This window comes from Ciconia boyciana, chromosome 2 (genome assembly GCF_034638445.1).
Source record: "Ciconia boyciana chromosome 2, ASM3463844v1, whole genome shotgun sequence".
NCBI classification, from domain to species: domain Eukaryota; kingdom Metazoa; phylum Chordata; class Aves; order Ciconiiformes; family Ciconiidae; genus Ciconia; species Ciconia boyciana.
Genome location: NC_132935.1, coordinates 142,039,315 through 142,281,639, shown reverse-complemented (window position 1 = coordinate 142,281,639; position 242,325 = coordinate 142,039,315). Strand labels below are relative to the sequence as shown.

General features: G+C 41.0%; 1 protein-coding gene across 1 annotated transcript; it reads right to left on the bottom strand.

The window, feature by feature from the left end:
* Nucleotides 1-32,755: 32,755 nt before the first annotated feature.
* On the bottom strand, nt 32,756-206,820 carry CALCR (calcitonin receptor). Its single transcript, XM_072851497.1, has 13 exons — nt 206,684-206,820; nt 108,749-108,836; nt 98,710-98,863; nt 94,577-94,687; nt 85,292-85,404; nt 81,020-81,111; nt 73,575-73,701; nt 58,069-58,222; nt 52,910-52,970; nt 52,741-52,807; nt 50,032-50,250; nt 41,158-41,199; nt 32,756-33,777 (listed from the first exon to the last, which is right to left on the bottom strand). Exons 2-13 carry the CDS (start codon nt 108,818-108,820, stop codon nt 33,556-33,558), a joined length of 1,434 nt encoding a protein of 477 aa, XP_072707598.1. The 5' UTR covers nt 108,821-108,836; nt 206,684-206,820; the 3' UTR covers nt 32,756-33,555.
* Nucleotides 206,821-242,325: the final 35,505 nt, after the last annotated feature.

Genomic DNA, 242,325 nt, shown 5'->3' with positions numbered 1-242,325 from the left:
CTTCTGTAAACATGTGCTGCTTTTCTGTGGCAACTTGGATCATAATTTCAATAATGAACCTCCTGTCATCTAACTGGAGTTTGGTTTGCTGCATGGTGCATCTCATCTCTTTATTTTCAAGGAGATTTTGGAGTGCTGATTTGTAGGTGTGTCTAATACCGGGTTGAACATCTTTCACTCAGTTTTGCTCAAATAGCAGCTGTCAAATTAGACCAAACAAAGAGACTTTAACTACATTTAACATAAAACTGAAGGCAAATGACATCACTCTGGACAATCTAAATAACAGTAAAAAACGTCTAGTTCTGAAGTACTAACTATAGACTCAGCACAAAAGTGAAGTGAACTTGTCCAAAACAGTCAGACACAGTTAGCCCATAACCCACGTTCAGAAATTAGTGAAGGTGAATGAATAAGGACCAGGTCCAAAGCCTGAATAGGTCAACAGGAGTTTTTCCTTTGGCTTTGATGGGCTTCGAGTCTGGAGTTCTTGGTTTGCTTCCATCCCTGCTAAAATCAGCATCAGAAACCCTACTGACGTCAGTGACACAGAAACCGGTGGCAGAGGTCCTATTTCAAAATTAAACACAAAAATCTTGTCATTTCAATTGGAATAAAATATCCAAAGCTAGATGGACAACGAGGATGTAAGATCACGACCACAGCCTTTAACTTTTAGAGGTCCTTCTGCCCTGTGTAATTCACAGCCCTGAAGTGTGCGGAAAGTTTCCTGTTCTAGCTGCTGGGTTACTGTGCACATAACTACTTGAATTCATTTACTGCCAAAAATGTGGCATGTAGTCATGACGTATCTTCAGGACCAGATGGCTTTTCAGGTTCTGCATTTTGAACTTGGGTGCTTAAAGTGGAGCTCAAAGAGCTGTAGCATGTTTTATAATTGATGCTTTCTTTTCTTACTCATAGTAATAATATTAATATATTCCCTACTTATTTCATATTTTATTATGCCTGAAGAAATGCTAAGGTATTGTCATTTAAAGAATTACAAGATGTACTTACTTAGAACACTGCATTGCCCACAGTTTTGCAGATAGTGAGATTCATATTGTAAATAGAAATGCTTCTGTCGTATCAAAACTATTAAATTTTAAACCTACTGCAATAAAAATAATAGACAATTTTTATGAGTCATAGCATTCATAGTTGCTATAAACGTTAATGAAAAAATGGAATGAAGAAACTGCATGAGTGATAAAAGTCATAACTTATACCAGACTTAATTTGTGTATTCACTATAACCTCAGTCTTTTATGGATCCGCAGGTTTTGTCTGCCCTGTTCTGGCATGCTTTTTCCAAGTGTTAGAAATATTGCAGCACTGCTGCTCCAAACACTACTACTGTCATTGTGGGGCCATTCTCTGTGGACATAAATTATTTTGGCTCAGACCTGAAGCCGTTAGCAACTGATTAACAAAATTAGAAATCTAAGGGCTCATGCTATTGGAGCTGAGGCTTTCCTTGGGATGAAAGCTGCACAGAGATTTGGGTTGTGTTTGCAGATTTGTGTGTCTTTGAAGACTGTCTCGTGCTATGATTATGAAACATGAACCAGTGAGGGCTGGAAGAAACATCTTGACAATGCAGCCAAATTTTGAATCAAACAACTGTCAAAAGCTCCTTGAGAGCACTAGCAGACTTGGATCTTTCTCGTCATGGAGCTGAGAAGGACAGAGAAAATGACTGAGGCTTCTGGGTGAACTAACCCAAGGTGTGTCTGCTGTTTTCTGGGACACTTCCAGAGAAACTTTGCAGTTGCTTTCCATGTCCAGGAGCCGTTAAAAGGAAAAATGTCCCCAGATAAAAAAAAATGTCATGGTGCCTGAAGTGGAATGGAAATATAGGCATTGTTTTCCTGATGCGGAATGAAAGGTATTCATACAGACTCATAAGGTACAATTCACGCATACCCTATTTCTGAGAGGAGTGAGTGCCACATCCTCACATAGAGGAAGAGAAGTTTCCCTATGTGAATGTGAAGTAACATTCACAGATTTAGTTTTTATTTGAAAATTACTTAACAGTAACTACCAAAACTCTGTTATTGTATTATCTCTGTAAATGCACAATTCTTTCTTTCTTTTTTGCTAATTTTTGGCCTCAGTATGGTGAAGAGTCCCAAAGTTTTGGTTAAATAAATGTGAAAAAGTATTCTTTAAATGGGTTTGAATATGCTGCCTTTTGATGCTCTTGCATCTTCAGACAAGAATGGAAGCACTGATTAAGTTTTTCTGTTGCTCAGCATCTTAAATATTTTCATCAGACATCTTTTTAGTGATCCCCTTTCCAACATAAGCATTTCCAGACTGTCTGTCTTTCTCAGAAGGGGGAATTAATTCTTGTTCTCTCAATTCCAGTGAGAAAGCTTAGTTCTTTAGGGTATTTCTTGCAAAAGACAAATCCAGGCTCAACTTCAGGACAGCCAGCCTGCTCAGGTCAGGTCTACCTTCAGAAGAGATCCCAAATGGGCAGCACCACATGGTGAAAGGGCTGAAGTGCCCTCAAAGGGTGGCCACTCAGACAGGACTGTGCCAACTGCTGCATACAGGAAATTAACAATGTTAATTTCCTATACACCCTTTTAGAGGCTTCTCCTTTCTCTGCTGGTGTTATTCATGCTTTGAATCACCTTGTAAGCACCATGTGCCTTCCTTTAAGACTGATGATACCTGCATTTAGTGGCTAATGTGGGCATTTTAAGTCTCTCTTGAATACTTTGGCTCCTTCCGAGTTCTTGGCGATGTACTAATCCCACTGAGGAATATACGGAAGAGGAGGAGTAGACCCAGTGGGAATACATTTCTGATAGATCTGCCCTCTCAAATTCTGATAACCATCTGCCCTCTCAAAAGTATTCCCTCAAACCTCTCATTACCCCACAGACCAACAGATTCTTCCATCATTCTGCATCCAGCAGAGTTGCATCATTTCTTTGATGTTCATACTTGCTGGTTTTTTATCTGCAAAATCTATTTTAGCTCTTCCAATTTCCCTTTAAAATATTGCTTGTTAAAATTTATGTCTGTTTTTGGTAGAATTTTTGTGCCTACTTGTTGACAGAGAAGTACAAGACCTCTGAGGATATGAGCTGTCAGAGCGTTAACGGATGTGCCACATTTTCCCACTGGAGGGCTCTACAGCAAGATTGGTTGCCTTTCCCAAAACATGTTTATAGCTTTGTCTCAGAATTTGTTGTCCTGATGCAGCAAAAAATAAATGTAATTCTATGGTCTGTGTTGTGAAGAAAGTCTTATTTTAAAAAATCATAGTTATGCCCTTGACTCTAAAATGGAATTTCTGGTTGTATTAAGTTGTATTTGGTTGTATTTTGTGAACATACTTCAAACACTCATATTCAGTCCACAAACCTTATCTCTTATATCCCTGAAAAGCAGCTACTACTTTTTCTATAATGGTACTTTGGGGTATTCTCCTAACTGGCTTCGGTGTGGTTTGCATAGTTGCTTACAGAGTCTATTACCTACCTAATAACTCTTTTCTTCCAAGAAAAGCCCAACCAATCTCTTCTGCTTCTTTCTCTCTCTCCAACCAATACCAAAGCCATTTTACAAGGGCGATCTTTTTTGGCATGCACCAAGGAGTCCACCAGTGGATTAGAAGCATCGGCTCAAGGGAAGTGCGGAGCACTTCTCTTTGCTACCTTGCCAGTCAAATGAAAATTTCATGCCAGACTTGTAACTTCAGAGGAAGGTCTAATATTTGCAATTTTCATATTTTAAGATGTTGTTCTCTCAACTTAAAGGACTGCGTGCTGAAAAGTAAGGCTGGTAAGGGACAGTCTGGGTTGAAAGTGAATTGCTCCAAGCTCAAAAATGGAATAATTTCTAGTTCAGATTCAATTGTGTGTTTTACTGGTATAAACAGATGAGAGCAGAATTGACTAGACATTATAGTTAACTGTTAAGTTATACCATGAGCTAAAGAATATCCAGGATGTTGCATGTTAAAGTAAGCTTGTTAGTAGCATTAAAACTACCCATTATACACGACTCTCACAAAACTGCCCTTGAGGTATTAGATTAAAAGGCCTGATAGGTAAGTATTTAGCTACCATAAGTGAAAATATCCAAAGAGGGGAAGTGCCTTTTCCAAGAGTTTTGAATGCTTTTGAAACCTCAGGGCTACCTTACGATTAAATATTGGGGAAAAGTACTTTTAGAAAACTTCTACGTAAATCACTGTGGTATGAAAGCTGGCAAGGATTGCTAGCTCTCAGGCACTGTGTTAGCTCGTGGCTCCCCACCTTACCCACCGCAGCGCTGGATTCACTCCAGTTTCTCACAGTGTTTCTATAGGTTACTGCTATGTTTCTCTGATAGTAAAGCGTCTCAGCAGTGAGCACCAACCTAGTGTGAAAACTACTGCATGTAGGTATGTCCATGAGAATACTTATCACAGCAGGCAGTCTACAATTGGGCTGCCAATGCAGTTTGTAACCATGCTAACCTGTATTGAAACATGCCAGCAGTGTTTTTTTCATGAAATCTGTTTATCCTTTCAACAAGAGTTCTCCAGGAAACTGCCTGCCTTGTCTGTTCTGTAAGCTGTGTCCTCGCTGCAGACTTCAGTCAGCTTAGCTATGTGAGTTGGGACAAGATATGTGCAAAATGAGACCCATGTAGCTCTCCTGGACAATACCTCTGGTAACAACAGTTATATATGCCATGGGCTGCATGGAGGGTCTGCATCCTTTGCTGCTCTCCAGTCCTCTATAACGTCAGGTCTGAATTGCCTGTCTTTGCTTTAAGCCCAAGAAGTTCACCATGGCCTACACCCTGCCCACAATGCCAGCTGTCCTCCCCATATTGACCACTTTCCAAATGATTGACCAATTTGCAAATGACCATCTTTGTGCTTTCTCCTGTTTTGTGCCTCATGTCTGGGGAAAAATGACTTACCTATAAGACCCTCCTACTGACCCTGCTGCTCTTCTGCAAATCACTCCTTAAAATTCTTTCCTTTGCTTTGACATTTTTAAAACATAAGGAACTATGAAGTTCCTTATGTGCCAAGACGAGCGTCTGTCACGATGACCAGCACTATCTCCCTGGTTTCCTGAACTCCCCGGCTGTCTGTACTTGTCTTTCTACAGTGCTGAGAACAATGACTTCTCGTGACACCTAGACAACAGCATAACACAGAAACAATAACAACATCTCTTATAAAATAATGGACCAGCAGTTAAAATAAAAGCATCTATTAGGGAAGCTGAGGGGAAAAAATGGAAGAGCTTATCTGTTAGGCTTGATTCAGTAGCAAGTGGACAGCACAGAGCAGAGGACAAACATAACTTGGGAATATTTATGGAAGGATGACTGTGAGGAAGGATGATTAGAGGCATTTGCTTTGATGGAGAACTGGCATCACCCAGATTTTTCTGGGGGAAGGTAGGTTCCTAGGAACATTGGGAGCCTGGGTGACTAAGTTCACTTTTTGTATACAGTCCTCCTGCTACTGCCTATTTGCCATGTCTGAGTATAGATCTCACACTCGAGCACCTTGTGCAAGCATTTTTGTAAGTAGACACTGCTACAAGCCCACCTCTGCATCATGAGCAGAATTGTGTCCTATGGTCCCTTCACCATGGGTGCAGTGTATAGGGACAAAACAGAGGTGCTTCATGTCAAGGAGTACAGTAGAAGGCTACGGTCAAGCTGTATTATAAAATGGGAATTGCACACAGAAAAGAAAAAAAGGTGTATGACTGAAAAGGCATGAATCAGATGTCTCATCAGAGGAATTTGTGTTACCCCAGAGGCCCAACGTGTCTGAGATGTCTGACTGGGACTGGCAGGGATCTACAGAAAATCCATACCTTCCTGGAGGGGCAGCAGCCAGCCAGGGTATACCAGGGCATCTAACTTAGTACGACTTGTGTGATGAACAATAGACCTGCTTTCTTTTTCTAGGCCTCAGTTTTGGGGTTTAAGCAAACAGGAGGATTTACAGAAAATACAGATCTTTCTGTGAAATTGCTTTGACAATGAGGTTTTTAATCCACTGGTATCTGGAAATTATTGTAATCTTTGATGACTGCTGTTTTCATGTGCCAACCATTAAAATGCAATTTCAGGATGTTGTGATTTTTAGCTGAACAAAATGCATATGATACCGAACATAGCATCCTATGTTTGCATGCCCAGTTAAAAAGTAACATATGCTCACTATCACTTTTTACATCCCTTTATATCTTCCATTTTGTTCAGAAACTTTTTTTTTAAAAAATGCTATTTTACTGTAGGATAATCATTTAAATCACTTCACTGAAGCTGCTCAATGTGACAAATTACTTCCATGACAAATGACAGGACCATTAAATGCTTCCTTGTTTAGCAATAGCTGTAAAATTGGGAAGCTTAGCTTCATGCAGGTTTAAGCAGGGGCTCAGGCAGCTGATTGAACAGATTGCTTTAGGGACCTGACATTGAATATAAAGGTAATTTGTATTTTGGTTTCTTTTACTCTGTGTGTATCAGTGTGTGTACAGAAGTGGCAGAAGAAGCAGAGAAAGGGTGAGAAACCCAAGAAAACATCCAGAGCAGATGCAATGGTGGCAATCTGGAAGCAGATGAAAGATGGAGCGAGGGTGAGTGACCGTACCTTTTTGGGATAAGATGTGGCTGAAGGAGGCATGGACTTCGGAGCAAAGGATCTGCCTTGTTGCGTCCACAGAGAGAGGGGTAGGTGCATAGTCAGTAAGCCAGCTTTATTAAAATAAATTAAAGTTGTTTGATAAACTGAACTTCTGTGGACTGTAATGAGATTAAGCAGAAATTCTTAAGCCACAGGATATAAACTGAGGCTGGTGCTTTCTAAAGGGAGGGAGGGAATGAATGCTGATGTCCCTATAATTTTAGAAAATAAAAGTTTAAACATAAGAGCAAAGTTGATGTCCTCTAACTTTAGCCATGTGAAGTCAGAGGCCATGAATAACCTCTAGAAATGTCACTTCACTCTCTCTCTTACTGACTGTGAATGAAATTTAAGTGTTTAATAGACGAGATAGATACAAAATAAAGTGAACAGGGAGCTAAAGTGAGGTGAAGATAAATCTCAGATATGCCTCTTGCATATCTAGAAGGATGATGTAAATTGGTAAGATCCTCTGAAGTGGAGGAGTTTTATTCACTCCGGCAAGGACTGATGGATTATTGTTCTGTGTAAAGGACCACAACTTTGAATTTTTTTTTTCAAGTTTCACTGTTGTGTTTGAGATGTAAATATGTATAAAGAAACCTATCAGACTAGACACTGCCTGCTCTGCATTGCCACACTTCGTTTGGTTTGTGAGAGGCAAGCGTTAGGAAAAAATGAGTAACGATGGTAAACTTGCAGGCTGTCTTCAACATTTGTGAAAATACGCTTAAGAAAATGAATTTTGAAGAGTAGGTGGCCATCAGACTATATAGACCGCAAAATGACAAGGACAAAATTAGGCAATGACTGGCTGCTGTCTATATGCTGTCTGTGATACTCTGACAGCTGTGGTAAATTCAGCTAGAAAAAAGCAAGCGTTGTGCTCGCCTGGGAGCTGTGGGGTTCAGAGCGGGTGGGATGAGTGATGAGCCTCGACTGTCACTTTTGCTGCCATGAAAGACTTTCCTGGATCACGTATTGGTGAAAGCAGGGACTGGCTTTGGGGAATTTTCAAGCCAGCATTTTTATTTGAATATGCATTAAAATACTGATAAAATGCCCAGTCACATGGCTGAATGCAAGGCCATAATTACTGTGAGACAGGAACGGCCACTTTTACACGCAGAGGAGTGACCCACAACCAGTACAATTTATTTCTGACAAGACAGTACATTGGATTTGCCACGTCTTGCAGTGACAGCCTCAGTAACCCGTCGACCCGTGCCCTGGGACGTGCTGCTTAATGCCCACAGGTAGGTGGCCAAATAAATGTCAGGGCGGGAGAGCCGTTGGCAGGGAGGATGCGGCACCTGAGTGACCAGGGTGAGGCACACCTCCCTCCCAAACTCTTGCGGCCTTTGCAAACAGGACTGCTGCTGACTTGGGCACGGCTCATTGTGAATAAGGGCACAAAATTTGGTTTCATAGCTGAGGCAGGCATAGGGGAAGGGTGTCCTGTTTCAGCCCTGACAGGCAGGGAATAACGTAGACAGCTTCTTACTTTCCTCTGTCCACGTGCAAGCACAGGAATGAGCTCGCTGCATTAGAGAAGTCCAGCCTAGAGTGGGTCTCCTGTCAAATGACAGCCTTCAGGAGGAAAGAGTTATAAGCAAATAGTTGTAATCTTTAAGAAGTTCCCAGTTTAAGTGATGAAACCGATGAGAGGAAGGCAGATCTAATGGAAAATTAGAAAATGCATTAGTTGACCCTGAGATAGAGGGAACAGTGAAAGATTTCTTCTAACAAATTAGAACCACCTGAGATTTCTTTTCCCCTACATTTTAAAATAAATTATTCCTTCCAAGCCTTTCAAAATATGGTGAGAAAATGTAATTAGTAGATATTGCTTTTTACATCAAATTTCAAGCTTTCAACCTATTTTTACAAGAAAAGTATTTGCTGGAGTAAGTAGTTTTGGAAGATTGTTGCATGCTTTATTTTCCCTTATTGTTATATAGCATTTCTGCTCTGCAGATATCAGATAGATGAAGTAAAATAGTCTTTCATTTCACTGAATAGCTTGTGACAATAGGATGATGAAGAAAAATATTTCACAGGGTTGAGAACCCTGTAAGAAAGCTCCATATTTTTAGCAGAGTCCCTCAAGATTTCCCAGAGGAGTCTTTGGACAATTCCAGAGGTCTTTCCTCTGCCTGTTTATTAAGTCTTTTTTCTCTTAACTTTAGGGAACATTTTGTGTGAACCATAAGGACTGCCATCAACGCTTAAAGGCCACAGAAGCCTGCAACAGGTCAAACCCTAAAAGTCCTGCTACGTGTGTCCTCAATTTAATGTCACTGCTGAAGTCAGGGAGAACTTAGTCCTTCCTTGGACTAAGTAAAGACTTCAGGACATGAACGAGATCAGTTTCTTTCATTTGCCTCTAAGGCAGGGAAAGTTAGTACATTTTACAGTACAACCACTGGGTTTTGAAAAATAATACTTAGGGCCTCACTTCAGTGAAACACTTGGGAAAGTGCTTAGCTAAACTTTAAACAAGAAAAAAAATTGAGTGTTTAATAGCCACTACATTGTTTATCTGAACAAGACTATTTTATTTTAATTCCTTTTAAATGAGCGCCTTCTTTCTATGGCCAGATCAGTTTTCAAACCTGTGACTTTAGGTCTTCATATTGAACAAAGAACTGAAGGGGGTGGGTGTTCAAAGGAGGAATTCAGGTTATTGGAGTCTTTTTCATCAGCTACCTTTTCTTTCGGTAAATAAAATATGTGTTATTTAGCTTAAAGATTGTAGCTGTGTCATTTTCCCTTACAGCAAGAAAGAGTCTTGCTGCACCAAGGGAACAGCCTTCACGGCGTTTAAACAGCTCGGGAAGCTGGAAGGTGTCCACTTGTGCTGTTTCTTGCTAAAGCCATCAATCTTGATCAGAGCTGGCAAACATACCGGGCCTTTGTACCACTGTCTGAAATAATATTCTTCACTGATTGAGTAACACAGCCATTTGGGAAAATTTCTCGGAGACAAAATCGACAGCCTTTTCTCCTCACCCCATTAATTAAAATTGCCACATTCTGCCTGTCAATATGTTCTTTGAGGGCAGTGGAAAAACAGAGAGCTGATTTTTGCCTAAGGACGTATTAGATCCAAAGGGAATGTTGTTCTGCACTTGCAGGGTATTTCAGTTTGTCGTGGTTTAACTCCAGCCAGAAACTAAGCCCCACGCAGCTGCTTGCTCACTCCCCCCCAGTGGGATGGGGGACAGAATCGGAAGAGTAAAAGTGAGAAAACGCGTGGGTTGAGAGAAAGACAGTTTAATAGGTAAAGCAAAAGCCGCGCACACAAGCAAAGCCAAACAAGGAATTCATTCACTCCTTCCCATGGGCAGGCAGGTGTTCAGCCATCTCCAGGAAAGCAGGGCTCCATCACGTGTAATGGTTACTTGGGAAGACAAACGCCATCACTCCGAACGTCCCCCCCTTCCTTCTTCTTCCTCAGCTTTACATGCTGAGCATGACATCATATGGTATGGAATAGCCCTTTGGTCAGTTGGGGTCAGCTCTCCCAGCCGTGTCCCCTCCCAACTTCTTGTGCACCCCCAGCCTACTCGCTGGTGAGGTGGTGTGAGAAGCAGAAAAGGCCTTGACTCTGTGTAAGCGCTGCTCAGCAGTAACGAAAACGTCCCTGTGTTATCAACATTGTTTCCAGCACAAATCCATAACACAGCCCCATACTAGCTACTATGAAGAAAATTAACTCTACCCCAGCCAAAACCAGCACACAGTCCTAAGGGTCTGTCCACTTGGCTGACTGCGGAGTCGGAAAACCAAAACATTTTTCCTACACCTTGAGATCAAGTTTATCTATAAATGATCCAAAGACAGTAAACTTCCCCTATTCTCGGTACCTTTTGTGAAGTGTATCAAATTTGCAAAGCTTCAGGGAAAACAATAACTTGTCCTTAAAATGCCCTTCTGTTTTCATTTATCCTGTTGGTTACAGAATAGTTATTAAGGCTGTTGGTCCTGGCATGATGTGCTTCTCACATAGGCGCCAGAATATATGTTATCCTCTGGTGTAAGCTATAAGGGAATAGGAAAGAAACAGGCCATTGAATATGAAGCTGATGTAAAAGGGAATTTTATCCCCTTTCACCAGGGTCCTCCCCACTCGGTCCCTTTGTCCCACCCCACTCTGGTGCCCCTGCTCCTGCACCCCTTCGCTTATAGGTAAAGCTGTGGTCCTGACTACAGTTGAGGCTGAAAATGGCCCTAGTGTCTGCAAGCAGATCACGGGTCGGAAGAAAGCAGCAGGGGATGCTGCCGCAGAAGCAGCCGGACCAGGGGCCACACTGCTCGTGTGAGCCGCGTGGTGTCTGGTGTTTTAGTCACAGCCACCACTCTGGGAATGAAACGGCAAAGCAAGAGCTTCAGCGTGCCAGTTCGAGAACTCTCATTATCATTATTTTTTCTAACACTAACACTAATATTTGGTGCTGAACCTAGTGGATTTTTGAAGGCAAGGGTGTTGTAAGGAGAGGGGGTAATTCTACTTCATAAGACACCTGTGTTTGCATCACTCTTAAGCCCTCTCAGTGTCTGGCCAAATGAAACCTCCAAAAGTGTATGTTTCTCTTTGCCTAGCCGTCCGCTTTTATTCTGTCAGTCTTGAGGGATTACTTATTCACTTGTCTTAAAGGCAGGGGAAAAATTGTCAAGATTTTCTTAATAATTGAGCTCTTGAAGTAATGTTAAATAGCCTCAGAAGGTTTTTTTACTGGTGAAGAGGTGTTGCTTCTCTTCACTAAAAAGAAAATCAGATGATTATAAAGGCTGATTTAAACTTGTTCCGCTGAAGACAGGGTAGTGTATACTCTGTGGCAGCATCCACACATGGGTGTTCTTGCCGTGTCTGAAACAGAAACCTGTGCTGACAATTTGATCATCTCATCCATCTGGTTTTCTACTCGCACTGCTGCATCAAACGCCTTCTGTGTCACTGGCTCCAAAACCCTGTCAGGTTTATGAGGAGGTATTTGTCCAAGATCTCTGGAGATTTCAAGTACAACTGCTGGGATCCTGTGGGGACGTTACACCTCACAGATGTCTCTTATCTGCTGGCAGACGGTATGTGTTTCTCATATCAAATAAAGCTGCAAAGAGCTGCAACAGCAGGACAAGATTTGAAGTATTAAGTATTGTTTAGTTAATCCAGGGAGCCCGTTACTTTTCTTACTTACTCCTTGAAACCTTAGATTTAAGCACCTTTGCGTGCTCAGGTGGCACAACAGGCTTCTAAACCTCACCAACTCCCCAGTGGGGACCTTCCCGCTCCAGACAGCTTCGTAGCCCACAGGGTAAAAGACCAAAAGGTTTCCTCCTCTTCTGTCAGCCCCGTCTCCGAAGCAGAAGATATTGGGGCTGAGGGAGACGGTGCCAGGCTCTACGTCCCTGCCCGTCTCCGCAGCAGCCGCCAAAGCTCTGTAGGCTGCAGGTGAGCTGGAGCCAAGGGCTGGAGGCCACCCCTGGCTATTTTATGTGCCCGTGTGGCACAGTGCAGTTGCACCGCAGGAATCAGGGCTCTGGTCTGAGCAAAGATAACTTACCTTGCTTTTCCTGCCCCTTCCTATCTGTCCCACTGATTTTTGGAGGCTCCCACTTTTGCCACAGGCACTAGCTGGCACAATACACCCGTGTATGGGTCAGCAGGGATGGGAACAACTGCTGTCATTCAAAGACAAGTGGTCTGGCTCGTGAATCACAGCCTTAACTCTTGTTTGAGCTGATGTGAGTTACCTGTGTGACCAGAAAGCAGTTCTGATGAGTTGACAGGACGTATTTCCAGCTCTGCACCCAGCTCTAACCTAGCTCTTGCCAGTTGCCTGCGCTCTGCTGCGTTAGGCGGTGTACGCCAGTCCGGCCATCCTCCAGCTAATGGTGCTCCCTGCTTCAACATACGTTCGAATGAGTTGGGAATCTGCTCGCTCTGCTTTGTTTTAATGAAGCTTTGAGTTCCTGTGAGACGTGACTTTCACCTCAGGTGCAGTGCTGCTATCCAAGCCTCTTTTTTCCCCTAACTGTACTCAACACGTTGAGTACAGCTGTAGAGCTTGGATGCTAATCTAACCATCTCCAACATGACCGTGTCCTTTTTCGGCTCGTTGGGAACAGGAGTCCAGGCGAGGAAATTCATCTCCAAAGGCCCAGGTGGGTATGGGCAAAGGGAAGGCGCCTTGGATGCAACACTCCTCGTCATGTGTTTGAAGTGGATTTCTTTTCTATGAGCAATTTATCCCAGATAGTTTTAAAACACGTCTGCATCCTGTTCTGCCGACTTGCTGCTTTGAGGCTGTGCCCATGAAATAAAAGACTTTAATTTTTATGTGTGTTTTTATTTCCTCACAAAAACTGCAATACAGGTTTTTTTCTCCCCTGATCTCATTTGTATCACTGGTGTTTTTCCCTGATGGCAAGCAGAAGCCTTACACAAGGCAGCAAAGCCCTCCAGGGTTCAGCAACCAAGCAGAAGTGCCGGTGCCTAGTCCCACTTGCTCGGGAACAGGACAGAAATTGCTCACGGACATGTTAGTCCCACATGCGGCAAAGCAAGGATTCAAGAAGAGAGCTGCTGCGAACGTTGCCAGTTTGCTGCTTGGGAAGCGGGGCTTGGGGGACTGCGGCTCTGCCCCGTTTTGCCCAGTTTAAGAGCTCCTGGGCTTCAAATGGAAATCCTGGTTCTCAACTAATCGCAGCCACAGTTCCTCTCTCTTCGTAGCATGGCTGGTGAATTCCTCTGCAGTTCTCTTCTTTACCTTACCCTAGCTCTCTCTTTGGGTATCCTTCTCTAAAGCAAAATTCTTGCTGGAATTTGATGGGTGTTCTTTCTACCCCATTTGAAAAACGTTTGGCCAAAGTATAATTTTATTATATTATATATTATTATAACATATGATAATATATTAATATATAATATAAAAATATATTATATTGTGATGTATTATTATAATATTATAATACAATAATATATACTATATTGATACATATTATAGCAATATAATATAATATAATGTAATGAAATGTAACGTAATAATAGTATATATTATGACTTCCTTGAGACACTCTTCAAAGCAAATGCACCCAACCCAGACTCTGTTGTGGATTTGACCTATGAAAACCGTAACTCCTTTAAGGTAAACCCAAGTCTGGAAATCCTGATTACAGTAATCCAAAGTCGCTAATACCTTCTGGGAAAAGAATCCCTTTTGTTCTTTCCTTTATAAGACCTACACAGATATTTTTTCTTTATGTACACAAGGCAGTTATACAATAATTTTAATTTGTTGTTTATTTTCATGGTAAGCACATTTTCATGGTGAATATTGTGTGTTATATAACCAGAGATAAAATACTGTTTATTGGATTCCTTTACAAGATTTCTGAATAAAAGTAGTTGCTACTGTTTATTTTCATGAAATGATAAGATTTTTTTTCCCATTGCAATTATAGAGATTTGGAGCATATAACCAAAATAATTATTGTATTAGCCTTCTGGCATTGGATTAAGAGTTTTCCAGTTTGGTAAATTGATTGAAAATATGTTGATAGAATATGATTTTCTCTTACCATTTTAAATGTAATTTTATAGCAAAGTAGAGTGACTTTTGCTTCTAAAATGACTTACTTGGTTCTATGTTATTGGTACATCTGGCAAAATGACTCAAGGAAAAGCACACGTATACATAGCTCAAGTTTCCTTGAACCTCCTTTGACAGAAAGTTCATAGAATACTCTTTTATCCTCACTACCACTTAAAACATTGACAGTCATTTTGGTATCTAAAGGGTGCTGTCCCTAAATCAGAGACAGCGAAAGTGCTTGCAGCTTAGCTTAAGACCTGAAATTGATAGTGGTTTGATGTAATTCTGACCAGAAGAAGGATATATTGCTGTATCAGCTGTGGGGACAGTAACATCTGGCAGAAGGAAGGGTAGGCAACATGGGAGTAATACTAATTGTTAGAGCCCTTCCAGCAATCTCCTTGGTTTCAGTGCTTCGAGGCTGAACTAATCTTGGTCCTATCAGTCTGTTGTGAATCTGCAGTGAATTTATAATATGGCTGTTACAGGGAGACATGTTTCAGTTAACCTCAGAGTGGGCTTTGGATCTGCCTAGAATTTAATAGCAAAACTCCTGAAAATGGAGACAGCAGCAAACTGCAGACAGCCAATTAATCAAGTAGATAATTAAGAGGGTCAGTCTATCAGACTGAGTCTCAGCCTTTCTCAGCTGATTCTTTCAATCATCAGCTGCAGTGATGTAAAATTCCAGTGCATCAGTGTTATAGAAACCAAGTTTTTCATTTCTGAGTCCTATTTTGCAGAGATTGGCAGTCGTAATTGTTTGGAACCATAGATCTGAAAACATAACCAAAAGATTTGTAATTAGAACAGTTGCTGATGTTTCCATGTCATAATGAAATTCCAGAGACTGAGGCATTTTGCAATAAACTGTAGAACGTTTATGTTAGAAATCAACCTAGATAGTTTCCAGACTTCATGTTAGTGGAAAAGGGAGAATGAGTGTTTTGCTGGAGTCTTCAACTGGATGAAAAAAAATTTAAAAGAGGCTTTGAGAAATGACAGGAAGGTCACATTTTATTTCAGGGAGAAAAAGGAGTTTCCAAGTCCTTCCTGCTATATTTCTAACCATAACTTCCAGATGATCACGTAACAGGTGTTCCCTTCCTCTTTGCTATATGGCTTTTCAGTGCTGAGAGCCTATGAAACCCCCCTTCTCTGTGCGACCCATATGATTAGGGTATAAAATACTTTCAAAAGCTGAGCTTGAGGATTAGAGTATTAAACACCAAACAAAACACCTCAAGAGAAGTAGAGGTTTCAATTTACCCTGCACTTTTCTCCACGCTCATCTTCTGCCAGCTCATCTTCTCTTTCACAGGTGATATCAGCCCTTCTCTTGCTGCCATTCCCCTCAGCTCTGCTGCTGTGAACTCTGTTTTTCTCTTGCAGAGCTTAACTGAAAAGGGATGTTCACCAGTTCAGCCTTCAGGATGAAGGAAATTAAACACAAGAAGTGGATCCATACTGCATTTTTTCTGGGAGCCAAGCCAATGCCAGGGTCTTCCTTTTCCCCCTCCTTTCCCACACTGCAGTTTACTGTCTCCTCACTGCGCTGTCCTCAACCTAATCTATCAAATGGATGAGATAGATGAAGGAAAAAATCAGAATGTTTTTGGAGTGTGAAATTTATCTATTTGTTTATTTATTTTTAGAGAAAAGAATCAAAACGCTACAATTCAACCTGGGCATGTAGAAATGGCTATTGAGCTGGGAGAGGGAAGAGTGGAAACACTTAAGGTACTTCCATAAATTACTGTTAGTCTGGTTAGTAACAAATGCTGTTCTTCCTAGATAAGGAGTCTGGCCTAAGAGGAGGGTGAAATAGATTAACACACATCAGAATTAAATAGCCAATATACCTGGAGCCCTAAGACAAAAATACAGTGCTGTTTAATTCATTAAAGACTATACTCCCCTGGCCGAGGCACTGTGAAAGAAAATGTCAGAGGAATTAATTAGGAAGTGAGAGATCTCAGAAAATTTTAAAAAAAGTTTCTTTAAAGAAGAAGTGGAATTTGTTAATGAAGTGTTAAACTCTGTTGGCACTTTCATAAAACAAATCACATCAGGTAGAAAAACATGGAGCTGCAGGGTGGGGTGGAGAGCAGCTGTGAGCAAGGTTCTCCTTTCTGCTGCAAGGGCTGAAAGCTCCTTGAAGCCAAGCTGCAAGGCGATTAAGAACAGCCCCAAACAAAACAACACCCCCCCCCCCCCCCAGATAGTTATTTTAATGGAAAAGAGCTTCATTACATCAAAATATAATTTTAGTCAACCCAAACCACTTCGTTCATTCAGCGGGTACTTGGCTGCATAGCAGCCTAACTTGCCTCCTGGTTACTTTGCCTGCTCCAAACAAGGCAGGTCCCTGACATCCATTACCATTTGGGTGCATGTAGAGAGTAGCATACATGGGGCCTCAATGAAATTTGTCCAAGTATTAAGAGACACACACATCTACCTGTAAATATACATGTATTTGTAAGAATACATATCCGATTTTTTGACTTGCATTGCTCCTGCACTTTGCAGACTGAATTCCCAGTGCTCCTTCCTCAAAGTATGAAGTGCTCTGTGCCCAGGCATCAGCCCTTCACTCACCTGCCCTGTGTAATTTCAGCTTTGCTGTGTAGTGTGGTGAGTGAGAACAATCTCTGCAGGCAGACTCCTGAACTCTTCACGGAGCAGGCTCTCCTGTTGGCTTTGCCTTGCTGCACCCAGGTAACAGCATTCCTGGCCATTGCGGAGGATCTCTTGGCAATGAAAACACTTAAACAAGAAATAGTCACAACAGAGACTGTGATTGCCTCATTCATAGCTTAGATAGAACCTGAAGGATAGCTATGAGCAGTCAAGGATGCTGTGATCCTCGTATTTGGGAAGAGTACAGCAAATTCCGTAATTTTCTGTTCTTACTGGCCATCAGTAAGAAATATCAGAAACCAAACAGTTAAGTTGAGAGGCAACATGAATAACTCTGCTAAAGACGTTTGGATGCATAGAAGTGTTTTCCACATTCTTCAGAGATATTTCTAACTCTAAATAAAAACAGATCAACGCAAGCTTTGTCAACACCATTTTCATGCAGCCAAATTGTCTCTGGACAGCAGTGATGTTAGTGGGATTTGAAAGCTCTCAAGCCTGGCTTTTTGAGTAGGAAACAGGCTCCATTTGGAGCCCACATGCTTTTAAAGGTAAATAAATTCAAACGTGTTAACTCCTGTATGTCCAGTTACAGTCAGATTGTCAGAAAAATTATGAACTTCCAAACCTCTCTATATCTGACTAGCTCAGCGAGATTTTCTCAACTTTAGGCAGATTGGTTATGACTTCTGCATGGGCTGTGCATCACATAGTAAAGTAGTGTTGGTGCTCCTTTTATGACTCCCTGCCAAGCCTAAGAAAGAAACCTCATAACATACAGTACACTGCCCCACAGCACAGAGTTTATAGCTAGAAAAGCTGGAAAAGTTGTTTGTAATAGAAAGTTTCTTTCTCGTTTTGTGGTGCTGTAATTAGAGGAGCAAACACCATCTCGAGAGAGAGGAACGTGTGCTCATGTCACTCTCACGGATTTGCAGCTAACCAGTGGCAGAGAAAACTCCTCATAGCTCACAAGAATTTGACTTATGGCCCCAGCTGTTTCTTTTTGGCATAGTCACTCTAATCTGTGTTGTTTGGGCTGTAAGGGAACTGTTTTGCCTTTCCCTTTTTTTCCCATGGCCATATAAGACCAAAACCATCACCAGAGAAGAAATAACAACCACCCCCCCCCCCCCACCTCCTCTGAGGTCTGTGAGAACCTGAAACCAGAACCAAGTCAACAGGAAGACACAGTTCCTCCACTATCAATGTCTTCTTTCAATGTCAGAAAAAAAATAAAGCTATTAAGAACATGCTATTGACAAGGAGCTCAAGAGGTGGGGTGACCCTACTCATGAGCACAGACTCGGGAAATCCTGACACTTTCAAACAACATTTTGATGGAGTCAGTTGTAGCAGAGAATCAGGAAGACAATGACAGTTTTCTGAAAGATAGAGATGAAGAAATGAAAAATCATGCCGTAAGAAAAGATGTTCAAAGTCTGATTCTGGTATGAATTTTGCATTTTGAGTTCTGTGCAAAAATGCAACTAGAACACCTATATTCTACCACCATAGTCCACCATGGCTCCTCTTTAATCCCAGTTTCTTCTTAGTACCAGTTGTAACATTGTATTTTGCTTATTGTAGTTTCCATCTTGGAAATTAGGGTTTAATATTTCAGCTGCTTCTAATTTGACCACACTGAAACTTGGCTTTACTATTTACTCAGATACATTTTCCAAGGAATCCAATGAGCTGTGTTTTTTGAAGTGCAATAAAAATAGCAAAACTTTGTTGATTTCAGATATATTTTCCAAGGTGCTATATCCACCACAGTCTGGTTTTGAGAAAATAGAAATGTGCAGGCAAATTGCTCTTGGTCCTTGTCTGTTCTGGATCACTGACAGCTAACACACCAATGGTGGAGACGTATTCCAAACTCAAAGAAAGCTGACGGAGATTAGCTAGGAATTTTACTGCTGTAGCTCTTGCCAGTGAAGGACAAAACAGCACTTTTAATGAGAAGTAGAATATCCCCAGTTAAATCAGCCTAAGAAAGGCAAAAGCCACAGCATGAAGCAGTGGGAATTTTTCAAGGCTTTCATGACAGGGAAGAGTTTGGGCTTTGAGGAGAAATAAAAGGGCTATTTGGGGGCAGCGGGCAAGGGCTGTAGTCACAATAGAGGCATGGATCTGTTATGAATCCATCCTGCTATGGCAGATTATTTGGGGGGTTATTTTAAGTTTAGACTTGCAGAAGTATTCACTGTCTTGCTCCTACACCATTAAGGATCAGAGTCTTGCTTTAGCGATTATTACTCTGACATAATGTTGATAACCTCTTTCATGCTGTGCCACATGGCACTGTGAAAATGTGAGACACTTTTCAGTACCAATAAGAGTACAGATATTTGACTTACCAGAGCCAGGGGGACTATTTTCTAAGCTTGACCCCATCCTCAAATGAATTTGGGAAATTCATGGTACCAAAATACCTTCGAAGAGCTAGGCTTTCTCTGTTGCTGTAACATGTAAAAGACTTCATGCCCATTCTACATGTATCTGCCACACAGTCTAAACACAAACCGCCCTTTACCTATGATCTTGAAATCTGTATGAGCAAAAATGTTTCATAGGTTTTTTTGTTTTGTCATTACAAAATTCATTCATGCTTAAGAGCCATTTGTGAAAGTCAGTAATGTCTCACAATAGAGAAGAACCTCAGAGCAATATCTGAAAACAGTAGAGAAACGTACAAAATTCTCTGTGAAGCAGAGTGGTTTTCAGTTTGGAAATGGAGAAATCATCTTTGGCTGGTGCTTTTAAACTGCATCCACACATGCAATTATTCTCTATTTCAAATCAGAACTACTAGCAACATGATGGAAAAATATTAGTAGGGATGAAGTCTATTTTAATGGGCAATATTATGAATGCTTTGCTACTGGGAGAAATAAAAAGCAACCCTCCAAAAGTCAGGTAAGTGTTTGAGGCTAGGAGGGGGGGTCCCCCATTGAAAATAACAAGTAATTATTTGTTATCACATATTATTCTATGATGGATTGACTACATCAGTGGACAAGGGAAGAGCTACAGATGTCATCTATCTGGACTTCTGTAAAGCCTTTGACACAGTCCCCCACAACATGCTTCTCTCTAAATTGGAGAGATACGGATTTGATGGGTGGACTGTTCGGTGGATAAGGAATTGGTTGGATGGTCACATCCAGAGGGTAGCGGTCAGTGGTTCAGTGTCCAGATGGAGATCAGTGACAAGTGGTGTCCCACAGGGATCCATACTGGGACCAGTTCTGTCTAATATCTTAATCAATGACATAGACAGTGGGATCAAGTGCACCCTCAGCAAGTCTGCAGATGACACCAAGCTAAGTGGTGCGGTTGACACGCCTGAGGGATGGGATGCTACCCGGAGGGACGCGGAGAAGCTCAAGAAGTGGGCCCGTGTGAACCTCATGAGGTTCAACAAGGCCAAGTGCAAGGTCCTCCACCTGGGTTGGGGCAATCCCCAGTATCAATAAAGGCTGGGGGATGAAGGGATTGAGAGCAGCCCTGCGGAGAAGGACTTGGGGGTACTGGTGGACGAAAAGCTGGACATGAGCCAACAATGTGTGCTTGCAGCCCAGAAAGCCAACTGTATCCTGGACTGCATCAAAAGAAGCGTGGCCAGCAGGTCGAGGGAGGTGATTCTGCTCCTCTACTCTGCTCTGGTGAGACCCCACCTGGAGCACTGCGTCCAGCTCTGGAGCCCTCAGCACAGGAAAGACATGGACCTGTTGGAGCAGGTCCAAAGGAGGGCCACAAAAATGATCAGAGGGGTGGAACACCTCTCCTATGAAGAAAGGCTGAGAGAGTTGGGGTTGTTCAGCCTGGAGAAGAGAAGGCTGCAGGGAGACCTTATTGCAGCCTTTCACTACTGAAAGGGGGCTTCTAAGAAAGATGGGGACAAACTTTTTAGCAGGCCCTGTTGCAATAGGACAAGGGGTAATGGTTTTAAACTAAAAGAGGGTAGATTTAGACTAGACATAAGGAAGAAATTTTTTACAATGAGGGTGGTGAAACACTGGCACAGGTTGCCGAGAGAGGTGGTAGATGCCCCATCCCTGGAGACATTCAAGGCCAGGTTGGACAGGGCTCTGAGCAACCTGATCTAGTTGAAGATGTCCCTGCTCGTTGCAGGGTGGGGTTGGACTAGATGACCTTTAAAGGTCCCTTCCAACCCAAACTATTCTATGATTCTATGATTATCAAAGAAAACAGTTAGGTCCATCTCTACCTGTTCTGAGTTTATTTGTCTAATGTCCTTAAAATACCTCCCAAGACAGACACTCAGGACCCTCTGTGGCCATCTGTCCCCCAGATGAGGGAATACTTTGTAATTCTAAGGCAGCAATGTGTAACTGCTAATTGAAACCCATTAGTCTTGTCATTTGTCCAAAGAAGATGAAAAAACAGTTTTTTCCCTTTTTCTTTGCAGATAGGTACAGAAGGCTTTCTTTTAGGTGCAGAAGGCTTCATTAAATGAGAGCAAGATATACCTGATGCCAAAAAATCATTTATCTTAGAGGTACATTTACCAGCCCAATGGGCTGATGGGTAGCAATGCTCCAGCCTCTCCTGAGCAGCTTTATAATTCACTGAGCAGAACAGCAAATGCACCTGTATTCGGGAGGGGCCACTGAAAGATTTTGTCCTGTGGCTGAATGAAAATATTCTTAGGCTACATTTGACCACCACTGTATCCCATGCTTGTCTAATTGCCTAATGTTATTTGTGTATATTGCTCACTGGTGATGTTTCATCTAATGCAAAACATTTCTCTAATAATATAAGTTGTTCTGAGCCAGGACGTATTTTTCTCTTCCAATGTCTTCCTATGCTAGCTGACTTCTGCAGCTCAGCTGCATTGTTTCAGAAGCAGCTCTCTCTTGGCAGATTGACAAACACCTCTGCCAAAATGAATTTTGCTGAAGAGCTGGTATTTTTGAATGTTACAGAACCAATCTGGGAAAGGGCTTTGTCTTTCTGAGGACTGCTGACACTCACAGACAGTGTATGGATGCTTTGCCTATGTCTATTTTGCCCTTGTGCCAACAGAGGTGTGTTCATCGGGTCATTGTGACATGAAGGAGATTTTAACTTTCTTGCTGATTTTGTCACTGGTAGTACCCACAGTGATTTTCAGTGTTGTCTTGTTGCCCAGAAAGAGGCAGTTTTATAGCAGAAGCTGCAAAAATGAACATCAAAATGTTGCTAGCAAAGCATGCAAATAATACTGTACATATTGCATGCATTTGATACGCTCATGATATGCATGCATGTGCATACCATGCATAATATGCATATGATATGCATGTGTTTGGGTTTTTATTTTAAATATATTTATATGTAGATGGGCCTAATTCATGGAGAAGGGTTCAGCTCTCCCAACTACATGAGACATCTAAAAAATATGTGCAATTTAGCCAGGCCTTTCTGCACACCAGCCCCACCTCAGCCTCGTAGCCGCCTTTTAGCAAACTGGGTGCTGGAGTGCTACATAAAGTGCAGGAGCTGAATCCCCTCCCTGCCCAGCACTGCTTGAAATTGAATCACTTGCACCCCAATTGGACGATTGTGACTATAGGTGTAGAGTCTATGTAGGTATTTTGTATTATATGTGTACGTTCAAACATATGCCTGTGTGTAGTCTCTGCATCACAGCACACTAGAGGGTTGCCTAAGACATGGCTCTCAGAAACAACTGTTTAATATTTTTGCTTCTAATACTTCAGAATGTTTTACATATTTTGAAAAATTCACTAACTAGACGGAAGAAATTAATTAGCTCATGGCTGAGCACTATTGTGAAGAAAGAGATTTTGGTACAAAATTTCCATCAGAGGGCGGAAAGCCAAGTAGTTACTCAGGAATAGGTGGTTTGTGAGGAGGAGTTTTGCCGGGCCCAAAGAGTGGTGGTGAATGGAGTTTACTCCAGTTGGCGGCCGGTCACAAGCGGTGTTCCCCAGGGCTCTGTGCTGGGGCCAGTCCTGTTTAATATCTTTATCAATGATCTGGACGAAGGGATCGAGTGCACCCTCAGTAAGTTTGCAGACGACACCAAGTTGGGTGGGAGTGTTGATCTGCTTGAGGGTAGGAAGGCTCTACAGAGGGACCTGGACAGGCTGGATCGATGGCCTGGGGCCAATTGTATGAGGTTCAACAAGGCCAAGTGCAAGGTCCTGCACTTGGGTCACAACAACCCCATGCAACGCTACAGGCTTGGGGAAGAGTGGCTGGAAAGCTGCCTGGTGGAAAAGGACCTGGGGGTGTTGGTTGACAGACGCCTGAATATGAGCCAGCAGTGTGCCCAGGTGGCCAAGAAAGCCAATGGCATCCACAAAAATAGTGTGGCCAGCAGGACGAGGGAAGTGATCGTGCCCCTGTACTCAGCACTGGTGAGGCCTCATCTTGCATACTGTGTTCAGTTTTGGGCCCCTCACTACAAGAGAGACATTGAGGTGCTGGAGTCTGTCCAGAGAAGGGCAACGAAGCTGGTGAAGGGTCTGGAGCACAAGTCTGATGAGGAGCGGCTGAGGGAACCGGGGTTGTTTAGCCTGGAGAAAAGGAGGCTGAGGGGAGACCTTATTGCTCTCTACAACTGCCTGAAAGGAGGTTGTAGCGAGGTGGGGGTCGGTCTCTTCTCCCAGGTAACAAGTGACAGGACAAGAGGAAATGGCCTCAAGTTGCACCAGGGGAGGTTTAGACTGGATATTAGGAAATTTTACTTCACTGAAAGGGTTATCAAGCATTGGAACAGGCTGCCCAGGGAAGCGGTTGAGTCGCCATCCCTGGAAGTATTTAAAAGACGTTTGGATGAGGTGCTTAGGGACATGGTGTAGTGGTGGTCTTGGTAGTGTTAGGTTTACGGTTGGACTCGATGATCTTAAAGGTCTTTTCCAACCTATACGATTCTGTGATTCTGTGATTCTGAGGAAGGGACAGCTTTTCCCCACTGACTTGAGGGAACTTTGGTCAGGACTTAGAGACAGTTTTAGATATGTCTAGAATAAAATGATCTGACAGGTTGGGACCTTTTACCAATGAAAACATGCTTGGAGGAAAAGTCTAAATTTTGAGTGTAGGAGCCTAAATCTGTCAGTGGTCGTTTCAATGGACTCAGTGAGGCTAGCACTGTGTTTGCAATCATGTATCTCAGGACCACACCGTAAGTCTGTGGCAGGGACATAACCCAAGCGTAGGTCTGCTGAGTCCATGCAGTCCAGTGTCTTAACTACAGGTTTTTGCTTCATTATAATAGATATTTTATGCTTTAATGCTATTGTGCTAATAGTTCATAGCTGGGTTTGTCAGAGACTTTAAGAAAGTTCTTGATGGGGTGAGGGTTATTCAACTGTTTGAGAACTAGTTGTTTGGTATTCATTTATATCTGATTACCTTAAGAGAAGAAGACATTCCAACATTTTTTAAATTAGTCTGACTTTTCTTTAATTGCAAAAATAGAAGCCTCTCACAAAGCCAAAATTTCTGGAATGCTCAGTTCTACACCAAAGAAATTGCATGTAAAACACTCCCGTGCAACATGTAAAATAAACCAAGAAAGGGCAATTGACTGGCACCCAGCTCAGCACGGACCCCACAAGGTATCACCTGATCCGAGGGCTAGAGCAGACCAGGCTTTCCAGGGTATCTATCTGAAACCCTTCTCCAGGACTCCATCCTTCTGCATCTGCTGCGATAAGAAATGTCAGAGCAAGGTTTAACTTCTGTGTTGTTTCCTCCAGCATTGCTCTCTGAGCAATCTCCCCAGTTCTTTGGGGGAATGACCTGAAGAGACAACAGCAGCCCCCACACGTTTGCAGCCCCTGTGGGGGACGTGGGTGTTGCAGGGGCAGTACCAAGCATCCCTTCTCTGCTCCATCCATAGCCATTAAAGTTGATAAAACAGGAGCTGTCAAGGGTGAAATCCTGGTTTCCACAGAACTCAAGCAGCTGATGCTTTTGATTTCAGTAAGGTTGAGATTTCACTCACATCAGTCAGTATTTCTTTGTAAGAAGGTTTTCTATGTTGTGGATTATTTACAGCAAGGTTCAGCTTATGCACACAATGCAACAGAACAATTGGTTTACAATCAGAAATATACATCTCCTGGTGTAGAAAATCATCAGGGTATTTTTATGGCATAAAAACATATTATGCAGTAAAATGCTAAAGTAGACAATGCATTTCCTGGCTTATATAAAAACAAAGGGATAATTCAATTAGAACAGTGTTTTCATTCATGTCAGTCATAAACAATGAAATTGTGGCTTATAGACTGTCCCTCGGATTTGCCAACATGGGAAGTCTTGTTATGTTTTCAAGCCTTTTCAATTTTGTGAACTATGCATTTCAAACATAATCCAATAAAAATTGGTGGCATAAAAATTTCCTGTCACGAACATACAGTAATATTTTATCTAGAGATGAATTAAAAAAAAAAAAAGGAAAACCTCTTATATACACAAGGAATCATTTAAAATATGTCCAGATTTTACTGTATATGTTTTGATTCCTGAAGTTCTACTGCTAATGTACAAAGATTGTATATGCTAAGCATAAAATATATTTATTATGTTTCTTTGTCCTGATTGAATTAATTTCTTTTGCTTAAAAGTGCATTATTTGTAACTGATGCACCACCCTGCACTCAAGACTGCTAGTAGTTGTGTAATGTAATACAAATGGCTGAAAAGCAGAGACCTTTGTTCACGATATCCTGATCTATATAAAAAATTGTTACCAAGTTACTCCTACATGGACTATAGCTAGAAAGGAGAAACATGCTCTGGTTCTTTTCTGGCATTTTCCCAAATTTGACAAGTCATGACAAACTGTTCATCATGTATGTGGCAGTACCTGTGTACGTGATGGCACATCTAGAGTTACCTGTTATCCTTCCACATCCTTACTAACTCTGACTTCCCGAGGAGTCTGTCATCAAGGAGAAATTTTACAGCAGAGGAATAAAATGAAAAATCCTTGCACTCCCTCCTTTCGAAAATGAAGGCTGCAGTATGGATTGTATCTACTTTGTGTTGGACATATTAGTACTATAATTCTTGTGAAGGCTCTGAATCGCTGCCAGTTCAAAGCTACAGCCTCTGCCAGAGGGGCACCTCCCTTCGGCTGCTGGAGAGCCAATTGTGAGCGTGAGGGCTAAGTCCTTGGGAGTTAAATATTTGCTGTATACCCAAAGACGATAAAAGAGCTCGTAAAATAAAAAAGCCTGTAGTACAATACAATTCAATAAGCAAAACCTTTTCTTCAGCTATTTCCCGTTCCTTTGTTGTGGGCCTGAACTTGATAAACCTGCCCACACAATCTGCAGCAAGCAGAATATGAGCTCTGACCATTTGTAGAGCAACACTCATTATAGGCAGCTATTCTATATAACTTTCATCCCTGTGGAAGCCAATACTGGTGATGCTGTCTCTAAACCAGAGATATGTCCTCTTTCTTCATGGAACTTATTTCACATATTGTTTACATTGCACGGAACTCCCTCCCGGGCCCTTCTCAGAAGGAATGTTAGTTGTGAAGGTATTTATTCATAAAGGGTTTATTTATTAAAAATGTGTGTGTGCACTCACACACACACACACACTGGGAGAAGTTCATCCCCTGCAGCGGTTATTGGAAAGAGCTGTACATCTCCCTGCGTACCAGTTGCCTCCCAGAAGCACCTATCCGTGCAACATACTGGTGAGCAGCCTTGTGCTGCCATCTGCATTGAGTTACGTTGGCCTTGCTTGTTCAAAACTAAAGAAATATTAGTCTATATGTAGCATAATACTGATGAATTGGAATCTTTCATGTTAAATATGAAGGTGAGACTGTATTTCACCAAGTGTGTTCAATGTTTGCCAGATATTAGATAACCTCTAAAATCAGAGAGGGGGAAATCCTGCCCTTAGCCACACTGCTGAAGTCAGTGAGAATTACTGCTGTGTTACACAAGGTACAGTGAAATAAGAGGTTTTCCATACCAAGGAGCTGTCTGGTCTCAGGTCAGTCTTCTCCGCACTAGTGGGTCTTATGCTGGTGGTATAAATGAGGTTACCTGTTGGAGAGCAGACATACAGCTGGGAAAGAGATTATTTCTGCTCGCCTCCTGATCAGCCCCTTTCATCAGCTCAGCGTTGTTTTAGCAAGCTGAGAAATGCAGTGTAGCCAATGTCTCTCGGCCCAGTCATTCCCATCATGAACCCATCTGGTGCGGGAACGGGCAGATGGGTGACCCTGGTTGCCTGTGCTCCATATGAGGTCCGCAGAAAGCATTAAGGTAATTAAGAGAGGCTACACATCTTCTCTGCCCCCCAGTCTGTCCCACTCATAACTTATGCTTTGTGCATTTTGGGGGAACTATGGGTCACTCTCTACCTGAACACAGTTTGTATAAAAATTCATTGTATACATATTCATATATATCATTTATATATATATATGTATGTATGCTATCTGGAATTTCCAGATGTTTTCTTTTCTGTGCCTTTTATCTAACATTCAACTTCTCAAGAGCTTTTAGATGTTGGTTTTTTTAGATACCAGGATTACATTCTGTCAAAAAGAGAAAGGTAATGTTATTCTGCTTCTAAAGATATTTGATCTGTGTGCTCAGACTTTTATCCCTAACTTAGTTTTAAATCTGCATCTACCATTTCCATAATTCCACTATTGCTTTTTTTAAAAAACAACGTGGGCCAAGCACCTGAATTCTTTGAACTGGTTTGGAATAAAATGCACACTTTCCAGTCTAACTTGTGGCGAGTACATCCTGGATCAACAGCAAGTCAACATAAAGTGCAAACTGCAAAGGAGAAACGCTCCTCCTGAAAACGTGTAGGATGCACAGATTGGGGAGTAAACACTTCTTGTGGTTGCGATACTGAGGTGGAGAGAAATGCAGGGCAGATGAGGGAAGGAGCTGTATCCCCTTGACCATATTTATGCAAACTAACATCACCAGCACTTGGGAATTAAGGAGTTGCATCTAGTCACATTGCTGCACATCAGACACTACACAAAGTAACGTCCTGCAGTCACTTCTCAAAGTTGCGTTTGCTCATAGTGAGAGAAAACAATCCAGATTCTTAAAATCAGTATCTGTAGACATCTGATGTCCTTTAAAAATTGACTGAAGATGTCTTTTTTTTTTTCTTTTAAAGATAGGCTTGTGAGAGCCTGAAATCAGATTATGAAGAAAATCTCAAATGGCATATAATGAGAGTTAAGTACCTTCCTGCCCCAGCAGAGCACGGTCCCCACCTCTGCTGCTGTAAATTCATAGAAAATAAGTCTTGACAGGAGTTTGACAGGTCATCCTAATGGTCCATCTGCCAAGGCAGATGAACGAGGCCTAAACCATCCCTAACACTGTCTGCCAACTTGTGTTTCATGAGACTCACATACAACACCCTGGTTAGTCATCTTACTGTGATGCTTTCTTTTTCTGCAGCAGTGTCAGATGCTTAGTAATGATAACCTTCTCCCCACTTAATTTTACTGGTTAAAACAGCTGTCCTTTATTAGGCTGAGAGGAACACACTGATCTATACTTGAGACGCTGAGAAATACTTTATTTTATTTTCTTGATGATGCTCTGAGTACTCAATAAAGGGGTGCTTAAATATAGATTTGTGATTCATCTGGAAGTACCTGCAAAATTCTGTGCTTGCACAGAAACATCTGCAGGTCAGGGAAAGGATACTTTGAAATTAAACCTTACAGGTACCTTAATTACTACAGCTGCCACAGAACTACAGCTATCAAAGCAGAATAACTCTGGCACCATCCTAAATCTCAGGGCTGGCCAGGAACTTAAACTTCACTAGATAGTTGACTAAGGAGCTGATCATGTTCCTTCTCCCGAGGTGGTATTTCAGGCTGGAGGTCTGACTTTCCCTCACTGCTGGCCAATGACATTTGCTATGTAGGACTCACACTTTCATTTTGCCAAGTCCCTCTGAAGCGGGTGTTCCTGGAGCAAGTACAATGGTACGTTGCAATGACCCAGCTGCCCCAGGAACTCAAAATTCCCAGTTTGGCACTAACATTAGCTGCAGTCTCCTTTTTTTGTTGTTTTTTTCCTTTTTTTTTCACCCATGTGGCTAGCACTGGGTCCAAATTGCACGTGGTTGGGCTCAGGTCTTCTATGCTGCCAGAGGGCAAAGAGGGCACGCTCACACACTGCAGAGTCTCCTTGGCTTGGGATCGACTACTGTTTCAATGCAAATGACTTTTAGGTTACAAATGCTCGTGTTTTTGAGCAGTAATCAAATAACTGTGTATATTTAGCTTCACGAAGACACATCTGACTTTTAAAATTCCAAGCACTGTAAATGCAGATACCTTCACATTGTTAGTGTTCAGGATTTGGATCTTTGAAAAACAGCTCAGATTTTGTTTATTAAGGTTGGCAAAGGATGGAGGAGGATTTGGGAAAAGAGGACAGAAATTCACCACATTTGCGTGGTTGGTTTTATCCCAAAACAAAGTTATGTTGCTACATTATAAACACATAAGCACTTAGTAATGGCAATACTGGCAGACTTTTGATTAAGGTAGCATTATTGCTAAGAATTTTAATACAGAGAAAATTGGCTGTTCTACCTTTGTTGCTGTTTTATTTCAGATAAAACATATTTATTAAGTAAATCAAATAAAAAACAAGTCTTACTTTCGGCATCCCATGCCACAACAAGTCTTTTAATTTGTGCTGCGTTTCTGTACCCAGTAAAGAATAACAGCCAGCATCTTCCTGATAGATTTAGTTGCTCAAACAAAGCAACCACACAAACCCTTCTGCCCGAGCAAATGTTCACTAAACTGGGTTTTCATGTGTTGGGTGTGGTGTTTGAGAGGAAACAGATACTGCAGAGGTGATTAATGTAAGGTTGGTTTCCTCTCAAAATACACCTTGAATCCACTGATTCAAGTGTCAGCTGCTTTCCTTCTTTTTGATACACTGATATATTAATTATGCATTTCTGCTGTTCCTCTGAAATGTATTAGAGACAAAACACCCTACTGCCAAGACATTGTAATTATTGAGGTCATATCAGCATTCTCAATATTACTGTCACTAGTGTATTGTACTATTTATAAACCAGAGAAGTGAAATTTACCTTATGTGTGCAATGACAACATTTCAAACCATCTTGAGAAGAAGAAAAATAGCATTTTCCATCAGGAAATATTTTGATTAGAAATTAGTAAGTACCTCTAAAACACAGCCTTTCCTGCAAAGCCCAAGGGTGATGCCAACCCTAAACTCACTATGTATGTTAGACCAAATTTTTAGTGGCTGCAAATCATCATCCCTCCACTGAAACCAGAGCTGCCATGAAGACCGACGTAACCACACAGAGTTTCCACCACCTGAAGCTCAAACCAAGATCCTAAACCCCAGATCCTGAATTTGGCTTTTCAGAGCATTCTACTGAACAGAGCAAGAAAATATCATTAGTGAAGAAAGAAAACAACCACTATAATGGCAAAGCATTTCCATTTTGTACATCCACATGAACATAACAGACTGTGAAACAACTTGCACTTACATGTTGTAAACATGTACATTATTAAAACCAACACGTTCATTACTAAACTCTCTAAGCTATGCACCCTTCTTTTATAATCAGCTCATTTGTGTCTTTAGAAACTAGGAATGCCTTCTGGAGCACTCCTGAGAAGTGCATTGTGCCCCAAAGCTATTCAGAAATACAGCATTCATAGCAGAGCCACTTTATTGGCTTTAATGACTAAATCCTCCACTTCCCATTGTTCGCTGGTAAAAGTAGAAATAGCAATACGCAAAATACTGTTGTCTGAAAAAATAAGCGCCTTCGTATTCCTTGAAGTCTGAAAAATAGGTATGTGGCTTGAACAAATACACATGATCATATTTTCTTGTAAATGTTCCACTGGATTAACCATGCGATGATCTGCACCGTTGGTGGACAGTTAGTTCTTGTTCCCCAGCTCCTCTCTCTTGTTCTACGGTCGCAGCACCGTCAGCTCACTCCTCACACTGGGGAGGAAGCTTCGGTGGTGCAGTGGCTGTGTGCGTCTGCTGGTGGCACAAACAGAGCAAACCCCTGCCCTGCAAGGCATTGCCTCACATAAGGAGAGTGGGAATTCACGCCTAGCCCTCGCAAACTCTAGTAGTGCTGGGGTTCACACCTAGCCCTCACGAACTCATTCCTGGAAAGGAATTTTCCAGTGAGATGGTGACTTGTGTAGGTAGACATGTACAGCAGCACTCCATTTAAAATTTACAAATGAATGGTAAATTTTAGGGTCTAGCTGTGTCAGTGAAGGAAAAACTGAGCCTGGCTGAACACAATATTTAAAAGTGGTTTCAAATCACTAAGGATGAAATTGCTTCCCGTTGTCAAGGTCTACGCTGAACTGTATTGCATAAGGCATTCCTGAACACTGAAGAGAGTTGTTCAGCGCTCATCTAAGTCAACAGGTATTTGTCTGCTAATTTCAATAGAATCCGAAATAGATTATCAAGGTTTATGGCAGGACTACTTATGATCTCTTTCTGTGGGACTCTCTAAACTGTGTTTTACCTTGTGGCATACAGACTGTCCTGCTGTCCTTCCTCAACACACCTGCAGGGTTAGGGCCTCTGTCTGTAACGTCCAAAGTTACCTCAAAAGAATTGATATTTAGCTCAAGTGCTTTATTTCAGTTTTTCTCTTCTCCTTTACTATCTGACAAGATCTGGATTAAAGGCTATTCTAACCCATGATATTTTAAGTGCCTTATGCAGTGCTAATGAGAAAAATCATTATGGATGGTACTGCAGCAAGTAAATGAAGGAAAGGAAGAAGTTTTACACCAGCAGCAGAAGTCCCACATGAATGCAACTGCAGTATAAAGGATGGCATTCTGTCTCTCCCCATTCACCTGCCACACAGGGCAGTATTTTTACAACTCCCAGATCAGGGCTGGTATTTAGACATTTGAGATGAGCAAGTGTCACCACTGGCACTTGCAGCTGCCTCCTCTGACTATGTCTTCCTGCTTGGGCTGGGGTTGAAGCATCAGATGCAAGTGGATTAGCAGGGAAAACAAAGGGGGATTGATAACTTTCCAGCTTCCTTCAAAGTTAAAGACTGTGATGAATATCTTGAAGTTGTTAGCGTTTGAAATATCCCATGCACATCTCAGCCAAAGGCAAAGGAGTGGGAACCTGTAGGACATTTTTTTAGAGAGATGCAAGTAGGAATGACATTATATTCATTAGACATTTTATGCATAAAACTCCATAGGAGTCACAGCCCTGCAAAACTTCCTTGGCACTGGCCTTGCTGCTTGCAGGTTCTTTACAATTAGTTTCATGTGGGAAATTAATCTCTTTTATTTCTTTTGTGATTTGCAGAACTTCTGCAGTGAGAGTACTGTAACTTCTGACTGCAAATCAGCTTCTCCCTGACCTGATTTCTGCCTCAGTAATCACAGAGAGACTCTAATGATGCTTTGAATGTGTGATAAAAGGTGCTTATTACTCACAAAACTGTACATTCATCATGTTTTCCTGATGACAGACTCACACATGAAATTGTCACCTTCAACAATTAGGGACTCAGAACAGCAGCCAGGTTCTAAAAATAGATGCTTCCTGCACTAAGACATTAGTTTCTCATTTCTTACCTGGGATCCTTTACTGCCATGATCATAATTTTATAACAGAGACAAGCATTCATCTAGCATTCATCTCAGAATGGTTATTAAAGAAAATCATAATTTCCAAACAACTTTAACAGTTTATTCAGAGTGAAAGAATTATGCCTTAATGATGAGCTTCTGGGCAGAGTAATAGGGTGACAATTTTTCCTATAAATACTCTATATTCTTGAACTACCAGTATTGTTAAACAAAAACTATTTTAAGATGCCTTTAGGACTTGTTTGAGGCAGCCTACAGAACTGATCTGTTTCTCTGAGGGTGTTTGAGATCTTGGTATGCAATGGCTATTTCACCTTCATTTGTTTTATGCACCTGCTAATGGGATGGTAATATTTTGGGGTATCCTTTGGGGATGGTAATATTTTGGGGCATCCTTTGGAGATCATCAAGATTTGAATGCTCTGGAGTGATTCTTTTTCTGTTCATCTGTTTGATTTGTCTTGCAATGTGCAAAAGCTTTTAAGAAGTCATCAAGCTCATTAAAAGGGGAAAAGTAAAGGACTCCAAGCCAGTTACATCTTGTGGAAGTTGATAGTTCAAAAATCTAGTGTTAAAGAAAAATACTGAAAGCAAAAAGTGCTGAAAGTTTCCAGCTGCAATGTACTGGTTCTTTCTTTCCTATTTGCTACCTGGCACTGTTACTACTGTTGGATGGTCACTTCATACGACTTGTATCAGGAGATGTGGAGATGACATAGCCTGGGGGGCAGGTCCATGTTCACTCCCTGCTGCAGCGCACAGGAAGAAGGCTATTCCCAATTCCGCGTCAGATTCCTTCTATGCCACCGCTGTCAGAGGCTGATGTGGTCTGAATATGATGTGTCCTTTCACCTGGTCTTGCCCTCTCCCGCAGTGGCTTGGATTTCCACACTCCCACCATTCTCCCCACTTTGTTCACAAGCAGAATGTGAAATGATGTGTTTGCAATGGCTGGTGCTGAGCTAGGCAGATGTGTCTCCAGATTTTAATGCAATGAGTTCAGAGTCCTCTAAGTATCTTCCATTTAACTGTTCATTGTTGGAATCATGATGGTACAGGTAAATGGGGACCTCTGTGATTGACGTTGCAGTGTAGGAGGTAGATCGCGTGGAACAGTGCTCTCGGCGCCTTTGGCCCCACTGGGTTTTGTACTGCGTCCATTGCCTCTTCAAAGCTCCTTGTACCTGTTAAAGAAACACATAGTTAGGGTGAGGCATAATCTAAACCCCTATAATTGTAGACATTTTAAAATATGCAAAAGGGAAAGGGAAGGGAAAGGGAAGGGAAAGGGAAGGGAAAGGGAAGGGAAAGGGAAGGGAAGGGAAGGGAAGGGAAGGGAAGGGAAGGGAAGGGAAGGGAAGGGAAGGGAAGGGAAGGGAAGGGAAGGGAAGGGAAGGGAAGGGAAGGGAAGGGAAGGAAAGGAAAGGAAAGGAAAGGAAAGGAAAGGAAAGGAAAGGAAAGGAAAGGAAAGGAAAGGAAAGGAAAGGAAAGGAAAGGAAAGGAAAGGAAAGGAAAGGAAAGGAAAGGAAAGGAAAGGAAAGGAAAGGAAAGGAAAGGAAAGGAAAGGAAAGGAAAGGAAAGGAAAGGAAAGGAAAGGAAAGGAAAGGAAAGGAAAGGAAAGGAAAGGGAAGGAGAAGCTTCAGGTCTAATTCCATCAGGTTCAGTCTCCCTCTCTCCTACCCTCCGCTCCCAGCTCCAGCAGAAGCAGTTGCTCAGCTCTTGGCCTCAACTCTCTCCCTGCCTACCCTATGGCAGCAATTAGAGTTTCTGCAGTTGTTGCTGCTTATGAAAAGCAGGTATGGGTTAGCTGTTCCCATAAGAGATAAATGTGGAACAGATTGCTGCATGGGAACACAGTAGGATGCTGTGGTAGAAGAGGGAAGAGGAAGGAAGGATGAGGATTAAAACCCATCTGATGCTACAGCTGGATCCTTGCCCTGGAATGGCTAATGCATTGTGATCCCTGGAGAAACTTAACCTTGAGTAAAACTGGCCATGAATGGCAAAGTGTAAGTACACTTCAAGAGCTTGCCAGGGCTAATTTTGCAGAGAGAAAGAGTTGGAGGATTAGTACAGCTAAACAGAGATTTTGTTCTGGTAATTTAAGAAGAGGTTCTGTGCTGGCAAAAAAATAGCTTGGTCATAGCCCTCTGCGTAGCAGAGAATTTCAACCTTTGGACATTCATTTTCTAGGAATAAAATATTTTATTCAACATTTACATTAAGAGTGATGTTATATGTGGCGCTAGGATATGACTTAAGCATTGAGTCCTGCCAGGGAATAAGAAGCCCTTCTCCAGCTGCACATTCATGCGTGCTGGCACTCGCTAGCTCCTTCCCAAAACAGGGAGTGGGCAAACCCAGGCTCTGTTCCTTCAGCTCAGCTATTCCAGCCAGCAAAATGTGAGAACAGGAGCAGTTTGCTGTAATAATCTGCTGTAAATGACCATCCTCCAGAGGAAGGCAGGCGCAGGTGAGGCACCGTGATGGCAGGAGTGTCCTGGAGTTTCCGTGCTCCTGCTGAGGTGGACATTGTGTGTCATTTTTGCTCAGAGAGTAGCCTGAAGTCACTCTCTAGGCTCTGTGCAGAACAATATCTTTGATTCATATAGATTAATCTGAATTACTTCAATACTTCCCAAGTCTCCACAATTCTAATCACTATTAATATGCATATAGTAAAATGCCATCTACTCACCACCCACAGCTGCCTGCAAGAAAGCTGTTTCATGTCACATAAGGACAAGGCTTCATAAGGAATTGCTATGAGTCTGAGATGCTTACTGAGTGTACAGCGTAACTATGCAGCATGCCAGGAATGGATATTTCAATTGCTTTGGCTTTTTATTTTTAATCCAAGACGCAAGCCAAGGTATGAGGATTGATGCTATAAATCCTTACTCATGCAAGTGGTTGCACTGACTTTGGTATGACTACTTTCTTGAGTAAACAAACGTTTGCTGGACTAGTCCTTTAAAACTAACTGAAAAGTATATCCATGCCCAGTTTCCAATACTAGCTCTTTTTTGCTATTGTTTAGCTTAAGACAAAGTAGTTAAGAGTTCTTTTCATCTGGAGAAATGTATTCCTATTCACCTTCTCCTAACACATAAAGAAAAGAAAACAAATGGCTGGGTGTAGGTTAATTAGATATCAAGCACAGAAAAGGCATATGGTTACAACGGGACTTTAATTACTGGGGCTGTGAGCAAAGCTTACTATGCCAATACTGAGATTTAAAGTTAAATGGCTGCACGCAGGGATGTTTCCTATGACATCATCACCAAAGTTTATTAGTGAGAAAGAATTACTGCATGAAAGAATAATGCAGTTGTAGCACATGATACAGAAATACTACACGAGGTAAACCCTGTAAAGATTTTAGTCACTTTAAAATTGCCTTTTGATGTTACAGTATGAATATTGTAGCTTAGTCACCCTAGAAGCTATGGGGAAGAACTGGAAGAAGAAATCTTCAGGATTAAGTCAGTGACTTTCCCCAATATCACACTGGGGCAACAGTTCCTGTAACCTACAGCTGGACACAATGAGGGTAATGCAGAAAGCTTGGACATGCACAGCAGCTCTGCCCGCCCGCAGCCATCTCTCCAACACCACCACCATGGCCATTAGCGCGTGTAGCCACTGCGCACCTCTGGCCATCGCCTCTGCCCCTAAGCGTGGAGTGTGTTTGCATTTCACAGCCGTGCATTAATTCAGATTAATCTCAGCGTCTTTAGGGAAGGTGGCAAGAACATGCTCTTACAGCCTTCCTGTTCCTCTTCTAGCCCCCCTTCCCCTGCCCCCTGCATAGACCCTGAGGCTTTGATCGCTCTTGCATGGGGAGAAGAGCTGTTGTGAAGGTGATGAGCTCCTGCTGAGCTCTCAAACTGCTCTCAGTTGAACTGGAGTCTGATGGGCCACCAGGGCAACCACAGGTCTGGAGATGATAACATGGTTAACTGAAGAGGGAAGAACAATGTCACTGAGTCTTACAAAGCCTGCCGTGAGGAGCTTATAGTTTTCTTCTCAGAAGGGAGTGACACTTAAATTGTATGTCTGGTCGGGGAGAGAACAGGCACCTCCCTTCCAGTTTGGCCCATGATTAGAAGTGCCATTAGTCAGGTTTAAAAGGCTCCATGGAGCAGTAAGAGCACGAGGTCAAAGCAGCTGTGTTTTTATTCTCCACTGAACTGCTGGCCTGTACAAGAATCCGGCCACAAATGGATAATGGATAGTACAAGCTGCTGCACTTGAGTAAAACAACATGTTAATCTAGATTTCTGCCATGATTCCAAGGATCTCAGATGATCATAATTCAGTGCCAACTAAAACTGTTCTTGCATGGATTTTAAATGTGTAAGCAGCATTACTGAAAATCACATGCACAGCCATAATGTATTAAGGACCAAGGAGGCTCCTGGGGACCGGGAGGGGCAGGGCGATGCCTGCCATGCTTTCCACTGTGATAGCAGATGGAAGAAAGTAAAGTCTAAAGAAATGAAGAGCCTGAGTTTATTTACTCTGCTCTTCAGGACTTAAAAGGTTTTTCTGTTCTCTATTAGCCATTCATGCCTCTGGCACACAAGATATATGGCTGGTTTTTTTTCCAAACAGACTTTCCATTTTGTTGGCTAGCCTTGCGGTCTAGAAGCAATCTCAGGCCTGGAAATATGGTCTGGTGAGCAGACTATTGCAGAGACCTTGTATCATCTGTACAACACTGTTGTTGTTGGACACAGAAGCTACAGTGCTGCTGGACACTGAGATTTTATACGAAAATGCACAAGAAGATCTGTCATTTTAAAAGTCCAAAACAAATCCATTGTTTATGTGTTCTTCCACATGAATGCAGGCATGGGTACAGCTTCTTATTACTATTTTTGCATTTCTTTCTACCGATGGGCTTATGGTACTAAAGTGAGGTTGGTGAGGTAGTAGGTGATGAATGCAATGTAAAACACTGTTTGGTGGTACTGAGTTTAGCATTGTTTGTCCTGGCTAACCTTCATGTATTTCAGCCTTGAAGTTAAATATTCCAGTAGGAAAAAGTAAATCCCAGAGTATCCAGGCTCCTGTGGTACTAAAATTAATCTCCTTGCCCTGCACTGAATTTTCTCATGAGAAATAATTTTGAGGTCTATGGCAGCAGATGTATACAGCAGCTTGGAAACAATCTCCTACCATGACTGAAGACCAGACTGTGGCTTTGGTCTATGTCATACTGCACACAGCAAGACTGGGGGAAATTATCTCAGCTCAGTTCTCTTGGGCAGCCAAACTCAGAGCAGTGCTCCCTTTGGAAGGATCCAATGCCATCTTGGCATTAGTCTGTTGCTGCTCCTCTATAGGTTTTGTGCCATATATACCTACACCTTGTGTAACTGCAGGAATAAATGGGACTTGGAGGAAAGGGGTCATAATCCTTTCATCCTCTCTTCTGGCACAGCCCAGCACAGCTATTCTAGTACATAAACTTGCTTGATGTTTATTGGTAATGTGCTGATGCAAGTAGCATCAAACTGTCTTGAGTCTGTATTAGAGAGGTGTTGTCTTTGGCCCTCTGCCTACCTTAAAGGGAAATTCTAAAAAAAAAGCTTCCCTTATTGGGGGTAAATAAAATTTCCTATAAGAAAATAACGAGAGGGTTTCTCAGCATCCCTGCCATTGACCATGTTAGACAGTCTGCAAGTCTGCAGAAGATACAACAATTTTAAAAATGGGTGTGATGGCGAAAAGTACCCAAGCACCAACAAAAATCACATTCAACATGTCTGGGAAACCTGAATCCCCATGGCTGTTTGTTCTTACTGCCTAAAACTGATGAATGTTTCTGATCAGCCACTCCATGAAGGAGTTATTAATCCTACATGCAGTCTGCAGCTACCCAGAGGTAGTCAAGCCATCCATGTGATTACTTATGGGAGCAATAGAGTACAAAACTGGAAGCCACATTTAATATCAGATTCATTTTAATCTCATTTTGGGCATCGTCCTTTCCAGATGTGTCCCTTTAGTGATGGCTCGCTGACAATTCAAGTATCAAAAGTGGATATCCAGATGAGAGTCTTTCACAAGGAAGAGGTCATTTTGCTGTGGGCTGCCAGATGTGTCAAAAAGGCTGTCAGAGGTGACTAGGGGTTTGGTGACTATTACTGTTATTCAGGATTTGTATCCAGATCGTGCATCTTCAGTCCACATAAAGAATGACTGGCTGCTATTGCTGCTTCCTACCAGCAGCTCAGTCAGTGCAGAAGTCCACAAAGTGCAGCCTGTCTCTGAGGTTGGACATCTGAATATCATGTATGAATGTGGTGTATTTTCTTAATCCAAATATATTTAATCTGAATTCTAAATTAATGTAATACGATACTTAACGAACAAAAGAGAGCTGCATATTTATTTTAGACTCATTTTAATTCCTGGAATGTGGCTTCTAGTTTTCTGCCTAGTGCACTCTAGGTTAGTTCATATGACAGGTGAACTCACTCATACCTTGCAATCTAATTTTGAATTAAATCATACATATGGTCTGCCATGATGATGACAACCAGATGCTCCAGATCTATTCATCATTGTGTAACTTGAAAATTGTATTCCTGGAGTTGTAAAGGTGGATATGCTTTTCTCGACATTGTGGCATTGTCAAAAGTACTTTGGAATTAGAGCTATCTGATGAAACACACCTAAGAAACAAACAGCCTTTAAGATACTTTACATTTTCAGTGCATTTTCTTACTGCCTTTCCTCATTTTTAGCATTGCTGCAGCCTTTCTAGGCACAAATCCATATGTTCTCATTAGAGTTGGAGAATTACAGAGTAATCGACCTTTTACTCTAAAGCTATAAAACATTAAGCGAATTTGTTTTGCAAAATCTAACCTGAAAAAAATGGAAGGTGACACCAGGGAGAATGAAGAAGGAAGAAGGCAATGTTCAAGACTAGAATTTTGGGGTAACACATTGGAGGCAAGCGAGGACACACTGGACCACTGCCTGTACATAGCTATGCAGTCATTCCTATGGGGAAAGGATGTTTCAAAAATTGCTTGGCTGGTCTCTGCTTTTTCCATGCCAGGTCCTCCCTACTAGGGAGAATCAGAAGTCTTTCTGTGTTTCCAGGGCATGGAGATTGGACTGTGCCAGAAAGCGATAACAGTAAGGCAGAAGGAGAAAGGTGGTAGTAGCCTGCAGGACCTGGGGACAGAAATGTAACAGGAAAAAATAGTTGTACATCTCTCCAACTTTTTTTAATCGGACCGTGAAACCATGAACTTCTGTAGCATGATCTTTACAGCTATCATTTCGTGATAGGTTCTGGTGTCATTAACTGCTCACATTTTGCCATTCTCTTTTATTCTCCTGAGAAGCCATGCTACAGAATTATGGTGGGAGGCCTCTAATCTTTTCTACTGTTGCATTTCTCTGTACATTTATGCAGCAAGCCAGCCAGAAGCAAATGTATAGTGATGTTGACAAGTGGTGGCAGAATTTAATACTCTCTGCCATCCTGAAAGTTAGCAAACCAGCCAGTAGCACCTTATCAATAGATAACTTGCTTCAAGTCGCTATCAAAACATCAGCGTGGTCACATCATTACTGCAAATTTGCTACTTTCTAATAATATACGGGGATAAACAGAAGCACAAATATCTCTTTAGGTAGACATACTGAGTGTTAGCTTCACAAAGCTTGCTCTGTACTTAATTAATCTGCTCTGAAGTCCAAATTAACTTTTTAAAGGTCTTCCTAGCTTTTCTAAGATATACGGTGTTTTATTTTGCTACAGTTGAAAGCTCCTGATGTATTGAAAAAGCATTTTTCTGCTAACCATCTCTGGAAAATGGATTACTGTAGGAATTTAAATGGTTGTTTTAACCAGCTTTTTTTTTTGTAAAAAAAAGGAGTGAAATGGACCTAAAATCAGCTGTAGGTATATAAGATATTGATCCAGCTGTAAGAGAATGGGAGACATCTTTGCCTCAAGGATTTTTATTTCTCAATTTCTCTCTACATGAGAAACACTAACCTTAAAAAGGCCAGTGCTAATCCTCAAAAGAGTGAAAGTAATCACACTCCTCCAGGCTCCTCTGCTCTGACAGTGCTACCAGGGACTATCGGCCACAGCTCTGGGGCTGAACGCAGCACACGGCTCTCCAGGACAGACCCCCAAAGATCCCCACTGCCTCTTATGGGGCACTGTGGTCCTTCCAGGCGATCCATCCCGCTATCCTGGGGCAGGAAGGGAAGCAAAGCATTTTTCTCCTTTACTTAGACCTCTGTCTCAAAATTGCAGACGATAGGGGAAGAGTCTCATGCCTGTACCTCATTTGGTGCCATCTGCTTTGTAATGGTAATGCTCCTGATTCATCTGCTCAGAGATATTCAAGTCATGCTCTGCACAGAGCTTTCAAAAATGCACATTACTGCTTGTATATAGAAAGTAAAAAGCGACTTTGTGTGGTTTCAAAGTTTGTAGCCTGACATGCTTCATTTCTGCATTAATGAACAATGAAGTGACTATTTTTCAAGTTCTTTTCATTTGCTGTATTTCACATGCTTACCTCTCCATTGAAGAAACAGAATATAGTTGCCACAAGTAAGCCCTAAGAGAAAGGAAAAGAAAAGAGTTTAGAGATCAGAATATATAATTTTTTTGGCATTGTTTGGAAATTTGGACTTGAGGGATACAAGATAAAAACATTAGTCCACTTCGTCTGCATCACAGACACTTCACCTGACCTCCCCTTCGTTCACAGTTACGTTATTACTCCGATTTTTGTCTTTTCAACATGTTTTACCATTTTCTTCTACTTTACTAGCATTTATAGATTATCTATTTTGGCTATGAAGTTATTTTTGTACAAAAGGCCTAGAGAAGGAAAATTAAATGGTAGGTAAGGTAGATAGATAGATATCTTGCTTACAGGGGAGTACCACACCAGTACTGACTTTGCTGAAGAGATGGCAGAGGAATTGTGTCCTACATGCTGCCACCCACTTGTCAGAGTGCAGTTACCCAGTTAAAGTGTCGGCCAAGGAGAATCCAGCTGCCCCAGGAAGGCTTGAAATCAAACTGTATGTCAGGGTAAGTGAGCTTGTATGTGGGGCGTCACGATGGATGGTGGGGATGTGAAAAGAGGTAGAAAGGGTCAGAAAAAGGAAAAAAAAAACCACAATAGGTGAGTTAGAAGGTAGGGGGCAGAGAAAAAAAGAAGAAGAGAGATTGCAGATCATAGCTTGGTCCTAAATGGCTTAAAATTAATTTAATTATTGCCACAGTTGTTCAGATAATATTTCACTACTGCTAGAAGGTTAAACAGGGCCAAGCCAGGGACATGAGGTGAGAAAATGTGAAATTAATAAGAGAGAAAATTCACGCACACAGCCTGCCATTCAGTGTCATGTAGTTACACTGGTCCATGTTCTAAACCACACTCGCTTTTATTAAAATAGCATTACATAGCATCAGTGGGAGCCAAATGCCTTCATTTTAAATTACTTAAAGCAGTTATTATAAACTAAATGTATGGCAGTTTGTGAAATTGAGGGGAAAACTGCAATACAATAGCTTGTGCTCCCAAGGGCTGCTTTGAAGAGCTTTACAGCTGTATCTTTTTTATAAACCCTCATTTAACTGATTACCAGTTAAACTGTAGCTAACGCTTTGTAAAATGTCTTGGACTCTCAAGTGTATATTTTGGACCACAAACATAGGGTAAGCAATAACTGTTTTAACAAAATGCTTATATATTGGAGATATACAGGCTGGTTGGAAGAGGTGCTGACCACCTGAATTTTGGCAATTATTTCACTCCAATATGTTTTCTCTAATGCAGAATTTGTAATTTGACATCACTTCAAATATGAACACAGAGAAGCATGTGAGAGGAGGAGGAAGGGTAGACATAGTGAGAAAAAGTTTATTTTCATGTTTTGGAAAATGGGTGAGTATTCTCAAAAAACTCAAATCCCAGTATACAATATGCAATGCACAATAGTTCGTCCCTAAGCTCTGGTTTCAGAAACACCACAAAGTCAACCAAAATCTTATGCCTCTAAAGAAGGACTTTGTCAGACCACAGATTCCCAAATAAAAAATCTATGCAAGGGGAGCAAATGCATCAAAAATTTATGCAAAGGGAGCAAATGCATCACTTCCAGGTGCCCTGTATTGATTTTCTCCTGCGCTGTGTGTGCTACATTAATTTGCACAGTCTTGCAAAACATCTGCTGTCAAACTGCATGGTACATGGTCTCACTATTTTGCTAAAGTGTGTTTATATGAACAGCAGTCAGCCACCATGGGAAATGAGAGGGATCTTGATCTCCTCTGGGAGTAGAGATGCTCAATGGATGTCCTGTGTGAGGCATGGCAGATAGATACAAAAGACACCAGGAGGAGAGAAAGAACTGGAGAAATTTTTCTAAGTCTGTTCTTCAGCGAGAGTGTTTAGGAGGAATTTGGGAACTGCAGTTCACCTAAAGGCAGAAATTGAACCTGAACTATTGAAGGGAGCCATTTTCCATTTCAGTTCTGGTATGGTATTTAAATTCCTCTGTTACATCCTGCAATTGCTCTACTTTTCTTCTGTTGGAGAGTGTAGTTCCCTTAACTAGTGTTTTTTCCACACAACTTCTGACAGAAAAGCTAAAGAGGAAGCTGTGGTGATGCCTCATATCACTTCAGTTGCACCCCCTGTTATTTTGAGACCATGGATGTTGTACATCTTCCATTTGAAGAAATTATTTTCTCTCATTTGTCCCATATACATCTCACTGCTCTTCTTCCACCAGCAATGGCCCTCTGGGCTCTGCCATCTATTTCTATTTCTATTTCTATTTCTATTTCTATTTCTATTTCTATTTCTATTTCTATTTCTATTTCTATTTCTATTTCTATTTCTATTATTTCTATTTCTACTTCTATTGCTATTGGTATTGCTATTTTTTCTATTTCTATTCCCATTTCTTACAATTTATACATAAAGTTTTGACCATAGTTCAGAGTACTATCGTTATCTTCAGTTGTAAAGCTACAGAGATACCTATAGCTTTGTCTCTTTGGAGCCAGAAGGGCTTGGGATGATGATAATTTTACAGTGGATCTATTACAACCTGTCACAGACTGGATGTAGATGAATTATTTCATGTAAGGCCCACAGGTTAATTCTCACATCTCTTTGACATACGTCTTCCACATTCTCTCTAACTGCTGCTGGTTTTTGCTCAGGGTGAAATTCTTGTTGAGGATGAGATTGCTAGGTCAATTATACCTCTCTGCCACTGTGTGGAGTTGTTAAACTGACCTGTGATATATCGTCTGCTGACAGCAGGATAACATTGGCTGTGGTATTGAAGGCAGAGATGAAGAATACTTTTAGAGATTAAGGCCTTTAATGACTGCTTCTGAAATTCTTTATTTCTGGAACTGTGTGAAGACCAGACGAATGTGGCTTTCATGCCGTAGGGATTGTCATGCCTTAGGGATTGTCCAGAGCTGGCAGCTCTCAGATCTTCATGTACCTTATTGACACCATAGTGAGTTTGTCCCTGTGTTTAAGTGCCTGTACTGGTCCAAGGACTTTCTTTGCTTGACAGGTATTTAATTTGTATCTCATTCTCCTAGACGACATGAGTGTCTTCAAGAGAAGTTCCACTAATTTGCTCAGCTTAAAAAGAAACAAACAAAAAATACCTATGCAGATACTGCAAATTTACACGGGTTTCCAATACCTCAGTTGTTTTTCTTCTAGTTTATGTCTCCATAAAACCAATAAAGCATATATAGATATGCTTATTTCTGTTATTCATGAGCATGTCCATGGCCTTAGTCTCTGCCCTAATTACACATTGTCTTGCTGTTTAGGCTTTAGTGGGGTGACATATTCATCATTGATGGTAGAAGATGATGCCACGTGTAATTGTACAGATGGCCATAATATAAAAAAATCAATTTCTGATTCTCTGTGTGGGCTTTGGTCCATGTCCATTCACTTCTCACTTCTGGATCTGAATGGACAGAAAAAAAAAAAAAAAAAAAAGCATGGCCAAGATCCTTCATCGAAGTGCTTCCCATTCCCATCTCTCTCATTTCAGCAAAGATAAAGAGCTTTGAGAAAAACAATACCTGTGTTCCTCATCGTCTTCATTCACAGCGCATTCATACAGCATCTCTGAGGTAAATGACTGGGTTATAAAGGGTTCATTTACGTTAGGTTAAAAAAAAATAAGCAAAGCGAAGAATGTGTCTGTGCAGTTTCTGATGCTACTGAGGTGGGGAGATTGTCATAAGAGGGCTGAAGATGGCAGCCAACCTGCTGCAAAATGATGGAGACATCCCATCAGCCAAAGCTCACACTTAGCTTCTTCTCCTGCTCTCTTCTGGAGGTTTCATTACTGTCATTTTGTACATGAATTTTTCATACAGAAATGGCACTTTATAACATCCAGCTTTCAAAAAAACATTTTCCCCATCTTTTATTGGCTCAAAATATTAGGAAGTTTTGAAATTACTAATAATGCAAAGAAAAACATGAACAAGAAATAAAAAAACCCCACTTATGTTGTCAAAAGTAGTCCTATGACATTAACTTTGCACAGAAGGAAAAAATATTTCTGGTTTGACATCACAGAAGATATTTATTTCCCTTTAAATGGAGAAACAGATGGAATGAAGACCTTCTAAAATGCATTGAAAAATCTTACTATTTTTAAGAGGCTACTTTTAAATGGGTTAATTTTGTCCTGCATAAAGCTGCATAAAGAGTTAAATTTACAATTCGGAGGCAGGGTGGATATATATGTGACACAAACCCATGCCTAAAAAATACAAAATACCCTTTACACAAATGAGGCCCCTATGAGCTTGATCCTCCTGCCTGGCAGGATGGGTGCTGCAGTCCTGAGAGTGCTGCTTGGAAGCTGTTGTGTGACACAGAAGTAATCCTACTTGCGGAGAAAGAAAACTTTGATTATTCTCCATTTAACAGAAAAAACCTTTTTATTTGCCAATAAAAAACAAGGCCCTTATGCTGAATAGCATTTTAATTTCTCATTAGAGGCAGGCTTGCATGTTGCTGTTGATTTGGGGGCTATTTCTCCACTGCACCAAGTGGACCTCCATGGCTAAATCTTCTCTGGCATAGGAACAGTGCCATGTTAGGTAACATGATAGCCTCTACAAACCCAGCTACAAGATGCTGGAGAGAGTTTGGTGAGAGGGGACAGTTGGTGGAAGGAGCTTGCAAGCAGGAGTGTGTTAATCGCTGGGCTTGTTTGAGAGCATCTGCTGGGGGGGGGTCTATATGTGCAACCAACTGATGTATCATGGGGTTATTGCATTTTTCGACTCTTCCTTTTTTCTTGTGTGGCCTCTGCCATGGACCAACATCAGAGATCACAAGCTGGGAAAATGGGATGTGCTTGCTGGTAGCAGACCCTCTGACAGGAGCTCAGCACCCAGATTTCTTTGCAGCCTGGGACCCCTCAAAAGATGCTGAGTGGTTCCCGGGGTGGGGGAAGTGGCAGTGGCGGCCCCAGGGCCAGCAGAGGAGCAGGTGGCCTCGGCGGGTTGTGAGGCATGAGCCACATCCCTCCTGCCCTCTCTCACTGCAGAGACCTGAGTGCAGTTACAGGCAGGAAACAGGGCTGCTGCTGCTTCTCTCCTTCGCAGGAGGCACCCTCTTTGCCCAGGTGTACCATTTCATCTTCACTGGGCAGCACGATGGGACTTTTCAGGCTTTTAAGCGACAGATGTGTTTTCAGGCCAGAGGTGTGCAAGGAGCCAGCGCATCCTGTACCGTAATGCTTTACACCTGCAGAAGACTGCATCTTCCATGTGCTTTCAGCATCATCTAACAGGCTTTTGAAAGTCAGATCACCTAGGAAAGTCTCCAACTCACTGACTCTTCTGGGGTGCAAATGTTTGCTTTGCGGTGCTTACTTTAGGAGCTCTGTTTAATAAGCTAACTGCGTGTTCAGCAATGCACCTACAGCATCCCATTCTGTGCCTACGTGATTCCACTTAAGGGTTGAAATATTTTTCTTTTGCCTGGTGCAATCTTTATTTTAGCACAGTCTGGAGACTGAAGAGCTGACATTGGTGATGGTGAGGAGAGATACTAATCTCTACTTTTACAGGATCCATGGGAGGCTGGCTGGCTGGGCTGGAAAAGTACATGCATTCATATCTGCAGCACAAAAGCCAGTCTTCAATTTTTTTATCATTTATACATCTACTCTACAGATCTGTTAAGAAGAATCTGGTCTATGTGCTGAAACAGACACAAGCTGATACAGGGGAGGTAGACATACAGAGTGAATTGCTCATATAGTCATATTCGAAAAAACACTTCTGCTTAAAATGGTGAGCATTAATGATAGTACTGCAAAAAGAGCAGGACAATTCAAAACCAGACTGGCTTCTGTAATTCAAAAGTGACTTCAGCAGAGTAAAGCCAGCACGTAACATCTCAACGTGTTGTTTTTCAGCTGGGAAAACCATTCTCTGAAAGAAATACCATTACACAGTTTATTGTGGGAACAAATTCTTTCCCATTCATCATCTTCAATCTTTCAATTTTTACAATAGACTGCAGTGCTTGTTTGCACCTTTTCTGTGTACATGGACGATGTAACTAATATATCAAACCATCGTGCTCACTTAAAGCAGTGATGTGCTGTTGAAAAACTGTCTCTGTTCTAAAAAAGGCACAAAAAATTAATCATTTACCCAGTGCAGAAATGGAGAATGTATTATATTTTCCACCAAAAAAAATCATAATTGCACCCATGATGCCTACTTGTATATGATTGACATGCCACGGGATGCAAAAACTAATAGATTGCTGCTAGTTTATGGAGAGGCAGGCTGCGCTGCGGTTTATGAGAGTGCAATAGCTAGCGGGGAAATATAGCCGTTACACAAGCTAATACAATATCTGCTAATTATGTAATCAATCCTAGAAGAAAATGAGCACCACAGGAGTGATTATATAGCTGGCTATCTTAAATATGCATACAAGAAATGTTTGGGAAAGGATTAAGAAAGTTTATTTTAGAATACAATTAAAAATCCGCTCTAAGTAGAAAAGGGAGCATCACAGTTGGCTGCAGTTAGCAGGACAACTGCATAGCCCTCCCGAAAGGCCAAATTTTACATGCTGGCACACTGGAGATTACATTGCAGGAAGCTCACTGAGATTATATTGCAGAGGTGTCAAGAGCTCTTCTGCGAGGTCTGCACTGCTGCCCTGGCTCGGGGCAGCCCTGGGCGGGCTGTCACCCCTCAGCATGCCCGGTGGCCTCTCGGCACAGCGGCAGTGGGGCACGGGCAGCCCCCGCCGTGTGCCCACGCTGGCATCCCCAGCACCATCCCCACTGCTGAAATGGAACAAAATGTATTGGCAGGGGGCGATCGGGACCAACAAGCGATGGAGAGACACCCATTCCCGATGACTGGGACAAGGGCAGAAGGAACCCACTGGAGGTGAAACTTTGCCTCTTTGGATCCCTCTCTCACCTAATCCCATCCATCGGTACAACAGTTTCACGATGCTTTGGTTTTGTTTCTGGTTCAATTTTAACCTCGGTTTGGTGACTTTCTATTGCATAATGATCATAATTAAGACTGTTAATTAAGATGATTAACATTCTTTTTGTAATTCTCCCACAACCTCAAAGGATTTGAAAGATGTTTTAAGAGTAAAATTATTATTGTAACACTATCTTATCCTAACTTGCTAAAACTGTAAGCAACCTGTCACCAGAAAACTGATTTGGAGGTATTCCTTTATAGCCCTTGAGACCAAAGAAGTGACAATACAGGTAACAACAGAAGAAACAGACTCTCATTCCCTTTAAGTAGAACTGTAATATAAGATGGCATACACTGCAAAAACAGACCTATAACTTCAGTTATTCTACGCATGCAGTAGCATGCACACCCACAGTTTTGAAGGGATAAGGGCGATAAGCAGAAAATATAATCTAAGATGACAGGATGCATAGATTTTGGTAGCATTATTTGTCACTTCACTTAAGGAAAAAGCACCACTGATATTTTTTTAAAGCTGTTTTCTTACTCCGACATTAAAATAATTTCTGCATTTAGCTTCTGTATGAAAGGAAACAAGAAGTAGGTCACTGTACTCACCCATGTTGACCACTATTCACAAACACATTAGAAATCTCCCTTCCCTAGTCAATATAGGACTGGATATATTAGTCGGTAAACCAGATAAGCAAGCATTTAAAGTCATTTAGGTTTGTTTTGTTTTGTTTTCAAAAGAAAACAAACCAGACTTACTGAATGATGCTGTATTTTCAAAGCATTTATGAAATCAAAATGTCAGTCATATTTTAATTTAAACTGCCTAATAATGGAATTTTAACTCCTAAATGAAGCTTCATTGTCTCAGTCTTTTCTTCTCAGTGTCGGCATTCCCTCTGTACAACAGTCTGCATACACAGCTAATTTTAGTATTAACCTCACAGCACCAGTTTCAGTCAATTTGAGCACTTCAACGGAAATTGTATTGGAACACAAAAGCCCTCTGTGATCTCAGTTTTCTCTCCTTAGTTTAGAAATAGTGCCATCTGATCATTTTTGCTACATTTTTCATTGTTTCCCCTATCTTGTGGTTGTTCTTTATGCAGCAGTGCTACTCGTGCAAAGGCAGATAATCCAATAATGTGAAAGTGGTTGGAAAAGAATTGCAAAACCACGGTCACGCTCAGTTTCGGGGCAAAACAACTGGCAACAGCATCTTTGGCTAAATTAACTTAACAGCAAGCACCTCACCTAAGCTGAAGTTGCTACTATATAACTGTCCTGGTTTTGGCTGGGATAGAGTTAATTTTCTTCCTAGTAGCTGGTATAGTGCTGCATTTTGGATTTAGGATGAGAATATTGTTGATAACACACTGATGGTTTAGTTGTTGCTAAGCAGTGCTTACACTGGTCAAGGACTTTTCAGCTTCCCATGCTCTGCCAGGGGCACAAGAAGCTGGGAGGGGGCACAGCCAGGACAGCTGACCCCAACTGGCCAAAGGGCTATTCCATACCATATGGTGTCAGGCTCAGTATAGGAACTGGGGGGAGTTGGCCAAGGGGCAGTGATCGCTGCTCGGGGACGGGCTGGGCATCAGTCGGTGGGTGGTGAGCGGTTGCATCACTTGTTTTATTTTTCCTGGGTTTTGTTCCTCTCTCTCTCTCGTTGTTTTCCTTTTCATTACAATTAATTACATCATTATTATTATTATTATTATTATTATTATTATTACAACAAATTATTTAACTGTTCTTATCTCTACCCACAAGTTTTTTTACTTTTGCTCTTCTGAGTCTCTCCCCCACCCCACCGGGGGCGGAGGGCGAGCGAGCGGCTGTGTGGTGCTTCATTGCCGACTGAAGCTAAACCACAACAATAACATACCTGGTAATGCATTAATATATGCATGATGTAATCATATATTTCTCCAGCAAGTCGGTTTTCTGGTCTCCAGGGAATAATAACAAACTGAATTCCTAGTAAGGGCACCAGGATTAAAGTGGCTCTGACAGCTTTCATATACATGTTGGACTCAGCACGGTGGGTATCTCTTAGCTTTGTCACCAAAACTCGGACAATGTTAAGCAAAAAGAAAAAATTGACCTGCAAAAGCAAAGCCATTATAGGTGAAAGCATTCAAATTAAAAAGACATTCAAAATAAAAATACAGAGCACATATATGGCAGTAAAATGTAACTTTCTAGCTTTATCGTAGCTCATACTGGGCAGCTTCTTAGGAGTCACACCTTGGAAAGTACCTTGAATGTCTTCAGAAAAGAGATGTTAAGCTGCTCTACACACTTCCCTTAGGAAGCCTGCATGGATGTTTCAGGCAGGCAGGGATCAGTTCTAGGAAGCACTAGCTGTTTTGACACTGATGTGGGCAAATTTAGGATGTCCAGGGAATAATTAATCTCATTTTTATGTCTAAAGTTTAAACAGGATGGATGAATTGTCCCCTAGGAGTAACCATGTCTCTCTTCTGAGTCTGAAGGTCACCTAGGTATCCTGCTTGAGTCTGCACTGGAGATGTCTGCAGACAGGTGAGACAAACCCCAGCGTGTCCCTGGGTGTATGGGACCTATGGGGGCACACAATTTCTCTGAGGAATGTGCTCCAGCTTACATGGGCCAATGCTTCAGGTTTGTGTATGAGCAGGGGGGCAAGGCTGCTCTTGAGAAAAACCTAGGCTACCTCTTGCCTCCACCAGACTGCATGGACCCCATGGTACTCTACCCACAGGTAAAAGTTAACACTTGCTGGCTCGGGGCAGAAACGCGACACTTCAGAAAGTTTTGCCCCTGACTCTTACAGTCAGCGATGCCGAGTAGCTCAGCATCTCATCTCCTCAGTCATTTCTGGAAGTCTGATTCCAGCTGTGGGTGCTCAGCATACAGAAACCTGCTCTTGACCCTGGCTTCACAGAGAGCTCCTTGGGGGCTGTGCTGAGAGCCTGCGGAGGAACAGGGAGGGCAGACCCAGGCTGCTAATGAGCCCAGTGGGTACCCTGTGGACACCTTAGGTATCACAGACCTTCTCTCTCTCCAGTGTACCCAGATCACTCTTTTCCACTCTGTTACAGTAATATCAGGTGCCTATGCTTCAGAACTTCAATGGACTGTTTTTCAGATGATTTTTTTAAAATAAGTATGTAAGTTGCATGACTTACATAGATATTTTAATAGCCCAAATTCCATAGATATATGGGAAATTTCAGTTGAATCTTTCAGAACAATAAAACATGAATCAGTAAGCTGTGGTAAAGCATTTCATCATTTCTTACCTACTGAGAGACCTTTCAACTGTTTTACATTTGTGCTCTACTGGAATAAAGGAATAATAAATTACTTCTGAGGTCCCATTCAGCATTAAATCTAAACCTTATTCTCCATCCTACTCTGACTTCATTCACTCGGCTTAAACTTCACTTTTAGAATTTCTGGAAGTAACGATGAAAAGTGGGAAAAAGACTTTATAAAGGTAAAAATCCTCATCTCTTCACAAGAAAATTAAGACTGGAAATGGCATAAGCACAAGCCAGAAATTATTATTATTTTGAAAACAGTTAAAGGTTGCTCTTTTTCCATAAAAAAAGTCCCTCCTTTTTTCTTTGTGGCTAAGATGTACAGACTTGGAGCATGGTGATAAAAATAAAGGTTGAATGGCCTCTTCTAGAAGTTGGCATTACAACAGCAGAAGCAATCAAGATTGAACCAGTAAACCCACAATAGATGTGATTCTATGGGAACAGCAGACTATCTATATGGCAGGGAGGAATGGGCTTCTTCACATTGCTGATGTGCAAGACTGCTTCTCAAGAAAGGGTAGAAAGATCTTCAGGTTTTTCAGCTATTAGACGGAAAGGTGTTTCTTTATTCAAAGGTGTTCCCAGTATTCACCACCCTACTGTCTGATCTCTGACGTAATTACTGCAGGTATGTCCATGTAGACTTTTGCAAGCAAGAGGCAGCTCAAAAGCTGTAAGTGCATCTTGGGTGACACACTGAGGGGAGCTTGGGGCTTGGGTCGAATAGAACCCTTTCTGTACCTTTTAGGAAGGTCAGGGTTACCGTGACAAACAGCACCACTGGCAGACAAGATGCTATATGTATACATATTGCTGAGCTGCACTTTGAATCTTGTCCTCCTACTCAGACAGCCCAGTCCAGTCCCTTCCCTAGGGAGCTAGTTTAGCTCCCTACCTTTGGACCATACCAGTTCAGTGACCAGTAAAACTCGTGCTAGGCAACCAGCCTGCACTCAGCTCACCCCAGCTAAGGCATAGCTAAATGCCTCATTAATGTCACATAAATGCAGTACGTTTGTTACAAATAGGTTTCGCTGGGAGAGAGTGACCTCCCTGATTTTCAAAAGCAGTGATTCTGTTTGCCTCAAAATCTGATTCTTTACTGGGAGGTCCCTTTACAGGACTTGTTTTTGAAAAGTATTGAGAACCTTGTAACACTGGGTAGAGAAAACCTCTAGCTACTTCTGAGTTTTGACCAAAATACTTCTAAGAAACTTCTATTCTGTACAGGTTAGCAGCATTTCTAAAATAATTATTAAACTGTTGATAGCAAATAATATTCTTACCAATAAAGCTGCCATTACAGGTCCATGAACAATATAGAGCAAGTGCGTGTCAACACTCATCCAGCAGCTGGAGGAGAAATACACCATTAAAATTTATTATTAACTCAAATAAAATGTATTACAGAGTTAAATAATGCTAAGTTCCTTCAAAAGCAGGCATGTTACTCACTTGTCATTGAAGTATCTGGCTCTTGCAACAGCATGAATAGATGCTGGCACTAAAGGGAACCCTGAAATGATTAAAGCTATAGATCAGTCTTGGTATTTTTTTAGCTTGATTTTCATATATTACACACACTAAGTCGTCTCTTGGCCACAAAGTACATGTATGTGAAATCACAGCTTTCAGGAAAGAACTGCAAACCCATCGCACTCAGCGCCCTAGCGTTACCTCAATGGTGAGATGCAAAAGGGAATAACGTTTAAGGCAAGCCAAAAGGAGAAGCACAGCCCACGGGCCATGCTCTCCTGGGGCGTCGCAAAGCTGCTGCCAGGCTCCCCTGTGCTGCTGCGGCTTGTATCGGGAAGGGTGTGAGCAGGCAGTGTGGGAAGGACACAGGGATCATTCGGTTCTCAGGGGAGTATTGCCTTGGGAAATGAGGGACACTTGTTAAAACTATGTAAATCACTGTTGAGCAAGAGAGAGGCACATTAACTCACATAGCAGATTATGGAGCAATAAACAACAGAGCGAGGAGTTGCTCTTTTGGAGCTTATGGCAAGAGAAAATGTTTGGAGCCAGGATTTTTTTGGGGGGAGGGGGATTTGTGGTATCTTCTGCAGGTTCCCAGCCTCTGTGCAGCCAAGCCCACCCCATGCAGCTTTATCTCAGCAGGGAGTGGAGCTGTGGATACCATAAATCCACATCTCCTGACTTATCTGTGAAGCCTCAGGGGAGGCCACTGCTCTGACAGGGAGCTGACGGGAGCAAATTTGCACCAGGCCAAAGGCTTGGGAACGTGCCATGCTTAACAAACTGGAAGCCTCAAATTTGTGTTTCCAGCCCGACATTAAGAGTGACAATCTGGTCCACTTCTGTCTACCTCCCTTCAGCCTGCTTGTATGTTGTGTCCCTCTCCAATAGGCTAGAAACCTGGAATTGGGCAGTCTGCACTATGATACTGACCCCAGTTTGTACAACCTTGCACGTACAGACAGCTGGCCAGTGGGGAGATGGTCTACTGCCTTGTCTGTCCTGTGCAGAGAGCTTTGTGGGCACCTTTGGTGTTACTGCTGCCTGTTCCCTATAAACCATAGACGTTTCTTCTGAGCTTTGGATATTCTATAATTATAATTAAAAATGTGTGAAAATGTCCTGCTGATTAGTCACAGAGGGAAGAACATGGCTCCTTGTTTCTTCAGGTGTTAGTGATTTCATAAACACTTTTAGAAGAGACAGAGAATCCTTAGCCAAATTCTGGGGAAGTCTTACCTCAGAGCACAGGCCAGCCAATGCTGGAGTGAGAATAAGGTCAAAAAAGTATATAAATAGGACACTCTGATGTCTCCAGACATCTTTAAGCAACAGCTACTTACTCTACTGCTGAAAAAAGTTCTTACTGCAGTTTACCTTGGGAGGACAATGCAGCTGTGGGAGAACAAACTGGATTGCCTTCTCCTTTATATATTGTTAGAAAATTATTATTTGGCCTCTAGCTGCAGAATGCCTTTTTTGGGTGATGATGCATGGTAGAACAACAAAATGCTCAGGACAGAAATAAAGGAGCTTCCAACCTCAGGGTGAGCTTATGGGATTGACAGCTTGAGAAAATCCTTTTGATTTGGAAATGAAGCAAGTCTGGGCCAGTTTTGTTGACAGACAGATTGAAGTGCAATTTTTACAGGGCCTTTCTGTAATAGCAAAAATTCATCTGAAAGCTCTGGCCTGGAGTATCACGAGTAGAATGTCCACATGATGCCAAGGGACCTTGTTTCTTCTGCTAAATGCATTAGCCTAGAATATTTGGCTCAACAAACTCACAAGCAAATCTTAAGAACGCGACGGAAAGTTTTCATTAGTCAGTTACAGGGTAAGAAGCTCATGACTGTCTACAGCTCAAATTTCCAGTTGCAGCCTGGATGGGCTCTTCTAGGGCTAGATGTTGCTCTTCTCTTGTAAAGGCAGAGAGTTAATGAGAAGTGGAGCACCAAGGTCTGTTGGGTCTTGGTGGCACAACATGTATCACTCCAGGGGTCCCACCAACACGTGGTGAGCAGTGAGTAACATAGAAAAGGTCTTACCCCAGCCATCCCAGGAAAAGGTATGACATATCCCTTTAGGTCATGCCAGGTCCTTTATGGCACAAACTGCCAATTATGCTTAATTGTATTTCCAGTTGAATTTGGAAGGCACTCTGTTTCAGCACTGTCCAAATAAATGATTCCCTTTTCACTTTTATGTGGATGAAGCTGCCTGAAGCAGCCGGACAGAGTGGACTGTAGCTGGATGCACACACCTGATACTGTTTTCTTGCCCTGCATAAGGGCAAGACCCAGTGAAACAATAACAAATGAGAAATTACATCCCCAGCAGCAGCTCCCAGAGAAGGGGGTCACCTGAAGGCATCAGCCTTGAAATACATCTGTCCATGTCAGATTCCATTCAATAATCTCAAACCTTTTGTAGAAGTTTTATATTTGCTCAGATTTTTATTTGTCTTCTAAAGCTATTTTAGAAATGTCATTAGTGATTTTTCCAAATAAAATAATCTAGATCTTCTAGCATAGGGATCTTCTAGCATTAGTTATAACAATAAATAATGAGTAACTTCATCTTGTGTTGTACATTTACCTTGATCTTTTGAATTGTAATTCAGAGCACAACCTGCTCTGGTTGCTCTTCATTGCCCTTTGGAGAAATGTATCTCTCTCCATTGATTAACATAGCTGGATGTTTAAAGTTAGACTGTGTGACTACTGCTTCTGGAATCCATGGAATTACACTGATTTATGCAAACTTAAGGGGTGGCCAGATAGTCCTAATTAGACCATTTTGCTATTAATGATTTCTACCTTAGTTAGGAGGTGCTAATGATTACTTTTTTGTGGAAGTATTCATCTAGTTTCACTAAAAAGACTGCAGATTTCAGAGTCAAGAGTCGTGCCCATATTTATTAACCTTTTCCTTCTCAAGATACCATCATCCTATTACCACAGCCACCACCCTATTTATTTTTTGGGCAGTGCTGCAGATACTGATGAGTATCTTATCAGATGACTTCACTGAATTACCCACCATGATGCTAGTGCTGTTCTCAGCAATATTACAGTTAGCTCTTAATCTTCCACTACAGGCTAGCTGTCCCGGTTGCATTAAATTGCACTGCCTAAATTGAATGTCACCTGAAAAAAAAATGTTTATGACTATTTTCCTCTTGTATAATTGGATATGGAATGACACTATTTTGGGAAGGCTCATGCTGCAACACATGAAAATGGAAAAAGCTTTATCTGGAAAGAAACATTTAAAATGACTCTTCATATAGGGCTGCCATTTCAAAAGCAGAGGCCTATCCGGCTTTGTATATTCAAATATTCTAAACTATGAAAACTTTGTGATAGCACAGTTGCTTGCTCCAAGAGGGCTCAGCTATTTGGATTGACAAAATTCAGAAACCTTGACTCAATTTAGGGTTCTTCAAGAAGGTTGTCTTCATTTAAGAGCTGATGATGTTCCACATACTTTTAATTCCAAGAGCACAACAAGTCCCTCTCTTCTCAGAAAAGATGCTATTCTCGTAAGAAAAAAGAGTGCATGATGGCATTCTCATAAAAAAAGAAAAGAAGATGAGTTCTTACATGCCTGGAAACCATCATCTGGTACTACAATCCATATAAACTAGAAAATCATGCTAATCTTCTATGTATCTAATGCAGGTATCCAGAGAGCACTAAGTCTTATACCATAAGAGGAAAGTAAGTTACCAGGGTCTTAAATGAAAATCCAAATAGGGGAAGAACAACTTTCCACTTTGCTGTTACTGCCTATTTAGGACCTGACATTGGATGCCTAACTAGTGGTTAAAGTCAGTTTTAAAGTTCTTCAGCACATTCAGAACTGGGTCATTTTTCTCTGATCTAATTAATTGCTAATTTTTCTGTGTTTAAGCAGTAGGGTTATTTTTTATTTTCCTGCTGTAAATGAAATAATGTTGAACAAGTATAACATCTCCAAAGAGGATGGAAAATAAAGAGTAAATTCTATCTGCTTCAGACTTGGATTGCAAGAGATGAATACAAGTGAACATCCCTAAGTGCAGTGGGACGATGGATAAAGGTCCATCATTTGCTGCCTAGCTGCACCAGTGGTTTCAAGATATGGGGACTGGCTCACTAGAAACTGGAATGAGGCCAGAGATTCATGGTTCCCAAACTGGGAAAAAGCTCTTGATAATGATTTGCTGTCAATGCTGATGTGGACTGGATTTACAGTAGTGACTTAAATGTGAAAGAGACTGCAATCCACTGTAATATATCGGTTGTATTTATATGGCCTTTTATTTGGCCAGACAGTCCAAAGGATAAATATCTGTTGTTGCTAGCAATTAAAAGGCAAGGGATCCCTTAGTGAAAACAGAAGAGATCTGCATATTTGGAGATGAAGGACCAGACCTAGTCATGGTTCCTTGGGCAATATGCGTGTGACTACATACAGTTTGCATCCACAGTGTATGGGTTTGAAACCTCTCTCATGGAATATAATTGAGATTTGCTTATTGATACCTGTAAGTTTCTCTGAAATGCTTTAGAGATCACTGTTGTTGGACAAAATCAGCCCTGACAGCAGAGCCATTATCTACTCCTGTGTAGGTAAAATTGAATCTTCTCCTTTAAAACATCTGCCAAAATATATCTGATACTGGATTCACTTCCAGAGAAATTCTGGTTCCTTTTTCTGCATGCTGTGTTTTTTCAGTTTGGGAGACACAGGTACTGATTTTTCCTCTTCTTCATTCCAGAAAAAATATACTTTTATAGGTATTGTCACAGATTAAGATTTTTGCATATAAAGTGACAAAAATAGACAACTTTTGTTCAGAAAAGAGATGTGTTTGGATAGAAATCTATTTCTCTCCCAAAGCTTTGCTTAACAAAACTTAAGCATTTCTTTCAGCAAATCCCAAGATGCAGCAAATAATGGATACTGGCTCCTGCTGATTTTTATAAGTCTCTAGGCCCATCCAAATAAATGCACTCAAATTTAGGACCCAAGAACTCAATCTCAAGCTATGATCTAGTGGTATAGATACAATTCAGGTGTATAAGAGCTAGAAGAATTCAAACTTCTGAAAGAATTCACCATCTTGCTACAAATTATAACATACATACCCCAGCCCAAGAGGTAATACCAGTGCAAACGCTGCTCTTCAGCAAACACTGCCACCACAATCAACGTGTGAAGATAAATGCCTTCGCAGAGCATCCAGAAGTAGTTGCAGCCCAACATGTACTGATGAAAGAATTGAAGCACTTTGCAGCTTACCTGTTAGACAAATGAGATAATGTCACACACTTGACCAGCATTTTGCATTTAAGCAGGCAAAGACAAATGTTACTGCTAGGCTATAAGAAAGCAAAGTGGAACAAAAATCCCCAGCTCTTGCTGGGTTTGTTCAGCACCTATCAGTGACGGGAATTTTAAACTTTTATAAATGAGATGAATGGAACAAACAGCCCTCACAAAGTAGAAAAAATGTATGATGACAGCACTCCAAAATGTACCACATAACAAAAAATCCCCTTCAAAATCTGATGGTTTTTAGAACTGAAACAAGCAACTTGCTTTAGATGTACAAGAAAGGCTGTGAAGAAGACGGTAACTTACAGCTCCAGTTTGGGTGATTTCTTTTACTTTTGATCAAACTTTTCTAAGGTTTGTTCAGCTCTCCCATCTGAGACGGAGTCACTCACTCTTTAAACTGCACCCAGCTCTGAACTCGCTCCTTTGGGAAGGGCAAGTGCTGTTGGCAGTAGAGATTTTATTTTTTGGTAGGGTACCAGGGATACTGGCTTCGCCTCTTTGTGAGAAGACAGCTTTACTTCATTTTGTCCAAATAACAAGGAAGTGACACATGGAGCTAAATGGAGTCAGTGAAGCTGGGAAGACGCTCCTGCCTGTGGTTCAGATGAGGCTGCCGACATAGACCTTGACAAGAGCCTATGGCTTTGAGATGCTGGGAAACGGCGGGCAGACAGTGGAGGGAAGTGTGTCCTGTCCACTACCAGACAGCCAGCTGGTGCGGGACAATGCTGTTCCTCTTCTGAGAGGATCTCATGTCCATCCACCTCCTCAGAGAGGGCAATGAGGTCTTCCACATGTGCTTCCATGCCACCAGCACCCAGCAGGGCCAGGAGGAGTGGGAGGGCATTGCTGTGCTGGCAGAGACCCACCGCTCCTGGGGGAGCACCACGTGCTCCTCGGCAATCCGAGGACACAGAAGCAATGGCAAAGTGACAGTCGTCATCTGCGGCCACAGGAAAATACTCCTTCCCCTTAACTTCTGCAGAAGTTTTCCAAGCTGACTACCTGGGCTGTAAGAGGTGTCTTTAGGTTTCACTTGTCTCTTTAAAGAGACATTTGGGCAGTTCAACAGGCAGAGGACTGCACATTCTGCATCCGTCTGGGGGACTCAGACTGCCCCTCTGAACCAGAAAAGCTTGTTAGCCATCCAGTGCACCACCTTCCGCTGCTGAGAAACATTCCCAAAGCAATTGCCTGAACATGTGCATTTAGTTCTGTTTCAGTATTTACAGTGCAGCTTGGTGCTCATGAAAATATAGGTGTATTGATAGCTTAGGATGTAGGATCCTGACAGGACTAACTTGAAGGACTGATTTTTATTTTTGGTGATTCATTTTTTCTGCTCACTGCACAGGGCAGAGCAGACAGTCACAGCTTTTTTCTGCACCGTGTCTGAACGGTTCTTGCAAAGTATGCCAAAAAAGGGTTGTACAGTGGTTTGAAAAGGTTAAAAAAAAAAAAGAAAAAGAAAAAAGAAAAAGAAGTATTTGCTCCTTTTTCTGTTGGCAAATGTCTTCATTAAGGTTCTTAAATCATCCTTGGACTGTTTTTCACAGGTCTGGGTTAATACATTTCTTGCTTTGTTCCCTCACCTGTGCTTGATGCAGCCTCCCAGCTGGCAGCTGGCCTTTCTCCATTCTCCCCTTATCCATCACCCATCCCCACAAGGGCTGCCTTGATTGACAGGCGCTTCCCAAAGGCTGCACACACATTCAGGTGGCACCCTCCCTGACATCAGCCAGCTACCCCAGCCTATAAAAAGTCAGCAAACTTTCTGAGCCATCACAGCAGTTTTCCAGACAAGTTTGATAAAATCCGCCGCATCCCAGGTTTGGGCTGGTCCAGCCCCATGCTCTCCTGTGGGGATCTCCTCGGAGGAGCTGCAGGTCAGGGGGTCGACCCAGGAGCTCGAGGCATCATTTCCCTGATGGCTCTGGTGGGAGTGACTTGGGGTGCCTGCACGTTGCACACAGGCTGGTCTTGCTCCTGACAGTGCCAAAGTCACCCCAGCTTTCATCCAGCTACCGGGGCTCTGGGAATGGTCTCGTGCTGCAGCCCAGCAGCTGGAGGGGAGCAGAGCATGGCCGGTGAGTTCTGCAGCAAAATCCACAGTATGTTCTCAAACTTGTCATTTTAACTTCATGCTTTCACCATTTCATATCACCAAACTGAAAGGGAGACAACTACAGAGTATCCTTGCTTCTCTTTGCCAGCTGTTTGCACTGTTCACCGACCCTCTGAGCAGAGACTGACGGAACATACCTTCCATTTGAACTAAGAACTTCCAGTCTTCGCTGGAACTTTTATCTGTAGCTCAAACAAATGCACACATAGAAAGCACACTGCCTGAGAACTACATACCTAAACTTCATTTACTTAATTTCCTCAACATTTCTTTCTCTCTTGTACCCTCCATGTGAACTATCACTTGTGGCTTTAAAAATGAAATCATCCACCTTTTAGAGCAATGGCCACGCATACAGCTCACGACTCTTTTGAGGAATTTAATCACTTCCTATGCAGTAAGTTAAAGAAGTAAGAATACCATTGGCAAAGCATGAAGGATGGGTCTGATTAGCACTTAGATCTATAATCACATTAATTTGAGAATGAATCTGAAAAAGTTAGCGTAAAGACTTTAAGCACAACAATGCGTTGAGATGAATTATGTTAAATTCATATTAATCAAACTACAGCAAAACTCAGTCTTTGCTTTGGATGAGCCAACAAATGCAGCACATTTCATCTGTGGCTGATGCAGTAGAAATATTTTCCTACAATAAAAAGAGGGTGTTTTTCTTAGGTCAGAGCAGGTAAAAGAGAAGAACCTGTTACTGATGAGAACTGGATTCATGCATGGTACAAATAAAACATGACAAATGTAACCCACGTCTTGGTGTACATTAGTCTTAGCTGGGGAAATTGCAGAACTAGCAAGTTTTATGAAGTGTTTTTTCTTACAGAAACAAGTAAAATAAAACTGCAAGATGATACAGAAGCCAATCTTCCACCACTTCCATACTTGATAACTGACTGATTGTTAACTTTGAGATAAAAAAACATGTCTAGGGATTTTGTCTTCTGATGAAGTCAAATATGTTTTGTTGCAAGTTCTCTGAGGCAGATGCTCTGTCCCTGTTGTGTCTTGTACAATATGCAGCACAGTCAAATCCAGGACTCAGAGGATTATCACAGCACATTCACACTATGAAGGAGAGTAAAATGTCGTGAGCTCTCAGGCTATGGGTGTGCGGGTGACTGAAGCTAGTGGGTTTTAATTCATGAGCAGGGCAGGCTGAGAGGAAATAGCTGGCCCTTTCTAGTGCAGCCCAGTAACTGTTGCTCAGGCTGACGTGCCTGTGTCCTAAATGAAGAAATAAACAAATGCTCCTCTTTTTGAGATCCTGGAGACAGACGGCATTGCACTGCACAGGTTGGTGGCTATGTAGCTAGGGAAAGTGTGATACAAGTACCAGGAAAGCCCCCAAAGCCAGGTAACCACCTACGAAAGCAGCTCCTCCGTGGCTCTGGGAGGATGGCCAAGAATGAACCTTTTTGGCAGAATACAGCCTGGCAAGAAACTCAATCTGCGAGGCTGCCTCCTGCTACTTGTTCTCACTGCACTGATGAACAGTGAGGAAAGCTGAGGAAAGTTCTTTACAGATCTGCAGACCACCCAAGAAAAAATCTCCTTTATTGTTAATTTTCCTTCCTCATGAAAGCAACCTGCAATGGCCTTAAATTCTAGCTAACTGCTCAGGGGCAAAAGGGGTCAATAGGAATACAGTCAGTCACATTCTCCTCTCTTGCAAATCTTGCTAAGAGTCATGTAACTCTTGTGAACACCTCAGCTGCGATATGTAATGAAAGCACTTCAAAAGGATGCTGGAACCATTTCACAGAGAAGAAATAAAATAATTTATTCTCCTTTTACAAGAAGGAGCTAGAACTGGTGTCTATGATGTTCTGCAGGATCTGTTGGCATATTATAAATACATTAACATGTTCCAGTCCTGCCAAAGGAGTCCCAAAGGTCCACCTGCCTACGCAGGACCCTGCAATTGCACAGTAATGTAATTGGCATGCTGCTCTCCTCGGCTAATCCAGCAGCCCCTCATCATGTGTACTTGTCATTTCTCCGTTAAGGCTCTCCTTGGTTATCAGTTAATAGCTTATGGACAGAAAGCTGCAGCATTAATTACCATCACTACCCATTAGGGCAAATCAAACCAAAACACTCAGACTACATAAAACCCAGAATACTATCTTCAACAACAAGAACAAAATGTATCGTGAAATAAACAGCTAATTGCTTTTGAGCAGGTCTTCCTAGTAATTCAGTCAGAGTAAAAGGATTGACTCAGTTTTGGTATAGGAACATTGTACAGATTCCTGTGTGTCCTCTTTCCCACGATGCTTTCCTGGGTGAAGGGACTCAGGTGGGCAAGTTCGGAGGTCTGTGTTTTACACCAGTCCTTGCCCACTCCGGAGAGCCTGCCCTATGGGAAGTGAGGGTGGGATAGCCCCTCGGTGTGCATAACGAAACCTCTCTTTTCAAGTGCTCGCTATCCATTGAAATGCCCCTGACTGACATTTCAAATAAATTGCTAAGAATAGGCCAATCAAGGTTATCGATTTTAAACCAAGCCAGCTATATTGGCCATCCTACAGCTGTGCACTCCTTTGTTTAAAGGGAAATAAACATATTTGACCTTCTTAGTCTGGTTCCTTTTCACTTCTGTGAACCTCCCCAGTGCACGGCAGCGAAGGACCCTCCTCAAGGAGAGTTTGTACTGCTTGCCACGGAGGCCAGACATGATTTATTCAAATTCAGTTTAAAGGCAATACAATATATTCTCAGACATTCTTAACTTAGCATTTTAAAGGAGTAGCTTGACGTTTGAGTACTGCTCTGCCTTACATGTTTGTTTGTTTGGGGTTTTTTCTGGCTATCAGAACACTATTCTATGAAAATATTCTTAAGTTCCAGGTATTCATATGTTACACAAATAAGCTATAAAAGGACTTTCCAAAGCAAGACAGTATTAAGTATTGTAGCTGTAAATCACTGGGTATCAGAATGTCATGCCAGTATACAATATATCTACTATGAGTCATCCATTAAATTGTGTTCCAGTCAGAAACCTGGCATACAGGGGCTCGGGCTAAGATTAATGTTTTAATACACTTTTAAACCATTTACAGAACAAAACGTACACGGTTGCTGAGAGGGCTTCTAGGTTTTGTGTTACAAGAAAGCAAAATACGAAATTAAACAACGGGGGATATTTTTAACAGTACCTGTGTCCACGTCTACGCTGTAGTGAAGTAGCCCGCCCAGAATTAGGCATTCTGGACAGGAATTAATATGGCTACATCGACACATCCTTGAGTCCCATCTGCCATAGCGATTGCTGTCCTGGGGCTGCAGCTTTGAACTCTGCAGGGTTCCGTGCCAGGCTGAGCTCCCGCGGGGTTCCCATGCTGCGTCCAGCACTGCCAGCATGTGGCGGCCACCAGCTTCTTGCCGGCGGGGTGCATCGTGGTCAGCGTCACACAGGGTGCAAGGCAGAGCAAAACGCAGCCTCGTCACCCCCAGTGAGCTTGGTTTCTGAGCTGGGGTTGCCAGAGAGAGGCAGCTTTTCAGGAAGGCATCGTAAGGATGGGCCTGACTGATGGAGGAGGGCAAAGAGGCTGTCAGAGAGTGGCCCCAAGAAGGATAAAACAGAGGCAGTCAGGGTAGCCTAAAAAAATAGTACAGGAACTACTCAACCTGCTGTTCATTTGGACTGGAAATGGAGTCAGAGTGCTCACAAGGTCTGCTGCCATCTTCTCCCAGCTGCCGGAGGTAATCCCCAATGAAATGGGGTAAGAGCTTCAGTTATTTGAGGCACCTCTCCTCCACCACTTTGATGCCCTTTCATTTACTACTCTTCTGTTTCAGGCTACTTCTGTTTGGTCTTAAATACATTCAAGAGGAGCAAGGTGGCTGGGTCATGACTCAAAAAGGGCAATAATACAGGTCTGCACAGCAGTCACCGAAGGGCAATGAAATAGTACGGATGGCATTCATCTCACCTAACCCGGATGTCTGACTTCAGGGTATAGATGTGTAGACTGAAGCAGTCCCTGGAGAGGAATGAGCACTCTGCATTTAATTCACCTGACCTGTTTTAGCCAGGTGTGAGTGAGGAGAATGGTCTCCTGGACTCAGACACAGCTGCCTGCACTGGTAGCACTGCCATTTGATGAGACAAATCCCAGTGAGGAAAATAGTTGTGTCAGCATGGTATCAGGGAGAATATTGTGTCTTGGAAACATTATGGTACTGTCCTCTGAGGGTAATTCCTTTTGGAAATGTCCATCTTTTGAGGGATTTTGAAAAATCTACTTTCTGACCAATTGACACTTAAATTTCTCACATTTTAGGTAGATCCTTTTAAAGACACACACTAAGGAAAACTTGGAGAGGAACCTCAAGTTTAATTTGAACTACCTTGAATTAGTAGTTTCTTCTACAACAGCAAAGTTTCTAAACATAATTGCTTTATATTCCCAGAGAAATATCAAAACCCAAGCTGCTTAAATGTGCTGTTCATGTGGGAGGCCTTGTGTGGGAAGTGCGGGAACAGTTCATTAGGGGATGCCATGTCCGTACAGCGTAGCACAGAATCCACCAAAAAGGCAACTGCTAGCATTTGCACTTGTTGATCTGACATTTAAGAAGTCGCTACTTGACATTTTCCCATGCCTGCATTTTTAGGGGCTAATGACATACCATCTATTCACCTTTCAGTCTCTCAGATGCATAGGAGACAGTGCAATTGATAGAAATCTACGGTCACCCAGGTCCCACCCTACATTTTTAGGTCATCTTCACTTTGCAGTTACAAACCTCTCCCACGTCTTGAGGAAAACCAAAGGGAAAAATAATAAAAAGCCTCAGTAAAGCATAGAGAATTTAATTAACGTCATAACTCAGTCAAGCACAACTCCACACAGGGGAAGACTAACAGCCTTTCAGGGACTGCTACAGCTCAGTCCTGAGGGTAAAATAAGTACACCTTTCTTGAGCAGCAGTTCTGAAGGCATGTCAGGAATTTTAGCAGATCTGGAGTGGATTCACTCATTTTGCACATACAGGCTTTGCTATGTGTGCTTTGCTATGACAAGCTCATATAAAAACCCCAGTGGCTGCAAATGGCCACTGTGGCCAGACAGGAGAATCGCAGTCGATGACAGCAAGACAGGGGATGCCGAGAGTTTGCCGATTTTGAAAACAGCTGTCCTGGGAGTGCTCACTTTTCACTGCCACAACAGCAGAGCTTCAGGGTCCAGAGATGGTGCAGGTGCATAATGATTAGGCAGAATGACAGGTTAAATCAGACTTTTCACAGAGACATTTAAATCTGCAGTTTGGCCTCCGTGCCAGACATTTGGCCTCCATCCTTGCTGTGGCTGAGACTGCAGGTCTCCTTCACCTGAGCAGAAAAGATGCAGCCTGAAAACCTGGGAACGAGCCCTGGGACCTGATGCCTTCAGCTTCGGGACAACAATTCTGGAGGAAATGGCACTCTACCTCCTATATAAGAGGCTGCGTGTAGGGATCACACTTCCGAAATACTATCCACAGGATCTAATAGAGCCTGGGTTATTTTGACATGAAATACCTTGGGACTGGGCTACATGAAAGCTATCATCCCTCCCTTCATGATGCTGCAACAGTGTTGAGAAACGTGAGCCTACTAATTGATACTGCCTTAGAAGAAGAGCAAGCAACTGAAATGTAGACAGAATAATTCCTGAGGAAAGTAAGATGAGGAAATCTGTCCCAAAATAAATACTTATTCTTAGACTATCAAACCTCTTTTTTCCCCTCCTGATGGCAGCTGTTAATTTGATGGTGCCTTCCCATTGAGAAAGCAACCGTAATAATATTGTTGAGAAAGCTCAGATCTTTCTCAGAGATGGTGACTGACTGACTTCTTTCCAGCCCAGAGTCAGTTGTTCCGCATAAACCATAAATACTCTTCACAGAAGTGTCATTTACAAATGCTGCGAATGTCCTTTAATCATCCACACTTCATATTCTGGGCATGGCATGCCACATCAGATCAGTGAATCTGACACCACCAGGATTACATGGTGCTTTGTTTCCTCCATTACTCTTAGAGTTTTGAGAATATAAACAAGAAGATGAAGACCTTGGGAAAAATGATGGGAATTACTGCTCTGTTTCATGCCATTTAGACCCTGACAGATCTGTCTTAAAATGAATGCAGATATTATTCCAGCCTGAAAATTTGTGAGAATTCTTTGGATATTGGCTGGTTCTGAATTCACAATGTCCCTTAGTCTGCGTTAATCTCATTGAACGTCCTGGGAGGGGGAAGGCTTGATCTTTCCTAGGATGGAAGAAGAGATTCTGATTTACATCTGAATTACTGCAGTGTTACACCAGTCCAACTCAGTGATTTCAATGAGGGTAAAACTGGTGCAGCACAGTCCTGGCACTGCCCATGAGCTTACTGCTGGCAGAAACTTCATTTGCAAACAATTCACCAGCATAAAACAAACTCATCCTCTTCAAGGTGAACACATGTTCCTAAACCAAAGTCGCAGTCATTCTCTGCCTCCAAGGAAGGTCACACTGCCCTTTGCTCACAGGCACAGGACACTGTCAGTGATCCCGTGCCGGCTGTGCCTGGGTGCCGGACCTAGAGAGCAGGAGATCCCGTCCCTGTGCATCCTGCACAGTACTGCTCCATTTGCCTTGTCCCTGTGGCTTAGCAATGCTGGACAGGACTGGTGAGGGGGAGTCTAGACAGCAAATGCTGTTAGGAAGCAACAAATTATACCCTGAGAAGTGCAATTCTGCTGACACTAGGGAAATGCAATGGCAGCAAGGAGGGACTGTCTTCTCCATGTGTCAGTCCTGTTTTTGTGGATGAGGGCAGAGGCAGAAAGAGCAGGAATTTGCTTTCCCTGCCATCTCCTGAGGTGACCCCCCTGTACCCACATGCACATCAGGCACTGTGCTTACCTGCACCTCAGGCTCAGCCATCGCACCTGCGAACCTCAGAAATGTGATATGGTGCTTTGTAGTCCAATTCAGAAATGCCCCTTAGCTGGGACAGTTTCTCTCTGAACCTGAGCATTAGAGCCAAGCCTTCCTGTTCTCCCTCTCTTTCTATTGATTTCCCAATTACCAGTGGCGTCCTTTTTGTGTTAAAAAAAAAAAAGTTAAATGGATCTTAGAAAGATGTTAGTGACTACACCGGTTCCTGTTTCAGAGACAGTTTGTGACTCCCCTGTCCTGGTATAGCATTTCCTATGTCAGGAAAGAACTTGCTGACATAGGAACGTCAAATACCTGCTCTTCTCTGCTTTACTGGTAAAAGCTAATGACAACAGGTATCTATCACAGGGGAAATACAAGGGATGGGAGACGCAAGCTTGTCTTCATGAACCTGCTCAGGGAAAGGCAAACAAATGGTATTTGGGTATTTATTTGTAGATGACAAAAATTATTCTGGGACACCTACAAGGCTAAAGCACAGCCTCAGTCCTTTACTTGTAAATTATGAATTAAAGGGTTTGGTTCACTCGCCCACAACAGGCACTTTTGCTCCCTGTTTTACTTTAGAGCTGAACAAAAAAAATGCCAGTTTCATCACTGAACATGGTGTGGTGAGACACAAAACTGGTGGAAACCCTTTGACTTCAATAGAACTTGGCATGGGCGTAACTGGAGACTGACTTCGGCCCCCTTTGACTTACACAAAAGCAAGTAATACATTTTATTCTCTCCAGGCCAACCTTGCTGAGCCAGTTTGTCCTAGTGAAGTCAATGCACAAATATAATCTGCAAATGCACAAAATTTGCACAATTTGTAAATTCACAAATATACACTGGGCCCAAGCCTTATTCCTATGCCTGAGGCAGCAGAAGGGCAATGTTTTAAACAGCCAGTTGGACTCTTCATTAGATGAAGGGCTCCTAGGCAAGATGACGACAACTTTCACAAAAACACTGACCCTCTCCTAGTGTAGAATATACACAAGAAGACTCAGGAGACACGACCACTAGGCATTGGCCAGTAATTCTCTACTAGAAGCCTGGTCTTTGATTACTTACGATACTCTAGAATAGCTTTGAGTCATCTCTTTGGGGCTAAACTGGCTGTGGAGGTCCCTGTAAGTAATCTAGTGGAAACAGGATGGAGGAACAGATGTGCTAAGATGAAAGACTTTGGAGACACTTTCAGAGTGACAGGAAAGCTCTGGAAATAGTTACATTAAAGAATCAAATTAATTTAACAAGAATGGAGACTCCTGAAGCTCTACCCTGAGCATAATACATTAAAAAACACAGAAGATCAAAGTGTCCTTCTCCTTTGTGGAGCTCCACCTTTGCTGCTTCCAGTGGAGGTTGCACCATGGGGACTGCTGGGACTACTGAAGCAAACACAAGTCACACAGGGCAGCGTTTTTGCCATTTTTCTTCACTGGTATCAGCTATGGGCCCCTCATTTGAGAAAAATGTGTTTTAACCCCCTCCAGGCTCTGCCAGGCTACATCAGAAGGAAGTGAAAGCAACAAGAGACAAGGAAGGTAACACTTATATGGTAAAAAGACCTAAAATTAACACTGTTCCTGAAATGCTGTGAATCTCCTTTGTTTTCTTGGCTCTCGTTCCCTGTCTATTCCTTTGAGAACAGGGGAAGTCAACAGTATCGTAACCCCATAAATCACAGTAACTACCCCTTATACACTCTTCATCTTCCCACACAGCTCAACTTTTTATTTCCACTGTTTTACAGTGATAGGGAGGAAAACCTAATACACTTGGACAGTCATGGTTTTCACCTGAATTAGTCAATGGTGAGATTATTTATAGTGTTCTAGTGTCCATGAGGATACTAATTTTTTTAATATTACTACTACCATGGCCTTGCTTTAAAGACTATAATGCTGGCAGACACCAGCTTTTGTGCTTTCTCACTTTCTCTTGGTCTCACTAATAACGCTCAGTGGGAAGCAGCTTAGTGGTTTCTCCAGAAGGCTTGCTTCCTACCAGGAGATGGGCTTCAGGCAGTACAGATAAACCTAGTGCCCTTTGTCATCCCACCTCATGCCCACAGTGATAGCAACTTTTCAGTGATAGAGAAATGCTTGTGCTGCTGGCCCTGTTAGAGGCAGAGAGTGCCTGCTGCACCATCAGAGAGAGTGGTAAACTAGCTCAGAATCTTTGAAGTATATCTACACCTACGCAAGGAGGCAAGAACAGGTGATTGGGGTATGATTCAGTGTATCATACCCCATGTCCAAGGCACTTTCCACCTCAGCAGGAGTTGAGTTACAAATACTGCTAGTGGAAAGGACTGTGTCAGGCTCAGCCCAGCCCACGCCCAATCTGTCCTTGCTAAGAAAATGAGATCATGGTGCTTGTAATAAAACATGGATTGCTTTGGGTTCTCCCTTACCAGCTCTGCTGCTGTACACATGCAAGAGGGGGTACAGATTATTTATGCATTAAGGCTTAAATAAACTGTGTGGCTGAGAGCTGGGACTTGGCAGTGAGATTGGAGCATGCCTGAATGGATGCTGGGTCCTTATCCTCTGATATACCATGGCCAAGCATGAGAGCCCACACAGGGCTTCCAGGAGCTCCCAGTAGAGCACTGGCTCTTGCTATGGACTCTATAAAACTGCAATTGAAATTGAAACACTCACACCATACAATGCCAGAAGCAAAGGAGAAACTAGTACAAGAAAAGTGGAGACTACAGAAGAGTCTGGAGAAAGAAGAGAACAGATATTATCTCTACTAGAACAGGAAAAAGATAAAAATGCAATAAGATCTCTTAAAGCTTTTCTGGATGAGTTTCCAATTACTGACCCATTACTGATTTGTGACCAAACTTAGTCCCATCTACAGACATATTTATATTGGTGCCCATGGAGCTTATCAGTTATTCAGTTTCTCATTAGCAGAGCTATCCCTCCAGTCATTAGCTGTATCTTCCTTTACCCCCATCAGAATTGAGTATTAAAATTACTAGTCTCATGGAATACAAAAAATGAAAAATACAGATCTGATGTGCAAGAACACAAAAAATGAAAAATGCAGATCTGATGTGCAAGAGTTTTATTTATATTTCCATGGTTTTTAATGGAGAACATAATGTGCTGTTCACAGATCACCCTTCTTCTGTGGGTCAGTCTCATTTAAGAAGGTGATAGAAGATACCCCTTCCTATAAAATCTGTTCCAGTAATAGTGTAATTAGTGCAGTTGCTACTTTAGATACAACATGCAAAAAATTATCTCATGTAACAATATATGTAAACAACTGTTCATACATGTGTCCTGTTTTTTTTTGTTCAAGTGTCCCTGAACCTTTTTCATTGCTTCTTTGCTTCTTGTATGGCCACCTGAGCTCCCATCTTTCTCTTCCATCATTTCAGATCCAGATAAATCCGAGAGAAAAAGAGAGAGAGAGAGAGAGAGAGAGAAAATTACATAACCAGAAAGAAGGAAAAAACAAGGTAAAAAAGGCAAATTAAGATATATTGAAAAAGTGGCTTGACTTACCATTTTACATGAGCAGAATGACCATCAAAGGGTTTAACTCTGTGCAGCAAACTATATGTGAGTAAGGATGCACTATGACCTCTCCTCATGTAAATGATGCTTTGGATTGTCTCACATCTTTTGTGTCTGGATACAGGGAGAATGTGGGTGTCTTGGTGTTAGGGATGACTTCCCCTTCTTGCTCCTTCTCTCTTTTCTCTTTGTTATTTAACAGAACCTTCTTTCTTCTTTCAAAATTGTATGGATTTGTTGATATCCTCATAAATATGTATTCACTGTAAGTATTTTCCCATGGCATTGCATATTTAAAATCTATTCTGAAACTTTATGCAGGAAAAAAAAAGCAGGAGCTATTGGGGTGGAAACACATTTATTATTTTGCAGAATAAATACCACCTACTTCATCTCTGTATATGGCCATTACATACAGGGGATCTGTCACTGTTTGAAATTCCTTCTACACACTTCAGTATTTCTGTGTATATTGGAGGTAGGAGCCACGCACACATGAGCCTGCCAAGCTCAGAAGATGCACAGGTGGAAAGTGGATAAATGCAGCAAACTACAGAAAGTCAGAAGTAGTCATCTTAAAATTGACTTAATAAAACAGAGGGTGCAGTAGGGATAGAAAAAAACAAGCTATAAAACCTTCATTTTCTCTGTTAATCAGCATTAAAATAAAAATATTATAGGAATCTACCTGGTGGAATAAGTAAATTTTTAACACAAATCCTTTAAGTCTTCATATACTCACATGGAGACTATATGTGTTTTCATCATGTGTTAGAAACTTGCCCCTGGTAGTTAATTTTCTTTTCCCAGTCATGTATTTCAAGTTAATTATGTTACTAAAATAACAGAATACACTTTCTAGTAATGTTGGGAGACTTTGAACATATTAGCAGGTCACCTTACCTCCTTTTTTCCTGATTTTTTTTTTTAAGGAAGGGAAATCTAGAAAGTGAGGCAAGATCAAGCAGTGAGTGTACACTCATCCTGTACTTGACTGCAGAACAAAAATGGGAGACCCCAGGTCTTCTGGCCCCAAGTTTGGCACCTTGCCTCTAGAGAGCAGTTCACTGCTGAGTCAAAGACATGCAAATTTGGTTTGGGAGAAAGTGCAAAACAAGGGCTTTGTTCATGAAAGCATGTCTTTAGCTAACTAGCTGTGGCCAGGTTTGCTAACACAGCTACATTCAGTAACATCACTGGAGGGACACCGGCTTGGACTGTGACTGTCTCCAGCACTAAGGGTTCTCTTTATAGTCCGCCCTGAGACCTGAAAGCTGACTGCATACATGACACTCCGCACTGCTCTGGGGCTCCACGGCCTCCGAAGGTACCCACTTATGTCACTTCTATACTGTCTGTTGCCATAGCAGCGGAGGTTAGGGTTTTCGTCAGGTGATGCTCAGCACGCTGTACCTGTCCTGTGGCTACGTGGCTCCACCGAAGCCTCTGAGAGCTTTGTCATTGACTTCACTGGGGTCAAGATTTCACTCCAAATAAAGATCCAGCCCAAAGGCACTAGATACAGCTTTTTAATGAAATCTTGGAGCACACGAGTCCTTGCCGCGGCCTCAACTTTTAGTTTAAAGCACTTCAGATAATTTACTTCTGCTGTCAGGAAGTACCACTCTTAACCCTGAGGTAATGATCTTGCTTCAACTTAGGTGCCTGATATAATGTGCTAGCTTTTTATCTTCAAATATCAAGTGTATTTTCGTTGCATCTCTTGCACAGGCTACGTAGGTATGATGCTATGCAGTAAGGAGAAACAAAATGTGTGATTTTTTAATTATTCTTCTGCTCTTCTATTTTTTAATCTCCAGATGGTCCCTGGAACTGGCGATGTTTTCTTTAGTCTATATATTTCCTGCTTTAATTAGCTTACTTAACCAGTAAGCTTTAATCAGCTTACTTAACCAGCACACATTTAGGAGACACACACGTGATCAGATAATACCAGGTGCTAATGTTTAATTGCTTTCACAAAATTAGAAGCGGATAAATGGTTGAACCGTAATTGAACGATCTTATTAGAAGAGAAGCTGATCAGTGTTGTGACATAACTTGAGAGATTCCCAGGCTTGCATTAATTTCACATCAGCTGGGGCTGGTGTAACGACGGCAAGCACAATGCAATTGCTCTGTTAGAGAGCAAGATCAGAGCTGCATGACTGAGATCTGCCATACATATTTATCAGCTGAGGGGCTGGCACAATTTGTATCACTATCTAAGATCAGTGAAGCAAGCTATTGCTTTGATTTACCACCTCCCAAGCTAAAAAATGCAGCAAGCAGATATTTTTGGGGGATTTTAAAATAAGCCGTATCCCTCCCCATCCCTGTCACTCCCCAGAGTGTGTGTCTGTGAGAAAGGACAGGCGGCCATCAAGAGTGCCCGTTCCTTCAGGAGCTTTGTTGGGAAATGTCAGGTAGTTAGTGCTGAGAGCGGTGGGGATCTGACACACGTTTATACAGATGGGCTGGCTCAAGCAAGTCTGAGGCTTCTCCCTCTTGTACCAAATTCAAAGATTTTTATTGCTCGGTGAAAGATCTGAGCAAGGTTGACTGAAATTCTCAGAACATGCACCCTCCGTGTGTGTTTTACCAGACAGCTGTCATTAACTGGTGAATGGGAATGTCTGGTTTCGGCGTGGCCGTAGTAATTTTACTTGGATGTTAAGATGGAGAGGAGTCATGCAGTACTTACGGGATCCCTTTTTACAAGGCCTGGGTTAGGCACAACAGCAATGAGGTGGGCAATTGTAAACACAGAGTTCAGCACGTAAGAAAAAAACAAATTCTTATGCAGTGTTATCCTTTGACAGCTGAGGCTCCTGAAAAATATGTATCACACGTCGTAAATTAGTATTTTTCTTCTGATATCATTTTAACAAGCTCTTTCTGGCAACAGTCTCTCAAGAATGCCTTTTGGCAAGGCTTAATCAGAAAATACATGCCTTGCATTGCAGCCATAACCTCTGACAAATTTTTGGTTTTGTTTTTACACCTGTTTAGTACCACATGCTTTTTAGACCATGTTGTAAAGAGCTATCTGGCTACATTCTCAGCCCTCGATGCCTTTCTTTGTTTCATGGTAATCGAGATATTAAGTGGTGAAGCAGAACCCTGAGAATTTAGATGTGCATGGTACTAGTAACGAACATCAGGAATAGTGCTTTATAAGTAACTGTTCCCTGGAGACTCAATTTCTCAAATATTCAGGTGAAAGACGTTCGCTACTTTAGGAATTATTAGTGAGACAGGATAGGAACTTGGGGCAGGAATCCCCTTAAATTACAGGGGGATTTGGTATCCTGCATGTTTCTAACTCCAGCTGAGATCCCAAACCAGAAGAGGTTGTTTTCCTGCTCAGAAGGAGCAACAATCTTTTCTGAATGGCTGATTTTGGGGACGGTAGGGGTTCTGCTATTGTGGGTAGCAGAATTTCACAAAAGAAGTTCACAGGCTTCTTGTGCAACCAAATCATGACTGCAGTTTCAGACCTGAACCGTCTCCCCTTTCTAATTCATGCCCAAATCCTCATGGCACCACCTCGGCTACCCTTACGAAGAGAACCATGCCCCCGTGGTGCTCCGTGCCCCCAAGCACAGGCCGGAGCTGGCAGGAGGTGATTGCAGAAAGGCAATTATGGATTGTTAGATAATGCTGTGATGTCTGTATTCAGTGATCACCGAGAGCAAGCAGGCAAAACCGGTAGGTAAAAAACAGCTAAGAGCAAGTACCCATGTCTCACTGAGGCAAGCCTCCCCCTCGGCACTAGGAGTCTTTTGCAGCCTGGAACGGAGCACAGGCTGTGAATTTCTGATGCTCTGCGTGTGGAGGCTAACACAGAATGCACTTTCTTTAAAAGCAGAGAGCTAATCTAACCAACTGAACTCTTTTCTGCTTATTTTGCTTGTTTGTTTATTTATTTATTTTCCTTTTTTAGCTCCTTGGTCACCTGCCACTTATTCTTAGTTCTCCTTACACCTATTTTCTGAGTCATTGGATGGAATTCTTCCTTCAGCTTGAGGTCATCTTTATGGTTATGGTCATCATCATCCTGCAACGCTCATCACTTTTGTTGACCTCCTTATTCACCAAGACACCTTCTTTGGTTCAGGGTGTCCATGAAATGCAGGTCCCGGGGGCTAGGAATGAGAGTATCTCTTTACACTTGCCCTGATTTTATATTCTTCCTTTAGCATCAGTTGTTGGTAACTGTTGAGCACCAGATATGGGGCTAGATGCACTTTCAGTTTGATGCACTGTAGGACAGGATATTGGGCAAAACAGCCCATTCTTTGGAGCTATTTTTCCTACAGTGTGTTCTTGTGCTTATTCTATCTGTATTTGCCCCCAACACAAATCCAGTCTAATGTTCCTTTTCTGCTCCTAAGCTCTGGTGGTATTTATCCAGTCCTGATTCTTCCTTTCTCCCCATTCTCCATCACTATACTTTGCCTATGCTACTGACCCCACTTTTCTTGGGACACTATCATGTGCCCATCTCCCTCTGTCTTTCTCTTCCAGTCCTGGGAACAGGCATCACAGCAATCCTGTTCCCAAGAAATAAAAATTTCCCTGTTAGTTAGAGCAGTGTCTTCAGCTCCTGGCCACAGAGATGCAGACCCTTGTCTCTCCACCTGCCTCTCTACATGACTACTGGTACAGAGAGACAGTCTTTTGTGATAATTTCTGCCAGGTACACGTGCCTCCACTCCCATTCCTGTCTTTCCTCACTGCTCTGCTTGACTTTTGCCAGTCTTACTCCTCTATTAAATGGGACTGTCCTTCACTGCATGTTGCCTTCATCTGTTGGCCAAGCTCCTTTCCCTGCCTGCCTTCCTCTCTTAGTTTTACTCCCGCATTGCTCTCCTACTTTCCTCTCAGTATTCCCCACCTTTTTTCCTTGACTCCAGCTTTCTTGTTAAAGACCCATCTGGATCATTAAGCGTATATTTCCATACTCTCACTTTTTAATTTGACCTTCAGTGTTTGCGATCAAAATGGCATCAGCACCTGCCTGACTCGGTCCACACCGAGAGGAGAACATTCCAGCAAAACCAAAACTCTTACTTCATTCATCCTCTCTGCTGGTTTTGACAATCATATGTAAACTTCTCCTTCTCTAACTTCTCTTAGCTCTCTTCCTGGCCCTCCTCCTGATTTCTTAATCATTCCTTTGTGGTGTTTTTGAAGGCTCTTTGACACCCCCCACCCATCTTTCTGTATGCTCCCTACACTTCATTAATCAGTACGGAAGAAGGCATCACTAAGCCAGTCATCGGGGTCTAAAACTTGTGAGTTTTTTGTGTCACTTTGCCTCTATCAATTGTGTCGCAGAGTTTCAGAGTCTGCTGTGTTTCTTGGGGTTCCCCTGTGTTTCACATCTATCCTATGTCTCCTACATTTCCTTTGACAGAGATAGGTCCTCCTATCTACTCACAGAGTCACCCTTATTTTTGAGTTCTAGCCTCCACTTCTCTATTGCATCTAGGATATTGTAACTTCCAAGGAGCTTTTAGCATTCTTTTCTTCATAGATCTGAGCTGTGAATCTGTCATTTCTTCTCATTCATGAATATCGAGAATACCGATTTTCACGCCCAGACAGTTATTTTCCACCTCCTACCCACTTGTTTAGTTTTCAAATTATTTTCATGCTTTCTACCATGCTCTCCCTTACTCCTGGGGAAAACTCCCAACAAGCTTACACAAATTATCCTTCCACCCATTATCCTTCTTCAACTTCCTTTAAAAGTCCTGGCAACAATTAGACTGTAGGTGCATTCACAACACATCATCTATTATTCTGGCAAATCTAGACTTATTGTACTCCCCATCTGTCTTTATACAAATGTCTTTGTTTTAATAATTCAACTGGAAGTGATTTGGAGCTAGGACTCCTTTTTTTTCTTTTGTGTTTTATCATGTAAGATAATGGGGTCTCAGTTTGCAATTATAAAAATATTGCAATAACGCGATGATGCATGTAACTGTTAGACACTCTACTTCATGAATACTCTGTCTCCTGTTATGAGTTAGTATTGCTTAGTGATGCTCGTCACTACTGATTCAGTATTCCCTTCCGAAAATACTGCAACATCTGTGATGCCAGATCATTATAAATCTTCATACCCAAAACTGAAAGGAAAGGAAATCTCTGCCAGGAAAGACTTATATGTGGGAAATGGCAACCTCTGCAAACTGTTCATTGCCGCCTCTATAGTCAAAGGCTATTATATGACCCCCAAACCATCTCTTGCTATCTGATTGACTGTCTGATCGACAGCTTGCCTTCTATTGAAGGTCAAATAACCTATCACTGTCATAGCCAGATGATAGAAAACAACTGAAGGTAACATGAACCCTGCTCCCATACAGCTTTATTCTCGCTTTCTTATGATTGTGGTTTGGTTTCCTCTTTGTCCTCCCATTTTGCAGTGCTCTATTTTAATTCCTTTCTCTGCTTCTTCCTGTAACCTTTGTGCCATGTATTAGTCATGGAAGGGGAAGGAGAATTGGAGAAGGAAAGAGAGGAGGAGGTGTGTTACTGTCTGGAAGACTGCTGCAAAGATGAGTCTTTCAGCACGGCCTGGGACCGGTCAGGATCGTGCGTTGTCCATGACTCAGAGCTAGGAGTGAGTCAGACAGCCTGATCCTGCCGCAAGAAATCACCTTCTTGGTCCATTTTGGGCAGCCAATTTAACCAGATCCTGTCTTTACTGTCCCAAAGAACTCTGAAGCCTGGGTATAGGATTTTAAATCAGATTAAATTGTGCTCTTCCCAGTTTTGTCAAAGCATTACTGTGGCTGTGGTTTATTCAAGAGTTTATTGGGCAGAGTTTCTAGCTATGTCTGTATACGATTACTGCATGTTATCACAGTCACTCATCAAACTCTGGAAATCAGCAGAATTCACAACCTGTATTTTGGATCCACCTATTCTGAGGTTGTAATCTTACAGAATCTTATAGCCTATGCAAAGTCCAAGCATTTCATGTTCCTATGTTTCCTAAACTCACTCTTGGTGGTAGTGATGTTGGGGGCTTGTTCTTTTACTACCCTTCCTGCCTGGCAGTTGGGGCACAGACATCTAACTGTATAGCTCTAAGATTTATGCCACCTTCTGGCCTCTCAATTTACTAAGCATACCCTTTTCCAGCCTATATGGACACCCTCATCCATGGTGTACCTTTCCAGGGACCAGCAGCGGATGAAGTAACCAGGGAGAAGCTTTGCATAATGTTACTAAGAAAATTACTATTAAAAGGCACACAACCTGAACATATCCATAGATATGTAGCACATATAGATCAAAATTGGGAGCAGAAATAGGCTAAGGTGCCTCATGTAAGATTTAGATTAAATAATACAGGGACTCTGAGGCTAGAACTGATTTAAGCACTGGCACAAGGTATGTGGGGTTTTGTGGAGCACCTTTCACTGCAGATTTTTAGAGCAAGGCAACCATCCCTTGTGCACTAGAGGTGGGGGTTCAGCAAGGGGTTCTTTTTATTCCCAAATTTATGCAATTACTATGCATGTGTAAGCTGGAATCTTGTGTTTGCTATGTGCTAGATGAATTCTACAAATCTTCACATGTGTATTTGTGGCCAAAAAAACACATCTCAGAAATTCAGATCATGAAGTTGATATCTCACAATCCAGCATGTAAAGCTTGTCACATTGCATTGAAGTTTTTCACTTATGCTGCAGAGCATTAAATCTACCAATTCCAAGACATTTAACAAATGCCAGTTAGTTTAGACACATAAAAACTCTGTACTAAAAGAGTCATAGTAAATGTTTAAAATTAAATGTTCATGATAGAAAATGCACTGTGTGTACTTTGTTATGATTCCTTGACCTTACAGATGACAAAATGGAATAGCTGAATGTTTACAGAAATACCCTTTGTTTTAAGTTAAGGCTGCAAGATAAAGGAATAGAAAAAATGACCAATTTTTCCCTTTTCAGACTTGGAAATTTCAGTGTGAAAAACTGCTTTGGAAAATGAAGGTTATACAGAGAATGAATCCTGGTCTTTTTTGAAAATAAGGCATATATACATTCATGATTTGGCATGAGTGGGAAGGTATTAATTTAGAACCTGCTCATAATTCACAGTTACTATTTTGGTCACTAAGATCTGAAAAAAAATGCATTTGGTATATTTGTTAAATTTGAGTTGGGAGATTTGAGGGCTTATTTTTGGCTTTCGTTTTTCTAGAAACATCAACCAAATAAAAACAGATGATAAATTCTGACCTGTATACAAAAGTCATGCTCTTTATCTGTCTGCTGGAAAGATAATTAATCCCTAGAAGTATTCTACACTTCTGGATTGCAAATATGTCTTTGAGCTGCTGAAATAGATTGATGAATACACAAAATAATATAATTTATCTTTCTGAGAGGATGATGATAAAGAAATAACAACTTGTATTTCGGATGCTCATCAAGGGCTCAAATCTGTTGACATTCATGTAGAAAGAAGTTTACTAATACTCTCAGACAGGCCCATTTGTGTTCTGGCATAATTTTAGCTTGAAATAATTTCTTGCAGGCTAAATTACAATCTTGAAACAGTATACTCTTACAACAACAACAGTGATGGACTTTTAATTACTACAGGTCACCGTTACTGTGCAACTATTCTTTCTTAAACTCTGTAAAGAAGCTTGTGGAGAAAAAAAGATTTTTTTTGTGTTCCCTTTTCCTTGTATCCTTGACTGCTCAAAGAATACTGCATTCTTCGAAGAGTTTGGGGTTTTTCTGTATTCTTGAATGAGGTAAGTTTTTTGGCAATAAAAGTCCATCAGGTTATAACTGTGTGTGTTATTTATTCAGAAGCATTTGTAATTGTTTCTTATATTACTTTTACTTTGTTTCCCAGTGTGCAGCGTGGGGAATACTCCTTCCCATCCTTGGAAACCTTTACCCAAGTAAAGTTGGAAAACTTTACCTGGCCTTTTAGATTACGTTGCAGTTATCTCCAGATATACCCTACTGATGGTGAGCATTTCCCTGTCTCTGGTCATGAACTGATGGTCTGGCTGTCTGATTACAAGTAACTGATGCACCTTTGCTGAAATCAGTATGATACCATCCCATTTGGGTCATTATACTGGATGTATCATTCTGTTTCATCAAAGTATCTGTGAATGGACATTACAACCCTGATTTCTGAGTGTGCTATCAGTCTGGGAAGTTTGCAGTTTATAGTAATGTTATGACAGTGAAATACCTTAAAAAGATTGCTTAAGAGCTAGAAGAATATAGCTTATGCAAGTCGTCATAGCTCTGGATGTACAATAGCTCAGGATCTTGTCCAGTGTTTATTCTCGAATATTTTCCCCAGTGCCTTTGATGTCTTCTACTGCTTACCATTTCCCTGAGCTAAAAACCAAAGGCTGTTCCCAGACAGCCCTTCATTACCGATTGCAACTGAAGCTGTGACTATGTCTGATGGCAAATCTGAGCTCCCTCTGCTCCTTTGCTGCAGACACATTATAATATGTAGTGTGCAGACAGGTTCACTAAAGGACAAGATTTAAATGCTCTAGTTAATTTGCCATACAGTAGCTGCAATGCTTTCAGTGAATATCAATTTAGTCTCCTCTAAAGTTCTGATACAGCACATCGCTATTTTTCCTTTTAATGATGATGACAGGCTACACACTAGTGTCAGATTCACGCTTAGTGCTGAGTCCTGTGAGCACCTACTCAAGTCAATAGCTCAGTCCTTCAGCATCGGATGAAGGTATTCCCGATCTTCAGGAGCTGGGGGATCCAAGCCACTGCCCTATGCAGTCACTGCACCTGCCAGGGGCTGGATGTGCCCTTCAAGGAACAATAGGCAACTAGTAAATGAAGGGCCTTACCACATTCCCAGTTACATCATTTCCCTATAGGCTGCACTTTTACACCAGTCTTGATAAATATGACAGCATGATCTTGGCTACACACCACTGGGAGATGTCCCAGTGGCAAGATGACCCTGTGCTGAAACTTTTTTACCAGGATTATACAAAAAGGCACTCAGAAGAGCTGTTTCTCACTGCCATGTCCCCTTCCAAACTTTTCTTTGGTTACCACTTGAGATCCCTCAGGGAAAGAAGAGAGAGTGTCTGTAAGAAACACTTACTTGAAATAGAAGAAAATTGCCAAGGAAATCAACAGGGATGTTATAGACAAAGCATGGCCAACGATCGCCATATAATAAAGTATGAACGCCATCTGCAATTAACAAAAAGAAAAGGCAAACATGAACACTTTGTAGGCACTCAGGTTTTTTTCTCATTGAGGAAGAATCTACAAAATCAACCTCCCATTTTGTATTCCTTTTCTTTCAAAGGTTCTTTTTCAATATACTTTTAATATCAGCAATCTATTAAATAGCATGACTCATGGTCTAAAGATGAGATAAGTGTTTCTTACATGAGTTGATCTGTTTCTGCTGCACTGAAGTAACTGGCGAGATCCCTGCTCACACTATGCGTCACTAACTTCCCCAAGCTCTAGGAGAGCACAGCAGACATAACACATTCAGACTTTCAAGAAGTCCATGACAAGTTCCCACCAAAAAAAAAATTAATAAAGAAAATAGGTTGCCGCAGGATTGGTAGAAAGCTTTTATGGTTTGAAAGCAGATTAAACAACAGGGAACAAAAGCTTAATGGTCACTTTTGGAGATGAGTCAGTGGTAAGGTGCCCTTGGGACTGGTATCAGGGCTGGCTTTTTGTTCAACATATTCATCAGTGACCTGATGCAGAGAAATCTCTACGTTTCCAGGTGATACTTAGGTCTTCCAGATAATAGTGAGGGACTCCAGAAGGGCCTTACATAACCGAGGGGACAAGAAGATGCTATGTGAGCTTTAATACAGAAAAAAATGGGGTCATATACCTAGGGATAAATGATCTAAACCCTGCCTACACAATGCTGAACTCAGAACTGGAAACCAAACTCAGGAAGGAGATCTTGGAGCCATCCTGGCCAGTTCTCTGAATCATTGGCTTACTGTGTAATGACAGCCAACAAGTCAACAAAATGTTGGATATCATCTGGAAAGGTACTGAGGGTAGAACATCATTATGCCTCTGTTTGTTTAAACTTTACATCGCACATTTTAAATGCATGTGCGTTTCTAATCTCCACACCTTATAGACATGGAAGGGCTAACAAAGGTACAAAGAAGGCAACTAAAATAACTGAGAGAGTAACTGTGTTATGACAAGTGGGTATAAATGCTGGGATTCTCACCTTGGAGAGAAGTCAGATGGGGCTTATGGCTAAGTCCTACAGAGTCATGAAAGCAACAGATGAGATGAAAATTATCCTCAACTCCTACCACACTAGAACAGCACACCCTGAGACAAATTCTGGTTCACATTGGTATGAACCTTGCTATTGGGCAACTAGATGGTCTTACAGTGCTGTGAAGCCTGTATGCGCAAACAGATAATTGGGCTTTTGCTTTGACTATTATCAGTGAAATCTAAGATAGGCCTATCCATATTTTGTATGCCAACAGTGAAACAAAATCGCAGGAGGGCACCTGGGCTGCAGAATGCTGCGATATTTAAATGTCATACTTTGGTCTCAGCCAAGCTCTGAAGCATAATCCAGCTGTCAGAAGACTGCAGGAGGCTAAATGGTATGCCAGGCTTCACCATTGCCTTCTTTTCTGAAAGCACTAATAAGTATCAGCCTGTCCTGAAAAAAAGACTAGATAGCAGGCCTTAGTTCCTCTGCTGGGTTTATTTTCCTTTCAGCTCCACTTAATTCATTTTTCTTTTGTTATGCAAGAGCAATTTTCCTTTTTTCATCAATTAGATTAATTGCTTTCTGTAGCCCTAAGTTTTGCTGCTCACATCTTTTTGGTGTTTCCAAGTAATTTTAAACTTTCATTTGAAAACAAATATAAATAAAATTCAGAAAACAAATCCATTCCTCTTAGCAAAGGTGCACATCTTACCTAGTTTGTTCTTCAGTCGTTTTACAACTTTGGAATCAGCTCCTGCTTTCATTAACCTAAGTGGTGGTGGCCTGATTCAGATTTAAACCAAAGTCACATTTATACCATCCTGACCATGTACAACAGACATGATCTGAGTATAAATATCATTCACCAGGTTATGGAAATCTATGCATATTTACTGCAAATACCCTCGGTCTCCTAGTTTTCCTTCACAAAGACTAACCACAACATTGCTAGTGAGTGCAAATGCTTGACAGCTTGCTCTGAGAGCACCAGCAACCCCAGAGAGGGAAGACCAGAGTGCAGAGAAGATGAGACAGCTTTCTGAATACAGAGTAGTGGGAGAGGTTTTTACCTGCATGCGACATTTCTCCCACTCCATACTAAGTGGTTGCTGTGGTTTTTCATTATATTAGATTGATATAATTTTTAAGCCTGAATTTAATTTACAGATGAACTGTTCAAAAATATGTTGGTTTGCTGCCTATCCTGTGTACAACCCTTAGCTTGAAACAGCTAGAAGTAGGAAAGGCTTCCAGATAGCTACATGCAAGTCTATGTGCATCCCAGAGGACTCTTGTTTATTCAAACTACTTTTCAGTGTACAACTGCTAAATCAGTTTACCTGTTTATCTGGGACTCAGCAATAGCATTCTTGATTACTCCATGTAAACTTACTGTGGTAACTGCTCAGAAAAAGCTTTCCAAGAATAACAACGAAGACAGATCAGAATGGACTGAACTCTCAGCTAACAAAGCGTATGGTCTATCACTGCATTTTTAAGAACTAGCTGCAATATTTTTTTTTAAGTGATCTGTCTCAGGATTATAGCATATTGGAATTTCCAGTTAACTTCAAACAAATAACGAACTATTTTATTAATTTCTGCACTCTTTGAAATGGCAATCTGTCATGACCCTTCTGACATATAGGACTTTTAACACGCTGACTCACCAAATTTTTAGCTTATGCAGATCTTTTTCACCCTGGGCTTAGAAAACTTCTAAAAGAAACACCTGAATGTTCTTTTTTGTTCCCCTAGAATTCTTCACTTGAGGAAAGAGAACTCTCTAATAGGAATACCTCCTACTCAGTTAATTATATTATCCATAGGTACATGGAAATAGTCTACAAATGAAGCATAGTCCTGTTTTTGAGGACTTGGATTAAAGGTCATAGTCTAACTTGGCATTCTGTAAAGATAGATTCTTTCTGCATTTTCCACTATTTTTTGTTTCAGAAGAATCTTGATGTACGTATAATTTTCCTTTGTGTTCTATCTGCACTTTGCTTGAATGATGTTCAAAACTTCTGGAAGGCATGGATAATAGGTAACAGAACTACATTTTTTGCCTCCCTACATGGGCCAACATCTGGAAAAATTATATTTTTATGGTGCTTCCATTTAATGCCTTTGTGAGCTCAGATTGTTACTATTATTCTCTCCTTGTCACATAGGTGAGCCCTGTTTTACCACGATGGTTCCTCATGCTGCAAAAACTTTTAGAATTTACCTCCTGCCTAGTCCAGTAGACTTTTCCAAGGCACTTTCAGCTGGATCATTACTAAATATAACCACATACTGCTTTTTGGCTGCATAAAAAAAGATCCTCCAACACAAACCCCAAATCAAATCACTTTTTGACTCTTTTCCTTCCACAATTCCAAACAGTCACAAATTATCCTGTCACAAATCTGTAATCAGATTTTCCTGGAGCTCCACTCACATTTGAGAAATATGTTTATTTTCATGAGCTTCCCTAACTTAATTTTTTTTAAGCTTTTCTCAGATTTCTCTCTCCTTGTTTCTTTTGGTGCTCTTATATTTAGTTCTCCTTTTTCAGCTTAGCGACTTCATTTTGGAAATATTGATGCAAATGCTTAATTCATTATTGTAAATAGTCTCAATGATTTCAGTCAAACTGTTAAAGTTAAATGTGTTCAGGCTTGCAGGATTTTCTGGATTAATGGTACCTTCATAAATATTTATTTTCAAAGGGAGTGAGTACAGGGTGATATTCTTTGCTTAAGAAAAATAATTTTAACTTATGTTAATATTTCTAGCCCTGCAGAGAAGACATTAACAGCTTGGAAGCTACTTGTTACAGAAAGCAAAATCGAAATTCTAAAGGATCATTTAGTTGGACAATCAGGGAAAATCATAGGAATTAAAAAATGCATTTGAAAAATAGTGCAAAACTTGTTGCATGAATTGCCACTAAATTATCCACCCCGTAGCAAACCTATATTTAGGTTTGAGCACTCCACAAATAATTTTAATAAGCTAAAATCATGAGGACAATGCTCTTAAATTCTTGTGCAACAAATAAAGCTAAAAGATGAGGACTATTCTGACCTCTCTCATATGTGTCTTACTGCTAGCCCAGCCCAAAACCATTCCCAAACAATCACTGCCTTTTTAACTGTAGCATACCTTCAATTTTTCAGAGGTGAAAGAGTTGCACAGGGTATAGTTGGACCAAGTTCGGTTGCTCTCAGGATGGCGGAACCAGTTTCCAGTTTCATCACAGTATTTTGAAGCCCTCTCTGATGATAAATTGCAAAAATAGTTACTTTAGCATATGCATATTACACATTTAAAAATCCATAAAAAAGAATGTCTGTGTTTGGAAATAAAAAGCCTGTGTAACAAAATCCAAAGGATTTTCAACTTGTGCAATTAATATACATTTGTCTGTTTTGTTTTTTTTTTCTCAGAGATTTATCTGATGGTATACTTGTAATTTATCTGTCTCCTCTTGTCTTGAGTGAATGCAGTGAAGTATATATGCCCAGCCTTCATTCAGATGCAACTACTTATGTAATAATAATTCATTTAAAAGGCTGTTGAAAGCTGTTTATGGAAAAGAAAGTAACATCAGGCCCCGACACCAAACCTGAAGAAAGTGTGCAGGGTTTCAGGTATGAAGGGAAATAATTAGTTAAAAACACTGGGTAGAGAAAGGGCAGCAAGCAGTGCAAAGCAGAGCCTGGGTGCCGGAGACGGCGCCAGCCCCAGCGCCAGCCATGGGTTTGTGCAGCGGGGTGGAAGAGTCCTGCCCAGCGTCCCTGCCAGCTCGATCCTGCCGGGGTGAGCAGGAGCACTGCTTGTGTTCCTCTGAGGCTGCAGAGCACGCAGGCACCGGGAGAAGCGGCCTGACAAACAGTTTGGCGCAGGTCCCACCTGTCCAGTTTAATTTAAAATGGCTGCAGAGTTCTCTGTTTAAATAATCTGATGTGTGTTTGGCCTCTCCACGTGTGTCTCTGGTGATGATTCCTGTGCCGCAGGTGGCTCTGGCATCCTTCCCAAAAGCCCTGCCTTACGCATCGCTCTCCAGGCTCGTGCTCCTTCGCACGCACCCTTTCACTGTGGCGGGGGGACGGTCGGGGCTTCAGCACCGTACAGCTCGGAGGGATGCCTGGAGCCGCAGGCGTGTGCTGTGCCTGTGTCCTCCCGGCCATGCTCACATCTCTGCCTGGGAAACATGGGACCCTGAGGCGCAGAGCGTCACTCCTAATCACCTGCCAAGTTTTGGACTAGTTCCTTTGGCCTTCCCTCAAGCATTAGCCACATGGGAGTCGCTGGAAAGTTTGCCCGAGTAACAAAGGCAGGATAAGATCAGAAACTTAAATTATTTGATGTTTTCTTAGGTAGTGACACAGCCGTTTATTTATGAAAAACACAGTATTCCAAGTCTGACTTTTTAGATAGTCTAAAAAGTCTATCTTGACTTCCCTTTGCCTATTCTAGCTTTATAATTTTATTGGCTTTATACATAGATTACCAGCATTTCCAGTCAATACACTTTTACAGAGCCAATTATCATTTGAACATACCCATTTTCATTTTTTGTTTCCAACATTTGCATTTATTTTTCTTAATCAGCTCTGATGATTAATCAGTCTATTAATTTGGAAGATTCATATTCTCTCCATACACCCAGAAAAACAATCGCTCATGCTGGCAAAGTAAGGATTGTATAGACTAAGCTATCTTCCTCTGACTAGAAATACACTTTATATAGTGCCATTGGAAAAAAAAAAAAAAAAAAAAGACAATCCTCCAGAACACAGCATACTTTTGAAATTACTGTGAGTTTCAAATCATTGTTTTGGGGCACTTGTTGAAAATCAATACGTGCATCAACAACACCAAGAGGAACAGTACATGTTATCTCAGCCTTCCATCGCTGCAGCTTGGAGATAATCTCAGGCTGCCTGTGTAGCAATGTTCCCGTTGTACTCGTTGCCAGATATTATCTAAAGCTGGAAAAAGTTTTCAGTCATAGATAAAAGATTAATGGTTATGCTACCACGGAACACAGCGTACAAACATCTTACCTACTATCCCATGCACTCTGCAAAGCACACGGCTTTTGTTAATATGCTATAGAGTATAACGGTAATATCATCTATCATCTTTGTACTTTAGTGCCTAGGTCGGCACTCTGCCGAAGTTTAATGTGGCCTCTGTAAGTCAGAGACAAACCTGTTGCCTCATACCTTTCTTTCAAGCCAGACAAACACAACTGATCCTAGTCTGGAAGCAGCCATGGCCCACAGATTTCTTGCTGTGATGTTGTCAGAATATGGGGCTGGGGGATAAGCCTCCCTACTGTCCATCCCAGTGACTCAAACAGGTCAAACGCCTCTTCTATATCTACGATTTTATACAGAAATAAAGCTGCAAGTCTGTAACCCAACCACTGTTCTACTGCAAGTTATTCTACAGTGGCCCAGTAGCAGGTGTGGGATTATGAACCCGGGCACGTGTTGGTTTTTATGCTAACCAGAAGAATCTAGGAAGCTCTGAAGAAATACACAAATGTGTAAGGATGGGTAAGGCAATACTAGCAAGGCAAAATGGAAGTGTGTGCTTTAAGATTATTCAAATACGATGTAAACACTAATTTTTTAGGCTCTGTCTGTACCCTATGAGCTTGGATAGCGCACCACTTGGGCATCACATTATTCCTCAAGTGGAGGAACAGTGACATTGTGTGGGATTTGTCTCACCTGACTTTAGCAACCTCAAAGTTATGCAATTCATAGGCAGTTGTGCAGGCTCTCTGTAGTTAGCTTAGAAAGACAGACACTTCAAGAGCTGTCTGGGAAAACTGGGTAAGAGAAATCTTGTCCACATGGCAGTAGTGAAGTGTCTAAAAAGATTAACCAGTAGTAATATTTTTGCATGTGGTATTGCTTGTGCTACCAATAGCGCTTTTATGTATCGTATTTTAATAAAAACAACTCGGTCATTTATATGTAACAGTTATCTTAACCCAATAATTCTGGAACAAACATGATAGCTCTATCAGTCAGGTTTTTTACAATTAGACCAACTCTATAGCTAGCAGATGTTAAAAGAGTCCACACCATTTTTTTTATTTATTGTTGAGTTATAAGCTGGAAGTAGAAAGAAGTTTTCCTCTGTTGCAGTGCATGCTCAGCACATACCAGACATTGGATTCTTTGCCATTGTTTGGATAGACCTGTGTAGTACTTAGTTTTGCAGATGAGGGAATAGCTGACGTAGCACATCTGATTTACTTACATCCTCAGTAAAATATTCTAGAAGAAAATTTTTCAAAACCGAAACAATCATCTGATATAATACAATGGAGACCCTAGAAAACTTCAGTTCCAGTGTCCTAATAAGTGAAGAGTTACCACTATCATCAGAATGCCTCAGTCAGGAGAACTGGAATCTGCATAATAAAGTCATATTGTGCACCGTGGGGATAAGAACTGATTTTTAAAATACAGCTGTCAAGCTTGCTAAGAAGCAGGACAGAAATATACAGAAGGGTAGGAGGAAAAGAAGCAGCTGGACAAAGAGTTCGGGTTTGTTTTATTTATCACTGTCTAAATGATATCCCTTCAAGACAGGAAAATAGGACCAGCAGAAATACAGAGCTGGCTTTTTTAGACAGAGTCAGGAAATTTGCATTTGTGGCAGCAAGAGAAGGGCTCTCCCAGACCCAGCCCTCCCTACGCTGCTCCCTGGGGCTCCTGCCTACCGAGGATGCTGCTCCTTGCCCGCCGTGAGCGCAGGCACGTCGTCCTGCCGAGGCACAGCGCCGGGTGGGAAGGAGCACACGATGGACTGGGTATGTGGAAGGGAGACCACGGTCGGGAAGGTGCTTGAATTAGGGGATGCCTGAGGCAGCGGTCTCCCTGCCTGCCGGGAGCCAGGGGGTGGAAGGAGCCGCAGGTGCTGCTGCGACCCAGAAGGTCTCTCGCCCTCCCTGGTTTGTGGAAGGCCATGATTCCTCGTCTGCAATGACTGCTCTTGTCAGCTTGGCAACCCGCTCAGCTGAATGCGTCGTGCATTTCGCCAGCTGTCAGAAGGGTGCGCCTGTGTCCCTCAAATCCGGTCCCTTGTGGTCATAGGCATCACAGCCGGTAAATCCAGAAGGGTCTGCAAGAGCTATTCAGTCTGTTCCCCCTTCTCCTGCATGGAGCATTTACCCTGATTTCTCTAAAGACATTTTGTAAGAAAGACAAAGCAATTCAGAGGCCGCAGTATGGCACAAGAAGAGAGCTGCAGAGATACCGCAGTGCCTCTGCCCCCTCTGCCACCGTGATCCACGCTCCAGAGCAAGGGGACCTCACATACTACATTCCTATCAAACTCAATTCCTAGCAATTTCAGCATGACCTGGAACCATTTCAAAGGGATTACACCAAAGATTAACCTGGATAAAATATGAATATAAAATACAATTCAAGAGAAACTGTGCAAGTTGCCTGAATAGGGGAGTATAAAACAGCCCTGCTCAGAGCTTCACAGTCAGGAGCGGATGAGACAATGAATTTCCTGCTGTCACTGCAGTTAAAGCAGTAGGTCTCGGTATGTTTTCCAGACAAATTGATTTGGTTTTATGCATTATCACATTGCATGTGACAGTCACTGTGAGAAAGAGATTGCTACAAGAGGCAACAGTTGTTTATTGAAAAGGACAAAGTTGTCACAGCTTGTAGAGACAGGTTTCTGTTTGTCTGTTAGCTTTAAGATACTAATTTCCTTTCGCAGAATAGAGCTTCCTCAGGTGGGAAAGAAGTGTGGGAAGCCCTAGCTAACTGAACAGACTAGATTATTGCAGTGGTCCTTCCTTCTTTCAGAACACAGATTCATAGAATCATAGAATCATAGAATATCTCAAGTTGGAAGGGACCCATAAGGATCATCGAGCCTAACTCCCTGCTCCTCACAGGACTACCTAAAACTAAACCATATGACGAAGAGCATCATCCAGATACTCCTTGAACTCTGACAGGCTTGGTGCCGTGACTGCTTCCCTGGGGAAGTTCCAGTGACCGACCACCCTCTCAGTGAAGAACCTTTTCCTAATGCCCAGCCTGAACTTCCCCTGACGCAGATTCATTCCATTTCCTCATTCCTGTCGCTGGTCACCAGAGAGAGGAGATCAGCACCTACCCCCCCCCGCTGCCCACCTTGAGGAAGTTGTAGAGTGCGATGAGGTCACCCCTCATTTTGATTTGATATCATAATCTAAATCAAGGAAATACACATTCCATTTATAGCTCTCTGAAGAGCGCTCTTCCAAAGACTGCCAGTGGGAATGTAAGGAGCACACCTTTCACAGCAATTCTCCAAGCTCTATCTGAGACAGTTTCTTTGACCTGTCCAGACACTATGTAGACAGCCAGTACCCCCATCTAGGCTAAATCTGAATTTTTCATATAATACATCATTCTCTCTAAGATTTGGTGCTCCTTTGTTTGCCTAATCAGCTTTTCACATGTTTAACAGCAAGACAAGAAGTAAAAATTACAATAAAATATTCTTCATTGTTACTATGCTTGACAGCCTGTAATTTTGAGTAGCTGCTATATCACTTAGGTTCCACACATGCACAGAACAAGGAAGACACTGCCTTCTCCACCTGGTTCCCTAAAGAAGGAGATCGACCATCCACTCCCTATCCCTCAGGCAAAGTAAAGCAATTATTTCCAACCTGGGAACTCTTTCACTTTTAAAATGTCTTCAAAATTAAGAAATGGGACTTCACCATCACCAGTATTGGCTCCCTAAACCCAGACCTCAATAACAACTTTCTTGGCAGAGAATGTCAGAGCCAGTGGTAAGTCACAGCATTTTGTATCTCCTACCATTCTTGAGCTTTGTTATAAAAACAATACAGAAGTACAGTTTCAAGACAAGCTCATGTACTTGTAGAGAGAGGAGGGCTTTACCTCCTTTCAAAGCACTTTACATCTAGTAAGATTCCTATCTAGTAAGACATTCTAGACATTCCTATCTAGTAAGAACTGATGTAAGTTCACTGAAATAAGTGGGACTACATCTGGTAGTTAATTGTGAAGTTGTCAGATATAAAACGAAAGGGGCACTGAGCATCTTCTCCATCAGTTTGCTTCTGGATCCTTTTCTCCAGAATATGATTTCACCTTATTTACACTCTAACATACTCTAGCAATTTCTTCTTGGCATCGATGCTGAATGTTGTTGGGGGTTCAGATATAGAGAGCTGGTATACAGCACCCACAGGTGCAGATGGAAGGAGGATCTGATCCTATGCTGTCAGATAATGTTTCACTTTTCCAGTTACAAATGACGTACCTATCAAAGCATAAAAAGAAAGCTGAATGACAACATTTTATTCCAGACTCAAAGCTATACACAGCCTCAAACGAAAGTAACTAAGCCATCAGTGAGCTGATACACAGTGGTTCTGCAGATCTCAGTGCAGCCCAAAGCAGCATGGCGTGAAATCCTTGTTTCAGAAGTCCATAGAGTTATTTGCATGCCTAAAATACATGCTGAGGTGGTTTGATACCACAGAGACTTAAAGGGAAGGAAATCTGATAGGCACTGCAGTTTTCATCTTGTAAAATCATTGTTCTTTAGGATGAATTTTCTGTTTCTCAGTAGAAAATCTAGCTGTATTTTTTTTAACAGGCATACGTTACCAAAGGAAATAATGACTTGTGACACAAAATCTGACAGACTTCTCAGGGCAGCTGAACCTGTGCTTTTGGCCACCTGTAAGTGTCAGCCACTTCCATTAGCAGTTGAAAGACTTCTAGTCATCCCCACGACTTCTTGTCTCCTTCCTACTTCATTAAGTCCCAGTGTGACAATCAGCCACCTGTAAAGCAAAGGCTGGCTACCTGCTGGTGTGATGCTGCAGCTGTAATAGGTGCTGGGGAACTCAACAGCTACTCTGGGAAAGCGGCTCTGGCTCAACCAGGAGATGTTGAGATGCTACCAAGCCAGGGAAACAGTGTTGACTGACCAGGATGCAGGCAAAGAGGCTGACAGAGGTGCTGACAAGGAGAAGAGAGATGTGCCAGGGGAAAATACTGAGTCCAGAAGACCATGGGTACTGTTCCTAGACAGGACAGCAGAGAGAACAGCAGGAAATTAATTGCTGGAGGAGGCTTTTCCCCCTATGGCTGTGTACAGAGAACAGGAATACTAAAAAATTCCCAAATCTGCAAGTTTTAAAGCATGGCAGAAAGAGTAACTGCAGTATGCACACACTGTGGGCCAGGCTCTGCAGCATGCATCTGTACATTAAGGATTGATTTGCAATCAGCCGTATGAGCCACAGACCTTGGCATTAATGACCATTAATAAGTGGAGTGAGGTGCTTCTCCACGGATGGCTTCAAGTGTTACTTTGAAGAGTGTTTTTGTAGTGGAGCAATTAGTTCAGAAGAAGTCACTGGAGACAAGCGGGCAAGTGGAAAAGCTGGGAATAGGTGGCTTGGGAGGGAGCAGGAGAGTGGCTCTGTAATCACGCCCATGCACTGAGGGATGAGGCCCTCGAGTCGTGGGGAGACTTTTGTGGTCACAGGGCTGCCCAACACCACCTTTCACAGGTATTAGCTCAATAGCGCATGGAGTGTACATAAACTAGGACTGTTAGTGCCACAAATTTTTTCCTATGAAAACCATGGAAGCAGGGAAAGTAGAAGCCTTGTTGTAAATTTTTCTATTCATCAAAGGGGCTGTTGCCACATGGGGAGGATATCATGAACAAAATGGGGGCTGAAGCAGAAGGTACAGACCCCATCCAAGAGGCATCTCTAACATGCATGTAGGAAAAGGCTTGTGCAACCTCAGGATCCAGAGCCTCAAGCTCTCTCCTGAACGTGGGCACTTCTGTCTGGGAACTGAATCAAATTTGGCCAATTCTTTTAAAATGCTCTTCTGGCATCTTTTGTGCAAATAGCCTAATGGTTGAAGCAGTTGTCCACAGAGAGGAGACCTAGGTCAAAGGCACCCCTCCAGTTGAGGGTCTCAGCTCCTCAGCCTGTTTCCCCCCAGGTGCTCCAATGATTAGCCATGAGCATGGCCCTGCTGCAAGACTCATCCTTGAAAACTATGACACCGTACGGAAAAGAGATCAAGACTAGTGTGTCAGAAAGCAAAAAAAGGTCACAAAAGACAAGATGTTTTGATTCGGTGCCCGTTGTGTGTCTCAGGGATGTAAACTTCTGTAAAGACTTGTGGGGTAGGTCTCAGGGTATTCCCACAAGAGGTGGACAATCACACTGCCACACGAGCTCACTTTCCAGGCACACAAATCCTTCAATCCGTCCTGTCCAATGCCTACTTCCCCTGGAAAGGGGGAGGTTCCTCCATCAAAGTTGGGATGCAGGTTTGAGTCCTCTCAGATTGGGACTGACACTGGAAGTTTCCCACTTGCTGGGTGAATTCTCTATAATCGTGGATAGCTTGATTTATAAAGAACAGAAATATTGAACAATCTGGCTGCTACTGCAAATGGGATTCAGCAAAACGCACACTGGGTCTGATCCAACTGGGAAACTCCTCTGTTTCTAAACAGGCAACAAGCTCAACAAAATCAACAGTTTTAGCTAAAGGTACTGGGTAATTAATTCGCAGCTATGCAATAGTCTGTTTCCTTACTTTCCAGTTGGGCACATACACTTTGGTTTAACCTTGTTGAAAATTTTTAGATTTAGATACCTCTCCCCCTCTGAAATGTTTAGTTTCATAGTTTTTAACTGCAATTGGTTCACTGTGACTATGCTGGATTTAGCACACTGTGGCATCAAGCACCGCCTATAAGCAACACGTCCTGAGCATGGAACACACAACTGTTTCTTTCTTCAAACAATACACTTTGTGGAGTTATACTTGTGTCCAATATTTCCTCATATCTATTTAGCAATATTTCTGTCCTTGATTTTTCCTTTCATTTGTCCTTTTAAACATTCTTGAATGACAGTCTGCATGGCTGCTTGTATTTGTATGAACAATTCAAGGAGCAACTGAAACTTGGAGACTTAAAGAACATTATTTCTGCTCATCTTCTTCATAAAATGGTATTTTCCAATAAAAACTGAACAAAGAACATGATGATACATATTTCATGCACATTAACATTTTCTCTTCCTTATAAAAACTTAGAATGAGGCGCTAAAAATGTTTTGATATTATAACTAAGTAGTTAATATTTTCATAAACTAAGTTCCATAAAACCACGGGTTATATTTACAAAAATATAAATACATATAAAATATTTTAAAAATGAAAATATATAAATTAGGCAACCCAAAAGCTTGATATATTTTAATTTCAGCCAAACTCTCTGAGATTTCACAATGCTGCAAAAATGCCACTGGAAACATGCTTCCACTCAATGGCACAAATGTTTCAAAGACTTCCTTGAAAGATAAGATGATAAAAAGAAATACTGTACCAGTTGGATCAAAGTCTGGAAAATAATCCGGACAATTCTGAGCAGTGATTCTTCCAGCAGGCGTGTCGTCCCAGCACAACCAGCCGTCCCAGGTTCGGTTGCAGAACAGACCTGGACATTTAAGAGGAATGCAGTAGTTAATTCAACACACAGTCACTCCTGAACCTGCTCTGTTCTAGCCTCTCAAGGAATATTGCTGTCTGTTTTCTGAAAACAATCATGTTTTCTTTTTGCAATAAAAGCCCTTGTTATTGCTACACTTCGAGTGGCATTCAGGTGCTACAAGGTACTTGTTTTTGCTGACCTGATGTTAGTGGTGTTCATTTAACTGGAAAGTAATGTTTTAAAGCCTGTTGAACTGAACGTTGAATGTAGTGCCTGATCCTACAAATTCCTCTTTTTGATCCTCCTTCTATCCTTCACTGTAAGTGTGCACACTAGTGGTACCCAAAGACCGCATAGACACCCACTTTTCATTTCACCTTCTGCTGTTCAGCAAGTCTGAAAATCAAGTCTTTGAAATGTAAAGGCAGGAAGGGCTTGCAGGGACATCCCAGCTAAAAGCAACGTTTGCAGAGATGGGTCCCTGTAAGGCTGTTGCATTGCTCAGCACTAGAGATCGGTGACACAAGTACAGGTCCAGCGAGGCAGGTGCAAGACCGATCTGTAGCAGGTGAACTCTGCCTGCTGCTGCTGTCTGGGTAGGCATGCTGTGATCCTGTCCTCGTCATGCCTGTCGAGGCTGTGTCCCCTACGAGGACAGTTCCCAGCCCCAGAAACGATGGCCATACTAGGGAGGCAGAACACCCCTCATTCTTGATTCCCATTACAGAGGTGTTACATACTATGGTCCACAGAAACTGCGCTATAAGACTGCTTGCTGTAACATGATTTCCTGACTCATTATGGATTTATTCAAGTAACACATTAAAAAAAATTCCTATATTTCTTAGTTATTTTCCATTTAAAATCAGTTTGTGTTGGGGAAAAGGTATTTATCATCATGACCATAAGGTTAAAGGGAAATACAGTGAGAAGATACATCTTGCCTTTTTTGCTCTGGTCCCAAGAGAGTTTCAGAATTGCTGCTATGACCATGTAGGTTGTTTTGAAAGAATCATACGGAAGGCACCTAATAACCATTGAAAGTTAATAAAATACAGGCAGCTAATTGCTTCTGGTGCTTTTGAAATTATCCATAGATAAGCTTTCTTACTGAAACAAGAAAGCTGTAAAAATACATCTGAATTGTTCAAATTTGTACCAATAACTGCTTTAAGTCAAAATAGTGGGGGATTAAAAATTGAAAGCATAAAACATTCCAAATTAATTTTTTCCAGATTAGATGTCTAGCAAAAATGATATTTTTATGAACACTTTTTCTTCATTAGCTAAGACTTTATGCACACCTATTTTTCCATCGTCAAGTTAAATGTCCTAATGCTACTTGTTCACTTAATTAACCAACCATCATATCAGCAGTTTGTTTTCTTTCCTTCAGGCATTGTCATGTTCTTCTCTAGCTTTGAGATGTATCTGAAAGACTTTTAGGAATCATTTTGTAATATCAAAGAAAAAGAAGAGTAGAAAATGTTTGCAACTTGAGCTTGTATCTGAAAAACACTGCAGAATGGGGTTGGTAGGAATTTCTAGCTTTAAATCCTTTGCCTTGCCTGATAAAGAAAAAAAATCACTGATGTTCATCTATACAGAGTGGAATGTGTCTTTCAAGATAAGTAACAGAATACATATGCACGCATACATCCATAAATACACACACACATAGATATACACACACGTACATATATATGGTTTTTAAGTGCTGCAGGAAATAAAACAATGTAAGTAATAAAACAGAACAGGAAGAGTTGAACACCATATTGATGTATCACTGGCTAAAAATATGACATTTTTGGATGGACAGGGAATGCGGGAGTGGTGCGCTGTCCCGGAGGGATGGTCAGGTGTTCCCATGTGCCTGAGCTCGTCATTTTGTTATTTCTTTGGGATTTAAGGTGATCAATTCTACCTTGAAACGGGCAAGATAAGTGTGTGCATATGGTCCATCACTTCAGCTCTGCTGACACATGGCCACCCGTAATGCTCCACAGCTCACCTGTATTATATCATCTCTCTGGCTCCTGAGTGTGAGGTACTATGCAGTTCTCTGCAGTTCATTGCCATCAGCTTTGAGCCCCAGGATTATGAAGGATTTGAACTACCTTTGCGCCAGTCTACAAATAGGCTACATTGGGGACTGCAGAGATACCAGGGAAAAATTAGACACATCTCAGCTGGCTCTGTAAAGTTGTACCAGACACTGGGCTTTCCTGGGAACTTCAGTGTTAGACTGCACTACTGTCTGTGCTGAAAATGCATACCCAGTATACCCCTTCAGCTCATATGTCGGACTTTTCCTCTCAGGAGACACCCCTGCGGTTGTCCTTTGCATTAAGGGAATTTCCCATCTCATCCCATCCTCCCTTTCAAATTTGCAGCCAAGAGACTTAGACCCTTGTTCCCTTCCAACCCTTTATGAAGTGTAAATGTTGGAGGGCTGGTGAGGATCCTGTAATTCAGTTGAAAATGCAACTTCAGTAGTGTTGGCATCATTCTTTAGTCACCCATTATCTTAATTCTGGGTTATAAATGAATTAAGTGCATGTTGCTACGAACATAAGAGTCCCTAACGGCATCACTTAAATCTAGCTGGCACTCGAAGGAAAGCGGGAACTGCTGTGCTGCGTCCGATGGCTGTGGGTCTGCCACTGTTGTCCTCCTGGGACACCACTGCCCTTGAGAACACTACCAGGAATTCCTATGTCATGAGACATGAATTCCCAGCTCACGCTGGGAAAACACTTCAGCCCTTTGCAACTAATCACACGAGCAAGGTGCAAAAGGAAGGTGAATCCAGCGGAACTATCAATGGATGCAAAAATTACATATCTATAGAGCTAGAGACTAAAAGAGTAATCTAAGCAGACGGTAAGTTATTTCCCCCTCAAGCCCAGCAACCAAAGGCTTGTTTATGTCTGAAACATGATGCTTTCTATCCCATAATCCTGTTTAAATACGTGTGGGTTTTCCCCATTATTGGCCTGAATGAAAACCTATTCAAACCAATGGGAATCTCTATATTCATTCCAAAACATTTCTGCATCAAGACCTGAGTATCTTAACTTTTCTTTGAGTTACTAATTATTCTTTGAGTCTTACAGAGCCCAGTAAAATCTTTGTGGTAAAGAGCTGTAGAAATGTCTTTGTTCTTGTATTACAAAAAATCCCACATTATCTCCACCCCATCTATTATGCTGGGTTTTCTAATCATGATTTTTGGATATGTTTTCTCTTTAAACTGTGTCCTCAGTATCTCTGTTCTTTACTTGCATAAATCCCCACAATGCCTCCAATATTTTTTCTCTAGCCTCCTCATTACTTCTTCCATATTTTCTGTGAGAAAAAGTGACCAGAACACTCAGCCCCAACCAGAAATGCTGCTTCATTTATACTGTGCCATTGTAGCACCACTATTAGTTGTCTTTTTATTAATCTTTAATTAATCTTTATTAATTTTTATTAATCTTAATATGTGCCTTGCATTCAACAAAGATGTGTCCTCAGTGCTTTATAAACCTCTTGTTGCTAGTGTCACTGCTGAATATGGAATACCTGGCACATCTGTGTTGGTACAGAGCATGGCAGCTATCAGTCAATACAAGAATGCCAGAGAAACGAAACAGTGAGTGAAGCAAACAGAATGACGTTTGTATTGAAGAGATCACTGTTCACAATCAGGTCTTTGTGTGAGCTTGCTGAAAGGTTCTGGAGAATGCCATTCCCTAAGCAAGAACAAGAGATATTCAAGCAGCAAAGCACTGAGCCAGAAACATAGATGACGGGGGTACTGTCTGCATGGGGAGGAAGAGCTGTTCATTCCCTGGGCTCGGTCCAGGCTTTTTTCTTTCTTAAGCACTTAAGAGAATACTAAGTTAGTGTGAACTGGACTACTGCTTACAGGAAGGAAGCTGCACCCTGAGGAAGACTATGGGTTAATATGCAGAAGAAAATGTTTATAGTGATAGAAGCAAGCGTGCCAATACACAAACAGGTTTTTTAAAAAACTTTTTTACCTTTTTTCTTATATGGAGGAGATCTGTTCATCCTCTCATAGCATTTGAACTGCGAATCTATTATCTTCTGTCGTATGACTGAATTTTCAGTTACTACAGGCTCTAATGTAGGATCAGTATAATTTACAGTAGAAGAAAGACTTGGAACCATTCTCTGTACAGAAAGGAAAAACTGTTAGTACAAGTGAATAAACCAGGAGGATAAAATAAAAAAGTGAGGATCACAAATCTCTATTATGCATGCTTCAAAGGCCTTTTATTTGCACATGTGTTTAGCATTATGATAGGCCTTATACTACTTGCAAAGTAAATGCTGAATTTTTACTAGTTTACCTCACTATAAACTCAGGATTTTAACCAAGCCCTTTTTCTTGGCACAACAGAGGACCATTAAATATTGATAAAGTCCTCAAAATCTTTTCATTTAGCTTAGCAATCTGTGAAAAAATTTTGTATCTGCCCAAAGTTACACCCATGTATTTCCGCTCACTTGTGCTGATTTCTCTCCAGACTGCCCAGGCAAAATACCTCAGTGCCACAGCCTCGAAACTGATTATTTCATGTTTTATGTCACCTGCTTTGAGCTCTTTCAACTGCCAAGGTCATAGAAACACAGGGCAGAGAGTTTAAACCTCACTACCTGGCCTTAGCTCCTAGTTAAGGACCTAAGCAAAGCGTTCCTAAATTTCAGAGTCTGAATAGCAAGGTCCTCTTTGATCAAGTGGCATCTTCTGACTTCTCCCACTCTGAGCTGCCTGAAGGGCAACGGGAAGGATTGTTGCCTCTGGAAGGCAAAAATCTCAGGTAGAGAGGTCAGTTATCTTTTTTTCCATCCATCCATCCCGCTGTTGCACAGCCCAGGTCTGTGAGCCCGGGTGGAAATGAGAGTGTGGAGCTTTAGTTAATTCTGTTCTGCCTTAATCCTGTATCAGGACATTTCTCTGCACAAAGGTGATTGATAGGAAAGAATTAGTTCCTCTGCTTCCCCAAGCAAAAGCAATGCTGCTGTGGCGCTTTCCTTGTATGACCCTCTATTTTTCCCTATACTAAACTGTACTAAAGCCATCACAAACACATACAGAGTCATTTACAGGCTCTTTCAAAACTTAGGACTCTCATAAACACACAAACTTGACGTTTTTAGCAGCAAATACTAGCACACAGATCTTTAAGCAAGCATTTGTAGGTGTTCAAACTGAAAACATGACAGGTTTGAAAGCCCAAATATCAGCTTACTTCTTACATTTTTGCTTCCTTTTTTTTAATCGCACATCACAAGCAATTGTATCTCATTAATACATTACTGTTTTCCCATTTGCACAACTAAAACACCTTGGTAAAATACACAGCAAAACCACAGTATGTTTGACTTAGTTGAAAAAAAAACCACATTACTTTATCCTGATACTTCTGTGCCAAACCATCTCAGTTTAATCTTTTTATATTCTTATACCTAATCAATTATTTTTTCTTAATTTAATCTAATCTCTTTTGATACAAATATTTTCATTTTCAACTGTATACAGCTACTATCCGAAGACTGGAGGACAGTGAAGGTAGTTTATCTCATTGCACTTAAATAGGCACTTGAAATAAAATGGGAGGAATAAGAAGGAAGATATTTTCTGGCAGAAACAATTTTACATAAATTTTATGTGTATGTATACACACACACACAAAGATATACTTGGACAGTGAAGCCATTTGGAACATTTCATCTGGCCATCCAAGTGAAAAATTAAGCATTGAGAAAGCCAGAAGAGGAAATACAGAAGCAAAGCCAAATACATCCCAGATCCCTCGCTTATGAAAAGATTAAAGGGAGTAGCCGGAGTCCATGTGGATCATTTAAAAACCAGCCAAGCAATATCCTAAATCCAGCATGTAGTGTAGGAAAGTGCAGATGAGGTTCTTCAGACACCCTCAGGTCTGTCTCAGTCCTTTGGGTCCATGTATAGCCACAGGCTTTGGTACTTCTCTGAAGTGAGTTATAGTTAACTCCATGCTTATTTTTTCCATTCTTGTTTTGAATAATACCTCAGTTCCAAGCTGTTTGCATTCAAGAGAGGAATAACGGTATCATCAAAGAAAGCTACAGGGACTTCTGTGGCATTGCCTCTGTTCTCGATGATTCCTGTTACTCTGGGCCAGTTTGGGAACACACCCATGTTTTGAGAGCATAACCATCTGATCATGCTTGGAAAACATCACCAATTTTCCTTGCCCTGCAACAATGCTTTTATTTTATTTTTGTTTTCTTCTAGGAAGGAGATGATCTGTTCTTCACATCTGTTTGACCAAAAAAGATCAAAATCATTTCATACTGACAGAGACCAGAAAGTCTGGTGTTGCTGGCCGTAAATACTGTTGTGGTTTCACTTGCTTTATCTATACAGAATAAAGCACAACACAGATATGAAACGATCGGCAAATTCCAGCTACACAGATAGAAACTGTAGAAATTGTTCAGTGCTTCAGAACATCCTTCCCCTATTCTAACTTTTTTGAAGCCTCTTTTACACACCGTTTTTAAAAGGACAGACCATTCCCAGAAGATTGCACAGTACAGAAACATATAAGCTGAAATCAAAAGTAAGATATGCCATCAGAAAAGGAATGCTCTTTTAACTGGTGAAGATGTAACAGTTTGTAACTAGGGATGATGACTTTGGAGGGTAAGATACAATTCAGAGACCAAAGACACCTTACCCTTAAAGGTCTGTTTCATAACTTGCTGTGTGTAAGGGACTAAACCAATTCCTGAAGAAGTCAGCTCTTGTTGGGTACAGGCTAATGAGAATATTTTAGTACTTGGAGGGAGAGAGTACCTGTGGTGGTGGATAGAATAAATGTCTTGGATTGTGCACACAATTATTTAAAGTGCTCAACCATGTAACCAGGAGGACTGCCCATTCTACTGCCTCTGCGCAAGGCAATCACAGCCCAGCTGAAATTGCCAGTAAAATTTCTATTGCCCACATTTGGGCCAGGGATTCACTCAGATTAAAAATATGGGTGAGACTGTGTCACTAAAACTCAATGGAAATTATTTCATCAGTGGAAATCCCTTAATGGCCTACAGTAACTCTAAAGCAAGTTTGGATAAAAACTGAAATAATAATATTAGATTACAACTGTCTCTTAAATTATCTATTTTTTTTCCCCCCAAACACGAAGACTCTGATTTTTAAAGTTAGTTGCACAAAAATCTTTCCAGGCACTTTTGATGTAATCGAATAGCTTGTGTGTGAAATCAAATTAAGAGGTTATACGTAGGTGTGTTACTGGTATTGTTCATCTGTGATATGCCCTTTAAATGTACTCTTCCCTTTGATTGCTATTACTCATTTCTGTTTGCCTAGATTTGAAAACCTGGCCATGGAAGTTTGAACAATATTTTCTTCTACCTTAAAATCAGATAACCATTTCAGCAGACTAATGAAAGAATAATTTGGTGACTTGCTGGAGGTTGAGCAGTCACACCTCTGTTTGCAGTGCTGGTGTTTTCTATGGTGCGTACGAGAATCACACGTCCACCACCACTCCGGGACTCAGAGCCTAAAGCCTGACCTCCCCAAAGTCAGTTCAGTAGGCTGATGATCCAGCCTTATATTCCTGGGGCTCAGTCAGACAAAAATCTTGGTACAGTTTGTGACATCAGATATTATTATTTGTTTTAGTCTTCTTGTGCTCCTTACCGTAGGGGTCAAGAAAGGGCAAACGCAGCAGAAAGAAATCTCCGGGTCATTATTCTCTTATCAGAGAGAGCAGGAGCTTGGGCATGGCTACACAGGGGGGGAAGCTTAGTGTGTATCATGCTAGTGGGAGAGGCTGGGAATGTCCCATGAGTCTCTGTGTGTCTCTGTGTGTGTGCTCTCATGGAACTAATGGTTAGGAATCACCTCTGCTACTACGTTTTAATTATTACACCTAGGTATTTTAGGAATTAAGTTTTAAAACACCTGTTTGCACCATAAAAAAGCCAAGATTAAATAATTTTCACCTGGTTACTACCTACAGTATTCAACAAATTTTGAATGTTCAGAGTCCATTACTGCATGTTAAAAACCCTTCCCATCCATCCATAAGTTACTTCAGATGGAAATATAAATGATGTTGATACAATAAAGGAATGCCTCATTCATTTATAAATATTCTTTATTAAAGATAAATAAATAATTCACAACTTAATAATCAGGATGTGATCATAGCCTGAAAATGATTGGTATGATTTCTTCAGAAGAAAACTGTTTAAGTGATGTCCCATGCAGCAGTTTAGCAGCCGTACATATGATGTCACTCCTAAAAGTCCAAGTAAATGACGTCATACATACGACCACCAAGCCACCACGTGACAAATGACTGTTATAAGAAAATGAATCATCATTAAAAAGAGAAAAAACAGGCTGCTGGGAATGCTGAAGTTCACTTTATACCTAGAATTAATAAACGAATCTAAAGAAAGCAATTTGGCTTCATTATTAAACTATATAAAAATGAACAAATAGTGCCCCAGTTTCTGTAAGACAGACACCTGCTATTAACCTGTGAAAGACTGTGCCCATTTCTGCAAGAGAGAATCCAGATAAAGCAAGCATAAAATTCCTTCTTTTTTTTCCCCACAAAATATTGGACATGATGAGCAAGCATCCCCACATATTTTTTTTCCACCATCAAGGAGCTTGAAGTATACTGTTGACTATACATGATATTTAGGAAAAGAAGGTATCTGTAGCTTTCTTTGCTTTTGTTTTTTCCTTCCTTTCACTAAATTAAGTAATTTTGCAACATTTATTGTTGAGCTCAGTCAAAGTATATTTCAAATTCTGGATGCTCTAACTGTTTGGTTTTGATTTCAATAGCTCAAACATTCATTTGGCACATTTCTTTTAAAACTGCTATCTGTAGTCACCACCTTCTGGGTCACTAAACTCCTGTCCTTCAATACATCACATCTTTGAGTGAGAGCTCAGCATGAATTAGACTAGTTGCACAGCCCCTCTCATACCTCGACTACGTTTGAACTACATTTCACAGCTGCTAGTGTTAGGACAGAGAAGAAAACAACTGTGATGCCTTAGGAAAGTCATTAGTGCATAACATAACAATAATTTCTTATCCATCACAAATGTGCTAGGAAACAGCAGACAATTTCTTTGGGGAAATACCTTGACATGACATGTTTTACTTAACTACTGAATGTTAAATTTTCCCATACTCAGTTGCTATTGAAACAGGATGGAAATTATCTCACAGTGAGATCCCATACAACTTACATTGCAGATTTTGGCAGCTGTTTCAACAAGCACAAGATTATTAGCCACAGCAGATGAAGACAAGGCACTTGTAATGAAAAGCAACTCACGAATCTTACAGTATTTTCCATTGCTGCAGGATTTGCGAGGAAGCTTACTCCCAGAATAGCCTGATGCAAACTGAAGGCTTAAAGGAAAGCTGCACAATACTTCATGGATTTTTGCTTGTAGCTCTGATTATCGTCTTGCAAGAGGCAAAAAGCTGCATAGCAACATCCTTATTTTTTGAAAAGCAAAGATGGAGACAAAAAGTCCTGATCACCCCTGAAACTGGGGTGAATAGAACAGAATACGGCACTCCTCTCCCTCTTGGGAAACCATGAGCAGCTTGAATCTCAAATTCTCACACTAATTCTCAGCACCTTAAATCATCAGCAGCTTGCTTTCCTGAGTTTTCCTTGTGTGAGAAGAGCTCCAGAACTTGCAAGTCCACTTCCTTACAGCTTGAAGCAACCCATAGTTACAAAAGGAAATGCACACTTCAGAACAACAGCTTTCAAAGGCATGGTCTTGGGTGATGAGACCCAGGGGGATCTCATCATCCAAGGCTGGGGAAGCCCCTGGGCTCCCAGTGGTGCCAGACAGAAGCAAGGCTCTGGTGAAGTATGCCAAAAGAGGCGGTAACAGATCTTCGGCAGCTCTTCTGGCCCGGCAAAGGGTGGGACCTGCTCTGGAGCAGATGCTAGAAGAGCCGCTGTCTAAGCAGGAAAAGGCTTGTGCTTACGGCGCCCGCACAGACGCAGGTTTCAGAGACTCGTGGTGAGAGCTGCTGAGCTGGGCAGGTGGCAGGAGCCCGGGGGAGCACGTGGCCGCACCACCTCACCAGCGTGTATCGCACGCCCAGCTGTGAGGATCAAATGGGTACACCACGAGCGGTGCCCTCATCACGGCAGCAAACGTTTTACTAATTGGCTTCTGGAGACTTGAATCCACAGCAACTGTGTCCCGAAACATGCCAGTTTGTGCAGTTACCGAAAACTACATTTAGGCTTTCACATAATTAATTTTCCATGTTTTGTGAATGGGAATTATTCACAAGCCTTTCAGGAGCTGACAAAACGTACCAGACTGTGTATAGTTTAGTGACTGAGGCTTGGTAACAATTTGATAGATTTGGACTTAATGAACTTGTACTCAAAATGAATTTATTTTAAAATGCAATCTTGATCTAATGGTCCTAATTGAATAATAGTGTGGTCTTCAGCTGCAGCATCCATTTTGTCCTTCCTGAGCCCTTTGTGGTTGGCTCAGGACAACAAAATTGGAATATGTGAGAAAAACTACTCTATCAATCCTCATTTACAGGATAAAATCAAACCACCATCTGTAGGCACTAGATGACAATTCTTACTTAACAAAATCAGGTAGAAAACAGAACTCTCTTTTCTCAATGTCCTGCTAAATTGATCGGTCACACAAGAAAGAGACCCAAGCTTGTTTCCTCCTCCTCATTCTCTGCAGTTTGATGCCCCTGGACACCGTGTTGATGCTCCATCTTTCTTGTGGAGAGAAATGTGCGCTGAGGAGATGAACGAATTGCTCCAGCACACAGGGGCTCACATACTTGAGGAAACAAATCTTAGCCACATTCTGTGGCTCTCAGTAATTACCAAAAATGAGACGGTATCAGGAATAAAGTGAACTAAGAAATAATGAACAGTTAAAATTTCTAATAGAATTCACTTTGAATTGTAGAGGACTATCTCGTGATTCTGCAAGCATTATCATTATTCTGCATCCAAAAGCAAGGGAAGCCATCAAAGAGGAAGACAATAAGGAGTTAGTTTTATTTCTAAATTAGGTTTTGGAGCAAATGGTGCTTTAGGTTTTGTTCGGCAAAGGCGAGTTATTAGGGACCTGTACACAGAAGAGTAAAGTGCTATTTATTCTATGCAAAAAATGACATACATAAGAGAGATGGTTTCTATCAGAAGGTACCAAAACCACTTGGTGACAGGTCTAAAGGCTGGAGACTGTGGGGAGGGGGGACCTATGGACACCTTGTAACTAGGGTTTAGGACAAAATATTCAAGGACAGATATAGGGTGAATCTGGCACCTACAGTGAGACAAATGGCATAAACAGAGAGCCTGGAGCCCAGAGGAGAAAGCAAGGACCTCAATAGGTTGTGTTGCTTTGCAACAGCTTGCAGTCATCAGCTGGAAGTGCAGGACATAGACAAGAGGATGACAGTAAACCATCCAAGCCATCAAAGAAGAAAGATCTGGAGGATGGTTTGTGGGGTAGGTAGACAACAGGAATGAGAGATCACCCCTGTGTCACAAATCACTTTGATTACTCTATCTTCCTTAACCTCAGACAGTGGCTGACATGTAAGTCCTAGGGACTCATAGCTCTGGGAACTGAGGCATGATTAAAAGAACCAACAGAATGGGAACAGTCTTTTTGGAAGAGAAAGACATCCTTCCTTGTTACAGACCACAAATAAAATGTAAAAAATGAATGTTTTCAACCAGCTACAGCTGAGGAAATTTTTAGAAAGATGACTGATGCCGAATATTTTTCATATGTGATCTAACAGCAGTGTTCTGGCAAGTGACATCAAGGAAACAGAGCTTGTTCATGGTCTACTTCTATGACCGTGGCTTCTCCCTTACTGGAAGAAAAATTAATCTATGAGGTGTCGAAGTAGATCATAGTGTGGTCACTGCAATGGGGAAGGAAGGAATATAGACATTGGAACAGTGAAAACGTAAGAAAATTTGTGCTTAAGTTATCCATTGAGGTCAGAAGTTGGAGACCCCTCTGGTGCAAAGATATCTAAAAAGAAGGAGATGCAGATCTCACTGCAGAGTTTCTTAAAGAAATCCTAGCCCTGGGGTACTGCAGGAATGAGCACAGAACTAATGTTGCATACATGCTACCATGGGTGAGAGATTTAAAAGATTTGTGGATAACAGGGCAAGGATCAGCTCAGTCCTTCAAGGGCTCACCTTGAAGGTGAGCACAAATTCATGCTGCAGGTCAGAGCACCTCAAAGAGTCAGAAATGCTGTTGACAATTTTAGTTATCAGAATATTTACAGTTCTGTCATTTGACTGGGGAAAAAAATGATCTGGAAGTGTTCCTTCAGTCAGCGTTGGCTTGTTATAAGAATTGCTGTTTTTTGCCAAGGCCCCTGCTAGGCTATGCAGATCAGCTGGGATTCAAGCCCAGAAGAAAGCTGGTCTCTGTCAGGCTGTTTGGTTAGAGAGGTCTCTGACCATGGGTGATGTCCCGGCCAGTGCATTGCTACATGCATCCCTTGCAGGGCTATGTGTAACAGCCACAAAAGGTCACAAACATCAGAATACTCCAATACACCTCAAGGCAGAAGAGTTTTGCCAAGCACAGGGATGATTCCTTTAATAATTAATTAATTCTGGACTAATTACTTTTGAAACCAAGTTAGCAGAAATGTGTTAGCTCACCTCTGTTCCTTCTCCTGGTCTCCAGCTCTTCTTTGGTTGAAGGTCCTAATCCTGAACTACGGATTCAGTATTTTACCAAAGTGAGGTGTTCTTTGTTGTTCTTCTGGGTTCTCCATGATCTCATTTCATTGTTTTCTTTTTATCTCCTTCTATCCATCATTCTCTTACTGTTCTCTACTTCCCTTCCCTCCTTTTTATCCATATAAATTTAAGGGGCAAACAGCACAGTGGGCAAGTTATGCTAGGCTGAAAGAAAAGGAAGGATGCCACCCAACAGACAAACCAGGGAGGGCAGTCTCTACTATTCCCCAATGTGTCTTCCAGCCCCGTTTATACAACTTATATCCAGAAAGGATGGGAGCTGATGGGGAGATGCACACAAATGTTCCACATTCAGGTGTTAGAAGAGAAGCTCAGAAGCAGGGGGCATGAGGAGCTAACCAACGAAACACAATTAAGAAGAACAAGAATGAAAGCTTTCTTCAGGAACACAGAGATAAACGGTTGAGGAAGAAGGTGGCATCTGGTATGCAAGTTACTCATGCCACACTGAGGTAGAGAGGTGCTTGTTCCCAGTGGCATCGTTCAGACATATTCTGACCATTCTGTAACTGAGGCTCTGGGCGGTATTCTGTTTTCTGACTACCTGTAATGTCTTTGATTTTATGATAATTGCTAATAATTTGAGGTTTCACAAGTAGAGATCAGAGAATGCATTCAACTTACATGAGAGGTATTTAGTCAGGTAGAAATGAATTTGCTACATATTTAGAACAACAGTTATTCACCCATGTTGCATAAATTGAAATAACGGTAATATTGATATTAAACAGTTGAAAATAGCATTTGAACTGAATAAATAAACTTTATACTGTTATTTTCCATTTCAGTTGCTTTCCTAATAGCAGAGTAACTATAAACAGTGAAAATCCACAATTGCTTAAGTCAGTCTAAGTCTCACACAACAATGCTAAGCAAGTTTTCAAACACATAAGTTTCCATGTCACTGATACGTTGTAGCCTGTAAAACACAGAAATGAAAAATCACATGCATTACCTTATTTAGACTTGCAGTTTTCTCTCACCAAGAAACAATGCTTTCAAGTTCAAAATTTTATGAGATATCTTATTTAGAAACTTTATTAACCTTATTTCAAAATTTATCAGTAAGCGAACTCATTTCTTCACCTGTGCAGTATAACAAATATAACACAGTACTCCTTATTTTTCTGAACATCACCACAAGTATAAATGTGGCATGTGTCATGAGCAGTTCAGTTTTCTTGTACTTACAATTAGAAGGATGATCAGTAAAAAGCAACTGTGGGTTGTTTTTTTCATTGTGAAGTCTTGCTGGAGAGACATGTTGTAGCTGACCCTTCTGGGAATTAAACAACAAAAAAGCAGTATTAGACTTTATTTGTTAAGGTGAGTTCCTTGTCTTCGTGTATGAGCATCTTTTTAGAATTAAGTGGACTGTGTGTGTGCGTGTGCCCCCAGCCTCGCATGTGCTCATGTTTGATTTCACTGGAGGCCGGCATGCTTTTAATTTGGTCTCCTCCGTGGATCTCTGGTGGTGAGTTCAGCTGATGTGGGGTACAGCTCCACCTTACTATGTCACCAGCAGCAGACCTGGGTTAAGCTCTGTGTCTTTGCCAGCTGAGGCTACCTTGGTTGTCCTGATTCAGCTGCTTCTAACCTACACATACGGCTGCAGACCTGTGAAGAATCTAGATATTTTTAAAATGACTTAAGAAAACCAGAAAGGTCTGGTTTGCAGATAAGCGTAATGGCAGCTCAAAAGGCATATTTATGGGGCTAGAGAAAGCCGGAGGTTGGGTAACCTCTAGCTAGGTGAACAAGGAATTGTGGCAGGAAAAGAGAGAGAAACTGGGAACACCACCGTGGGATTACACGCTCCCTAATGCAGCTAGCTTGGCCGGGCTGCAGACAGACACACAGCAGTGTAACCTTCAGGCTGTCGAGAATGAGCTTCAGCCGCACAAAGTACTGGAGAGGCAGAGCATGGACACAACTTGGAGGGAACTGGATTGGCAGCTTTTTGGTTTTCTTTTTCTTCCTAAATCAACACCCCTCTGGCCTTTCTGGGAAAAATATCCAGGGGTCACCATCTATCATCATATTGCTTCACAGTTGCAGGAATTCAAGCAAGCAAAGGTCTTTGCATTAACACATCATTTTTAGGTTTATGAAAATGGAACTTCTGCATTAGAGTGAGAAACATGGCTTTTGTCAAGACACAGTGCCTTCTGATGTCCCATGGACAGTGCACTAGTGGTGCATGGGCTGAGCAACATGCGTAGATCACCTTCAGCCACAGTAAGACAGGGAGCACTCACACACCTCTATTTTTCAGACAGCTTAAAAACTAAAAGTGAGGTGTTTTCTACCTGGGTAAACAATCTTGTGAGCACCCGACATATCTGAAACCCAGAAATTTAATGGGAAAAAGGCACACGGACTTGGATGCTTAGTCTACTTGACATGTAGTGAGCAACACAGTCGCTTGTGTAACATTTATCTCTGCAACAGCACTGTAACAGCTTTTCTCATCTTGAAATGGTCTGGAAGGTCACCCATTTTCAGAGCGGAAGGAAAATATGAGATCAGTTATAACTGTCCTCATCTAAAGCACAAATATGTAATCTCAAAATGTGGTAAAGGTGTGGCACTTCCACTTCAGTGTAGCACATGTGGATGTAACCTCCTGCCAGATCCAAATGGGAGCGTTGCAGTCACGTGTCACTGAGATTACATAAAACGAAGTGATGGAAAAGAGGGTTCAGAGGATTTGCCTCTAGTAAGAAGTAGCCTTATTACTATCTGAGCCTTGCCAGAGCCATCCTGGTACGCCAGAGGTAATGGGACAGGCAAATGACACAGAAATAATACATAATTACGCTGTCCGCCACATATCTGTACTTGATCAGCAATGGTAGACAACTCAATTGAAGCAAAAATTGGACAGCCAGAGAGAGGAAAATGCCTGGAATTGTCTGTATCTCCTCCAGACTATTCACTGCAGTGTGTATTGGTTCAAAACTGCCAAAAAGATTCATGGGCATATAAACAACGGCTCTTGGTCAGCTGTGCAATGAGCAGACATACAAGCACGAATATGGTGTTCATACAGTTACAAACTGTACTCTAAAGCATTCTATAATGTGGTGTAAAGCCAGTCTAGTAGGTGCCTCTATTCTTCTTGCTAGCCTCATTACTTCTGCTGCATCTATAGGGAACTAGTAAAAAGCAGGCAAAAGAAGGACTTTGCCTTACAAACTGTCAACAGTTTTAAAATACACATCACTTTCCACAAATGGCACAGAGATCAACACAATATTGTGACCTAGAACACATGAGCAAAATCAATAGCAATTTAAGTTACCTGTGATACATCTACTTTTCCTGTACTTGTGCTGGGAGTGCTTGCAGCACTATGTTGGGTTAGAGCTGTAGCTGCAGGTAAATCTTGTCCTTCTGAGATTTTGTGAACATTTGTTATTATGTACTCAAAGAGCTATTTAAAATGTTTCTTGCTCCCATCTCTCCTAATTAAAAAAAGCCATCTGTAAAATATTTAACACATTATTTTCTCCTCTGTTAACTGTGATGACTGTGCCATATGATACTACATACGAGTAAATGAGTAAGAATTTATTTCCCACGCTAAATCCTATATAGTCCTGATATTTCTAGTCTTTCTTCTTCTAGCCAGCTCTAACCACAGGAATGGCTGACATGCTACATAAAATTCAGTACCTCTTTTTTATTCCTCTTTCACAGGAGTCTTTTCCAGTAACAACAATTTCAACAATTGTTGAACAACAATATTTTAACAATCCTCGTATAAAGCTCCTGACTAAGAAGTGGCTTTTCTCTACTTTAACCGTAAGAATGGCCCACAGCACTACAGCACACTTGGGTTAGCATCAGTATTGGATCAAAGATGGTGATCACACTGAAATGAAAAGGTACATGAAGGTAAAAAGTGTTGGTCAGTGGGCAGAGCAGAAACAACAGGGAGGCAGAAAGATTCACAGAAAGGGAAGCCCTGAGAGATGGACCCTGTCAGCCTCTGGGTGGAGGAACAGACCAGCATCTCCATGGCTCTGCCCCCATCTCCAGTGATCCAGGCTCAGGTGTGACATGACAGGCAAGCTGGGATGTGCAAAGCAGCATACTCAAGTGCCCTGGGTTTTGGCTCTCTTGTGCTAGAACTATCACTTTTTTACACCAACTGGCACTACTGCCCATGGACAGCCTCCTTGCAGCCAAAGGGTGGCTGGATAGCCCAGAGCAGCCTCATGGAGACCACAGGTGCTGTCCTGATTCCTGTTTCTATACTATTTATCCTTTTTCCGTAAGCCCAACAATGTCCCTGCTCGATGTTAAGATAATATAACGTGCTTCACACATTTAAGTTTTAGAACATCCTTATTTAGTGATTAATCATAAGCACATTGCTAAAGCCCAGTAATTTTCCATGACTATTAATTCTTCACTCTCTGTTACTTATAATAGTTACGTATGAAATCCCTGTCTGTTTTTGAAACTAGAATATTGTTCTTTCTTTCTTTGTAAATGTAGCATAGCTCATTATGTGCTAAGATATTCCTCCTGCTTCAGCTATTATAGTAATACCATTGACACCTTGGGATTAGTCCTGAAGCTCAACTGAGGATGAGCACAGCATCCTACTTAGTAATGACATCTCTTTTGGCTCTGTCCTGATTTTTACAGCTGCAGTACTAAGCTGAACAGGGCTTCAATTACAATTAACAGAACAAGGGGGGTCAAATTTAGTCAGAAAGGAGGGTATAAGGAGGAAGATTCAAAAGAGGGCAGTAGAGCAACGTTTCTTTGCCAAGGTCTGAAGAAATGATAAGAAAGAAAGGCCTTTTTGGAGGAAGAACTGGAAAAAACTTCTCATTTAATTATTCTGCTCTGATAATTCTGCAATGTCATCTTTCACAATAGTGCTGTGTGCTGGTTTTGGCTGGGATAGAGTTAATTTTCTTCATGGTAGCTAGTATGGGGCTATGTTTTGGATTTGTGCTGGAAACAGTGTTGATCACCCAGGGATGTTTTCGTTACTGCTGAGCAGTGCTCACACAGAGTCAAGGCCTTTTCTGCTTCTCACCCCACCCCACCAGCGAGTAGGCTGGGGGTGCACAAGAAGCTGGGAGGGGACACGGCTGGGACAGCTGACCCCAACTGACCAAAGGGCTATTCCATACCATATGATGTCGTGCTCAGCATATAAAGCTGGGGGGAAGAAGAAGGAAGAGGGGGACTTTTGGAGTGATGGCGTTTGTCTTCCCAAGTAACCATTATGTGTGATGGAGCCCTGCTTTCCTGGAGATGGCTGAACACCTGCCTGCCCATGGGAAGGAGTGAATGAATTCCTCGTTTTGCTTTGCTTGTGTGCGTGGCTTTTGCTTTACCTATTAAAGTGTCTTTTATCTCAACCCTTGAGTTTTCTCACTTTTACTCTTCTGATTCTCTCCCCCATCCCACTGGGGGGGAAGTGAGTGAGCGGCTGGGTGGTGTTTAGCTGCCTGCTGGGTTAAACCACGACATGCTGACATACCTTTAGAGGAAGAAATGGTTTTAACAGCACAAAACAGGACTTGGGGGTTGTGGCTAAGTACAGAAGTGACACAAAAATACCTTTCTCTGTCATCGTCTTACCCCCAGAAACTTTGAAAATTCATTGCTACCTCCTTGTTTGGCTGCAAGTTCCTTAGACAGCTTTCTTTCCAACCCGTGCAGCTTTCTCAGGGTGAAAAGCTGTGTACCCACCTCCAACCCCAAGGTCTCTAGGATTTGTTAACTAGTGGCGAGGCTTGCAGACCCTCCTAGGGAGTGCCTTGCCACTCAGCACAGAAGGGCACCAACCCACTCTGCCTGCGTTAACACTGGAGGGGGAAACACAGGGCAGAGGCACTGGGGCAAGACACGGGCAAGTCAGCTGCTGAGCATTTAGGGAATTTAGATCCAAGGAGGAGGTTGCAGGTCTGCTTGCATTGTCAAATATGCAGATAGTCTCGGGGAAAGTATTAAAATAGTCCCCTCATTCCCAGCTGGACATTTTACCCCTGGATTCCTAATTTAGGCTACTGTTTTGGGCCAGGAGTGAGTTGTATATCATGCCTCTATAATCCCAGGTCCTGCGCAGATCAGCATTGTAGCTATAGCCCCTTCAGGCAGAGGAAATGCCACGGGTGTGATCCCCACACGTGAGAAGGGAATAGAGCCAGCCCCTCCTATTTCCCAAGCACATGCTCTAGCCATCAGCCTGGAATGCTCTGCAAATGGTTTAACTGGCACCAGGATCTTCCGGCAACCACATTTCCAAGGGAAATAGTGAGCTCTGCTCAGTTCTTCCTAATACACCAGAAAGCTGGTGACCGTCAGTTGCAGGTGGAGAGACATGCCTCCCTACTGCCTCTAGTCAAGTGTCCAGGAAGATGAGGCAAGGCAGAAGACATATCTAGTGTCTCGCATTCCTGTATTCCCTATCGGTTACCTTTACACAGCTCCTTGATCTTTTGTCTAACCCTCCTGAAGTTTTCATATGAAAATCTCCTGAGAAATACAGGTTCCAAATTCTCAATTTCAGGCACCTAAAGGCATTGCTACATGAAAATTGCAGGCATCTAGGTGACTTGCTGGATCTTATCTCATTCCTTTTGGTAGTCTTGGAGATAATTTCACTATCAGGGAGTCAAATGCTCAATTGTGTGATGACTACTCAGTTGTTACTCAAGCAGATCACCATTAATTTCCATTAGCTTGCCTGGTGGAGACGGTGAACTGCATCTTGTAAAGCTGAGTGTGTACTATGTTAACAAATTGGAACTATTAGCCATGGCAAATAGGCAATTTCAGAGCTACACAGATCAAGTGACCAAATAAATCCACTTTATTGGTTCATTTGGATTACATGGGAGCTGCAATGTTTGATGCTTCATTTTTCCATTGAAAACCAGTCAACAAGAAGGGGCTATTTTACCTTGGGCTTCCCTTTAACCAAATCCTTGCCAATAAACTGGACAAAAATAGAAAGAAACAGAAATTAGCTACCAACTTGTCTGTGTTTACTTTTAAGGTAATCACAAAGTTTTGAAAAGCCCCCACACTACATATCCGAGCAGCCCATGTCATCATACACACTACAGAGAAAACTGAAGATGGTTGTTGTTAGACTAGGTAATACAACAGACATAAGGATACTTTGAAAGAACAAAAAAATACAAGAAATGTGCTTTGAATGAGAATTATTTACCTGGAACTCTAATAACATGCAAGCCAAATTATCCAGAAGGTTTTCAGAAAAGGCTGAACCTTTTCATTAAATAAAGGACAGTAAAGCATTAAAGGAGTTAGAGGAGCTGATTCCTTCCACCTGCCAGGGGCACCTGGAGTGAAGGGCCCTTGGGAGGTTTCCACTACCTAGGAGGGGAGCTGAGGCAGCTAGATGAGCACCGGCATCTAACTTCTAGGTCCCTGAAGTTAAATGAATCCCATTTGTGTTATATGTAGATCTGGGTATGGTACTTCTGCATCCTCTAATGGCTATTACTGGGAGGCGATTCCTACCATGTATTAGTAGCCAAGAAAATTACTACTTTTTCAGTACTTAGGAAGCCATCCCTAATCCCGCTCCTGGCTGTTGGCCAAGGGCTTTTATGAGGTTTAAAAGCAAGTAAAAGCAAAGAAAATTTCAGGAAGGGACTAGCCTTTTCAGGGGATTCAGGGGATTTGTTGGCAGCCAAAGTTCCAAATACTTATAAAGACTGGATAGTGTAATTTCTTTCAAAAGCTTTAGCTTTTACCTTTTTCAAATGTACTCTAGGAAGGTGTAAAACATGAAGTATTTTAGCCCAAAGTGTTAACAGGAGTATTTGAAGAGAGGCATTCCAAGCACTTCTGGAGTTTAGCCTCTACAGGACTCCCTGTACCTTGTTGCACTTCTCTGAAATTGCTAAAATAATTCTGTTTTACCCAGGAATAGTTGTCTGAACAATGTATATGACCCTATTTTGTAATCTTAGGGATGTGCCTCTGGTTTAAGCTGGACAGGAAGTTATCCCAGGAAGAACCATCTTTGTTTAAAAAAAAAAAAGAAAAAAAGAATATTGTAGAATTCATCTTTGAATATAAACAATAAGCATTTACTGCTGCAATAAATAACATGCCTATTGCTTTTTGGTGTACTGTGTCTCAGCCACACATTTCCAGCCCTCCCTTGTGCTTGTGTTGTGAAGACATGGCCCAGAGAGCTACACCAGCAGAAACCAAGCCCTGGAGTGCGTGAGTGACAAGGTTTTCTGCCTCTGCAACTCTCTGACCTTACCGCAGGCTCTGGTGATACAAGCAGTGGTAAAAAGAAGGGGGTAGAAATACTTAGCTGGGAGGAGATGGCGAGTAACAACAGCACATCTGCCCTGACATAGATCAGTTTAAGCTGTTCTGGAATTGAAATTAACAGAAAATCAACTTTGGTGCTTTTGTGGTGAAAGATGCCAACACCACATGCAATTACACTTGTACTCAAGCCATAATGCAGTACAGAGAGCGGATCACACTGCGTATCTGGAAAATGAGATCATTCTCCTCAATCACTATTCAAAGGATACATTCTTAAAATAACAAAACAACATTGTAACAAAACAATGATGGTGAACATAAGAATTAAGTCAGGCTCTCAGCACCGTTCAAAGTATCATAGAATGGTTTGGGGTGGAAGGGACCTTTAAAGATCATTACGTCCAACCCCCCCTGCCACGGACAGGGGCATCATTCACTAGAGCAGGTTGCTCAAAGCCCCATCCAATCTCACCTTGACCACTTCCAATGATGGGGCATCCACAGCTTCTGGGCAATCTGTTCCAGGGTCTCACCTCCCTCATGATAAAAAATTTCTTCGTTATATTCAGTCTAACTCTACCCTCTTTCAGTTTAAAACCATTGCTCCTTGTCCTGTCACTACAGGCCCTGCTAAAAAAGTCTTTCTCCACCTTTCTTATAAGCCCTCTTTAAGTACTGAAAGGCTGCAATAAGGTCTCTCTGGAGCCTTCTCTTCTCCAGGCTGAACAACACCAACTCTCTCAGCCTTTCTTCATAGGAGAGGCATTCCAGCCCTTTGATCATCTTTGTGGCCCTCCTCTGGACCCGATCTAACAGGTCCATGTCTTTCTTGTACTGTGGACCCCAGAGCTGGACGCAGTGCTCCACGTGGGGTGTCACAAGAGCAGAGTAGAGGGGGAGAATCACTGAATCACCTCTCCCAACCTGCTGGCCACGCTTCTTTTGATGCAGCCCAGGATACGATTGGCATATCATATTGTTCATATCAAATGCCAAAGGCTTTACGTTTGTTTGTTTTTACAATCAGATTTGTAATGCTAATGTTAAATACAAAACTTAAATTTCTGAACTATCACTCAAGATTTTACTAGCTCTGCTTTCAGGAATGGATAAAAGATAAAAACAGGAATATTTAAAAAAAAACTTACTAAATGCCAGTAAATATTATCATGTTAAAGTCAAATATTTTCAAGCTATAGAACAAAGGAGCAGAAAGCTGTGTAACAAAGCAGAGGACTAAAATCTATAGCAGAGCATTCCTGCTATTCTAAGAGTGCTTGAATAACGGGATTAAATGAAGCAGCTTTGGCTAGTGGCCTACCCTGCGACAGATGAAAGAACCACACTGCAGGAATGTCAAGTTCATCACTGAAGATTCCTCAAAGCAGAACACTTCCTTGCTATTTCGCTACACTGTGAAGCTGTGGTTTAGCATCTCACATAGTAGCACAGTATAATTTTAGCCTTTTAAGCACAGCTGTGAAAGGTCTTTTTGAAAGTGCTTGCAATCTTTGGAGGGCTTTGCAGCAGTGCTTGTAAAACGAGCAAGTATGCAATTATCTAATCTTGGTGACACTGCAGCTTGAACCCATCCAGAAGCTTGGGATGAATACTACCCTGCTGTAGAGCAAAGACTTCAAAAAAGTTGCATACATTTATGTCAGATTATAATCTTTTGCATAGTCTGCAAAATTAAAGCAGATATTTGGAATAAATCTGTATCTATAATTCTCTTTTTTTCAGAGAAAAAAAGTTTTCACAGTCCTCATCACCTGTAAAATAATCTTTGTGGCTAACATTAATAACATTAGTATAATTTACAATGAGAATTGTAAGGGATAGAACTAAATAAACATTGCTAAATAAACTGAAAAATATTACACAGCTTCAGTCAAAACTCTGTGAGGTAAGGAAAAAGCCACCTCCATGGTTGCCTTATGACTTTAACTGGACTGGCATCCTGACTGTACTGTACATACAGCCTAGGTCTTATGTACAGTATATGCCAGTCAATGCATTTAAAAATATTCTAACAAGTATTTGTGTTCAGTGGGACAAGAATATAATGACAAGGCAGATCCGGATGGACTTTGGAAGCACACACGAAGAGTTAGGGAGAAGCAAGAAAACCTGCAGGATACAGGTTGAATGTAAGGGCATTCCTTTTTCCAATTCCCAAATTCTTTCCGTATCACATTGGAAGAATCTTCATCTAATTGGATGAATGCAACGTCAAACATGACATTCTTCCCTCTTGGATCAATACTTTTTTGGATCAATACTTTTTTGATTCCATATATTGAGATTTGTGTTAAAATTTTTCTTTCAGCTGCAGCATATACTGGAAAGAAAAATAGTTATTTAATATTTATTTGTGGCCAATTCCCTCTCAGTTTTCCATTCAATCCTTCCCCGGGCAAACTCCCACTGGTCCTTTTTTTGTAACCATGCATTCCTATAGATTATTTGAAGCAAGTGAATATTTTATGGGGTGGGCAAAAAACCAAGAAAAATATTATACTTTCTTATTATGTCACTGTTTTTATATAAATCATATAAAGCGTGAAAAATCTTGTGAGTGGATTGTTATAAATCAAATGCACAACACACATTTAAAGCATTTTGTTCCCATTTAGCAGCAGAATAGCCCATACAGCTGGATGTAGGTTTCATTTCTGCCCTGACAAAAATAAGCCTGTGTTGAAACACTAATACTTTTTTCTTGAGTCTGGTTCTAATTTTATAGCAGCTCTGCTAATAATGAATAGAAATCCTGATTATGATTTGAAGTCCAAATATGTCACCGTTGATCTGGAAGGGTTGTATCTAATGGTATTTTAAATGCCCTAATAGAGAGAGACTAGCTTTGGGGCATGCAAGCCCTCTTGTGACAGTCTCTGAAGAAGGCTTTGTGTGTCTGAGGTCTTGGCTAACTTTTACGGATACACCAGTTGGTCCACTTAGAGAGTTATTACCTCTGCTGGTAACCCTTGCTTTACCTACGCTCTTAAACTATTATATCTACTGCAGCACTGATATTGCTTTTACCACACCTACGCTACAATAAATAGAAAAGTGACCCAAAGCTGTCATTGCATTTTAGACTATTTTTGCAACTGATGTAACGATGAATGAAGATATAACGATGTAATGAATGATGCAGATATAAGGAAACACAGGCAAGTCAGTAAAAACAAGATTATCTCCACCTGTTCTAACAGATTAATTAAATATCACAGCTGTAGTGCTTAGACACTGTGTTATCCCTGTCAGGAATTACAGCACGATTACTGAAAAGGGTTAGACTGAATATAACAGTCTAAATTTCCAGTTCCAATCTGGGCAAAATCCACACATTGCTCGCTATGGCATTACACATTCATTACAGAAGTTCAACAGGGCAATTTACATATGGTAAATTACTATGAACTGACATTTTACCAAGAGGTAGCTATCAGCCACTTAAATTAAAATTCTGCAGAAGACTTCCAGACTAACATACATGGAGAAATTTACTTTCAATGATAACCAGGCAGGTGAGGTTTGTAGTGGACACACACGTGCTTAGGTTAGAATAAAGAGGGGAATGGGTCTTTGCAGAGACCTGCAGAGAGAAGGTTAGTGTTTTCTTTATGGTTCTTCTTTTCTTCTGTAAATTAGAGTGGATTAGTGAGGAATACAGATGAGGGAATGGGAATCACCTGAACAGTGAGACAAGCCATTACTGGTGTAACTCACTCACATATTCCTAGAAAATTTTATAAAAAGCCTTGGTTCTTTGTCCCAGATGTCCTTCCAGGCTTGCAGTCTGGAGTCCAGGGTTCATCCAGGTGTCCCAGAGGGATAGCTGGGTCCAGGTGAGACCCAAGGTATTTGCAGGAAAACAAGGCCAGGAGTTGGCTAAATTAGATGGTGGCTGAAATGTGTGCGCATGCCTTATGAATTGAAAGGTCTGTCATTACTTGCTACCAACATTAGCTTTGACCTTTCAGGGAAATCAGCTGCCAGTCCCCATGCCATGCAAACAGCAGCTCTGGTGACCTTCCTCTTCTGCTCATAAATACTAATAAGCAGAAGAATTATAACCACTTGCGGCGTTCAGCATCTCAGCAAAGACCTCGCACAGTTCCTAAATACGCGTGACTTTCAATGGCCAATCACCTATCACAGAAGTTCACTGGCACCCAAGTATTCAGGTCCATGGAAGAAGGCTTTATTTTCTGGCAGATCAGAGGTGGAAGTAACGTTCCCAAAGGAAGAAAAATCATGAAGCAGGAGGAACCCAGAACAACAGAGAAACAAGCCCTTTTACCACAACCTTGCCAGCCAGGAAGAGCAGAGGAGCACAGGTGTTAGATCTGTAGGTCTTTGACTGCATCTTTCTGCTAAGATGAGCTACTATGAGTAAGTTCTTGAGGAGTTAGTGAAGCTCTGCTTGTATTAAGCTGCATTTATTGAAGATCTCTTCCTATCCTGCAAACTGAGGACCACAATGAGAATCTGGGCTGTCTCTCACAGATTACAGATGACATTACTTTGCTCTTGCTGCCCAACCATGGTGGGGGTAATGTTATGTTGGGGGTAATCTCAGTTCTGGATCCTCCAAAGCACCAAGGTTCTCACTGCCTTCAGCAGAAGCTGCAACATAGACACGAAGCAGCAGAACTGCCCTTCTGTGAGCCCTGGGTTTTCCTTCTTCCATTACACGTTACGTGGGGCTCTGAGACAGAACTGGGAAGCTAACCGATACACCTTGAAAAGGAAGATGACATCGCTTGGGCATGATTTGTTGTCACTAATGTTGGCTCCTCAGAACCTGTTAAATGCAATACAGATCTTTTTATTGTCTTCTTGGCATTGTCACTGTCCCATTTGCTATTACTGTGACTATTTCAAATTCATTTATCTGATTTTGCTCTCCTTTCATGTGTTATTTTGTACGTGAGTTTCTAGTCAGACAGATAATGTGTAGCCTAATTTTGTGCTGGACAGGGCACTGCTGTGCGGCAAGGCCTGCCCTGAAGCATCTTGTTAGCCAGGGCCGGTGAGACACGCTGTGGCTAAAACATCATGTGGTCTGGCTCCCACCTGCTCCATTGTTAGGACTGAAAGCCTCTGGGGCCATTGCAATTCTCAAGCAAATCAGTCAAAGCCCATTTATGATCACTTATAACATAATGTATTTCTTACAGCTGCCAAAACTAATTCTGAATGCTTCCGTATGCCAAGGTTTGCTTTTGGTAAAATCTTGATATACACTGGCTAAAGCCTGTCTTTAGCAGGGTTTTATTTCGCTGGGGCTGCTGAACTGAATTTCTGGCTCCATTACCCAAGGAATTCAGACCCAACCCTAAGATGACAGCTGAAGTCACTAATGAGGACAAGCCTCCAAGTTTTTGAGTCACCTGAAAATATAGAGTCAGTTTTGCTTTTCTGAGCACAGCACAGACCCATGCAGGTGCCATGGGGCTGTTCTTCAGTTTAGCCTATAGAGCTACAACTTGGACACTTATGTAACAGCTAGGCTTAGGGTTGTCCCAAATCTTCCTACCAAATCCAGCTGCAGAGACAAAGGATAATCTGGACCACAAATGATAAAGTTAAACAGGAGAAGAAATGCTTCCAATATAGCAGCCTATTTGTAAGGCTTTTCAAAATAAAAACCTGGAAGTAGTCTGTAATTCTCAGCAAGATTTTTCCTGTTACACCATAGGTTGCCAACTTCAGTATTTATTTCACTGGCAATGAGTAAAAAGACCTGAAACTTTAGCCTCTCTGTGCTGTTAATAACTTCAAATATCCATCCATGATCAAAAGCTTCATGTGGAAAAATAATAGATGGTCTCTTCCATAAATTATGTTGCCAGACAAAGTGCCTTCATATGGAAAGTACTTTATATAGCAGATAGAGGACAAAAGGGAAGCCTATTTGGATGAGCACGGAGATTCAGGAAAGATTTCTAATGGCTTTGGAAAGAAGTCAGCATAGTCTATTCAACAGCAGCTAGGGCTGACCTTGCTTGACATCCTGACTGTCTCGCTGAATGCAAGCATGTGTGCATGCGTCTGTGTGTGTGTAAGCTTCTGCAGAGCTGTATAAAATCTCAAGGTGCAGGGAATTTGACACAGCCTAGCTCTTATGGGATCTGTAGAGGCTGTGTCTTGAGGCTTTTTGCCCTTCTTCTGCTGTTGATTTGGCCTTCTGGTGATGGAAAGCGTTCAGGCTTTTATTTGCTTATAAGCAACTTGTAGCTTTTGCCTAAAGCTTGCCAAGTATTCATCCTGATGAAGCACTTGACCTTTCTATGAGGTATGTTTTTCAGGCACCACCAAATTAAAAAGCACCTAAAGAATATTTTTCTCAAACAATCTAAATATTTCTAATTATGGCTGCATTTTGAATCTTCTGCACTGTACTTAAATAGCCGCCTTCACCAAGGTAGTGAGAGGCCCAACTCTGGTTTCTTGGAGTAAGAGCTAGTTTTGCATATCATATAGCTTACACATTGCACATACACAAGCTTAAATGCAGCATAAAAGACACATATTTTATTTGTGTACTGCAAACAGCATCTAGATGTTTTTTTCTTTATTAAGAGAAAAATATCCTTCACATTTTAATTGTTGGGTTTTTTTAATTAACTCATTTGATATCAGTATGTGCAAGATAATACCACTTTTGTAGCCTCATTCATTGATCCCATTTGAGCAGGTGTTTCACAGAGCTAGAAGGAAAAGAAAAAGCAATGCTTTAACAGAGGAAGACACCAACATAAAGCAACAAATGAGCTCAGGAGCAGGATTGGCACTAGAAAATAAAGTTGTATGTTTGCATAGCTCTGTAGCCTGAATCTTAAAGTGAATGGGTAGCCTTGTTTGGGACGGAAGCAATGGAGGGGTCTACAAAAGCAACCTTTTTGTAGAATGAGTCTTGCCGAATAAGCTGATATTTCAGCTGTGGAGAAACATCTTGACTATTCCGATTTAAGAGTACAGCTCACAGCAAAGACGCGAGTAGCAGAACTTGCTTTTCCATGGCTGTATGTCCTAAAACCTCTTCTTCCAGACCTTGTAGTCATAGTTCCCATCCCTATATTTAGCACTTTCTCACTATCCTTTATCTCCTTTTCCAGCTGCATTTTTTTTTCCAGAAGATACTATTCCCACCTTCTTTAACTATATTCATAATGCAGTCCTATACAGGCAGCACAGAGCTCCACAGCATATGAGAATGGAAAATCTGGTGCAACATTAATTTAGTTTACTGTCAGTTAATATTGTGTTAATTGCTTTCCATATTGATTTGGTAAAACACCAATGTGGAATTTGTCTCAAAAGTTTACAGCATATCTAGCTGCCTGTATTATGTCTGCAAAATCCCCAGCCCTTTGCTATAGAATTATGCTAAACTTATTGAGCTCTGGTTATACATTTCTACTCCAGGGATCACACCATGCCTAAATCATTCAACTTTACTTCCCCTGTTAATGAATGGAGTCAGTAATCCAGGTTCAGTTGCAATCAATGAGGAATCCCACAATCCTTTTGAAAACAGTTAAAATGAAAAAGCAAAAACACCAATATAAAAAAAAAATCCCAAGCAAATGAACAAGTCCTCAAACTCTACTTTGGAAAATGAGTTCTGAAAGAACCACTATATAAAGGATTAAATGCATTCACATTGTACAGTTCTAACAGCTGCTATGCAAGGAATGACTAAGTTCACGCATCCTTCTTGGGCAGTCTAGTTTAGGTACAACTCCTTCAGAAATGCCCCTCTCAGCAGGCTGCATTCAGACACCCGCTGTATCGCCATCATCAACATGCAATTACACATTGCAATATAGACAGAACAGCTGCTAGACACGGGAATGGTACATGTACTGAACACCTGTATGTATTTTTTAATTTACCACAAATGGTATAAAATAACAGCCTTTCACTTTTGGTGGTTCCTGGCCAGTCCTGAATGCCTGAAACTCCACTTTTACTCCAATGTCATCATAACATGGGCAGTGCTGAAAGACAGTTGGGCAAATTTATGGATTTTGCTGTTTTGGAGTGTTTTAACTATGACAATTGTTACTTCATTGATCTGCTGTTACCATGCTGATAGAAATGGGAGAGTATCCAAAAAATCATGCTGCTCCTATGATGCAACAACAGTTGCTCCTTGAATTTTTAAGTAGAACTCTTGCCCAGCCATTCATCTATATTGAGTAATTCTACTAGATTAGCTTGCTTATGTGACATTTGAGTTAAAATAATGGTCCAAAATCAAATAATGAACTAATTTTCTGACTAGCATAATATGGTTTCATACCATTTCCTTCTTGTGTGATCTGATCTATGTCCAGTAAAACCGTCTTTTGGAACAGTGCTGCCAATGCCACTCTAGCTAATGGACAGACCTCGAATCCTGCTCTTTTCTTGGTGTTACTTTGCCCGGTGGAAACCGGATGTTGGCTCAAAAGTTTTGACACCTATGACTGGATCATTAACTTGGTCTTTGATCATTAGCAGCACAAACTTGGCTTTATTTTCATGAATTTTGCCAGGAAAAGTAGAAGATACATGGGAAAAAAAACTGTACATGAAATGAACTACAAACATTACCTTTGACATTAAAGGCAGCATAAAACACCTTAAGACAATACACTCCTTCCATTAATATAGTTTATTGTAATAGTACAGATTTTAGGGGTTTGGTATTTGGCAAAAATTACAAGGAAAAGGACAGATTGTCCACTGTGACATTTGTCCGTTGTGACCTACTTTCAAACCCAGCTAATGACAACTATAAAAATCAAGTGCCCATGACATATTTAGGTTAGGTCATTAGCTCCCATTCAGGGCAATGAGCATAATATCATTGCATAAGAGAAGGCCATCACAATGAAAAGAATTGACAGAGCCCTTTTATATATTTCACACCACAGCAAAAAAAAGTCTCGCTGAGTACTAGAAAATCTCTGCTGGAGGTATCTGAGATTGTTTTCCACCAATATAGCTTCCAGGCAGTGAGAATGTACATTGCCCTCCCTTGTGCTGTACTCAGGCCTTGTTTGCAGGAAACACTCTTCCTTTGTCTCACTGGATTTTACCTGAGCAAAGTTACTTTCCCTTCAAGCTACACTCCCTCCTCTACCACAAAACAGAGCAGAAATACTGCTGAAAATGTCTGCAGGACATTTTTGCAATACCACAAGGGAGAGTCTATACTCTTACACTGTGCTTTGAACACGATTCAATAGAGGTCTGAACTATATCTCTCTGACATGCACCACACTCAATCCCTGTTTAGCACAGCATCTAAGTGCAAGCCTAGCTTTAAATACCATTTTAAAATGCTATTTAACTGATTTGCTGAAATGAGGCTCTGGTGTCCAACAGCGGAAGCCATTCAGATGATGCAGTGAGCTTATTCATTGGAGGCTGTGCTGTTGACCATGCAAGCAGCAGTACAGGTGTGTTTGACGGACTCTGTGTTTAACAGGATGCACTGCAGAATGAGATCCTTTCCAGCTGGGAACTTCGTGATCTCACTGCGCAAACCTCATGAGGCTCAACAAGGCCAAGTCCAAGGTCCTGCACCTGGCTTGGGGCAATCCCCAGTATCAATAAAGGCTGGGGGATGGAGAGATTGAGAGCAGCCCTGTGGAGAAGGACTTGGGGGTACTGGTGGATGAAAAGCTGGACATGAGCCAACAATGTGCGCTCACAGCCCAGAAGGCCAACCGTATCCTGGGCTGCATCAAAAGAAGGGTGGCCAGCAGGCCAAGGGAGGTGATTCTGCTCCTCTACGCTGCTCTTGTGAGACCCCACCTGGAGTACTGCATCCAGCTCCGGAGTCCTCAGCACAGGAAAGACATGGACCTGTTGGAGTGGGTCCAGAGGAGGGCCACGAAAATGATCCGAGGGATGGAACACCTCTCCAATGAAGAAAGGCTGAGAGAGTTGGTGTTGTTCAGCCTGGAGAAGAGAAGGCTCCAGGGAGACCTTATTGCAGCCTTTCACTACTGAAAGGGGGCTTCTAAGAAGGATGGGGGCAAACTTTTTAGCAGGGCCTGTTGCAATAGGACAAGGGGTAATGGTTTTAAACTAAAAGAGGGTACATTTAGACTAGATAGAAGGAAGAAATCTTTTACAATGAGGGTGGTGAAACACTGGCACAGGTTGCCGAGAGAGGTGGTAGATGCCCCATCTCTGGAAACATTCAAGGTCAGGTTGGACGGGGCTCTGAGCAACCTGATCTAGTTGAAGATGTCCCTGCTCGTTGCAGGGTGGGGTTGGACTAGATGACCTTTAAAGGTCCCTTCCAACCCAAACTATTCTATGATTCTATGATTCTATGATACTATGATTCTAAATGCCAAGAAGACTTCAGACAGATAGCAATGCCTCTAGCCTTACATTTGATCAGCAATTGTGTAACTTTTTGCAGAAGGAGGAGAGATGACAGTCCAATTTTCTTCCATTTTATCAAGTCCCAGCAAAACTGCCTAATCATTTTCTACCTTGGTGAAGTAAAGTGAAATTTGTATGCCATGAGACCATATGGCACAATTTTTGAAGAAGTATCTTAGGTGACTGAAAGTGTAAATATAATAAAAATGCATTGTCTAAAAAAAAGCTCAAAAAGTTCACTTATGATCTGGTGGGGCCTAGTGCATGGTCTACAACCCAGAACTACTGTGTACTAGAGCTCTTGGTTATATACCAAAATAGGTTTGGGTGGAAGATGAAAACATGTCACATTTTTGTCGTATACCTGAGAAGCCCTTCAGTCAGTTCCTCATCCAGAATGACATTGTGTCCTGCCAGGTACTGAGGAACCAAACAAGGTGCCCAAGAGACAGGCAGTCTTGCACAATTAAGATTTTAAGATATCTGTCGTTAATCAATGATGTATTTTGCCTCCCAGCTGAAGCAGCTGCTAGCTGATGGTCAGTAGCTGGAGAAGGAGGGGAGAATGAGAAGATGAATTATTTCCAAGAACCAAATGCTCATTGTTCTTTACTAGTAACTACATAACAACGTAACTGTCAGGTTTTACTGGGTTTTCAAGTCAACGGGTATGTACAGAACATGCAACTATCAAAGAATAAAATTATTAATAAAATATATAATTGCACATATAAATATAACACAAATAGCTACTGCAGTGGCTCAAACTTGCAATCTGTCTTCAGGCAATATTTCTTTAGAGACCAGTGAACCACATCTGCTCCTTTTTCCAATATAAATCAGGATTAGCTCTATTAAATGCAATGAAACTTTTCCATAGTTCCTTTGGTAGAAATGAGGGGGAGAAATTTGAGCACTCTGGAAAACTGCAGGGTATGTCCCTATTGGACTTTTCATTGAATCAGATAAAAAGCATGTGTCACTTCATCTAGAACAAGCTCTGTAAGCTTCACAACAAATCAAAATATCCCCAAGTTGAGGTAAAAAAATTTCCTGTGTTTCACTTTATGCTCATTGTCTCACTGGGCATCACTGAGAAGAGCTTGACTCCATCTCCTTTACTCTGTCCATCAGGTACTTATACACACTGAAAAAATTCCCTCAGGCATTCTCTTCTCCAGGCTGAGCAGTTCCAGCTTTCTCTCCCTCTCCCTATATGAGAGATGCTCCAGACTTTTAAGCATCTTCATTGCCCTCCACTGGACTCGCTCCAGTACATCCATGTCAATGGAGTTGTAGGGTGGTATTTTCGCTCTCTACAAACATCTGATGGGGTGAGGTTACAGTGACAGCTCTTTGGAAAAAATGCTTATTTGGTAGGACTCATTTTTTGGAAAAGCAGGACTGTGATCTCTCAGACAGCAAGTCCGTATCTTTCTGTTTGAACAGGAGTTATCGACCACTGCAAGATAAGTGATACTGTCAGTACAGTGTACAACAGGGTCTCACTGGGAGTTCTTGTGCCACGATAGAGGTCAGTGGTGCAAGCAGACGTTTATAGCTAAATAAATATCTCATATGACATTTTAATTATAGAAGTAAAAGTTTTGGGCAAGATTGTTTGGCAACTTCATTTTTAACATCAGGTTCTTCAAGCTGATCTCACTCTGGGATTTTGAACATTGCACGGCAGCATTCATAACAGATGTACAATACCACTGGCTGCTGAACTTCTGACTCTAAATTTGTAAAGGTCGAATAAAGACTGAGACATGTAAAACATCTGAAATACGGACAATTTTCTTGGAAAAATTACTGTTCTATTTATTTCCATGTGAATTAACGTATGCACTTAATTAAACCGATTTTTAACTGAAAAATATTTTGAAGTAGGTTAATTTCTGAGTGCTGTTTCAGGACCTAATTCCAGGTCTCAGTCATTAATAATATTATATTACATACTGCTGATTAAATAGGAATAAACACCTGGCCCATAAATTGTAAAGGAAATGTAGCAACTGTTCAATAACTATCTATTTTGGAAGTGTAAGAAATGTTTTTTCTGATTTAACTTTGGCCTTACTTTGGGCCAATAGTGCCATTCAAACAAAGTCAACATTTGGTATTGATTTTGATGAAAAGAATTTTGGAGCAGAGAGAGAAAAAGAATGCTGCTGCAAAGAGAAGGGCAGGCTCCCGCAGTGAGCAAAGCTGACAAAAAGACAAACACTTTCACTCGTCATGGATTTCTTACTAAAACATCCTCCCTGATAATTACAATTCAATTGTGAGCTGGGGCACACAACGCTGTCTACACAACCAACCATGCCTTGCTTGAATCAAATTTAATAATGAGGGCTTGGGAGAAAGCTAACTACCCTGTTTAATTAAAAGTCTTACAGACTTTAACAAAATCTCTGTACAGACTTGTAACCACTCCACTCTGCCAGAAGTTTGTTTTCCCCCTCCAAACTCCTTCCACAAGTTGCAAAAGCTGAAGTTCCAACAAAGCCCAACAAAGGCTCCAAAGCCAAAACAGAGTTTAGTTCCCGTGGTTTGCTAAAATCATGGGATAAGCTGTCTCCAGGGATGCAAGTTTCTCATGCAGTCAGCTAAGTCTATGTGAATCCTTGTATTGGGCTGCTTCTTGAAATTTTGTTTCAGAAGCCAAACTCATGTATTGGCAGCTCACTAAAGTTTTCTGTCAGACATGGAAATAACCTTTTTTATTCTGAAGAAACAGGATGAAAAACCCTATGGATTGTGACAGTGTAATATCAAAAAGAACAGTTATGATTTCTAATGCCAGCACAGAAGATAAGCTGTTTCTTTTTGCTTTCCTGGATACAAATTAAGGACCTTTTTTCACTTCAGTATCTATGACTTGAACAGGACATTGCACCTTACTTCAACATAAGTTAGTGAAAAATAATGGAAAAACTTCCCAACCAGCCTTGAGATTGAAAAAAAAATTCTAAAATGGGAATGAGGTAGTACTGTGAAAATTAATGCAATTCTCTACTGATACAGTTCCATCAGATAATAACGTTAAACACACTCTATCAGAACTGGTAGTTAAAGTAAATTCATCTGAGCTTATACAACTGCTTTCTAAATTCGTATGTACAGACTGTCATTTCTGCCTTCAGGCTTGTTTTTTAATGAAACTATGCAAAATTCTTACTTTCCCTTGAAAATAAAAGAAAAGGATTATTTTCATATTTGAAGTAATCCTAATAACAATTGCACTTTTAAAAAACAGCCTGTCAAAGATGGTCAGACAGAGATATATATCTTGCTTATGTACAGCAGCCTGCCTGGAGATTTTGGTCACAAAAATCATTTGAGGAATTAGGTCATTGGGATTAGCATCATTATAACACTATTTAGGGACTTCCAGAGAGAAACATTTGCTTTGGGATGCATGAAAATACATCAGGGAACTTGTGTAATTATTATCAAAAATGCATTCTTGCAGAAAATACATGGGACTCAACTACACGATACATTCTTTGAAGTTGAGAATGCTGACAGGAGAATGCTTTCTTCACCTATGGTGACAGACATTTTACTACAAAGAATATACCATTCTCTCTTTCCCCACGTATCAAGCCACACATACCTTTTTTTTTTGCAAGTTTTTAAAATAGGCTACTCCAGTAGTATGCCATACTGGTAACACAAACAGGTACACCCAAGGAGGGTAAACAGTAAGAACAGAAGTTGTAATGGGATCTGTGAACTTCCTTTTCAATTTCATGTTACTCTACACTGTTTTCCCCCCTTTCTTGTTGTCTTTAAGTGTCATACAAAATCTGTGTATCCTACCATCCTTGATGCAGTTAGAGACACAAAAGGCATGAAGAGGGGACCAGAGTCTAGCTGGGTGTACTGTTTTCTGTACTCAGGACAGAGCTACGTAGGATAACTTTATGGCTCTTCAAGTGCAGCAAATATCCTTGACTAGCACTGCCATAGAATTACCAGTCAAACATTTAATTCCCATTTGGTTAATGTCAGAATGAGGGGAAATGGTTCAACTCTACAGTGTCTCTGACATCTACAGATTTAGAAATTTATGTCAAGACAAGTGTAATCCCTTTTTTAAGTGTGCAGGAAACTGAAGCAAGGTAAAACTTTGAAAGCTGAAGACCTGAACTGCAGCTTTCCATACCCTGTGGAGAGGTGTTAATAAATTTTTCATATAAAAACAAGAACAGTATCTATCTCCTTCATTACTCGGACACACAAGGAAAGAAGAGAGGAATTTGCAGGGTTGGGACTGAGGATGCAAATCATGTGCTACCTGCATATTCCAGCAGCCTTAAAGTTTTCACAATTCTTTCTACACAAGGAAAGCAATAGGCTACTTCAGGATAGGAGTGATATTGGGGCACGGTGCTAGCTAGAGGCTTTGATTGAGGAAGGAACGATGATGGGAAAGGTGGTATTTTTTGTACATTTACAAAGACACCTGTTCAGAATGGGAAAAATAGAGGACAGGATGTTGCAAACAGTTGTGAATTTTAACAACAAACCTAAAACTAAGACCAAAGTATGTTGAAATTATTATTAGATAATCAGCTTTTACTTAACTAAACATCTGTTACAATAGCATTGCAATGTTTTATGCAATGTAAGAAATTCTTGTAAAACCTGGTTCCTATCCGTCCTTGGAAAAATATTCCAGCATACTCTTTAGAAGTAATTTATTTCAGTAACAAATATAGCAGGAAGACAGCTGAGAGAAAAAAGTTAAATGGTCAAATAAGCATAAACCAAGCTCACTTTGTTTTGTCCAAGTGGAACAAAACCGAATTTTTTACCAGTCAAATGTAGTGATTTTTTGTAGTGCAGCTGATATGCAAATTTTTATTTAGCTAATTTAGCCAAATTAACTACAGCAGTTTAAATTTCATAGAAAAACAATCTGTATTCTACCCCTTGAAAGTATACCCAAGAGAAAACTACAAAGAGTATGTTCTTGAAGAGCCAGAACTAATTCAGTTTTCTTTCTTAAGGACTTCATGTCCTAAGATTGATCTCAAAGTGTGAACACCGATATTTTGCATGCAGAGACATTTATTATGCCCTATGCAGATAGTCTGTCATCTAACAAAGAACTCACGCTGGCAGATTTCTTCTCAGTCAAGAGACTCACAGGATGCCCATACTGGGTTTCCATCATCTACATGTCCACCTATTTGTAAGGAAATCTGTTGACCCTTGAGACATGTCCAGTTTGGGAAAAACAGACAAACGGATTCAAAAGTTATCAACAGAGGACAGGGAGGTCCATATATGTACACCCAGGCAGTACCATCAGAGGAGCCTTAGTTCCCAAGAAATAAAATATTGCTTTCTCCATTAATTATTCTCATTTTGTATATAGATTCCTTTTTATTTTTCGGATCAATTTTTCAATTGACTTATAAAAATACAGCCAGAAGTGGTTATACTTCTATCTGCAAACTATTAGATGTTCACAATGGTACACATACAGCTATCCATGCTTTTAGGTAGCACTTTGTATGTAATGTGGAACCAACAGATGTATTGAGGTACATTCACAAATGTGCTTGCAAGTAACAGGGACAGTATTGGGAGGCTAATTAAAACTTCTTTCTGTTGTGCTACTCAGATGATGCAGATGGGTTTTAGTTAGGTGACTGGTGAATCTCCTGGTCTCATTTGATTTAATCTTCTCACACTATGCAAAAGCTTATTTTTGTTTGGTGAGGCTGGAAAAGGCACAGGGAAAGGCTGTGAAAAGAGATTGGTTTGTGGCTAATCTGAGAGGAAAGGATCCAGTTTACATTCTGCATACAAAAGTTGTGGTACAAGTTGCAGGGCAAGGCATGGATGTTAGCAAGACTCCTGCCCTTTTGGACACAATATGAACAAAACCAGCACAAGTTTTTCTATATGTCTCTGGTCCACATTTAACTGTTTTCCTCGAGGATGGCAACTATTGTTTCCTCTGAAACGTCTACTGCTGGTGAAAGCTGCAGATAGAGCCACCAGGCTAGTGGAAACATGGATCTGAGCTAGTGCAGCAAACTCTCAATTACTAACCTTGACTACAAATTGTTTTGTCTCCTTTGGGTGGATTATATGAGAATGACTCAACTTCTAATGTGTAGTCACTCCTACTGCTGCTAAGAGAAATAAAAGTCCAGATCATCTACTTCACTTTACACATGCAGGAGAATGGGATGCACATCATGAGGGGCCTCAAGGACAAGATGATAATCCAGTTCTTTTGGGGACCAACTGACTAACTTCTCCTTTTCCTCATCTAGAAAATTTGCCTTCCTGCTTCATGAGATGGAGAAGAGTAGGGCCAGCATCTCAGGATTGTGCATCTGTGTGTGTGTAAGTTCATGCCTGTATGGAAGCAGCTGATTAGTGCTTCTTCCCATACCAAGCAGTCCCAGAAAAGAGCTGTATAAGGAGAGTAAAGGTGCACTGTCCATGCCATGGAAGTGAATGCAAACAGTGCGGCCCGCCCTGGGCTGCCCACCACGTGGAGTGGCACCACTGCAGCTGCGGTGGGATGGAGAGCCTCTCACACAGGGGACCCAGAGCAAGAAAGAGAGGATTTCCTTCTGGCAGCAGATCAAAGAGAGCTGAAGAGTGTTCCTCAAAGCATTAATTTCTTATTAAGTTGTTAAACAAATTTACGCTCTTTCTCGCTAACGTTTCTTTCTAATTCATCTGTCAGAGCTCTCAAGATCAGTTTGTTTATAAATGTAGTTATACAGTTATAAATTGGATAACTATGTTTTCTGTACATCCAGGCTAAAGTGAATCACGAGTACAGAAATCTTGCTTCAGTAGGTTTATGAAATACACTGACGTGCTTTATTCAATTTCCTGCCAGTCTATCTGTCCAACCAAATTGCACTGTTCAGAAGCTATCACAGTTCAATGCCAAAGCCTTTTTAAACAAATCAATGCTACAAGCTTTATTAAAGTATCAGTCCTGCAGTCCCACACAGAATCTTTGCCTTGGAGACACAGAATATGAACAATTTGAAATATAATGGGACAGGTCCTCATCTTTTGTCATACATAAGTGGGAGTTATCCCATACACGGCAGTACTACCACTGCACGTAGAGATCCACTTTTTAATCTCAAGAGAAAAACAGCTAGGCTAACGCACACAATCTCTAGAGTGCTTGGTCCCTTAATTAAACCCTAACTATATCTAAGAATATGCATGTCCAGGCTGATGAAAGTATGATGAGCAATCATCAAAAATCTTCCTTGGGGTTTAATTACAAACTCTGAAATGAATCTCTACATGGAGACTACTGTTTCACAGCCTAATTTCTGCATTCCCCCTGCAATGTTAAGCATGTTGTAATCCTTTCATTATACACTGGAGAATTTTCCCAGCCAAGAAAAGGAAATGGTTTAAATAAGTTTTTTTCCAGAATAAAAATGTAAACTGTCCTAGTTCATCATCTTGGTTACTGTATCATAGCTATGGTATGTACCCTAGCCTAAATCCTTTTCATGCAAATGCCTGGGAATTCACCTACTCACAAAATAATGGTGACTTGATGTTACCCATCCCTTATTGCTATGTTGCACAGGAGACAGAGATGTAATTGGCACAGGAAGTCAGTGCATTGGTTTCATAGCAAGCAAAATCTTGGCAAATGGAATAGCCTAGCAATGTATAACAGCAATGAAATGCAAATTAGTATCAAAAGTTGGCTATCACAGCAGGCTCCATTATCTCAGCAGTAGGAAAACCTCTGTGGCAGCAATTGATTTTGGCAGAAATATGAGGATCTAATACTACTAAGATTTTATATCCCTTGCTCTTCTAAACGTGTTTTCATTTGCTTTAATTTTTAATGCTACCTCTGAAATCCTACACCTTTACCTTTTGTAATGCTGGTAGCACTGGTACATTGTTGCTCAAACACAAGCAGAAAAGATAGATACATCCAAAACCTTTCCTTCTTAAAGGAGCTGAACTTGGAGTTCCACTTGGAGTGGAACTTACAAGACTTGGCTTCACCATTTCAGTGGACCAGCAGCAGTGTCCTGACCAAGATGGAGGAAAAAAAAATACTCGCATGCAGGGTTGCAACAAATTCCTTCTCAGGAGCAAACAAAAGAGGCTGGCAGGTATGGTTTGTCTGAATCACTGTTGCATCCCAAAGATTCTCCTATTGTGAGACAACTGTGACGGTGTCCTTATTGAGATAAGTGTGCAGGTTTAAACTAATGCTTAATGAAGATGATTAATCAACATGATAAACCTGATCCTCACTCTGAAGTGTGACACTGTGACTCATGCTAAAGAGCCTTTTACTTCCCAAGCAGACACACTGATTTCTATGTCACCATTCAAGGGATAAAGATCAGCTCAGCATGAGAAAAAGTAGTGGGATCTGGCCAGCATTTCTTTTGTTATGGTACTTCAGACACATCCAGAGTAATCAGATATTAGAAGGAGCACAATTCCCTTCAACAAAATCCCTTCCCAGAACTGGCCTGACATCACTAGTGATACAAATTACACTAGTAAGTAAATAAAGCAAGCTGCTGCTTTATACTTTACCAAAAGTGCAGGTGGGAAAACGTCCATTTCTCTCTAAGGAAAAGTAGAATATCATACGAAAAAGAAATGATGCTTCTCTTTTTGTAGCGGTTATTTTCTAGTATGTAACACTTCTGAGCAATTTAACATTTAGAGCACAAAGAAGTATGCTCAAATGATTACGCTAATAACTTTGTGCCTGATCTCTTATGAATATTATATTTATAAGAGCATATTCTGTCCCCCTTGGCATCTTCCCTTCCCTCCTCTCTGCAAAGGCACTCTCAAAGGATGCCTGAAGGTAAGAGATGGACCCAGGAATATTAAATGCCCCTCTCTGAATGATACTTGCAAAGTCTGGTCCTTTCATGTTAATGTTATTTTAAAAAGGGGAATGTTAGAAACACTACCACTTCCAGGTGAGAGTCAGCTCCCATGGAGACGGCTATATCTGAGCTATACATCCATCTTTCCTTTCATATTCAGTTGAGACAAACAGGTACCTGTAGGACATGATTCATTCACACTCCATTTTAAATGTTTATTTTAGGGTGATAGAAATGAGTACTTTTTAATGTCTGTTTCTACATAACCTATGAATTTCTCCATTGGTCACATGAACACCATCTTATGGTTTTGATGAAACTGCAAAAGAGCATCTACTGGGGAACAACAGGAACAAGCACTGCAAGCATTGCCCTTGCTTGATACCTCTGGGTGCTTTAGTACATTCCAAATCAATATTTGCAATCAAATAATCCTGACGACATCAAACTAGAGTTTGCCCAAGTCAAAGGCACAGTGCAACAGAATAGCCAAAAAAACTGTGTCAGCTGTACGGTTAGACATACAGTCATGTGAGGTTGTATACAGCTCCCCTATTATGGCAACAAAGACCAGTTTAGTACATCACTCCAGTGGTGTTTAATTCCTACTACCTGCTATCCAAAATTGCTAACTCCCTGGACTGGGATACCATTAGTTGAATCAGAAGGAGGAAATCCTTAAGACAGGCAACTGATGAAGGCAAGGCATCTGACTACTGAACTTTTTCTTCCTCTTAATCTGAATCAGTTATCGTTCTTGTGAATTTTAATGCCACAGCTGATAGCTATGTTGAGTATGAGCTCCAGAGCAAGCAGCCTGGCTACAGCCCATTGCTCTCCACTGCACAGCAGTGCAGCCCAAGCACCTTTCATGCTGGACAGAAGCATGATGTGTCATAGAAATGTTAAGATCACTTGAGTGGAGAATGATTGGGAATATCTGAGTTTGGAAGCACTGGAAGGAACAACTCCCAGGAGAAGGGTTATGGGAATGGCATGTGCTGATGGCACATATATTAGCAGGTCACCGAGATGCCAGCTCATTTATATGCATCTTCTCAGGGCACCCAGCACCAAGGCAACAAAGGACAGACTGAAAGAAGGGACATCCTAAAACAAAGGCAGCCTACAAGCAGACTAAAGCAAAGACTCAGTGCATTTAGAGTTGATGGTGGGAAGACAGTGAACAGAGTAGGAGCCCAAAGACACCCATATAAGCAGAAAAAAGCAGTGTACAAATCCTGGTGATTCACAGAGGTGGGACTGGATAGAGATGAAAAATCCCAATCACTGTCCACTTCTAAAAGATATAAACAGGCCAACCCAATATTGGTGAGGGTTTCCAAGCTAAGAAGCACCCAGGAGAAGGGAGGAGGATTCAACAGCTTCCATCCCTTGTCCTCCAAGCAACTGCAAGAAAGCCTGGACAGACCACCTGGGTACAATGTGGTGTCTGCATGCTGAACAGATGACTCAGGCACACACATCTTGTGGCTTGTGAATATGTGGTACCAGAGTGTGACTGAGTAAAACTGATTTTGTTTGCAAATAAAACCACCTTTCCCTCGAGGTCTCACATTGGGCTTTGCTACACTACAGTGCTGCACCATTACTTCCTACAATCATGAGAATCAATCTCTCTCAATTGGTTCAATTAATATTTCATAACTCATACAGTGAGAGCTTCAGCAATGAGAACTAGCTATGACTGGCTAAGACCTATGTGTTTAGCACATGTTCAATAAAGTTTAGGTGACTTACTTCCATTCTGCCCTGTCTGACTCAGATTAGACCCTTACAATCTCACGCATCCCAGTCTTAGCAAAGAAAGACATGCAGTTTTTCTATCCTTTTCTGTTTGTTTGCAAATGGTCCGTCCTGAACCTGATACACTTTTCCATGTAAGAAAATTATTGAAATGTATATGTTCCTGCAGGTTTTTTATTTCCACAAACTGGCATTGTCCACCAAAATAATGAGGCAGAAAAAACATTTTGATACAAACCACCCAAGCAACATTAGAAATAACAGAATGGCTCATTATCAGTTATGTCTGATTCAGACTAGAAATACATTTACATTCTCATGTATACACAGTTATTTAGGATACACAAAATAAATTATAGCAATTTACTATAATGCAGTTTTATGAGATTAAATCCCTCAAATGAGCTACCTGTAGATCACATATGAAAGAAATGATTGCACTGTGTCACCAGACTCTATTGTCAAAGGGTCCAGCAATAATTTGTTTGTTGGTTACAGTAAAAATGCCCATTTCATTTTTTAAAAAGACTCTACACCACAGAAGCTGGATTTCTATCAAAGATTTCCAATACTCTTTCAAGCTATTTTGAACTGAGCTTTTATTCATTCCTTTCACCTGGCCTATTATGTTCCTAGTGGGAACAATTTCCATCACAATTACATTTTTAGGAGTGTTGCAGGAAGGAAGCTCTAAAAAACAAACAGCAGTCCAAATTTCTCACTATTAATTCATAAGGTCTATTACTTCAATATTTTACAGATAATTCAAATAGAAAGAAATGCATGACTTGGCAACATTCTTATTTATTCTTTGCCATTTAACGTTGATAAAGTCATCATATTGCAATAATATATTCTATGCTTTGTGATAGAGTTTACCCTTCTGTTTCACAGATATGTCTATTTTCAGCTACAATGCGTTAGTGGACACAGTGGCATATGCAACATTGAAAACTAGGGCACAGTGGCAATGATGGCATTAAGTTTCTCAGGAAGGCCAAAATGTTCAAAGGGGTAAAAATGACCAGATCAAAGACAAGTTCAAAGGCATCTCTGCATTCCTCTGGGATAAATACAGTTGGATATTGCATTGGTACAGGGAACAATTTGCACATCTCCATTTACAAGAAACTTCTAGGGCCATTTGGCTGGATTTGGGGTCTCTCCGGTCATTCCTAGGGTGAAATGGCAGCTGAAGGAGTTCCAGCAAGGGTCCCATGGCACTACTTTCCCACAGCATGCAGAAGCTGCTACACTGACATGAGGCCAAGGTGTGTACCATAACTCCAGCAAGAAAGTTTAGTCCCACCTGTCCAGGCACGGTTGACATTTTAGTTCATTGATCTTATTAAACACTATGGGAAATGCAGCAAAACTTAGTACATTAATTTTTCAGGTGTGGAAGCTGAGGTCCAACAAAAGAGCAACATTATGTACTAAACTGGCATTGAGTCCAAGACAGAACTGCTGGCAAGACTGACTCCAGGACTGGTGTTTGTTTCTCATACACTTCCATCCTTCTCATGACACTCTATTGGGGCAGCTATAGTTTGGAAAGGTTTGCTAGCAATTTCTGAGGGAACAGTTTATTACAGAGAGGTCCACTTATGGAAATATGGGCTTTGGATGTGATTCTGTTTCTGGAATGTAGCGCTTGAATATTAGAAACATGTTGGTGTCTGGATTTTCAAGGAGTGAAAAGCAAAGCTTGACAGACAGCATTCTCTTTAAAAAAAAATCATCCTTCCTCATGAAAGTTTCTTGCTGCTGCTTCTTTCTTGAACAAGCAGTGCCTTGTCAGAATGGATCCTTTGAAAAGCATAACAATAATGCTGAACTTAAACAGACCGGCTGAAACACCTGAACAAATAAATTGGCATTGCCTCCTGTTGATTTCCAACTTTACCTCAGTCAGTCAACTGTGATCTCACTTGATGAAACATAAAAAATAAGCAAGCTATTTCTGTTTATATTTAATGAAATTTGGAAATGAAGACATCAAAGAAAAAAATTCTGACATAAATCACCTTTTAATACTGGTATTTTTACTTGAAATTCAAGTAGACCTTCTCTGTGTTCCACAATAAACTGTGGCCAATAAACTCATGCTTCAATCAGCCTGCATGAGTAGGCAGCTTTTTCTGGATGCTCTGTTTTTATGAAAATAGTGGTTTCAAGATCTATTTGCTGCAGATGAAGAACATATAAAACAGCAGAACAACATGTCACAGTGGCTGGGCAACTAGTTGTACATAAAGATATTGGCAGCCTTCAGCTTTGCTTTCATCTCATGGTTGACAGGTGCAAGTGCATGGTGTTGAGTATAGCACATTCTTTCAAGTACACTTGTGAGACATATCTGTGAATATATGAATGGTTTGTGAACAGCTCTTTTCACTCTGTCAGATCAGATCAAGAGCAGAGGTAAAGACTGTGCTGCTAACTTGTGAAAAAACAACACCAGAATAAAACTGTAGTATCTAGGTGTTGTTTCCCACATATTTGTATTATTTTGTGGCTCACTGCTTGTCTCTATAGTTATGTACCTATAAAACATAAGTCACAGGTAGGACTCTATAGATACATAAATATACAGATAAGCAGTGTGCCACAAACTACCACAAATGCATGGCAAACCTCATATTCCGGGTTTACATATTTATAACCGATGCTTGTTCTCACTGTCAAACATGTATGAACAGAGGTTTGGGTTGTTCCACTTTCAGTACGATATAACGATATTATCCCAGTGGGAGAGTTGCCTGTTATCTGAAGACATCTGTGTACGAACATGCTGCAGTCAGTGCAAGGCTTGAAAGAGCAGGATTTTGCACAACAGCTGGTGTGAGTCCCTGCTAGCAGGGGAGCATTCAAGACCGTGACTCTGGAGCTATCAACAGCGTTAGATCCTCTCTTACCACAGAGCTAGGCTCCAATACTTGGCATTTCATCTAATACACGTAACTGATCTCGGTATTCTTCAGTGACATCTGGTTCTGCGTTAGCAGTTCTCCCCACAGGTGCATGGAGAGCCATGCACGAGACAGGATGACACTATGTCCTTTAGGGGATCAGCTGTAAATCTCTCAAGAGATGTCTCAAGAAAGACTGCCCAAAACCTGGCTTAAGTTGATGCCTCTCTTGCCCATTTGATTTGTGTCATCTGGAGAATACTTGTGGGACATTTGCGCATAGGTTATTGACTTAATTTCAAAGAATTATCTAATTCTTTCAATCAGAACCTGTCTTTCTCCTTTGCCGAGACTGGGACGATGAGGGTTACGACAAGAGAGGTGAGACAATTATTTGATCATAGAGATAGGAAAGGTTTCTTGAACATCCAGATAGAAGACAGCTTTATCAGAACTTCTACCCCGTTACTTCAAGCCTTGTCTTAAAGTCAGCAGTGCATAATATACAGGGATATTAGAACTACGCACCCAGCCTTATCTCTAGGGAGCAGTGCTTTTCTTTTATCCTGCTAGAATTTAATTAGGTGAAACATTAGATTAGAATCCTCTAGCATATAAACTCAGCAATATGGTTTCATCTGTAATTGGCTCCATCTCAGGAGAATTACAGGAGCCCAATGAGATAAAGCAATTCTTTTCTTGCTTGCTAATAAGCGTGCATAAAGCTGAACTACCATACCAAGAATTAGTAAGCCACTTCTAACCTTCTTTCATCTTTCTTAGTCTTTATTTTTCTTTTCAAGTCCAACCTCTGCCTTTCAGATATTTACTTTATGTCAAGAAGTTGCGAAGAGTGAAAGGCAAACACCGCTAAGTGACAGCTGTACTCCAGAGAACAGCAACATCCGTTCTGGAGTCAGCCGCTGCATTTCATGAATCAGTCAAGTGTTCTCCTAGGAGCCACTGGGTCAGTCTAGCTTTGGGTATATTTATATTGAAGTAACCAAGAGAACATATGTTATGATACTAAATAGCAGCACTTCCTGGTTGAACAGACTGTAATAGAAAACTCTTGTACTTTACGTGCACTTGCACGTGGGACTGAGCTGTGATATGAAGCCCGCAGTCGCTGCTCGGGACGCTGCGAGACCGGGCTGCCTTGAACTTACATCAGCAGAGTGCTTGGCTTAGACCAAGAACACCTGGCATCAGGTCTTTGTTCTGTTACCAGGTAAAATGAGAAATCAGAAATAAAAGTCAGTTCATCTTAATTATGGTTTGGCTGAACAATAAGAAGTCCCAAGACATATAAAAATACTGCATAATGAATTTCTTGTAGATAATGCCAATATGAGTTTTAGTCATTAATACTATCTCTATTCTGAGTCCTTGAAATCACAGACTAACCTGTGCTTGAACTGAGAGCCTGGAATGTAAAACCTCCAGTCATATCAGTTCTGTAGGAATATGCTCAGTTTCTCCTTTTAAGAGAACAAATGCTATAATGAAGTCCTATTCTAGCTTTTGCATTCTGATTATTTGCAAGTGGCTATTTGTAATGCCACTTTGTATTCTGACAAGAAAGATTGTATGACAAGGGCCAAATCCTAATGTCTTTACTCAGTACTGAAGCAAATCTCAGCAGGAGTTCAGTGAAATCTGTAAAGACTGAATAGAATTTAACCAAGAACATTTTTAGGCCTCAAACTGCAAGTACTTTTCTATCTATTTAATATTATGAACATGAATAGTCGTGGAGATTGCAAAAGTTAGTTGGAGTGGTTTTTTGGTTGTGGCTTTTTTTTTTTTTTTCCTTGCTTATAAATTTAACCTGCCTATTTTAACTGAAAAAGCCTTGAGCTGCTAAGAGGCGAGAGAAATAGAATGCTGCCGAGTATGATTATGAGAATTCAAAGCAAGCCAGAAGCAGCACATAGGTTTTCCTTGATGATTTTTCTGACAATACATGGACTATGTTCCCTTTTCACAGGAAGTATTGAGAAGGTCACTTCTTCTTGGTTACAGAAGAACTGAAATACTTTCAAAAGTCTCATGTTCTGCACAGTAGAAAAAAATATTCTGCATATTATTCCTAAAGCACAGCTCAGATCCTACACAAATTTTTAAAAGTTCATCTGAGTGGTTAAACATGGCCTATGTTCAGAAATTAACCTGATTCTTACTAACGTTATAGTATTTGAACCGTGTTTTCTGACTCATCTCAACGATTCCTCATGTAGTTCCCAGACAAAAATCAATTTAGCAGAACTAATTTATGTTTCTCTGAAAGAGACAATACTAGTGATTGCAGGGATAGTGAAGTAGAATAGTCCTGCAGTAGGCGTTTATCACAACTTGGATTTTCATTTTTTTTCTTTGTGAAAGAACTGGTTGGTTTTAATTTGACCAAGAGACATGGCAAGTGGTCTTTCTTTTTCATTTACCACATTTGATGTATTTCCTAATAAATGTATCAACTATTTCTGAACTATGGTTAATAATACTATTTGGTTTAAATCTTTGTTACTATGATAGGGTCATTTTTAATTACTATTGGTGAACTTAATTTAAAAGAAGCATGTTTTCATTTATCTTTTCACAATAATTTCAATACTGAATTATTTTCATACTCGACATATCATCAGCAAAATTTTCTGTTGGTGCAAACTCCTGCAGTTTCTCACTAATCCATGCCATCTGAGAATTTGAAACCATAAATTAATTCAAATTATCATTTAACTGAATTACATCTTTTATAAGAACAGATACACAACGTGGATTGCTGCACCATCGTACTGATTACTGACTTCCTAGCTTTTTCATAACTATATGTAGATTTATAACTATAATGAAATACTATAACAGTTTGCCTGATATCAATACTAATGCTACTTAGCTAATTAAATATGACATTTGTAATATAGTACTCTGATTAAATGATTAGCGATAAGGGACCCTCTCCAACTGGTTGGAAGCACTAAAGAAAATTAATTAAAAATTAGTAAAGTAATCTTCATTGCACAAAGCCATTCAAATATGCAGCTAATGTCCTGCTAGCTTTTTGGAGCCAATTTCAATAGTCAAATCCATAAGCAAAATCTAAAAATGGAAAACATGAGAAATAAGGGGTTCCAAACAAGTAACAAGCTTTTGCACATTGATGTCCAGAATACCCCTAAGAATACCAATGTAGTACTTTTGTGTTGTTTTGGCCGTGAATAATTAGTCTGTTGGACTAATCATGTGAGGCTGATGAGTACTAGCAATCCCACAAAATGTAAAAAAGAAAGAAAAAGCCTACGCATTTCCAGAAAAACTGATCTATATTTTTGTGCATAAACCACATGATCACACACACATCAACTGCATGTTGCACACACCCTTGGCTACTAATCATCTAATTAGGAAAATATTGGACTTGTGCATGACGTGTCCATGTGTACATACATCTTTGAAAAATGGAGGAGTTGTTTAATTCCTAGAGGTACAGACCAGAGGGATAAAAACAGCTAGTGAAGTATTTGTATCCCATTATGTGGGAAGGTCATTTTGTATGAACCCTTCTCCAGTCAAACTTCTCTTTGCCTCACTCTTTGTCTGCTAGTCTATGACCAGCAGGACTGCCTGCATCCCTCATCCTTGCCCCCAGGCTCTCCCAGGGGCTGTGGGGCGGTTCCTCCCTTGGGAAGAGCTGGGTAGCAGGACTTGCCCATCAGCATAAGGTAGATCAGTGAAGGGAAGGAGGCATTCAAATATTTAGCTGCCTCTAAGGCCCACTTTGCTTCCCCAATGCTCTTATTTTACACTCAGACTGATGCACAATAAGAATATGAACTAGTAATTCCTAGAGAACCTCTGAATATTTGAAAATACAGCAAAATGAAACAGAGTCCGTCTTATCCCCAAAGACAGACACCACATTCCAGCATCATTTTCTGATTTCACCAGCCCAATGTACTCATAGACCTGAAAAAGAATCAAAAAGCCTAAATTAAATTGCTTTATTTCTGGAAATAGTTTATCATTCTATTAAATTGCCAATTTGTTATCTGTCCAAATGATAAAGACATTTAGCTCATGACAGCTTCTGCTGCAGGGAGGAAAGCAATGGGAACGGGACCAGGATATGAGTACTACCAGGCTATTAATTTTCACTACTGTAATGACATGGGGTCTCAAAATTAGGACCCCAGCCCCATCATGATAACTACGATGCAAACTGGTACAGCACCTTGTTCAAGAGGGTGCCAAATCACACACAGGACTCAGGTTACACAGTAAGACACAAGTGGAAAAAATAAAGGAAGAAAAGAGTGTGATAAAACCACCACAGCTCACAGCACACCAGGTGCCTGCAACCACACAACTTATTTAACAATAATACTCAGTTCTGGTTGTTTAGTATTATATACAGTGGACTCATTTCACAGCTGCTTGAAACAAACAGTGTTATCCACAGTGCCTTTGTATTTGCTATGCTGCCTCAGGAGGCTTGAAGCTTGTAGAGGCTATACGGAATTAAATTAAAAGTTTAGTTAAAACTTTTAGCTATCTGGATGTGTACTGAGTTGCTTCAAGCCACAAGACTGCCAAAGTTGCTTAGAATATTTTGCTGAACTTCCCCTAATTTGTAATCAAAAGGTACACAGAAAAGGAAAGTGTGGCAGATCTCACTTTGAGAAAGAAATCATAGCCTTCACAAAGGATTTCAGATCAAGGCACACTATCAAAATAAGGTTAGTTGATATACCTCCACTGCATCCAACACAGAAAGAGCACCTCTCTCCAAAACCTCAGAGAAAGACAGAATGGTTTACAGACAGAGAAAGCCCTCCCTGATGGGCTTCATGGGGCACAAAGCCTGTGTGAAGACAGTTGAAGGGACTTGCTGACCTCTGGAAGAGCAGCACCTGAGTGCGCGTGGGCTTTTGTGTCTGCGTGTGTGTACTGCCCTGCCAGTCAGAGCCTTCTCGGGCTCGTGAGCTCAGGCTACCTCATAAGAAATTAGAATTCATGTCTTGTCCCAAAACTACAGCCAACGCAAGGTCTGAGTCACCTGTTCCAGGAAACAATCTCATAAGAAGTAATCACTAACAGCATTACAAACATTTCCTTGTGCCAGACCTGCAACCCTTTTCTTTGAGGTTCGTTTCCAAAAAAGTCCACGATAATGTCACTTAGCCTACTCCCTAGAAGAGCATTGGAGCAGACAGGGGAATGAGGTAAAAGAACTAAAATAAGATTTGCTTAGTACATTATCCTCCTTTTGACACTTTGGGGAACTTTGTGAGAACCTGTGGAGAGGGATAATACTAGCAAAATATGGCAGTAAGCTGAGTTTTCAACAGCTATTGATCTGTGCCTCTGGGTTCACTAAGGTTTCTATTTTGAAAACATCCTGCTTCTTAAGGCCCTTTTCCCAGCACCTAAACACCCCTGCAAAAAGGAGGAGAAAGTGTCTCAGCAGCAGGTTAAGATGAGGTTTCAAGGGAAAAAGGGATGGCTGAGAGCCCTCAGAATAGGTACAAATAGGTGAAATAGGAAGCAATGTATCTGGCTGCTCACGCTTAAAATGCTTAAATCCTTTGCCAGATCTAGCCCTTCTAACTTATCCCACTAAAGTCAATGGTATTTTGCATTGATTTGTCTCAGTTTGCACAGCAGGGAAATATGTCTTCATTTTCACAGGTCAAATCAACCCCTCAGCTACAAGACTACCTTTCCCTATGTGCTGATACAACCTCCACCCTCTCCCTAAGCCCCTCACAGCCTGAATTCAGTCCTATTGCAATAGGCACATGTAAAGAACTGAATCACTGGAATATGTTGCAGCTCGGTATATTTAGATCGATATCATGTAAGTCTGGTATCCTGTTTTTGAATGTTGTAAAAATACATTGCTCTACCACTTAGTTTGTAATTTTAGTACTAAATATGACAGCAATAATTCTAGGAATGAGAGAGGTATTTACTATAAACAAATCCAAAGAATAATAAGACAGAGCACCCTCTGGAATCCCTTTTTCCGTCAGTTACGCACACATTCCTGACACAGTATAATCAGAAGCTATGAAGTGTGTACCACTTAAAGAGCTGGAAGCGGCAGAAGTGACACCTCTGGCAAGTCAGAGTCCTAGAGCAGAACGCAGCTACTCAAAGCAGATGTACCCATCCACATCTCCAGCTGCCGGGAGAGTCCAGGGTCTCCCTGAGCCTGGGGCTGGAGGAATGGTGGCCTCAACAGCAGGAGGTAAGCCCTATGTCAGCTGCTGAGCTGCCAGAGAAAGCTGAAGCAGGTGAGCAGACAGCGTGGCACCAGCGAGGCTGCACCAGACTGACAGGTTCTGTAGAGACCAGAGCCCCAGCCTCACATTGCACAGGAGGAGGTATGGCCAGAGCCTGAGAACAGGGACTTCCAGCACGATTGGAGCTGAAAGTCTGTGACCTCTGGCAGCAAGGATGCTCCCTGCTGACTGCCTGCAGCAGCATGTAGACAACAGGCTAGAGTAAAGAAAAGGGAAAGTGCAGCTCCTCTGGCCCTACTCTTCATCAGAGGGACCTGCAGAGGAGAGAAAAGCAAGCCTGTCTGTCCTCTGAGAGACTACACAGCATCCCTCCACTGTTTGTGGCCCTTGCTGGACAGCCCCCAGGCTTTCAAGGACTCAGTTTGGGCAGGGTGGTGCCCATTGTTTCTGCCATGGCCAGCTCATGTGAGGGGCACAGATGGAGCTGGCCTCTGAACAGGGTGACCCTCTCCCCCTCAGCCCCCACAGCAGGAGGGGTAATGGGTAGGCTACTGGCAGCCTGCTGTGCCCCAGGAGACTGGGTACCCTGTGACCGGCTGTCCTCTGCAGCAAGTGAGGAGGGAAGGAGAGGCCTCAGGCTTTAGAGCGGTGGTGAACAGCAGGGTAAAAAGTTCACGCTAAGCAGCGAGAGTGGAAGGAGGCTCCTAGAGGGATACTGATCCCTCATGTTGCTTTTTAGCGTGTACTGAATGGAGAGTGGGCCAGAGCCTGGTGCTGCTCCAAGAGCCCTGGGGCAGCCGATGAGGCCTGAGCACAGCAGAGATGCCCCTGCAGGTGTTTGCCATGGCACTGCTCCCACCCTTGACTGCCTGTCCAAACTGAGGAACAACCGAGCTCCTGCGCTACACAGGCTGTGCGCAGCATTGGGATGGCCCTCCATGGCCACCACGCAACCAGCTGGGCAGCTTGGTGGGTACTCCTGCCCCTGCAACAGTTCGCCTTCATCCCCCCCTCTGCTGGGGAAGATGAGAAGTGCCCTCCCAATGAAACCCCAGCCCCGCTCCCACGACTATTCAGTGCCAGGCAAGATCCCTGGAGGCAAGGGAATGGGTGAGGAAGCCTCAGGAGCAGGACTGCACCATTTCTGCCCACACTCAGCCACAGACTAAAGGCAGGTGACCCTGGTACTTTCCGACAATATGTGTTTGTGGGGAGAGGAAAGGACATTACCACAACAGAGTGCTGTTTGTGCCCTTCCATCCGCTCAGCACTCTGAAACAGGAGAAACTCTCCGAAACTGCTCGTTTCTCTGCGTGTTTGTGGGACAGGACGGGGGTCTGCAGTTTTACCGCATGTGGTGTCATGTCATCAGCCCTTAAGCTGCTCTGCTAGGAGAGGGAAGCAGCCACAAGACAGGATCTTTGTCTGGAAAGGTGGGGGAGTTATGTTCTCACAAGATACTGCAGGTGCCAGGGCTGAGCTGGGCAGCCATCGAAAGCAGGCAGTTTCTAATATAGTTACATTGAGATTTCTCTCACAGCTCACAGCCCTAGGGGAATTTTATGGTTCTAAATGCATATTCTTATGCTGTAAAAAAGTGCAGCAACCCTGTTAAGCAGATAAATTATAAACAGCTTTTTCACCACAGCTCTGGCCCAAACCCCGGACTCTACTAGAAGCCTCGTGTACTGCCTGTCCTTCAAACCCAAAGATGTGCATAAACCAGTAATTCACTTACCTGGTTTGCACTCTGGTTCACGGGATTGTTGAAGGTGGCTGTGGTGGCAGCAAGCCAAAGAGGTATCCCTAGATGTACCCCATAGCGGTACTGAGACAGAGGCAGGAAGAGAAGGCATGCTGGAATGGCATTGGAGAGCATGCTCTCCTCCAGACTGCTCTGCATGGTGGTCCAGGCATACAGATGAGTCGGAGGCTTTATGCTATGCTCCCATCCAAAGGTATCTTTGATCTCTCTGTAACAGGCATATCAGCTGTTTCAGCCCAGAAGTATGGTGCAAAGTTGCATCTTCAAGAATGCACCCTTCATTTTCTTGACTGTAACGCTGCACTATTCACCAGTCCTATTTTATCACCTGGTGCTCAGGAGGAGCAACCTCCCGATATTGCCATAGAGTTATACTGTTTCTGGAGACACTTCTGGCTCTCTCACTGCACAAATTTATGAGATGTACCATTTCCCTGAGGACCCGGGTTACACTGTATTAGTTTTCTGAGACACTGGAGGGGCCACAGATGTCACCAGTGTAAGAAAGAGAAGTAGTAAAAGAGGGATCATTTTAAAAGGCGGTAAAAGAAATATGGGGTTCAGCATGTGGTTCAGCATAGAAGGTAAAGGGTGAGGATTTCAAACCAGAAGGATGGATGGAGGACGCTGGAGCAGCAGAGTCTCAAAGGACTGAGGGCTTGATGTCAAGGGCTAACAGGAAGGCATACGTGCTCTTTATCCTGTTATGGAGGACAAAAAGTGTGTCAGGATGTCTTGGGAGCTGTTGCTGCTTAAGAATCATTTGTGGACACATGCACATTAGGTATGCCCTTGGGGACCTTGTGGGCATGCAGGCTCGTGAGCTCAGGCCCTAATGTTGCCTCAAGCACTGGAGCACAGCTCCAGTGTGTAGGATGCGTTGTTCATGCATCTGCTACATGCATGCAAAACTACATCTCAGAACCAAACCAGAGAGGACAACAAGGCACGAGCAGTGAGGGGGAAGGAGTTGCTTTAAAACTGCCTGACTGTTCAAATGAAATCACCAGTATAGGTACAGCCCCACCGATCTTCCGAGTGGAGCAGAAGAAACCACGCCATCATCAATCCCCCCACTTTTATTTATCAGAACAAGAAACTGTGAAGGCTGCGAAAAGACAGACTGTCCTAAAGTCCTAGAGATTAGCCTTTTTGCATGTATGGTCATTTTCCAATATCCAGTGAAGTCAATGAAAGCATGCAATTAGTGGCAGCAGGCCCCAGGTTTCATGCTCAGTAAGAATACTCCTTTTGAGGGTAGCATCTACCCATGCATAACTGATTCAAAGCAGCTGTGCCACAGATGGAATACTAGTTTGGGGAAGTAGACATGTCTTCACAGTGTGACAACAGCCATGAGTAGAGATACAGCCCCTTGTTGATTAAACATTGATTAATGTAAAAGCAGATCTATAAAGATATTTGCATGTTCCAGCAGCCAAACCACCCTTAGAGACGAAAGAGGAGCTCACCTCTTCTTCTTAATCTTGCTAATTCACCGTTCACTGGCTACGAAGAAACCCACATGCAGACAACCCTCAGTCTAGGATTGAATCTTTTATAAATCAGCATAATTTATAGCAAAGGATGGATCAGGATTACGGATTCTGGTATCACAAAGCCAGTTTCTGCACACTCTGACTAATAGTCCCTTTCAGGAAAACCTTATTCAGAAGAAGATATAAATGCATATGTAAATCTAAGCATGCATTGAAGTCTCACTGCAATCAGCAAAGCCAGAGATAATTTAAGGGAGACCGCTTTAGGCCTGTATTTTCATGCTTCCCTAAATTGAAACCAACAATTGAAACCAACCGAATTTGATAGGACCATTGACCATGAATTGGGCCATTACTCTGTATTTCTGAACTCAGCATTGTCTGCTGTGTACTTCAGCTTCTTACCTCATCACATTTACTCTGGAGATCTTTCCTTGAACATGCAGCATGAGGTCTTATAAGCACCAATTAATAGATAAGTAGAGGAAATGACAGATGGCTTAATTTAGAAATAGGAAATATTTAACATCCACATACAGCAGCACTCAGGTTCTGTTCAGCTGTCACTCTTCATCACTGCTTTCTGCATGCATGCTAAGTCTCATAGTTACATATGCCTACTTGTCTTAACTAGGAGACATGCATATTGTTCATATTTGTTCAACCTAAGCCAACTTTAAAACTAGAATCATAAAATCATAGAATCATAGAATAGTTTGGGTTGGAAGGGACCTTTAAAGGTCATCTAGTCCAACTCCGCTGCAATAAGCAGGGACATCTTCAACTAGATCAGGTTGCTCAGAGCCCTGTCCAACCTGACCTTGAATGTCTCTAGGGATGGGACATCTACCACCTCTCTCGGCAACCTGTGCCAGTGTTCACCACCCTCGTCATAAAAGATTTCTTCTTATATCTAGTCTAAGTCTACCCTCTTTTAGTTTACAACCATTACCCCTTGTCCTATCACAACAGGCCCTGCTAAAAAGTTTGTCCTCATCCTTCTTAGAAGCCCCTTTAAGTCTTGAAAGGCTGTAATAAGGTCTCCCTGGAGCCTTCTCTTCTCCAGGCTGAACAACACCAACTCTCTCAGCCTTTCTTCATAGGAGAGGTGTTCCATCCCTCTGACCATTTTTGTGGCCCTCCTCTGGACCTGCTCCAACAGGTCCATGTCTTTCCTGTGCTGAGGGCTCCAGAGCTGGATGCAGTGCTCCAGGTGGGGTCTCACCAGAGCAGCATAGAGGAGCAGAACCACCTCCCTTGACCTGCTGGCCACGCTTCTTTTGATGCAGCCCAGGATACAGTTGGCCTTCTGGGCTGTGAGCGCACATTGTTGGCTCATGTCCAGCTTTTCACCCACTAGGACCCCCAAGTGGCAACTTGGAATGCTCATCATGAATCAGATTTCTGTACTGTCTCTCATAGAGTCCTGAATCCCTGTCAGAGCTTTGCAATTCAAGGCAGGATTTCTCTGTGTTAGGTAGTAACTCAAGATCAGCATTCTGGAGAAAATGGATGGGTAAAAAACTGGCTGGATGGCCAGGCCCAAAGGGTTGTGGTGAATGGAGATAAATCCAGTTGGCGGCCAGTCACAAGCGGTGTTCCCCAGGGCTCAGTACTGGGGCCAGTTCTGTTTAATATCTTTATCAATGATCTGGATGAGGGGATCGAGTGCACCCTCAGTAAGTTTGCAGAGAACACGAAGTTGGGTGGGCGTGTTGACCTGCTTGAGGGTAGGAAGGCTCTACAGAGGGATCTGGACAGGCTGGATCGATGGGCTGGGGCCAATTGTATGAGGTTCAACAAGGCTAAGTGCCAGGTCCTGCACTTGAGTCACAACAACCCCGTGCAATGCTACAGGCTTGGGGAAGAGTGGCTGGAAAGCTGCCTGGTGGAAAAGGACCTGGGAGTGCTGGTCAACAGCTGGCTGAATATGAGACGGCAGTGTGCCCAGGTGGCCAAGAAGGCCAATGGCATCCTGACTTGGATCAAAAATAGTGTGGCCAGCAGGAATAAGGAAGTGATCGTGCCCCTGTACTCAGCACTGGTGAGACCACACCTTGAATAGTGTTCAGTTTTGGGCCCTCACTACAAGAAAGACATTGAGGTGCTGGAGCGTGTCCAAAGAAAGGCAACGAAACTGGTGAAGGGTCTAGAGCACAAATCTTATGAGGAGTGGCTGAGGGAACTAGGGTTGTTTAGCCTGGAGAAAAGGAGGCTGAGGGAAGACCTTATCGGTCTCTACAACTGCCTGAAAGGAGGTTGTAGAGAGGTGGGGGTCGGTCTCTTCTCCCAGGTAACAAGTGATAGGATGAGAGGAAATGGCCTCAAATTGCGCCAGGGGAGGTTTAGACTGGATATCAGGAAAAATTTCTTCCCTGAAAGGGTTGTCAAGCATTGGAACAGGCTGCCCAGGGAAGTGGTTGAGTCACCATCCCTGGAGATTTAAAATACGTGTACCTGTGGTGCTTAGGGACATGGTTCAGTGGTGGACTTGGCAGCGTTAGGTTAACGGTTGGACTTGATAATCTTAAAGGTCTTTTCCAACCTAAACGATTCTATGATGATTCTATGTTCAAGTAGTATTAAGAAATGGCAGCAAGTGCAGCTTCAAGACAGTCCTTTCATATTGATCCTTAATCACTTCCTCAGAAGAATTTTGGCAACCATTTTGTTTCCACAGTTTCATGTCACCATGAACCCTTATTTGCTAGATAGAAGTACTTTGTGCACAAAGCAGTGTTTAGCCTGTGAAGATGCTAACTGAAGCTTTGGGAATGCAGGCATGCTCGGGCAGAGAACTGCTCTTCTCAAAATGCCTCTCTAGTCCTTATAAACAGTTTACAACATGACATTTGTGGAAAACAGCTAAATGACCCAAGATAAAAAGAATTCTTTTCAAAAACTAGCATATGAGCATTAATAAAAGGTGAGAATTTGATGCTCAAAGTGTAGCAGGTTTCTGCTGAAATTAAACCCAAGTCACTGAAGCTCTAATCTGCTTTCAAATATGAATCATAGCATCGGATGGGCATTTCACCTTTCTCTTCCATATGTTAAGTCTCAAAAGAAATATTTGCATTTTCAAATTGTGATAAAATAAAATAAAAGCTCTAGGCACAGGATTCAAGTATAAATCTCGATCCAGGTTTTTTGTATCCCCATATTATGGAGAGGTAAGATCTCAGTTTCAATTTGTAGAGCAATTCAATTATACAGTAGTATCTAGTCCTCCTCCTTCCAAGAAAATAACCCACTAATTTTCAGTTTTATTCCTTTTATAAGCCTACTAAAGACAATATCTTGGTCTTCTGTACACTACTTCACCTTAGATGTTTCCTCAAGATTTGATGGAGAGTTCATAAGTGAGATAGTGAACTAGGAACAGTGTTCAGTGAATGCCACATGCTATAGGATATTTTTTTTTATTTCTGTTTTCATATTGCTTTCTTTTTATTTCTATTACCAAATGGTAAAGTTGCGCACAGAGGCCTGACTGAGGGACTTGCATTTGCAAATACATATTTATATGCAAAGGAATATATATTAGGAAGGCAATAGACAGATTTCAGGTCACTTTAGCTTGGATATGCCTAGAAACAAATATTTCCTTTTATTAGTGCTAAAGTCAACTGATGAAGAAAACTTCCTTTTAACTAGATTCCTGATACCAGTTTTCTTAAAAGTTTGATATACTCACTGCCCACAGGGCTGTAATAAACAATAAATTTAGAAATGGCTAAAACATTTCAGGAGGCTGAATGAATGGTTGTTGACAAAGCACTTGCACAGATTTGCATGATTCTGTCTTGGCTGAGAGCACTTGAACCGCAAGGAGAGCTATGAAGTCCATTAAAAACTTCAAACTGACTTAATCTGAAGCAAATATTGATACTAAATGACATTAGTGAGAGTCCACATGGAAGAAGGGACAAAGGTGAAGGAAATGGATTTAATATCTTCTACTTGTTGTCACCTTGCAAATCAGAAGGGTGACTAAATTCTCAGGGAAAAAGCTGTAATTTTCATTATGTGGAGAATTAGGAGGAGCACAGATGATTACCCCACTGCCTGCTCCTAGCTCTTTTTAGCCAAATGACCTCCTCAGCCTGCTTCATTGACATGCTATGCTTGCAAGACTTGCACCTCCATGGGCACCAGTCCACCCGCAGTTCTGAGCTGGGAAAGGATAGGGTCAGCTGTGGCACACATGGCTGCATGATAGCTCCGGCAACGGGCAGTCTGTCATTGCTTATACAGCCAAAGAGAACAACAAACTTGCCCCATACACTTGCTTTTTATGTGTTCAGTAATACCTTCCTATTAAAATTGTGTACTTGTAAATTTTCCTGCTTCTGAGGAAGAAGATGACCATGTTGGAATTGTTATGACAGATTACTGGAGACACTAAGACCTTGTCATTGTTTTCCAAACAATCCAAAGGACTTCCAAAACATGTTTCCTGTTTTCAATAGAAGAGCATGGAAAAAGTTAAAGAGAATTTTAAACCTTTCATTTTAGCCTGTAAGCTGAGACCAGAATGGTGTTCAACAGTGTCACATTTGGGAAAACAGAGGAATGCTGCTGAGTGGACTGGTCAAAGACACTGCTAAAACAAAATATTATGAATCTTCTACCTCTCTGAAACTGAGCATTGATTCAGAATTTCTTCTTTAATAATGAGCAGAAAGCAGAGTGATTGACTTCTCTTGTGATGAATACCAAGTTTTGTTGATCAAAGGACATAGGTGGAGAAAAGAAAGCCAATTTTATCTGAAAATAAGTTTATTAAAATTGCACAAAATTAATCCGACAAATCCTAAATTCACCAGAAATATGATTTTTAGTTCACTGAAACTGCTTGCAAAACTGAGTTAACTATGTTGTCTAGTTTGGTCTGAAAAACAAATGAGTAAATGCAAGATTTTGACCTTTTGTTTTAAAATGGTATTTTTTTTCACCATTTGCTTAAAGACAATGATAGTCAGGCACATCTGGCCCCTCCCACCCCCCCCAACAGAAAGAAAAGCTTTCATCATTCTGCAACAATGGGTTAGTGCTGTTGTGATGGTTTCTTCTTTATTCTCAGGTCAACATCAAACATTTTTAAACCTTATTTTCTACGGATCGTGAATTATATAATCCGATCTTTTGTGAGCAAACATGCACATTATACAGGTTTTAGTACACTGACAAAAGGAAAGAATTTGAAAATGACTGGACTGTATTTCAGAAGATAGGGGAAGGATACTAGATATTACAGTCTATTGAAATGTCCTGCAAACTGGACCCCAGATCGCATCTCTCTTTAACAGGGAAAACAAAGAGCCTGGAAGAAGATCTACCTTTGAATCCTGTGTCTGGTGCCCCTTCCAGCTGGCCTGGGGATGTAGCTCTCATTTCCTAGCAGTTTCATCACTGCTGATAGTCTGTCTCAGAAGAAAGACTGAAAAGAATGGTTCGCTAAGGGAGACATAGGCACAACTCATCTTCCATTACCTCTGTCTGGCCTGTTACAACAGAAACTCTTTCCACGTTTCCAGTCTTTACTTTTACCAAAAGCCCCATCCTTCAGAAGTGTGGCTTGCGCTTCACCACACACCATGGAATTTTCTGAAATCTCGTATTTCAACACCTCTGCTGGAAAGGCAACATAAATGAAGAATCAGACTAGATTAGCATTTCACCAGGAAACCTGCAGTCAGGCAGAGGAGCTAACAGACTAGGTATGGCACAACAGGAATGCAAGCATATCCAGAGCTGTTAATTTTCACTGCTGTTTCTGGTAGTCATACTGATGAATGACTCATTTCAGCCATTCTTGATGCCTTCCATGGAGCACTGACCGGGAATGAGAAGGGACATCTTCTGGCAGGCACCCCTGGGGAAGCAGAAGTGAAAATCCCAGAGTTTTTCCATGCAAAGAATTAAAACTTAGGTCAGGGCTTTTAAAAAATTACTTCTGATTTGGAGTGACTCAGTCTTTGGACAACAAATGTAGGCAGCTGACTAGTATCAGTCATGTATGTAGAACTCAGAAACACACATTTGATTGAAAATGGAAGTCCTGACTAAAGCACTGTCCTAAAACCAGCAATGAACTGCCTCAAGTAATTTTCAAAAATTCCCCCCGCTACTGAGTCACAGGCACTCTATTTTCTTCCTCTTTAATTTGTTGTGGAGATTGAAAGAACCCTTCTTAGTACTGCCATGACAATGCATTCAAATTTGTTGTCAACAATGCCACTTTCATTCTGAAGCAAATTTGCATGCTATTTTAGTTGCTCTACACATAGCAATTTTAAAACTCTAATCCGTGCTTCTCTATTCCCAAGAAAAAAGAACATATTTCTCAGATAAAACAAAACAAGCAAAGCAAAACCTCCTGGAATATATTTGCTTTTGAAATGTAAATCTCTGAGATGGGTAGTAAATTCAAGTGTTCAAGGATATTTCCAGATGAGTATTTTTTAATTACACAAATAATGTTCTTCACAATTTCCATAAAGAGAAAGGTTATATTTCACAAAGGATAATCAAGAAATTTGTTGCGGATTGGCCAATCCAAATTAGCTGTTGTCCACACACCCACACAGATTCATAGAATAAGAGTGATTGAAACCTTGGGCATGTTTGGCAATTCTCAATTAAGTCTATCAAGAGAATGAATTTACATGAATATTTTGATCCCAATGAAGTAAAATTTTCTTAACAGAGAAGTGCTTCATCAAAAATGTTTAAGACAGTCCTACAAAGACATTTCATCCAACTGCTTCTTAGGATCACATGAGTAATAATCTTTTTTAAACCAAACCAGAACAGTTTTATTATAGGTTTTTAAATCTTTAAAAGAACTTATTAGGGAATTAAAAAATCTTGAGGAATAAATGAGCAGCTTTACTTTTTAACAGAAAAACAGAAGGGACACTGAAGAAAGAGAAAACACTGTTCCACAGAAGAACAGAAATTGTTCAGCCTACCGTCATAGTTTCAGTTCTGTTTGCTGTGCTTTTCACTCAAAATAAAAGAATTTAGAGTAACCTGCAATGGTAAGTAATTGATACTTTATTCTATAGCTGACTGACTGTTAGAGGAGACACAGCTGTGTTGGAAACATGTCTTATTCATATGGTATTTTGATGTTTGCAACACTTTAAAAGATGCAGAACTATCATTTATTTTCCCTTTTTCTGGGAGATGGATTTGCGCTTTTTTAAAAAAGTGAGAAAAACTATTTTACTTAGAATGGTGGAGCACAGTATTTTTATGCCATCTGTAACATTTAGCAAAGGATGGAAAAGTTTCTGTTTCTAGCAGTGAGAACTGCCATAAAAACATAGAAAAAATGTCTACAGTGATTGATAGATTCTAGAAGGAGTGTTTACTTTAATGACTGTCACAATAATTCTTGAAAGCAAAAGTACAGATACAGAATGAGATTAAACAGAAATGCCAGAAGAGGGACAAATTGTAAGAAAACATTTTTTCCCAGGAATATTACTAAATTAGTATATTTTAGTGAGAAATTTTAATATTGCCAGGAGCTGATTTATTTTTTTAATTATATAGAAGCTTGGAAATGTCATGTCATGACTGATTTAACTGATTTACAGATCTAAAGTCTTATGCTAGGAGAACAGTCTGATTTATCCAGATCAGCTAGGTATTACTGGAATCTAGAAGAATTGTGAAAGAACTCAAACTATATTTTTTCAAGAGAGAGAGATGTATTATGGTTAGCAGTGTATTTTCAGCACACACTGAAGTAATTAAACAACATCTTCTGTTTTGAAGTCACATTTTATTTGTGTTTTGTTCTTTCTTTTATTATGAAACTGAGAATTAATATACTAAGGAAATTACCACAATTATATTTTGTTTTTACCTTGTGGACTGATTCCTCAACCCTTCCTCTGTTATTAACCATTATTTGTACTATTACAATATCCAGGAGACCTTGTCACAGATCAGTAACCCCTTGTGTTTAGCAAAGTAAAAACATGCAAAGGAAAGTATGTCCATGCAAGTAAACTTAAGTATGTGACAAGAGAAACAGTTCAACACAGAGGGACCATGGAGTAAAAGGAACATCTCCAGTGTGATAGCCAGTGGTCTCAACAGCCTGACCACTGCTGAGGTCAATAAAAAATCACAGAAAAAGTGGATTTGTAGGGTAACAGCACAATGGTTATTCACCAGCGGCTACTCCCAAGGAGGAGAGAGAGTCCAGGAAACAGAATGAAGGTTTTTTCCACAACACTTAACAAGTGGCTGGTGCATTAGTGAAATACACCAGGATTATTAAGAAGCAGAAAGAGAGGCTGATGAAACTGATAATGCCTGAGAGATGAGACTGTCAGGAGGCTGTTAGCACAGTGCAGGCTAGAAGAGCCCCAAAAGTGAAGGAAAAGAGACTGTGAGCCTGAGGAGGCCGAACTCCCAGGGGAATACAGAGGCAGGGCTGATGCCCCTGAAGATGATAAGACCCATTCATAAAAAAAGGAAATGAGATGACATTGGAGAAATTGAACAACTCAACCTAACTTCAATATCCAAAATGATACTGGAACGTGATAGTGGACAATGTATAACTACCTAGCAAATAATAAACTGATAAGAAACAATCCATGTGAGTATGTCAAGAAGAAATCATAACTAGCCAGTCTAATTTCATGCCAGGTTATCTAGTAGTTGAGACTGCTGTTGGTGTGACATAGGCTGACTTGAGTATGACTTTTCTAACACAGTCGCCCACAACATTCTCACAGGCAAAGCTGGCACAGACCATTCTCACATGGTCTAGATGACAGCACTGTAAGATGCATGCAGACATAGCTGAAAAATAAGATTCAAGGATTTGGTACAAACAGTTTCCTGTCAACAAAGCGAGACATATCAATGTTGCAGGGCTCTCTCCAGAGCCTGCTATTATCCCACTTTTTTCATTACAAACTCTCTCCTCACCAGTGTGTGAGGTTATGCATGGAGTATGGTGTCCCCTTTCCAGCACATGGTTTTAATGAAGATGAAGACAAATTAATGTTCAGAGAAGAGCAACATAAAAACTGAGTTTTAGAAAGCTGTCTCATGAGACATGGTGAAAGAATCAGATGTCTAGATCTAGGAAAGGAAAGATTCAGCAGCATTTAAAAATACACAAAAGAGGTTAGTTTTCTGTCATCCACCAGCGATAGGATGAGAGGCAATCTGCTTAGCATTCCACAGGGGAGATCTGGTTGCACATCACAAAAAGCATTCCAGCTGTACATTTAGAAAGCACTCAAATAGGTACTCTGGTGCCTTTATGGAAAATCATTTACTATTCTGCAGCAATAGGAAGAGGGGTGCATTTGTGCATGACAGAAGAGATGACGGCTTAGTATCTGAGAAGTAAATTGGTGACAGACTACATAAGAGGTATTGCTCTGTGGCTCAATAGGAAAGTTCATCACTCACACATGCCATGAAGGACGAATCTTCATGACCTAGGCAAAAACCTAAAAGTGAGGTCACACTGGAAGTAGACATTAGATGACAAGAAATGGCCTATGGGGTCACACTGATGGGCCATCTAGCTCAGCTCTGCACTCTGTTCCTCATTTCTTTCTCCTTTCCATCCAGTGTTCACAGTTGTTGGAGTAAGGAAGTTTAGAGCAGATCTCGTCATCCCTGTCTATCTATTCCCTATGGTGTCCGTTTATGAACCTGCTGTCCATGAATTTGTCCAATCCCTTTCTGAAAACCTGCCAATACTGTCTGCTCTTCATGTCCTCCTGTGGCAACAGTGAACTTCCACTAGTTCACTACTTGCTTTTATCTGTTTCAAGCTACTGCTCCTCATTCCCAGTCTTCTGGGACTTGGTGAATAAGTTTGGCATGCATTCCTCTTATTAACCACCTTCACGATTTTGTAAATCATAAACATATCCCCACAGCTTTGTCGTCTCCAAACTGAAGACTTCCAACCACTTATGCTTCTCTACAAAAGGTGGCTACTTCAGCCATTTAGGTCTTATACTACCTTCTGCTGGGTAACAGATTTGAATGACATGCAGGATGGGAACACAGCCTACCATTTCAGGTTTCACATTTACCATGTAATTCTGTACTTCAGGTAAAACCTGATAGGCAAAAATGGTGCCAAAGCCACACCCATAATGCCAACAAATGCAAATCCGTCTGCTGGTTCTGTTTAACCATGCTATTGCCTTGTAACTGCACGTCAGAAAACACTTCACATAATCCATTTCAACACTGTCACCATTGTGGCTGAGCACTGAAAGTCATTTGCTTTTGGCCTTTTGCTTACAATACCAGTTGAGCCATCTTCCTAAAGAACAAATTGCCATCTGTGTCCCTTCCCTAAGACATGATAGGAGAGATCATTGTAGTATTATAGCCAGATGCAGAATTACACCTGGACAATGGGAGTGAAGCTAACAGGGCAACACAACAGCCCTCTCCCATCAGCATTTTCAGTTCAGGCAGGGAAAGGAGACAAATGAAATGGCTGAGTAACTCTTCCCCTGCATTCCCTGAACATTTAATGTGGTTCTGTTTGCAACCTCTGTTTTCATTGTAGTTTTACACTCAGCTTCATACACTACGTATTTTCACTACTTTGGTAAGCAGTTCTGGTATTACACGAAAGGTGCCTTTATGTGGTGACTGGCTCAGTACACAAGGGAATGAGACACCAGCATACACATATCTTAAAACTTGGGAGAGACTTCTTGCTTAATGAAAAGCAGACCCCAAAACCTGATATGAGACAAAAGCACTAGGAGAAGAATAAGCAACTGCATTAGAAAACATCTCACAAAATTACTGAAATATTCACTCTGCTATACAAAGGGTCTAACAGTGAAAAGAGTTATCCTTAGAATAATGTGTTGGGATAATGTTGACCACCCCTGTGAAGAAATGAACCTAGAAGTTTAAAGTATCAGCTCTAAAAGTTCACTAAGAAAAAGGTAAATAGTAAGAGGATGTGTATGTATCATCATGGTTATGGAGCATGCCATGAAAGCATGCGTCTATAGGGACAGGTGGCTCAGATGACTGACAGGGCCCTGGCTTTCCTGATTAGCATCATGGTCAGCTCCATCTCACATGCTGGGGGAGGAGGCTGCACTGCTGAGCAAGTCCTTGTCAGGAGCAGGCGTTTGGCCTACAAGTCGTGGTGTACGTTTTCTTTCTATCCCATATTGTGATGACAACTGTAGCAGAGCAGCTGTGTGATGGCTGAATGCACAGCCATGACATCATCTTTGTTGTCCCTTGATGAATGACAGATGAATACAACAGACCGTGAGACTGTCCCTTAGCAGTAGCAGCAGCTTATAAATGACATTAGAAGTCTACCAGAATATCAAGTTTCCACCTCTCAAAATCACAGCATTGAATGCAATTAACTCCATTGTACTTAGGATAATCTAGTAAATACACATGTGGCAGGTTTAGTCCTAATGTACAGGACTGCATCTTTAAAGCACCTGAAATAAATTTGTCTTAAAATTTCCAATGACACAAATGTGTCATGATATTCAGTGATTTTGTGCCAGTTCCTAAGGGTTGAAAGCATTTGAATCCTGTCCTCATGGTGAAATACCTACAACTGTGAAGATGAGTGAGCAAGCAAAGGACTCAAATGGACTGACAAGGATTAAACCATCAACTCGTACACAGTTCTAAAATAAATGGGAAATAATTTTCTGTCTTCAGAGGTGGCAGGCTGTTATTAACTTCTTCAGTTCTGTGGATGCTTTAGAAGCCCAGAGGTTATGCAGAGTATCTAGGCTAAAATAAACCAGGTGAATAATGCAATATTTGCAACTAGCTAGCATACAAAGGCAGATTTTATTTAATGTTAAAAAATTCTCAGTGATCAGGCATTTAGGAATGTCTAACACCACAAGAATATGGAGAGAATCAATGAAATGTTTCTCATTCTGGTATTAATTTAAAGCAAGAAAAATATTGTTCTTCCTGGCACAAGGTACTTAATTGTGAATTTTTTAAAAGGTGAGGGGCAGGCCGGTGGAAGGAAGCCCAATTATGATGCTGCACAGCAGCTGCAAAGTTTGAAACAGTATCACAGGTCTAAGCTTAAAAATCATTAATTGCAGCAACATTGAATTGCCAGTTGTGTCCACAAAACCAGAAGCTGTAACAATTGTTAGCAATTATTTCATCCAACATCATTTAGGAAGGATGAAATACAGAAAGGCAATCTGCTGTCCTGCTGTCCTAATGTTCTGTGTGCATTATTTTTACTGACAATGTTTTATGGCATTTCATAATGATAAAATGTTTGGCTTTGCAAGCACACAAAACTATTACAAAACAATTTTTGTTTTAGCTTAAGACTTAGCACTTCATATCTGTCATCAATCTTCACATAATTGTATTTTAGCCACTATGCATATCCCTTGAGTTATGTGTATCTATAACCTATAATACTGATGGAAAGACACACAGTTGTAAAATGAAATACCAAATAATAAATAAACATGATACATGTACAAAGACAGTTGAACATTTGTCAGATTTCATGGTTTCCAGAGTCCTGTCTGGCAGAGGCTTTTATTCTGTGGGAGTTGGTCTAAATGCTCTCCTTATCTAATCACCTCTTCCCCCGCAAGGGTTGTTGTATACGAAGAGTCTTGTCACCTTCTGTTTCATCAATGAAAACTGCCCATTTAGAAATATATCTGTCATTTGCTGAGACCTGTAAATGCATTTCCATGCTCAAGTTCATAAAGATGCACTAACAGCAAAACCACATTGAAGCAGTAGGAAAAGTAAACCATGAGCAGGGTCCTCATCCACAGTTCATCCAGGTCAGCTGGAAAACTTCCTCTAATTTTGGCTCTGGCATTGTTTACAAGCACACACTCTGTTGCCACTGCTACTCATATTGGGGAAAAGGAACTGGACAATAAGGGAAGAGTCAGAAAAGGATTTAGATACCCAAATCAGGATCCAGTTGGAATTTAGGTATTTATTATTTATTATTCATTATTTATTTAGGTATTTATTTTTTTTGGCACAACTGCAGACCTAAAAAAATGCATTTCCGAGAAGTACTTAAACTTCATGTTCTTACATGCTTTACAAGTTCCCACATACCTAGAACTGTTGGCCTGTGCCTGCCCCTGACTATCTATCTAACTCTTGACACACTTGAGCAACTTGGTGCCTATCTCAGGCCTAAGCCAAATCAACATTCAAAAATTATCAATTCCTCTGCCAGAATCCACTGCGACTGCATCTGTATTTTTAATTAAAATAGCATCAGGGTATGGTGCAAGCACCGGTTTGCCAAAAGAGTAAAACAGAAAATGTACACAAACTAAAATCCAGGACTCAGTTTTATTGCCCCCAAGTTGGATGCATGAAGGCTCACCTTTCATGCTTGTGTTCTTCTCTGCACGGTAGTCCAGCCTCAACATCAGACCAGGAGTGCACCTTTACCACTGTCACCACAGAGCTTACCAAATGGGGGATATGACACTGTACTGCAATACTGCAGGGACGAGTCTTTACAAGAAGAGGCCAGTAAAAAGCCTGGATCCTTTACAATGCAGTAATCACACATAAATAGAGGAATTCTCAACATTTTAAAGGGTGTTAGCCCTGATCAGTTTTTGGATGGGGGAGAGGGAGAAAAGAGTGAGCAGACATCTACGTATAAAGCAAGCATCCCAACTGTAGATCCCCCCTGGGAAGCAGTGCCTGCCTGCACATTCTCTGTTCAGTGACTGAACCTAGCCCTAAGGGAGAGCAGCAAGAAGGCTGACTGTTCATCCCACAACATTGTTTTAAGCATAACGTTTCACTATCAAGGTTTTCCACAGTGCCTCTAGTATCCAAGTTAGAACTTTATGGCCTGGATGAAAGGACAGTTAGATGGGCAAAAAACTGCTTGGATGGTCAGGCTCAGAGGTTAGTAGTAAATGGGTCATATGCTACCTGGATGCCTGTAACAAGTAGACTACCGCATGGCTCTGTACAGGGACCTGTCCTGTTCAACATCTTTATCAATGACCTGGAGGAGGTGATGGAGTTCACTCCCATCAAACTTGCAGATGATACCAAATTGGGAGGAGCAGACTTGAGGGCAGGTCTGTCATTCAGAGGGTCCTAGACAGCCTGGAGGAACAGGCTGGAGCAATAGGCTGACAGGAACATTACGAAATTTGACAATAATCTATGCAAAGTCCTGCACCTGGGGGTCTTGGCAGACAAGCAAGCTGAACGTGAGCCAGCAGCATGCTCTGGCAGCCAAGATGGCCAGCAGTATCCTGGGCTGTACTAAGCACAGACAGAAGATCGAGGGAAGGGATTATCACTCTTTACTTGGCACTTGTTAGATCACATCTGGAATACTGCATACAGTTTTAGGTTCCCAACAAAAAAAAGGTGTTCATGAACTGCAGCGAGTTCAGCAGAGAGCCACCAAGATGGCAGGAGGACAAGGGACAATGAATATAAATAGAAATAACAGAGTTTCTGACAGTATATAAGAAAAACTTTTTCACCCTGAGGACAGTCAAACATTGGAGCAGGTTGCCCAGAGAGGTTCTACAGTCTCCATCCTTGCAGATTTTCAAGGCTCAACTGAATAAAACCCTGAGCAACTTGGTTTGATCTCCTACCTGACACTACTTTAAGTAAGATGTTGGACTGGAGACCTCCTGAGGTCGCCAACCTCAACTAGGCTGTGCTTCTGTGGTTCTATGACTCCTGATTGCTTTAAAGCTAAAGTTTTACAATATAGTTGTGGGGGCTTTACTGAAATAATTCAGCATTCTTCTGGTTTCTTTGGGGTCATGCAGTTTGAATTAGAATCACCTTATTTTTCCAAGACTCAGCTGAATTGTTCATTTTCATAAAGAGGACTGGAAGTGCTAATTAAGTTGATGCATTATGAATTGTCAGTTTGGATATCTCAGCCGTCACAGTCATGTTGAAATAAATTATATGCATTATTAAAGGGTGAATATCATCACACCCATGTTATAACTAAGGAAGTCTCCAAAGAGAAGACTTAATTTTCTCATTTTCCTGAAGAAAATGAGCTGTATTCCCATATCACAAAACATGAATTTTAAACCACTAACCCAATTTATCTAACTTAAATGCTTAAAGGGTGGTTTGAAAGAACTTAAGAGTGTGTTCTTAGGAATTTTGGCATATTTTTAAGGTACTAAAACCTGCTAATATTAGCAGATGTATTTATGTAGACAATTTACGTCACCTAAAAATCAGCATCTGGGGAATAAAAAGATAAGTCTTTTCCCAATACATATCTGACAGACATCATGACAACTAGGCAATCAAAATATTTTTTAAAGTTTTTTGTTACTGAATGCAAGGTGAAAACATCCATTGTTGGCCATGTGAACAAAATTGTGTCCAAGGTTATCACTTCCTTAACTGTGATGTTACTTATATTATTTACCTATGAGAAAATAAGCAGGTCTAGCAATACAAAATAGCTTCTCCACAACTTTGCAGTGAGGTAGCTCATACAACCAGTATTACAACCACACAAGCGTCCAATAAAAACATCAAATGCAAAAGTGTCAACAGGAGATTCTGCATTGGACTTGTCTGTGGTGATAAAAGAACTGTCCTTGTGGCTTGTTCAGCTGCAGATTGCAGGGTGGGTGCTCTGGATCTTGTCTGCAGAGTGCTCTGAGAGTTGTGTGTTGCAAGCAGAAACAAGACCTTACAGGTAAAAGATTAAAAAAAAAATATCACACTGTTTGAACATAGCAAGCAAGCAGTAAATTGTGGGTTCTAAATGAGGGAGCCAGGCTGTCCTACACAATATGTTTAAAACAGCAAGCATTGAACATATGAACCCCTTAAACAGAGGGCAGTAAAGAGACGTGTTTGACATTCATTCTTTAAAAGGGAGAGGCAGAGAAGAAAAGATAATGTCAGCTAAGGTAGCAGCAGATGAGACCAAGTAATTGCAGATGGTTGAATGCAGAAGCTGCAGGATGTACTTTACCATCAAGTGGGTACTTGATAGGAGCTATTTATGTATGAAGTGTTGCCTGAGAGAACCCACAGGAAAAAAAGTGCCTGAGCGCTAGAGATGCAGCTGGAAATCATGATGGAATTCAGGCAAGATCTGAGGACAGGATGAAGGGAGGAAGATGGTTCGGCAAACAAGAGGAGAAGAGCATGGCTGAACACCATCATGAGGAAGAAGAGACAGGCATTGAGGAAGCAATAAAAAATTTAAAAAACTTCCAGAATGGGTTTGTTGCTCCAGAAGACACAGATAAGAAAAAGGAAGAAACAGAAGATGGATGACAAGGGGGAGAAAGAGCTAGTGTGCCAAGAAGAGCAGCCAGGAATACTGGGAGACTAGAAAAATAGTTGGGAAAAGGATAATACATTAAAGACTGTGCAAGAGAATTGAAAAAATAAGGGAAAGAGGAGTAGAGATCCACACCAACAGCACAAAAAGGCAGTTCAGGGACTCACTGGCCAATCTGCATTAGCGTTTCAGTTTAGAGCAGTAAAACAGTTTTGAAACAAAGCCGCTCAATACTTCCACTGAGCGCATGTCAGTTTTGTTGGCAGAGGTGCTTGGTTTTCTCCTTTAGGAGAAAACTATACCAGAAGTTGTGCTCTAAGTGTAAACGAAAGGCATGCCTGCCCCTGAAGAGGATCTAAAGGTCCAATCCAAACAGTGGGCTGCACTGTCACAAAGTTCTACCCCACATGCATGAACATCAAAAAGGTCTTAAACCATCAAGTGTTTCTGCCACAAACTGAGTTCCTTCAGGTGCTATAAAATGAACCAAATGCTGTATATCTGCTGCCATATTTATAATCAACTGTCAGCCCCTGAGTCTTTGAATCTCTAGCACTCCTTCCTCCTCCATCTTCTCTAGTCCTAGCTTGGAATCCTTATTTAACTTCCCTACACCAGTTGCTGTCCATCCACCCTTTCTGATCCCTTCATGGACAGCCTTGATTTTTTTCATCTTTTTCTATTGGTCTTTATCTCTTTTGCAATGGTGAGGTGCAAAATTACAGAAGATCCAGCAAGGTGCAAATTACTCTGTGCCATGAAAGGGATGAAAGTTTCTCCAGTAGCAGGCTAAGCACTGGCAGTCTCAGAAGGTTGCAACATGACTGATGCATGAAGAAGACTGATGAGCTGAACAACCTTAAATTTGAAAGGATGAAAATAATTCTTGAAGAGCAAGGGCAACAACCACTCTTTGGGAGCAGCACGGCAGGAGTGTCCCTGTTCTGGATAGCTTGAATAGGTCTCCTGGTGAGAACTATCATTGACTCTGTTGCCCAATCGGAATTCTGTGCTCTGGGATACAGGACAACATAGCTGTGAGCACACTCCCCAGTGCCACTCTGGGATCCTGTTCATGGATCCCACAGAAGATCACTACAAAAGCAGAAACAGGAGCACCTCTCTGGCTTGCTTCTAGTGCTTTTGTCTCAGCAAATCTCTATGTCAGTGCTCCTGAGTCCAATTTGGGTCAGTATACTGTTTTTCTGTGCAGATCCTAACAGTGGAATGGGAATTACATGAGGTTTCTGACAGTTGGGTGATGATTGAGAAGAGGTAATGTATGTTACAAAGGCTGTTTTGCCTTTAAAAATAGTCTGTGGTTATGAGCTATGGGTGCACTCCTCTATGTGACAGCTAGCTACATCAGAAGCTCCCCTCCTAGTCCCTCCAGCCTAGCTGTGTGCCAGTGACTGTCCAACTGTGCAGGCAGCATGCCATAATACAACCCCGCTAGAGTCCCATACAGAGGCTTGTGCTTCATGGCATCTTCCTTTCCTTCAACACGGTGCTTTATAGCCTGATGGTATGGGGACAGTGTCACTATGCACAGTAACCATGTGGATCCCATCCCTGCCTGACCAACGAGATGAACAGTTTTTCTTTTACATGGTATACAAGTTATGTAGGAGCTGTGGTAAAGTGACAAATTTCCCCTGCGTCTCTCCCCACTCCTCCACATCTCACGCAATGAAAACTACTGTGACCACTGTGGAGGGGGAGCAGTGCTTCTGCAGCTGGGTTTCTGAGGTCTCCTACCCTGTGGTGCATATCCTGCAGTTGCTCCAGCATGTGGGGCCTGGAGTTTGTGGAAAGGGTGTCAAGTACAGAACTGCTTATATTCCTGGCTTTGGTGGGTAGTCTACAGATAAGGGATCAGGAAAAGGTGGCGAGTCCTGCAGGAGGGAGGGGAAAGCAGTTCTCTGTCACTTTTGCTGACATGCCGTATAGTCTCATGGAGCCCTAATCCAGAGCATGACATATCATTCAGCCCCCAGGGGTATGGGGATGGAGGAAAATTTGTGCACAGGCAGGAATACCAGATAGGTGGTTGTGTGGTGGCCATGGAGATCCAGCCCAGAGTGTTGTGCACAGTCCCACACAGCACGAGGGCTCGGTTGTTCTTTAGTTTGGACAGGCAGTCAGAGGTAGGAGCAGTGCCATGGCAAACACCTGCAGGGGCATCTCTGCTGTGCTCAGGCCTCATCGGCTGCCCCAGGGCTCTTGGAGCAGCACCAGGCTCTGGCCCACTCTCCATTCAGTGCACGCTAAAAAGCAACATGAGGGATCAGTATCCCTCTAGGAGCCTCCTTCCACTCTCACTGCTTAACACCACCTCTCTACCCTTCTGTTCCCCATCTGCCACCAGTCTTGATGACCAAGTGTAGGAGCAGAGGGGTCAGTTTTGGTCAAGAGACCAGAATAACCCTAGGCTGGAGTAAAATCCCAAAATGTGCATAATGAAGATGTGACAAACGTAAGCACCAGCGGCTTTGATCTACTGATTTACTGCTGTTGTACCAAATTACTTGCTAAGATAGACATAGATATCAGCACAAGAACCAACAGGTCTCTTGCTGCAGCAGATGCAGGAAATGGAGGGATAGCTTTGCTGTGTGTCAGAAGCAAAGATAAAAAATGGGGGCTTTTCAGAGAAATGAATAGTTCCTATAGCTGCAAAATGTAGCTGGTAGGAAAAACAGCTGTAACTGCTGTTCTTCATAACACACTAAAAAGAGACTATCCTTATCTGTTTGTTTAGATAGAAGGAAAACACAGATCTACACCTGTATCCTCTGCAAACATAAACCAGAATGGAAGTCAAGGCAGTTATATGGATATACATTAGTTGTCTAGTTTCAGCAATCCTGTCAGGACCAGCTATAAATTATGGAACATGTTTTCTACAAACATGTTGGGAAGTGATCAAATCAATTTTTGTGCCAGTACCAGGAAGAAATAAAGGGTGTGTGGATGAAGGAAAGTGAGGGCTGGCAGAGAGCACAGAAATGCCAGCTGTAATTATAAAAAGAAAAACAATTTTCACATGCATTTCAGAGTTTAGTCACAGAGCTAAGTGCATCTTTATTTTATGAGCTTCCCTATTAACAGGCTGTGCAACAGTGCCATGAAATTAACAGTCAAATATGGGCCTTAATCCCGACATAAATAACATTCCCACAGACAGTACTGGGAGATTTGTCAGAAAAGTGTGTTCAGAGGTTGACCTCTAAAAATGAATACAGTGTTGGTGGGTCCCTAATTATAATATCTCATTTAGCTACCACAGTAAGGCAGCTGAAGGAGTAAGAAACAAAAAGAAGTCAGTCACTGCCAGATGGCTCAGTCTTTGCAGCCATTACTCACAGAAATAATATTTGCTCATGCAAGAAGGCCCACAGCATTTACTAGAGTGTAAAACACAAGTATCAGAGGAATTCAAGTTTCATGATAAATCTTTCTAAAAACAAGTTGTGGCGGGGAATCAATCTATTTTTCCAAGCACACAGTTTTTGGAGGTAAATTCACTACTTTTCACTAAAGTCATCATGGACAAATTACTTGTTTCAGTGACTTGAAGAGTCTGTGATTAATTTATGATTCAGGAAAACTTTAAGTGTCCTTTTAAACTAAATAGCTAGCTTGCAATCTGTATTTGAAGTAGGATTAGAATACGTCCTTCCAACTCATCAACAATAAAAGTTCACTAAAACATGGGTGTTTAGTCATGTCCATCGTCCATGTCCATGGTGTTTAACCATTGTCCAAAGAGTTTTTATACTTTGTAAGCAGTTTCCTGACATAAGTTAAAAGTTGTTATTTGGCTTTATTGCTGGAAGTACTCAAACCTCATTTGAAGCCCACTGATGTCAGCAGGAATCTTTTCTCTGACTTCAGTAGCTTTCAGATTACTCCTAGAAGGGATTTGGACCAGCCAGTATTTCTGCAGGCATAATGGGACCAATAAACTCCCAAAAGCAATGAGAAAACTCTTGTTGACTTCACCAATTGTGGGACGAAGCCCACAGCTCTGGACAGGGATCAAATTCTGCTAACAAAAGCCATCACAGCTGTCAGAAAGAGACTTTAGCTGACTGGCATTTCCCAGGTATGGCAGAAAGTTAGATTGCTGATTCTTTGGTTATTGGCTCAAGTCTTCAATTAGACCTGTATGTGCCATTCAGCCAGTTACATCCTTAAAATTTGTAGAGTTTTATTATTTCAAAACTATTTTTTCTTAAAGTACCATACATTAAAATGAAAGAAAGAAAGGTACAATGAAAATTACCATCTCATAACCATACATTCAGAAAATGAAAAGGGAAGCACAAAGGAATTCAAATTCCTGTTCTCCTCAGCAGTGAGGGAAGGCAGGCCATGCTCCTTTTTCTTCCACAGAAACTGGCAAAGTAACAGCTCCCCAGAAATAGAACAATATCTGGCTATTTGCCTTCTCAGTTGCCAAATATCTTGTAAGGCATAATAGGAGAAGGAGTGTGTCCTGTTCCCCTGTGGTACAACGATCCAGTCTTTCACTAACGCAGTTTACTTTCCAGGTGAGAAGACAGTAGAAGGTCCTTCTCTACTATTTCCAAAAGAAGAGCGGGAAAGAAGAAGAAATACTGTTCATCCCAAGTTCTGCTTCTCTTTCCAATTTGTTCTGATCTATGCCAAGTAGCTCGGGCAGTTATTGCAGGATAAGGCTCTGGAGTCCAACTAATACTCTCCAGGAGTAGGATAAATGTTCAGTGATCTATAGGTCCACTCTCACCCCAGGAGAGAAAGATTCTAGGTAGTGTATCGTTTCCTGCATTTGATACATATAAGAATTTCTGAGTTGAAAAAGGTTTTATAAATGGCCTGAGATTCCTGGGAGGATTACCTCTGAATATAATAATACTGACATAATACAATAATATAATAATATATGACCTGTTTTCCAGGAACAGAATTTTGGGATGAAAAGCCCTACTGAAAGTGTTTGTCTCACGTCCCTGCTATTTGCATGTACAGACAGCAGCTGTTGATGTGTCCTCTGAGCAGGGTTCACAGGACACATCAGATTCAGAGTCAAGCTGCTTCTGATGGCAAAGCAAGCAATTCATTACCATGAAGATCTGAATTGAGACCTCTTTGGTAAAATATAAGGCACAATTGATAATTCAGATATTGTGCAGAGTATGTATTGAACATACTTTCAAAACATTTTCATGAGTGGCTCGTCTAACTTTCTAGGCACAGACAGAAATACTGAAGAATGGGATTCTTCTTGGCACATTTTTCATTAGTTTGCTACATCCTACACTTTATTTTCAAAAGAAAAATATCAGAGGCATCTGATATTACTCATGAAATCACATTAATACTGGACATAGAGAAACGCACAGCACTTCTATTGCACGGACCCTTTCTGAGGTTCTGTTGTTACTGATACCAAAGAAACTAAAGCCAACTAGTCGAAGCAACTGTAATTAATTAAGAAAGCATACACTCATAGGAAGGCTTTATTATCGTATTTGTCCTAGAAAATTAATTATGTGTATTCAATGGAACTGTAACCACGTGCTGTCATTCCATGAGCAGTAAAAGAAAACAGAGCAACCCACAAGTGCAGCAGTTTTAGTAATTCCAAATTCGAGACACATTTCTTTCTCATTATGTTTGAATATACAAACTACTGTGCAGTAAACTTGGGGTTTAGGCATGATGTCACATTCTTGCTTCTCTTTTACAGAGAACTATCCAATTCAGCTGCAGCACAAAAGGAAAGAACAAATCCCATTCTCTTCAGTGAGATGTGAATATCAAAATGTAATTGAAGTATTACCTGCTGAATTCATTCAAAAGAAATGCAATTCATTAGACACAAGAATCTCTCCCAGTGCAGGAGAATGGCTGCATACTTGAAAAAGGAATAGACAGGAAATGCAAAAATTACCATTCCAAAGCTTGTTCAGCCCCATTGCCCATCAGGTATTTTACTTTCTTGTTTACAGCCGAACTTACAGCATAACATCACAGTCAGGCTGCAAACGTACCCCACAGCAAACCGAGATTCTGCACTAGTACAATCAGAATTCAGCAGCATTGCATTTTGTCCTGATGCCTATATAATTGCAGAGGAAAATATTTTATTTACACAGCTGTGATGTGTTTTATAAACAGGTTGGTTCTGACTTTCTGCAAGTTTGTGGAGAATTATTGTAAAGAAAGAAAAAGAAAAGCAGATACAAGTTCACGTGTTTGACTGCTTGTCCTGTTTACAGATAGGACCACAAACTACTGCTTTTGTCTCGTTTCTCTGGAAAGGGGACAAAGCTTTTTAAGGACAAGTAGCCCAACACATTCCTATCTGAGCATGGCTGCACCAACCACTGCTTCATAGTCCTAAAGTAAGATGAGCAGTCCCAAAGCAGTATGACTGGTCCCCACTACCGGATAATATAGCTCCTGTGTTAAACATAATCTAGTACGTTTTTTAAAAAATAAGCAAAGTTCATTTGCAAAGCAGAGGCAGCTTCTCCATCACTTTTATAATGGCATCAGTATGACAGGTACTGCTGTCATCACTTCTGTTGTCAACACAGCTCCCAAGTGGAAAGGCAGGATTTTAATCTCAAGTAGCATTTGTTTTCCTTAGATAAACACATTCTGTATCAGAAATGCTTTCTCTTCATCATGCCTTATCAATAACATAACATTAGTCTTACCTCACAACAGCTTATGCACAAACGATGATCTGATCTAACAAAATCCCCAGTCATATTTGTTTAGCATATTGCATCAGTGGAAAGTTTTAACTCTATCTGTTAGCTGAAGGTCTTTTGGACTGCTGAGTCACACATGATTAATTCTAACAATATTTTAATTTCCTTCATGATTAGGTAACTAATGATTTGAAATGAGATTGGGTGTTCTAAACTGAATCAGAATTAGTATTTTTCTTTGATGAATTAATTATAATTGATTTATGAAGTGGCAGTCTCTAGGGGCCTGACTTCGCAGTGCTTACTGATGAGGCTAAATTCCCATTGAAACAATGAGCAATTTTCCTCAATAAGCATTGACGGATCTGCCCCTAAGTCTTAGAAGGTACAACCAGTGCTAGCTTTTGAGCCACTCTTAGGACTACAATTACAAACACTCCAGAGCTATAATCCTAAAAATACATTTTGCTAAGAATTACAGCAGAATTTTTGAGTAATGTGCACATGGAGTTATCCTAAGAGTTTTATGTCTTTCCATGAATACAACATTTTACTAGCAAAATAAACACAGGAAACTTGAGTTGGAAGTATGTGGGCAATATGATCCTAAAGTCTTCTCCACCAGAACAACCGTGGATACCCTATGAAGATGCAATTCAGTTACTTCCATAATACCCATTCCTCTTAAGTCTTTTTCTTGTGGTTTCTCGATAAGCTCTCACAATCAAGATTAAGAAGCTGACTGCCTTTGATGGTCTAGGAAGGGATTCAAAGTCACACCAATTCAGTGTTTTGGTGTTTTCTTAATTGATTGCTTCCAATTATTAAATAAAGCTATTTGTATTTTCTAGAGCAAATGGATAAATGCTATTTTTTCCAACAATATAATTTAAAAAACTTCAGTTTTGTGATTGCAAAATGTGACTTCTTCTTTTTTCTGTTTTTTTAATCAAGGTGTTGCCCTTTCAAGATCCTCTTCTTTATAGACTTATTTATCAAATAGCAAGTCTCTGAAAAATGAAAATGTTTTAGAACCATTTTGCTGAGATAATTCCATATTGCTTCTTAAAGCAATTCGCCAAGTATTTTTGATGAAAAAGCCCCTAAACAAGTGGCCACGCTTTTAACACTCCAATTTGAGAACAACTTTAAAAGACAGTTTATCAGATACTAGTACATCTCCATTTTTGAACCAGCTGTTGTATTAAATCTGCACATGAGTTATAGCATCTGTCATCTTCTGATGTCATTAGGTTGCTATGTAAGGATTTGAATGGACTTTTCTCCGTTGGCATCAGCGGGTGTGGAATCAGCCATGCAGCCTCAGTCCTGTGAGAGCTGAGGCTCAGTAGATTAAGAATGACCCCTAATGACTGAACACAACTTTGGTTTGAGTTTCAAAGCTTTAAGAGATTTCAACTTTTATAGTATTTTGCAGGGAGAGAAACAGGATTTGCACTGACATTTCATAAAGGTATCTCAAGGAGATTTAGGTAAAGATGGAATGTCTGCTAATTCTCTGCAAAAAGCAATTACTTCAATAGTGACCTTGAAAACAAAAACAGGAAACAGAGGTATCTTCCTATTGAGCTGGTGGGAAAGCACCTGAAGCTGGAAAAGACAAAGTTCCTGAACTGTAAATATTTTGTGTAAAATTAAGCATCTTCTAGAAGCTTCTATGAAGAATGAATATTATTCCTGGTGTTCATTATGTAGCCAAGTATTTTTCCATTTTTTTCAGAAAAATATAGTTATTAATATTCGTTTCTACAGAAACACTCATATATCATACAGCAGTACACGGCTGTGGAACCATTGCTAAGGTAGTAATTTTATGATGACCTTACAGTCTCAAACCCAGGAGCACATTTAAAAGATATATTCTTATATGCTGTGATAAAAATAATCTGTTATTATCACATGAAAACCATAACCTGGAAAACCCTCTGGAATAGATCAGGAAACTGCAAAGATGAGTCCACATAGGAGTGGATGAGTCCACACAGAACTCAACAAAACTCTTTGTCAAAAGATTTTTTTCACTCTTTTTTTTGGAGCAGCATAACCTCAGCGCACTCTCTGAAGATATGTAAGAATCCTTTATTGTATCCCTCTGGATGGTGCTGATTGCCACCTTGCAGCAAGTAATGCATACACAAAAAAATCTCTTCTTTGTCTCTACTAGTGGAAGAAAGGGATTTATTTGTATGCTCTTTTCCCTAACAGATTAGGGACTATCCCCAAATAAAAAAGATTATCAAGGAGTAAAGGCTGGCTAAAGTAACCACTTCAAGCCAGATTTTACTAGTTTTCCATGTTAAATTAGCAGCATCATCTTCTGTCTGAAGCCAGTGGCACTTGCACGCAGGGGTGCTGCTCAGTAAGTAGTCAGGGGTCTAGGAAAACCACAAGTAAGTTCTGTAAGCTCGACCTGGCGTGCTTACAGTAACCACAGCTCCCCAGCCTCCGACCATGTCACCAAAGCATACAGGCAGAGAGTGAACGGCAGCACTGAGGACACCAGTTCACCTTTTCTACATATACTGAGATCTCCCAACAGTTATTCTGAATTAATTAGGAACTCCAGTGGTGAGTTTGCTATCTTGCTGTAGCTGAAAATTCACTCAGCTGAACTTTATTTACCACTCAGTTCCTGACAGTGACAGGACTTTGCTGGCTGGTTTCTCCACGCTAACGTAAGCTCGTGCAGTCCACTGCAACCAGTAAATGCCACTTGCCCAGAGCTGCTTGTCTTGCAAGAGTGATGATGCTGTCCTGGCTGTGACACAGGACTGAGCTGAGACCTCAGGAACCAGATGAAAAATCTACTATAGGGGACTGTAACAATTCACACACTCTGTGAACTAGACCACAAATTTGGCAGATGGTGACACATCTTCCCATCAAAAAACCCCACCTTGTCCTAAGTATCTATGGCACACTGATGAATCCCGGACAAGCCTCTACTGATGGGAATGGCTGTTTTCTTGGCCAACACATCAAGGATTGAACCAGGGATAGTCAAGGCCAAGAATATAAATACAAGTTTAAAAATGAATCCTGAGTAGTAAATGATGTAAAAATTACTACCTGCTACAGGGTGAGCTCTGCAAACACCCTAGCCAGAAAGGCATTTAAGAAACTCTGAAGATGGTCCTACTTAGATGCCATATAGATTGAGGAAGCTTGTTCCACACCTACAGTTTCTCCCTAAAAAAACATTATTGTGCTTTCTGTCACAAGAGGAAAGCAGGCCTCCATTATCTCGATGTCTCCTTTGCTTGGGTTTCATGTGATTTAGATATTATTCTTAGTACTGACATTTAACATCTACAGTGTGAGTTGTGTTTTAATACTCCAAACATTCAGGGAATAGGTATCAGGCTCTCTAATCCAAATGTTAATTTGGTTTTCTGAAGAGCATCGGGATGAATTCTGATCAGCACCTCTGCATTAGTTTCTGAGCTGAGTTTTAATACCATATGTGAAGATGAAAGAGCTGATCAAATGTAGAAATTACCAGCTGATTTAGAAGGTCAGTATTACAATGGGTAAGTTGTCTAACATCAGATTTCCATTTTCAACTTCGCATTGGTCTGCAAAATCAGATCTCAGTCTAAGCATGAATAATGTGTATTCTCCCAGAAGACTCTGATCTGTTTGTTGAGTGAAGCTGGCTGAACAGTAGGATTTCTGATTTGCGAAAAAATTTTGAGGGGAAGCAGGGAGGGTTATTGGGTTTTACTCTGAATCAGACCAAAAATGTTTTTTTTTAATTTCCCATGAACTGGAAACAGAGAATATTTCATTCGGACAATCCCAGCACGTGAAACTTCCTGCAGGAAATAACCTCACTGCACCCAGCAGCTGCTCGGTGAAATCGGCGAATTCTTGGTACTTTCACGCTTGCTAATTACCCACCTCGGCTTCCCCAGCAGCTGCAGGGGCTCCCCAGCCCTGCGCCCCACACAGCTGCCCTGCCCCACCAGCCCACAGCCCTGCCTCCCCGCTCCTGCCCCAGCAGCTACGCCCCAGCAGCTACGCCCCAGCAGCTACGCCCCAGCTCCCCATCACACAGCAGCTGGCCCCAAATCCCCGACTCCCACCGGTGTGCCCAGGGCTTTCAGGCTCTAGACTATGGAGACTGGGTCTGTCGAGCCTGTCAGCTCTCGGCTCTAGAGGAGAAAGATAGGGAGCCCTGGGGAATGCGGCTTTTTTAGGGCCCCCGCTCTTGAGAGCCCTGGTCCACCACTGCTGGGTCAGGTGATCCAGTGCACCTGACCAAAAGTTTATTTAACATAAATGTTTGCAGAGAAACATTTTTGATTCAGCAAAAAAGCATTAGTTCTCAGGTCTCTGGCATGCACAGGTCATTCCCACTGAGAATACAAAATAAGAGAAACCATAGTGGCAGGCAGACCTCTTGCACAATCTCTCTAATTTTTACCCTCTCTGTCTCATCGTGGTCTCATTTTTCCTAAAGGCAAATATCCATACAGACAGGGAGAAGAGAAATGGATCCTCTTCATTATTATTGCCTCAACGGTGAAATAGATTTCCACTAAAGGCAATGGATTTTCTGTGCAGGATTCCAGGGTATGATTTATTCCAGCATGAAAAAATCAGCCTATTCATTCTGCCTTTTATAAGTTATGACAAAAATCCTACTAGTGTAGTCCTTGATTTAGAATTGTAAAATGCTGTACTTCATGGGGTGTTTTTAAGACTTTGAGTTTGGATTAATATTAGCAGGATGCACTTAAAAAGATGGATTTACATATACACATCGTAAAACAACACCAAAATTGTTATTTTCAAAAGTACAGCCTATAGAAATAGAAAATTATTAATGAAACTTCTGCATGAGCACAACGCAAAATGTAGCACATTCAAGACACCGAGATTACATTTATACTAGTAACTTAAATATGCCCAAACTAAGGCATGCAATAACCAGCATACATACTAAAAACCATCTGCTCTTCTAAAACAGGGTGTCCACATCGCAACTGCCTATTGTGCACATCCCTGGCCCATGCCTGTTCCCAGGCTGCACCCAGCCATCCTTGGAAGAGCTCTAAATTGGCTGTGGTCAAGAGCGCGCCAGAGGCTGTTCCAACAGTTTTGAAGCGTGGCGATGTTGCAGTGTTCAGGAGCGTAGTCTGAGATGTATCCACACTTAAAAAGCCTTAAAAGCGCTGAGTTACTTAATTCTCAGAACTGTGTAAATACAGTTTGCAAGTATTGTAAGATTCTTTGCAAGAAGCAAGTATGCAATCTTTTTATTGTATAAGGAAACCACTGAAGTGTGGTACGCATAATCTGGGTGATTTACTAATGAGGATGAGCCAAATGAAAGCCTTGTTTAAGTACGGCATGTTGACTAGGAGCCTTAATTTCAGTCTTTCAAGTTTTTTCTGCCCTCTAAGGGCAATTACCCACAAAATATTAGATGCACGTTAGAATGACAGTGGGTCATGAATTTGTCTTCAAGTTTTTCCAAGGGAAAAGCATTATTTCACCAAACTGTTTTAATTTTCTGTTGGGAAACATCATGATTCCATTAGGAAAATCTAAATACCTTTTTTGTGGGGACACATGGGGGAAAATAAGTATTTCTGTTGTTAAACTGACACATTTCTTGTCTGATTCCTTTGACAATTTTCTGTAGCTGCCTGAGCTGCTGTAGCCTCACGTGAGTTGAGTTCACATTCCTCCTGTCCGTATTTCCCTCTATGAGCTAATACCATTCAACAAACCACTGAAAAATTTTATTTGGGAATATAAAAATGCTTTGCATCTGCCTACCGTTGACATTTTTTATTCGGGATCTTTTTGAACTTTTTGTTCCCTAAAAAATTCTGGTTATATTCTAAATCAACAAAATTTTCAGCTATAGAAATTGATTGTTGAACAACTTTCTGACCCCATTTTTCTCATTTGTCTGATGAAACAAAAAAAGGAAATTAAGACTTCTCAAAATTATTGATTCTATTATGACACTGTACATTCCTTAAAATTATGATTTCTATTACACCTATGACACTTCAGAGAAGTCAATGATACGGTTCATGTTTTTGGCACAAGTTATTTTTCTCTCTTGATAATATCAATACCAATATTAAATTATATCGCCTATGATCAGTACAGAAGCTTCTGTAAAATTTTCCCCTATAATGCACAGATCATTAGGAGGGCAGACAAGAAGGCATCAGAATGGACAAATGTGATCAAATTTTACTCACAGAACTTCCAAGAGTCTATTGAGTACATGGTCACAAGCCCCTTTTCAGCACAAGAAATAACTGACAGGCTTGATGTAATGAAATGATTTGTGTAAAGTGATAAAGCAAGTCAAGAAGACAATCTAAATCATGTTACTCTTAATCCCAATCAGATATGCTGGCATCCAGTATATTCACTTATGTCCATGTAAGCACACAGAGGTTAAAGACAAATTAACCAACTGCATATTTAGCTAGTCATTAATGACAACTTCTAGGCTTTTACTGGATCCTATGATATATGCAATTCATCAAAATCTTTTCTTCCCTATGTAGTTTTACAAGGACACAAGTGAAAGCCTGCACAGAAGCCTTTTTAGCTATTCTGTCCATGATCCATATATAAAAAGGTGGAAAAAAAATTTTCACCGTGGTAAATTCAGCAAGTTGTATTTTTTATAATTAAAATGTGTTTGTTTCACTGATACCACTATGTACAATGCAAATCTTTTGCTATCCCTGCAGACTCTTTTAGTATTCTTGTCAGAGCAACATATATAATTACATAATAAAAACCGTTACTATGACGAGGGACAGAAGCTTTACACTAGTAACACTCATTAGAGAAATTTGAGCCACGGGGCCTCTTTCTACTCCAATAATTTTACACTCAGTACAAAATGTCAAAGGTTTTGTAACCCATTCCCTAGAGAATCTTCTTAAAATCAGGCTACCTGAGTTAGACATGCTGCATCTGTTAATTCTGCCTTCTTGTTTTTTATCTTCTCCTTATACATTTTTCTTTTCATCAATTCCTCCCTACAATGGGATTTCAGGAAACTATTGACACAGTTTGTTAATGCCATTTTAAAACAACGAGTCTGTAATAAATCAGCTAGTCCAACCTGAATGTAAATGCTACTACAGAGAAATCTCTATCATAATCAAATTTAATCTGCACAGTTTGGTGAGAGGGAAAAATAGTTCGTATTACCAAACTGAAAACAAAGAATTTGGTCAAACTAACAGTAAGTTTAACTACAATCCTAAATATGATGATTGCTTCTTTAGACAGTTGTATACAGAACTGCTTAGCCTAGACCATTGCTCCTCTGTAAGTCATCAATATTGAGCAAAAAAACCCATAGTAATTTTTATATATAGCCATTATACTAATAGCCAATATTATGTCCCAACATTAAACACATCTACATAGTCCTCATCTGAAATCCTCAACTACTTAGCTTTTAATTATTCTACCCCATAATATTTATCCATTAGGAAGTTAATACGTTGTTCTAAGACTGAGTTTTGAGTTTGATACAATCAAAAGGAAGTTATGGATAATATGAGATGTGTTCATTCTAATTTTACTGATTCTAAGCTGGGATACAGTCAAGTTCCCATTTCCCAGCTTGCATTAATAACAAAATCATATTTTTCAAGGCTGATGATGTCACATGTAAGTGGTACATAAATCTGATTAATGAAGTAACTTTGTAGTAACATTTCCAGAAAACAGTTCACTCAAAATCCAGATGTTGCAACAGTCACCATAACAACATTATTCTCTCAGATGCCTTTTTGTGGTAAGAATTATCATCAGTCATGTCCTTGCAAGTGTGAGGGAACAGGATACAAACAGGTTACAAAAAACCACAGAAATATTCTAAGTATATTTTTGTTATTTTGATTAAAACTGATCCTAAGAGGTCAATGTGAATTTGATCTGTAATTAGAGTGCAGTAACCAACAAATATCGTGGGGTTTGTCATGATTTATACCAGAAGAGTATGCAGTATAGATGCAATATAATGCTTTACAATGGGGCTAACAAATAAGAAAATAAAGGGAAAAGAGACTAAGAGAGCGACTGGAGTCAAGAAAATACAAGCTACACAGGGAGATTAGAAGGTATCCGTGGAATGAAGAGGAACTATTCATATAGGCATATACATGAATATAACATATAGGCAGGCATGACAGAGTGGAAAGAGGTACTGTGTTACATAGGCAGATACTCAAATTAGGGACCATTTGGTCATATGGAAGGCAACCTGTTCACATACATCCCTTCATTTCTGAATAGTAAAATATTTTCTAAATCAAAAGAAAGTCAATTGTGTTGGAGTTGCACCAGAGTCCCTAGTCAACATGATTGTGCAAGACCTAAACTGGGAAACTTGACCTGGTTTGTTCTCTTCGCCAGCAAAGGACCACTGGGGTTTAAGACTTTACAGCCACATCACTTTGAGGACACCTTTATAACAAGAAACAGAACAGTTTCCTCTGGTAGATAAGAAAATTTAGCCCCTTGTATGTAAAGCAGGGAGCTCCAAACTTACACGGACAGAAGATTTTAGAAAGGCTGACTTCAAGAGGCTAATTATAATTTCTACAAGTTTTACTAAAATGAAATTCAAAAAGTACTTTCTGTACAGCTGCGTATCATTTGAACACAACTGCAAAGTAATCTAGTAGTGCCCGTGTTGTTTCTAATTGAAGTTTTGATGTGAACAGCTTGTTATTAATTAAGACTCAGTTACAATCCAACACCAAAACAGATGCCAGAAATATACCAGAACTTCCCTTCTGGTGACAAACCAGACCGGCTCTTGCTGCTGCAGTGACTGAATAATCAAGAACTACATGCAGTAATACGGTGGTAAAGGAGTAAATGTCTTGATGGAACTCAAAACTGGAGCAGAGCAGGAGATCCACCTCCCACAGTGCACCCACAACAGCAACTGCTCAAAGCGTTGAACAAGGCCTTTGCTCCAGCACACAAATTAAACAAGCACTTTTGATTTCAGGCTATTCAGCCCCCAATAATTTTTTTCCTTCCCCAAACCAATTTTAACAAAAAGAGCACCTGCACAGATCTTCCCTATCCATGTGTGATCTGAAATATGAACTTCTTTCCTTTTCAGGACTTCACAGACCTCATCTTCCTTCATTTCTGAACTCCGAGATCCACATACCTACCCTGGTTCCAATCTCAAAAAACAGTTCTGTTCCTCCTCAGAATCCTGTTTTACCCCACATCAGCTGCTCACATGGAAAGAACTAATACCAGGAAACTAATGTATTTTTAGCTGACTTTAATGTGACTTAGCAGCTGGAAACAAGGACAGCTTGTTCCATGAGAAACACCACCCAGTGCTCCATCATGGACACCAGTTAGGAAAGTACTGGTACAACTTTAAATAACTTTCTCCAGCCAGACTTGCTTTCCAGGAACTTCTGCCATCTCCAGAGCTCCAATCAGGCTCCACATGCCGTGTAATTTCAGTTGTAACAGCTCCCTCTCACTCAGTGGGCAGCAAGAAAGAGCCCCCCATCAGAGGGGGAGCCATCCCCTGCGGAAGCCGTGGGAGGTACTGTAGGCCGTGCGCCGCTGATGATGCAAGGAGATGCAGGAAACAAGAAAACGTAACAGGAGTCATGCACTTCATTATTTTCCAGAGAGAATAAAAAGAATCTGTTCACAATTGTTTGCAATAAAAAGCACATCTAATATTTTCACTACGCAGTTGTCTAAATGATAACTTTTTAAGTTTCCAAACTCTAAGCTCCTTTCCACTTAACCTGAGAAATGATGAAGGTTTGTTGGGGTTTTTTTTGCTGGTGGTGTGGGGTTTATAGCAGCATTTCTCAACCTATGTTAAAAAAAGGACTACCTTACTTTTTTGAAAAAAAAAAACAAAAACCTGTAGGTCGTCTTGAAAAAACACTTTTCACTTCTCCTGTGAAAAACAGCTGAAATTTTGCATGTTCATGCATTTTCCCCAGTTGGTTTCCTTTGCATGTGTGGGACTCTGGTATGTGTTTTGTTTTTTTTTTTTACAAAACTGCCATTGTTTCACACATCACCTCTATACTCTCACAGCCAACAAGTGGCACCAGTTTGAGAAAACGTGAGCTATAGATCTCAATTAATTTAGCAAACACAAAAACAGTTATAAGCCCATGAAATGACTTTTGGAATGTCCTATAGCAATATACAACATCTAAACTACTCCTAACCAGTCAAGCGACCTACACTGTTCAAGAGATTTATTTGTAGATGACTCCCGATGCCAAGCTGAGAAGTACAAAAAGCAAAGCATCTTAAAACAGTTGGGTAGGAAGGTTTGTTTCTGTTTCTTTGGTGTTTCTAATATTTTATTTATTTCAAACATTTAGAAAACTTCTCACATTAGTCATAGTTTGAAAGCGGCAAGTTCTTCAGTTCCAAGCCCTAAAAACGTTAACATTTACTATCCATGTTTTCCTACCGTTCATTTTTATTACCAGTGTTAAGTTTAAAACTACTTGCCGACTGCTACAAATGAGCACAACAGAAAAGTCATTCTGGTTGATTACTACTTCGAAATGATTCATTTTCCTTCTAATACAGGTCAGTGCCAGCCAACACTCCTTTCCATACCCTGGAGAAAAATCTGCATCAGGCCCAACACCACCTTCAGTGAGATTTGCCTTTCCATCATACAAGCCGACTCGCTTCCCTCAGTTGGCTGAGGGACCTTCAGTACCATGAGAGTGCAAAGCACTCTGTACAGCTGAGCTCCAGCCATTTACTCGTAAAGGCAAAAAGTGTTGCATTTTGCAGACCTCTGAGCAGTACATCAGATTAAAATGAAATGTGCCACCTCCTTATACTTATTTTTATACTAGCAACACAGTAAAGTTCATTGGTGAACTGTGTGTGATTTAGGTCCCGTGCAACTAAACTAAAACCAGAGATTAGGGGAGGATTTGCATTATGAACTGTTTCTGCCCTCTGGCAGACATGCATGGGCTAATTCTGGTGACAGTAAGACCTGGAGAAACTTCAGGAAACAACCTAAAGACTATATAGCTGAAAACACAAAGCTAACCATCTAACCCAATTTCAGCAGAAAATGCAATCATATTTCAAGCTCATACTATCACACACAGAGTAAAGCTAAAGGGCATGTTAACGTCTCTCTAGTGATCCTAATTTTATTTTCAACTGCTTTTCCCCATTTGAAATTTGCAAGTCAATGCAATCAATTTCCCTTTGGTTAAACACTTTAATGTGCTCTAATAAAAACAGGCAATTGATATTCTAATTCTGTTGTATTGAAACTAGCACTGTATTATGAACACACATGACAAAATATAGCAAGCACTATGGCAGTTACATAGAGGAAGTTTCTTCCTCAGTTGTTTGTATGAGATATAATACCAGTTTGTATGGCACTTTTAATTTCAAAGGATTATAATGTACTCTACAAATTACACCCTTAAATACCAAATCACCTTAATTTCTATCTACCGTTTCTGAGACGCATCAGGGTAGTCTTTTAACACTTCACAGCAGTACAACATCATAATTTAAGGACCACTCTTGCAAGTATTTTTTGCGCATGCTTCAACTGGGAGCACTCAAATATATGAAATATTTCACTGGGCCAGAATCTAGGACAGCAGAGAAAGACTGCAACTTGCATTTTCTTGAAACTGCATGGAGAATGAATATATAGAGGTACAATGGAATTACAAGAGATGGATTCTATAATTTTTCATAAAACCTTTTCTGAGAAAGTCTCAAAAATTTCCTGCATTCCATTGACTGGATCAGAGGATGCCAGGGGAGGAATGAAACATTTTGCAAGGCTTTTTTTGTGTGTTCCCTTGCTGGGAATTATTTTTAGACAGCATAGTTACCACCAATAATCTCATAAAGAAATAAACAGAAAAACTAAGTAGTGTCCTTAATTACCACAGACTAATGATAAGAATCTCATTTTTTACTGCTGTCTGTGTTTAGCCATCAAAGATCCCTGCAGTACTGATTCAGTATTGATTCTGGATAAAGACTACCATCTAAGGAACAACCCACTACACTCTTGTATTCTTTGCTGATTTTCCATAGTGATTTCAACAATCCTGAAGCCAATAAACCCTTGAAATCAGATGAAATCACCGGGTGTCAAATCAGCTCGGCACTTGACCTTCTCAGACTTGACCTGAGACATAACTTTAATGGCAGAGGCAATTCTGCTTGTAAAAAGGAGCAAGGATGAAGAAACATGGGGCACTGCAGTGCTCAAAGGAAAACTGGAGGAGTGTGCGCATATCACTTCATGCATTTGGGTGAGTCCCTTCATCTGTGTGTTTCAAGCCTTCTCTTCTGAGCATCTAGAGCTTGACTCCCACTCTAATTTTCCAAACAAATTTTCTGATGCATACCTTTACCCGCAGAAATAATGAAAGCTCATTCAAACTTCAAATAGGAATAGACTTAGAGTTCGTTCTGTTGGTTTGTTTTTTTCAGGCAGATCATCATATTTAAGGCAAAGGTATTTTGCATTACATTATCAAATGTGAGCGGGATCACCTTCAGAAGGATTAACGGATTTGCATTGATGAAATATTGCAACACACAAGACACATAATTATTGGTTTTACAGTTGATACTTCTCTCCCTTACGTGTGCTACCTACTAGCACTGATTTAATCAGTTTTTCTTCAAGGTCAGATCAATTATCTCACAGAAAGCCAAGTTTATTTGTGAAGCAATTACCTCCTATATGTTTTAATGCTATTATTTTTTCAATCTTTCTTGATAAATGAGAAGCTATTAAATTTGGACAAATATTTTTACAAATCAATTGGTAAGCAGCCAACAGTAACAATACTGAAAGATTTCCATAGAAATGAGCTCACTACCTCTGTCTGTTTGTGGTACAATAGTTTTAAGTGGGTTTTGCATATGTGTTTGCCAATCTGGTAGGCAGAGATAGTTGCAGAAAATGTAATTAATGGATAAACATGGCACAAAATATGGGAGGTTGCATTCTGAACTGCTCAGTTGTTTTGTTAACTTAGACCTTGTGTAATTCCTGATCGATAAATCAATAATGAAATCAATGATTTCTTCTCAGAATTATTCACTCTGGGTATGGTAGGGAGTTATTAAGGACTTGCCTGATCTGCTATAACTGCGTTGGTCTTAGTGGTGGTGATTTCAGCTGAAGGATAATTAGATCCTGAGGGCGTGCCCAAATATCAAGTCGGGTATGTAAGCAGGAACCACATAAAGCATGCCTAAAACAAAGATCATGACATACCTAATTTGGTCTAGCCAGTAATAATTACTAAATACCCAGACTGCTTCATATTATGAAAACAAATGTGCACTAGCTCAAGTAAACATTTGCCTCTTCAAACCATGCATTGCTTTGCAACTGTACCATCAATAGCCCTCCTTTGTGAGTCAAGACCACACCATTTTCTGTAACAAGATAAAGCAACTGAAAGGTGCTTTAAGTTACTAGCTTCGAAAGCAAAATATTGGATCAAACATTCGTTACAAAGCAAATGCTACTACACTCAGGAAGTTTGCTTTCTTTTACAAGGTTTGTATTTTAAGGGATATAAAGCACAAGACAAATCTGGGGGACATTTACAAACAAGCAAAATAGAAACAAAACCAGTAAGCGACTGTGTAACCAAACACCAATCCAACAATCCAACCACAAACCTATCTGTGGGATCACCAAATACAGATGTGTTTCTAAAGAAATATTACCGCCAAGCAGAAATGATAAAAGGAAAAACCGTTAAGTGAGAAAAAAAATACTGGATTTCAGCCATAAAAGTCAATGCTGCCTACACAGTTCTCTTTTTCTGCTAGTTTATCCAGTGCAGCTATTTATCGCAACTCCTTTCAAGACTCACTCTCCAGAATTCAGCTGTCTAGAGAGACTTTTTGCTGTGACATGTCTTAAAGGCCCATACCTATTTACCTCATCCTCCCTTAACTTCATCGACTTATAATTTTTTTCTGGATCCTTTTAAAAATTACTTTTCTTGCTTCAAACTTTGATGTACTTGTGCCAATCTATCTTCTGGATCTCTTCTGTATTTTCTCTTTTAATATTAGGATTTCTTTTGAACTCACGTTTGCTAGTATCTAGTAACTAGATCTCTGCCATGTCTTCTTTCTTCATCCTGGCTGATGCTGTGTCAAAAGCCTATTTATTTAGTTCATCCTACTGTCTCTTTTCCTCCTCTCTTGTCTCTTGGCTTTACTCACACTTCTGTTTCAAAGTTAATCTATAAAAGCCTTTTCCTTCCTGATTACGGTTCCTAATTTCACTCAGTGCCTGCTATAATTTATTAATTAACTCTCTAACTATATAATTAAACTTTGTCACATTTTCTGAAACATCTGGCAGGAAACAAGCACTCCAAATAAACTTGTAGTTTTACTGAATAGGTCGCTATTAACTACTGCCTGTCATCCTAACTAGCTCTGTTTCTATCAACATTGACGACATCTTTCTCGTGGCTTAGCTGGGAAATCTTCTGGGACAGAAGCAGTGTTTTGGTGTGGTGTCTGAAAAGCCCTGAAAAGTAGTCTCCAACTATTCTGAGACTGTCAACAGTATAATTTAAAGAGACTGTAATAATACATAGGGATAAAGGTTTCATATAGAATTTGACATATTTAGTAATACACTGAGGTGCTTCAAAAACTGTTCCTTTCTTCAAACAGGACCTCAGTTTGCCTAAATATGTGGGGTGTCAGTCCTACAGACCACTTATTAGCACAGCAATAAAGGGTACCTTTTATTGGAAAGAAAAGAAACTTCCCTACATGGCCCTCCTCAGGTACCTACCTGCTTGGCAGTGTTTGGTTCTGCACACCTCTCAGCTAAATCTAAGAGCAAGCTCCAACACACAAAGACTTGAAACATCCCTGGGGGTTCCTGTGTCAGCACAGCTCTCCATGCTTGCACATTAACCTGCGACAGATGCACTGACTAGGCTGCAGATTTGCTAAGCAATTGCCACAGAGCTTCAGTTATGATTACAGGCAGTCCTTGTTACCAGACACCTACTGCTTTAACATCAACAATGAAGATGAGTCATTAAAGCAACTTCGGATCATCACTGAGCAAGTGCTCAGACAAATATGTTTGTCCGCTGTGACGGTGTACTCTGTGACATCTAAGAGAGCGCTGCCCTGGGGTGTTCTTTCCATTACTCTCTCTCTTTCCTCAACGTCTATCTCAAATATTGAAACTCCACCCCTGCTGTAAGCTCAAAGGAAGAAGGAATTTTGCCCTTTCACTTTCCTCCAGCATCCTGCTTATTTTAGAAGACTTCATCAGTCTATCCCAGCCTGAGACTTTGTTTATTGGGGTCTTTCCTCTGACCCTAGTAATACAGCTCCTCTGAGCTTTTTCCAAAGAGCAGCAGAAGTTTTATAAATCAACCTGATTCATATGCTGCCACTTACACTCTGAAGGGTGGGTATGAAGCCATCATATGAATTTCAGTCTGGTACAACCTGGGAAAGTTATGGTTGTCAGCAGATAAACCAAGGTGGTCTGTCTGCAGACTCAGGAGCATGACTTTGCAGTTCACACCTGGGTAGAAGGTTATCCTTGTAATCCTCAGACACATTCATTTAATGGGGTACTGCTTTTCAACACTTCCACCAGGAAAAGTTTCCCCATAATCTTGCTGTAAAAGGGATTTTCCTAGCTCTGGATGTATTCTTTCACTTTAAATATTTACCGGGAATAAGCCACCATCTTTTTTTTATTTTTGTCTTTTGGGGGAGTTTTGTCTCCATAAAGACATTGTTTCAGGCATAGCAGACAAGGAAGGAAGAAGTTATAGAGATGGACTCTTTGACTGGTCTGTAGGTGAGAAGTGCAACACTGAGCAAGCACGTATAGAGAATATTTTAAAAGCTGTATGCCCCTTAAAACAACATCCTTGACACAATTTGGGATGAAATATACATTCAGAATAAATTTTCACTTAAATAACAGAAGGAATGAAAATAGGTCAGTATCTCAACCACATTTTTTTAAACTTAGCTTCTCAAGAGTGCCTGACAATATGATGCAACTTAACTGGATAATTGACTTGTTACAGTACTAGGACTTGGAGATATGATTTGATCCATTGCAGGTAAGCGAAGGCCTCTTTATCCTCACAGTAGTTCACAAACGTCAGAGCAGTCGATTGGAGAAAAATGTTTCAAAAAATCACGGTCTATGTTCCATTTGATGCAGATCTGTCAATCCTGTTCTGTGCAAAGAGGGCTTTAGAACTAGTGAGACTTGCTCAGCTACCAAGTATGTTTATTTCAGATCCTGTGTTACTAGACAGTGGCTGTGATTTTTTGGGTTGTTTCCAGCCACGATGAACTGGAGCAGAGTTCTGCCACTTTTCTCCTCCAAGGAAGGTGAACCTGCAGGCAGACCAGGAGGTGGCTGTTCAATTTGAAGAACAGATGTCCAGAAATGCTTGCTCACACAGAGCACAGACATCCCTGGCTGCTTAGAATCCTGATCCACTACACATTCCCAAACTCTTTAGCATATTTGTTTTCCACCTGCAGTCAGTCTGTGAATTATCTATGTGGTTTCAGACAGGGTACTGGTTTAACTGAATGGACAGCTGGTAGCTGATACTGATGTCCTGTGCCAAACACTAACAGCTTGAAGTACGTGCTTACTGAAACTACATCCAATGACATCATTCATACGTAGAATTATGTGCAAACACATAAGCAGAGATGGGTTTGTAGTAACACCCACTTCCCCAGCTATCATCAGGATTATTTCTTAGGAAGAGAAAAATGAACACATTTCAAAAATGAACAAGATGTAACAGAGGTAAATTAAATGCAGACAGTAAGATGTCACAACCTCTATTGTCAAGTGCTCAAATGTAAACTTGATGTCCTCATCATCACATTCCAAAAATGAGTCCTTAAGTTAGACCAGAGTCCTCAAGTTAGAAACCACCGAAGTGGTTTCAGGAGGTGCTGTGAAGCTGTAGCTTGTTGTAAACTCCCTCAGAAACGCGCTCTGAACCAGTGAGGGAAAACGCATTCTCCCTCTCTCTCTTCCATCTAGATTCCCAAACACAGCTTCTTTTGAAGCCTGAGGATTCCAAAATCGCGAGTTTTGCCTTAAAGCCCTCGCCAGTCCCGCATGTGCCGACCCTGCGCTGATCAGTTTCAAGCCCGCAGAGAAACGCTTCCAGGAAACGCCCGCGGCCCCTCGGCTCCGCGTGAGAAGGGCGCCACCTGCTGGGCACCCCGCAGCCGCCGGTCAAAGAGCGGGAGAGGTCAGCAAGCAGGCCGGGGACAACTGGGAAAGCCTGCTTTGCGGGAAGGCTCCCTAGAATGGGGGGAAAAATAGCTCTCTGTGTTCCTTAAGCCCAGGGTTTCCCAAAAGCCTGTGGTTTTCTTTCTTTTCCACCAGCCTGCTCGTGCATCCTTTTTTCTCTTGTAGTAGTAGCAGCAGCAACAGCCATGTTTCACGAGCATTTATTCTTTGTATTTTCCTCTTAACTCTTCCCCTTCTGGTGGCTATATTCCTGCTGAGAAGGTTGCGTCTTAACAACCTGTTCACCATTTTTTTCCATTCTCCTCCCTTAGGCTAACAGGCACTGTCCAGGTTTCCCATTGCAATTAAAAGATGCAATATATGTGCACACATGCAGAGATACATACAAGCAAACATGATGGAATTAATATCATGCTTTAGGGGAAAACCAAACCGTGCGTTAGGCTCTCCTTGGTATGTGGTCAAGAAGAAAAGCTAAAAATGAGGTTTCGGCTTTGAGTTTACATTTCCTGGTTTCAGGAGAGTAGCTCAGCCCTGTTACTCAATTGTTCCACCACTACATTCTGCTTCAACTACTGGGTTGCCTTTTTATTTAAAATATTGCTTTTAGTAGGAAACTGTCAGGCACATAGGGAACTACTTTTGTTATATCTACTGTCCCTTGCAACTGTGGAGTGCAAAATATCAGAAAAAACCTGCAGAATTGGTATGAGTTTATAAAGTCTCCAAGATGAAACATAAACCTTCAGAAAAGTGTGTAGTTCTTGTGCAGTTTGTTAGTCAGAGAACTAACGAAACAGAGGGCCACATTCTTATTTACCATTGGGACCAATTACACTATTCCAGAAGAGTTCAAAGACTTTGAAACAAACATGGATTACATTTATACCTACCATCTCTGGACTCCTTTTCACTAACAGATTAATGCAAAGGGACCTGAATTCTGTGCATTAGGTCCTATTCTCATTTTCACTATGGTCATTCTTCACTACATTGACAGTACAAAGAGGACTTCATATTAATCAACTGTTTTCAAGTAAGAATTAAGACTTTAATATAAGTGTGATGTACCGTGGGTCACAGGGTTGGTCTACATAGTTTTAAAATCAGTATCACTATGACTACTAAGGGTATCCTCTTTTTGGTAATTGGAAGAAGTATTTGGTGCAGTAACTGATGTGGTAACAGCACAGATATGCTTTTTATCCATCAGTATAGTTTCTTCCTCTCACTCACATCAGGATGAGCCTACTCACATTGTTCTACTGCCCACTGCATGGGAACTCTGCTGGGTTTTCCCATCCCACTTCTACTACCACAGCACAATAATTTCTGCTCAGCCAGAACCTGGTTGTCAGCGAGTCAAGCCCACTCTTTAAATCCATGCTCACAGGGCTTTCATGCCTGTGACTTTCAAAAGAAACAATTACATTTCAAAAATCTGAGAGCATGCCTGCACAGGGGAGGGACAAGCAGTCACATTTGTGCCAGGCTCGAGAGTGGGCAAACGTGCGCATGTCTGAGAGTGGAACTGAGGCAGCCTGAGGCAGCGAGCGGAGGGCGAGGATGCAGTCTTTTGTGTTCAATGCTACATTGGCCTGGCAACATCGCTTCTGGCCCTCGCCAGCACCAGAGCGAGCCGGCGTGGCTCAGAGCAGCCTCGCTGCAACAGGCACATCCCTGTCCCACATGTCTGCTGGCCAGAAAAAACTGAAAGGGTTGCTGGCATCTAGCTTCCCTGGATTACAGTTTCTCAGGCCACCACACACAGCCTCAGTGCTGGGAGCACCTGAGATCAGTCTCCTCATTAGACACCGAGGAGATTAATTTTGTGTCATGCATTTTTATTGTATTTTACCATTCTACTCCCAGGCATAAAAGGACAGATGCTCTGATTCCAGTCTGCATAACCACTGATTTAAAAGTTATGAATTTAGGCTAGTGATTTAAGTTGTTATGACTTGTTTATGGAAATGCCCATTACATACTGTTTCTGAATCCCTGAAAAAGAGAGTTCTGCCCAAGGGCAGCAGAAATTACGGGAAGAAAAATGCAAAAGAGAGAGGTTTATTATTATTAGCTAACCAGATTGGCTCCAAGCAGGATGGCAAAACAAGATCTCTAAGCAGATGGGATAGGGACCTTGTTTCAGAGTGACAGGAATTTGCATCACGCACACAGACTATGCTTTAAGAGTGTATCTCCTAGCTACAGAAAACCCTAATTCTACCTACCTACATGTGGTAGATAGATTTTCTTTTTCCTCCTCTTGGGAAAAGTTGCATGGCACAAGTTAGCTTGTACAGTACTTTGAGAAGTACCACATTCCCCCTGTCTGTGTGGCAGTGCTTCTTACTTGCTAGGTTTGCCTGAAGAGTTAAGTTCACTTAGGATGAGGATACTATGGAAAATAGTTTGGGAAATGCTGCTTTAATAAAGTTGTAAGAAAAATCTAAATCACCAACTTTTAAGAACACCAAAGCCACCTTCTCACTCTTTCCACCCTCATGCTTTGACCATACCCAGGGATTCCAGATTGTTGAAATGTCAAACAGAATTAAGGAGGAGGAAACTGCTCAGGAGTAACAGTGTACAAGTTAAACAAGAAGGAAGAAAGAGGAAAGAGTTTTCCATTAGATCTCTCTCTCAAACAAATGTGTGAATACCTGAAGTGGTTTCCTCACTCTCCAAAAGTCTATCCCTCTCTTTTTTTACTATTAACTGGGAGTTCTGTCATACATAACCATATTGCTCTGGGATTCAGCAGAATTTGAGGAAGTCAAAACAGGATTTCACCAGTATGATATTCCTCTCTTTATGTCACACACACATTACAACAGGTATGAAAACCTACAAGTAGAGGTATCTTAAGTATGATAAACAAGTATCTTTGCTATTTTACAGTATCCCATATTCTAACTACTTTAAATAGCAAATCACATCTTGTATTAGTTCCTGTCACAGAAAAATTCGCTCCTGACACGCTTCAGTCTCAATGACAGCATGGCAGTGCTTCCAGTTACAGGAGCTAACTCATGCCCTAGCACTACTTCATTTCTCTTGCAGTGTGTGCAATCTACTCTTAAAAAAAACACCTTAAAAGGAAGCAGAGGATGAAGAACAGAGGTGTACCTATTTTATCAGGCTAATGCTAATCATCTACAGAGAAAATGAGAGATCTTCATGGACTAGCATTCAACGTGAAAGCTAACAGACTGGCTGTCATACTGCCACCTTCTTTAAGATTGATGAGCTTTAACTATTCAGCGTCATTAAGACCACTTTAATATTAGCTCTCAATAGTATCCTAAGTATACCAGCGTTAGCTTTCTGAAATTTTTATTTGCAGCCTAAGGCTCTTAAATTTCTGCATTGTTTTCACTTTCTACCTTTGATTTTATTAATGGATGAAATCTTTAGCAAAAACTCTGTCTTCAATGATGTTAAAAGATCTTTTAAACAAAAACATACGGTACTTTCCTGTGCTTGTAAATCACTGGTGCCCTTATCTCATATAGAGTCTCTTGGAATTACATTAATAAAATTAAATTCATATAATAAAGTCAGATTATTAAAGACTGTCCAGATTATAATCTGGAGGTAACTCTGAAGCTAGAAACCACTTGGGTTACCTTTCTTTAGCCTTCTTGGGGATAGGTACCACAATTTTTAATTACTTGTCCTCACACTTCTTTTTCCATTGGAATCCTTCTTCACTGGGTTTCTAAGGACGAACAGTGCCCACTGAATGAAAAGTGATTCAATACTTTATTTTATCACTGTTATTTAGTGGATTTCATTTATTGCACATACATCAAACCTTGCATGGTACACAGATTTATTAATTTCTTTACATGGCTTTTTCGTTGATGCTCATCACTGCAGTATAAATGCTTCACTGACAACTAACTCACCTTCAAGCTATTGCTGTTTGGTGAGACATAGTATTATCGTGATTCCACAGATGAGGAGCCAATGCGTTTCCTTTTGAGAGCTTAGCATTTTTTTCCTTAAACAAAGAAAGACTTCTAAAACTCACTACCTGCTCTCAGTAACTCAGCATATTATACGTATGAAGGATGAAGAAGTAAGATCTAAGACATGGAAGGAATAATGTTTAGAAGACAGCTGACAGTGTATTGTTGTGTTTTCATAAATGTTGCCATGTACATCACTAGTGCAATGTCCCCAGCTCATGCAGCACATCCTGTAGCGGTATTTCCCCATGGAACGTCTCATTGTATTTCAAGGTAAACCATGTCCATATTTTCTAAAATTCTTGGGCCTTTCTTGGACCATACAATAGAATCTCTTCCTCCTTCAAGTTCTTACAGAGATGACATAATTTCTGCTATTTAGCAGGTAAGTTGCTACCCCTACTCTGAGTTTCAGTTCCTTTGGGTCCATTAGTGCTTTTCAGCCCTTCTTCCTTTCTCCCATGTTTGGGTATGCTTGGATGCTTCCTTTCCAGACCACAGTAACTCCCTGAATCATAGAAAAAACTGGGCTGGAATGGACCTCTGGAGATAACCTAGTAAAACCCCCTGCCCAAAACAGGGCCAACAGCAAAGTTAGATCTGGTTATTCAGAGTCATACCCAGGCTAGTTTTGAGATTCCCCAAGGATGGAAATTCCACAGCGTCTCTGGGCAATCTGTTCCAGTGCTCAACTGCTCTCATACATCTGCTCTCTAATGATTTGGATCTGACTGCGATTTAGAAATGTCTCCAGTACCATGTGATTAATACTATGAGGTTTTAGTGGCATTCACTCTGGTAAGAGGGTGAGATTTTCTGCTATTTCAAGACCTCTCTTCTTCAATGTATCTTGTGCAGACGATTTATCTGCAGGCATTTCTGAAATGCTGCCTTCTGGATAAAGTGTTGGAAGACATTAATTAGCTGCCCTCCTTGCCCTATCTGACTTTCCAGTACCAAATTGTGCACCTAACATAATGAATATGCTTGTTAAAGAGGGCTTGGAAGCGATGTCATTTAGCATGAGTGGGTTGTTTTGTTCCTGTATCACTGTGTGATTGTTCTTGTGTTGATTTGTTCCCGATTCATTGCCTTAAAGATCTTTAATATCTATGCATACATGGAATACCCTACCATTTTTCTTCTCTACTGCCATCATCAAGTGCACCCTCTCCCATGGCATCTTCACTTTTCTAATTAATGTCTCTATTGCCAAGGGGCTCAAAGTGGAAATAATAGTTATCACGGTGCAGTATGCATTTCTGGTACTGCCTTATAGCTAGATTTTGCAGCAAGCAGTTGACATCCTCTGTCTTCAAACACACACAGAAACTTAGTATTACACAGGCCTGCCAGGCTACACCCTTTTCCAGTTTTCACTGCTCTTAATGTATTTATCAAATTTAATGAATAGCTAAACTTTAGATCCAAAATTGATTCTGCAGGAGTGTCTATTAGAGAGATATCTGGATGCTTACTTGTATCCTTGGACTTTTATCTACATAGAACAAATGTTCGCGTATCCTACTAGCCTTGTTTTGTGCCACAGGTTCAATTTTCCCTGTAGTCAGTCCCAAAAATTGTACCCCAATACTGATGCTAATTTTTATGGCTATTTCTTCTTAATTTATTTTAAAAGTTCCATGTCTCACCACTATAAATCTCCTTTTTTTAACAGCAACATTGCTGCTGGCTGCTTTCCCTAGAGACATTCTTCAGCTGCACACATTGAAGGCTTTGATCTCCTCAGTTTGCTTTGCAGTATTTAACATACATCTTCTCAAACACCTGCTTTTCATTTTTCATTGCTGATACTTCCACACTCACTGGCAACTTGCTGGGTTTGTGCCTCTGCAGTATGCTTCTCTTCTAATCTGAACTCTGGTTGATGTTCTCTCTGGGACAGTGCCTACGAGTGACTTCTGACCTCCCACATTTTATCATCTGCATGTCATCACCAGTACTGAGGTGTCCTCTCATCTGCTCTGTATCTCTTACGCTCTAGCCATTCTAGTGGTATTTTAGGATGTTCAAGTGTCCTCCATTAACATACATACTTTTATCTCTTTTTTACCTCATCCTATTAGAAGTTTCCAGAACCCCACTCTCCTCTACAAAAACAGTCTTTGTAATCAGTTACAGCTGGCTGATTCACTCACACCAAAGGACTCAGTAGGTCCTCAACTTTCCTAAGATTTCTTCCCTGAACAGAGAACTCCTCTCTCTGAAACCATATATTTCAAATCACTCCAATTCTCCATCCACATTTCTTCCGTTCGCTTCAGAAGTCTTCCCTTATAGACATCTATAAATGTTCTCATCTGTCTGTACAAAAGAATATGAGAAACAGAGAATCCTTCTTCTTTGCCTGCCTTCCAGCAAAAAACTGATTTCATCAGCTAAACCTGTGCATTAGCCTTCTGTGCATTAGCCTGTGCATAAGCCTGTGCATAAGCCTTCTGGAAGATCAGGAGGTGTATGCTTCTTGCCTTTCTCTGTATGAGGAACATCAAGTTTTCTCCGGATTCTGTCTGTGTCTTCACCATACCCTCTGAAGCTCACCACAATACACCCATGAAGAACAAACACCATTGCCTTAAGATCAGTACACCAGTGTTTTAACTATGCATGGTGAAAATGGCTCATGAAAGGGACTAGAACCTTTAAAGTCCACTGCAAAAGTCTACATCAGCAGGGCTGAATTGGTCACAGCAGTGGCAGATTGACATCCTGTAGGTTTAAGTCCTGAAAGAAAATAAAACATCACCAGAAATCTTCACAGATATCTGCTGACAGCAGAAGACTGGTGAGACTCCGGAACACCATGTATGACTGGCACATTGTCAAGGGTATTGCCTCTCTCACCTTGAGCTCCTCCATTATGAACTTTCTTCTGTTCCACTCCTGTCTCCTCCCAGACATTAGCTGCTGCTTCTCACCTATTTCCACTCTCCATTCTTTCAGTACCATTCACAATTCCCAGTCAGACCTTGCTCCTTCCAAGCTTTCTGCCACAGCAGTACCAATCTCCTTCCCTGGCCTTCAGTTTCTCCCCTTCTTAACTATCTTGCTTTCCTGGCTTCATGACTCCAGTATATTTAGTGGGGAAGAGAGGGGAGGGAATTCTGTCTCTTCCAATGCATCTTCCTCCTATCGCTCTGGTGTCCTGCCAGCTCCCACCCCTCCTAGCACCTAAATGCCTCCTCCTGGGAATGTCAGTGGTTTTCAGACATCAGTTAGTCCCTCAGCATCTAACTTGTCAAACAAGCTTGTCCTTCTCAAATGCTTCCTGCCTCTAACTCCACTGGCCCTCAGTACTAACTCCTAATCGCAGTTTCAGTATCCTTCTTCCATGTCTGAAACCATTCCCATTTTCCCACACTCCACACTATTTATACCTCTTCCCACTCCTCCTTTGTGCTTTAGTCTTGTTCGCTCTGCTCGCAGTTAGGCAGCATAAACTGCCTTACACTACCTCAAAACTGATTGCAGACCAAAGTTCTAGGAAGATGAGGGCTGTACATGTGTGGGTGTGTTCTTACACAAACGGTAGAAGGTTCAGTCCTGACTCAGAAACCATCTACTGCCAAGTCCATTTTCCACTGCATGGTAGCACAAGAACTTCTCAGAGTAAAAGAGCAACCAGAACTTGCAGATATAAGCAAAACAATATATCCTGTACTAGAGGAGATTTTCAGAGATGATGCCAATTATCTGGCTAAGATTTTCCAAATAAATTCAACACACTGAAGATTGACACAGTTAACTTTTCCTTTTTTATAGTATGTACTGTGAATAGGGCTGTATTCTCTCCCAGTATGTCCTCCAGGCTGTTGCATCCTTGTCCTACCAAACCATGCCCATTGCAGAGTACAAGACGCTTATATTATGGTGCATTTGTTTGAATTAAAACAGTATTTTACTATAAATAAAATACTTTTATACATAATTGAAATTCCGCTCACCTGAAAAAGTATTTTTATAATGATTGTAAAAAATCTAGTTTTCATTTAAAAATTCCTGCAATTCATTAATATGTTTCTTTTTTCATTGAAAAAATGGAACATTTTCAACAGTAAAATTAGTTCTGAAATACATTTTATAAAATACTACACTGAAGGAACTGGCATAACTAACTACCTTTAAATGTTATACCCATGTGATTTCTCCATGTGGAACTACATATGAGTTGAAAACCGTACTTCATCACTTCAAGAAACCTCTTATCAAACATATTCTTTGATGTGGTATGTGGCAGGGCTGTAACGTATCTGATGACCTGCATTATAGTAAATAATACACTGACCATATGTTGCAAGTTATTTACATAAGTAAAGAAATTACAGGCTTTGATACTAATAAAACATTGTCCCAATATTTTGGTAGGGTATGAAGATACCTTCAGTTAATAGTCGAGGTTCCACAGGACCGTTTCTGTGTACAGTGTACACATACCTCCTTCTGGCTTAACCGTACTAATTTCTCATGCTCCATAGGCCATTAAGCCCCACTTCTTTTCCTCTTATTAAAGGGGAGGCTGCTACATTTTTCACCATGGCCTAGTTTAAATACAAAGATTTCTGTCATTTCTATCACTGCGCAGAGAACTCAAATAGTTACAGCAATGACAAAATGCTGGAGTGGGCTTGGATTTTTAGTTTGCATGTGGATCTCAGACGTGAATTATTTTGGATGGTAGGTGAAAGAGAAGAAGTGATAGCTATACAGTCACTACCTACAGGTTTTTCCAGTGATGACCCCCGATTACATTAGGCATTTCATGGGATGAACACATTTCCTTCAAAACACTGCAGGTCTGATTGCCAATAAAGTCAGCAGGCATTTAAACACTTATAAACCCAAACATACACGTTTTCTTTTCGGTGCTGAAATTACTCCAGTCTTTAGGAAGCATATACGATCAAACACCATGAGACAATAAAAACAAAAAATACAATAAAAAACAGCAGAGTAGAAAATACTGGGTCTGCTTTATCTGTGAGAACATATGGTAACAATTATTATTATTTATTACTTGATCCTGCTTCAACCCAAAATGTAGTTGGCAACATTTGAACACAGAGGAAAATATTGTATTGTAATGCAAACAGCTCAAGGGCCTAAATGAGTCAAGCCCTTGAGCAGCCTGTAGTAGGGGAAGTGGCCCTCAGAAAATTAAAGGAAGTCTCCTCGCACCCAATTTGTTCCCCATCACTGAGTCTTTCTCAAGACCAGGGCTTAAAGGATTTGCTAAACTCCAAGCACTACAACTCCACAGGGTCAGGAGCACATGATCAGCTGTCTATGGGTTACTCTTTCAGTTTCTCAAGGATGTTCGTTTAAGAAGCAAAAGCAAAAGCCTGAAGCAAAGCCAAAGACCTACCAGAGATGCTCTAAACTGGTCAGACTGAACTACCCTTTGAATCAGCCTCACACTAATCTTGTTTGCCATTTTCCTTTGTTAGAAATAGAGTTCCTGGAAGGGTTGCAATACAAAACACTAAGATTCAATAATCCGCTCAAACACCTGTATAAGCGACTAAACCAGTACCAGTGATCTGTCTTACCGATGCATTGCATATGCAAAATTAAATCTTGGAGCGCAAATGAAATTTCCCCGGCTACAACATATGTAAATGGAAGACAGCACTGTCTATTAGTTAATTAGGCATTTTGTAAGGTAACTTTCCAGAAGGTCATCTCTACCACCATATGCACAGGTGCACATATCACTCAAAGCATCTCTTTCTTCTGAGTTCTGCCTTTTCTACAAAAGACTTCCTTCTCTAAATTTTTTGTTATTTGATGTAATTTCTGCATCCCATATCCTGCAGTCTTCATAGTGTTTTCACCCCAGCAGCAACAGCACAGCTGAGGGTAACAGCAGCGAACCTACCCTTTCACCTTCCGTATTGTTTAGAGAGTAGGGAATTGGAGACAAAAGAAAATAAGGATCCCATTAGGAGCTGGACTGACTGGTGAGAACAGAAGTAGTTCTTATCAGGAGAGATCCAACTTTTAGTCACATGAGGAAACTCAGCAGTCTTAGATACCTTTCTCTACCAAAGCCAAGAAAAAATTAAGACGTTTCTCTAAGCAATTAAAGGTGTAAGCATCCTGTCTCTCCTGTCCAATATTTAAGGCTGGAGGAGATTGCACACAGCATGTTTAAGAGCATGAAATGCTCACACCCACAGGGTGTTTCAGGCTGCTAGTATAATTTGTAGAGGGACTATCATGACAATTTAAAGATCATCAAGTATCTTTTGTTGTTCATTGTACTCCAATGGATGAGAGATGAGAGCTCATAACATATAAATAGCTGTAACTTCATGGGACAGCATTCATTCCTCTTCTGTAAGGAGTCATACTTGTCCATCCAAAGATGCCTACCACCTGCTTGTTAGCTGACATACAGCGAATTACACCATCATGTTTCAACGATGAAAAGGGAGCGCAACGTAAGAGAAGGGCCTAGGCATGAAGCAGCTGCACAGCTACAGGTAACTAAGAATACAGAATACAGGCTACAGACTAAGGCTACAGGTAACTAAGAATACATGAATGGAGACAAACATCAGGAAAGAAAGCTGGAGCAAATCACATGGTGATAGCTCTGCACAAAAGAATGTAGCTTGGGAAACAGAAAGTGAGACACAAACAGATTCTGTACTGAAGGCAGCGTGGAGCATCACCAGCTTGGTACTGCATCATAACAGGGGTAAATTTAAAAGGGAAAATCACTTGTTGGGGTCACGTTACTTCTTCACAGATCACTTAAATCAAGACAGCTTGATTTGCTACAGATAACTGCTCTGGCACACACAGCCTGCAGGGAAGATCCAGATACAAACAATATCAATGAAACACAACTGCAGAGCTACCTGTGATTTTTCGAAGCAGTTAACACTCATTACTGATATCAGATGGAGGGAAATCAAAACTAAACGAAATGGAGTCATCCATCTGCATACATCACAGCTGAAATGCTACAGTCACATGAGCTTTCTCGTGCTAGAGCACACCTCAGTGCTGCCTGAGAGAAACAGAAGTGGCTAATTCACTCTCTGAATTTATTCAGTCTTTGATTACCTTTCTCACTCTTCCATCAAGCTCTAAACAGTGCCATGGATTACAGCATTTTTTGTTATGCAAGCACTGAAAAAGAAGCAAATATTTCACCATAAAAAAAACACATGCAGAAAATTCAGTTGACCTTTGAAGGGCTACTGTGCCAAATGTGGAGTCTCATTCCAATCACTAATAAAAAAGTAAAAAAGAAGTTTAGTTTCTTTTTCTTTTACAAGTATATCTCAGCACAATCTTAACTATGGAGCTTTGACATCTTTGTAATAGCAACACTGTGTTTTCAGAAGCATTTCACATTATTTAAAAGAGATATTTTTAATTGTCAGCTTAGTTCTGAGAAGACAACTCTGAAGACAAGACACAATTCATCTTCACTCAAGCAACCTCCAAATATGTCTGTGAACTCCCTTGGCATTGCCTGCAGAAGTGTCCAATTTCTAGGACAAAACAATAGAATAAAAATCTGCTTTTCTAATTGTGGAGGGGTAGTTCAGCACTTTGTAGCACATCCAGGAAGAGAAAGGCATTTCAAACACCTGCTTTTGAATAACAGCAATTTTCTAACCTAAGCTTTAGCCCGTGCTAATGATGACATCACAAACTAAAGTTAACAAGTCAAAGCCACCAAGCTTACATCATATCTTTCTACTCCTTTAGAGTACATACCGCTAGAGCTACAATGAATAAACTATAGTGAAACCAGAGATTGAAAAATACTGCAAAAGTTATCAAATGTATTATTCATCTAACTCTTGGTAATAGTTAAAAATATTCATCAAAAGCCACAGTGATATGGTTCTTATACACACTGCTGGATATGACCAAGCAGGAAATTATTTGCTGAACAGTGTCATATGAAATTGCGACACTGAAATGTGACACGGGAAACTGAAGTGCACGCTTATTTCCAAAAACACTACTAAACACGTGGTGTGAACACCCAATTCTGCCAAATCTGTGCCAGGTCTTTTATTAAGTATAACTGAAGTGAATGACAAAAAAGGCAAGGTCCAGAAGCTTATTTTAAAATAGATGCCATTCTGTGCCACCTTTAGTGAACCACACGGGATTACTGTGGAAAAAAAAAAAGGAGTAATGCAATCATGTCGAGGTGCAGTGATGCACTTGCATGAACTGCATTTTTCAGTTTGTTTTGTGTCTGGTATGTTTAGGTAAGAACACCAGAACTGCACCATCAGTCCACCTCCTCCTGGACTCAGGAGAGCTCCTCCCTACAGGTTCCCTGGGTCTCTGGTGCACAGGTTAAGCTGATCCTTGCAGTAACCCACCTTTCAGGACTACAGTGCTTCAGCATGCAACGTGCTAAAAGCATTACTAGTTTGCCTGTCCACCATATGATCCTAATTCAGAAGGCATTTTGGGAACCATGGAAAAATCCATAGCAGCATAGCTCTGATGTGCTTTATATCTACTCTCATACCCAGTGCTATTTCCCATAAACTGTGTTCAATGACTCCACTTTCTCCTTATGGCTGAATGCCAAAACTTCTTGTTCTTCCTTGGTTTAACGTTTAGTCTCTGCATACATCTGTACAAGGCAGCACAGGCAGTCAAATGGAGCTCACTACCAGAGGGTAACTACCTCCCCACCCTGGAGACCCATATCCTTAACAAAGGGCCACCTCAAAAGCATGGAGCCAACTGAATGGCTCACAGGCTCACTGGTGAGGCAAAACCATGTCCTTGGTTTGTTCAGTGGATCACCTGAAGTAAGACTCCTCCAACATCTGTGGGTACCATCTTGATTAAAAAGGTGTCCAGCTGAAACGTGCCCATAAATACAACCTTTAACATGAGGCATGGATTTTCCAGTTGTAACTTTTGGGTGAATACCAAGCCCAGCATTGTTAGCAGTGCTAGCTATTGACTGAGATGTGGCCAATATCTCTGTCATCATCACCTTGTATTAGCTAGATCTCCATATGAACAATTCAGTGTGTCTCTCCGTTTCATAGGCAAAATCAGTTCAAATTTTATCCAACATGAAGGACAGTTTTAGAAACAGTCTTGCATACAGATTCTCTGTTCTTTCCATTTGCCAAATCCCACCATCAAAAGCTATGCATGGAAGCGTAACTGTAACAAAAACAACAAAAAGCTTCAGCACAAAGTATCTAGGGTATATGCGTTATTCACCTTCAAGCAAAACTCTCTTTTAAAATTAATGGTGCTATTTAGCCGCGTGATCTTTCACAGTTGCTTCTCCTGCTTCAGAAGAATGAGAATTACCTTTTAGGAAATTTACATCTAGGCTTTCTCTGCTTCAGAGCCGCTTGTTACAGCATCTGTATTGTAGCAACTCCTCATACAAAACACCACCTCTGTAACGCAGTACCATGCAGAGATCCCAGGGCTCATCCTGAAGCAGCCTTTTCAGGTACCCGAAGCTGCTCTGTCACGTAGGCATGGCAGCCATCCAGAGACCAGCACTTTGCTTCTCAGGACTGGGTGTGGGGGAATCAAAAAGATTCACCCATCTCGCAGCCCACCGAGTGGGACGAGACACTGGGCCACGGGGCACGTCCTGCCGCTGGCACTTGCGTTGCACTCGTGTACCAGAGGCTTCTAGCAGCCAGACCCACTCCTTCCTAAGTAGGGAGGTGACTAAAAGCAATGTCAAATGGAAAGTGGGTGTAAGACCAAAAAACAGCACAGAACAAACAACATGTAATTATGTGCTGTTCTTTGGCATGCTAGTAAACATTGCGGTTAATACTGAAGTAAACAAGATCAGAGGGAAATAACATACAACCTTAAGGCACTGGCCATTCATTTCTGGGCACCTTTATCAAAGAATCAATTAACATTCAATCCTGTTAAAAGATGCTTGGTGTACCCTTGTTAAGTATGGAGTACTCATGTTTCAGACCTAGATCATCTCTTGGCCTCCTACATGGCCTTCAGCAAGATGTCTCAGTCTCTCTTGACTATTCACATGGCAAATTTTTCAAGAGAGTGACTTTTATTCTGTGCCTGTAGTCCTAGGCAGGGACCTGACTGGATGCCACTCTACCACAAACAGCAGTCGAAAGTGCTCAGCACATAACAGGATCGCCCCTGAAAGGCGCAGGTATGATCTGTGCTAGCATTAATATGAGTTTCAATATTGACTTCAATGGCAACAGTTAGGACCCAAATATCAATTATCAGAAATAAAACAAAACTGAGCTTACCAGCTTACTAATATGTAGAACCAATGGGCATTTTCAGAACTGAATTTCATGGTACTTGCTAGCACAACTTTCAGTCAAGTGTAGCTCAATTATTTAGTTGCTCATTTTCCCCCAAAACAGTATTTGCATGCATAATTTTTAAAATAAATATAGAAGAGTCTTTTTCCTATATAATGATTTTCATGAACTCTAAGTCATGATATGTTCTTTATTCTTCCATTTTCACTTATACAAAATTAGTGGAAATTATTGGCAGTTATGTTGGTCATGCTAATATTCCTATATAACAGGACTTGCAAGTGCCCATTTAGCTTCTTACAGGTCCATAGATACAGATTTAAAATTAACGTATAATACTAACTGGCTAGATTTTAAGCATTGTTCCATTCTTCTTTGATCCGGAAGAGAGCTGGAAGAAGAACAATTCAGCAAACACTCTGTAGAACATTGTTTTCATCTTTAATGAAAATTTTCAGCTTTTTCAGATGGTTTTCAAAACCATTCTGCTGTAGACATGAAGAAAAAGAAGTTTGCTAAACTAGGTTCAGTCAGTTTATTGAGCTAATCCTTGTGAATATATTATTCAGTAATATTTCAACAAGGTTTTTAGGAAAGATGCTTCTGTTCCTTCATCTCCCTTAAAGCTTATGAGCTGCAGAGAACTAAACTGTAACATAGCTCAACTGTTTGCTGACATTTTTATAGTAAGTCAAATGTTTAGCAGTTTATTTGTGAACTTCTTTGCCACAAGCAACATAAACTGATAATATTCCCTCCCATACTGGCCGAATACCTCTGTTAAAATATGGTACATATGCAAACTGCAATTTAACTTGTTTATGATCCATTCTGATGAAACTTCCCATAAAAATCAGAATGTAAGACAAATCTGAACTGCCTACTCCTCTTGAAAGCACAATACAGTTTATTATATAGAGAGTTTATTTAAAATATTAAGACCTGTGTGGCTCTTACCCATGATTCTAAAGCAGTGCTATGGAGAGTTATTAGAAGCGCCATCACTAGCCAAATTTAAACATTGACACTTGAATTTCTACCCAAAGTCAGCTGGCACTCACTATAAATAATAATGAAGATCTATGGTGAAGCCCACTCTTTGGAGGGGTTAATTGGGATTTTGCCATTGATCTTAACAGGGCCAACATTTACTCAAGATTTATAAAGTCAGCATACTTTACTACATGCCAGCAGATACTGAAACACAATGTTTCAGTTCATTCAGAATAATTTCATGTCAACCAGCATATGACAGCTATAGTAAGCACCAGACAGGTAACTTAGCAAAGGTTACCTACTGGTAAAGGTTGTCAGATGTCTGAAGAAATTAAAAGGAAATATTAGCATTCATGTATTTAATTTACCTACTTGACAATTACACTTAGGATTCTGAGTGGTGAATTACATTCCCTCTTCAGCTCGACACCACCTGCAGTTTGGGCTGTTGGTGGCAGAGAAAAGTTACCCTGGTCAGCCCTGATACGTTCAGCCCTAGAGCAGTGTAGGGACCCGACCAAACACAAGGGTTCCCCACCTGAGTACCACCCTGAGAACACTGGAGAGGAAAAGAAGCAGAAGCAAGAGCTTTATTTGATTCAGTGCCTACAAAAAGACAAAGGCATTTTAATGTGATGGCTTGATTAATTCATTCTAAACTCCCTTTAGCCAGACTACTTAATTCTATTGTAACAGGGAAAGAAATCCTGGGAAGAATATCACACGCTGTATTACTGTTAAGAAGTTCAAGTGGTAGCCAGTGTATATAAAAGCATGGCAGGAAAGCATGTTAGATATTGACGATATTGATTTCAAGAGGTCTTGGGATACACATCTTTCTATTTACTCTTTTTATGAATGATTTTTTTGTTCATCACTTCAGTTACAACTGACATTCTGTAACTAAAATAAAACAGAAGTTTTTCTCTTTTCTTTACAAATTGTCAACTACGTTAACCTTGTCAAAAAGCCCGCAAGAAAGAAATCAATATAGCAATTTAAAGACAAAATTGGCAGGCATTTATATTGTACTTGGACACATCTAGTAAATAGCCTCATACATCAGTCTGCCATCATCAATGGCAATATTCTGAAACCTACTAATGTTTTTACATTTGCAAAGTCAAATGACAAAGAAAGTACAAATATCGGTCCAGCAGATGAAAAATAACACGGAAATAATATCTGACATGAATGAGAAGCACGGACTAGTGACTCAGGTGTTATTTAAACGCCCCGTACTGCCAGGATACAGAACGGCTACTCTATCACCTACCCCGTATGAGCAGCGACCTGTTCGCCAGTGCAAAAGCCGCAGTGGAAACTCCGGGATTCACCGCTCCCCGTCACCCCCGCGCAGCCCCCGCGCCGGGCGGGCCGCTCCCGCGGAGCCCCGCGGAGGCTGCGGTCACCCCCGCGCCCCGACCGACGCCGTGCAGCGCCGCCGGCGCCCGCCCGCACCCCCGCGCCCCCTCCTCCGGGGTGGCACCGCACACGCCGCTGCTGCGGGTCAGAGCTCCCAGACCGCCTCCCTCTTTTTTCCCCTCTTTTCCCCCTATTTTTGGCCGCAATGTCAGCCAGGATCTGCCCCCCGGGCAGCCCCCTCCCCGCTGCTCGCTGGACCCCCCGCGGTTCTCCCTCCCGGGAGGGAAGGGCAGGCGGCGAAGTTGCCGGGACTTACGGTGGCAGCGCTCCCGGCGCTGGCGCGGCACCTCTCCCGGCCTCCTGTCACCTCGGGCCACCTCCGCGGCGGTTCGGCGCCCGCACCGGCGCAGCCCGGACGGCCCTTCACTCCTCGGAGGGGCGCATGGCGCCGTCCGCTCCCCGACACCCGCCCGGTGGGTCCCCGCGTCCCGGAGGGGGCGGGCGGGCCGAGCACTTCAGCCGGCGCACGGACAGGCACTGGCCAGGGCCGAGCCCCTCCGGCGGGGCTGTGCCTCGGGAAGCATCTGCCTCCTCTCGCCCGTCTCGCCCGCGACGCGCCCACCCCCCGCTCCCCCCCGGGCGCCGGCGGGGCTTCGCGCCGACGTCGGTGCGGGGCGGACGGAGAGCGCCCGGCGGCCGCGGCAGCGCCTCCCCCGCGCCCGCCTCCCCGCGCCTCCCGGCCGCCTGCTGCCGGCGGGGCGGCCGCGCAGGAGCCGGCGCTGCGCTGGCGGGCGGGGCGGGGGCGGCGAGGCGCTCCCGCCGCACCGCCTGGGGCGGGGGGGGGGCGCGCTGCGCTGAGGGGAGGCGACGCCCGCCCCGTGGGCCAGGGGCGCGTCCCCCGGCTCGGCCCCGCGGAGGAGGCGCGGGCGGCAGCCCGGCTGCCGGCGGCCCGAAGCCCTTCCTCCCAGCTGCCCCGCCCGTGCGGGGCTGGGGGTCCCCGGAGAGCTGCCGGCCGGGCCTGCGGCTGGGCCCTGCTCGCCATGAGGGTGCGTCACCCCGAGGCGCCCCGCTCCCCTCAGCGCCGGCTCCTCGGAGGAGCGCGGGCCCTCCGCGCCCAGGGGCCCGGCCGGAGCCCTCACCACCCTCCTCCTCCTCTCGGAGAAGTTCCTCTGACCCGAGCCAGCGTTTCGGTCCCATTGCGGGCACCTTTCGGAAGAGGAAGGCCGGGGCAATGGAGGGCGCTGAGGGCGAGACCCCGCTGCTCGAGCACCAGGGCGGGAGGGGCGCTGCCCCGGCCGTGGGGGCGGCAGCGGAGCCCGGGCTGCCGGGGGGCCCTGCCCACCCCGGGGACGCAGCCCCGCGTCCTCCTGTCCGCCCCGTCTCCTCCGCTGCTCTTCCAGCTTGCGTGAACCGTTTACCTACCGTCCACCGAGCCGCGGAGGACCAACAAGGGGTGGCGGCGGCATTCACCAGACGGCAAAGTCATCTAAATTCCCGTTTCTGCTCCAGAAGTTATGTAAGCGCCTTAAACGAAAGCGGAGGCCGAGAAGACCCTGTTTTGAGCCCCTCCAGTCTCCTCAGAAGAGCAGCCCCCTGCTACACGGGCATCCAGAGGCAATTGAGCCAACACCCCCCCACGTTGCGGGAGAGCGTCGAGTGATTGTGCATGAAGTATTGCAGGGGAGGACTTCTTCTCTGCTGTGGCTGCTCCAAGCTGCCCAATATTTAAATATGCGGAGAGCCACAGTAAGGCTGTGAGAGTGAGCGAATGCACGGTGATTCACCTCTGCACTCCTGCCAAACGTGGCAGTGCGGACAGCAGGTAGTAAGGTGTCTTCCCAGCAGATGGAGTCAGGAGGCAAACAAACTTGCTAACAAGGTACCACCACCCGGCTAAGAATGGCTTGCTTCTTTCGGCACTGCGCGAAGGAAGTTTCTGCCATCAAATAAAAGGAACTTTGATACCGGCTTTTAAGTCGTCTGGCTTACTTCTGAATGGAAAGTTAGCTCCTATTGACGTGGTCCTCAAGTGCTTTTCTTCCACTTACAGACTACAGTCAGATTTTACAGCTTGCCCTTCTCGTAGAAACCTGCATGCAAACCCAGCCGACTGCCTTTCTGCCCGCTTCCACATAGCTCGGGCCATGCTGAGCAGGGAGGCAGGGAGGGAGAGGAGCAAGGGAGCTTAGGGCTGAGAAGGAGGCGCTGGGCTGGGCGCATACCAATTTCCAAGAAAAAGGAACCTCTTGACACTTTTTCCAGCAGCTGTTTAAAAGGGTGCCTCTAGATAGTACCATCAAATAAATTTGTCCTCCTTAGGCTATATTGGGGGGCGGGGGGGGCAGGGAGCAGGGGGAAACTTACAATAAAAGATGAGACACTGAAGGAATACTGATGTAAATCGTCATCCCTTTAAGATTTAAACTGTCACTGTAGGTTTCACCCTTTACTCTTGTAGAGACAGCAAGGAGAATCAGTGGGAGCTGCTTTTATGAGCTCTCATAATGCCACAATTATTTCACTGTTCACAGGTTTCTCTGGCAGGAACAGCAAAGTTAGGGGAGGTTTTCATTAGCTGCACTAGGTCTGGAGCCACAGAGCAGCACCCCTACGGACCAGCCACAGTCCTGTCCCTCTCATACTCCAGCTGCCCTTAGGTGGGCTCGGATGAGTCATGGATCTAAGTACTTGAGATGTTTGTGGACAAGGAACTGCTGAGAAGCAAAACTCTAAGCTGAACCCTAGGGAAAGCAGGAGAATCCCCTTTCCTGTCATTGCAGCAATAAGTTCAAAGAGGAAAAATAGAAAACTTTTTTCATATCTAATAGCCTGGAATATTTTCTTTTCCAGAGGTTTTTTTTTTGGGGGGGTGAGTGTGTGGGTCACCAAATAAGTACAGATTGCTTTAAAAGGTACAGAAAGCAGCTGAACTATGTGAAAGCAGGTGATGGTCTGTTTAGCAGTGTCTTCTTCCTTAGTCCACCCGTTTGGGGGTTTTGTGTGTTGTCTGGCTAATACTGTTCATTCTATGATTGGAAAGCATCACATTCTCAATGACTGTTTTTATACTTATTTCAAAACAGATTTTATGTTCCTCTGCTTTCTTACTGAGTAGTGTTCATCTGCTGAAGTATAAATCTGTCATCCCATAATCTGGAAATAGCTTTTCTAAGGTTTGGGTGGTTTTTTTTATAAACTCCCATTTTGTTAACCATTACCTTGCACACAGAAGCAACACTTTCTGATTTGTTCTGCTGTAAGCAATTCCATTGTGCCCCATGGGGCTGCAAGCATGAGTAGTTACTATTTGGCATGAGTGTGAAATACGGATCAGGCCCATAAATAACCACTGGAAAATTATTATTAACTGTACCTTGATGGTTTTATTTCTGTTTGTGCTCAGGAGTCATTACAACACTGATTTCTGCACAAAAGAGGTGACTGAGCTACTGTTTTATGTTGTAAGACTATAGCATTGCTTAATACATGAAAAGTTAAGAAAGTCAAAACCTGGTTCCAAGATTTCAGTGATTTCATTCCATTATGAAGGAAAACATTTTTCCATATAGTATGGAAAGTTGTGCATTTCTGTAGTTTGTCTCGTTTACACCATCTTTTTTTTCCTAAATATATTTTGTCTACCTTTAATGGTACTACAAGTAAGGATGCCACTTGTGAAACAGGCGCTGACCTAATTTTGTTTCTCCGGTCCAGAATTTGAAATAAAAAACCAATTTCCCAGCTGGACCTATAAACTTTCCATAAATTGGGCAGCAATATTTCCACAATCTTTTGCAGATGCCTGCATTGCAAGCTGTTTGGAGGTGAACTATTTCCTGTCATGGTTTGTATATCTTTCCTATGTGTAGTGGTACGCCGCATAGGGACTACCTGGAGCACAGTATCTTCAGATAAGGATTTGTTCACATTAAGTTTGTTTGAAGCATAGGAAGAGTGAGCATTGAGCTGTCTCCAGAAGACCTTGCAGGCATGCTGTACCCTTTGATAAACAGATTATAAATAATGCATTTGAGTAAGGGCTACATTCTTAATTTGGACAACAAAATGGAAGGAGTAAAAGACAACATTTAAACAAAAATAGTAATAAATTTGGCCTAATCCAGTTCAGGGTGAAAAGAATGGGAATTTGCCATTAGCTTCAGCACAAGTTAGATCAGCCCTATTAAGACTTCCATGGGAATATTTAATTCTTTTGCATACAACTTTGTAATGATGACTTTGCACTCCTAGAAGTGACTTGATTGAAAACTCTGAGAACAGTTACAGCACTATCAGCAGCAATGCAGGCTTCCTAACCCTGCCTGCCTGTAAACATGTCAGCTCTGTGAGAAGGAAATCCATGGAGTGGGTATAGCTGCTGCTCAGGCTGTGCATCCCTAACTGGATAACTTCTTTTAATTTTCAGAAAAAGGGGTCACTCTGGAATTACAGTTTTGACAAATGACAAGTAAACAGCTTTATGAAGCTACTGCCAGTTGAAGAAGTCCATTCCAAACATGAAAGGCAACATCAGGAGAAGTACAGAAATGCTCAAGTTGGCTGGAAGGCATATAAACAACTTAAACTAGGATTATTGGGCGAATGGAACAGTGCTGTGCCATAAGAGACAAATGTAAATTAGGGAAGTTGTTACAGGGAGGTGTGTGAGTACATTTGATCAATGCAGAGTCATAAAACCAGAAAAGCAGAACAGAGGTATTCAAAATGAGGCACAATGTGTGAGTTATTCAGGAATCTCAGGCTCTGATATACTGCACCGCTTAGATCCTTAGTTCTAGCGGGTTAGCATGGCATAAAAAGAGCTACTGCATAACACAATACAAAACATCTTTAAAGATACGTTTCCCCATATCTTCCTTCTCTCAGCAAATACGGAGACAATAACCATCATTGGTCTTACCCATATTTTAAATACTGTAACAGGTGAAGCAACTTCCCACAGGGCAAAATACTGCAAATTTCTCATATGCCCTGCAGTGTCACGTTGACCCAAGTGTTCTCTCTTGAAATATGAGAACCGCTGTTCTTGGGTAAGGATTAATTCTGATTAAGCTGCAATGTAAATGTTATTTCTGCTGCCATTGTAGCCCCTGTGAAACTGCCTCGAACTTGAAGCTCTAATTCTCCCAAGTAAGTTAAGAAGGATGGTGAAAGAAGGTTTCAGGAACAGCATTTTTGGAGATGTGATAGAATTAATACATGTTAGAGAGACCCAAATAAAAGTTTAAATAAAGGATGAGAGAGAAGTGAAAAAGAATGCATGAATGGACAATTCCTCTAATGATTTGGACACACAAGAGCGTTTATTTTTAGAAATATTCTGAGAGAAGAAATGCCATGATTGGGAGACAACCTGGTGGAAGTGTCAGGAAGACACCATATCTGGGTCACAGACAACTCACTCAGTGATGGGAATTTTGTGTGTGTTTTATTTCTAATCCCAGAAGCCATCAAGTAATCCAAGAAGTAACTGGGTTTTTTAAGACAGCCCTTTTCAAAATTAATGGATTGTGTTTAATTTTATGTTAGCTTTGTTTTTAGAAACCTGAAAATCAAGACTTATGTGTTTATCCAATATCAAACATCTCATTAGAATGATGTACAAATTGTCTTAATGTCACAATAGATTTATTTCAATCATTTGCTTAATGTACAATAATTTCAATCAGTTTCTTAATGTACAATAAAACATGGATGATTACATTTGCTTCCTTGCTTAAATTTCTAGTTTTAATTTATGTTATTTAATCTATCCAAGTATTGATAGATCAGTTCATGTCTCAGGACATTCTTACAGGATCTCCAAAACATTTTGGAGTGAGAGAAAAAAGAGATATATGCCTCCAAAAGAGAAAGACTTTTTTAAAGAAAAACTCCTTCAATCAATAATTAGGAAACACAAAAGCAAAAAATAGGAAATGAAAAATACAGGAACATTAGTTGTATTCATGTTTTCAAAGAACAAGGAAAAATTAACAGATTCCCTGATATAGAAATTTCAGTTATTAGTAAATACACTGTATTCAATTTTCTATATAGAAGAGACTATTTTAATTTAGGAGTTAGAAATATATGCTTTCATTAGCAGGGCACTCATTATACATATTGGTAGCAGAAACACAGTGGCTTTGCTTGCTCTGTACAGAGGAAGGAAAGGGAAAGCAAACAGGATAATGAAAACCTAGGCCATGGGAACGTTTCCAAAAGAGCGAGCACCTGATTCACTCAGAATCAGCAGGTATTTTCCAGCTTCGCTCGGAAGCTGATACCCTGGGCATTGCTAAGCCAGTGCGTAGCTGTACATGATTCTAGAGAGAACCTCAGCCATGCATCAAAAAGAAGAGCTTTTCAGAACTAAATGAACCGACAGCTGCTAGAAATGTCTTCCCTGGTGTATATACTGTATATAAATCATAAAATGTTGTTAATTATACCAATCTTCTCTGGAAACTATTCTGAGAGCCCTATGAAATTTCTACAAATGACCAGCAGGCATATTTCATAAATCAAACATACTTGCAAGGTCCCATCAACGTAACCTTTACATTAATTGATTCACTAATGTATTTTTAATATGAGAAATTTCACATTATTTGGAGTTACAGGCCATGCAAGAATCTATCTATTAATACTCAAGACTCATCTATGTACTTTTATATAGATAAAATTTCATACCTTTGTAAAAATTGCCCAGGGCCTGTGTATCATTCAGGCTTCACTTATCCCCTCAAAATATGTTTTAAGTAAAACTAAAGCAGTGCTATTAGCTCATATTGGTTCTGTGACCAAAGGTGAATTTTACCTCAAATCTTTATTCTGCCAGACAGAAATTTTTATTATTTCTGTAAGTCTGACAAGCACGTTATTTTAAAAAGTCACATTGCCTGGAAAATGTAGCTGTAGTGGCCACATAACTGACTAAACCACAGCTCTTGACAGTAAGTGTAGTCTTAATCGTTCTCATTATCATCATTAGTTTGTCACTCAGTTTGACATGTCTAAAATAGAGTCCTACCCCTCCAAACAACTGGTATATAAGAATCTCCTTATGCTGGGTGTGAAAGTTCTCCCGCAGCAGCAGGAGTGGCTGACATAGAGTTACTCGGATACAGAAATGTTTGCAGGATGGAGGCATTAATCGTAATCTTTGGGGGGAGACTACTGTCTCTGATCAATAAAATGCCTACCAGAGTCTCAGGACTATATATGCACGCATGTACCTGAGCAATGTGAAGGGAGATGCCTTATACATAGTTTGCCATAATATCATATAGTATAGGAAAGATGGGAAATGTTTCAGCTGCCTTTATGGTTGATTATCAGTATCACAAAGACACATTAGAGAAGAAATCTAATGGATTTTTTCTTAGCTCTTTAAGTAACGATGAAATTGGCAGAATTCATTTCCAATTGGCAACCGCCTTTATTCAATATTGAGAGACAGTGCAGCTGAATTGAAGGGGCAAAAGTTCAGATGGTTTTGAGCAGATATGCCTCTATTCCTTTGTAGTCTTTGCTTCTTCTTGACTCTGCAGTCTGTAAGGAATCTGTGGAATAGGGACTAATTTTCAGCATTTCATCCAGCATCATAATTATAACCCATGTTAGTCTAGAGAGTTTGATTAGCATAAGAATATCAGCTACTACTTTTATAGCTAACCCTTCTGTAAGGAATGTGGAGCATAATTATGAGTAGATCTGTAAATATACAGCACATATTAAAGACAGTAGAATGACAACGTTTGCATCTCAAAGGACTTAAATTTAGGTTCTGGTGACAGAACAAGTAGGAGATTGCATGCGTTGTGCATGCATGCTAGCCTGGAAAAGGGAACTAGCAGGAAAGCACTACACAGACAAGATGTATGTGTATCATGGTGATTCACGCAACAAACTTTCATCTTCTCATTTTCAGTGTTATTCTCCTCTCATTTCTCTTCACACATGCACACAAGAGCAAGTACACATTTATTCCAGCAATGTTATTGATTGGCTGTCTTTGACACTGGTTTTCCTGTAACAGCTGCCCATTTAAATCTCACCAGCCAAACTTTTAACAGAAACTAAAGGTAGTCACTGAGGGTCAGATGCTCAGAGAGAGCTACAAATCACAGAACACAAGTCTTGAGGGAAATGTCTGAGCTTGAAAATCTTGCTCACCTTCATCTAAACCTAATGATTCACTTTGTATGGCAGTCCTAGCTGTGTCTCTGAGGTCTACCTTAATTGCATCTCCTTTTCTCCTGGTACGTAAGTGAAATCACATGCAGAGCTCCTAGATTGGTCCTGTATTTCTGAAAAAGCATTGTAAGGCTAGTCCTTCTTCAGCCAGTTAAAACAGATATAGAGACACAGTGCAGAGAGGTGTCTGGCTCTAGAGCTTCCAGACATTAAAATGTAACAAGATCTACCAGAGGAACCTCATTTTCTCTGGCACTTTTTCTATTCCCATTCTTGTTATATTTTATGGCTTTGAGGCACAACCCTCTCCTTAGTTCTTATCATCATGAAGTCTTTGCAGGTAGTCATGTCTAAAATACTCCTCTGTGTTCTGTTTTTGAACACACTGTTTTTCCAAAGGAAAAAAAAAGTTGGAAAGGGAGGAGATGCAGGAGCTCACCTTTGTAAGTCCCAAACAGTCATTTTAGCTATTGCCATATATTGAGAAGCCAGAGTATTGGAAGTTTTCAATCAGAGGGCTGCCAATGCATTTCAGTCTTGGCCCACAAAATCTTTTCTATTTGAGTTCTGGACCTTGGCTGTAGAATAAATTTGGAAAAAGATTCAAGGGTTTTTTTTCAGATACCAGTAAGTGAAAAATCTGAAATTTGTACATAAATAACAAATGTCTCAGCCAATAAATTGCAATTGGAAAATAAATCTTCTGCCATAACTTCCTCTGTGATGTTTTAAATGCATTTTTTAAAACTGGAATCTCTTGAACTGTTACGTTTTGCTGCCATGTACTAAAAATAAAAATATGGCATGGTTTTCAGTACTGCTATGTTCTGAGTTGCACTTCACTGCATAGGGGTTTAACAAGGTTCATCTTTTCAAATTCGTCATAGCTTGATTTCTATCACTTAACTTGCATTTTTACAAAGGAGTGTGAAAATCATTCAAATTCAGGCAGCAAGTATACCAGGGACTCTCACCTCTCTCCACACCACTCAGGCATACACATATACACAACTACATCTTTATTGTAGCAATATTATTGATCCATTTGTTGTCCAGTTAAATCTCACCAAGTGAACTGTGAACACAAGCTAAATGTGATCAGTGATGGCTGGATACTCAAAGGAGGCTGCAAATCACAGAAGAAAATTTGAGAGATGTGCTTAAAATTTCTGGTCCCAGTTTGAGCACATGGTATGAAATCAACAGTAATAATTTCCATACACTCTTTCTAAAGAGGGTGAATTCCAAGGACAACATTTGGGATGTGGTAGGACCAGTTTGAATACATGTCAATCCAATGCAAATCCTGATCCTTTGTGCAGGTTGACATCACCTATCTGAATGTAACATCACTGAACTCGCTTTGCTTGTATCTGGTTGCAGGCTCAGAGATTATTTTTCCTAGTGATTCACTCATCCAAATTTTGGTATTGGGTGATAATTAATGAATTTTGTTGAGGCATGGAAACTGGCTCACCACATGTCTCTACAAGATCTGGTCCTTAGAAGCTGAGTTGGAAACTGATGGTCAGTAACTTTTAATACCCAAATAAAGTGTTTAACACTAATATTATTTCCATATTTATTAAACCATAATCAAAGCAGAAGCATTTGTGATTTCCATTTTTTCTAACAGTGTTGCTATTTACAGTGCCCTGCAAGAGTATCAGATGGTGTGTAGTATGAAATATGTTTCAGATGACACAATTCTTATTAAAGGTCTAGTAAATGAATTTAAAGGTGTTTCCAGTCCCTTCCAAGGAAAGTCAGACAGGATATAATTCCCTTCTTCCCAAAATAACTTCAGTCACACATCACCAGTATCATATATGTCATTTAATAACAATATGCACATGACATTCAGTGGGCTGAACTTGTTGCTGTAAGTTCATTTTACTTTCCAGTACAGCCTATAAATTGTTCATGAGAGATTCTTTCAGCTGTTCAAGATTCAAGAAAGCTTTTTCCTGTAAGTGAAGCACTCTGCTCTTTTTGCTGCTGTTGCTTTACGTTTTGATTTTTTTCAGGACAAGGCTGAGAATGCAGAAATGGTTAGGAGAGGGGACTACAGATTTTGTTTGATTTATCTTTTTCTTTTTTGTAGCTGTTATGAAGCTGCTAGAGATCTTTGTGTCCAGAGGAAGGCCATTATATCAAGATGAATTTTCTTACTGTAAGAATGTGTTTAGTTCACAAATCCAAATATTGGAGGTTTGTATAGTGGGACCATGTCTACAGTCTGTTGGAAAGGATTTTTTCCTCTGAGTTCACAACGTTCAGGGCAGGAGATTATCTTTTGATTCAGTAACCGTTACAAGAAGGGTGTTCTTCAAATACAAAGTGCCCCAGAAGGGTATAGCCATCAGCCTAGTGGAGCAAAATGAAAAACATCTAACTGGGCTACCTTACTAAAAGGTGACAGTGAAATTTTCATTGACAACAAGGCTAGATAACCTCTGAAAAACAGGGCACTTACTTAGTTGCCTAAAATAGATTTGAGTACCCTGCTGAGAATGTTTGCTCAAGAACATAACTTCTACAGTTCCTTTGTATCTGTAGAGAATAATGAAGAGAGGAATACAGAAATGCTGAGCAGAATTTTGCTATACTTTTGAGTACTGATATTGCTATTTCTAGGAAATAGATGACAAAGCTGGTTGAAGTTTTTTATATGAAACTGGATATATCTTACCAACTTGTTGGTGAGCATTCAGACTAACTGCATATGTGCTTTACTAGCTAACTAGTTAGCTAGTAACTAATTAGCTAGTTAGCTATGTGACTGAAAGAAGAGTTGTAGCAAACAAATATTGAAGTTTCTGATTTCATAATTTGTGAGGAATATGAATAGTAGATGAGGAACTGGACAAAATAACGCATTGAGCAGGAAGACTGGAGAGGAGAGAAATCTTGGTCTCCTCACCCTGCCCCACACTCTAGGTTGATGGAATTTAGTAATTTTGTAGGTATCGTTGCCTACTACAAAGTCCACTCGGACTTCTTTTCTTTTCACATTTTTGGAACTTATTGAATATTTCAGGTGTATGTATTTGTGAAAAAAAGCCAAACCAACCAACCGAACAAAAATACCCAATGCCAAAATACAAGAAAAGCACAGTTCCCAGTGCCTCAGTCAGCCAACTTTAACAGTGTTCAAAGATTTCCAAGACATTTTACAGTACAATATTGCTTTAGAATTGTATATTCCAAAATGAATGAACATTTTTGAAGCTTGATATAGAGCTAGTGCAGGATGAAAATTCATTTAGTTGAATCAAATGATGTTTCTTTTTTTCCTTAAAATAATAGGACTGGGGATCGTATCAGTGATAATTCTTGTAACTTACTACCAGATCTCAAGCTAAGGTTATACAGCCAGTCTCTCCAGTCCTGATTCCCCTGAAGCCCATGCCCAGTCTAACGCTGAGTTCACTGGGAACAGAATATATTAATCAGTCACCATTTTGTTGTTTCGTAACTTTGGGATGAAATCAAAACACTTTTTTCATAATTTCTAAGGAACATGATGATTTCTCATGCTGCCTGGAATTTGACTTTTTGGGCCCGTCATGCAGGGAAGTCCACCTGAAGTAGCTATTGTGCCAAATATTCACTTCTTACTTTAGACACAATGATTTCCTCCAAGGCTCATTTAGACCATGCAAAAGGCAAGACAGTTCTCTCTGTTTTTAAAGCACAATAAGTTACCTGGCACGAAGGCATTCTCTGCATACACTGAAAGTGTCACTAAGACGCTAGCTTGGAGGAGTGATTGCATGGTAAATTTTGCCTTAGCTTCCTGTCTGCTAGTTTCTCTTTGTAGGCATCCTGTTGGCTTCAGTGACAGGGTATGTCATTTCTATTCTATTATTACCATCTATGCTTGTATAAAAGCTGTTCAAGTTAGAGCAGCTTCAGAATAAAGAATCCATTTGGGGGTTTTTTCTTGCTTTTCATAGTAGGATCTCTAGCTATGGATTGTTATTCTTTGCTTATTTATAGCCTTTTTCCCCTTCTGTTGAGTCTTACTTTCTTCCTCCTTTTCTCCACTTTGATGGCAGATGTTATACTTCTAAATTCCCTCTTGAACAGCAGGGTCAAATTCTGACCAATACCCCTGGAATTATTTTAGCACATTCTTCCTGCAAGCCAAGTTACCTGATAGATTTTTAAAAGCCGGTATATCCAATTTCATATTGTATTAGTACTCTCCCAAGTAAGAGTGCAATTTTGCTTTTCACATTAAGGACATCTAAAAAGTTTTTGTAGATAGAGCTAATAGCTCACTCTGTATCCAAACCATGCCTTTAGATCCCAACTCTTTTGCTCTTCCTTAAATATTTGTGGTGAAACTTTCCTTGCTAGGTGAGTACCTATTCACCCGTGCCTTAGGCTGAGTTTTCCGGGGAGTTCTGAAATAATTTAACTTAAAATTTTGTGCCTGGGAAGAGCACATCAATTTGGTAGTGTTCAGCTACCAAACAGTATCATGACTGTTTCACTAATGTGAGCTCCTGTCTTTAAGATTTTGAGACAGGAATTGAAAGTTAGTATATGGTCTGCATAGATGTTAGAGATATACTTGTGCTTTCAAAAGAAGAATCAAATTGGAATAAACTATAAACCTCCATGGAGGAATGGAAATCTCCTTCTCTCATGCTACAGAGAGGATTTTGGTAAGTTAGCAATAAATTCATTAAAGATATCATCTGACACAAGTGTATTCTACCTATCCTCACTGCCTACGTGCTGACCAAACAGGACATGTTTACATGTGTGTGCTCCATCCTGGATGTACATAAACTTTCTCTGCTCACCCTTTTTTGTGCTGATTCCTCACCCTTTGTCTATCAATGCTCATGGCTGTAGTGATGCTGAAACTGAGAACAGAAAGTCTGCCTCCCGTGTTGCTTAGTTATTTTCTTACCTAGCAGTTCTGTAAAGTTCCAGTTAATGTTGCTTCTGATTTACTGTCTTGATTTTTCAACAGCAGGATATCTCAGACTCATGTGTTTCAGTGCATGGCAGGATATGACTTTTCCAGCACCCTGGGTTAAAACTATCCTCCTTCTTGTGTTATAGATGCCCAAATGTTCCCAGAGGCTTCCAATCCCTACAGCTGTGTTTTGCTGTCCACAAAAGACTTGAGTAGAATAAGTAGGGAAAGCTTCCTCTTCAGGTAGGGCAGATATTGATGTGCTGGGTGAGACATTCAACAGAAAGGTTGAAAATAAATCTCACTGACAGTTGTGTCCTCAAGGGTGAGTCCTTTCTTCCAGTCCTTCTTCATAGTTCACAGGTTCAACAAACTGCACCCAGCCCTTTCTGAGCCCAGAGGAAATCTCTTTCTTTGTGTCACTTTGGCACCTTTGTGCAGACTTGCTACAGGCCTTCTGCTTCCAGTCTTTCCTACTCCCTGTCTGCCTCAGTCCAGAAAGCTGCCCAAGCTCAGCCTGCTCAGTCACTTCTGGGGACTCCTCCGCTCTCGAAGGGGGTTATGCTGGACTCAGAATAACTATAAGTCTTCCTCAATGCTCCTCATTGTTACTGCCTCTCTAGCAGGACATATAATGTAGAGTATTTATACGGCAAATTGGGGTAAAATATTATGACATCATTGCACACGGTCATGTACACCAAAGTTTTGAAAATGCCTATAGTTCTCCGCACAACTTTAACTTTAGACCACTGGATGTACTTTTTACAACTAAATTAATTTCTTGCAACTATTTCTCTCCCCCCCCACCCCCTTTTCCTTTACCTTGCTTGTTGCCAAATGTGGGAGAACATCCTTTTTCTGTTTATAAAACCAGTCTCTCTCACTCCATGCTGCCAAATTTCTGCAGCACATAAATCGCTATTAAAGATGTTTTCTGCTGCCTCTGGAGGATGACATATTCTCCTTGCTGCTCTCAGGGATTTTCTAGATAATGCTTAGCAGTCTATTTAAACAGCATTTTGCATGCTGGCCACTAATGGTCCGTTCCATGTTTTCATGAAACATCTGGGATCTGAGTAGCACAAAGTCTGAGCATTAATTGCAGTGCTGGCTGCAGTTACAGCAGACTGTAGCTGGACAGTGAATGCATCAAGAGCTCTAAAAAGCAAATTGGTTGAAAAATCAGGTTCTTTCTAGGTTCTACTTCCTGAATTCATTATTGCTTGGAAACTGGGTAAATAACTGCTACATTTTAAAATACCATTTATTCCTTAGAGCATTGACGAGAATGCAGATTTTCCCATCCAGTGCCTGGTGTTCTAGGAATTTGGTTGCTTCCATATTCAATGACTGAGCAGAGAATAAAAGTGATGCCAGATACGGGTTTTAAAGTTCTCAGGAAGATATATGAACCTAACCTAGGAACCCAACATCTTGGATCTGCTTCTTCCTCCAAAAGGTTTTATGCTCTTGGAAGCAAAGGCAGTACCACTCGTTTGAGCAGAAGGCTCAGGTGTGGAATCTGAGTACCTGGGTGCATTTCCCTGCAACTCTTAAGAAGATTCCTGCCAGGCAATGGTTTAGAAATCATCCCAGTTGTCTGTATTTTCCCACTAGCCAGATAAAGGCTGCTTCACACTGAAGCGAGTTAATATGGTGGCTCCCTGTTTATCTTCTCATCTGCTTTGTCTCACCATTCTGAAGTTCCTAATCTGGACATGCAATACAGGATTCCAGATGAGTCCTGCTCCAGGACCCTAAAAGTCCTTCACTGATTCTACTTTCAGCACCTATTTTGTAGATTTTGGTGAGGTTTTAAAATAAAAGTTGGGGTTTTTTTTCCAATTTGGCACTCAGGTTGGAAACCCATCACCCTTCATTTTTTATAAGATGCCTCTAGCATCTCTTTGTCATTGTATTTGAATTCTTTTGTTCTTAATCATCTTTATGCACTTCTGTTTCCCTAACGTCCTTTGGAGCTGCTTGAGATGCTAGACAGAAACAGTGGGCTAGCAATGCAAGAGAAGCTCTTGGGAAAGTTAGGAATTAAGAGAGAGAAGCTTATTTGTTCATGGCCCAATCCCACATGAAGGTGATTTGTGATTCCTCACCCACAACTACTCTGTGTCCTGCTATGGGCAAAGTTAGTGTGGAAACCTCCAGGGAGAGCACACCTAAATCGAGGAGAACCCAAGGGATGCTTCGATCAGCCAGTACTTGCCTCTAGAGGTCTCCCAACTCTTCTTACATTTGAAAACCCAAATGTACGCTCTTGGCACCTCTGTCAGCTGTCCTCAGCGTGTGCTCTCCCCCTTCCTCTCCTTCCCCTGATGCCCTGGACCTCAAAATCAGCTCTGTAGCATTTGTGTTTTATGGTTCACAAATACAAGTCTTTCTTGTCTCTATCTAACATTATCGTAACCTGTCAGCTGACCTTAATACAGCTCGTACAGGAAGATTTTCCATTACACATATAGGAGCTATTTTGGGGAAAAATACTGGATAATGCAGATAGTTTGTGTCATCATGGTTAAATCTGGTGACTGGAAATGAACATTTAATTGATGTACTGCATAAGCACGTTTCCAAGCAAAGCATATGCAAAACTGAGTGAATTTGAACTGTCTCCGCAGCACTTGTCTGCAGAAAAATGGAATCCCCACAGACCTTTGTATAATGGTCTTGCTCCGCTCCTTGTAGCATCTCAGAATGTGTCAGCTAGAACAGCATCTCTGCCAGGTTTCTTTCTTCCTTGGTGCTGATGGGTTCCTGTCTGTCCCAGCTTTTGCAGATGGGATTCAGGAGTTATTTCAGTGGGGTTAGTCAGCCTGCTTCATATTGTTGTTTATATAAAACAATATAAAGGTGTCGTGACTTCAAAGCAGTTTTGTCTAATTTGCATCAGTATAGTGAGAAGATGGATTCACTCACTGAATCAGTGCATGTAACACTTTCCTGTTAGTGTGATCCACATACAGACTGAAGCAGAGTAGGGTGATATACTATACCACCCTTTTCAGTGTGAATTTAGACCTGTTTTCCTGCTCTGGGGGAGGAGGAAGTGGCTGCATTCAGAACGCCAGCAGGAACTCAGCAGGAGCTGCTGCCTCTCAGGCACAAGGCAGAGGCAATCAGGTGCTTCCTGCAGGTGCTGTGGAGCTGCTCGGTTTGGATTGCTTCCTCTCGCACCAGCGGGACGCCGTCGGTCCTGCCCCGAGGAAAGGCTGCGGACCAGGACCCGCAGCCAGTATCTCTCATGCATCTTGCCCCTGGGAAAGAAGGGTTTCCACTTATTCTGGAATTTAAACACCAAATATAACAGGTTAAAATGGCCACCCTTATTTAAACCAAGCAAAGCCTAAGGCATCCGGGCAATCCCAAAAATGTGGAAGAATAAACTTAAAGGGCAGTTAGCTAGGGAAGAAACCTTCACAGGAAAACCTTTTGTCAAAAATTGGGGGAAAACAGGAACATACAGTATCTCGAAAGTACAGTCGTGCTGTTGTACCACAGCTGATGTCTGATGTCTAGAGTCTGGGGCTGAAGAGGGATTTGGTTAACTAATGATTATACAGGGGAGTGAGAAAATGATGTTCCTAAATATCTATTCTGATTCAATGGAAAATTACAAAAGATTTGGAGGCAATAGGGTTTTTCAAAGGGTGCAATGTGCTATGAAGAAAATGAATTCCCAAGTCATTAGCAAAGATATATAATTCATATGATAAGCCTTTAAAAGAAGATAATATTTTTATACAAATGTATGTATTGGATGTTTTAAAGAATGAAATTTGGAATTTGTTTAAGAGCTGATTTTGTGGCTAGGATTTTTAAAATTTTCCATTAAAATATTCAGAGACATATGGCCATTTTTTGTTTTAGTGAAAATAAATCAAAAGATTTTCTAGCTTACAATTTTGGTTGTTAACTATGTTTTAAAGTACTTTTTTTTCTTGGTGAATGGATTTGGGTAGGGGTATTGACCTTTTGAATGAGACCCCTAAAATTTGTAATGTTTTCTGTTTTAACTTAGAGCAAGTTTCATTAAGAAAAAGATGATTCAAAACTTTCTGCGAACAACGAGAAGAGACTGCTTAGCCCTTTTTAGGAAGCTAACTGTAGCAAGGAGTTATCTTGTTTCCACATTCAAATAACTTTCAAATGTCATACCCAGACAGAAAGCAAGGAAGACCATGGCCTTGGCTTTTAATGAGGCAGCTGCTTCTTTTTGAAGAACTGTATTCAACCATCAAACAGCAGTTGGACACAAACAGACCAACAAAGAGCTGTGAGAGTGATCAGCAGCCAAACAAGCATGGGTTAAGAAGATTTAAGGAAATGTGTTCAGTCTAAAAGATACTGGGGGAAGGCATAAGAGATCATCAAAAAGGAAAGCAGATTATGATCACTTAACTTGCTGCAGGTAAGAAGTAAGAAGTCATGGTCTTAACTTTGAGTAACCAAGATTTAGGGATGGATATCAGGAGGTATTTTTTGATGGTAAGCAGGGTGAAGCAGAGGAATCGATGACCTGTGGAGGTGTTACATCTTTCTCACTGGAAGATCTGAAGAATTGGTTATATAGTCCAAAATGGTTTGTACTACAGGACACTGAGCTCCTAGATCTGGGTGAGCCCTTGCTGTGCCCCGACTATCTTAGAAAAAAATAACCACCTTCCTTTTCCCTGCCCTGTTTTCTAGGCAAAGTAAAACAAAGCCTGCGGGCCACAAAGGATACAAAATGACTTCCAGCAGATCCCTGGTCCAAATGATCTGGGGGGTATAACTGTGAACTTTCATCACGAATTGCAGCTATTTGCCAGCCACCATCATGAATTAGGCAGAGAGATGAGCTGGCTGACCTCTCTCCAGATTCCTTTCAGTCTTTTATTTTGGTGATCTGCTGCAGAAAATGATCAGAGACAGGTTTGAGCTGGCAGGGGAACTGGTTGGTCATCTAGTCACACTCTTTCATACAGACTAAGAGTGCAAAACCCCATGCCCTAGCACAGCATTTGTATCCCATAATGTAACTCTGTGGAGGTGACAACTTACTGTCAGCTGTAGGATTAGAGACCTGGTACCACGGGGACAGCACATCATTCTGACCCACCAGTCCAGAAGGCAAAATACGATGTGAGGCTGTGACAGCCCTGGGGATGCTGTGCTAGGAACAGAGAGCAGGTAGCGCTGTGAACTTTCGCAGGTGCTTGCCCGAGTAAGGACACACTCAGTAAAAACCGTTTAAGATTCTCCTGTTACAATTCTGCCTCTCGAGTGTGAAATGAATTCATTTTGACAGTTCCAGTGGAGATGGGAAGATATACATTGAGCTGCTTAACCCTTTCCCTCTCTGCTCCCTTTCTTCCCCTTGGTAAACTCATTCCTGCCCGCCAGCTTAGAGGGGTGAATATATAAGGTATTCAGATACTTCAGCAATGGCCTCAGTCCCCTAGGGCCCTTGGAAATGTCTCCAAGGACTTTCTCCTTCGTTGTCCTCCTTACTTCAATAGTTCTCTCCAAACCTAGCAAATTCTTGGGAATCTAAATTGAAAAACCTGTGCCACAGCAATAAAATGCTATCTTCAGAACTGGAATCAGTATCTGCTGTTGGAGACCTCTCCAAAACCACTCCATAGGTTAAAAATGAGACACTGAAGAAACACTCAGAAGACAGAATCATTTTCTCATTCCCTAGCTATCCTTTTAAAAACAGCTCCCAGAGTATTGTGCACAGCATGTTAGACAAAAGAAAAAAATAGTCTGCCAGCACAGTTTAGAAAAGCTGATGACTTTAAAGACCTTCAACATGGAGAGAGCTGCCACTGATAAAAACTTGCTGTGATTCAGCTATGCTTTGTGTGAGAGCAAGTCATTTTGCTACTTACTGTTGATTATTGAATTTGAAACCCTCTGAGGTCTTCCAAAGGTCTGAGAACTGTTAAGGAGTGAATGCTAAGAAGGGGATCTATTACTCAAAAAAGTGGTTTTCAAGGAAAGATTGATAACATTTAAAATATAATTAAAGGGGCTCAGGTCCATGTACATAATAAATGGTTCATTTTTTATCTTATTCTACTGTAAAGCACAGCAGCACTCAAGTCAAGGGTAAAAACAGATGAAAAGAGTTTATTCACTTGAGGCTATAAAAGGTTTACCCACTTCTGTATACAAAGCAGGAGAGTTTATCTGCTTTTGTGTTCAGTATTACACCAAAGAGTAAAGCAAGAATGGAAACTGAGTAAAGCAATGAAAAAGCTCCAGAAAAAAGAATTTGGTCAAAATCAGTGTATATATATCTATAGCGTATATATATATATATATATTTATAGAGATATATATATACATTAAGAAATAGATATATATATAAAGACTGTTCCATACTAGACAGAATAATGCAGCTGAGTACAAACTGGACAGAAAGCAGCCAGGCCTGGGCGCCTTTTGGACAGCAAGTTTAACACCAGTCAGCAGTGTGCCCTTGCAAGCAATGAAACCACCTACTGAGCTGCGTTAGCAAGAACATAACCACCAGGTCAAAGAACGGGCTGATGGCTAGGAAGCATTTCTGAGGCCACATTGGGAGTGCTGTCTCCAGATCTGCCTTTTGTAAGGTGGGGCTGGCAAGAGAGGGAATGACAAACGGGAGAGTCCAGCAGAGGATCACTAAAATCTTCTGGGGGCTGGAGCACATGATTTGTGAGGACAAGCAGAGGGAGCTGGTTTTGCTCAGCCTGGATGTCGTGGTTTAGCTTCAGTTGACAACTGAGCACCATGCAGCTGCTTGCTCCCCCTCCCCCCGTGGGATGGGGGAGAGAATCTGAAGTAAGAAAGTAAGAAAACTTGTGGGCTGAGATAAGAACAGTTTAATAATTGTAATAATAATAATAACAATAAAATTAATAATAAAATTAATAATAAAATTAATAATAAAATTAATAATAATAATAATAATAATAATAATAATAATAATAATAATAAAGAAGTTGTAATGAAAAGGAAAACCAGGAGAGAGAGAGAGAGGAACAAAACACACGGAAAAACAAAAAAACAAGTGATGCAACCGCTCACCACCCGCTGACCGATGCTCAGCCCGTCCCCGAGCAGCGATCACTGCCCCCCGGCCGACTCCCCCCAGTTTCTATACTGAGCATGACGCCATATGGTATGGAATAGCCCTTTGGCCAGTTGGGGTCAGCTGTCCTGGCTGTGCCCCCTCCCGGCTTCTTGTGCCCCTGGCAGAGCATGGGAAGCTGAAAAGTCCTTGACTAGTGTAAACATTACTTAGCAACAGCTAAAACATCAGTGTGTTATCAACATTATTCTCATCCTAAAGCCAAAACACAGCACTATGCCAGCTACTAGGAAGAAAATTAACTCTACCCCAGCCAAAACCAGGCCACTGGAGAAAAGAAGAATATGGAGGGACCTAATATCTGTCTTCAGCTACCTAAAGGTGAATTACAGAGAAGACAAAACCAGACTTTTCTCAGCTTGGTCTTTTCACAGCAAGAAGGCAAGAGCCAACAGTTCACAAGCTGCAATAAGAGAAATTCTCGGTGGCTATAAGGAAGAATTTTTCATGGTGGAAGTGACTAAACACCAGAACATGTTGCCCAAAGAGGTTGCGAAGTCTCCAACCTTGGAGATCTTCAAAACTCAGCTAGTCAAAGACCCTGCACAATCAGGTCTAAAGTGGAAATTACACCTCCTGTGAACAGAGGCTTGACCTAGATGACATTCCCACCAAATAAAATTATTCCACAATTCTATGATTCTCTGGTATTTGTCTAGTCTGTTTTTAAAGATTTCTTACGATGGAGACTCCACTATCTCCCCAGACAATCTATTGCAGCGCTTCCCAAAGAGAGGAAAAAAATATTCAAAGGAACTGTATGTTTTGACTGGATTGAATCAGCTTCTTGAAGTATTTGCAACCTTTACATTGCAATGCTGTGACAATGCCTAGCAGCCAGAGGGTGAGACTGAATACACCGTATTTCTTGTAGCTGAATTGAAGGAAATGGAAATAGTTAAGCATTTCAAATCATAGCATTGCATAATCTAAAGCAGAGGTTGCTAGAGAATGGATATGTATTTCAAACACCTTTGGCAGGTCCTGTATTAAAGTTTTCCGATATTAATGCTGAAAAAAGGATATGGTTGCAGAGCATATGAAATTATTTCATGGCTGTAGTTCCCTATCTCTATTTTTGTAAGAAAGGTAAGAATATATATCAAATATATTATACCTGATTTATTGATATTCTAGGAAGTTAATTACCACAATCCATTGTTGTATTGCCTGAAGATTGTTAGATCTGGACATTTAGGATGAACCTGAGAAGTACATGCTTCTGAAAAAAACCCATAGAATCTGAATCTTCAATATTACAGTTTTGTCCTCATTTTTGTTTTTGCCATTGCATTAAATGGTATCATAATATCTAATTTTGTTATGCTCCCAGGAATACTAACCAATCTTTCATAAACTCTGACTTTCAGCTAATTATGAATCCATTGCCCACCTTCTTGCTCACTTCATTTTCCTGTTTATTTTAAAACTAATGCTGATCAACCTCTTTCTCTATAAGAATGTCTTTTATTTATGTCATTACATTTGAAACATGTAATTTGTTCCTTTGCCCTCAGTAACAGGCACATACCGTCAGCTCAGTGGTCTCCAGAGTCTAATATGCAGCACGTATGTTGAAACGCCTTTTTAAACAATACAGAAATGGTGTTGAACAAAAAATAACACTGTACAGAAAGTAAGAGTGTATATGAAGTGTGCATCTTCTTCAAACACAAGATCTATCTTCATCAGATATATGTATGTCACCTCCTCTTTTCTTCCAAGTCTCATTTCTGCTATTAGTGACTGTGACTGAAAGATTTTTATTTGTCTATAGTCACTGAAACAACATTGTTTTTGCAGAGGATCTAGCCTCATCTTTTCAGGGCCTCCAATTGCATGCTTAAATTCAGTAGTATCTTTCTACCAAATAAAATACTTGTATTAAGAATGGCAGAATCAGGTTGTCAGTTCCCAACAGAAATCAGATCATTGGGGTTTTTTTGTTCTAACAAACATAGTTCTGACACTCCCAGCATTTTGAGTATTATTCTAGTCTATGGCTCGATCTACTGTAACACCCTGTATGCCGTGCAAGATATTGAGGATAAAGTCACTCTTCCCAGCTGTACTTTTCACAGTTCATATGGGATAATCTGTGAATTGCTGGCACAGCACTGGTAATATGAGGAACTGGTAAGTCTAAATCCATATCTTACCTTTGCCTGTTGTATAAACTACTAAAATATTTTTTCTAAGGCTGCTACATATCTAGATTTTATATTTTTTGGAATTGTTTTCATGAACACGCACAGGTTTAACCTAACTTTTCAAAGTGTACCAAGACTAAATGCAAAAAAGCTTATACTTTTTGAAAAGGCAAAAATGCAGGTGCATCCTACAGTGAAAAATACCCTTTTCAGGGTGGTATTTCTATACTTTGGAGAGAAACTAAATAAACAGATTTTGGTTTATGGACAGAATCCTCTCCCCTTAGTTTATAGCCAGGACGTGAATTGACTGGAAAACCAGTCTGTGTTTGCCTGAGACTTTCAGGCAATTGGTTCTTAACGTATTACACTCCACAAAAGGTAGATAAGGTGCTCAATGAGAACACGACTCTGTCACACATCTTCCCTCATGTCTCCTAAGCTCTGTTCAAGGTATTTCTATGAGTGCAGCTCTGTAAGGGCTGCAGAGGCTCCTGCGTGGCTTTTCTGAGGGCTGGTCCCCCTTTGCAGCAGAGTCGTGCTCTGGAGCTGCTCTGGGAAATGCTTGCAACCTGCATGGAGAGGCAGAGAGCAGCAGCAGGTGATGTGTAGAGGTTCGCATTTCTGCAGGTTTTATATTTCAACCCTCAACAACAACCAAGCTGAGGATAAAACTGGGGATTACATTGATTATTTTGGGTATTACTCAAGTTAATTCAACATGACTGGATCTCATTTCTCATAAGGGTTGCATGAGTCAGACCTGTCAGATTGAAATATGTAAGTATATAAGACATTTTTCCAAACACATGGATTTGGCAGTGATTGTCCAAGTCAAAACATCACGGATAGGACACCTCTCACCTGATTTTAAGTGCTTGCTCCTAACAAGCATCCTAAAAAATTAGTATAGTTTCTCTTACAACTTATGAAGGGAAATATATATACTTCAAAGCTATGATCTGACCCATTTTAGACCTACTTTCCAATGAAATAAATTGCTCACAAGAGCCCCCTGACAAGCTCTTGATTAACAATAAACAGGGTCCACTCTGATTAACTGAGATATAGGTAGTCAGTGCTCTTCGCATAAATTTTGCTGAACTGTGGAGCCCCTTTGACAACAGGCTCGTTTAGGTTTATGGTCTTTTTTTCAGAGCTGATTTAAGACTTTGAGCTGTTGCTCAGCATTCCTCGCTTTGCTGTATGTGTTCTCTCTCTTCCCTGCTTTATGCACTGATTCACCTCTTAGCATCTCCAGCCTCAACAGCAGACTAAAAGGCTTAACTAAAAGATTTTGATTGGTTTCAGCTTCATGTGACTTCAGTAAGGAAGCAACAGAGCTGTGGCAGGATCCTGAAGGCATCTGTAGAATTGCACAACATGGCCCAGAGTCACGCTTTTACAGACTGGCTTTTCACTAAAATGCTTAGATGTATCAATAGGGATGTAACTGCTCTGGCAGCAAAAGTCCCCTTCTCCTAACAAAAAGACTTCTCTTTAGTGCATGACAGGAATTTGTCCCTCATGTTAAGCAGTAAAATACCCATCTGGTGGTGGTGTGCTGCATAGCAATCCCATTACTCCTTACTGTCACCGGTAGCACAGGCATGCAGTCTGACCCATCGATACTTGTGATACTAAAGGAGACGTTCAGAGCACGTAGCTTTGTGGTCAGAGATCTTTTCACAGCCTTGGCTCTACCTAGGTACTTTCAGTCATCTTCTGTTCATTTCTCATCATTTAATTTCACACATCACCCTTCCTTTCCCACAAGTACTTCTGAGCTTTTCTCCATGCTACTGTCCTCTAATGAGCCCTCTGCCATTACAGTTTCCATTCTGTCCTTCAAAATGCTGCCATCAGACCCCATTTATCACTTATTTTTTATGTTCAGGACACGCTACTATCTCAGATTAATAGAAAAAAATAGCATAATCAAGAAAATATTAAGAAAATAAACCCTATACAAATCTGTAAATGTCACTGTATTTTCTTTTACTTTGGAGATTTTACCTCCAACTGGTGCTCTCTCTTCATTATTTCTATTACAGAGTGCCCTGAGAGGCCAGGACCCATCTTTGCTGTGTCAGTAAATCATCTTGTACAACTGAACCTTGATCCCAGAAGGTGTTTAAGAGTTTGGCCCTCGGTCAGCTTTGGGATTTATCACGTCTTAGATATTCAGTCAGTAATGAAGTGCTTTGCAAGATCAGCAATGTATAAATAACAGCTAATGCTATCCAGCTCTCAGTCTCTGTCCTTGCCTTAGCAACCAAAAATTACTTTGAAGGCTAAGTATTGTGTATGGGATAAAGATGTGGAAAATATTGAGCCCGTCAGGTGGACAGCAAGGGATGCTTCTAGCTTGTTAGAGGTCTTTTGTACTGATGGTGAGCTGCAGTTCCAATCAGAAGAAGTAAATTGTAACAGGAAAGAGTGCGAGATGCCCTAGCATATTTTGTATAACTTCTCTGCCTGGGTCCCTAAGAGAACAAGGCTTCAGTGATTGTACTCTCACTTTGTTAGCCTGTTTATCCACCTTATATAGCATTTAAAGTAATTAGTTCATTTCAACCAAAATTGACAGTGGATAGGCTATTCCAAAATGTTACATTCTAAAAACTATGATGAAGATCGGTGACTGGGTAGACAGCCAAGATCCAAACTGGTCGTGCCACTGAAGAACAGGATGTTTTATTTCTGCCCAATATACACCCCAAAGAGGAGCAGCAGACCATTTAGCAGCTCTAGCTTTCAACTAGTCCTAACTATGCTGCCACTTACTCAGCTCAATAGGTGTGGAGCATGTGAAGAAGCTGGAGGCACCCTGGGAGACAGGGCACAGAAAAGATTTAGCGGTATTGTGTGTGGGCGGAGATGCACAGGAGACGCAGGACATGGCATCAGGAGGAGCTGGGATCTGTTGCTACCATTGCCTGTAGACAACTGGTGGTGTATTTTTGATTGTTCAGCCCTGGAACATTTAAGGAGAAATACTTTAAAGGATAAATCCTTTAAAGGAGAAATATGGTAAACACAATGTTGTCTTTAATTTTATTGTTGTTACTACTATTTTTATTGTGGTAACTCTAAGCAACCTTCTCTGTAGTTTTTCAAATACCTTTGAGAATGAGATCTGGAAGTCAATCAGCTAGTGGCACTGAATTCTGCCCATATGGATCTTAATGTGGAATCAAATCCTATTCAGCTGTATGGGTTAAGCAGATCTGAAAATATTTATGGTATTAAGTATTCAAAATTTTGTCATAAAAGTGTCATGAGATGCTGGGTTCTGGGCAGTCTGAAATGTGTACAGTGTGATACACTTTCAAAGGACTGGAAACTCTTCCTGTCCACCCTTATTTTTAAATACATAGAGCAGAACTGAAAGGGATTTGATAATTTGCAGCATAGTTTTTGCAATGTGGGTTTATCTAATCTGTCAGAGGTTTATAGAACCCACACTTTTGTGCAGCAAAAATGCCACATGCAGTAATTCAGTTTTGGAATTGTTTTCAGAATCCATCAAAGAAAAAAAAAGGAGACAAAACCCCACTTTTCCCTCCCCAAGCTGAATTTAGAGTTATGGTTAAGAGTTTTGCTTTCATATAACTCAATGAAACTAGATCCTATAATTTCTTTTCAACAAGTAGTTTATGAATGTTGCCCCAAAATTAAAACGTTAGATGGGAATCCCCCTTTGTTTTTACTTCAGGCTAAAGCTGACTTCACAGACTTCAGATAAGTGAGGTCATATAATCTTGCTCAATGGGTTTATTCTCCTGGGATATAACAACTATTGTTATCATGTACTTTTATGGGAAGTACCATAATAGAATTATGCAGAAGTGGCTTTGTCTGTGACATGTACAGTTTTGGAGTTCAGCTCTGGATAAATATTATCTGTAAACTACTACATCCTGTGGTCCCATCCAGTTTACTATGTAAAAGCTACAAATTAAGTCTGCCATTCTGATTTTTTTCTGTAAGTCATATCTACTCCATCTCCACAATGCTAGTTACCCTCTCTCAAGCTGTCTTAATTTGATTAACATCATTCCTTCAACTCAGAAAAAAATGTGCTTTGCTCAAAGCGTGTTCCTTCTGTTGTAGAAGGCATGTGATTTTATTTGAACATAGAAAAATATTCCTCCTTTTTCTAACTGTATCATCTGGTCTATTATAAAACATAGTTTACAAATGTTGCCTTACAAGGTTTGCCTATTTAAACATTTTAATAGCTATTATCAATTTTTGCTTCCATTTTCACTACATGTTTATAAACTTTAAAATGACTGGACAATCAGTAATGCTTTATTTAGCCCCTGTCCTTTTAGAAGTGATGCATTTTGTAAACACAATAATATGAGAAATAAACCCTTACAAACTGCTCCCCTCACTCCCATTTGTCTCTCTAATCATAGACACTGAGGATCTAGCTTATAATACACACTGCTGATGCATACTTGTTGTCACATATTCAATGTATTAATTATAATGTGCTTTTCCAAGTATGCAAACTAGTCTGCAGCTTCTAGTATGGATTTCCACTCTCAGCACAGGACAGGAAGCAACTGACCACTTTGAGAAGGAATGCCAGAATAATGACTCTTTTGCTTTTAGAACAACTTTGTAGGGTAACCTCTCAATTTAATTAACTTTGACATTTCTGACAACACTACCTTGGCAGTTGTGAAATCTCAGATTTAAATGCTACTTGAATATTGATGTCACTCTTCAAATACAGGCTTTCTAACTCCATTTAGAAAAAGCACAAAATATTTATGTTTATATACAATTTAGCTTCAGTACATTTCACTTTGTTGGGAAATCCAATGCCATGATGGCATCATACTGCTCATGTTATTGCATGATCAATTTGATGAAGGAAAAAAGCAGGTGAGCCATCAAAAAAGGTATGTCTTTGAAATGCCTTGTTTATCATGTTACATTAATTTTAAATCAAATATTTTCAGCTTCCATTTGCCATATGCAGTTACAGTGTGTCACTTCTCTCGTGTATCTCTTCTGTAGGCATCCCCATGCCAGCCGATCCTATTAACTAGACACAGATTTGAGGGCATTGACCAAAGGACCACATGCAGATTCTGTTTCTGCAGATCTGGTCACATTTTATCAATAGGTTGAAACGGATGAAACTGTGCTGCAAGGCACCACAAAATTTACTTACATTCTTCCGCTTCTCAGTATTCAACTATTTCCTTTTGGCTTTCAGGATCAGATCATCAAAGAGCTGTGAATCTGAACAGCCTCATCAACTGCAATGGAAAAAAGATTGATTTCTCAAGCTTCTGTTGAAATCATAAAGAGCAACACAACTTTTCAGAGCTACCGCCCTCTGCTTATTCCCTTGACATACTTTGATCAATGAAGAGACAAATCTTGCTCCCTAATGCAAAGAGTAACATTGATCACAAAGGAACTAATCTCAAATTATAGAAATGAAAAAGAATATCAACCCTGAACTGGTGCAAACAGTTATTTGCTTCTTTTTACTTAGCAGGTTTTGTTGCTATCATGTCTTCAAATAGCAGTTACTGTGTTGGATAGCAATACTATCTGAAAGTGGACTGACTGGTAGTCCTCTGCTGTGGTACAGTTGCATCTAGACCGTGTTTTTCTTCCTGCCTGTTCTTTTTGCAGTTTTCTAAGCTACTTGTTTAATGACATGCAAATGCTTGAACATTTCGTGCAGAGGAGGAAGTATTTTATTTCAGGGGACAGGGGATTTTATTATTTTATTTTGTTGATTCATGAGTTTACGTATGCGTTAACTAAGAACAAATACTTTATTACCTGTTTGTTCCTTACGTGTTGGTTTATTCATTTTTAATTGATTTTATATCTCAGGGGTATTTGCTTTGTTTTAATATAAAAGATACAGTGGAGCAATTTTCACATTAAATCAAGTTGCTCTGGTCTATCTTTGGAAAAATCAATAAAACGAGGTGAAAATAAAGGCTGTGACTCACTGGCTGATATACACAGAAGAATGTCACTCCGCAATGCATTCTTTTTAAAACAACTACTTAAAAATTCAGTGTGGTTTGGTTCAGATTTGATCTCTCCACAGCTCTCAAATCCTGCTTGGCGACCACTGACATTGTTACAGGGAAATTCCATGCAAACCAGCGGACCACAATATTACTGGAGCAGAATGCCATGGTGTCTCTTGCTCAGCTTTTGACTGCATTTCCATGGAAGGAGTCTTCAGATTCTGCAAGGTGACACTAATACCCAAGAAGTGGGAGCCTTTCTAAGCTCTGGAAGCTCAGAGTCTCCTCCAGCATGTTTCTGTCCTGCTGCCGAGGGGAGGCAGGTTGGGCCTGGGGGCTGCAAGGTGGATTGATGGTGTCTGCCTGCACCATCAATCCACCTGCAATGCTGCAGGAGCAATGCTTGCTCATTTTAAAAATCCCAGACATACTTGAGGTGGGCTTAATATGCATTAATTTGCTGCTTTGCTTTGCATGGGGTAATGAGTAATTTAATTTGCTTTTTCTTTTCCTCTAGTTGTTAAAATGAAATGCATATTTTATGGTAAGGCTGTGGGATACTTTCAAAATTGGTATTTTTCATCACAGCTCATCTAGATGCACATTGCTCCTAATAAAACCTTAACATTTTACCTGCCACAGTGTTTGCAGTCTTCAAAAAGACAGACTCATTGTCTCTTGGCCTCTCTTTAGTGTAGCACAGCCTGCCCTTAAACTGATATTATGTGTAGCATTGTTATTATTATCTAGCATGATTATCACTGCTCAGACTTGAGACTGACCAGATTATAGACCAGCTGCATTAAGGACCATCTGTCACAGACTAATGTAAGGTCTCTGCCTCCAAAGATTCTGCAGTAATTAGGCATTTTAACTGAAGTTTTTGTTTTACCTTTTAAAGAACATTATGCTCCAAACTTATTAATGAACCACAGATATTTTAACTCCTGCTTTGGTGTCTTACAAAGTATTCTCCTTTCCGGCTTCTTGATCTCATTTCCAACCTCGACACAATTACTTTCCTCCTCATGATTTCCTGTTGAGGGGGAATTACTTCTTCGTGTGCCTGTCTTGTCCCACAGGCTCTTCCATTCATCAGGTATTCACAGTGGTTTTGTATCTCTTCTCCTTGATCCAACAACTAGGCTTCCTGTAATTTCTCAAATTTTGCTTTAACAAAGTTGATTATCAATCAAGAATGCAAGGAGTATAGGCTATGATTAGACACATGGAGATCAGACCCACAGAAATACAAGTGTGCTTAGACTATACTTGTATAATCAAGATACTCTGTAAAACATCAAGTAGACCTTAGAGCAGCAGTGGCAATTTCTGTGAGAAACATTATACGCACTATTAAAAATGCTACAAAGAAGGGTCTGATGTAACACAGCAGCTGCTCCATTCATACTGCAATTTTAAAAGAGATTGTTACCATTGAGGAGATAGAGCAAGAAACAGAAATTAGGTATAGCAAGACACCGGCTAAGTCTCTCTATGTTGAATTAGATTCAACACCATTGATTCTGGATGCATTTGTACCTGCTTTTAACAGGTTCCAGCATAATTCTTTAGTATCTGTAAGAGAAGTTTTTTCCTCAGAGTCCAGGTGGGATGGACTTTGTTCACACTTTCCTCTAGACTTTCAAAAACATTCTAAATCAGTGCCTAAATTCCATAGCAAAAGAGAGGGTGCCCATATATTCCACTTCTAGAGCATTTTATTCTCAAACTACAGACCATCTTTCAAAAGGGACAGGCATGCAGTTGCACATGCACAATTATATAGATTTATTATGTGCATGTATCTCCTGTAAGTGCAGAAAAACTGGGGTATCTGGATACATAACTGATGTTAAGATATCTCAGGCTATATACAAAAATGTAGTATTGCTGCTATATTATTCAGCTATTTATTATAGTGAATGCGTTAGGTGGGGAAATCAAAGATAGCCTCTGAAGTTACAAATCCAGCATCTTCCACAAAAAACTATGAATTTTAAAAAATGTCACCTTAAAAAAATGCTGATGACAGGCTACCTAGTGTCAGTACTACTATGTGTCAGTACTACTACTACTAGTATCAGTGTTACTATGATTTGCAAAGTTAAAAGAAATTGAGTGATATGGAAAATAAACGTAAAGTCACTGAAATTATTGTGGGAAGAGACCTTACAGAAAGATTGGCTGTGTAGCTCCTCCAAACTGCAAGGCAGTGTCTCTGTCAGAGTCAGAAGTGCCTCCCTTGTCAATGTGACCTTGCAAACAACTCCTGTAGGAGGAAATGGAAATTTCTGCCATCAGAAATGCAGCCTCTAGTTCCAACTAATGAGAGAATAAATTAATTCAAATTGCCACAGGGAAATAAGTTGTTAAAATGTGAGGCCTGAACTTCTTAGCTTATGTGAGAGCAAGATAGTGTATTTTATACCCATAGCTGCCTCAACAATATCACAATGGTAACTACATAAGTGAGAAGGAAAGGCACGGAAAGTAAGAAAAAAGAGAGGAGTGGAAGGTTATGCTTTCCTGTGCTGACTGAATTTGTTATGGCAGATAGCCTTCTGTGTTCAAATAAATGATCTAGAGATTCGTGGTGGATTGGGACAGGAAAGTAAGGAAAATACTAAGGAATTCTGGAAATATATGGTCTTTGAACCATATATTTCTGAATGGTCTCTATTTCCTACACGTCTCAAGTTTCTGTTCTGCAATAACTCTGTATCCTAATTAACAGAAGGAGGAATGGTTATGTGTCTTTGAATCAAATAGGATGTATGTGCAATGCAGAATAGGATGCTGTGATTTATATTGGTGTTCTCTGCTGTAGTTCTTATTTTAGCACGATGCAGCCTTGGTTCTGGTTTGTGTGCTTTGTAATAGACTGGGCTAGAAGGAGCTTTTTAATATCTTTACTCTTTCATATAATGAGTGAGTATATCATGCATGAACTTTTGTTACAAGTTGAGGATTTTGATATCTCAGCAGGTATTCCCATCTCATACTTCTACAGCAGAGGAAAAAAAATGCAAGTTAACTGTAGGTTCCTGTTGTAATTGGACTGTGCCTGGAAAAGTTACAGTTTGTCCCTAAGGCAATCCTAAAGAAGTTTGTTTGTGAGAAGAAGTATTCGAATGCTGATTGTCATGCTCTTGTGTGCTCCTCTGTGTCACTTGTTGATTACACTGTCGTTAAAGTAAGTCGTGAGGTCTGAGCCTTCGTTTCAGTGAGTTATGGGGATGTATATACACATTACAGTCAATATGGAAATTCAATAAAAAAGAGATTACAGATAAGCATGTCTGCCCGCTTCTGCTTGCAGCCTGTAAATAGCTGATCACAGACTTATTTCTCTGGGTGAGCATCTAGTGAGTCAGATACTTTTCTTACAGTTAATGAGTTTATACAATATTTTTTGTTTGATTAACCTCACTCCCCAAATGGAGTGAGAGAATTGTTCCATTTTGATAAGGCCTCATACCTCTGCTTAGCATTTCCAGGCATACTATAGAAAACTTTATTGCAAGGGCTTAATTCAGCTTGAGCAGTTAGTAGATCCCACTTTGTGCTTTGTAATCCATTTCATCTCTATCTGAATTAAAGAAGATCCTGAGCATCTGTGCACAAGGTTACTAGCAAGGACAAACTCTTAAGACTTTTGATGCCAGCTTCAACATCTGAAAACTGTATGCCTTCTTTTGAGCTGTAAGCTCTTTTCCAACTGTCACTTGTATTCTTCTCACTGTAGGATCTGTTGGCAGGAAACTCAGTTTGGGTTTTCCAATCCTTGTATTTTGACGCATGATATTATATAACCATATCTATATGTTAATATGTAATGTATAAAAGCATTAGCAGACATCTAGGAGCATATAAGTGTGTTTTGATTTCAGATGATTTAACAACCCACTTCATATTGTTATTAGCAGAACTTACCTACTATCAGTTTCATTGTCTTTTAGAGATCCTTAACCTTCAAACACTGCATTTTTCATTGGTCATATTCTTGCTGTTCATTGCTTGCTCCATTTACAGTCAGGAGCTTCATATCCAGAGTCTAGAATGTGATTGAAAATATGGAAGATAAATCTGAAAAAGAAAATCTATATGCTTTATGACTTTTGACTAAGAAGGGAAACTCAGGCTTGTATTAATTGGTTGACCTTTTGCTGTACCCACTTATAAGGCAAGAAGTTATATTCCTGAATAAAGATTTGATTAGCAAAGATCAAGCTGCGACTGAGCTCACTGGAAGTGCATAAAACATTTTTTATCTGGACTTGTTTCATCTTCATCTCAGATATTTATGGCTGGTTGCCTACAGCTAGAAGAAATATTTTTGCTTTTGAGCTTTTATTAGGTTTGGCAACCAAAGGCACTTTACAGATTTACCATAAAAATTGCTCCCATTTTTCAAAGAAGCCCACAATCATCTCTTACTGTTTCTGATAAGGGTGTTAAGAGTCACTGACCAAGTGATAGCCAGGTTCTAGGAAACTACTGGGAAAGGTAAAAGCATGACATCTTTTTTCCTTCATACAGGAAGCCATGGACCAAAGCATGAAAAGTCCCTGCTCCATTTAAATGTATGCAAAGAAAATTGATGGCTTTTCTTTTTTTATCGGGTCATTTAATGAGTTGCTAGCTGTAAAACTGGCAGAAAATTAAACAGAATCCTTTGACAAGGACTGTAGTTGAAAGACTCCAGTCAATATCTTGTATCCTACACTATGGGAACTGATTCAAATCACTACAAGCTTTGGACACTCGGTTTGGGACTTAAAAAACACTGAAGCCTGCTGGCAATAGTTTATTGTAGCTGGCCTTTTATACTGTTACTGACAGAGATTCTTAGCTGTAACAAGTAGAGCCTTTTCAGGAGCATATATGTAAATATATAGAATACATTTCCTGGCATGAACAGGATACAGGATCAGTTTTCAAATATTCATGCCTAAATTCTGCACAAATAGGCTAGTGTGTAAGCTAGCCATGCTGTTGTGCACTTAATAGATAATTCCAAGTGAAAAATGCATATTGCAAGTACAAAGCTGGTAAGTGTTTTGACAACAAGCCATTAACATTAGCACCAACGTATCTTGTGGGTCTAGAGCTGAGCTCGCCCATGACAGCAATAAATGGACAGTTTCATTAACCAAAATGTGAAGTTCATTCAGATCAAGCCTATAGTGCTTTCTATACTTTTATCAGGCTTTCTGAGGGCTAATCTGCTTTTTTCATTAGAAGTCATCCTCCTTGATCAGCTCTAGCTGACAGTTTTTGATAATGTCATAGTCTCCATCACATGCAGCTATTTGCGTCTTGCTGATCTCTGTTCAGGTCACAAGCACACTGAACACTGTCTGCAGGGTTAATGAAAACAAAAACATATTTGGATTTCAGAGTTTTGACAAAAATTTACAGGGAAAAAAGGCCACTTTCTGACCAGCTTCAATCATAAATTTTTGAATAGGTGTCAGAGTTTTTAGGAATATATAAAAGTTCTTGAGATGCTACCAGTGCTACTTTTCATATCTGTTTATCTGTAACTTGTGGATGTCTTTCTAGTCTGTGGACAAATCTATAGCTTTCAGGGTGAGGGGGACAACAAACAACAAAAAACAACAGGATCATTAATAGATAACTGTTCTACATTACTGTAAATAGCTTTTCTATGTACACAATTGTTATTCACCTTCAAAACTTGTCCATCCCTAGATAAGGGTTTTACTACAAGAAATATTCCAGAGAGAAGACTCCAAATGGCAGTAAGATGTTGGAGTTCACATATCTCCTGGGAGGGAAGGACTGCATGTTCACTTATAAGCACCTCTTAGGTGCTTATTTCTTCTTGCGATACCAAGTTAGGAGCTTGTGTCATAGATCACCATGCTCAGAGTTCCCTTTATCCTCATCCTCATCCATTCCTTTTGATAAATGCAAACTCATTTCTTGCTGTTTTAACCATCACAGTGCCCTTTATAAGGTTTTCTTTCCATGGTGCCTTCCTTTGCCACAGTAGGAAAAGTGTGACTTCTATGGCTGTGACTGTTTAGACCATGATAAAGTGCAGCAGCATCTTTGCCAAGCTGCTCACAGTCACTACACCCTGAAAGAACTGTTCCAAAAGCAGCCTTTTCCTTTAATTACTTCAAATGCCTGGAGGCTAATATAATATAACAGGCTAATAAAATACAGCAATACAAAATGCTTCTCTGGAGCTCTGAGTGGTAGAAGATGTGTATAGTCACATCAGTCAGAAATCGTGGGATGAGAATAAAGAAGAGTTCTGTGAAAATGGTCTGTTAAACAAACTGATGCACTGGCTTTCCTGAAAACCATAATAAATCTAGAATATGTCCTCAATAAAAGGAAAGACAAATCTGGATTTCTCAGGGAGCAGTGTACGATATGTATTTCTTTCGTTACTTTCGTGATGGGAACTGGGAAAGAATATTGTATTTTAAAATAATAATTTCCCTAAAGCAATAGCAGAAGGGGACAAAAAAGAAATTGATTTTCCCATAATGAAAGCAAATTGAAACTGAGATCCACACACAGTTAGTTATAAATGGGAAAAAGTTAATAATGAATGGGCACAGTTCAGAATTCTTTACCAAATATAATTTGTTTATAAATCCAGCCTAAAATACAGTGAAGCTAAGAACCTTTGGGACCCTTTTGATTGCTCCTATTTAAATTAGGAAAAGACAAGTAAATATGTGTTATGTATATATGTATAGATATTCAGATATTCAATTGTATAAGCATAGCTTTTTCACAGGAGCTTATTCTGCAAAGGGATTTGTGAAAACAGTCACAGTTCTGTGAGTACAGATTTGAGGATTTGCTTGTAAAGGAACCAAAACAAAAGGAAGTTGCTCTTTTTAATGTTAATCTTTCTAGGTACCTTTGGACACATTTTGAAGTGGAAAAACCATCCTCATAGATTGTCTTTTTTTCCTTCTTGCTACAAAAAAAAAAAGTCTGAAAACTTTATTAGCCCTAGTTGAAAAAAAAAATCAAAGAAATTAATATTCCCCTATTCATTAATATTCACCGATGGGTATTAAAAGTCATTGATATTCATCCGTAATGATTTTATGAATAAAATATTCAAATAAGGAAGTTTGGCCATCTCTCATCCTCAGCCACCATTATGATTTCAGCAAGACTCAGCAGAGATGGAAGCATCAGTTCACACAGAACTTGTGGCAGGACAGGGTCCAGAGGGGAGAGAAGACCTGTGCTACAAGTGCGCATAGTTAAGCTCTACAACCAAAGTGGTGACAGCAGCATGATCACTGCTTCAGATGCTAAGGCTGGAGCTTGGAAGGAAAGCATCTGATTCAAGGTCTATTTAACTGGTCAACTTCTTCCCTAAAAGTGAATTTCTAGTAGTTAGAACAGTCAACTACCAATGTTTTAAGAACATCGTATAATCAGGTAAACTCAAAGGCTCCAGGTGTGGAGCATTCACTCAGACAAGGAATTGAGAGTAACGTATAAGGG

Coding starts and splice junctions, on each gene's coding strand:
- CALCR (XM_072851497.1), bottom strand. CDS start 108,820: ATGTCTCTCCAGCAAGACTTCACAATGAAAAAAACAACCCACAGTTGC. Junction 98,864..108,748: donor TACTGATCATCCTTCTAATT/GTAAGTACAAGA, acceptor CTTTCTGTACAG/AGAATGGTTCCAAGTCTTTC. Junction 94,688..98,709: donor TCCTCCATATAAGAAAAAAG/GTAAAAAAGTTT, acceptor TTAAATGTCCAG/GTCTGTTCTGCAACCGAACC.